Source organism: Crinia signifera, chromosome 11 (assembly GCF_055691185.1).
Source record: "Crinia signifera chromosome 11, ASM5569118v1, whole genome shotgun sequence".
In the NCBI taxonomy this organism is placed as follows: Eukaryota; Metazoa; Chordata; class Amphibia; order Anura; family Myobatrachidae; genus Crinia; species Crinia signifera.
The window spans coordinates 10,429,361-10,717,718 of NC_139227.1; the positions used below are offsets into that span (position 1 = coordinate 10,429,361).

Consider the following 288,358-nt stretch of genomic DNA (forward strand, 5'->3'; position numbering starts at 1 on the left):
AATTTCTTCCTGGAGATGATAGAGGAAGACGTAGGGATAACAAAGGATAGATTTTCTATCAGACACTGATGAAGCTCCATTTTTGTTTTGTTCTAAACTCTGCTTAGCTGTCGGATCTCACCACAGCCAATCAGACATTAATATATCTGGGTGATAGATGTTCCATTTCTCTAGTACAGCGGTTCTCAAACTGTGGGTCCCGACCTTTTCAGCATGGGGTCACGACTCCATGTTGCTGACCATTAGGCTGATGACTTTTCTAATCTCAGTCAGTGATTCAAGGAGTCTGAAAAACCTGTTGAATTATCTGTTATTTTAGACTCCTCCCATCATTTTGGGCCTCCACAATTCTGCCACGTACGTGCTGTCTGCTGACTACACATGTGATGTGATGGGTTATGGTACAGTATATCAGACTCCTCCCATCATGTTGTGCCTCCACAATGCTGCCATGTATGGGCTGTCTGCTGACTACACATGATTTGATGGGTTATGGTATATTAGACTCCTCCCATCACTCTGTGCCTCCACAATGTAGCCATGTATGTGCTGTCTGCTGACTACACGTGTGATGTGATGGGTTATGGTATATTAGACTCCTCCCATCACTCTGTGCCTCCACAATGCTGCCATGTATGTGCTGTCTGCTGACTACACATGTGATGTGATGGGTTATGGTATATTAGACTCCTCCCATCATTCTGTGCCCCCACAATGCTGCCATGTATGTGCTGTCTGCTGACTACACATGTGATGTGATGGGTTATGGTATATTAGACTCCTCCTATCACTCTGTGCCCCCACAATGCTGCCATGTATGTGCTGTCTGCTGACTACACGTGTGATGTGATGGGTTATGGTACAGTATATCAGACTCCTCCCATCACTCTGTGCCCCCACAATGTAGCCATGTATGTGCTGTCTGCTGACTACACGTGTGATGTGATGGGTTATGGTATATCAGACTCATCCCATCACTCTGTGCCCCCACAATGTAGCCATGTATGTGCTGTCTGCTGACTACACATGTGATGTGATGGGTTATGGTATATCAGACTCCTCCCATCACTCTGTGCCCCCACAATGTAGCCATGTATGTGCTGTCTGCTGACTACACATGTGATGTGATGGGTTATGGTATATCAGACTCCTCCCATCACTCTGTGCCCCCACAATGTAGCCATGTATGTGCTGTCTGCTGACTACACGTGTGATGTGATGGGTTATGGTATATCAGACTCCTCCCATCACTCTGTGCCCCCACAATGTAGCCATGTATGTGCTGTCTGCTGACTACACGTGTGATGTGATGGGTTATGGTATATCAGACTCCTCCCATCACTCTGTGTCTCCACAATGCTGCCATGTATGTGCTGTCTGCTGACTACACGTGTGATGTGATGGGTTATGGTATATTAGACTCCTCCCATCACTCTGTGCCCCCACAATGTAGCCATGTATGTGCTGTCTGCTGACTACACGTGTGATGTGATGGGTTATGGTATATCAGACTCCTCCCATCACTCTGTGTCTCCACAATGCTGCCATGTATGTGCTGTCTGCTGACTACACGTGTGATGTGATGGGTTATGGTATATTAGACTCCTCCCATCACTCTGTGCCCCCACAATGTAGCCATGTATGTGCTGTCTGCTGACTACACGTGTGATGTGATGGGTTATGGTATATCAGACTCCTCCCATCACTCTGTGTCTCCACAATGCTGCCGTGTATGTCCTGTCTGCTGACTACACATGTGATGTGATGGGTTATGGTATATTAGACTCCTCCCATCACTCTGTGCCCCCACAATGTAGCCATGTATGTGCTGTCTGCTGACTACACGTGTGATGTGATGGGTTATGGTATATCAGACTCCTCCCATCACTCTGTGTCTCCACAATGCTGCCATGTATGTGCTGTCTGCTGACTACACGTGTGATGTGATGGGCTTCTGCAGTAATCCTGTCATTAATTTTACTGTCTTTTACTGTAAAGATGGGTTTTTCAAAGGCTGCGTCCAGTTTTGAATGATATCACCTTATTCACAAGTGGATGGGAAAGAGGGAGATTCGGACTGTGGAATTGTCCTCCAGACACTGGGACGTGGTTGCCCCTGTATTGTTTACTCCAATCAAGACTGAGGGGATGACAATCCTCTTTATTGGAATATCTGAAGCCGTGAGGGATCCACTGAATGACCATAGATGGGTACCTTAGATAGGTGGCTTTCCTTCAAAAGGTTGGTACCATATTGGAATGGATGGTGAGTGGTCAGTCCTGGTCTGGTTCTCCGCTGGTGATTTCAAATGGAAAAGTTTCCTGGTTGAAAAGGTGAAGTCTGGAACAGCAGCAAATGGTGAGGGGGGTGGCTGGTTGCCTGTGCCAACGTGTTTCGCTGCTGGGTGCAGCTTTTTCAAGGTGTGATCTGAATGTCAACAGTCAGAATGACGACAAGGTCATTAGGTCGACAACCAATATGTAGATATGCAAATAGTTCAACATGGTCAGAAATGGTTCTAAATGTTGACATTTATTAACGCCACAAATTTAACATATAATATCTTATTGATATTTCCAGTTCGGTTTAGAGTTGGGAGTTAGGGTCAGGTTATATATTATGGGTTGGGATCATTTGGTCTATTGCATTATGGTAGAAAGTCATTAGGTCGAATCCATTAGGTCGACATGCTAAAAGGTCGACATGATTCTAGGTCGACATGGGAAAAGGTCGACATGATTCTAGGTCGAAAGGTCATTAGTTCGACAGGTCATTAGTTCGACAAGGTCATTAGTTCGACATTGTCTATGTCGACATTCACAAGGTCGACATGGGGTTTTTCACTGTTTTTTTACCTGAATGTCAACACAGTCGACATGGACACAGTTTAAAGTGCACTGCATCCCCTCGCATCGCTCGCTGCGCTCGCAATGCGTCGGGCACGGTGCCTCGCTACGCTCGGCACACTATTTTATTCTCCCACCACGCCCTAGTGGATGGTAGGGCATGAAATACCGCCTGTCGGCACATGTTGGCTCAAAAAACAGTGAAAAACTCCATGTCGACCTTGTGAATGTCGACATAGACAATGTCGAACTAATGACCTTGTCGAACTAATGACCTGTCGAACTAATGACCTTTCGAACTAGAATCATGTCGACCTTTTCCCATGTCGACCTAGAGTCATGTCGACCTTTTAGCATGTCGACCTAATGGATTCGACCTAATGACTGTCGACCATAATGCAGTAGACCAAATGACCGCATCCCCTACTTCCACTGTGTTGACCTTTTAACTATGTCAACCCAAATGCAAATCTACATATTGGTTGTCAACATAATATCTGTGCCGACACTCTGACCGTAAAAATTCAGAGCATGTAAACCTCCTAGCGTTGACTTACTAAATGTCGACAAGCTATACTACACCCACTAACACTTTCAGTTGCATTTTTCACAGCTGTGGATGCAGTAGATCTGTGCAGTTTAGACTTGCATACAGGTCCGGTTAATGTTATCGTATAACCCAATTAGAGATGTTTATGCATGAAATCCTTAAACGTATTTCCTATGTAACACTAAAAATATTGTAAGCCTGCAAGTTAGGAATTTTCTCACAAGGATTAGCATGTTAAATGTGGAACAGAAATCTTTTCTTGTAGACAGTAATTTCATTTCTAATAAATATTTAACTAAAGCACAGTTTTGCCCTCAATGCAAATGTTAAGTTCACATTTAAAGTGGATTTTAGGTTTCTCGCTGTTTAATACTTGCCTTCAAGGTCTCTGATTACAGATATTTTGCAGTGCAATGAGGCTTACCTGCCATTTCATGCAAGAAAATATATAATGGTGCGGCAACCTTGTTATAAGCAGAATATGATTCTGTCTCTGTTAGACTGTGCTTTATACATTACCAAGCATCAATCTTCTTATGCTATATATGATTGGACATAATGTCATACCCACCAACATACAGATATTTTCATTTAATCTTGTTGAATAATATAAAGAAGATATAGATAGAGTAGCATTAATGTCTTGACCATGGAAATCTTAAAGCAAATCACCTCTTTAGCTGTAAGACTCATCATTTTTTCAAGACCACTGGTTGACCATTATGAATGTTCTAAAATCAAAAACAAATTTCCAACCAGCCCCACAAAAAAAAAAAATAATTAATAATAATAGTAATAATATTAATAAAAAGGGCGAATCCTATTTTTAAAAAATAATAATACTTATGATGTTTAACTGTCACCACTAAGTCTAAAGGCAATTACTCACTACTTATTCTTCTAGATCTTTTATGAACACATTTTCACATGTTTAGTTGCCGACCATTTTTTTTATTTTTATCGACATCAGTTGTGACCCCCTGCTGGCTAAAAGAAGGTATTGCTACTCTTTTATAAAGTATAGAAACAAAAGATTAAATATAGTAAAAAATAAATACTTACATGCATTCATACATACATACCTACTGTGAAAGAAATCACTTACAGTGGATAAGATGAAGCCTTGGTCTTTATTTTGTAGCAGGTTAACGGCATACCAGGTAAACAGCATAGGCAAGCATGGTTACAGCACATACAGGTGGCACAGCATAGTTCAAACTCTGCATAGAGTTCCAATGGTCCCTACTGTAGCCCACACCCCCGGCCTATCAGCTGGGTGGCTATTTCAACATCAGGAACAATGACACTGCCCTGGAAACACTTATAGCAGGATAGCACAGGTGCTGCTAATCAGCCCAACCGTGATCACATCAGTTAGGAAACCTGGAGTGGATATATTTTCCTGCTGTTACTGCTCTAAAACCTGGTCTGGATTTTCCACATTATCCTCATGTGGAAATATTCTGTATCTGCCGCAATACATACATACTGTACAAAGTTCATTATTAATAAAAAAAAAAAAAAAAAAAACACGAGATTTGGATTTTTTTTACCCTTTTCAGATAACGAAAAAAATAAAATAATAGTTAACACACTTTTCTTTATGCTATCTTATACTTAACAGACAAACGCCCAGGTTTTCAGATATGATAGTGTTGTTGTTTGCTGTAATGGGATTCCTTTCAATTCCATTATACAGCACAGCAATTTTTTTAATTAAATATATTATGTAGCTATAATAATAATAATAATAATAATAATAATTATAATAATAATAAAATAATAATATTAATAATAATAGCTGCTTGTAAATAAATAATTAGTTAAGTAACTGAGAATTTAAGGGATATGTCCGATGAAATGGGACCATCATCATTGTTTAAGTTATACAGGATATTGCATATACTATAGCTGCACTTTGAGGGTGTACTGTATACCATTTTACATTACTCAGTTTATATTAGCCACTGGGTAGATGCCTCCTAAATAAACTAATAACGTGTTTTCATTTCTTGCACTTATATTTTATGGTATTGTTAGCTAAGAGATGAAAGATTTTAGGTAGACTGCAAATATCTGAGGTAATGTTCATGTTCCTTTTTTCTCTCTGACAAGGCATTGAATATTTATTGGCCTCTTTCTGTAAGCGTTGTCTTCAATCTGTATCTAAGGACCTGGGGTCTGATTCAAAAGTGGACGCTGGGGCAATGCTTTTTGTTTGAGCACATATCCCATATCCTCCAACATGACCCATTCCATTAGGTACAAAATGCTCTGTTCCTGGACTTCCTTAACAGCGGCAGTTGCAGAGGTGGGGCTGCAGCACAGTCCAATATTCATATAAGGAAGCCACACCTACTGCCACTACAAACATCACTGTCCTGAACTCGCTGGCAGTTGATATGACCCCCTCTTTGAATTTTGGAGTGTGCTGGAGTCCCACCTCTGTAACTGGCACTAACAGGGAAGTCCAGGAACAGAGCATTTTGTACCTAATGGAATGGGTCATGTTGGAGGGTATGCATATCCTAATGGTAATAGTTTGAAGATGCAGAATGAATTTGGGCACAGGAATAGTGAATTTAAGTGGACATTCCTGGGAGGAAACAGACGTTGCTGTTGTGAAACGTCTGCGTCTGCAAGTTCTTATGTTGTTACCAATGACAGACCGATAATACATCTAAAGACACACAGAGATCGAATAGACTCCCATGTATCAAAGAAGATAAGTGGAGAAGTTGTCCGTAGTAACTAATGACATTGGAACTATCATTTTATAGACTGTATAAGAGAAATGTTATCTAGAATCTAATTGGTTAATATGACCAACATCTCCTCTTCATACTTGGAGACCTGCAGGCTGTCACACTATGGGGGCTGTGGTGCAGCAGAAGTGGACATTGCTTGGGCTTGATGATGTGATCGCGTCATCTTCATAAGTCCATAAAGTCGTAATTCAATGCTAATTGTGTTGCCGGCTGCCTGTGCTGTGTATAATGGGCTGGTGTTGGGTACAGCCACCCAATGCTTGAGAGATTCCTGGATGATCTAGGGGACTAAGCAAGAACTTCCTCTTTGGAAGGATTGGTAAATCCCTTTGCAGAGTTGACAGAAAATGACAGACATTTGGTACTTTGTGCGTTATCTATACAATAACCCATATGACAAAATGTGAACTCTGCACACATCGCCTGGTACCATTCACAGTTTATCTTTATTCTATCAAATTAAAATGCTGAAAGATCAGACACAATGATCTTATTCATTTCAAGCTTCGCAAACCCTTAACTATAGCCATACAGCATGTTAGTTCTCTGCATTTATATAACATTTAAGGAAATGATTGGAGGCCATAGGAATGAGCGGGAACTTTTCCCTTTCTTTTCCTTCACACATTTTATAAGTTTGATCATTTAGTTTTTTTCTCCGCTCTTTTATTTTGCAGTGTTCTCCCACATCAAGAGACATTGCGAGAGTTGCCACATTAATAGTATCAGCAAATAGTAGGCCGCGTATATATTAGAGACCCAATTATAATAATTTCATATAATGCTTTTCGAAGCAAAAGGAATTAAAGGTCACTAGGATTTACCCCACACAAAAAAAAAAAAAAATAATTCCAGGGAATGGGGATCCACAGCAGCTTGATTCCAGGGTTTGTATTTTCAGTTTTGTGACCTTGGCCAGCGCGCTACTTTGTATCTGCTGACTGAGCATGGGCGAGCAGGGGCTCCTCCAGGGGTATAAGTCATTGGGTCAACCAAATATTAGGTCAACATGCATTGAATCAACCAGTGAAGTGAAAAGCCCATGTCGACTAATTGACTGTCAACCTAGCCATTGTTAACCTAATGCTTGCATCGACCTTCCATCCATGTTGACCGTAGGCATGTTGACCTAATCCATGTGTTAACCTAAAGGTGCCCATACACGTACCAATTACCCGGTACTTTTTGTGCTAAAATAGCATCGCATCCCATGCACAACATATGCACAACGATGCTATTTTAGCACAAACAGTACCGGGTAATTGGTACGTGTATGGGCACCTTAAGCCATCTAGATCTTCAGTGGTTGACGCAATGCATGACGGCTTTTGGCCTAATGAGCATATCCCCTCCTTCAGTAACTTTTGCGTAATGTATTGCATGGGCTACAACCACTAATGGCTTCAAATGGCATTAACCGCCGGGGCTAAGTTTTGTGATGCATTGCATTATGGAGCCTTATAATATATAATAGATCAGGCATGCCCAACCTGCGGCCCTCCAGCTGTTGTGAAACTACACATCCCAGCATGCCTTGCCGTAGTTTTAGCATTCCCTAATATCAAAACTGTGGCAAGGCCTTCTGGGATGTGTAGTTTCACAACAGCTGGAGGGCCACAGGTTGGACATGCCTGTAATAAATCCTTTCCTTTTTTTCTGGGATTTACAATAAATAACAGTGGTAAATATGTCCATGAAACAATTATTTATGTAGTCTGGATGTCCTTAGAAATACATGATCAAGACGGTTATTCTTATTTTATTTTTTATTGTTTTATTTTTATTTAGTTTTTTTTTTTTTTCAAGAAGAATATTTTGGGGGAAGTACAATGACTTTTGTCTAAATTGCTATGTAGTTGTTAAGGTTTGAAAAAGAGTCAAATCCATCAAGGTCAACTTGTCCTCTATTATACCACTGCTGATCGAGAGGAAGTAAACAAACACAAGACATTGCCGCCTCTTCTAATTTGTCCCAATAGGGACGGAGGAGGGAGGTGATGGGGTGATGGAGCCTTCCAAATGCAACATATCACTCTGTGGATTAATATTTTTCTATACCAGACTATAGCCCTCTATTATGTCGAAAAACAATCTGTAGAGTAACCAGTGTATCAGTTAACACCTCTTACATTTTTCACATATTAACAGTCAATAAAGGAAAACGGAACTACAGTATTACACATTCCTGAGCCTCACTTTTATTTTCGTCTACAGATCCCGATGAGTGTTCTTGAGTATTCAACAGCAGCTGATGTCTTTTAATTCTTAGACTTTCAGGATTAGTTGTCTGGTGGTCTATCGTTCACTGTAAATGAGAGGATTACGGATAGTCTGAGTCCAGGACGAGAGATTCATTCACAGCATTCTGTGCAAGTATTCAGTTCCATAATGACAAATGCTATGATATACTATACAAACATATCAGAAGTATTATAGGGAAAGCCATCAGATTATCGGCGCATTCCAAGATTATGTGTCACCTCTGTCTGTGTTATTACTGGATGATTCTCTGTGAAATGTGAGAAGTGTAGTAGTTGAACAGATCCTGTACCACTCTCTCTGTCAGGGAACAGATGTTTGATGTATTTGGGGTACTTGTAGACTGTCATTTATTAGTCTGAGCTGTAAATCATATAAGGTTGCACGCTGGGGTGGCATTCACTCTAGTGTCTCTAAAACAATGACTTCCATGAAACATTAAAAAAAAAAAGTGGAGACATACTGTATAACACTTCAGTAAAAGGAATTAGTGTCGCACTACCGTCATCAACAATAAAAGTGAAAAGATACCCACCTCAGTGATTATTTTGGAAGAGTAAGATTTAATGAATAAAAGATCACAAATTTATTTTTAAAAATGGCAGAAATATGTATAGTAAAACAATATTTAATTCAGATAAACAAAAAATAATGTTCTGTCTTAGTGGTCCTAAAGCATAATTAAAGATCAACTTAGTCATGACTAGAATTATTTAATATTTTCGTGTCTAGTCCCTGGTTCAGAGTTGATATCCTATAGATTGTAAGCTTGCGAGCAGGGCCCGCCTACCTTTTGACTCTCTATAAATTCTCTGTTTGTTGTATCACAGTCTCCTTTGTAAAGCGCAACGGAATACAGTGGCGGAACTCCCGGAGGCAATGGAGTCACCTGCCGCCGGGCGCCAGGCTTAAGGGGGGCACTGTCTCCATTGCCTCCAATGTTCCTCTCATTAATGCCGCTGCCGCCTGCCTCACTTATTCAGCGGCAAGCGGCTATGTTATACATCACAGCACGGACGTAGCCCTGTGCGCAGTGGTGCCGGCAGGTGCTGCCTCCGTAGCCTTTTGCGGCGGGCGGTCCCCTCCCCCATAGCCTTGTGCGGCATGAAATGGTGCGGACCCGCTCCCCGTAGCCTTATGTGCATTGGTGCGGGCGGCCGTATGTGGAACTTGGTGCCGGGCAGCCCCCCTCCCCCGTGGTTTTCTGCGAGCAGCCCCCCCTCCCCCCGTGGTCTTCTGAGTAGCGGCCGCTTCTCCCTGTCACCCGGCCACTGGGGCGGAAGTCGGAGGCCTGAGGCTGAGCAAGCCAGCCGGCCAACAGTGTCACTGTCAAATAGTGATGAAGAGCCAGGAGTCGGGCGGGTGACAGTCCACTCCACACAGCCAGTGTGCGAGTGACTGTCACTGAAGCAGGCAGCTGGCAGCTGGCAACTAAGAGCCGGGACCTGGGTGGGAGATGCTGCAGTGGCAGACGGTGAGTCTATGAAAGCCTCTCCCTCTCTGACATTCTTTCTTTCTCTCTGACACTCTGAATTCATTCTCGCTTTTTCTTTCTTTCTTTCTTTCATTCTTTCTTTCTTTCTTTCTTTCTTTCTTTCTTTCTTTCTTTCTTTCTCTCTCTTTCGTTCGTTCTTTATCTCTCTTTCTCTCTCATTCTCTCTCTCTCATATTGTCCCTCTCTCTGGGAGGGGGAGGGGGGGGGGGGCAACTTTTATCTTGCCTCCGGGCTACATGAACTAACTTACGCCACTGACGGAATATGCTGCGCTATATAAGACACTGTTAATAAATAAAATAAATTAAAGATCAAATGTTTAATTGCTTTGTGTTCACTAGTAAATATTTAACTTCTTGGGGTGATATAATTTATAGAATAGTGATAGTTAACCAGTAATAATTAATTATATGTGCATATCACAGAGAAAGACAGGCATTAAAAAAAAAAAAAAAAAAAAAAAAAACATTTTAGACTCTTCCTAGAGTTTATTTTCACCAGTTAGTCCTTTATTAGTCTTTTCCAGTCTCACCACATTGATTGCTAAGAGTACTCTAGGAAACGTTTTTATTTACATAGCACATACATATTCTGCAGCGGTTTCCAGAGAATCAATATGCCATAAAGTAATGTATATTCTATAGTATATGTGTATACAGAATGACGGAAACACATGCACAGCAGAATTGAGGTACTTTATGACAAATCTTGGTGAACGAGTTCAGCAACTCATTAGAGCATCTCAAAATTCCAATTAATGCAAATAAAAACTGTATAGAGCATGTGCACACTACTATTAATTACATGATAAATAAGATCTTAAGAATCACTGTGACCAAAACACTTAATCACAAAGACATTAAATAGAAGATAATTATGTTTAGCTAATTAGATGAATTATAATTTCTCATAGTCAAAAACAAAGCCAATTGTGGGAAAGTGGAGGTAGATTTGTTTTTATTAATTCGTACAAAACAAATTATGCACCAAAAAGATAAACACTTGTAAATGATGTTAGAACACTTAATCCTCCTGATTTACTGTACTAATGATTTTTGGTTTTAGGATTATGGTAAATTCAATGTTGTAATCTAATGAAAAAGTATTTTAACCTTAACAATTTTTGATTTGGTATTTAATTGTGCAGCTTGAAATTCTGTTCCCATTGCAGGGGGGAGCATAAAAATGTCAAGAGGGGAGGTGGGGGTACTTATTATCTGGGCCTAAATCTGACAGAGGGGCACATTTGGTCCCCCATTACAGAGCAGCAGCAGCAGACCTCCGCAACCCAGCACATGCCGAAATGTGCTAAACTGCGGTGTGGCCAGGGAGGTGCTATTTTTTCTGTATTTTATCTTTAGTGTGCATGGCCACAACTCTCCCAATCAGGCTGATCCCCTGAAAAGTACCTTTGCCCAACCAAGCTCTCGACTGCCCTTGTTCTACTAGAGAATGATGTTTTGCTATCATTTATTTGTATAGTACCCACATATTATGCAGCAGTTTCCATTATGGACTCCGAGAGGCACAGGCTAAGAGGATCTTAATACCCCGGCTTAGTGTCTCGGACTTGTTAAGGTGGATCGTTAGATGAGATGGTGTGGGCAAGCCACCTTCAGAAGTCCTCTTCTGCATCATCTATTCTAGAGGAAGCTGATACTCACAACCAGGGTTGGCAGAGCATCCTTGTAATAAGTGCACATATGAATTACTCAGGTCCCGGGTGTCAGAGTTTATACCAACTGTCATTACATCCGATGAGCAGTTCAGCTTTTTTGAACATAGGTTTTGGGGCCAAACTTGACTGCTCATCAGAGGTAATGACAGTTGGTATGAACTCTGGCACCTGGGACCTGTGTAATTAATATGTGATCTTATTAACAGGGTGACCTGGCAACCCTGCTCACAACAAGCCATGGCTAAGCCCCATCTAAGTAACGTTAATAATTTTCGATCTGTGCGAAACTCTCTTTATGTCACTAGGAGCCCTAAACACAACATAGAATAGAGCCACGTGGGACCTAATTCAGATTTGAACACAGTCAAGTGATTATGAGCCAGCTACACGCATCTAAGTTACACTGTGCATGTGTAACAAAGGTCTTGCAGCAGTTTTCACAGAGGATTTATTTAACTAGTGATTGACAGTCAGGGACCATTTGAAAATATAACGGGACATTGCATCTAAAACGCAGGCATGTCATGACAATTTTCTAGGCATGAAGCAGTGACAGAGGCTTCCAAGCCTCAATACCACTGGCTGTGCTGCACAATCATAGGGCTGCGCAGAAGCAGGGCCGCCAAGAGGGGGGGAGCAGGTACTAATTACCCAGGCCCAGGCATGCTGGAGGGAAGCGTGAGAGCTCATGCTGAGCCTGCTGTGTATTATAGGTGTGTGCTGCCTCTGGATGGGGGGCACACAATAAACACCACACCCCCCCCCCCCCCCCACCGACTTTAGAGTGTTTTTTTTCACTCCCCTCTAAACATTTTGGGAGGTGGCCCGTGATTAGGCCACGCCCCAAAATTTTAACGGGGCCCGGCATACCTCTCGGCTGCTCTGTACAGAAGTATGATAATCAACTGAACTGTAATTCATGCTGTCTCTTTGTACGCAGCCGCTGAGACTCGCAAAGCTTCCATTGGTCGTCTCCTTACAAATCCTGGAGGCTGCAGCATTAGGTTATGTATACACAATTTATATGTACAGAGGCATTAGCGTACACCTCTGCATCAGGCCAATAGACAATCAGAATAGAAGAAAGTGACCTAGAGCATCTATAGATTGCAAGCTTGCAAGCAGGGCCCTCCTACCTCCGTGTCGGTTTGTATCTACCCAGTTTGTTTAATCCCTGTTGTTTCCAATTGTAAAGTGCAACGGAATATGCTGCGCTATATATGAAACTGTAAATAATAAATAATAATAATAATAAATAATAATAATAATAATAATATGCTGAACTGCTTGAATAAACTCCCCATGTCTTTCATTTAGATCTCTCTCCATTTAGGGTCTAGCTTGAAAATGCCCTGCTGGCTCAGCTCCATGTTCCATGCCATGCACCTCTTTCTGCACACCCATGCCATGCACCTCTCACTGATGCCCACTTCCAGCCACAACAAAGATCCAATACCCTGTTTCTTAACTCCTCAGCGGTTGAGTTCTGACAGCCACATGCCCACGCAGCTTTCTGGTCCCACTTTTTTAACTCTTTCTCATTAACCCCATTTGGCTCCAAACCAGCTACTTTTATAGATCCTGCTCCTCCCCTTTCCTGTCAAGTCTGATTTTTCTCTTGTTTAGGGCTGCAACTAGGACAGGCTAGGATGGCCGGTTGTGATACCCATACGTGCATACAGGGAGGGGGAGCAGAACCAAATTACTTTTGTCCTTCTTGCATCATTCAGACTTAGGACAGATGTATCTAATAGCTCTCTGGCAACTAAGCTATGGCCATCTTGGTGTAGTTCTTGTAGTAGGTCGCCATCTTGCCTAGGTTCCAGCATGTACAGCTCTTGAGGTCTACAGGAAGTGCAAGGGTGATACACAAATGAAGACATATTTGTGATTTGATTCACCAAAACTGGCCATTGACCCAACAACTGGAATTGTCATCTCACTGAAATTTGCTGGTATTGTATTCATTCTGATAAAGCTTAGTATTCATTGCACCCCAGAGTTTTATCTATAGAGCCTCTGCACAATAATGGGTACAGTAATTAGCTCTGCTAAACAAAGAAATACAAGTAGTTCTACCATCCCATCATGCTGATAATGCTGGTGGTCTTGGCAATGTTACGCATTCTATACTGGTTTCTTAGCAGAAGATAGTTCTTGAATAAGAATGCTTGGTGCACGGATCATCATGACCAATTGTGAAATTGCCATTCAACTGCCAGGATTTATTGTCATTGAGTCCATTTAAAATGGCACAGTTCTCAATCCAAACGTTTCTGCTACAGCTATAAATTCCCTCATGTTCAATACCCTCCCTAGCAGCAGGAGAATATCCAATTTAACAGATCACTTAGTATCTTTCCTCGCTTAAAATATGACTAATTTCCACTATTATATGTGTGCACAAGGCTTTGTGGTCTCTAGGACACAGTTGGATCTCTTTATAAGACATTTTCCAGTTAATTAGACTACTGTGTTTAAAGACAATGTTGTGAGCAGTCCAAAATGAAGTCATTTACCTTCCTTTGCCAAAGTGTTTGAAATGCATAACTTATTCCAGGTAACCCCAAAGCAAAAAGAACTTACGAGAATCTTAAAAATTAGACCTATATACTATAGATTTTTTCAAAACTCTTTAAAAATATAAAAAAAACACCAGTAACCATATGTGTAACATTTAGCATTTTGGGCAAAATGTGAAAAGGGGAGAGGGGGGGGGGGGGGGGTGGTGGTAGTGGTAACACCCTGGTATGGGATGAAGTCAGTAAATCGACAATTAGAGAGTTAAATGTTCCAAAAGTGCAACGGAATCTGCTGCGCTATATAAGAAATTGTAAATAAATAAATACATTATGAAAGTCAACACTTGAAATAAATTTTAAGGTGCCCATACACGCTCCGATCCCGGCATGCGTTCTGGGCTTAAATAGCATCCATCACATCGCATTGCATGCCTTGTGCATGCAATGCGATGCGATGTGATGAAAAGCAAGTACAAAAAGTGCAGCACATACTTTTCGCACTGTGCGATGAGGTGCCGCGGGAGCGCGCACCTCAAAGCACACATTGCACCGCTGCTATCGGAGCGTGTATGGGCTCCTTATGGCTGCAATAAAAGTTAGGGTTTGACTGTCATTACGGCTAGGGTTCTGTAGGTCATTCATAATTTTGACCTATTGAAGAGTTCAATATTACAGTATGTCAGTGTCAAATGCCAACATTTTGAACATGTCAACGTTCTGAATGTTGCCATTTATACCATGGAGACATTATAGTAACATGGTAACATGAGGTTGAAAAAATAAATTAGTCCATTAATTTCCAGAGGTCGTTGACAGCTCGGTTGGGCCCCAGTTAATTAATTGGCGTGGTCAAAGGGAGGGGATGTGGCCACACCCCTGTAAAAAACAACTTAGCAGGAGTGGCAGGCCATGGCAGGGGAGGAGGGGTAGGGTGTGGGTGGGATCACAAACCTGCTCAGGGAGTAAGAGGACAGGCTACCGCTGTAGCTGCCTCTCCCCCCCGGTTCAGCACACAACACTGAGCAGTGTGTGCTGAGCTGGGGATAGAGGCTGTACTGTCAATTTCAACCTATATTTGATCTCCTGCAGTGCACAACTTATGTTTATAAATGTATGTATATAACCAATATATGTATATAACCAAGATGACATTACTACCTGGCTGTTTTACTCCTGAAACTCCGATAACCGTAAATGGTTGAGATAGCTCTCTCAGTTCACATGTGTACAGTCCTCATGGTAAACAGTTCACCTGATCGTGCTCTGTATTAACCCTTAATGTTTTTGTATACAATAAACATATCAATGGGCTGTACTCTCACTGCCCCATGGCGGTTACTTCTGGCCAGCAGGGTACTTGAAACGTTGCTTCCGCTGACACCAGAGCATCCTGTAGATGGGTATACTGCAGTCTGTTCAGCTGTTCAGTGTGTTTACATGCATAAGAGGAAGGGCCAGCTGCCCTGGTCAGCACTGCATTTACCGGATGCTGGCCCCGCCTCTTATGCATGTGACATCATGTACTCAGTGGGAAGATATGGCACATCTGTACCCTTCATGACACTGCTAACTCATTTGGGAAAAGCAATAAGTAGACAAAATTAGAAGTCATACTGAATATCTGGGGACTACACAGTGGCATGCGGTTGAGAAAAAAATGTGTGCCCCCCCCCCCCCCCACACACACACACACAGCACCTTATATAAATATATGTATGCATGCATGTATATAGGTTTATTCTGATTAAAATAAATAGACTGTGACGTCTATGGTCCTGTCAGGAGGGGGAGTCAGCCACAGAAGCTATATCAACGGCTTTCAATTAACTAATTCAAACTTGCAGGGGAGGAGAGGTGCCCCCTTGGGAGCAGGGGCCTGGCAGCAGATGACTCCATTGTCTCAGAGTTACGCCTCTAGGCCTACAATTAAGCTCTCTGTATACAGCATTTTATATGGCTATACAATTCCAATGTGCATTTAGTTTATATACTTTACCATAGAAAGTTGAAATCAGTATTATAAACAAAGATTATTTTTTTCTCATAAACTCTTGAGTGCTCATTTAAGCGTCAGGCCATCTCTAAGGACAACGTTATCGGTCACCCCCCATCATATTAATTCCTTCTTCATGTTGGGGCATCCGGACTGCCAAAGCAACACCAACCTCACCCCATTACTACCACAATTTAGTTGTAATGACAAAAACGAAATAGAATCACCAGGCCTCAATTAGCCATCGGTCCATCGGGGCTGTAATGCAAGTGAGCATGCTTTACCGCACCCCAACAAGTGTTACCCCTAGGCAGGTGCCTCACATGCCTAGCAGGAGATCCACAACTTCATAAACTGTCTAAAGTATTCTTCACTTTTTCTGTTAAATAAGTACAATATATGATAAAGAAAATACATTATTTATTGAATTTAGCAGCATTTTGTTTTCAATAGCAAAAATTGAACCAACGCTTTGTGCATTTCCCATGGTTGCCTCTAAAATCCCATTGTTTTCTGTCTTCATATAAGAGAAATACATTTGGCTGGAGAGGACAAGGATGCATGTGTGAAATCTAAATTAATTTTTTCTGCCAATATTTCCTTGGCCGATGTACCAGCGCAGTGACAACTGTTGGCTCTCTCCCGCAGCTGAATGAAACATGAATTCTCCAGTGGATTCATGTCTGCTCTAGTGATTTCAGGGTGCGCGGTGACTGTGATTCCAGGAGACGGTACGGGCTTGACCTCATCAATAAATGAAACAAGATGCACCCCGTTCTATGTAGCCATCTGCTGTGTTTCAAAATAGAATTTGTGGCCGCTGGTAGTAGACCAAAAAGAAAAAAATAATAATGATAATTTCCTCGTCTGGGGCCATCTGAGTGCTCTTTTTAAAAGGCATGCATTACATGAAGTGGCTGGTATCTCACATAGAGTAATCTCATTAGGGAGCAGATGATTAATGGCATCACACCCTTCTTCAGTAAGTTACGCAAGATCGGTTTCTTGGGTTTTTGTCATTAAAGCTTATTTGTTTTCAGACAGTGTGCTCACTTACAGGTCATATACCTTGTCCTCCGTCTATTTATATATCGCTGTGGGATGAACCTTTCTCTTAGTATCATCCATACTGTTAAATCGCAGAAGAATTGGTCTTTAAATGTCACCTGAAAATAACCCACCGGACCGAGAACTTTCAAGTAAGCAGTAGATTTGGGCTTAATAAAAGGAGGTGATTGCATTATCCTACTTCAATACAAATGTGTTACGCTGTGTGATATACAGTACAGCTAGTGTACAGTACAGGCAGTACTATTTCTTGGGAAAATTAGGTCCTGGGGTAGATTGATCATATAAAAAAAGTTAGAGAGATAGAGAGATAGAGAGAGAGATAGAGATAGACAGAGGGCGGGATGTACTAAAGGGAAAATGCGGTAAAACGGGGGTTATACCGCATTTTCCTATGTACCGTTACCAGGGCTGGCTATAGAAATCTTGGGGCCCTGTACAATGATATTTCTGGGGCCCCCACCTAATCCTAAATCCACACAACCCTCTTCTGCACGAGCCTCATTTAAACTTTCGCTGCTCCAGATCCTGTTTCCAAGTGCGGACTTCTCTCATTCTCAGTCCTGCTGCCCTGGCTCCTGGCTGCTGCCTTCTGCTGGCCTGTCACTTTCACAAAAGAATGCCGAGCATCACAAGCAGGCACGGAACAGACGACCTGCACATGCGCTATAAAGTACAAGAGCAAGAGACTGAAGCCACAGTACAAGTGGCGGGTACGGCTGTGCAGCTGCAGCCGCAGGCAGTGTGCACACAAAAAGAAGATGGCTGTGAGCGCCGAATGGCAGCGCGCACAGTAGACAACAGTGGCACACAGTGAGTCTGCCAGTCTCAGCCACACACAGATGGTACACAGTAGACGGCCGGGCCGCAAGGGTCACTGACAGGCCAGCAAGAACAGACGGTGGCCGTGATGGGGCATGGAAGCTCTGGGGTCCTTCAGATCGCTGGGGCCCATCACACTTGTCCCCCTTGACCCCTCCATCACCTGCTCTGACCATTACCCGTCCGCCCCGTCTCCGCCGGGCAGGGTATCGCCACCTCTGGGTGGCGATACCCTATAGACATTTGTACCTGATGACGTTTGTACCTATAGACGTTTGTACCTGATGTAGTATTATTTTGTCTCTAAGCTTTTTCTCCTAAGTATATATATTTTTTTAATCAACACACTGTTTTAAGTCTGGAGAATCTCTACAGTTTATTGGTCCCTTTGAAATCTCTGAATTCCTAGACTATGCAAAATGATAAGAGAGAAACCCACTGTCCACATCAAATTATGTCGTACACTATTTATCTTGGGAATGAACGAAATGAATACCGGTTTCCCAGACACTTGGAAACGTCTCGCTGGAGTTGTGAAGAGGCTAGAAATTAACTTCTGGTTTTCTAGACGTATTGCCCTATTGTCTTACTCAGGGAGAGTCTGGGAATTCTGATTTTAGTCCGGCAGGAACTATGTTAGACCACTTTCAACTAAATGCTTTATTAACATAACACAATTACTGTGTGTACTACGTTATGTGTTTCACAAATGATATGTGTGGATTACATTATATGCTATTAGGATCAGATGTGCAGCATATTAAAGTTTCATGTACATAAGTGTGCATGAATGTGATAGCATACAAATATATAAATATGCATCCATGCATCACTGTCAAACGTAATTGACTTATTCCTTAATAAGCATGACCAAGTATTGTGAGGGAGGGGCCCAGATAGCACAGGTCCAGACCGCTCGAGGAGAGAACTGCGGCAGCTGTGTGACATCGCACTAAACCACTGCGGCTAAATACATGGCCCACCTCGCAAAACTCATTCTGAATTAGACCCTAAGGCTCTAATTCAGGTTGGATTGTATAAGAGGTCCAACTACACAGTGGTGTAACTATTAATTATGCTCCCCCCCACTCCACAATTTCGCAGCGCCCCCCCTTTGCCACAACTGCCCACCACCTTACCCCTCCACGTCCCCCCCCCCTTAACACCTCCGCCGGGACCTGCCGCTTTGCCGCATCAGTCTGCGGTCCCGGGTCTCCCTGCTCTCCCGGCTCCTGCTAATGAAAACTGACACTTAGAAAATGGCTGCCCCCGTACAGCAGACTGTTTTTAAGGATGCTAGAGGAGGCCTGCGCCTCCTCTAGCATCCTCAAAAACGGTCTGCAGTGTGCAGCAGGGTCCCATGATCGCATTGCTGTGGGCTGCAGTCGCAGATGAACATCACAACCGATGGTTGCGATTTTCATCCAGAACTATAATCGCATCACATTTTAGCAATCGCCAGTGCTAAAGGGGGAGATTCTCTAAAAATCTCCGCCCCCCTTTGCCGCCCATCGCAATTATAATTATCGCATATGTTCTAACATATGCGATAATTATAGCAAAGGACAGCTCTTGCGTTAAGAGCTGTCCTTAGCGGTGAGAGTCGCCGGGTCCCAGTAGGTCCCGGCGGCTCCCCCCCTCCCTTTCACACCCGGCGCTGCTGCTGCTTCGCCAGGCTCTCCTTCTCCCTGCACCCAGAAGAGGATCAGTGCAGGGAGGAGGTCACAGGTCCGAGCAGCACAGCTCTGTGCTGCCCGGACACAGGTGAGGGGGCGATGTGGGGTGGCGGGGGTCCGTGTGGGGCGGCAGGGGGTCATTGCGGGGCGGTGGTGGGATGCGGTAGAAGCCCATTGGTTTCTATGGGGCATCGCCAGATTTTTCTGGCGATGCCCCCGCTGCGGTAACCCGGCGGGGGATGCTTACAGCATCCCAAAATGCGGTAAAAACCCCGATAACGGGGTTTTTACTGCATTTTTAGCTTAGAGAATCTCCCCCAAAGTGAGGTACTGTACACATCCTCCTGCATTTGTATTGCTAAGGATTGCATAGGCTAAGCTGCTGCGAGCATCTTAGCTTACATGATCCAGCCTGAATGAAAGATTTAGGGGGGTATTTAATCTGGGATTCTGATTGTTGGAAGAATCCCTAAAGAATCCCATCCTGAAATTCGACAATCCACGTCAGTTTCCAACAAAACAGATCTGACTTTAAACAAAAGCATTGCTATCGTTAACGACAGCATTAAATAGGCAAATGCCGATATTATACAGTACAGCACTGCATATTACATTGGCCCTTATTCTGTTTCGAGCGGTACGGCCCGCGTGCGGCCGTACCGCCGATGTTTTCCGTCTGCACATGCGCAGAGGTCAATCTGCGCATGTGCAGGCGAATTCGCCGCACATAACGTTAGTACGCCGCAAAGGGGGCGTATAGGGGAGTGAGGGGCTTCATGCCCTCATTTCCCTATGTATACGCCCCGCGTTTCATGGGCGTTCCCATGCAAACGCGGGGCGTACGCATGGTAATGAGGGCATGACGCAACTCATGGGGGCGGAAAGCTGACGTCGCCGGATGTCAGCTTTCAGCCCCCATACAAGCTACCACACGGACGATTGTCCGTGTGGTCTCAGCTTGCGGGAGCTGCCGGGGCGTGCGGACCTGCCTTCGATGGTCGACGACCATCGAATGCAGGGGGCAGCTCCCACCATGGTGGAGGCGTACGCCTCCACCATTTTTATGCGGATCGCCAGCCGTCCGTGTACGGACGGCCGTGGCGATCCGTAGGGTGGGCGGGGATTGGTTTGTGCGGCCGGAGCCCCGTGTGCGGCTCTGGCCGCACCAACCAGAATAAGGGCCATTGTGATTTCCAATTGGAATAGTAATAAAAAAAACTGATTAATAATATACAGAAAAAGAGGTAGGCATTGATACTGTACACAACAATGTTTGTTAGTAAAATGGTAAAATGCAAAAGTTCTTAATGGTCTCTTGGACACAGTCACACCATACTTTCCTACCTTAAAGTTCTCCTGAGACGGGACTTTCTGCAGCTTTACCGTGGTGTGGGGGCGGTGCTTGTCACCATTAAGCCCCACCCCTTTCCTTTAAATGCTGTGATTTGCAGCCCTTCGGGGAGGGGTGATACTTAAGGGCCCCTTACACTTGTGAGATTTTGTCAGATTTGATCCAATTCAGGTGGATTGGGTCAATTTATCTGACAAAATCTGATGTGTAGGACCCAATCCACAATCCAGTGCTCATTGATGTAACCAAGAGATTGATCCTCCTGCACATAGGATAAATCTCGAGTCAATCAGGTCCAACTTGTTGGACAATAAGTTGGACAAGTGCAAGGGGGCCCTAAATGATGTGACTGGTCAAAAATGCCCAGTCACATCATTTAGGGCCCCTTTGCACTTGTATGCTAACCGATGATGGGGAAAATCGCTGGGCTGAAAAACACTCAGTGCATAAACAATTTTAGCCCATTTTAATGATGGGTGGACAACTTTGAAAAGCCAACCACTTCGTCGATCATTTGCTGGTAATACCAGCAGATGAGCAGCCGGGCCAGCGATGATACGGGAACGCCCGCCCCCAATTCGGAGATCAACGGCCATCTGAAAAGTAAGTTTTGACTTACTTTTTCAAATGGAAAGTTGCAGAAATCATTCGATGGTCAGCAACCATGGAATGATTTATCTTCCGCTCGGCCGCATGTGAGGGTATGTGTAAGCGTACACACCTACTCGCATGCAAATGTGGGGATTCGCGAACATACTCAGACTAGCAAACAGCTCTTAATCAGGCCGTCTGGCCCTTAAATCTGCCATCATACTGTAGCTCTGACAGTCATCTGTATTATTGTACATTGCAGCCAAATCTTTGCATGCCGCATGTCATGATGTTGGCAGTTGGTTCATGTTTCTGGATCTTGCATGTCATGTGTTGCATTGCATCCTATCCGTGCATAATGTAATGCATTTCATTATTTGTATTTCTTTTAACAGTTTTACCAGTTTACTTTACTGAATAATAACTACTGTTCAGTGGCGTAACTAAGTTTTGGGCGCCCCCCCGCTGTTAGGGGGGGCGGCCGCCCCGCCGCGCACCCCCAATCCCCCGCCGCCCCGCCGCGAATGCAAACCCCCCCCCCCCCAATCCCCTGCAGAATTACCTATCTCGCTGGTCCCGGCGGCTCCGTTCTTCTTCTGCTGAGGACCACCACAAAATGGCTGCCCCCATACAGCAGACAGTTTCAGAGAACAGTGTGCTATATGGGGGCGGCCATTTTGTGGTGGTCCTTATCAGAAGAACGGAGCCGCCGGGACCAGCGAGATAGGTAAGTCTGCGGGGGATTGGGGGGGGGGGTGTAACTATAGCACCGCAGCCCCCGGCGCCCCCACATGCACAGCGCCCCCCCCCCCCCCCGCAGTGGCGGGGGCTGCGGTACTATAGTTACGCCGCTGCTACCGTTCTTCAGAGAATCTCATCTGAGTGGGATTATTGCACAGTATAAGAGGTTATGATATCATAGTGATGGCAGAACAGATGTTCTGTACATTGGAGCAGTTTGGCTACTAGCCTTGTGTGTACTGTAAGTATGTGTAGTAAGTATATTATAATGAATACGGTAGAATACTGGTAATCAATCGAGGGCCTTACAGAGTGGATCAGCACTTGTCGAGGAAGATCAGCCTTGCAGGTGCTTTCTTATTGGATTGTAGCGACAAGAGTCTTTCTTGGGGAAGACCAGTCAGTATACTATTGCTATAATCAATACGGGAGATGAGTGCATGGATTCAAGTTTTTGCAGTGTCTTTTGTACAGTGGTGTCGAGAAGATGGGGAGCGAGTACTTTTTACCCAAGTCAAAGTCTATGGAAGTGTTTCTTATAGAGCGCACACATATTCTGCAGCGCTGTACAGAGAAGATTTGAACACTCACATCAGTCCCTGCCCCAGTGGAGCTTACCATCTATATTCCTTACCACATGTACATGCACACAGACATTCTAGGGTTAATTTGTTGGGAGCCAATTAGCCTATCAGTATATTTTGGATTGTGGGAAGAAACCGGAGTACTCGGAGGAAATTCACGCAAATACTGGGAGAATATATAAACTCCACACAGTTAGGACCATGGTGGGAATCAAACCCATGACCTCAGCGCTGTGAGGCAGTAATGCTACACCATCCGTGCTGCACAGGAGAAGCATCAGACTTTCAGAGTTCTGCTACATGGACTTTGAGGAGTATATTATACTTACCAAATCTTGTATATCTGGGTGTCTCCCGGAAGCACCTGGATATCTCCCTCATTTCACTCTAGTCACCTCCTGGGCAAAGGTGTCATTTGTATCAATTCACTGTGTTAAAGGGGGACTTTATGACGCAATTCCTATTATTAAGGTTGCTAATTAGAACAAACTATATTTAAACTATGGTTTTGATAAGGACATGTCACCCAAACTCATAACGTGGTAATGTAAACTATTTGCATTTATCAATGATGGGGAAAAAGGATACAGCTTCCAAGACTGGTTTGTACCAATGAAGGACAAGAAGCAAAATGATATAATTCCTCTTATGAATTCTGATGGTACTGTGTATGCATTGTCATAAAATTGCGATAGAGTAGTCAATAGGCAATTATGAATTAAGGCCATCTCGGGATTGGTTAGCTATTAAGGACAAGCCCTATATTTTATTAGTACGTGTTACCATGAGGGTGTGAACCCACAGCCATAACCATTGTTTAGAACACTATCTCAGTTGTATTCTCCCAAGAGATGACTGGCACCTGTGAGGCTAGATCTTCACCTCTAATAGCCACGTTTGGAGGGGCAAATTAACACTGCCCCAACTCTGGTGCCACCAGGTCTTACTTGAGACAAAGTGCTAGGGATCCTTAGGAAAAAGACAAGAGGTGAATCTAGCTAACATTTCCCAACTGAACAAGAGTAAAAAAACTAACTGCATACATACCGCAAACAAGAAAGAGAGTGAAGTAGTCACACGAAAAAGAAAAATTACATCACACAAAAGTACAATATAACATCACAAAAAAGAACAATATAACATCACACAAAAAGTATAGAATAGTACTGGTTAGGGATAACCACCCCTACAGTGCAAGAACAAAGAATGTTGCAATACTATGGCAAATCTGGAGAACCCAGAGGTATACAAATAAGTGTGGAGAGCCCCACACCAATACTGGAAAAGGAAAGCAGGTCTCCAGAACGGAGAACTTATGACTACCAAAACCGGGCGAGAACAGGCAAATGGACTCTCCAAAACAAGGAACCAGAATACCCAGGAATAAATGGAGCTGAGCTGAGGCAACTGAATCAGCTAGATGGCAGTACTTTGCTGAACTGACTGCAATATAAAGGCCTAGGTGGCTAATCACCAAAGATTCAGCCAGCCCAGCCCCCTGGCACTGATTATCCAGCTGTGGCAGGGCACGCTTATCCAGCATCCCTTGTTGCCTGAAAACCGCTTCAGTGGAAGAAGAACTGCATCACCTGGCATCCTGGCAACCGCAGAAGCGGAATGAGTAATCCAGACCTGCTGTCCCCCGGCGTCCCTAGTTGCCAAGCAACTGGCCCAGGAGATGCTGCCAAACAACATACCCTGCACCCATACAACATACCCTGCACCCATACTACTTACCCCTCCAGTGTCCTGCATCAGAGGAAGCACCACTGCAGAAATCACTGAGACAATGGCATGGTGACCATTATCCCAGAGACCTGCGTATGCACACTATAATCCGCACTAGGGTTTCCTAGCGACTCTAGTGCTCAGTGCCTGTGCACTACCGGCTAGAGAGGAAGGCGCCATAATGGAACTGCACATGGACTACCTCCTCTCTTAATACAGCACTGTGGAGAATGTTTGGTAACAAATACATTTCAGCTGTAATTATCAAAGCATTAAAAGAAAAACATAACAATTGTTTTTGCCTTCTAGGGGCAGTATTCAATGTGAAATTTTCTCCGTGCATGGCGAGAGATTTTTTCTCTCGCCATGCACTCTCAGTGTTCCGGAGCCTCCTGCTCCCCCTATTCAACGTGTTAAAGACTCGCCGCCACTCGCGGCGAGTCTTAACCCCTGCAGCGGACGAGCGTCCGCGGCAGGGAGCTGTCAGGGAGCCAGGGGACGTAGCAGCCAAGAGAGATTAAAGTCTCTCTTGGCTGCTGCAGGGGATATGGGGGGGGGAGCAGGGCTCCCCTGGACCCAGGCAGCACAGGCTGCCCCCCCTATAGCCAGCGGGGGACCCAGTATTCACTGTACCCGAACGTGCATCGGGTGCAGTGAATATATGAATATCTAATGAGCGGCTCGAGCGCTCCGGCCCCCTGCTGGCTGCACTGTGTAAAAAAAAAAAAAAAAAAAAAAAATTTAAAAAATATTTTTTTTAAAATTAAATATATATTCATGTGCTATAGGCACATGAATAAAAATAACATGGCCCTTCACAGAAAAAAAAACCTGATTTTTTTACACCAAAATTAAAAAAAACACCCTTTTAGTTTAAAAGTTCACATTCCTGCTCTCCATCAAAAGATGGAGAATTTCTACACGGAGAGAGACGGCGAGAATCACTTAGAAAGACGGAGAATATTTCACATTGAATAGGGTGGCTCGCCTTTGGAGAAAAAAAACCTCTCTCCACCGCGTGAAAAGCACAAACTCTCCAGAAATCACAGCGAATTTTTCTCATTGAATACTGCCCTAGGAGTTGGATGTTGGTTTCACAGTTTGTACTAATCCCTACACAAACAGTTTCATTTTTGGTACAGTAACTCATTAGTTAAATACAAATTTGAACATGAGTCTAAAGGTGCCCATACACGGAGTAAAAACTCAGTGCTTTTTTAACTAGATTTCATCGCATCTAGTTCAAAACGCATGCGATGGGCTAAAGCACAGTGGGGGAAATTTACTAAGATGTGTATTCTACTTCACATTTGATGTTGCTATGGGCAACCAATCAGATCCTGTCTACTATCTTCCAGAGGGTGCTAACTAAATAAGAAGTAGATTCTGATTGGTTGCCTATAGCAACATCACATGTGAAGTAGAATACACATCTTAGTAAATTTCCCCCAGTGAGTAGATGCAATGCAATCTAGTTAAAAAAGCACGGGCAGCACATATTTTATGTGCTGTGTGATGGGATGACATCTCATCGCACTGCCCCATTGCTCCGTGTATGGGCACATATAGGGGGTTATTTTGGCAAATTTCTGACAAATACCTTCTTAGATGGACAAAACCATTTGCACTGCAGGTGGGGCAGATGTAACATTTGCAGATATAATTAGATTTGGGTGGGGTTTTACTTCAAAGTGAGATCTATTATTGCTCCTGATGAAGACGTGGTAGCACGTTGAAACGCGTTGAGCCCCACCACTTACCTGGCTCCAACCAAGAGCCCTGACACCATCTTGCTCCAGGCTCCTTCACAGCGAACTTTATTCCGGACCAGCCTCCACCATCTTGTGCCTTCATAGGTCCATACCTCCAATTGCAGTGATTCACGGCGGTGGCAAATCCATCACCCCACCAACCATTCCTGCTCAAATTCCATCTGAGGTTTATTGGATCCACATGCTGGGAATTAAACCTGAACTATTCTCAGGTCACCAGATGAGGCCCTGACCCTTTGACCATCAATGGTGGTAACTATAACTAACAAATTGGCCCAATGAACTGCCTTTTCTTCCCTCCTGGAGCCATGTGCATGCACTGATTGTTTTTTTTTAATCTTCCCCCTCTTTTTTATTCATTGCGCAATTTTTTCACCATATATTTTTATATATTTTTCAAATAGAGAATTCTCATTATTGTTGTATAATGAAATAAATGTATTTGTATTTTACTATCACATTTGTGTTTGGTCATCATTCAGACTAACCCAAGCGCCGTATACCCCCTTTTTTCTGTTTATTCATGTACGGGGAGCCTTACACACTCCCATATACAGCAGCTTTAACTGGTTTCGAGGTTCACCCTTTTTTCCTTCTTCGCTAACTAAAAAGAAGTAGATTCTGATTGGTTGCCCATAGCAAAATCACATGTGAAGTAGAATACACATCTTAGTAAATTCCCCCCAGTGAGTAGATGCAATGCAATCTAGTTCAAAAAGCACGGGAAGCACATACTTTACATGTGCTGTGCGATGGGATGACATCTCATCGCACTGCCCCATTGCTCCGTACATGGGCACATATAGGGATTTATTTTGGTTCACTCTTTCTGACAAATTCCTTCTTAGATGGACAAAACCATGTGCACTGCAGGTGGGGCAGATGTAACATGTGCAGATATAATTAGATTTGGGTGGGGTTTTACTTCAAAGTGAGATCTATTTTGCAGTGTAAAAATAAAGCAGTCAGTATTTTCCCTGCACAGAAACAAAATATGTCAAACAAATCTAATTCTCTCTGTACACATTACATCTGCCCCCCTGCAGTGCACATGGTTTTGTCCATCTAAGAAGGAATTTGTCAGAAAAAGTGAACCAAAATAACCCCCTAAATGTATGTGAAGATTACTATGATACGCCATACATTTCTAGTTGTTACTGAACCTCTGTAGCCTTTGCTCCGTAATCTTGTTGGCCTTTTCCTTTTTCTCCGTGCACTAAACAATAAGTAGTTGTGTACTGACTAGGTAGCCTAAGGCAAACTTACTGAGTGAGAGCTTTAAGAACTATCAACAAGTGAAATTGCTCCTAAAGGTAATTATAAAGACACATTGCTTCTTGTTCAGAGCCATTGCAAATCAATAAAACAGAGAGAACAATTGACATTTTCATTATTTGATCTATCAAGCTTGAGGGTAAGGTTTGAATTGTATTTTAGGGACAATACATCGGACCACATAGGAAAATGATCACATTTTGGTAAAAAGAACAAGAGGGTAAAAAAGAAGAGGGTAAAATTTTGAGTTCAAAAGAACTTTCCACCCTACTTTCCACTGCAGTTCCTTCTACTCTCTTACCCTCTTGCCCATTGTCAAAGTAGCATACCTCCCAACTGTCCCGCTTATCATGGGAATGTCCCGTTTTTTTATGATGTTCGCATGTCCCTCCCATGGCCTTCAGTGTCCCGCGGTGGGGGGGACAGTTGGGAGTCCCCCCTGTCACCCTGAATAGATGCTGCCGAAGGGGCTGGGGGCATAACCAGCAGCTCACGGAGCTGCTGGGCATGCCCCCACAGCGGCAAAAATGGGGCGTGGCCTTGCGGGGTGCCGTGAGTATAGGCCATGTCACCTTTCATTAGACCGTTCCCCAAAATTCTTGGCGTGCATTCAGCTGTCCTTCCTCCAGAGAAAAGATTGTTGGGAGGTATGAAGTAGGGATGGACACACATTGCAATGTTTCATAATCTTCGATGAATTTGTTTTGATGGTAGTACTTTTAGCATTCATCTTTGCTGCCACAGCTTATGCTACAGAACTTACGTAGCGCAAGCCGCACCACCCCGTCCACGCCACCCTCCTGTGTCCACATCACCATCTATTACTTTTAGTAAAGCTGTGGCGAGCGAAGCGAGTCCGCGAGGGGACAAAAGTGATATTCTAAAAGCGGCTGACATAACTGTTGTAAGCTGTGGCCACAAAGATGAGAAAGTACCAAAATTTATATCCAATTCTTTTGATGCGATAAACAGTTATCATCGCATCGAAAGATTTGATGGTGGAAGCCCACCCATCATTTGATGGTGGGCTTCCGATGTCCATCCCTATGTCATAGCAAGACTAAACATGCCCTTTTTTGGTCCCGCTTTTGACCATGTGACATCATGATGTCACACTGAAGGGGTGGGGCTGCCAGCACCTTCAAGTAAAGGATGCCAAATGCAGTTGCCATGGTTCAGCATCGCTGCAGCCCCCTGGCCTTGATCTGTGGGCATTGGCAGCACTTGCATTCCTTTAGTTACCATCCTGGCCTCCTCACCCTTAAACAAATCAGACATAAATAATTGCTCAGTGGTTGTTATTTCCACCTGTGTGATTCTAAAAGAACTCCGCTGGCTATTGTTGCAAAAATACCATTTAATACATAAACCATATTTACACATAGAAAAAGAAACCTCTTCATTCCTTACATCGTTCATATTATATCAGACACCATAGACCGTTTAAGAGGTTCCCTTTGTTATAAACCAACTGTGCAGAATGTAAAGGGATTTCTGTACGTGCGATGTAAAGATGCTCACATGTTACAGTATATTATTTCTGCTGTTCGGCTGTAAACAGGTTAGATACAATGCAGCGTTTGTTTCTCCAGATTTACTGGAGTGCAAAAACCAGAAAATGAGACCCCATTAATACTGCTGTCTCCAGTTAAGCACTGTGGGTTTGACTCATAACCGTACAAAGGGTCAGTTAAGACTCATAGAGGTATCATCTCTTCTAGATTAGTCGTGTCAGAGGCAGGCGTCGGAATCATCAAACCTAGTTATCCATTTCATGTCAGTCTTATACTGATCCAAGGGTTAAGCAAGAGCCACTTAGACCTCATAGCGAGAGAGGGGATGGTTGCAGAATTCAGACGAACCTCTGATATTGAAAAACACATTTGATTAAACCGGTGTGAATTCTACAGATGAAAAGAAATGCAGAGAAGAAAGGGAAAAAAAATGGCAGAGTTGGTTCACAGAGTGTCTACACATACACAGAGGTATTGTGGTGTAGAGAGATGAACTTTTCTTTGTTCTAGTCCCGTGTCCCTTCATGTATCAAGGCTTTGAATCTATTCAGTGTGAAATCATTGCATAGGAAATGCTGCTTGAGATACACTGAGTTTACATGGCTTTTTACACCTCTTTGTTTTTTTGTTTACCTGCTTAATCAATGCCTCTGTTGATTTAAATGGGGCTGGAACCTTTTCCATTCGGAAAAATTGTGGCCTTCCCACTGTACCCGTTACGCTCTGCTCTATAATTAACAGTAGAGTCCTATTCTATCATCAGCAAGAGATAATATATACCGCAGGGTTGCCGACTTTTAAAAGCTCCTCTCCGGGAGAAGCCCGGAGAGGAGACTTTCAGCAGGAGCTCGGGGGCGGGGCTTAAACATGACATCATTAAGCCCCACCCCCATGAAGGAAAGTTACATAGTTTGCCTATCTCTGTGGAGGGGCGGGGCTAAATGACGCGATTATGACACCTTAGCCCCGCCCCCTCCCTGGGGATCTGCAGACATAAGGTAATTTAAATGCCGCGGTCAGGGGGGCGCAATCAGAGGGGGGGGAGCGGGGGTCCCCCAGAATCCGGGAGGGTTGGCCACCTTTCCGGGGGCCGGGAGGGTGACCCGATTTTCGGGACCTTCCCGGCCATTCCGGGAGGGTAGGCAACCCTGAATACCATCATGTCTGTGATCTAAACTGTCCAACGTGGAAATGTCTTGTGAATATATAAATTACCGATCCCTAGGATAGGCCAGATTGATCCTTGTTAACACTAAGACGCCTTACACTGGCATTTCATTTTCCATTATTTGTGTGATGTAACAAAGCTGCTTACAGGACATGGAGGCAGCAGTGACAGCAGTAATAAGGTAAGGCATCTGATATAAGTATAGTAGATGCCTCTCGCTTGTATTACTGATCCGTGGGTATGGGTAAAAAACGGATTCCGACAGCATCTTGGAACGCCGGAATGTAAAGGCCATTTACCAATCTATATAAATCCGGAGCTTGTAGTGTCCAGTCCGAGGGGTCCATGTCCGGCGGGGTGTCCATCCAGAGGGGTGCCTGTCACTGGAGAGAGGAAGAGAGAGAGAATAAAGCTGTAATCTCATCTTCCCTATGTTCCCAGTGAAAGCTGTCACAGGCACTACCTCGGACGGGACACCCCATTGACAGGAATCTCCCCCCCCCCCCCCCAGGACAGTACAAGCTCCAGGCCGTTTTAACATAAGTGTGGGCCCCTGGGTAAAGCAATGCACTGGGGTCCTTACCCATTCTCCCCTCCTAGGGGTGGAGGGTGCTATCAGCAGCAGCTTTGATGTCCCACGGGTGGCAGGGGGGGCTCTATCTTCCACTCAACATGTAGGACCTGGAGCAGTAACTTCTGCTAATTACTCCTTTACTGCACAGGTGGTGGGAGGGTGAACACTAACGTGTGGAAGGGGGCACTGAGCGGAATGAAGGGTCCCTTGTAAATGACTTCCAGGGAGGTAGGGGGTGTTTTATACACAGGGGAGGGTTGGATAATGGAGTGGGCTTAATATTCATCATTTTCCGGTGGAAGGGCAGCTTGTTTGATTGCAGATATCGCCGTTATCTGGAAATAGATTTCTTAGCCTTCAATAGTATAAAAACCTAGAGTCCCAACTTTCAGGAGGTGCTGGGGATCAGAGATCGGGAGCCAGAGCAATCCATTGCCAAAAATATAATACTGTACACCAGACGTTTGGAGCTGGAGCAGGGACTGGCTGCTGGAAGGCTGATATCTCTGGTTCTGGGCACGATAGAGACAAGCCGCTAGTGTCGACAGAAAGGGGAGAGTCCCAGCTTTTGAAATAAACTCTCAAAAAAACTTTAAGTCAGAGAGAACCTGAAATATATGACTGGGAAGTGCAATTAACAGGTCAGATGTGGACTGCTGCTTTGAAGTTGGATATCTACAGTTTTCCAGGGCCGATTTTCAAAATTCTGGTAAAAAGGGGATCTTCAGCTATCAGCATCGGTCCCTTATACACCTGGGGCCCCTGGGAAAGTGTCCATTAAGCCCATAAGAAAAGACGGCCCTGACAAGCTCAGGAATGCAGAGTTTAGTGAACACAGCCTGTTCGGTCCGGCATTCCAGGGTCTTTTCCGTTTCCGGATTTTACTTAGTCCCCTGATCCCCGCTGTGCTCATATGCACTTTACAGGTCTCACACATGTATGAAAGTAGCGAACATCAGTACTATTCAGTATTGCACTGCAGATTCATGGGGACCTGAGTCAGTGTACAAAAGCATTTATTAACAGTTTCCTATATAGCGCACACATATTCCACAGCGCTGTACAGAGAATATTTGAAAACTCACATCAGTCCCTGCCCCAGTGGAGCTTACAATCTGTATTCCCTACCACATGTACACGCACACACAGACATTGTAGGTTTAATTATGTTGGGAGCCAATTAACCTACCAGTATATTTTTGGATTGTAGGAGGAAACCGGAGTACCCGGAGGAAACCCACGCAAGCACGGTGAGAATATACAAACTCCGCACAGTTAGGGTCATGGTGAGAATCTAACCCATGACCTCAGTGCAGTAATACTAACCATTACACCGTCCGAACTGCCATTTGATTACATTGTCTGCTAGGAGGCATATTTACATGTGCCTCATATACCCGGAATGTGTAGATAAAGATTATGACAGTTATGCTGAGGATACCTCTGTACAATGTGGGCCTGCAGTGGTTGGTACGCAGTATCAGCTGTGACTTTTATTGCAGTAGACAGTGGAGGATCAGCGCAGCAATTATGTGCCAGGAGTTTTGAACCTCTTTCCCATCAACATTTTGCTGCTCTGCACATCCCTGATTCAAGGGGGTCTGAGTCACTGATGACTACGAGGTGGGAGCTCGTTAGTGATGTCACATGTCACTGTTATTTAACAAAACAAGATAAAGGCTGGATATTTATTGAGGGCGGCTGGATGGATGTAACCACAAGATCTGCACACCAGGAATGCATGAGTGTTTCTCAGTCCTTCCTCCCCCTCTAGGTCTCATTGCATTCAAAACCTCCCTTTTTTAGGGTTTTTACAATCTTTTCATATGAACAAAGTGCTGGACATCTGTCTCACCAATACGTAAGGTAACACGCTTTTGGTGGTGTTACCCTATAGAAGTCTATGGGCTTCTGCATCCCATGGAATCTGCAGCCCCAGACTGCTCATTCTGCACCCCCCCCCCCCCCCAACACACACACACACACACCTGCTGTGAGGGGGGTTGGAGTCTCCTGGCACACTACAGCCCACTGTCCAGCTTCACCTTCCAGGTAAGGAGGAGGAGCCAAAACTTTCTGCAGTGCAGACATCACCTGCAGGAAGCTCCCGGGGCTAGGAGGTGACAATACCTGCAGGCGCCCTCTCACTGTGACAATGACAGAAGAACTGTCCTTTGTGATACTAATCACATACAGATGGGGCGCCTGTCAGCCAGCATGAAGACTCACCTGATCTCCTGAGCTGGTGCAGGCTGGCGGACCGGAGCTCCATCTGACAATGATGCGCGAGGGTCTCGCACACTCGCACGTCCCAGTCAGCACGGAGGCGGAGAGTGGATTCCCTGCATCAGGGAGACGGGCAGGGTAATTGGGGGCTTCAGGGGGGCTGCGGTGGGAGACGGGGGAGCAGCGTGGAGCCAGCGGTGGGTGGCAGCTGGGTACGACAGAACAGGGCGTGTGAACATCTCATGCGGCGCACAGAGGCCATTGGCGATAGAAACCACTGAGAGCTGCTCCATCTGTATATAAGTACAATTAGTATCATTGCAATGTTTGCCCAAGAGAACTCCAGAATATTCCAGAAGGCCGCGCTCGACACATCTGTGTATGCTCCCTCTGCACCCTAATAATGGATGGTAGGGTATGAAACACCGCCTGTCCGCACACCTCAGCTACATACCTTCCCGTTCTCAATCTAATAATGGTGTCGACCTTCCGACCCCCTTGACCTTAGCCATGTCGAGCTATTTCAATTTGTCGACCTGAGCCCCGTCGACCTTTAGCGGGTGACCTAAAGTATGTCGACCTTCATAATGTCAACCTAGCGATCGTATCACATGACACATGACGTCAGCGCCCGTCCCCCTTTACGGCCGGCTCCGTCTAGGATATAAGTATGTCCTTACTTTTATCCAGGAACGGAGAAAAAAATCATTTGAGTTTTGGGCGACCATCAAAAGGTTTTTTTCTCTGTGCAGCCTCATGCGAGTGGGTGTGTAAGCGTACACAGGGCCGGCGCCACCACTAGGCAGCCTAAGGCATCTGATTTGCCTAGGGTGTTGGCCACTAGAGGGCGGCAGTTGGGAGCAGAAGTCATCCCCCCCCAGCGACTCGGCGGCATCACCCCCTCTCCCCCTGGAGCAGCGCCAACAGCCACATCGCTCCCCCCCTTCCTAGAGCAGTGCACTGGCGGCGGCATTACCCCCCAGCCCCCGGGACAGCGCCAGGCAGCTGCATCGCTTCCCCCTTCCTAGAGCAGTGCACCGGCAGCGGCATCACCCCCCCACACACACACACACACCCCCGGGACAGCGCCAGGCAGCTGCATCGCTCCCACCCCTTCCTAGAGCACTGCTCGCTAGGCTGCGATTATATATGCAACCTAGCGAACAGGTGTGAATTAGGCCCTACATGTATTGTTTTAATTCATTACTGAAACGTAGCGCAGTGCGAAGCCCAATTCCATCCTGGAGTGTACCAGGTCACCATCATTAGCACCTAGAGAAATAAGAAACCTGCCTGCTTTTTATTCTCACCACAATTGTTACAGCTCACAAAACAGGCGCCACTCTTGTTTTCAGCTGACAAGTAATTCATTATTACTGAGGAGAGAATGCACAGATCATTACGTTACTACAACTTCATTTTTCATCTTTGTTGCAAAACAAAAGTCAGCGGCAGCAAACTAGCAGGTACGGCCATTTTGTGCGGAATATCTCTATCCCCGCAGTTCATTAGCTCATAGCTTCTTCAACAAGAAAGAAAGACGCCAAGTGAATTCTCAGCACTGTAATGGGTTCAGTGTACCCAAAACTCGCACCACGTTACGCATCATGGCCTTATTCCGTCCAGTAATATTCAGGCGCATTCCAGAGTTGTACAAAACAGTCTGATCCAGGCTGGAGGAACAGCGCAGCAATTATGTGCCAGGAGTTTTGAACTTCTTTCCCATCAACGTTTTGCTGCTCTACACATCCCTGATTCAAGGGGGTCTGAGTCACTGATGACTACGAGGTGGGAGCTCGTTAGTGATGTCACATTTCACTGTTTTTACACAAAACAAGATAAAGGCTGGATATTTATTGAGGGCGGCTGGATGGATGTAACCACAAGACACACCAGGAATGCATGAGTGTTTCTCAGTCTTTACTCCCCTAGGTCTCTTAGAAGTGTACGCAGTCTGTGCCATGCATTCAAAATAGGCAATTGCATTATTTTTATTTATTGCTTTTATTCCCATATAAAAGTGATCTTTTGTTATTTTGGTTATTCTTTGATTCAGTTAATGAAGATGAAAGATACAGTTTTTACACCAAAATCCCTGGTCACACACCGAGATTATGACCAGGGATTTTGGTGGATCCCTTCCATGGTCCTTGAATCCACTGCCCTGTTTTTCCAGTTTTTCCAGAGTTAATCCCTTTTCCACTGAAAAGGAAACCCGGGAAAGTGTGTGGGGGGCATCAGCAGGAGCACCCGCTGGGGTCAGCAACGTGCAGGAGGGAACTGGTGGTGGTTGGTGGGGGGGGGGGCAGTAATGGGCAGATGAGCACCAGCAAAGAGGCCGACTGGTCAGTTGAGGGAGGGCACTGGTATGGGGTTTGGCAGGGGGTCGGGTTGTCAGCAGTGGATGGGCTGGCAGTGAGAGGCATCTGCACAATGGCAGTTTCCCCTGCCCAGGTCGAAAAACCCAGGTAAGAGCTGTTTCCACATTTAGTTACCCAGGTTTAACCCACTTCTCATTATAAATTTATGACCATGCTCACTTCGACCCCTGCTGTGTCACCCCAGTCTGTCTGCCTCTTCTCTTTAGATTGTAAGCTCTAACGAGCAGGGCCCTCTCTCCTCATGAATATTGCATATCTTTGCGACTGTTAAAATAGCATCAGTGTCCTCTACTGCAACTGTTTGTTATTTACCACGTACTTATCCTGATTTGTTTTTGCACTGCAATCACTGTTTTCTTGTATTTTTGCTCATCTGTGTATTATCAGGCGCTGCGGAACCCTTGTGGCCCAATTTATTTCTTTATTTATTTATTTATTTATTGACATACATATTCCGCAGCGCTTTACAGAGAATATTTAAACATTCACATCAGTCCCTGCCCCAGTGGAGCTTACAATATATAACGCCTACCACATGTAGGGCCTTATCTGTGTGGAGTTTGTATGCTCTCCCCACATTGTTCCCACACTTCAAAGACATACTGGCTGGTTAATTTTCTTCTGACCACATTAACCTTAGTCAGTGTCCATGTAATAGGAAATACAGAATGTAAGATACACTGAGGCACGGAGTGATGTGAATGATTAAGTACTCTATGTAAAGTGATGCACAATACTTGTTAATAAATAATCCAGAGGTGGAAAGCCTCTGTAATGTATTATCTCTTCTGCTGGGAGAAAGGTGAGATCTGTTTTACAGAAACATTTTTGAGGCCCATTTCCATGTGAGTGAATAAGGATTAAATTGATAAGTTATCTGATATCTTATCAACACACTGGGCCCTGAAATTGGTGGAAGCAGGGACCCAGTGGAGACGATGCCGGCGGCCGATGATCGATGGCAGGGGGAGGGGGAGCGTGGGCCATGCTGCATGGCCGTCATTAATGATCCGCTCTCTCATCTGTACATGCACAGATGACAGAACGGGTCATTAATGACCCATTGGAGCACGCATCGGCCATTGGGTACAGCACACATGCTGGGTGATAAGATGATATCGCTCAAAAGGGCAAATATAGGCGATATCGCACATTTTACAGCCCAGTGTTAATGGGGCTTTAAAAACAGAAACTTTAATAAGCAAATACAGTCAAGTTGTTATAAAAAAAAAAAAAAGATACATCATCCTCTAACAGTGCCTTTTAAATTGACACATGTGCTGGGGGGGGGGGGGGAGTATAGGGTGGATCACCACCATGGATCACCAGCATTAGTGCTTATTACCGGCTGCTTTGCGGTGCCCGGGAACCAGCATAATGCATTACACAGATAAGCCTGTGGGAGAGGTCAAGCTGGGTCAATGCACAGGGGAAGACGGTGAAGGTACAGAAGGGGTTAAACGTAAGAGTGGTCAGGAACAAGCACGGGTCAGCAACAGTAATTCACTATATAATAATTATCAACGCTGGAGCAGGAATGTGAACCTATACTCTGACAGGGATTGCCTGCCAGAGACTTCCTTATATACCTGCAGGGTGACTATGTCACATCCTGAGTGCACACCCCTTTAAATCCCTAGCAGTGTGGCGAGTGTGCCCCTAGTGAAGCGCGCGCCCGCTGACCCGGAAGCCGCACGCTAGTCTCCTCTCTGCCGGCACTGCAGGGAGAGTCCTGCAGATGCCGGAGAACACGCCTGCCAGCCCGCCGCTGCCTAGAGCCCTGGGACCACCTGGACTCCACCGCCGGGGAACTCACTGCCCGGACCTCCAGCGCTGCCACCCTGGAGCTCCCCCCCCCCCCTCCTCATTAGACAGAGCCTACAACAGTGCCAATTTTTTACCTACCTTCCATAAAGGGTTATTAAAATTACAACACACAGTAGCACACTCTTGATTCATATTAAATCACACAGTAGTGCCCCTTATACACATAATGTCCACAGATGTGCTGCTTATACACATCAGTCCATGTCCCTCAGCAGCTCTATGCCCTGTGTCCCTCCAGCAGCTTCCCCACCTCTGAATACCTCCAGCCCCTCTCACTCTGGGGCCCATTTATCAAGCAATATTTGCGGCTAAATTCCTGAAAACACACGTTTTCGGGGGTTAACCGCAAATATTAAGTATCCCCCTAATGTATCACAGGGGACCGCAGCAGGAATCTCCGATCCCTGCTGCGATCCCCTGCTGCAGCGCCGCCGGCCGCATCCCCCATAGGTTTCTATGGGGGATGCGAAGCTGCCCAATGTATCAACATCGGGCAGCCCGGCATTGCAGTCCTGGGCTATCGCCATCCTAATGTGGTGATAGCCCGTTGTAGCCTATGGCTACATATCACACTGCCCGAGCGGCAGTGCGGTCAGCGGGGTCGCGGGGGGGTCAGTGCGTAACCGCGCATGCGTAGACCCCCGGCTTCTGGCACCAGGCATCGTAGGGATGCCCTGTCCCTGCTCCCTGCCAGATGATGCATTGGGGCGAAATTATCGCATTTTAAAATGCGATCCTGGGCGGTAATATTCCGCCCAGATCGCATTGTAAATGTGATCAATGATAAATGGGGGCCTCTGTCTTTGGCATGTACAGAGGCCTGCTCCTCTTAGTGTCTCTTCAGCGGCGGTGATGGCATCACATACACCAAGCCAGAAGAAGCTACTGGGACAAGCTGTTGGAATTACTGTTCAGGGCTGTGGTAGAGGTGAAACTCAGTTCCACCCCTTTCCCCCTCACTTTAACCCCTGCCTAAGAGTCAATTTTGTTAAAAATAATGCATTTGTCCTCTTCATTATTTATCAGGTGTCGGCACTGAAAATGCATGTCTAGATTTTCATATCGACCTTTCCCATATTGAATGTTTGCTTACAGTAACCTTTTGTCAATGTCGACCTAGTGCATGTTGACTTGTTGTTGACCTAATGACTGTTGACCCTTTCATTCACACCCATCTGCAAAATCCTGTCTCCTGTATTTTTTCCTGGTAGGATTTCCGGGGGTGGGGGAGGGGGGTTATGTTTGTTAATCCATTTTAAAGCCAACTCTTTCCCTTTATCAAATCTGGGGGCTTATATAATGGAAAATAAAATTACACATTGGCAGCAGCGGTTCCTACCTGAGCTTAGAAGGGAAGCTGCCTGTCGCTAAGCTGATGGGTCCCTGCACCTGTACAGTGTAAATGACATGCTCTGAACCCATAACATGTGCAGTAGTGGCAGCGGTACTGTACAAATCCTGGCTTCTACGGGCTGCAGCCAGTGCAGCCTATAAAAGCTAGCAAGGGCTACACAAAATGCAGGGAGTGGCTTCCTACAGGAAACAAGCTCTTTGTGTATTGCAGCCTGGACTGGCAGTCCCTGAGAGAGGAAACATCTCCCAATAGAACTGCCTGTCATGCAGGTGACTGACAGGTATGGCTTCCAATAAGAAGGCACTGCCAGTCACAGTGAAGCCATTGCAGTCTCACCGACTGCATCTGGCTTTAATGACAATGGGTTGGGTGGTGGATTTTACTGAGGGGGCTGCAGTCCTGCAACCCATAGGAAAATCTGCAACTGCACTTTAATTAGCATGTACCCCTGCCCCATACCCAAAGTAAAGTGATTCAATTATATGTGGTATATACATATTAAGTGACCTATAAATGACCTACATATAAACTGAAGAAACGGCAATGGTGGTACTATAGGCTAATGCAATCACTTAGAGGAGCCATGTTTGTAACTCTCTTTCATTCCCCCCACTTTAAATATTGCACTGATATTTGCATTCTGAAATGAATTCCGTGGACAGATTTTGCCTAGGTCAGACATGTCAATATGTTGATTTATATATTTATTTTACTTCAGCTTGGGTCGCATAAAAAATGAAGGCAAATCCCGTTTTCACCACTCTATAGATCTCAATTCGGCTTACAAGAGCAAAGGTTTGCTGTAAGTCAATGACTGGGTCAAATGTTACCATACCAATTTGTTAACATGTCTCTTGAAAAGGAATAATGAAAGCCTTCATCAGAGATCGATATGTTTTTTTCAGCTCTCGTGCTAATGCTTATATTAAATCTTGTTTATTCCTATTGCCATTAATGTCTGCAAGATATTGTTCTGGAGAACATATCTGTTCAAGCCGGTTCATTTCTGGAGAATACGAAGATATTCTTCGTACAGCAAATATGATTGTTTTCATGTATCATTGGGCCGATTCAGACCCGCTCGTTCGGGTCCGAATTAGGCCCCGTCTCCAATGGTGGGGGACTGCACATGTGCAGACCTTGCGCAGCGAGTGGCTTCAGCAAGATTTTCACTCGATGGTGAGCAACAACAGTTTGACACAGAACAGCCAGGGCCGTCAATAGGGGGGTGCTTTGGGTACAGCTGTTCCAGGCCCCGCTAAGTGCGCTAAACAAAGCAGGTCCCGGAGCGAAGGCTTATTGAACCCAGGATGCCGGCGGCCAATTAAAATGCTGCACAGGCTTTTGAGCCTATCAGAGGTCGTGTACAATTTCGACACCTACTTCAGAACTGATGCTGATCTTAGTTCTACCAGCTATACCCCTATTTATGCTGTATTTTATCAACACACCCTGTACGTTACCTTGTAATTTGTTTTTTGTTTGCTATGTATGGTGCTGCGGACACTTTGTGGCGCCTTATAAATAAACAAACTACTACTACTACTACATTAATCATTAGATCTCCTGCCCTATCTTACTTGACACTGCAGTTCTGATGGCAGATACCCAGGACACATCCCGTGATTGTGTTTGTAACCATAATACTGGAAGCTCCTACTTGGTGCTAGGGACCGCCATTGACCATCGGTGATTCAAAATTATGGATAGTTTATGACCGCTTTAGAACACTTTTGTCATCGACGGGGAAGAACCAGATAATTTCCCTCCATCGATGGCAAAGCATAACTGAATCATTTTTTTACATTTTTCTTATTCATGGGACATTGAGCATTGACAATAAGCATAGCTCCACCCGTAAGACCCACCCACAATGTTCTGATTGGCCCACATGCACTTTCACCACTGATGGCAACCATTAGGTAATATCACACAGTGGGAAACTACAAGTCTTTGTATTGTGATGTGAACAATTGTGGAGTCAATGAATGGTGAATACAGTAACTCTTCCTTCCTCGAAGACGAGACTTCAAGACACGATCATGATTCAGTTCTATTACCCAATACACAAAACAGGTCACTACACCTACTCAACGCGACCTGACCACTGCATGTATTCCGTGTAATAATGCTGCAGAACACACACCAGTCTTTGTGAAGGAGACACTGCGAGTCTGATAGGGCTGGCTCCCCGTGCTGTGCGCCCACAGGCTATACTTTGTACAGTTTTTTAAAGGTCAAAGGTGGCCTTCCTGAGTGTCTCAGGACATTCCTATAGAGGATTCTCTGCTATAAAAAGCTATTTCATCAGAATGTCCTTCTTTTCCTACAGTACGTGTCCATTCCTTAACGCAGGGAGCCCACTGTATACCATCTAGTATTGTCACCGTGTTTCTTGGCTAGTTGCTCAGTTCTTTCTCTGGAGCCAGATAAACCACTTTGTATCAATAGAACAAAAGGACATCTTTTGTGAGCAGAAAATAAGATCACAACCTAAAAGAGGTGGAAGTCATTGCGCGAACGGGGCAAGTTGTTTACTATTATAGCGGAAAAAAAATGGAAGACTTTTTGCCAATGTGTTTTTGACCCACAAAAAAAAAAAAGTAACAATACAAAACAAGCAATCACCGCACTATGCAGCGACTTCCTTGAAGGTCACCTTAACTACGGAAGTAGCAGGACAGACTGGGCGTTTTACTTGATATAGTGATATACTGTAGGCATCCTCCCTGCTCCGCTTCACTGGAATAAGCTCCCTCGCTTTGTTAGACTCTGCCTGACCTTTCAATGCTTCAAACGTAAAATGTTCATCAAAGCGTACCCCCCCCCCCCCCACCTGCATTACCTAGTACTAGTGCAGGCCAGACGCCATAACAATATCGTTCCAACCAGCCAACTTTTTAGCTGGTTGGAATGATAATCTGTCTAGTGTGTGGGCGCAAACGATTGTCAGCTGTTTGCTTTCACACGCTGAAAAACGGCCAATTCAAAGGCTTGTTGCCTTAACAAAACTAGGAAGGGTGCATGGCCTTATGGCACAAAGGGTATCAGTATATTACAATGCAAAAAAGTCTTCAATCAAATTGGGATGACAATTACACATTATAGATGGATAATACCTGTGTAAAGTTAATGCTGTGTACACACAGCACCTCCCAGCGGCCTACAAGTGTAGCGGCAGCGGCTCCCAGCTCCCGTTCAGGGCCGCCCACTCAGCAGCTCCTGCAAAGCAGGAAGGCGGCATGCTGAAAAGGCTCTGTCTCCCTCCCTTCTCTGCTAAAGCTGCCTCAGCCCTCACTCTCGCTGCCTCCTGCACGCCGCCGGCAGCATCTGTCTGACAGCGGGCGGCAGTATATAGAGCTGCTCCCTGCACCGCGCACACACTGTCCTCCTCCTGCGACCTGCCCCCTCTTACTCACGGACACTTGCGCTGACTCATGTAGCGCTGTCTGTGAATGCCTGGATGACATGTCATGTCCGGATCCGCCCCCTACCCATTGCTCCCTGCGCCTGTCAGCTATCAATCAAATGACGAACAGGCAGCAGCGCCACCTCGCCTTCCTTCCCTCTTCTCAGTGTGCTGTGCCAGTGCCGCAGCCAGTCCTCAACACTCCGCCCCCTCTATCTCCGCCCCTCTTCTTCCATCTCCTCCTTCTCTCCCCTCCTTTCACGAGTGCTGCACATACTTTTTGTACTGCTTGCATAGCGATGCGATCTAGCCCATAACGTATGCGATTCTCGCAGCGTGTATGGGCACCTTTAGTGCCTGCAACATTTTTCGGAAACAGCACTGAGATGCTGTATGCATACATGTATATACACCCGAGATCCTCCATAGGATTGCATGTTGCATACACTCCCACAATCGGGCTGCAGCTTGTTGCAATGTGAAACGGCGCAAAATGTATGGTTTGCAGGAGGGCCCCTGACACCCTAGCACCAGCCCTGCTCCCGTTCCCCCATCAGGACCCGGCAGAAAGCAGCAGGTGAGTCCCCCCCCCCCCCCCCCCCCATCGCGGGGGGCCTCCGTCACCGCAACGTGATGCCAGCCGCATATGTTAGTACATATGTGCTGGCATCACTGCGGCAATGTATTTTAATACATCCCGCCCTTTGTGTGTAAGTAAAATAATTTTGTATTAAATACGGTAGAATACAGGTAACCAATGAAGTGACTGACAGAGTAGCTTTGCAGATGGTGAATACCTACCTAGATAGATTAGCCTCGCAGCTGCATTACGAACCGCAAGGTATTATTGGGCAAAATCCGGGAGCCCAAGGCCTCTCATAATATGATAAAAGGCGCATCTAAACTAGGTTTTTTTCTGGTGCAGATAAAATTGGTGGCATCTCCAGATTCTACCGCACTTCTTATTTATTTAGCACCTTCTAGAAGATAATAGATATATCCGATAGGTTGCTATGGACAACATCCCAACTCCAAATTTTAAGGTGCCTACACACTAGAAAGATCTGCGATCTTAAGATGTGCGCATAAATTAGCCTTGAAATCTTTTATCCGTCCTGGACATAAGATTTCAGGCAATCTCACATCTTTACCAAAGATTTCCCTTAAGATCCCGTGTTCGTTCCTATGGATCTTTTGTTAAATCTTCTGATCTTTCGTGCAGCACGTAAGATCAGAAGATTTAGCAAAAGATCCACGGGAGCGCGCATCGGACCGATATCGGGCGATTTCCGACCAATTATTGTTAAACATCGGCCAATCGGCAAAAAAATTGTTCTAGTGTGTGGGCACCTTTAGTAAATGATTATAGAGAGTCTCATCCTGGGACCAATGTCTGTTTGCACTCTAGCACTCTGAAAGCCTTCCCGGAAAAGTGAATTCAATCCCACTAAAAGGGAACGTTCTACAATGTGTGCATTACAGTATTTACAGGACTGGATTTATCAAAATCGTGATGAATGAACTATATTGTCAGGGATGACATGAAAGTAATGACATTTGGTGTTTGCAGTCCTACTATTTAAAAGTAGAACTATTTTAATTAATTAAAAGCATGTGGGAAGTATCTATGACAAATGGTCATGTTTTCCTTGGTGCGTTTAATCAAGGAACGTAGTAAGCGGTGAAGAATTAAGGCAATAAAATGATATGCAGTGATTAATTAATTACCGATGGACTGAAATTAATAAAGGATCCACTCTAAGATGTCACAAAAACGGGCAGATGTTTGCAGATCTCGCTCGTTCTGTATTATAAGTGGTCAAGTTTAATACATAGGCGTCTGTTCCCACAATCAGCACCCAAATGAAATTCATATCATTCACATCTACCAAATAAACCTGTTACCCCCCCCCCCAACTAGTCTAAACATTATATTATTATAGTAATCCAATTAAATAAATAGACCCATCCAATCTCCATTTGGTTTGCAGGTGACAGCGAAGAAATGAAATAAAGGCCTAATTAGCCTTGTTAGCTATCACCCGTCCCGATGTACTGTGGAGGTAAAGTTGTTAAGGTGACTGCCAGATGGCTGTACCAATGTAACTTACTTTATGTACATTGGTCCTTATTCTGGTTCACTCTCAAAGGCAAACTGCTTCTCAAATGGACAAAACCATGTGCACTGCAGAGGGGGGGGGGGATGTAAAATGTGCAGAGAGAATTAGATTAGTTATCTTGTTTCTGTGCAGGGAAAATACTGACTGCTTTATTTTTACACTGCAGTATAGTTCTCACTTTGTAGTAAAACCCCACCCAAATGTAACTCTCACATGGTTTTGTCCATTTGAGAAGGAATTTGCCTTTGCCAATGGAACCAGAATAAGGGCCATTTTACTACAGTACCAGCCGGGCAGCCTAAACCCATAGTCTCCTTCCCACACCACAAGCATTAGATCTTACATGGCAGTTGTATACCCTTCATTACATGCACATGGCATGAGATGCACAAGGACACAAGGTGTTATTTATTGCATAATGGCACACCAAATTACTATGGTTCTTGGTGGGCTTTATGATATGGTCACCCAGCAATGTTGGCCTGGGGTCAAAAACAGAGCTGGATTAAGGCATGGGGGAGGGGCTTAAAACAGGGGTGGCCCAGGTAAAAGCGAGGTGTATATTAGATTGCATATAACTTTCGACATGACCGATTACAGGGAGGACAAAAAGCTCTCTACATGACTTCCCCCTTTATATAAGGCTGGCATCACCTGTGGATTTCTGCTACAGGATTTAAAGAGGCAATCTTTTAAAGACAAAAAAAAAATTGATGTATTTTGCCTGTGTCGAATTTGCCAATTTCAATTTATATTTCATTGTAAAATCTTTGTCATACATTATACCTGGAAGCAAGACATGATCTGGGTGTTCCATTGCAAGAGTTTAATAAAAATGATTTAAAAACCATCACGGTTTCAGTAGAAATTAATTTAGAATTCTTAAATGGGCATCCAGAATTTTAGAATCCCTGGGGGCCATAGGTATTTTAATTTAAAATTATTTTTCAAATTGCGGGACTCATTAAAGCGAAAAGAGCAAGAGGAGAGAATTTTAGGAGCCTGTGTACTCATGGGCAGGGCCGGCGCCACCACTAGGCATTTGCCTAGGGCGCCGGCCACTGGAGGGCGGTACTGAGCCTCCAAGGAGAGAACCGGAACTCATCCCAGCAGGGTCAGGGAGCCGGGAGCAGGTGAGTGAGTGATATGTGCCCCCCCACCCCCCCCCACCACCACCACCCCTTGACACCCCCCCTTGGTCATCAGCGCCGCGGCAAGGATTATTATCGGCCGTAGCCGCCCGCTCCCCCCAGCTAATGATCTAGTGAGATTGCTTAGAAAGTGCCCCCAAATCACTCCGATGTAGGCCTCAGAAGCTTTGGAGAGAGATAAAGAGGACGCAGATAATGTAGCAGATAATCAGCTCCTGTCATTTTTCAAAAATATCCAGTAACATGGCAGTTAGGAAATGATTGGCTGTTAATTTATCTCGGTCCAAAGTACCAACCAATGAGCTCCTTATTGTCATTTTACAGGTTTAATAAAAAAATTACCATCAGGGCCTGATTGGTTGACACTTTACCTCTCTCCATTATATTTTCTACAAGCTTTGATACATTTTCCCTATAATAGCTATTATTTAGTTATACCCTGTCCAAATATGCATGCAAAGAAAATCCTTTGCAAATAAAAAAACAAGTTGTAGAGCGTACCCCAAAAATTTTACAGTATGTTCCTACGACTCGAAAAAAAAAAGAAATTTTAAAAGTTGGTTATTTTTCTCTGCTATACAAACAGCTCTGTAATAAAATGGCTGGTGCTCAAGTATCCCAACCTATTATCACAAATAAAATTTGTTATGGCCAATGTTGTTTTAGTGCGGTTCCTAACGCACCGGCAATAGTTTCCTTCAGAGGAATGCTTTCATTTTGCACCATGGGATATTGCTGGTTATAGATTAGCCAAGATCCATGGGAGATGTTTAGACGTGAAACTAGTTTTGTTTATTTTCAGTGCATATTCCAATTACTGCAGCCCCCACAGTCACACTGCCAAGCTATGCAGGTGCCATAGGCTTACATAAATATAACGCTAGCTGAGATTATTGTACATAAATGGAAGGGGACATTTTTAATAACGGCAGAATGTTTAAGTTTCTGGCGTAATGTTACTATTTATGCTGATGTCGTAGCTGTAAAATACATTTTATTTTGCCTCTCGCAGTTAAGAATATCTTAACTCTTTCATTGCCAACTGTCTGTGCCACAATGATTCCTCGGGACCAAGCAGCATTTTCGCATTTTTGCAATATGGCCCAAATGTTATAGCACGTAAGTTGCGGCAAATGCTGCGATTGTTTGCTACTGAGCATGCTCGAAAACTCATCAGAAGCCCTAGAGCACATGTGTTTCCCTTGTTGTACTCTGTTGTGTACGGAAACGCTGGAAAACGAGGCACAGACCATCCTGGATGTGACCTGAATTGAACGCAAAGGAGGAGGGGTATTCAATACGGTATTCCGACTGTCGGAAAGTGTTAACAGTCAGAATCCCGGAAGGTTTCGTGGGCTTCTGACAGTAATTCCATGGTGGTATTCAAAGTACGAATGTTGGTAATCAAAGTAAGACTGTTGGTATTCAAAATATGACAGTTGGTATTCAAAGTACAACTGTTGGTATTCAAGGTACGACAGTTGGCATTCAAAGTACAACAAATGACAAAAGTCCTGAGATTGACGGAAATGGCTGCGAATTGTTGGTAAATGGCTGTAAATTCGATATTCCATGTCTGCTTCTGACAAAACAGATCAGACTTTAAAAAAATCTGATCTGAAAGCCTTCAATGCTGTCGGTAATGGCAGCATTGAATAGGAAAGTGCCGCTATTTCCCCTGCCAGTAAATATCAGCACAGACTGACTAACCCCCCAATGTCTCGTGTGTTATGGGAGTGATGTGTGTCATGGTAAGCACCTGCATTCTCAGGATGTGATTCATAGATGAACACTATGCAGATGTTTTCGCAGATGAGCGATTTTCAACAATAGGAGTCACAGTCACACTGTGCCAAGCTACCATAGCAATGTCACTTGAAGGTTGGATTTATTTGCCAAGCAATTCACAATCAGCAACTAGTGGTGGTAGCAGTGAGTGGTGACAAATATGTAGACTTGTCATGTGCACCTTCAGGGTATCTCTCGCCCTACAACTATGATTGTAGGCAACATAGTGTAGGCATCTCAGTAAACACACCATTTAATACAAAGAGCTCCCTCCTCAGTCCCTCCCTGCCATCAGGATTTATTCCCTCTGCATTCAATTGTTCTTGTCTGCCCCATTCTTAAAATCCTACCCTTGATTTTAATACACCAACTTCCGATCCATTTCTCTCCTCATTTTGCCTCCAAACTCCGCACCCTCTGCTTGACCATCTTCAGTCTGGCATTCATCCCCTCCATTTCAATGAAAGTGTCCTAAAAATGTCAAAAATTACCTCCTTTCTGCTATATCCAAGGGCCACTACTCTCTGCTAATTCTTGTTGACTTCTGCTTCATTTTGATGATGTGGCCAATCATCTCCTCTTGCAAACCGCTGACTCACTTGTGATACTGGCCCTCTCCAGGCTGTCCTCCTACCTCTATAACCGTTTCTTCTCCATCTCGTCTCATGACTCCACCCCTCCACTAACAGTTGGTGTCCCCCAAAATTCTGTTCTGATACCTCTCACATTTTTTATCTTCCACAATTCCTTTTTATTATCTCCAGTATGATCTCTTTGCTGATGATACCCGGATCTACCTTTACTTGGACCTCTCCCCATCTCTCCTCAATCTTATCTCCATTTCTCCATCTTCTATCTCTTCTTTAGTTTTAGTGTTTTCTAAAACTAAACATGTCTAAGTGGACATACACACGGTGTAAGTTTTGCCTTAACTTTCCTACAATTTTGACTTTATAGTCAAAAATCTTGAGGTACAGTAGCCAAAATTGAACAGTGATAAGGGGCTTGTGATAACAGTGCATCACCCCTCAAGGTCGGTATCACAAGCCAAAATAGACTCTGTGGGCACAGTCTTTTTTTAATACCAAATGGGTCATGCATAAGTGCCATGCTGCAGAATTTAGCAGGCTCCCCCTGCTGTTGTTTGTTGCCCACCGGAATTGGCAAGTGTGTATACAGCAGTTGATCGGGTGGTTCTGTACTACCAATAGTGGGAAGACATATGGTTTGGAATCATTGATGGTCGATGGCAATTTTTTGGCATTTTTGTTCAAGTAGCCTTGAGCAACCACCTGCGGCCAGTAGAGCTTCCGCAGAGCTGTAAGGAGCATTCAATGGATACTCCGGGAAGCCTGTAACGTCTTGCTTAGAATGCTCCAATTGGTGCTGCTCTTTTGATGCAGGAGGCCCAGCTGTTATCACATGTTCAAGGTAATATCAGAAGAGGGTCTTTAATGTACAAGTTCAGATGAGTGATGTTGTGAGAGTTCCCGTGAATGTTACAAGCTGCAGATTGTGGGTAATTTATTTTGCTGTATGGCGCGGCAGAGGTCGGACTGCAAACATTTAAGACTAACTTCAGAAGAAACTAAAAACATTTCATAGCCAAAGCAGAAAATGTTTTGAGAACTTTTTTTTAAATGCTAGAAGCTTGGGGTATCGGAAAGTTTAAAGCAATATCTGCGTTATAAATAACGTACTGTAGATATGTGATTTTTGTATAAAACGATAAAAAGATCTATGCACATAATTATGACTTCTTGGTGTGTCTGGAAATTCTAATATATTATTTCAAATACATGTGATTATAAAATAAAATCTATAGAAATGATGTTGCATACTACACATCAATGGAAATATTCCAATACTATTTCTGTAAAGAAAATGATTGACAATCTCTGACATCCAACTTGCTCTATTCAAATAATTTGGATTGTTTTCTTTCTTAAACCTTTCTCCGATTTTAATATATGTGACACTTCTGTTGTGTATATTTATAATATCCTGCTCTCCTACAATACTGTATCTCTTGAATTGTGAGGACTTCCTAATAGATCAAGCCATGTCCACACATTCCTCCAACTTCCCTGGTGAAGTGGTGGGAAATAGGTCTCAAGGTGAAACGCGTCATCATGAACCACCCGCAATGCTGTGCAATGGTACTGCAATGCTTGGTGGTTCTCCAAGAACCTTTTTATTACATTGATCTCGGTATATGTTCTTATTCCATTAGTCTGGGTACATGGACTTCTACCCTGAAATTAAATATGGAGGTATATACAGTTAAAGTATAAGATAAGACATGATAACCACCAGCCTTGAACTGGTGCTACATACCAATCTATTTATGGAATAGAAATTGGTATGTACCATTACACTCAGTATGAGCAACATTCGTAATCACTTCTCCACATAACAAGATATGCTAATGTACCTGCTCGAAACCTTATAAAGAACACCCTCAAACTACCCAACACCTCCCCTTAACCTCAACAAACTTCTGATCTTCATCTTATTCCTAGAGGTGGAGACAGCCTGTTTGCAGTATCTGTCCATTTTTCTGTCTGCTTTCTCACTGTACATGCACAAATATTTCTGGTGCTGCAACATTTTCCCAGTGATTTTTGCATTGCTTCTGATGTTGGATTCTAGAGAGGTAAGAATTGAAGATATCGGTGCAGGGTATGTGGTGTAACCTCCCCGGACACATATGTGCATCGCACACCCACCACCATTATACTTTATATAATTTTCCCCGAATCTGTGCACTATGGAGGAAATCTAAGCAAGTTTATGAAAATGTAAACATTATGCAGTGCCAAAGCTACTTTTGTACTAAAGCATTAGCATCTCTGTTGCACTTTCTAGAGTAACGTACTGCCAGCACTTGACATGGAGTGAATTAAACATCCCCATCTGCGTGTCACACTGGGATGCATGTGACTCGGGGATCCAATAAGGGCATAGGGCTGGCTAGGTTGACTGAGTTAAGGTAGCAGGAAGAGGAGGAGACTTCCTCTTCTTCCTGCAGAATTCCCCGCCCTCCCTTCCCTTTTGTTCTCTCGAGGGTGGTGGGTTTAATCGCATTAGCTGTTAGGCGGGAAAGAACGTCAGATTAAGGGGCAGATTTATTAAGCTTGGAGAAGAGATAAACTGGAGATAAAGTGGAGAAAAGTTAACAGGAGATAAAGCAGCAGCCAATCAACTCCCAACTGTCTTTTTCAAACACAGCTGATTGGCTGGTGCTTTATCTCCTTTTACCTTTTCTCCACTTTATCTCCAGTTTATCTCTTCTCCAAGCTTAATAAATCTGCCCCTTAATCTATTAGCTCACACTACGTGTTGACGTTGATGATTTAATGGCTTGTTTGCAGTGCACTCACCTCTCATTGGCTTAGTCCTTTCGCTGGATCACCCGTTCGGGGACAGCGACCCCACCCGGATGGGTGGGTAGTCAATGCTGTTGGGTGGAGTTGGAGACCGCTTGTTTTTGAGTTCGGCCAGTTACGTTTAGATTTGGGGTGGAGTTACAGTTGTAGCCTTTCTTGGCCACCATTGATTCATGAATATAATTTAAATAATCAATTTAGCTTAAAATATCGCTACAAATAAATCAGTTAACAATTTCTGCCAAACCTATGCCTCCGAGTCTTTATTTCAGGTTTAGTTATGTAAGTTAAGAATGTATAAGTATGACATGCTAAAGGTACACTTAAGATGTTGGGATGTTTAATGCCCCTTACTGAGCTTGATATTAGGTGAATTGTTACTTGCTAGCAGTCAAAAAGGATTTTAATACCATTCACACCACATCCTTGACCCGGGTTATTGCCGGGTTGATGACATATCAACCAGGTTCGCGGTGCGGTACAAAAGCATCAAAATCTATAACTTGGGTCCAGCATCCCGGCATTCCAAGCTGGGTTAAAAGAAGGGTTAATCCTGGGTCGTACCCAGGTTGCTGTGCCGTTTGAATGGGTAACACGGGTTGAACAACCAGGGTCACGTTATGGAGGAGGCAACACTTGGAGACGTTGTCAGCTCCGTGCACTGCCCCTTCTCCTATCCACGATGACGCAACTCAGTATTTATATTTGTAATGTGAAAGGGTTATAAGCATTACATATACTACACAGATTCATCAACAAATCATAAATCTACTCGGTTGGTTGTACATATATATTTTTTTAAATACAGTAAGTGTGCCCGATTGTGTTTTAAGTTAACTGTCAGTATTAAACACTGTTATAACAGATAATGCTCAGAAGTGGTTTTACTTGCAATTACCATGTTTTTATTTTTATTTTTTTATTTGAACAGGATTTATATAGTGACAAACTTACAACCCGGATAAACTGTCAACAGCAAATAATTATTCATAGACAGGATTGATTTTACAACTTGCAGGACAAAGAAATATAATAACAGAATTCTGATGTTTTTAAAAAAAAAGAAATAAATCAATATATATTGTAGCTGAATGGTTATCTAGGTGTAGTGGAAAACGGAATAGATTGATGTGTTTTCAGTAAGCTAAGGAATACGTATAGTATGTGTCGTTAACGCATTAACTAAGGATTAGCCTAGGCCAGTGGTTGGCAAACTGAGTGCCAAAGCTCTCTGTGGAGCGGTAAGGCCGTTCCAGTGGTCCAAGACCCGATCAAATTATTTATGGTGAAAATTATAGGATGAACAATAGTAAAATATGTGGACAATCAAAAGGAAAACTCTATACACCAACACTAACTGCATGGCATGTAGATACAAGGATGACAGGAAGACACATTTTACTTAAATGTGTTGTTCCAAATGTATCAATAAAAAAACATTAAGCCTAGGGGAGACCTGAAAAAATAAATACTTATACTCTGGGGCACTGTGAATTATTACAGTTTGGGATCCACTGGCTTAGTTTATCATTTCAATAACGCTATTAACTATATATATATGTATATATATATATATATATATATATATATATATATATATATATATATATATATATATATATATATATCCCTGTATATCAGGTTTTCTGAATTGTTTCTTCTTAATAATCCATCTACCAACTGTCCACATTTTCCAGACCACCTAGCTCATGGGTCCTCAAACTGCGGCCCTCCAGATGTTGTGAAACTACAAATCCCAGCATGCCTTGCCACAGTTTTAACACTCCCTTATAGCAAAACTGTGGCAAGGCATGCTGGGATTTGTAGTTTCACAACATCTGGAGGGCCGCAGTTTGAGGACCCATGACCTAGCTGGTGCACAGGTGCAGTCATTACTAACTGTCACATTCCCCAGACCACCTAACTGGTGCACAGGTGCAGTCATTACTAACTGTCACATTTCCCAGACCACCTAGCTGGTTCACAGGTGCAGTCATTACTAACTGTCACATTTTCCAGACCACCTTGCTGGTGCACAGGTACAGTCATTACTAACTGTCACATTTTCCAGACCGCCTAGCTGGTGCACAGGTGCAGTCATTACTAACTGTCACATTTCCCAGACCGCCTAGCTGGTGCACAGGTGCAGTCATTACTAACTGTCACATTTTCCAGACCGCCTAGCTGGTGCACAGGTGCAGTCATTACTAACTGTCACATTTCCCAGACCACCTAGCTGGTTCACAGGTGCAGTCATTACTAACTGTCACATTTCCCAGACCGCCTAGCTGGTGCACAGGTGCAGTCATTACTAACTGTCACATTTTCAAGCGTGTACTGCATTCATTCCCATCCCACACATTCTACACATCTATAGTTGGTCTGGAAAACATGTTGGTAGATCTCGCGGACTGGTTTGGCCACCCCTGATTTACGGTGCACATATCACTCTCAAACAGCACAGTCAATGCATTTCTCAGAGGATTCCTATATAATGTAGCTAGCAGAGATGGAAAGTAATACATTGTTATTACAGAAAAGTTTCAATATATTCTTTTATATGAAGGGTGAGATTTAATAGGATGAGAAATTCAGAAAGTGAGAGATTTGGTAAGAAATCTCCAGGTTTTTTAAAGCGGCAATCATTTTATACCTGGCGATCCTCTGTACCTGTTGATATGTGTCAACCTATTGATAATCAACCTATACATTGTTGTCCTGATATTATCCATAGTTATGCGGGATAGCCATATGATCATAATTCATCCTCAACACATATAAAAATGTCAGCCGCCCTCCCCGGCATTGTCCAGGCATATGCAAATAAAAGTCAGATTTCACTGACTTCTATTTGAACCATCGGCTGATATCTCCTGCAGTGGAGGCATGTGAGGGGATGGTACTGCAAGGAATCGTCAGTGGGGGGTATTCGGTGGGGCGGCGTAAGCGGCAATGTTCATAGTTTACCAAGCAGAATCAAGGCCGTAATTTCCCAAACACCGCACAAACCAGAGGCTATAAACACAGCCGAACACCCCAAATCCAAGAACAGACCTGAACACTGTACGGGATTCTTGCTAGACTCGGAGCTCAGGCTGTGCCAAAATATCACCCCGCCGTCATCATCCCGCTGTTGGATATTGCGAGATCCGGACTCTACAGTATATAAATCCTACGCTAGCGCTGCCATCTTCACTTCGTCATTGGAGAGGGTAGCGGGTGGATGTGCTCTGGGGCTGTGGTGGTCTGTGGCAGTGTCCAATCCAGGAGTACTGCTGCAGAGGTTCAGTCAGTCCAGTGATAACTGCTGCAGAGGTCCAATCTAGGAGTACTGCTGCAGAGGTCCAGTCCAGTGGATAATTTACTTTCCAGTGGAAAGTAAATCGCTTGAGGAGAAACGTAATCTTGCCAATATGCCATTTACGACACGGAGTGGAAAGGAACGGCTCAGGCCTGGACTATGTTCATGACCAGTGGTTCAGCTTCACACAACGATCTACGTCCTCCTCCTCCTCCCCCCTCTTTTTTTGGCATTATGTGCTCTTTGGGGGCCTAGTTTTTCTAACTGCCATCCTGTCTGCCACTGCAGTGCCACTCCAAGATGGGCCACGTGTTTGTGCCGCCCACTTGTGTCGCTTATCAAAGTCATCCAGCTACTTCAGTGCAACCTTTTGGCCTAAAAACCACATTGTGAGGAAGAAGGCGTTCAGGATAGACTGGAAATGAGTGGAAATTAATGTTATTGAGGTTATGTAGGAGCGAGAAAAAAATACAGATCCAAAACATGAAACACGGAAGGGTGGTGTTTTGGAACAGATCCAGACCCAAAACACAGCCGGAGATACAGACCCCAAACCCTACTTTTATGTCTAGTCCAGAAATCTGCTCTTGTGGCCAATATACGGTAACTGGTTAATAAGTCGTCAATGTCTCTTATTGTTCTGAGAACGTAACCGGGTAGGGTTTCATACTTTACGGATGTCAGCTAAAGTTTTAGATCAAAGGTCTTATTAAATGGAATTGAAAAGTTTTAGATGTGTCGTCGGGCTTCATTTATCAGTAGCACAATGTACTGTCTAGGACACAGGTCTCACATGAGTCATTTCAGATTACGTGCGTCCATTATTACCGGTCTACATCATAAAAGCGTTGATCTCTGGTTCCATACTGTGTGAGGTAACGCACTATATAATATATACCCACAGCACACAGCCGTCTCTATCACTCAGTCATGTAAAGTAAATGGAAACTGATCCCCTTGTATAATAAATGTGATACATTATTACAAGCATTTAATGGCGCTTGATTAACTTTTTCTCTCATTTAGAAGCAGTGCACATTTTTGAGTGTTTTTTGTCTTTTCCTCTTTTTAATTGTTATAGAGCTGGTAGATGCATATGGAGATATGTACTGAGACTTGGGCACTAAGTCAGACCCACTCACTGCATAACGAGTGGTTAAGCGCCATGATGACACAAGCCAAATCCACCCCGTTTTGTGACATCACAAGCTGGACCGCCCCGTTGGCCCGTACCCTGGTAGTCCGACACTGTGTCCAGCGCCTCGCGGGGCTCGCTGCGCTCGCCACGCTTCGGGCACAGTGGCTCGCTGCGCTCGCCACACTATATAAAATCAACTCCATGCGTAGTTGGATAGTAGGAGTATGAAAAAATGGGGTGCATTTAACATGGTAGTCCAGATAATACATAAGTACCCTTTATTTTTACACTGCAATATAGATCTCACTTTGAAGTAAAACCCCACCCAAATCTAATTCTCTCTGCACAAGTAACATCTGCCCCACCTGCAGTGCACATGGTTTTGTCCATCTAAGAAGGATTTTGTCAGAAAGAGTGAACTAGAATAAGGCCCACTGTCAGTGAGACGCTCATGCTGTAGGTGTGTGATGCTGCTGCTGCCTGGGAGGGACGGAGGGTGAAGGTATGGGGGAGTCGGACCAGGGCCCCTGCCGGGCCCCTCCAGCAAGCCTGTACCCAGGTAATTAGTTCCCCCTTGGGGGCCCTGACTGTGTCTGTTTTATTTTCAATCTTCTTAAATGCTGCAGCAACACTGATCTTCCTATCTTGGCTCCTTGCCTCTAACACAAGCTTTGTATTATTATTTTTTTGCGGTCTCACTAAATGGCAAAAAGATTGAAATACTTTTGATATAAAAGTTATACATTCATACATCATATTATGGGCATCACGGATGGTGTAATGGTTAACATATCTGCCTCACAGCTCTGAAGTCATGGGTTCGATACCCACCATGGCCCTAACGGTGTGGAGTTTATATATTCTCTCCATGCTTGCATGGGTTTACTCCCGGTACTCCAGTTTCCTCCAAAAATATACAGTTAGGTTAATGGGTTTCCAACAATTTAACTCTAGAATGTCTGTGCACATGTGGTAGGGAATATATATAATCACATTCACATCAGTTCCTGCCACTGGGGCAGGGACTGATGTGAATGTTCAAATATTCTCTGTAAAGTGCTGCGGAATATGTATGCGCTATATAATAAACTGTAAATAATAATACTTTACATACTGTATAAAACAGCAAGAGGTTGAACATAGATACATGCATTAAGATGTAACTGGTGAATAAATATTTTTTTTCATTGAAAAGAGAAATGTTTTCCCATAAGAGGTAAAATGAAGTACAGCGCTTTAACAATCCAATGTAATAAATAAATAAAACATATAATAGTCAGTTAAGATGCCACATCGTAAGAAAAAAAGGAAATCTTTAAGTAAACATCATTAACACAAATGTCTTAAGAAGACGAATTCTCAGTAAATGGAGGGTTTCTTTTTCTCTTTTGTAGCTGCCAGTGCAATTTACTTTCTTGCTTCTGAAAGAATGGTTGATGACTGTTGCACAGCCCCTGTGAGTATAATTGAATGGTTTAAGCAATGCATTGTATTATATGTACATTAGCAGAATCTCACAATACACTTTTTTTTTTCTAGAAGAAGAAAATGGTGAAATCCAATTTGAGAAACGAGAAACCTCTAAACTGTGTGGTAAAGAAAAAAAAAAAAAGAAGCTTTTTTTCATGTGTATTCTCCATAATTTTATTGTAGGGTATTTCTGAATAATTAATCACCTTGGGAATTTAGATTGTGTATTTGTTATTGAAGAGGAAGCAGCTCTTTATTATGCTTATTGTTCTACAGCCCTTGGGCGAGATGTACTAAGCCCTAAAAAGGTAATAAAATGGAGAGTGATAAGCCACCAACCAATCAGCTCCTGTCTGACGTTTTTCAGACACAGTCTGTGACATGACAGGCAGGAACTGATTGGCTGGCTGTTTATCACTCTCCATTTTATCACTTTTCATGCTTAGTACATCTGACCCTAGTCCAGGGGTTTATGCATCAGTAATTGGGGAACGTTGATTGCGTACATGAGCTCAGGTATATGGGCGCAGCCGAACACGGAAATAAATGATCCCCTCCACACAAATGTTGAAGGAAATAATATGTGCGGTGCCTCAAGGTCAAGCAGGAGAAGACGAGTAGGAAGCTATTAGAGATGGGTCGTTCGCAAACGAAGCAGTTCTTTTGAACGGATCCCATAAAAGACTGAGTGAGCCGCCGATCCCAAAAAGGTGATCCATCGTTCTTTTACTTTCAGTTTCATTTTTCATTACAATGCATTTGTCTGATCTCAGCACTGCCACCTGTGGCAGCTGAGATGTACTGACTCCGGAGACTGAGTTCAGTGCTGCGACTGCAAGTAAAAGAAAGAATAACAAGGCTGCTGCTGCTAGGGATGGCCATCGGTGCAGATGCCATCGATGGTTGCCATCGATGGCGATTCTGCACCCAGCCATCGATCAGTGTTTTACTCGGTTATGTATGTTCTTATTTGTTCAGCTCACTGTTTTTAAAAAAAAAAAGGCAATAAATGATTGTAAAACAAATTATGCTTCGTTATTATCAATTACCCCTTCTTTCAAAGTGAACCGCCGAGTCGTCTAAAAGATACGGATCTTTTCACTGACTGATCTGCTGGATCCCAGCTCTAGTTAGTGACCCGTTTTGCCCATCACTAGGAAGCTGTGCTGAAACACAGAGGACAGGGATGTGTTTGGTGCATGGAGGAAGGGGAGGAGACTATGCGCTACAATGTCACCCACTGCTAGTGAACTTGATCCCCACTTTGTCTCTCCAACAAGCCTAAGGAGTACCTTCCCACTCACTTGGCACTGTAATTGCAGAACACCCAAAAAATGTCATTCTATATCGATATCATTATCGGATGGAGGCTGTGGTAGTCATCACAAGATCTTCCTCCATAGCTACAAAGGGTGAGATGTACCAACTTCCTGCAGCACATCCCGCCACACATCGCAACACTACTAATGGCATATGTATTGACATATGGGGTTAGGAAAGGGAAGCTCTCCCGATAAGAGATTCCTTTTGTAATGGCCTTCAGTCTCTCAACTTCCCAGTTTTAGCCCGGGAGTCCCTCTGCACCTGTGCAGAGTGGCGTGGCAGCAGTGGGGGTGCTTGGAGAGATCATACTGGAGGAGTCTATAGGGTAACACCAGCTTTTGCTTACTAGTCTCGGGCACACTATTATAATTTCACTCTAAGGCCCTTATTCTGGTTCACTCGCAAAGTCTAATTCCTTCTGAAATGGACAAAACCATGTTAACTGCAGGTGGGGCAGATGTAACATGTGCAGAGAGAGTTAGATTTGGGTGGGGTTTTTCTTCAAAGTAAGATCTATATTGCAGTTTAAAAATAAAGCAGCCAGTATTTACCCTGCACAGAAACAAAATAACTCACCCAAATCTAATTCTCTCTGCACACCTGCCCCACCTGCAGTGCACATGGTTTTGTCCATTTTAGAAGGAATTTGCCTCTGCGAGTGAACTAGAATAAAGGCCTTGAGCTTGGCGTCATTATGCCCCGTCCCCAGGTTGTAAAATAGGCTAATTCACGGATATCCGTGGAGGGGGCGGGGCTAAAATGATGCAATTGCCATTTCAGCTCCGCCCCCTCCTCTGAGACCCGCTGATTGCGGCATTTAAATGGTGGAAGAGGCATAACAGAGCTGGAACGGTTTGCAAGAGCACAGATCACAGCAGATCTGCAGCACAGGAGGGTCCTGGTTCCAGTTCACTCGCAATAGCAAATCCACTCTCTAATGGACAAAGCCATGCTGCACTACAGGTGGGGCTGATGTAACATGTGCACAGAGAGTTAGATTGGGGTGTTATTTTGTTTCTGTGCAGAGTAAATTCTGGCTGCTTTATTTTTACACAGCAATATAGATTTGATAGATATAGGTTTGAAGTACAAACCCCACCCAAATCTAAAGGCCCATACACACTAGAAGATTATCTTTCCAATCCGGCTGGTTGGAATTCAAATCTGGGAATTTCTGGGAACAAAAGCAATCATCTGCAGGCCCATACACACTAGAAGATATTGGCATCAATCTCGTTCAGAAAGGGGCTTCTGAAAGATATTGATGGCAATATCTTCTAGTGTGTATGCCTAATATCTTCCGGACATGAAGGTCAATCTGCCAATATTGCTCATTCAACCAGTGTTCATTGTGGATGCACAATATCTTTCATGATCAGCTGAAGGGAAATTGATCACCAATATCTTTTGTCTTTCATATCTTCTAGTGTATATGACCAATGTGTCTGTAGGACCAATTTGTGTCATGTTTAGGAGCAAATGAACAATTGTCATTTGCTCCCAAGATTTTCATTCCAACCAGCCAGATTGGAAAGATAATTCTCTAGTGTATGGGTCTTAACTCTCATTGTACATGTTACATCTGCCCCACCTGCGGAGCAGCATGGTTTTGTCCATTAGAGAGAGAATGTGGTTTTGCAAGTGAACCAGAATAAGGCCCGAAGTCTGTAAATGTGTCAATTGATGCACTGTGAGCAGTCAGGACTGGTATTATCTAATCTCTTTGTTCTAAGATCTGCCATCTTCAGGGCACACATTCTTGTAAATGAAATGTAAATTTGTTGTTATAAAATATTATTAAATTATTTCTCAATCTGTCTCTAAGAGGGCGACAAAATCACACTGTATCTGGTGCATCCTCTGCTGCCGTTAATTTTCATTGTGACAAGCTAATGAGGAGAACTCGCAGTGTATCACTTTTTACAGAAAACAGAGGCAGTGATAACTAATTGTTTATTAATTCAATGATCAATATGCAAGCTGGTGTAATTAGCTGCGGGCCTCGGTGACAGTCAGGATGCGGAGTCTTGTAACACAGTTCTGCCTATGGAGAGACACTAAAGAGAGATACTCATGAGTGATACAGAGGTATATTCAGGTGTCAGAGGTGTTTACCCTGGGACTAATTGCCAGACAATTAGCACCATGTGGGGAAAAAGTGTTCTATTCGTCTTTTCTTCGCAGAACTATTAAGGCCCCCATACATTATGCGATTTGGGCATGATTTTGCCTAATTCGGATGAATCGGGCCGTGAAATCGTCCCAAATCGCATATGGAGACATCCCCTCCGACCCGATGCGCGGCCCCGTGCGCATCGGATCAGAGTCGGGAGGTCGGACGCGCTGCACATAAGATTTGCTAAATCTTATGTGCTGCCCGGAGCCGTGCTCCTCCACAACGGGGGACCTACCAGAGCCGGCCGGAGGAGGGAGCCGGGCAGAGGAGGAAGCCGCTGCCATCAGCGGGAGCAGGGGGGGGGGGCGGCGCAGAGTACCAGAGAGTCAGGCAGGAGAAGACGCAGCAGCGGCAGCGTGAGTGGCAGGAGTAGCAGAGCACTTCCCCCCAAAAAAGGCCATACAAACGCATAGGAAGCCATTGATTGGTTGAGCCCTCTCTCAGCCAATCGCTCATTGGCTGAGAGAGGTCTCAGCCAATCAATGGCTTCCTATGCGTTTGTATGGCCTTTTTCTTTTTTTTGGAAGTGCTCTGCTGCTCCCGCCACTCGGCTGCTGCTGCAGCGTCTTCTCCTGCCTGGCTCTCTGGTACTCTGCGCCCCCCCCCCTGCCCAGCGGCTTCTTGCCCGGCTCCCTGCGCCCGCCCGCTCTCTGGTCGCGGGCATATCCCCGCTGCTGTCCCCCGCTCCCATTGTCCCTGCAGCTCCCCGGGAATTGCATGTGATAAATCTCTTGCGATTTATCACATGCAAAACTTGGTACATAAAGTGCCATCGCATGTGATCCCTCCCAGATGACAAGTCGGACATCGGATTATCGAAGGACTCTGAATGCGTACTGTCCACATTGCGCATGGATGAGGGGAAATAGCGGCAGAAAAAGAGTAGGGATCGTAAACACAAAGCAACTGGAGCTTGCGTTAAAGGAAATCGGCATTTGGGGGTGGTAACCTGATGTTTTCTGGGAGTGTTCTGATAAAGGCAGGTGTGCCCAGGAGTTTCCAGGGAGAGTCTGTGACGTCAGCTCCGGCCTCGATCAGTTGCAGAGTTGTGAAAGGGTCAGACACAGCAAAACAATTTGGATTGGAATCGGATTGGAAGCAAATCCTCAGCAGATCATGCGATGGTCTCACGATCTGTTGAGCACACAATTTGCATTCGATTTGCATCCGATCCGATCCCAATCCAATCCGATCCGTATTCAGTTGAATGGATCTTTTACAGATCCTACTGCAGCAGGTAGGATCTGTAAAATGACCAAACGACTGTAGGGCCGCGCATAGGATTGGAATCGGAATCGGAATGGGATCCGATTCCGATCCAAACAAGCCCAATCTACATACAATCTGCATCCAATCGGTCTGAATTGGATCCAGATTGATGGGATTGTGCCCAAATCATTTTGGTGTGTACCCAGATAAGAGAACTGCTTGGTACATCCTACCCCACACTCTCTCTGCCCCGTGCCGAAGCCTGGTGAGTGCAGCAAGCCATGCGAGGGGACGCAGTGCTACATTCCATTGTCCATATCGACAATCGGGTAAAAAAAGTGAAAAACTCCATGCTGACCTTTTGACTGTCGACCTTCCCCATGTCGATCTAATGCTTGTGTCGACCTAATGACCCTGTCAACATAACCTATGTCGACCATCAGTCATGTCGACCTTCATGCATGTCGACCAAGTGGTGTCTACCTAATGCTTGTTGACCTAGTTGGTGTCTAAGTTGACGTCACTCACTCAACTCTAAGGAGTTGACGTCACACACTCACCCATATGAACGAGAAATTCATCGATAATCGGCCACTGTGCAAAAAGCAATCAGGTCTGAATTACCCCAAAGTTCTCAGCAATTTGAGTAAGAAATGACAACCACTATGTAAATCATGACACACATGTAATTAATACCAAGGTCTGTATGGACAGTGTACACAATCACAGCAACGTGTTTTCCTGTTGTCACTAAAACCAGTGCATACAGCAATACTTTATATCCCCCCCCTCCCTCCCTTAGGGTACTTGAGGTTCTCAATGGACCACAGAAGATAAATGCCTCCTCCTCAGTATAAGAGGCCACATCTCGTGCTGGGTATCTTCCCACCCTTCAGCTCGTCAAGGCCTGACCTCAGCGTACCATCAATATATATCAATCAGTCAGGGACAGCAGGCCATGATTCCTGCCTGCCCTGTGCTGTAAGACGTATCCTACCCTTATTAACCAATCTCTGCTTGAGAAACCAGGTCCTTGATGAGCCGGGATGGGAACAGTGAAGCTTGTTTACGTACATGTATTTTTATTATACTAGAGATGAGATGATGGAACTGAAGGGGCAGCGAGGAGATGACAGATAATGCTCCAACCCTTTCACTCCTGGAGAACTGAAGCGATGTTAATGATAAAGATGTTGACTGCTGTTTTCAAGGTTCTTAAGATTTACTGCTTTGCGGATTTTAGAAAGAGCACATGGGGGATTTGGCTAATTTCCGATACAATTGTGATGGCTGAGCAGCTTCCATGTATAGAGGCATAAAAACCGCAATAATCCTATGAAAGATTTGGACTCTTGGTGCTGATTATAGAAGCAGTTTCTAGTTTTACATTTAGGGGTCAATGTATCACCATCCGAAATCTCCCGATGCCGATGTGCTGTGATAATATCGGCCCAAAAGATGTATACATTACATAATGTTGTGCAAACCAACCGCTACAGACATCGCCATCACTACCACCACCAGCACAACCTTCCTTCCGGTCATGCCCCCCCCCTCACACACACACACACACACACAACTATACTGCACAGTGACCTCTGGTGCTGAAAATGAGCTGTTGCTCTGCAGCATTACTTTACTGCACCATTGGTCACAGGAGCAGCAGGGACCTGTATAATAGGGAACTATTATACATGAAATACATACCCTCCAACATGACTCATTCCATTAGGTACAACATTCTCTGTTCCTGGACTTCCCTGCCAGTGGCAGTTACAGAGGTTGGACTCCAGCACAGTCCAATATTCAAATAGGGGAGTCACACCTACTGCCACTCCAAACATCACTGTCCTGGACTCACTGGCAGTTGAGGTGACCCCCCCTTTGAATTTTTGACTGTGCTGGAGTCCAACCTCTGTAACTGCCACTGGTGCCACTGGAGGCGGGGCTGAGGACTTGTGAGATCCTCCCCGGGAACTGTGGTAGCCCATCCTATTGCCATCAATGCTGGGGTCAGGGTCCTGCAAGGCCATGTGAGATATCCCCTGGGGAACTGTGGGAGCAGCAGTGCATGCTGGGAAGAGGAGATCCTCTGAGAGCAGCCTGTGACTCCACCTCCAAGGCTGTGATTGATGTCACTGCCGCCATTGTCAGCGCTGATAAGAGCGGTAATTAACAATATTAATGGAGCTGAGGCCAGAGCCTACTACACTGAGGCAGTGAGGCATGGCTAGATGGGGGAATGCTATAAGGATGTTGGAAGTAGGGGTCCCCAGTGATGGTGGCAGGTGGTGAAGGGGGAGCAGCCACTTCTGTATTAGTCTAGGGCAGCTGGAACCCTTAATCAGGCCCTGTCCGGGGCCAAAAACCGAAATCCTGGCTTTGCAAAGGACAACTCTTTTTGTAATACCAGTTCCATATGTTAGTAAATATGTGAGTACTTAGTATCAACGCAAAGTGTGGCAGAATGTACTGCCATAGATTCGTACATGCTGCCCTGTGTCTGTACATCTGCAGAAAGAACAGCCCGATCCCCCTTCCCAGTTGCAAGGACCCGGCAGTGGGGAGTGAGAACAGCACAGCCTCTCTCCGCAGCTCAGCACACACTGCTCAGTGGCGTGTGCTAAGCTGGGGGGAGAGACAGCTTCAGCGTCAGCGGGTCACCTCTCCGTCTGTGTGTGACTACTATGATAATCCCACCCACCACCCGCACCCGTCTGGCTGGTGGCCATTTTGAGTCAATTTAGAGTTACGGAAAACAAAAGAAAATTGTCATAAAATGATTGTCATATAGTGATCCGGTGTTAAATTATGCTGGATTACTGCCTAATATAGGTCTGTTGCTGTTGATTACTTTCTTGAAACACCATGATAATTAATACTCACACATTGTGATCTTATTTTATCATAACACTGAAATACTGATGTTGGATTGCTACCCGCATAACTCTGGTGCCGATTACCTCTTAGCAGTACTGTAATACCCAGCATCCACACGTTGGGATTCTGTCAGTTTTACCATTACGTATAAAACTGCTGTTGCTTTTATATTGGAAGTGAGGCCTTTAATATGGGCCGGGATTTAAAAATTAGTACTAGTACTTCTCAGTACTATATTTGTATATTGTGTGTATATGTGTGTGTTTTGTATGTACTCTCTCTGAGATTGTATTTTGTATTTATTAGCATTAAGGTTAAGGTTTACACAGATGATCTGTTTATTGGGCGAGTGTCCTAACCAGGAGAACACTGCTCCTCCATACTTCATATTTACCATTTCCACCCCCCCCCCCCCCCACGCCCCCGCCACCACTTGGACTGTGGTGGAATTGTTACCCTATTGGTGCTCCGGTCTCCCCTTCCCCCTATATTACCTTGGTGTTACGCAGAAAACCGATGATCGGAATGGCGATAGTAGGCATATTCTGACACAAGATGCCTCCTGCTGCATTACCATATTTTTGCACAGCTGCTGCGTACATCTCTGAATCATGCCCGAAGTGAATGGAGTGCCAAGAACAAGACAGCACTGATTGTGAAGGAGGGAACATTAAACAGGCTCAGGGGAGTTGAATGCAGCACAAAGGAGCATGATTACTGTATTTTAGATTAGTTAACACAATAAGGGTAAAACAGTGCACATGCTTCAGAGCTTCCGATGCTGTGCCGATGGCCACACACAACCACTGTGCTCAAAAGGCTTTTACACCGGCTTTGTGTGAGCTTTGTTGTGGTAATATATCTAGACATGAGCGGTTCCGATTCCTCGGAATCCGAAATGCTCCGAACATAGGCCCCTCGCGTCACGGTCACGAGTTTCCAGCTTTGTGCAGTGCAGGGGTCTGGGCGTGTTGTGCAGAGGGATGTTGTGTAGAGGGGTGCAGTACAGTGCAGAGGGGTGCTGTGCAGTGCAGAGGGGTGCTGTGCAGTGTAGAGGGGTTTGTGGTGCAGTGCAGAGGGGTGTTGTGGAGTGAAGATGGGTTTGTGCAGTGCAGAGGGGTTTGTGGCGCAGTGCAGAGGGGTGTTGTGCAGTGCAGAGGGGTGTTGTGAAGTGCAGAGGGTTGTTATGCAGTGTAGAGGGGTCTGTGGCACAGTGCAGAGGGGTTTGTGCAGTGCAGGGGGATTTGTGCTGTGCAGAGGGGTTTGTGCTGTGGTTTGTGCTGGGTTATTGTACTGGTTGTGTGTTAGGCAAGCTGTGTCAGTGCGTAGAGGGCAGAGGCTGTCAGGGGTACAGTACACAGGCAGGCTGTCAGTCAGCTTTTATTTTTCTTTTCATTGTGGTGTGTGGTGTGTTGCACTGCAATCCAATACACCATACTATACTGTCAGAAGTTCCGTGTGTGATTGTTCTGCCTCCACGCAGTGCTTTGTAAGCCCCGTCCATTATGCAAACCAAAAGGGTTATTATTATTGTAGCACACTACGAGTATCACTCCCTTGCAACCTATTTCATATAGAAAGGAGAAAAACACCAACTCCTTAGCATAAATAGACCAGGTGTAGAATATGAAAAAATAGGTGCTGGGGTGATACACGATGTTCAAAACAGCAAAAATACATTTTATTTCTATACACAGTTTGACTTGTGAGGCAAACAATAAGGTTTATAAGCAAAAAAGATAATAAACTTTACAATATTGATGGGACACGAATAGACTTTTGCACACGAATAGACTGGAACAACACTCCAAATATGTAGGAGACCTCACCCAATGTGGATGCTGCGGTGGACATATGCCAAAAGGTAAAGTGTGAAAGCCGAGCTGTTATGCCCGGTGCCACCGCAGAGAGCTTGGTTCCCCAATAAAGTGCTGGTGCAGAAAAAGTGTCCATGCTTTCAGTGCTTCTGTCCACTATCTTCCTCCAATAGTCATCGCGTTTCGGAGATCTATCTCTCCTTCCTCAGGCTTGGATGGAAGATTAGTGTCCAGGTTCCCATATTTATACCCCTTGTAGTTACTGGCCGCTCCTCCGCGAAATAGCGCAATTCCCGCCAAATCACGGACCGGAAGTTGTGTGCGTTCCATATGGTCACTTCCGGTTGCGTTCCACCGCGGTCAGCGTCACTTCCACTTTAAGCGCAGGGAGAATATATAAACTCTGCACAGTTAGGGCCATGGTGGGAATGGAAACCATGATCACAGCGCTGTGAGACAGTAATGCTAACCATTACACCATCCGTACTGCCCCGTATATATAACACATGGTGGGGATGGAACCCATGACCTCAGCACTGTGAGACAGTAATGCTAACCATTACACCATACGTACTGCCCGGTATATATAACACACGGTGGGAATAGAGCCCATGACCTCAGTGCTGTGAGGCAGAAACGCTAACCATTACACCATCCGTATTGCCCCGTATATATAACACATGGTGGGGATAGAACCCATGACCTCAGCGCTGTGAGGCAGTAATGTAACCATTACACCGTCCGTACTGCCCTGTATATATAACACATGGTGGGGATAGAACCCATGACCTCAGTGCTGTGAGGCAGTAATGCTAACCATTACACCATCCGTACTGCCCGGTATATATAACACATGGTGGGGATAGAACCCATGACCTCAGTGCTGTGAGGCAGTAATGCTAACCATTACACCATCCGTACTGCTCTGTATATATATCACATGGTGGGGATAGAACCCATGACCTCAGTGCTGTGAGGCAGTAATGCTAACCATTACACCATCCGTACTGCCCCGTATATATAACACATGGTGGGGATAGAACCCATGACCTCAGTGCTGTGAGGCAGTAATGTAACCATTACACCATCCGTACTGCCCCGTATATATAACACATGGTGGGGATAGAACCCATGACCTCAGTGCTGTGAGGCAATAATGTAACCATTACACCGTCCGTGCTGCCCCGTATATATAACACATGGTGGGGATAGAACCCATGACCTCAGTGCTGTGAGGCAGTAATGCTAACCATTACACCATCCGTACTGCCCGGTATATATAACACATGGTGGGGATAGAACCCATGACCTCAGTGCTGTGAGGCAGTAATGCTAACCATTACACCATCCGTACTGCTCTGTATATATATCACATGGTGGGGATAGAACCCATGACCTCAGTGCTGTGAGGCAGTAATGCTAACCATTACACCATCCGTACTGCCCCGTATATATAACACATGGTGGGGATAGAACCCATGACCTCAGTGCTGTGAGGCAGTAATGTAACCATTACACCATCCGTACTGCCCCGTATATATAACACATGGTGGGGATAGAACCCATGACCTCAGTGCTGTGAGGCAGAAACGCTAACCATTACACCGTCCGTACTGCCCCATTATACACATTTCCACCATACAGTAGGAGAGTGAGGAGAGCACCTATTCAGCCCAGTGTCTCCATGCTTTGCATAATCTGCTGATTGTAATTGGAAGGTACAGTATGTTTACGGAATCACGCAAGTGCATTTCCAGCTGGAGCTGCAATCACATAAAGCTGGGCTCAGACTGATTTTGCAGGTGGCAAGAAAATAGAAGTGGCCATGCACCTTTTACTGTGTGCTGAAAAATAAGTACTCGTATAAAGAAACAGTCCCAATGTGCATTTTTTTTTATTTGTAGAAGAGACTTATAAAGCGGTGGTTGCATGTAGCTTGTATGCTCTAACCCACACAGGTACAAAATCATGTGTGCATGCAACTGTATGCGCAAATAGTAACACACTTTCTAATCATCACAAGTTAAGCTGTCACCTAGGAAAGGTGACAGAGTCCCACAAGCTCTGCGCAGTTGCGAATTCATACACAATACCGACACTCTAACGAGGAACTTCAACGTCTAGGGTTGACCTATGTCTGCGCACACTGGGTGCTTTTGCCTCCTTTCCCACGTTAGCTCCCCCAAATAGGCCCTTCCTGTCAATCCCTCTGCATTTAAAGGGTCGGATGTATTGCGGTGGTAGTCTGGCGGCGGCCAGGCGGGATGCCAGACGAACTTGGAGGTTTTTCTTTTAAATGGGCAGTACGGCCCAAAATGTCAGTATGAATAGGAACGCCGACAAGTTGGCCGGACTTCGGTAAAATGGATGGGACATGGCGACCAGTGAGGGCCTCCGGGGGGGGGGGGGCGTAGCCATTCCCACATATATAAAATAGATGAGAGGGAAGAGATGATGGGCTGTTGCTGCCTCTCTATCCAGCTCACCACACGGTACTGAGCTGCATGTGCTGAGCTGAGAAGAGAGGCTGTGCAGCTTGTCATCTCTCACCCCACTACCTGGTTCCCTGCCAAGAGGAGAGGGGGGTATGGGTCCCAGGCTCCTCCAGCAGACTCTGGCCCAGGTAAAAAGTACCCGCTCCCCCCACGCCCTTCTCGGCGATCACAAAGTAATCTTAGCACGTGCACAGCTTAGTTGCGGCACAACCGCAGTCCGCTGGTAATTGTTCCATCACGAAAGTATCAGAAATGAATTGCATTCAAAAAAGTGAAAGAAAGTGAGATTAGTAAATAGAACACAACATGCAAAAAAAAGTCAGCGTTCATCTTGAAGGGGAGCTGCTGTAGAACATAAATACAAAATAATGTACCATTAATGCAAGATAGAGGATTTATAAACGTTACACACACTAGAAAAACTGAAAACTGAATTGGAAAGTGCTTTACTTTCTTCCTGAAGCTCTTGAAATAATGTAAGTTAACGTCTTCACTGCCGTAAAGGTTTGAAAAATTCCCCTAACGGTGTCAAGAGAGTCCTGACGCACTGAGATTTCTTGTTGTAGCAGGAATGGAGCGAAAACCAGTGACCCCAAAATGGAGCTGAGGTGACATGTTCGGCCTACTGAGATTTACACAAAGATGTGCATGCTGTAAAGTTCACCTATCCTCTGAGGAAAAAAACATCTTCATTTGGGGAAAAAAGACCACGGTTTTACCTCAGGAAAACTCATTTTGTGCAGAACAAAGCGGCGCAATAGGCTATACTTGATGTATTTATGTTAAGGAATGAACACAATTCACGGACACTGTGCTGTAAGCAAATAAGGGCCTCCGCTATTAACCCTTTGAGTGCCAATGCTGCGGTGAGCGATATTCAAAATAGCCGCGAAAAAATGCCAGCGCTGCTCACAGTATAAATAAATACAAATACGGCCAAGTCAATGAACTGAAGTTTAGTTAAATATTGCACCCAAAAACAAAGGAACAGTCTCTGCGAGCGGCGATGGCAATTTTTTAGTGGATATTTTGAGGATTTCTCACCGAAACGTTGGCTCTCGAAAGGGTTAATAGCGGCAAACCAACCGGGCCTCCAACTTGCAGACGGTCTTTAAACGAAAGCACCAGATTTGTCCAGGAAAACACCCCTCAGCTTCGAGTCCTCTGTGCATTGCATCACTCACGCAGCTGGGACCCACTTAGTAAATATCTCCATTCATACCATTCAACGCCTGCGTCAAAGATTAATCTTGGAATGATTACTCCGCACCAGGAAACTCAGGAGTGCGGACGCCGTGCCAACCGCACAAGCCTGCCATTTTCTGTTCCAGGAAAAAAACATTTGCCCGAAGAACTAACAATCTAATATGAAGAACGACTAAACTTCTATATAATCGCCGACAGATAAAGAACAGGATTCCTTTTAATTTTCTTCCTGCGCATCCTCATTGTACTGCCCTATGGAGGACAACTTAATCCTGACATTGGAAGTGATAATTAACCCTTTCTCTGCTGAAAAGAACCTCAAGATAAAAGCGAGCGCGGTTATGCTGGTGCTAAGTGACTCTGGGACACATAAAGCACATCTATCAAATGCATGGGCCTGTCAGGATGCTGAGAATTAAAATGACAATAAATAATGTTTTTGTTGCAGTTTTATGAATGGGAAAGAGAGAGAGAGAGAGAGAGAGCGAGAGAGCGAGAGAGATCATTTGCATAGATCCTGGACAGCCTGTATACATACACTAGCCCAATAGCCTAGTTGTCCATTGATCAGTGTACACAGTGTCTAAACTGTGCATCTTCCTTTGGCTGCATCTATTCTGAATTCTTAGTGATTTTGACCTGCTTTAGCTCAGCCTCCCACAGCTCTTGAACTCAACACTTTATACAGTGTATTTGGCAGATTCTGCCCCCTTCTCACTCCACACCCCCTCCGAGCATTCTCCCTCTATCAATCCCTCCAAATGAATGCATATTTTATGCAAATCTAAATCCCTCTTGAATGTAATGAAAGCAAACAGACATTCCACACACACACAGTTTATCCGCTGGAGAACACTGATTCCCCCCAAGATGCCACCAAGTACCCCCAAAACCTGGTATTGATCACAGAGGTGCTGAGCACCCAGCTCACCCCCCCCCCTCCTCCACCCCCCTTCCACCATATGCTCCCATAGCTGTGCAATCTGCTTTGCATCAATCCAGTCTTTGCATCCCTTGATTGCATCTCTCAGATAGTATCAGAGATGGAGATGCAGAGAAGGGCTGAGGGTCAGCTCTGATGGACAACACTCCTCATCTTCACAAGTCTGAGACCCCTGCCTCTTGCAATTATTCATGTGATTCTGTTCTCACTGGCCCCCTCTCCTTCTCTCCGTCAGCAGCTTGCTCTCAGCCCTAGCCTGCCCCCTCCCTCTCTCCCTCTCTCTCTTTCTATCTATCTCTCTCCCTCTGTTGCATTCCTTGCCAGAAGCTCCAAGCTTCACTCGGATCTCCTTGCAGGACTGGAGTGTACAGGACTTTAGGATGCTGCTGGTTCTCCCTGTGAATGGGACCTTATTATTTCTCTGTAGTGCAATCTGAAGAAGCCACCAAGGTAAGGACCCTGGAACCCCTTCCACTCAGAAGGGATCCCTGTCTGTCTCCCTGTCTATTGCATCTCTGTCCTCATGCCAGTTGCGTGTTCCTTCAGAATGCCACCCTGGGGATCTGGTGAAGCTGGCAGATCCATGGGGGAAAGGAGACTAGAGAGATTTCTACTCCTGGAGGAATGCAATAAGCCAGGTTGGGCTAGGAGCAACTGTTTGCCCATCCAAAAGCCAATCCTCTGAGCTCCTTGAGAACCACACTGGAGCTTTTGGTACCTTGGCATCCCTACTTGCCACATAGGAAGGATCTTATGGCTGATTTTTGGCATTGTGGTTACAAAAATCACAAATGTTGCCTGTATTTTTTTTTTTTATTGCTTTATTTCACTTTAATTTTGCCCCTATTTTGTTATTACGTCTTTTTTATATATATATTTTTGAGCACATCTATCTTGGCACAGAGAGGGGGATGTTTGGACCTTTGCGTCTGATGGAGGTGACTGAATTGGGATGAGAAGAGGACATTACTGGGGATAATCTGGAATATAAAAAAAAAAAATCCTGTTTAAATTCACTTGGTTCAGTTTTAACCACCCCCGTGCCAGGAGGCATTCCAGTTCATCTGTCTGATTGATGGCACAGACCACATCACCTTTCTTCTAGCATGGGGGTAACAAAAATAATGCCTCATTGCTTTTCCCTCTGCTTAAAAAAAAGGGTTAAAATACATTGCGGGATAGTTGCTTGTAAAAAAAAAACTCTGGGCGCTGTGAAATGGTTAAAACAGATAGAGTTCTGTAAACTGTGCATGCGTAACTCTGTGACTTTGGGGAACCCGAATTGGCAGAGAAGAGGTTAATTTTATCTACAGCCCAACAAAAAAAAAAATCTGCTTTATTACAAGTCTTATTGGAAGGGTGATGCTACAGGGGGTCTGTTTTTGCAGGGAGAGGCAGCTGCTGCATGCCAACAACATTATCCTGTGTCGTTAACTCTTTAACTGCTCACCCCTGTGGTTCAACCTGGGCCTTCTTGGCATGTAAAGCGTTAATGCGCCGATAGCAGATACCGTAGCCTGGAGAGAGCTTTCCTTGGTGAGACAATGTCTCACCATGCAAATGACTCTACCTTCCCCAGATGCATTGATTTCTTGGATAGCACCCTAAATATTTAATTGCAAACACATCCTGTGGCTGTAGAAGGATGCATCCTTAGGGTGTGTTTATTAACAAACTCTTTGCAGAACAGGAGGGGGTTTAAAGGGGGGATGTGACCCTCTAAAGAGCGCAGTAGTATGTTAGGGAATTCAGTGCATTTAATTCTGCTTATGTAGTAGATATATGGAGTGACTCTGGGGTCTGATTCAGTGCATGTCTGTGCCCCTCTCTTTTATGCAATATACAGTCTAGCAGCTATTATTAAGAGAGGGGTTGCATCTCTGCATTGTGAGGCTGGTAATACAGTAGCATCTGAATAGATAGCCTCTCTGTTCATCTAGGATAAAACTGCGTCTCCCATGAAGAATAGATTTTCTTTTGAATTATTTAATCAAGTAACAGTTCAGTGAGAAAGCATAACAGAGCTGACAGACAAGTATCTCCCTCACTCCATAGCTGCTGCGTTTATTGTGTACTATTTCTTAATATACATAGGTATATATGTTGTGCTATAGGTGCAGCCTCACTGTTATATCCCCCTTCTCAATTATACTAAGTAAAATAACCTTAGCATTTAATTAAAACAGGAAAGTCCTCCGCTGCTATAATATAACGTGTGTCTAAATCAATTCTTTTTTTTCCGCTGAGGACTTAGAAGACAAGTGGATGATTGTGAAGTGTCTGAATTTTTACGAGAAAGAAAATTTCAGGTCTTCTTTATCACCTCACATCGAGGCTTCAGCAGAATAGAGAACTTACGTTTTATTGCATGGTGCTCATAAACTGGATGTAAAATAATCCCACCAAGGTTTTGTCTACATGCTAACGCAATGTGTTTTATTGAAAACAATGTATCCCTGGGCTGAATGTGCCATTGTATGACTTCTAGAACATTTATCATAGTTCTTATGATGAAGTATGCTCATCTGTATAAAGTATGGCAAAACCGCAATAAAACATAAAAAAAACCACCAACATAGGCCATAGTGCTGTACAAGAAGGAAAAATGCTTTCAAACAGTGGACATTGTAATCAGTAATGCACAAAATGTTTTAAAAATCGCACTGTTAAAATTTGACAAATTGCAAAGCTTAGTCTGGAGTTCTGAGTTCTGATAATTCAGCACAATTTTCTAAATATATATATATTATTGAAAAGCTCTATAAGAGAATGGTATTTACTGCAGTTATTTGGCATTTTTGTTGTTGTGCGTAACAAAATTTGGAATACAATGTTGTTTTTTTCATGTTTTCCAAAGCTGCCCATTGGCGTTAACTTTGGCCAGCGTTTAGGGGACACAGGACGTACAGACAAATTTCATGCACAGTATCCAACCACCCCAGCACAAAGAGGTGAAATGCTCTAGAAAAAGGCACGGTTAGAAAAAAAAAAAAAGCAGACTGCAGTTTAAGTGGGATCCCGCTGTTAGAGTCAGGCTATGAATGTTCCACTTTTAATAAGGATTCCTGAATTTCTTTTAAACTTTTAGGCCTAAAACGCTGATGGCCCATTAAATATAAATCACTAGCAGTAGTGGTGTTTTTGATCGTTTTCTTTAGACAGCAGATTTTAGGGATGTTGGGGAAATATGATCTTGATGATACGGGTTTCTTTGAAAGTACGTCTGTCCTACAATGTAGTTACTATATAAGTTTGTAGAGTTATATTTCTTTTCAACATGTTTGTTTTGCGTTGTTTGGTATTGTGGTTCCAGTTAAGTAAAACAGCGAATTATTGGCCGAATTTGTAAAGAAAAAAAAAAGTCTTTGTTTCTCAAGACTCCCAACCTCTGCATAGTCTGCGTCTGGTACTAATTAGCAGGCCCAGCCAATGACATCTACATTTAAACTTCTCTGCTGAACAATTAAGGTTAGGCCCCTAAACAGCCCGTAACAATCTTGGTGGACTATACAATGCAGCCTGTGTTTATCTGGTACCAGACTTAAGTTTAAGGTTAAAGGCCAATTTGGCACAGAAAATATTGTTTCAGCAGAGTTTAATAAGTCTACGTGGAAACAAAACCATTGTGTATGGGTGAAATTCTGTAGGTCTTTATACTCCGCTAGGATGTGGTGATATTTTTAGAATAGAGGAAAAAGCTCCTTTGCTCTGTTATACATACGCAATTATTTGTAAAATGTATGATCATAGGGGAGATGTACTAATCCTTGGACAGTGACAAAATGAAGAGATATAACAGTACCAGCCAACTGCTGCAGGAAGTCGTATCGCCGAGATTTGTTAACATCCTTGGGCGCGATCTCCGTCAAAGCCTAGTGCTGATGCGCCATGCCTCACCACCAGGCCACTGGGCATGAGTGAGATCTCGCAAGTCTCGCGAGATCTCACTTGCAGCCCAGAGACGGCACTCGCCGCATCCAGGGACATCGGTGCTGCGGTGTATGGTCAATGATATCGATAGAGGAAAGTTTTGGAAAGGTCAACTCTACTGACCGTTCATGAATTTGGCCCCTGCTATCCGCATGCTATTTTTTAGCGCCCCGGTCACTAAGCACGCTCCTTCATACATGGGGGCGAAGCAGAATTAGCACAGATAACAAGGCTTTGTGCAGTTACCCCTGAGTTTGATAAATAACAGTGGATGATAGGTTGGTTCGTTTTTTAGAAACAAAGAACTTGACAGCAGAAAAGAACCAGCTGGCCCATCTAGTCTGCCCCACACATACTGCATACACATGCACACAATAGGGTTTATTTTAGTCGGGGAGTCAGTTAGCCTAACCGTTTATTTTTGGATTATGGGAGTAAACCAGAGTTCCTGGTGGAAACAAACACAAGCACGGGGAGAATATACAAACTCCACACAGTTAGGGCCATGGTAGAAATCGAACCCATGATAACCATTGCACCATCTGTGCTGTCCAGGTCTATAGTAAATCAACCCCTAGGCCTGCAGTCCTTGATGACTTGCAATATCCTTGTGATTAAATTTTATCGCATTTATAACTAAGTTCAGCAAAGTTTTTAAACTATAAAAATTATTTTTGTGCAGGACTTTAAAATAGGCTCCTGCGTGTTTTACTAATTGTGCATCCTCAGCATAGGGAAGGCTGGTAATACTAGGTTCTTAGATGCGCCACTGGTGGTTTCCACCCAGCGCCAGCATGCCTGGGACAGAGGCTGTGTAGAGACAGGAAAAAGTATAGGTGTATTGCCCTTTTTCTGGACTAAGAAAAAACCGTAACCGGACCTAACCCCGGAACGCCGGACTTGACCGTCAAACTCTGCAGTCTGGAGCTTGTAGTATATGGGGGTGGGGGTGTCTGGGGGTGTCCCGTCTGGAGGGGGTGCTGTATTCTCCACCTCCTGCTCTCCCTTCCCCTCCCCCCAGACAGGCACCCACTGAGCTAGAGGACACTACAAGCTCAGGAATAGCAGAGACTAATGAATGGAACCTGTCCAGTCCGGCGTTTCGCGGTCATGACCGGTTCCAGTTTTTACCCATAGCCCTCTTTTTCTTTACGTTGTTTGTTTGCCGGTTTCTCCATCCTTTACGTTTTGTTTAAATGACTTACAGACACTGTGGCAAGAAAAGTGCTTGTGCAGATGTAAATGGAAAATGTAGGACGTTTTAATCATCATTCGGCACTTGGTGACACGCCGTTTGTTATTTGCTGCTTTCGGGCTTCATTTCCTGACTGGTTCTTTCACATTGATACCTTCAATATGCCAGATACAATGGCTTTTTCATCTGGAAATACTTCAGTCTGAGCAGTAAGACAAAATTCCTGCAAGGCAAATTGTTTTCATGGCTGTCAGAGATCCTGGTAAATCCACAAGCAACCCTGGACTGTTTTTTTTTTTTGTGGGCTGTGGGGGAGTGAGGGGTGGTGAATGTGTGGAAGGGGGAGGGGGGGGGGGTAGGGGGGTTTACAGCTACAGTATTTAAACATCTGGAAGTGATTCCCCCCACAGGTTGTCTGATGTTTTCATTCCTTTAGATTATGCACATCTTTTCACAATCTCTGGGCCCTTTCCTCGTGATCCCTTCATTCCACAGCTTAATGAAGGCCTTATGTTCCACGGTGAGGCTAATATAGAAAATAACAGATATTCTTTCTTGTTGGCTTACAAGCATTTCCTAGGCAGACATTGGAGTACTACAACTCCCAGCGTAACACGTTCACGGCTGCATTTTTTTCTGTACTTTTTAAAGTTTTATTCAATAAATATGAACAAACCATGGAGCCTAGATAATAAGAATATAGATATCCAGTATTCAGAGTAAAGCATACAGTACTTGCCTAGCTGAATTGTCTCCTCTCCGGGAGAAGCACGGAGAGGAGACCTTCTGCAGCTTTTCTAGGGGGCGGAGTTTGCACCATTAAGCCTTGCCCTCAGTAAGCCCCACCCCAATTCCCGTAAATGCTTTGATTTGCGGCTCTACAGAGAGGGGGTGGTACTAAATGACGGAATTTGCATCATTTTAGCCCATCCCCTCCCCAAAGTGATGCAAATTCCGGTATTTGACTGGCAGACGGAGGGGGGTGTGGGGGCCTCCATGTCCCCCATCCTTCTGGGGGACATGGGGGGGAGGGTATTTAAGTTTGGAGTAAAGGTGGGTACACACAATGCAATAGACCTCCTTAACCATTTCGCATAGAGTGTACCCAGACGGTCCCTTGGGTGACAATGTCTAGTTCAGTGTTTTTCAACCACTGTGCCTTGAGCTGTTCTCAAGTGTGCCCCCAGATCTAGATATGCCCAAACCAGTTTACAGCCACCACGAGTTCAACTGTTATTTACTAGTCTCTTCTTTTCATGTAAAGGGCCAATGTACTTTATTTTTGTTACCTGTGTGATTGATTTTTATATGGGGGCCAATAGGTTGTATTTTTTTCCTGTGTGGGCCAATGTGTTTTGCCCTGTGGGGATGTAATGATGTGCCTTGGCAATTTTAAAATCTTATTTAGTGTGCCGCAAGGTAAAAAGGTTGAAAATCACTGGTCTAGGTCAACAGTGACCATTATTGGTTGACAATGCCTAGGTCGAAACCTAAGAATGGTCGACATATCATAAACCGACTTGGTTCATACTTTACTATCCCGTATCTGAAGCATGGCAAGTGCAGTGAGCCATGCGAGGGGACAGGGTACACGTATACGGTGTCCATGTCGACATATGTCAACACAGACACAAAAAAACATGAAAAACTCGTACTGACCTTTTGAGTGTCGACCATGCAAATGTCAACCATAAGCTTGTGTTGACCTGTCACTGTCGACCTAGTGTATGTTGACCATTCTTATGTGTCAAACTAGTCACTGTCGACCAATAGTGGTCGACCTAAACATTATTGACCCATTATTTTAAAACCACCCAGCCTAAGAGAGTTGCCCTTGTACAATGTGTTACTACTCCTATAGACAAATCTTAAGAATCAGCATCTGACAGTTGGAAATCGGAATGCCGCAGTCATTTGTTATCTGTCGTTTCTCTTATTGTCACAACTTTATTTATAGTAAACAAATTGACAATGCTGCTGTTTGTAAAATCAACACATTTTTGTATCAGCTATTGAGGCAAGCTGTGAAAATAACTGCTCAGGCCATTTTCTCTATCAATTTCTTTTTACTATTGTAAATAGACATTTTGCTCTTGATTCAGAATTGTGGCACTTGCAAATCAACAAATTTGACAAAGCCATGTTGCACTGTAGGAGAGGACGATTTAAAATATTTAAAACACAGAGATTCATATTTGGGAACGGTATATCCTAGTTTTATTCCATATCTAAGTTAAATATACTGTAATGAGGCATACACATGGGCAATTTCTAAGCATTGTCACTGGATCGCTTAGAAAATGCCCCTACATCGCTCGGTGTGTATCTGTAATCTGGAAATTAATTTCTTAATAGCTGGTAAGGGCCAGTGCTGACACATCGCTGTGTGCTGAGCGAGTTAGCATCTCTCAGAATGCTCAGCTGTATCTCCCCTTGTGTTAAAGTTGTCTAGTATTTGTTTGCTGCATGCAAAATCAGACATTATTTAATCTGCATGCGAAATACGTAATTTTTCACCCCTTGCATTGCTACTGTATTTGGTTGCAATATGTATTTAATCCCAACTGTGGGGTAAACGAGGTGATGTTGCGCATCGCAACCAATCTATAATTTCTTTATTGCATTCTGAAAATGGTAGACAGAATCTGATTTGTTGCTATGGGTAACATCCACAGTTTTCACTTTTAGAAGATTAAGTACATTTACACCCTTGAGCCAGGCCCATATTACGTTGTAGTAAACTGGTAGCAACTGTCTCATACACTGACTGTGTAGCTTACTAGAGACCCTAAATTTGAGGTTTGTGAAAGGGATATCATATTGGCCCTTATTCTGGTTCACTCCTTCTGGCAAATTCCTTCTCAAATGGACAAAACCATGTGCACTGCAGGTGGGGTAGATGTTACTTGCGCAGAGAGAGTTAGATTTGGGTGGGATTTTACTTCAAAGTGAGATCAATATTGCAGTGTAAAAATAAAGCAGTCAGTATTTTCCCTGCACAGAAACAAAATAACTCGCCCAAATCGAACTCTCTCTGCACATGTTACATCTGCCCCACCTGCAGTGCACATGGTTTTGTCCACATAAGAAGGAATTTGACAGAAGGAGTGAACTAGAATAACCCCATTGATTTTGTGTTCCCTGTTTTTTTTACCTGAAATCTTATACAGATATGCTGCCAATTGTACTTGTATATTGTGTGGTGTTGTTTTCACGTAGTATCTTTGTGTCATTTGAGGTTGTTTGTATTCTCTTTGTGTGTGTGTTAGTGCTGCAGGAGTGTGTGAGGTGTTTCTGCATATAATTGGATTACCAGCAAAAGTAGACAAGTAGATAAGACTTTGACAATTTGTGGCACTCCAGGTATTATGCCAGTGACTCCCAGAGTGCTAGCAGCAAGTGACCAGAGCATGCTGGGTAATGTTATCACGGCTGGAGAGACAATCACCCCTTCCCCCTGAGTCTACTGTAAACGTTGGTGTGTGAACAAATCTAATGCTGCCCATACACTGGTGCAATTGCATTCGATGCGATCTCGGGTTTGATTCCCCTTGAAGCTCAGCATTCGATAAATCGCATGAAAAAAACATTTTAGTGCCTTTTATCAAATGCACCGTTCGATAAAAAAAAAGAGGAGGGGCCAGGAAGTGACTAGATCCCTTCAAGAATCTCACATCGCCATTTAGAAAAATCGTATGCGCACAAAACAGCATTCAACCGCACATACAATTCAAGAAATATTATGTGCAGCACATAAGACCGTGAGACGCGACATTCGAGCGGCGTGGCCGCGCATTGCGTCGAATGGTACACATTTTGTGAATACAATCATTCGTTTTCTTGGCCAGATGAGGTTGAAATCGAAGGATTGTGTACAATATCTCACAAGTGTATGGGCAGCATAACGGCCTAGTTGCCCTCCCTCCCTATTGACCAGGAGCAGACCTGGCTATTAGCACTTTTTACCTGGAAATCTGTCTATTTTGTGACAGATATTTATTTGGATTTCTATTTTTGGTGTGTAGATAAGATAGTTGTGTTGGAATATATTTTTAAACATAATTACTCAGTATGCGGTCAACTTGAACCATTTCTAAATCAACGTGCAGATAATCAATTCACTAGGACTTAGTGGTTGGTCTGTAAAATGTTAGTGAATTTACGGTTTCTTAGGGCGGGATGAACCAACCGCTTGTGGTTCGCCTCTCCACATATCACGCCGCTACTAATATCATAAGTACTTACGTATGCGTTTAGAAACGCAAAGGGCAGCTCTCCCGATAAGCTCTTTGCGATGGTCTCCGGGCCCCGGACTTCCAGGTTTATGACCTAGTTTGTGCATGCACACTGTGACGCAGTGAGGGATGCTTGGAGGGATCTGATTGGATCCTGGAAATGTACTATAGTCTGCACCAGTGCTCTATCGAGCATTCCTCTTTATTGAGCAATTGGTGACAGGTCCTTCCTAAACTCCTAGAGATCCAGGATGTACCGTATTATTATTTTTTTTTAGCTTCAGTTGGCCCCATTAAATAACATTTGACTGAAACACAGCTCAGTGAAATGGAGATACAGGGCCAGATTCTCTAAACTTCAAAAGTGATAAAATGGAGAGTGATAAACAGCCAGCCAATCAGCTCCTCTCTGACATTTTTCAAACACAGTCTGTGACATGGCAGGTAGGAGCTGATTGGCTGGCTGTTCATCACTCTCCAGTTTATCACTTTTGAAGCTTAGAGAATCTGGCCCATTGTATACAGTGACATAGTGGATTGAACTAAAATCTCCAGATTTGAATAAAAAGTGAATAAGTAAGTTTTTTTTTTTTATTGGCTTTTTTCTTTAATACTTTTTGTAGAGCGAAATATTTTAATGAGATCCTTTGGAGGGCAGGGGGAGGGTTGAGATAAAGTTATTAAAAGCAAGGCTGATGACTCATTGTCCTCAAAAATCTTGAATATTCCGCAGTGGTTTCTAAAGTGATCGTGTTGGATTACTGCGAATATTGTTACTTATATCAGGGATTTTTGTCATTAGGTCTAGAGGGCAGCGAAATGATGAGACGCAGAAAAAAATAATTGTTGCTATAAATTAAGATAATGGTTCTGTCATGGTAAAATGTACAGTATTTGTATGTTATTGTTTATACCCGTGATGGCTAACCTATGACATGCATGTCACTCGTGACACGCCAAGGCACTTTGACTGACGCGTCTGACCAATTGCTGTGCAGTGAAAACCCGGAAGTGCGCAAAGGAAGCGGCTAAGCCAGCACGCACGCTGCGCTGCCAACTGGGAGGGGACAGAGGAGGGCGTCGCCTGTTTGCTGGAGGGATCAGAGCTAGCCTTCCAATAGGAGGTGCCGATGCCGACGGCCGGGTCACGAGAGATAGAGTGCCAGTGGCCTGGGAGCTGGGACTGCCCTAGTGAGTCTTACCTATTATCCATTGCCAGAACTCATCCAGTTCCTTGTTTTTCTTGTCACCTAAGTCCTGAACCGTCACCGTCTTTCTGGAGGAATTCCGTTCAGCATGATACTGTATGTGTTTGTGCCCACCTCCCTTCCTAGAGCGAACGGCCCTTGTCCGAGCAGAGAAGTCGCCTAGAATCCCTACTTGAGCCACCCAGGACCTTCCCAGGTGGCAGTATTGCATGCAATACTGTATATCAGAAGTGGTCCTTTTGTAGACGATATATCGCATGCAATCCGAGCCAATCATTTCCAGTTTGGATGCGATCCAGCAGATCATTTCAGCAGCCAATGTGACTTGCAGGCTCCGTTGCGATCGCACACGGGACTGCGCATTGCATTGGCCCGGCGAGTGAGAAACTTGCCAAAGCCGCTTGCTCCTGGGGTTGGCACGTGCGCATATTCGCGCATGTAACATTAGGGACTGGCCCAAATTTGGACCCTAAGGAACAAGACTGAATCGGCCTCAAAGTACGCTTCCGTCACCTCTATGCACATCAGGTAAATTGTATCCCCCCCCCTCTGCGTCCCCATAACAGGGATCTCGCGATCTCACCATTTCACACAGATATTCAATAAAAAAAACAACTCAGATTCAATAAAAAAAATCTTATTTCATTGATCTGAAATTAATTCTAAGCATTAAAAGTCTCGACACTCTACGGTATAGAGGAATGTGTAACGTTCCTTCACCACCACATTACCACATACAGTTATAAACATCAGGATCTTGTAGATGCGTCTGCAGAACATTTCAAAGCAATGCACTGTCACTCATTTAATAGACAAAAAGAGTCAAATCTGTGGATGAACACAGCGACTTCAATGAACAAGAAGTAACTTAATAGCTGACGATTATTCTTTTTGAACATAAGAGTAATCACTAGAGGGCAGTAATGTTCTTTCATAAATCTCAGCCAGTGGTCTGTGTGCATCTCAGGGCAGTAAGAGAAGATGGTTTGTAACCTCCAGCAATGTACAGAGTCTCGGGGGAGACAGAATTCAATCTAGCTGCGGTTCAGCCTAATGCGCAGGCAGTTTGTCAGGATTAACATCTTTCTAGTCAGTGGCTCTTCTTACCTATAATATTATATTAGCACTTTGCTGTACGCTACAAAGTTAGGGGAAACACGTAACTTTAGATTGTTTGTGGAGTTCCTCAGTTGGCGTAGAGGTGAGAAGTACCGTAACTACTACCTGCAGCGTTGATTAGAGCTGTTGTCAACTTTCGTGCATCTCTGAGGACCTGCAAATACAGGATGGAGAAGAAAGTAGATTAAAAATGGTGAAAAGAAAAATATAATCGTGCTAGAAACAGGGCAGGATGATGAGCCAGTGACTGAATTTAGAATATTTATTACTTTATTATTTATTAACAGTTTCCTATATAGCGCACACCTATTCCGCAGCGCTTTACAGAGCATAGTTATGAGCAAAAACACATAGCGGATTACAGCACAAGACAGTTTGGGACAAGTACATGGTTAATATGGATAGCTGCATCAGTGGACAGGACACTGGAGCAAGCATCAGGGTGGCAGAGGTTTATATATTCTAAGAAAGGCACATGAGGAGAGAGGGCCCTGCTCGTGAGAGCTTACATTCTAAAGGGGAGGGTTAGACAGACAGGGGTGACACAGAAGGGAAAGAAGTGGGCATAAACAGTAGGTTAGGATGAGAGATGGTCAGATTTATGCAGGAGGGTGGGAAGGGGTCAGCTTAGTCTTTGATATTTTAAGTCTAAAAAAAGTGCTGGGTCATCCAGGAGTAGACAGTAGAGAGACAGTTGGAGATATGAGTGAGGATAAAGGGAGAGAGATCAGGAAAGGAGCGGTAGATTTTAGTATTATCAGCATAGAGGTGATAGTGGAAGTTGAGTGAGCGAATAAGCTCACCCAGAGAGGACGTATAGAGATAGAGAAGAAGAGGGGCAAGAATAAAATGTTGGGGGACACCTACTATCAATGGAAGAGCAGAAGAGGTGAAGTCGTTAGAGGTGCAGCTGGGCATTTTCAAAACAGACAGTGCACATACATTACAAGAAAAAAGAGTGATATTAAAGAATAGATGCAAGCTGCATCTGTATATTATTCATATGTACAGTACACAATGCCAGACACTATAGGAAACTTCAGCGCAGGTGACCTCTTAGCGTAACTAATTCTCCCATGATGCTTGGCTGTGCGCTGAGCTTTGCAGGAGATATAGGTTAGCAGCAATCGCAGCAGTGTCAGAGATCAGCAGAGCAAAGCTGTGTAGCGCAGTTAACTCGTTCTTATAGGTGACTGTGATTTACAGCGATTTATCAAGTTCTAATTCGAACATTCTCCCATCAATCAGCGCAGGCCACTGCCATGCCGGAAGCACTGTACTTCTAGCATTGCTGCAAATAGTGACAACATTGTTCAGACCAATGTGAATACTATATATACAGTACAGAAATGGGGCCTGCATTTGTGCAATACGTAAAAAGAACAGATTTTGAGAAATGTGCATTAAGCATATTAAAAAAAAAATTATGAATGCACATTTGTACACACAGTTGATAGATGCAATTAAATGTGGCGGCACAAATTTTGTCCGGGAAGGCTGATTCTGTTCGCACGTTACAGCCCGGAAGGCTGATTCTGTTCGCACGTTACAGCCCGGAAGGCTGATTCTGTTTGCACGTTACAGCCCGGAAGGCTGATTCTGTTCGCACGTTACACCCCGGAAGGCTGATTCTGTTCGCACGTTACAGCCCGGAAGGCTGATTCTGTTCGCATGTTACAGCCCGGAAGGCTGATTCTGTTTGCACGTTACAGCCCGGAAGACTGATTCTGTTCGCACGTTACAGCCCGGAAGGCTAATTTTGCTCACAGCTCCTGGAGGTGTAGAATCAGGTTACTGTAATTTATCAAAAATTGTGCAGATCATCAGATAATGAACCGCTCAGTTAAATATCTTGAAAAATTTACTTATGAATTGGATAAATACACAATAGAAGGGACTCTGTTGGTGGCTCCCATGCACAGAAGCAGACATTAACTAGGGAGCCAACATGCCTAAAGTAGCCCCTGGCATTGCAAGTTCCAATGTCCACCACTGGACCTTTACTTCCTGTTTCAGTTCTCTTTTTTAAGTACTGTATACACTCGAGTATAAGTCGACCCGAATATAAGCCGAGGCACCTAATTTTATAACAAAAAACTGGGAAAACGTATTGATTCAAGTGGGACCCTCACTCGAGTATAAGCCGAGGGGGGGCTTTTTCAGCATAAAAACTGTTCTGAAAAAGTAGGCTTATATTTGAGTATATATGGTAGTTGAGTATTTAAAAGTCTATTGGGTTATGTAATATAATTAAGTTTGTCTTTGATTAGGATGCAAGTAAAGGTTCATTAAATAAGGGGTCAATTCATAAAGCCTAATGGCTGGAATCACTAATACCCCTTTCACACCAGCTGAAAATTCCCGGGTTGGACCTGGGAACAACCCGGCAATAGCGCTGGTGTGAAAGGCTCCCGGGCCGAAACTCCGGGACTGATGTGCCAGGATTTCAACCCTGGACCTTCACGGGTTGCTGGCTGGTGTGAAAGCTACTCACCCGGCATCCTGGCTTGAACGTTGCTGGCCGGGTGGGAAGCCACCAGGGGACTGCTGGGGATGGAGCTGCCGGATGTCTCTCCCGCCGCAGCCTGTTGCTGGGGGAAGCCGCTAGGGGGACTGAGTTGCCAGGTTCCCCCTTCCCCACCACCCCCACAGCCCTTGCCTTCTGTCACTGGAGGGCACTGCTATACAGTAGTAAATAATGGCTAACCCCAAAGTGGAGAGAATACACTAATAAAATACTAATACTAATATGTTATCTTCTAACTGCCATGTTACAAGCAGAAAAAGGACTTCAGCTCATTAGTTGGTTGATACTTTGGTCCTGATTGTAGTTCATTTGGAACGGTGCGAAATCAGCCCCATTCCGATGTTTATGTGTTTACGTATGTTACACACTCGCTGGGTCGTTTGTTGCGGGGAGGGCTGGGGGCGGATGGCAGAGGGAATACGGCATAAAATGCTGGGCATCCCCATGGGTACACAGGATGTCAGTCGTTCTCCCCGTCTTCGTCCAGGCGCACGCAAATAAATTCTATTTGCGAAGGCAGGAGAAATCATGATTCATCATCGAATGATTGCTCCTGCAGTGGAGGCATGCGAGGGGACAGAGGCAGGACTCTGGGAGGCAATGGAGTCATCTGCCACCGGGCTCCTGCTCCCAAGGAGCACCTCTCCTCCCCTGTGAGTTTGAATCAGTTAATTGAAAGCCATCGGTATCTCTTCTGGGGCTGACTCCTCCCCCTAGCAGGACCATAGATGTGACACTCTCTTTATTATAAACATAATATCCATAACATACCTACATATATTTCTATAAGATGGTGTGTGTGTTGGGGGGGGAGGGGCACCAATATTTATCTTGCCTCCAGGCAACTTTACGCCACTGCGAGTTTTTGTAACACATCCCCTCGCATGTCACCCACCCACGGCGGGGAAGCGGGCATGCAGACGGGCAGCGGGATGTTCGCAGCCAACCAGAATCGGGCGTTTTATCTCTTTCCACATTATATCATTCTCCATGCGTTGATAAATCCCCCCCTAAAGGTAGAGGATACCAATAAGGGCTAAGTTGTAAATTACTATAAATAGACGGATATTGCAGCATCGCAATGTCTCTCTCTCCCGGTGTTTGACACTGAACTCTAGTAATAAGGTTTGATAGAAATGTTAATGATCAGTGCTGCACTGAATTCTTTTGGCTGCTTTGAAATCCTACATATGAGTTTTTTGGAAAGGTCAATTGTCCCATCGCAGCCGTCCCACTTTCAGAGCTGTCCTGCAAACTGTGATCTATGGTCAGTAGGCACAGCCCCAGGATGCCTCAGAGTGACTTACTGTAGGTGTTTTTAGTGGACAGGTCCAACGTCCCTTTAACCCAAGTTTAATCTGCGATTTGAGCCACGATGTTGCTGTTCAGCTCCTCTTCGTCTTTGTCTTTATGTCTTCCATATTTTGCACTGGGGAAGTTTTACTGCTTTAATCTAATTAGAGGTAATGGGATGAACTGGTAACGGAATATCCAAGCTGCATATCATGTATACAGCAGGGTTTGGTGGTCTGATGGAGCTTTGCGGCTTAACTCGTTACAATAAAATATGGGGATTTCAAGGACTCGGACATTGATCTATACATATAGACCCATTAAATGTATCCACTGCTTAGGGTTATACACTTCCTGGGGATTACACCTTCTTTACTAAACGATATGATCATCACTATAATATCTCTGTCCATACTCAGAGTGAGGGCAGATTTTGTCAGCTGCACCTCGCGTCTCATGCCCCATTGATGTCATAGGTGCAATTCTCCTTATTGGGGACGTCTACAGAAATCACAGTTTCCATTACGTGAATGCGACAGTAATTCATTATTTTTTTTAGTTCCATTTGTAATGTGTTTATGCCTTTTACTCATCAATGCGAAAAGAAATGTGCATTAACCCTTCAAGTACCAACGTTGCTGTCAGAGATGCCCAAAACATCCGTTACAAACGCCAGCGTCGCTCACAGCCACCGTTCTTCTCTGGGTGCAATATTTATCTAAAGCTTTGCATTTATTTATACAACAAGAACAGTCGCTGTGAGCGACGCTGGCATTTTTAGCGGGTATTCTGAGGATCGCAACGGTGGCACTCACAGGGTGAAGGGCCTTATTCTGAGTCGCATGCTGCAGCTCCCTTCGGAGGTAGCCTGCCAAATGCTGCTACGAGCTCGCTCCTGAGTGTATATCCAGTTGTTCGATTGTGCAAGGACCGGATTTTAGCTCGTGCGCATGCCGCATTCTGATTGGTGCATCGCCATTATTTGCTTCACTGACATTCTGCTAGCACTATGGCAAGCAGGGTTTCTCCTGCATGCGGTCATTAGGTCAATCATTATTGGGTGACAGTGATTAGGTCGACACACAAAAAAGTTTGACATGCAATAGGTCGACATGGTCAAACGGTTGACACAAGGAAAAAGTCGACACAAGTTCACGATGCAGTAGGTTGACATGGTCAAAAGGTTGACACAATGACAGTCTTGTCGACCTTTTGCTGGTGTCGATTTTTTGACCACATCAACATTTTGCTTGTGTCAACCTTTTGACCATGTCAACCTTTCCTCATGTGTCAACCGAATGCCTGTCGAACTAATGATTGCCGACCCGTCTGACGGTGACCTCCTATACCTCCTATACCGCTGGCATAGATCAGGGTTGCCGACTTTGTTATTCTCCTCTCCGGGAGAAGCCCGGAGAGGAGAGTTTCAGCAGCCGTTCAGGGGCGGGGCTTAAGTGTGACATCACTAAGCCCCGCCCCCATGATGCTAAACCAGTAAATTTACGGATCTCCGTGGAGGGGGGCGGGGCTAAAATGACGCGAGTGTGTCATTTTAGCTCCGCCCCCTCCTCTGAGACCCGAGGATTGCGGCATTTTAATGCCGCGATCCGGGGGACAGCGGGGGTGCCCCCTGAATCTGGGAGGGTTGCCCACCCGGGGGCCGGGAGGGAGAACCCGATTTTCGGGAGACTCTTGGAAATTCCGGGAGGGTCGGCAACCCTGGCATAGATGCACATACAGTATGACACTCCCACAATGCACCCACTGACAGGTCTCTCTCCAGTCACTGCTTTAAGAACATCCGTCACCTTTGTGCATTTCTGATGCCATCTGATCCAACCACTTCCGCCCCTTTGGGCGCACAGTCTGTCTAACCCATGCCCTATAAGGGTTTTTAGAGATGTTCCTGCATACATTGCATGCAAAGTGTGTGCGGCTCATCGCAAGCTCAATTGCAATTGCGCACACATTAACAGACCATACGCACTTACTGGGAACATCAAAGCTAAGGGTTGGTCTATGGCTACGCAGACTGGCCACAGCAGTAGCCGCTCAGGCACCATGTATTTGCACATACTATGAAGCGGCCATACACAGATGGACGCCTTGATAGCGGACATGACACTCCTGCGTTTTACCAACCAATCCTCGTAACTTCCCTGTTGACACCACCAAACCGCCACTACCTGCCAGCTGCTCTGTTGTGTGAACATCCTACCTTTGCACACAAACATGAATGAGGCCCGTTGTGTTTACTGCAAGTGAATGCAACTGGGTCAATGACGTGTCAGCCTTTGAACCCTAAACAAACAAGCAGCTATTGTAATTGATGTGGGGTGTCACTGACAGGTCCTAAAACCAGTGTGTAACGCAGCCTTAACCAGGAACAGGTACAAGACAACAATAATTGGGGTGCCGGACAACTCACCGACAGTCGGGATTCCGACAGTCATTACCCCGACGTCGGAATCTCGACTGCTCCCTCGTGGGGGTCCACGACCCCCATAGAGGGAGAATTAAATAGGTGTTGACACAGCGAGCCACTGTGCCGGCAGAGCGGCGAGTGCAGCGAGCCCGCAAGGGGCTTCGTTGCGCTCCCCCTCGCTGTTCAGTCGGGATTCCGACATCGGGCTAATGACTGTCGGAATCCCGACTGTCGGTGTGTTATACCACACCCCAAAAATTGTACAAAGATGTTTCTCTGATTGTGAAACATTGCTATGAATTCCTGAAATGACCTCGTAACGTTAGTACTTTTTATAGCTACTGATCAGTGCACGCAATTCATACAGGGAAAGAGCCAGAAGAGTTCTATATTTACACGTTACGCTACTAAACCAATTACAGGCTGTTAAGTCCGGCTCTCCAGGAATGTTGTGAATGATTGTACAGTGTTTGCTTTAGTGCTGGTGCATGGCTGGTAGGTTCTATCGCCAGTCAGCTATCTGTAAGAATTATGTTTGTAATTATTATTTATTTATTACCAGTTATTTATATAGCGCACACATATTCCGCAGCGCTTTACAGAGAATAATTGCACATTCACATCAGTCCCTGCCCCAGTGGAGCTTACAATCTATATTCCGTACCACATATGCATTCACACACATTAATTCTAGGGTTAATTCTGTTGGGAGCCAAATAACCTACCATTATAATGGATTGTGGGAGGGAACGGGAGTACCCGGAGGAAACCCACACAAGCACGGGGAGAATATACAAACTCTGCACAGTAAAGCTAACCGTACTTCCCAACTTTCAGGGAGACTGAGGCGGGACAGAGCGATGCGCGCCACCGGCATGCCGAAAAATGTCGGGGCGTGGCCAATTAAAGGGGCGTGGCTTATACTTGCAGCTCTCCCACAAGGCCACGCCCCACTTTGACGATATGGGGGCATGACCCAGAGGCTCTGTGAGCCTCTAGCCATGCCCCCAGCCCCCTGGCTGTGGGAATAGACGCTGTGCATGCACGCACAGCGTTTATTCACTGCTTCTCAGCAGCTGACAGGGGGGACTCCCCGCGGTTTTCGGGACTGTTGGGAGGTATGTGATAACCATTACACCATGCGCACTGCCCAGTAAATATCTATCTATCTATCTATCTATCTATCTATCTATCTATCTATCTATCTATCATCATCATAAATTTCTCTACAATTTAATATTTTTATCTTGGCACATATTAGGTTTTTTATATTACATTTATACATTTTTAAGGACATTACGGTTGGCCAAACCAAAAGAAACCTCATTTTCACATAGATTTTATAGGGCAATTCCACAGAATGACCCTATAGTAAATGTAAAAGCTTAGTAGTTTTTGACTAGTAGTTTTTAGACTTTAGTGATATCAAATATATCTACAGGTTTCAAGGTCCGGTGAGGTTCTTCTTATTACAGGCTTCACAATAAAGTGCAGCAGGCTGGGCGCGATTATATACTCTATCCAATATAAGTCTCTGTATTTAAGGAAGGCAAAGCTAAATTGGTTCCGGTCTTTACATTGTTTCGGGGAAGGGTCCCTGTGTCATGCAGATGAGATGAGCCGTTATCTCTCATGGTGGCGGATCTTGGAAAATCCTTCTCGCCTCTCATTTAGTTGCAACACTAGAGCTTCGTTGCTTCTTTTCCTGAGAGTGAAAGTAGTCAATCAACTGAATCAGCAGAAGATTTTATCAAAGCTGTTAATAGCATTGTAATGAATTTGGAGACGGAGCGGAAGAAATCAATGCAAGGGAAGTGCTTGGATGGAAGATTTAAAAGGGGACCGTCGGAGTATGACTAAGGATAGGCATTCCTGGAACGCACGCGCTTGGCACAACTAGAGCATGGTCACTCTGAAGATTGGTGGCATGTGAATAGTGTTTATTAAAGGACAAACGGAAGCTTTATTCTCTGCAACATGGGAACTGAGGGTTAGAGGAAGGGCAAGCGGTGAACTCCGAAGCTAGAACTACTTGATTTAGAAAACTGTAACATTTTTAATTAGTCGTTGGTTACACTTTGGAGGACAATTTAAAGGGACAGCTGCCTGAAATTCTTAAATGTCTAGATTCTACTAGAATGTTCTGGTAACTTCAGAGCGGTAACTATCTTTAATTTTACCAATGGGATTCTTGCTTTCAAGGAACATTTACATGCATTAAATATAAGGTAGTCTGAATGTCAAAGTTGTATGTTCTTCCGGAATTGCTGGGAGACTCACAAAAAATTGGAATACCTCTTCTGTCTCCTGCAATAGTGGACAACCCTCTTGCCTTACACCAACTTCTCCTGTAAAGTGCCCAGTACAGGGGCAATTCACTATGAGTTGTGTAACCATGGTTGGTTCCACTCTCGCAACATAATGTCACCAATTACAACATTCTATCATAGAGCAAACTCAATTCCTATTTTGATCTCCCATAGATCAGACGGAAAAGTGCATCTATTGTATGAACTTGCACACTAAAGTGTGCACATCACCATCGCACATCATGTACCAAGCTTGAAAAGTGCTAAAATGGAGAGCCCGAAGCGTGGCGAGCGCAGCGCGCCCCGCGAGGGGACGCAGATACCTTCACAGGTATCCGTGTCCCCTCGCGGGCTTCACAGGTATCCGTGTCCCCTCGTGGGGCTCGCTGCGCTCGCCACGCTTTGGGCTCGGTGGCTCGCTGCGCTCGCCACACTTTCTATTCTCAACTCCACGCCGACGTGGATAGTGGGGGTATGAAAAGGTCGTAGGACGTGTACCGCCGCCCCTCGCGGGCTCACTGCGCTCGCCACGCTTCGGGTTGGCGTTGATAGTGGGGGTGGTACAGTGTGAAAAATGACATTTGGGGTGCATTTTACATGATGTCAACTCATGTACATAATTTCTGTGAAAAATGACATTGCATCGCATCAGATCGCATGCGATCTGATGCGATGCGATGCGATTTTTCCCTGTACGATGCACATCGTGGGAGCCGTGATTGTACACAAGTACCGAAACGCAGATCCACTGTTAAACATAACTTGCAGATCAGTGGGAGTTGCCACGCACTGTACACACTGGTAACCATATAGGCATTGCAGGGCTGCCAAGAAGGAGGGGGGGGGGAGGTGGAGAGGGTATCCAGGCCCAGGATTTCTGGAGGGGTCCTGTGGGGTCCCTGGTCCAACACCCCCCCACCCCTTCTCCCTCCATCCCTCCCAAGCAGCACACTCCTACAGCATGTGCTGTGCTGACAGCAGGCTCAGCATGAGCTTCTCACTCACAACTTTAGTTTTGGGGGCGTGGCCTAATTGTGCATGTGGCCATGCCTCCCGCTCTTAGGCCACACCCCCAACATTTTACTGGGGCCCGGCATTCCTCTCGGCTGCCCTGGGCATTGCCACCTGGCAAGCGATATAGCGATAAATTCTGGACTATAAAGTAACAATATTGTTCACTAAAGTCACCGTGTACCTCTGCTGATCATGCTGTCATTTGACAAAATTGTGCTGCACATAGGCGTGCGCACGGGGGGTGCCAGGGGTGCACAGGCACCTCCTAATCACCCCCGCACGATTGCTGACATTAACGTCCTTATTCTTTTTTTTTAAAGTCTGCTTACCCCTGCCAGTGGCGTCACTAGGCAGGTGCGGGGGTGCGGGCCGCACCGGGTGTCACCAGTCTCTGGGGTGACACCCAAGTGCAGAGCTCTCTCTACATTTAAATTAAAAAAGTTTAAAACTGACAGGAGGATTGCGGCGCCTCAGGGGCTCAGAGTCTGTCCGCATACACAGAGACCCTGCGCCCCTCCAAAGATGGCCACCGCCTTATTGGGGCAGATGCTAGAGGTGCTCCTGCACCTCTAGCGTCTGAAGGGGAGCACAGGGCACCCAGCGCTTCCCGGAAGCGCGCACCGCTGGGAATGAGCAGGTGCACTCCCTGGCTGTGAGCCCGCAGGCCAGCGCTGTCGAAGTCTGCGGGGAGCTGCTGCAGAGATAGGACAGCGAGCTGTGCTGTGCAGAGACTGCCGGCTGCCGCACCCTGCGCCTGTCACACTCTGTGACCAGTAGCGGTGCCGGCAGGGCCCTTCCTTCTCCTCACTCGTCCTGTCAATGAAAGACAAGCAGCAGCATTGCCCTCCTCCTCACTCTATTCCCTCCCTCGTGTACAGTAAGTGAAGACACTGCACGCAATCTACAGCGCCCCCCCCTCCCCTCTCAACTGCCTTCCCCTCCTCCCCCTCCCCTCTCAACTGCCCTCCTCCCCCTCCCCTCTCAACTGCCCTCCTCCCCCTCCCCTCTCAACTGCCCTCCTCCCCTCTCCTCTGCCCTCCTCCCCTCTCCTCTCAACTACCCTCCTCCCCTCTCAACTCCTCTACTCCCCCCCTCCCCCTCTTTCCCTCGTAACAGAAGCCCAGCAGGCATTTCTATGCTCTGCTGAGCATGGTGCACACGTGACTGTGTGCACTGGAGGAGCCAGCAGGCATGGGCAGGGGAGCAGCTGCAGCACTACAGCCAACCACACCAGCATAGTACAAGTATGTGATGTTTGCTAGGGAGTGACATATTAAGTAAAGAGAGGGGAGTGACATGTTCATGTAATGTGCAGGGAGGGGATGTAGGGTAGTGTGCGCAGGGTAGCTTCAGTAGTATAGTGTGGGGTGCAGGGTAGCGGCGGCAGTGTCGCATGTGCAGGGATGGGGGTGCAAACTCTTTATTTTAAAAAAATCTATGGGGCATGGGGGCCAAACTGTCTAGATTAGCATCCCTGCTCGTGTTATCAAATGTCATTTTTTGCAGGGGGGAGCAAAATGCATAGTTACGCCATTGCCACCTGGTCAAAGTGCATGTAACTCTCCCTGAGCAACAAGCAACAAACTTTCCCTAGGCAATGAGCATGTAACTTCCCCTGGTCAATGAGAATGCATATACCCCTGGCTAAAGTGCAAATAATCCCCCTGGGCAACGAGCATGTAACTCCTCCTGGACAATGAGCAAGTAACCCCCCCCCTCCCATGGCAAGGAGCATGAAAACTCTGGGATATTTTGGCACTGTGGGCCGGGGGGCATATATGGCACTGGGGTATATGTCTGGCACTGTGGGGGCATATCTGGCACTGTGGGGGCATACAGTATCAGTGTCTGGCACTATGGAGGCATATGTGAGTGTAATGGGCATCATGGTGTGGGGTGTAATGGGCAGCATTATGGTATGGGGAGTATTGTGTAAATAATTACCATCACAGTGCGGGGTGTAATGGGCATCACGGGGTGTAATGGGCATCACGGTGTGCGGCGTATAGTGTAATTGGCATCAGGGTGTGTAGCGTAATCAGAGCCGAATTTCCCATTAGGCACGAGAGGCACCGGCCTAGGGGCGGCACATGTTTGGGGGCGGCACTTGGATGCCTGTGTTAGTACTGTCAGCCCAAAATGTACCAATAACTGCAAAATATCCACTGTACTGTACCATATTCCATCTTAAATAGAGTGTAAATGGATAGGACATGCAGATACTGCCCCTGTAACTGTCCTACTTAGTAAACATTATTGTTGTGCCTAGGGGCGCCCTCCTCCCTAAATCCGCCCCTGAGCGTAATGGGCATCATGGTGTGCAGTGTAATTGGCATCATGGTGTAATGGACATCACGGTGTGTGGCATAATGTGTAATTGGCATTACGGATAAACAGTATTTAATGATTTAAGTAGCCTGTAAAATTGCAGGGAAGAACTAAGCTGGACTGATCAATCAATTAATCTATACAGCACTGCTATAATACTGGAAGATTAGAATAGGTGCGCTGACACAATCTACAGGTACACAATACAAATCACGGTACAGGCCACACCCCCTTCTGATAGGCCACACCCTAATTTTTCAGCGTGCACAAGCATCCTATCTCCGGCTTATGGAAAGTTGGGGGGGTGACACCATGAGTTACTACACCGGGTGACACCAACCCTAGTGACACCACTGCCCCTGCCGCGGACATTGCACAGTGGTGTGGTGGGGAGGGATGTTGCGTGCGGGGGGAGGTGGGGATCGGATCTCCATTTTGGATCCGCAGCAGCACTGCTCTCTCCCCGAGTCCGTCACAGCCACCGGCGAAGTGCGGGCTGTGACGGCTGACTATTATGCTGTGATTGTGCAGCCTGCGCCGGGCCTGCGCAGGCTGCAGTAAAGAGACCAGAGCCAGGCGTCCGCCACAGCAAACCCCACCTCATCCTGCCCGGCTCCCTCAATGTGACTGCCTATCACAAGGGGACCAGCAAAGATAAAGTAGTTGAAGTGGGATATGAGGAGGGGGTCAGGGAGGGAGATATGGGAGGTTTCCAGCCAGTCCAAGTGGGCCCAGTCCTCTGCCCCATTTATGCCGTGTTCACACTGTGTAATGGGCATCATGTGTGGCAAAATGTTTAATGAGCATCACAGTGTGAGGCATAATGTGTAATGGGCATCAGGGTATGAAGAAAAATGTGTAATGGGCATCAGGGTATGAAGCGCAATGGGCATCAGGGTATGAAGCGCAATGTGTAATGGGCATCAGGATATGAAGCGCAATGTGTAATGGGCATCAGGGTATGAAGCGCAATGCGTAATGGGCATCACGGTATGAGGCGTAATGGGCATCACGGTGCGAGGTGTAATGGGCATCAGGGTATGAAGCGCAATGTGCAATGGGCATCAGGGTATGAAGCGCAATGTGTAATGGGCATCGGGGTATGAAGCGCAATGTGTAATGGGCATCACGATATGAAGCGCAATGTGTAATGGGCATCACGATATGAAGCGCAATGTGTAATGGGCATCATGGTGTGAGGCGTAATGGGCATCATGGTGTGAGGTGTAATGGGCATCACAGTGTGAGGTACAACGGTTAATGCTCATCACGGTGTGTGGCGTAATGGGCATTATGGTGTGTGCGAAATTTGTCATGGGCATTACAGTGTGTGTCCTGTAATTGGCATTACAGTGTTTAGTATAACGTGTATTGGACATTACAGTGTGTGACATAACATGTATTGGGCATTATGGCATTTAGTATACTAAGTACTGGGTATGTGATATGTAATAGGAATTACAGTGTCAATTTTTGGAGAGCGGCTTCGCCGTGCACTGTCCCTGTTGACCCTATTTAAGAAAAATTTGTTAAGCCCTCGTATAGTGTGTAATGGGCATTATGGTGTGTCCAATTATGTGGAATGGGCATTACTGTGTGTGGCATTATGTATAATGGGCATTATGTTGGGTGGCATAATGTGTAATGAGCATTACTGTGTGTGGCATTATATGTGATGGGCATTATGGTGTGTGGCATTATGTGTAATGGACATTTTTGTACATGGCACGTGGCATTATGTGTAATGGGCATTACAGTATACATTTTTGCAGTGCTTTCGGCACACACTGTCCCTGTTACTAGTATGTGTGTGTGTATGTGGGGGGGGGGGGGGGGGGGCTGTTGATTCATAAATAAGTCAACTTCTATTTACAGTAGTTTGCATTGATGCCCAGTAGGCGGTGATGGACACGCCCAGTAGGCGGTGATGGACACGCCCAGTAGGCGGTGATGGACACGCCCAGTAGGCGGTGATGGACACGCCCCTCCAATGGTGCACCCCCTAAGAAAATGGGCTGCGCACGCCTATGGTGCTGCATGAACAGAGGACAACCTGGTCGTCGTCAATCAGCGAGAGTGCGCATCTGTCACTTGTAGCATACACACTGGGCAATATTTTAAACAACATCGTTCAGAAGAGCCAAAATGAACAATATGGTTTGAAAAAAATTGCCCAGTGTGTACGTACAGTACCTTAGACTTCAAATCCTATATAAGACAACAGCGTGTGCAGAGATATGAAAACGTTTATAAGCAATACCTTTTTGTTTCCTAATGCAGCAGAATAGTCTCTGCAGAAAATGCGTCAGATATTATTTGTTAATTATTTATTAATAATTGCTTGTATAGTGCAGCCAATTCTGTTGCGCTTTACAATTGGAATCAACAGTGGCTGCCAATTCCTTCAGGCAGGGGGGTGGGGCCGCCGAAGGGATAAGAATAGGGAGGGATGCGGGCGGATCTACAATGGTATGTCATGTTTTGCAGGCGCGGCCAAAGCAATTGCGTCCTTATGCCCACGCCCCCCGTCATACAATGCAGTTAATTTTAGGCATTGCATGGCGGGGCTACAATGACGCGGGTGGGGGGGGGCGAAAGAAGACCAGCGCTCGGAAGAAGACCAGTGCTCGGGGAGGGTAGGCAACCCTGTTACAGAGATCGGAAGGCCCTGCTTTAGAACGTATTATTGCACTTGTCTTGTATCAATGAGAAAAAAAATCTACTTTTTTTATTGTTAATTGCTACCGAGCCTTTAACAAACGCTCATCCCAAACTAAAATTATGTAAAAAGGAGGCTTGGCAATATGGGGAATAATTTACAGCTATATATTCATTCTGAAGACCACAGGGAGTGCTGACTTTGAACGTGCCTCTTCATTTACAGTAGTGCTTTCATTATACAGCCCCTGCCCCAAGCATTCTGGAAGGGATGGTCTGTAAATACTCGCGATGGCAGGATTCTACTAATACAGTAATATATGCAGAGTCTATTGACAGCAATGTATTTGCTCCCTCTCCCATGTAATGCTACAATTAGCTCTCACACTTTAATCACTGGTACAAACAGTTTTTGACTTTTGAATGCTATTTTGTCTTTAGCAAGTGTTACATTATTACAGTAGGTATATCCTCAAACTAAAAGGAAAAACAAATGACATAAAAAAAATAACATTGGGATACGGTCACTGGGTCAACAGGTTGACATAAAGGTCGACAGGGCTTTGGTCGGCACAAGAAATAGGCCGACCTGGGTCAGAAGTGCGACACACGCATTAGGTCAAAAATGGGAAGGTCAACCGGCAAAAGGTTGCCTTGAATTTTTCACGTTCCTTTGAGCCGACATGTGCCGACATGTGCCGACAGGCGGTATTTCATGCCCTACCATCCACTAGGCCGTGGCGGGAGAATAGCATAGTGTGCCGAGCGCAGCGAGCCATGGGAGGGGAAGCGACACACTGATACGTTGTCCATGACGACTTATGTCGAAATTCTGGAAAAAGAATGTGAAAACTCAAGTCGACATTTTGACTGTCGTCCTTCCCATTGTTGACCAAAGTTTGTGTCGACCTTCCGGCGCTAGCCCTGTCAACCTTTAGTGGCCTCCTAATGTATTTTGACCTTCAGAGTGTCAACCCTATGACCCATACCCAAAACATTGCCAAAGTGTATGTAGGTGGCTGTCACCAGCCATATGGTAGGTACCGTGAGCGTACAGGACCTGAGTCCAAGATATATGTATATTTGAGTATTTGTCCTGGTGGCATTGGAGGCATCTTCAGCAGCATGAATTATCCGGTCAGGTCCGATGTCCGATGCTCACAATGTGGACCTGATATCATTCTACAGATGCAGCAGATCAGTGTCGCTGGCAGAAGGCGTGTGTTTACTGACACATTAGCAAATTGTCACACAGCCACCTCTGAATCAGCCCCACAGACCGAAACAAACAAACAAAATAACTCAACCAAATTTAACTCTCTCTGCACGTTACATCAAAAGCGATAAAATGGAGAGTGATAAAAAACCAACCAATCAGCTCCTGCCTGACATTTTTCAAACACAGTCTGTGACATGGCAGGTAGGAGCTGATTGGCTGGCTGTTTATCTCTCTCCATTTGATCACTTTTGAAGCTTAGTGCATCTGGCCCTGGGTTTGTAAAATGGTAGATGCTGATTGGGTGTTTTTTTTATCACTGTCCATTTTATCACTTTTTGAAGGTTGATACTGTACATCTGGCCTAAAAGCCCAGTTTCTGGTTCCCGGTGGCCAAACCTGGTTAATGCCATGATTATTCCACAGAACAGCTATGAAAATAAGGCTCACCTCAACTTGATATTTTCCATTGGAGGCTAAAGGCCCATACACACTAGGCGATTTTGTGCTGAAAGCCGCTCAAACTTGGTGGTCAAAGCCGCCCAGTGTGTACGGCCCGGCGATGAGCGCAGAACGGTTATGCGTGCTCCCGCATCATAGCTGGGAAAGCTGTTGTATTACCAGCAGATGAGCGGGTTTGTGGACGGTTTTGCATAGTGCTCCACCTGCTGACAGCGATTTTGAGCTGAAAGCCGTTCACCCCCCACTAACATTGTGTGTATGCACTGAGCGGCTTTCCCCCCCAGCGATGGCCACAATCATCGCTGTCAATACACGCTGGGCATAATCGCCCAGCGTGTATGGACCTTTAGCCTGCCCTGCGTTGTCTCTCTCCCAAAGTCTGTTCTTTCTACACGGAAACTTTTAATGAGACGTTAGAGGCATTTTCTTGCACTAATGAAGGAAAACATTTCACTGGTTGGGTCACATCATCCGTTCAAAAATTCCCCAGGCCGGTCTTTTTTAACTAGTGACAATCTCACTGTAACTTATACGGCAATAAACGGTCTCTTAACCTCACCTATTTCATCGCCATGACACCTACAGGGCATAATGGAATCAAAAACACTTCACTTCGGTATGACGCACGGTGACATCTTAACTGCTGGGGACATGAAATGTTCCAGCACTTTGTCTACTCTGGATCTCATTATTTTATAACATTGCGGTACATCAGAAAGTACGTATAGACATTAGTTGCTTCTGATATCTGGAAGTGTGATGATTAATACGTAGAGTGGTTGTTTCAAAGGAATTGTACAGTAATGGATACATGAGTGCAGTTCTTTTAAAAGATTGTAGGGAATGTTATCTTGTATTTATATTACTGTCAGTTAGTCTTCTGCTGCCTTTGTTTTGTATTTTAGGGTAATGTCTATTACGATGTAAGAAGAACGAATGTCCTTTTGTACAAATTGTTAGTATACTTCTGGTGGATACATTGGAAGTCAGGGATGGTGAACGTAATTCATGTAATACGGGGGCAACGCGCCTTGGTGCTGAGCGAGGTGATTAAGCACAGATCGCTCAGCACACATTGCGGCACACAAGCTATTCACCCGCAATGTGTGCAGAGCAATCTGTGCTGAGCGGAGTTTTGCCTACGGTCTAGCAGAATAGACAGTGAATCTATCCATGCGGGCAATGGCGACACGTGGGACCGCGTATGTCCATAGCTATGGGACATGAACACAGAGCAATCTGTGCCTCATTTCTAAGCGATCTAGTCAGATTGCTTAGAAATTGAGCTTCAATCGCCCTGTGTATATGCACCATTAGCCGGTATCTATTCTGAGCAATACCTTTAAAAAAAATTAGTAGTGTATGCCCCCCCCCCCCAGTCTAATTTAACCCCTTCAGTGGCACTCCCAAGAATTTCCCGGATTATGCTCCAGTGCCCAGACTGGCAAACCCGGGAAATTCTCGGGAGTGCCACTGCCTGCACTTCCCCTTGCCGTGCAGCACGGCTGAGCGATGAGATCAGCGATATGCTCAACTTCAGTGGCTGCCCGGCTCCTGCTGCCCGGCCTTTACTCCCCCCCCCCCCCCCCCTGCTGTGTGCATGCGACCTTATAACATCACGCCGCACACAGCCGGGATGCCGGCCATTGGCTGATGGAGTGTTCAGCGGCGCGACCCGGAAGTTACAGTGGTGGTTTTTTTTTAGGGAGCGCTCACCAGAAAAAAACTCGCCCAGTGGGGAGCGCTCCCTAAAAAACAAAAAAACCCACTGAAAGGGTTAAATGCAGGTCACTTTTGAATATGCAGCCAATGACCTGCCTGGGGCAATCTTTTTGTTGTATATTTTTTCATACCATGAATATGTCATCTGAAACACTTGATATTCTAAAGACGCTAATCCCTTGTGACTAGGCTACATCAGGGTCTGATTAACAATGGGTCATATGGGACTACAGCCCCAGGTCTCCACATATAAGTAGGCCCATCAATATGATAATGACCAGTAGTCCAGCTGGCTACATGATTGGTCATGTGGGCCGATTGTGTAGGGAGTTGTACACGCCCACCTAGCTCTGGCCACACCCACACATCACTGGCCACACCTCAGCTGCTTCTTACAATAGATTGTCAATCATTTCAGCTGCCGATCCTTGGGGTACTTAATCCAGCCTTGGGCTACAGTTTTTGCACTGTTAAGTCACCTTTAAAAATGGCATTACAGTGAGACAAATGGCCTTCAGCATATAAAATCAGATTTCGATGGTGCGGTCCTCTAAACTATGCTCGGTTTTGCATCCAAGCTACTCACAAGAAATTGCATGATAATACAGCTTTAATTTTTAAATCAAAATGAAGAAATAAGTTTGCAGGAATAATAACACAACTGCCAAGTGTGGTTCCTGCTGAGATGTGACACCGAACAGGTAGAGTCACCTCTCCTTTTTAGGTGTAGATGAAGGTCACGCGAGGTGCCTGCTGCAGCAATTACCCATTATTCAAGGGTCTGCGGGGCCACTCTCTACAAGAGATGTGAAACAGATTGCCCGCATACATCATATTATCCACCACACTCCTATCAATCTGTCCTCCGTTAAATTTCGCTGCCACATCGCTTTTAAACACAAACTGAGCAACATAAATTCTTTCTTAAATTGTGTTCTAAGAAATAATGGGAATTTTTTTTCCCCATCTCCGACGTGAGGATAAGGTGCTAATATTACCAGCAGAGGCGTAATCAGATTAGGAACTGTAAAGAAAACTAACTCATGTATTTAGACTGCGGTTCTCAGGGAAAATGAGTGATATTCACAACTCCAGCGCAAATCTCATCTAAGCTTGTGATTCGAGCTCCATCTGTCTTGAACTATCTTGATTAAATGTAAGGTGTTTTGGGGAACAAATACTTTTGTTCTTAATTGATTTTATAATGAATTGTGCTGATATACATTCTCTAGGGTGGCGGAGCAGCAAGGCTGGAAGTTTTAGTATTACTGTAAAACTGCACAAACTGTACGAAACGTTTCAGAACTGTTTCTCTGTGATAGGTATTAAGTTGCAATAAATGAATGATTGTTTCATATTAAAAGCTTCTCTCAATGGCTGCCTTAAAGACTATGGTATATAATGTATCATTCCCTGCCTTATGGCGGATTGGGATTGAAATCCGGCCCGGGAAGGTGGGGGTGCGGGTGCTGACTCTATACAGCCCGGGGAGGGGGTGTGCAGGTGCTGACTCTACAGCCCAGGGGGGGTTGCTGACACTAAAGGCCAGGGGGTGGGGGGGTGGGGTGCGGACACTACTCACCACCGCCACGCTTCCGTCGACATCCAGCGGCCGCAGCTACTCACACAATGCAGCATAGCCCAAAACAAAAATGGCCGCCGCATATGTGCATATAATATATGCATATATGCAGTGGCCATATTTGTTTTGGGCAATGCTGCCGTTTGTGACCAGGCTGGGCTGCGGCCGCTTGGAACCAAGGTAGGAGGCTCAGCCAAAGGGAAATCTGGTCCAGCCCACCGGGAAATGGCCCGGTTTCCCGGTGGGCCAATCTGCCTCTGAACATGCATACTTCCTTTTGTTACACTGTAATAACCAGAGTGGTTGAAGTAATGGGCCCTACACACGGGGAGATTTGCTGAGCGCTCTGCGCAATGCTAGACCACGCAGAATGCTCAGCAGTTCTCATGTGTGCCCGCAGATCTAGAGATGCCCAAAACCAGTTTACAGCCACCACCAGATCAACTGTTGTTTACTGGTCTCTTTTCATGTAAAGGGCCAATGTACAGTATTTTATTTGTGTTACCTGTGGGGACCAGTGTGACTGTTTTTTATATGGGGACCAATAGGTTTGTTTGTTTACTGTGGGGGCCAATGTGTTTTGCCCTGTGGGTATCTCATGGTGTGCCTCGGCAATTTTAAAATATTATTTAGTGTGCCGCAAGGTAAAAAGGTTGAAAATCACTGACCTACGTCCTTAAAACTATGTTGTACTGCATACACTCCGAAATATTCCGATGCACAACTTACTATGGCTACGATACCGGAAGAAAAGCAAATAGTAATATATACCGGGAAGTTTACAGTATTTGTATTCAGCCCAGGAACTGTAAGCTATCTGTCTAACATAAAGGCTCTCAGGGAATCGTTGGAAGTGCAGGGAGTTCTTTTAGACTAAACAACTTTAGGTGAGGTTGGGGCAGGGTGAGCATGAAGTCTGTGTTCAAGTAGGTGGTCTGAGCAGAGATGAGCCTGTGAGTCTAATTCTGCTGTCAACCCCTTTCTCTGAAAATGACAAACAGCCATACAGTGAGAGATAGGGGTGATACTGCTATCACATCCAGAAACTCGCTTTACATCCTGCACCTCATCAAGTGGTGGCTCTAGATGTTCGGTGACACTTCTTTGAAAGATTCCTCTGTCTGCTGTGTTTTGCATCTTTTTATAGCAAGCCTTTTCAAAACCAATTTCAAATCTGCCAAGACAGAATCTTTCTCCAGTTTGTGAGCACTTGATTGCGCTCACAGCTACCGGAGCCTGTACAGCCAAACAGGAGGACTGCATTCTTTATGTGTGTGGCCCGCTCGGTCCTGAGGCCCCAGGTGACATCATGTTAATCATTGTGCTCACAACTGCCAACAAACTCCTCGGAAAAGTGGCACAATCTTCTAGATTCTGCCTCAATTCTAATGCGAGATGCATTGTGCAATGTCTTATATTTCTGCAGATCTGCTTTTAGTACTTACAATAATTGGTTTCATTATTAGCTTTTATATGGTCATTTAATTAAGAGGATTTAATGTTGTTTGTGCTAGATCTGATTTATGTAGTATAGATATGAGCAAATGCATGCTAATGATACTGTAATATTATTATTATTATTATTAATAATAATAATAATAATAAAAATTGTAATAATAATAGTAATAGTACTACTAATAATAATAATAATAATAATAATAATAATAATATCGTAATAATAGTAATACTGTAGTACTAATAATAAATATTATAATAATAATAATAATAATAGTAATAATAATAATAATATCATAATAATAGTAATAGTACTAATAATAAATATAATAATATTAATAATAATAATAATAATAATAATAATAATAATAATAATAATAATAATAATAATAATAATAATAATAAACTAGCTGATGTGCCCAGTTTCAAGTGAGGACATCAACTGGAACATTTTACCCCTTTTCACCTCCCTAGGAACAATCCTTACTGAGTGGGTGGCTGCACTATAATGATGTGCCCCGCTCAGACACTGGTATCAAATACATAAGTCATTCATAAAAGCCACCCTGCTCTTAATATATAGATAATGATAATAGATATAGTAGATTATACATAAATTATGATACATTATTATTTTCTGAGGACGCGGACAGATAGATAGCTCTTAGGGAGGGGGGTTACTAAGTACCCAAGACCAAGCTTGCTGGAGGGGCCCACTGTGGGCCCAGTGGGCCTGAGTCCGCCACCCCCTTCAGTATACTCACTTTGATCCGGGTAGCAGGTCCCTCTTCTTCTGCAGCGCTATCATTGCAGGGACAACTTCCGGAAGATTGTTTCAGTGCAAGAGTCTTTGCATGTTGATGTACATGCGCCATCTACCCAGAGGCTTATTTATACCTCATGGGGCCTGAGGAAAGATACCGGGTTGGGGCCCAAGGAATGATACTGCCCACATGCAGTGAATGAAACCATGTATCCAAGCATTCGTTATCCTTTCAAAGAACATCAAAGGGACTTGGGAATGTGGGCAGGTCCATGTGATGTTATGACATCACGCAGTAGTCACACAATGCTCCTCTGGGAAAGTTTTGGATGGCCAGGATATCTTTATGGGGCTTCTTGGGACCTGCTGGGCCTTAGGCAAGTGCTTAAATTGCCTTGTGGAAAATCTACCCCTTTATATACCCAAATATCACTGGGAAGATGGCGCTGACCAAGCAACAAGAGGCCACTTTGCGATTCATGTAACTAAGATACCTCTCTTCTCTATGCCCCCCATCTCAATGATGCCCCCTTGTGGAAAGAGTAGCCCCGCTTCAAAGACCCACAATTATTCATTATCTTTTTAGGGAACTCATGCCAGTACAGGGGCCCAGTGTGGTTCTCTATGGTCCTGTAAATGCAAAAACATACACATTTGGGCTCATTTTTGTTAAGAGTCAATTAACCTACGACTACAAGCACAGGAAGAATATACTAACTCCAAACAGTTATGGTCTGAAGGCTTTTAAGACAGTAATGTAAGCATTTTACCATCCATCTGTGCTGCCAAGAAAAAGATTTAAAAAATAAGTAAATGTTAATTTTGCAAAGAGATTTAAAAAGAAAAAAGGCTTCCTGATTGCATCACATTTACTGAGAGGTCCAGGAACTGTTTACATTATATAGTCCAGATGGCCAAGCACGATCCGCACAGAAAATAACTGGCCCGGTGCTCACCAAAGACCAAACGCTGGTCATATCCAGAAACATATACTCAGATTTGAGTAGGCAGCACGCGGTAAGTAAGACGTAATCCAGCAGGATTAATGCAACGTTTCGATTTTATTCATTCAAAATCGTCATCAGGCATAACAAAATCAAACAGCCGCTTACCTTATATCCCCTGCTCCACCGTGCACGCTAAAGCACGTTTCCCGCAGTAGTCTATTCACGTCACCAGCACGCGCCAATGCCTAGACTGCAACCATGGGAACTAATGGACTGTTGCCATGGTGCGGGTGTTGCGTGTTGATACCCGTTCCCATGGTTGCGGTCTAGGCATTGGCGCGTGCTGGTGATGCGGGAAACGTGCTTTAGCATGCACGGTGGAGCAGGGGATATAAGGTAAGCGGCTGTTTGATTTTGTTATGCCTGATGACGAATTTGAATGAATAAAATCGAAACGTTGCATTAAGTTCCTGCTGGATTACGTCTTACTTACCGTGTGCTGCCTACTCGAATCGAGTATATGTTTTTATATATATATATATATATATATATATATATATATATATACAGTATGTATATATATATAGTCCCAGTGTTGGCACGGCACTCCAAAGATACATTGTGATGTTGGGTAAAAGAATTTTACTTTATTGGCAGCAACGTTTCGATGCTATGCAGACATCGTTTTCAAGCTTGAAAACGATGCCTGCGTAGCATCGAAACGTTGCTGCCATTAAAGTTAAATTATTTTACCCAATGTCACAATGTATCTTTGGAGTGCCGTGCCAACACTGGGACTATACATGCTTCTATAGTGCGGGCACCCAGGACATAGATCGAAAGGAGGCTGTGCCGGGCATCTGGACACGTATACATATACATATATATATATATATATATATATATATATATATATATAATGAATGGATTAATGGTACTTGTGTAGTTTCACGGCGCCAGCATGGTGCCGTGCGGCTGAGTCCCCTTGCGGGGCTCGTTTCGCTCGCCCACGCTGCGGGTTTGGTGGCTCGCTATGCTCGCCACGCTATTTAAAATCAACTCCATGCCAACATGGATAGTGGAGGTATGAACTATCCATGTTGGCATGGAGTTGTTACTTTTTTAACATAGTTTGTGGTGAGCGTAGAACCCGGAAGTAGCCATGCTGGCGCCGTGAAACTACACAAGTGCCAAATTAATTACCCCTTCTCTGCCTACACATAACAGTGACAAGGTGCTGTTGGAATGTTTTTAGTGTGTTAGTTACAAGAGATACACGCTCCTACTTCTTATTAATGTGTTCTCTCTGTGTGAGTTTAAGATTAGAAGGTTCTGTCTTGTATTACATGATACTCGGAGTAGGTTGACACAACTTATTTTATTGTTCATTATCTCTCAGCGATGGCTCTGCCGCAGTCTGCGGAATTCATAGCCTGAAATAATATTCTTTTGTTAAAAACCCAGTGACATCACTGCAATGCGGAATTAGGTATTATCATACTACAGTATATAAGTAATTCCTGCTACAGTATGTGAACACTCTATTTGTCAGATCTCATAAATGTATATTCGTATTTATATGTAGAAAGAGTTTCCTATGTATCACAGCTCATTCAGTTGTGGTTTACAATCGCTGGTGACAATCGCTCTAAAATCTAATATTTCAACCTTGTGCTTGCTTCTGTATAATGTAATGTAATAATAATTATTTATTACCAGTTATTTATATAGCGCACACATATTCCGCAGCGCTGTACAGAGTATAGTTGAACATACACAGCAGTCCCTGCCCCAGTGGAGCTTACAATCTATATTTCCTACCACATGTACACAGACACACACACACACACACACACACACACAAACACATAGACGTTCTAGGAAGCCAGTATATTTTTGGATTGTTGGAGAAAACTGGAAGGTAGGGCCATGGTGGGAATCCAACCCATGACCTCAGCTCTGTGAGGCAGTAGTGTTAACCGTTACACCATCCATGATAGCCACAGTCATAGTAGTCAGCTGAGTTATGGTCTCTGCCATAGCCATGTATAGCCATGCTGCTGGGCATCTGCAGCATGGCCCTCGTTCACAAAGTTCTCTCTCGACTTTACTGAACAGACAAGGGAGAGGTCATTAACGATGTTCGGAAGCATGCATCTTTAACAATGTTGAGTGCATTGGCATAACTAAAAAGTTTGTGGCCCCCCTGCCACTAAAACTTGTGCGGCCTCCTTCCATCCCCCCATTTGATCTCCACTCCCCTCCTCCCATCTTCTTACCCCCTCAGCGCTGTATGATCTGACGTCGCTGGCCAGCGGGGACCAGCAGATCCTCCTGTCTGCGGCCCCGGTGCTTCTTCTCTCGTGTTCCATTGCAAATATCACTTCCAAAATGGCCACCACCTTACAGCAGACAGTTATTTAGGATGCATGAGGAGGCCGCAATAGCTTCCGCAGACCCTGCAGCGCCTAAAGTTAACCAGCACCTCCAAGCTCTGTGGAGCTATAGTTACGCCACTGGTTGAGTGTACACAACGGGCCCTTCTGAGCGGTAACTTTACTTTCTCCTCTAGTGTGTATGGGGCTTTAGATATAAAATAGGTGTGTCCAAGCTCTAATGTAAACTGCAGGGTCATAAAAAAATCTGCTTTTGTGTGCACATGCAAAAGCAGACAATATTTATCCCACATGCAAAAAATCTTGGGGTACTTTGTGAACCTTTTTCAAGGTTTCAACTAAATAGGCATTAAGGGGTTAATTTACTAAGAGGCGAAGTTTAGCACCTACTAGAGTCTAGAACAGCGGTTCCCAACCTTTTTTTCCCTCCCGTATCCCTTGATTAGGCTTTTAATTTATTAGTGCCCCCTCTCCTCAAAATTTGAAATATCCACAGTACTTACGAGTGGAGTGGAAGTGAGCAGTATGCGTGTCCTTATATATTAAGGAGCAGCGGAGGAGTAGTGTGCGGTCAGGAATGGGATCCCTCTGTGTCTGGCCGCTGGCTGTGTACTGTCCTGGGGTTCCCGCTAACACCAGTAAAAATGCCACTGCTTCCCCCACCTGTGTCAGCACGGGGCAGTTGATTGCTGATGTCTGAGGGCAGCGGGGTGGCTCCCAGTGGATTGCTTGTCGGGCAAGACCATGATGACATTGTAGACGGACCTAAAAGTAGCGTGACCTGGTTCGTCTTCATAGCAATGGGAGACTTCTTCTGCCATCAGGAGACTTTTTCTTCTTCTACCCCCAACCAGTCCGCAGAGTACCCCCAGGGGTACGAGTACCCCCAGGTTGGGAACTGCTGTTCTAGAAGATAATTTATAGAAATACAGACATGTCACCACCATTTTATAGTCATGACTGCACCTGTGACTCCAAATTCATGTACAGTTGTAAAGGCTCAGTAGACCTACGTGCAACGGATGTTTTTAGCAATCATAGGGTATGTCAGAGGTCCGACGGAACCACGCAGATGAGGAACTTAATTTATGATAAATTATCAGCATTGTGTTCTGTTATAGCTGTCCCTGTGAGAGGAATATAAAACGGAATATCGTAAAATATACACGTATCAGGCTTAGGTATCATGGCTCTGGCTGCGCCATTCGCACATTTGATCTCATGTTATAAAACTGAACACAAAAATGAGCAGCTCCCAAGAGTTTCGCACTGAGAAAGGTTATGGAACAAGAGGATGTGTTCAATTCATAATCACTTTATCATGTATTTCCAACATCATGTTTATTGCTAGGAGGTGAAAGGTCACTAAATATTGACTAGCCTCATATCTTCCAAGGGTAGAAGCGGCATTAAAGATTTATGATAGAACAAAAGATCTTCACGTGTTTTTTCATTAGCTTTTTGTGTCTCAATCAGGAAATTGCAGCGGTTGAGTCAAGATTTACTATATACAATCCTCAGGTTTCACCATACTTGTGCTGTGCCATATTAAACAACTATGCCATAAATGTATACTTTATAGTACAGATACATCCTCATTTAGCCCTTTAATAGGATTAAGTGAGCCAGAGCTGTCGGCCTTAATTCTATGCTAATCCCCTACTGTATTATATGTATTGTATTGCAGCAGAGAAAAATAATCCTTGGTGAGCCATGGGTCACCATGGCTATCCAGAGATGGCTAGTTAAAGAAGGCTCCATCTGTATATGGTCTATATAATCTATTAGTAGTCAGTCCACGTTCAATGTGCCTGATTCAGTACCACTAGCTAAGCAGCGGTCATTCACTGCTTAGCGAGCAGCTTAACACCAGTCAAACGCCAGCCCCCCCTCCCCGAATCCCCTTGGTACCATGCAAGGCGAAGTATGCAAACACATCCCCTTGCATGCAGCCTAAGGGGACAGAGATCATTAGATGCTGGGGTTTGAACCTGAACATACCGCTAACCTTTGGGTCTGTGGCCGAATTTGGATCACTCACAGTGATTCTAATCAGCCCCTATGTCTTTTAAATACACAAACCTAGGTAGACTAGAGGAATGATCAATAATTCGGCAACTAAAGTTTAATTTAAAAAAAAATGCAAAATCATAGACTTGAGTCTCAAATCCCTCCCCAAAGGCTAAATATAGTATTAACGGCACTATATTGGAAACTACTGAGGAGGAAAGGATTTGTAGTAGGAGCCACTTTCACATTGACTTAAAGGAAGAAAGGAAAGTCAGGTGTTTGGTTGCATAGCGACAGACATCAGTACCAGTAATAATGCCACTGTATAGGTCATCGGTGCGGCCTCATTTAGAGTATGTGCTAAGTTCTGGAGGCCATATCTCCAGAGAATATAAATGTATTAGAGACGGTACATAGAAGGACGCCTAAAATGATGCATGGCCTACTGTACATCACAATTTACCTGGAAAGATTAAAATACCTCAAAATGTATGGTTTGGAGCAGGAAAGGAAAAAAGGGGACATGATAGAAACTTTCAAATATTTTTAACCGTTTGAGTGCCAACATCTCTGTGAGAGATGTACAAAATATCTGCTAAAAAATGACCGCGCCGCTCACATTTGTTATTTCAATTCAAATAAAAAAATGTAAAAAAAAAAAAAAAAGATTTTATTTCCTATATAAAGTAAACATTACAGGTCATTATGATGAACACAAATTAAGCAAACATTAATCATAATGACCTGTAATTGTTACTTTACATAGGAAATATAGGGCGAGATTTCATGTCGCTCGATTTCAGCTGCAGTGCAAGATGTCCGCCAAACGTGGATGTTTTTTTAAAGAGGAATTAACTTACAAGGCATCAGACTTTTTTAAAGGGGATTTCACTTAGTTCAGTAAAGAAAAAGAAGTAGTAGAACACCAGGAGTGGGAGATATCAGAGATATTTAAAAAATATATATAATTCACTTAAAGGGTAGTGGACAAGTGGATTAACCGCCTGTCAGGGGTGGTAGAAGCTAAGACAGTAGAGCAATAGGGTTTGATGTTATTATAAAGGGCCAGATGCAATGAGTCAAGTGGTTGTTATCTGCTGTCAAATTTCTGTGTTCTTCCCAATAGTCTTAGGGGGGTTGGCAATGTGCTGCCGCTATTTCCGACGTGGGAAATAGCGGCAGCGTCATTGACGACAGCATTGATGCGGGATCCCAGCAGAACGGGCCCGACTTCAGAAGCTGTCAATTGATAATCCACGGCCGTTTTTGCGGCCACGCCCCCCTTTGCGCAAATGGGCCAGGATCGCAGCTGTCGGCGAGGATCGACAGCCCTGATCCCAGATTGCATACCACCCCAAAACTGATAAACTAAAAATAAAATGTACAATGTAAACGACTAATTGTATTACATCTTATACAGGTATTCCAGTACCCAAATGGTGCGATTATATAACCGCCGTTTCCAGATTTGTAACAATATTATTATCTTTATTATTTTTCGACTATTTTAGCTTTGAACGCTTCCAGTAATGTTGTGAACCCTCAAGATAATGGTCTAATGAACAACATTACATTTGAACCATCCATTAGTACCTCAAAGACATGTTACAGATATGTTTCTATATCTGTATCTTGAAACCACTTTAGCATTGGTTGCCGGTGCAACAACATATCTGTGGGAAAGAGCGTTAAGACAAATGTACAACAAGTAATGGAAAAACAGCAGCACCGCAGTGATCTATATGACATGCATCCGGGTATTGATCAAATTCCATAGTATTAACTATAACAGGACTCTGCTAAGAAGCCATACAGACCCCAACGGCCTAACATAATAATATACAGTAATTGTCAGTATTACCGTGCCCCACGTATGGCATAGACAAATTAAATGTACCCAGTTTCTAGTGGTCCACCCTCCGTTTTATTATACGGAGAGGGTTCTGGTGCATTGACTATGACATAAATTATATCGCACATATAGTGTATATCATCATACCGTACGTGCCACTATTCCCAAGTCTAAATGTGAGTCATTATTAGAGGGCAGCTGTAGGGGGATACGGTCGTATTGTCGACCTGACAGGCATTAGGTCGACACCATTGTGTTGACAGGCAACAAGGTCGACAGGTGTCTAGGACGACATGGTTTTAGGTCGACTAATGCATTAGGTCGACAGGTTGCGAGGTCGACATGTTTTTTTTTCACTGTTTTTGAGCCGACATCTGCCGACGGGCGGTATTTCATGCCCTACCATCCACTAGGGCATGGTGGGAGAATAAAATAGTGTGCCGAGCGCAGTGAGGCACCGTGTCCGAAGCATTGCAAATGAAGCAAGCGATGCAAGGGGCTGTGGTTGACTTCCAACTGTATCCATGTCGACCTCGTGACCTGTTGACCTAACCCATGTCGACCTAACGCATTTGTCGACCTAAACCCATGTCGACCTTGTCCCATGTCGACTTAGACATCTGTCGACCTTCACCCATGTCGACCTAGAACCCTATCGACCTTGCTGCCTGTTGACCCAACGGTGTCGACCTAATGACTGTCGACCTAAGTCGGGTCTACAATACGATCCACACCCGCTGTAGGTGTGCCCCTAAATAAGTTTAATTGTATCAGGCTCTAAGGTTTGAGGTATTAAATACATTTTTTTTAAAAACTTTAAAAAATATTCTTGCCTTATGGTGTGTACACACGTTAGATGTGCCTTAAGATCCTATCCACGATCTGATCAGTTAGGATCGTGGATAGGATCTTAAGGCACATCCGATTTGCATCCTATCTTGACTATATAGTGCAGATCTGCACTATATAGACAAGGCAGCCAAGACTTTCTGGCTTCCGATACGTGAACGAGCATCGGGATCGGATCGGGATCGCAAGGGTTAAAATCCTTGCGATCTGCATCCGATGTTGATCCAATGCTGATCCGATGATGACTATATCGTCAACATCGGAAAGGAAATCGGACTGTGTGTACACAGCATTAGAGATTGCTGTGATTTTTTCCCCCCATTGTTTAGAGTTTGCCAATATAAATATTTACACTAATACTTTCAAACTTTATTTACATTTTCTTTATTCTATAGCAGCAGTGGCCAAACCTGGTCCTCGAGATCTACCAATGGTCCACGTTTTCCAAATCACCTAGCTGGTGCACAGCTGTAGTTATTACTAACTGTCACATTCCCCAGATCACCTAGCTGGTGCACAGCTGTAGTCATTACTAACTGTCACATTCCCCAGATCACCTAGCTGGTGCACAGCTGTAGTCATTACTAACTGTCACATTCCCCAGATCACCTAGCTGGTGCACAGCTGTAGTCATTAATAACTGTCACATTCCCAGAATCCCTAGCTGCTGCACAGCTGTAGTCATTACTAACTGTCACATTCCCAGAATCCTTAGCTGGTGCACAGAATCCCTAGCTGGTTGGGTTACTAACTGTCACATTCCCCAGATCACCTAGCGTGTGCACAGCTGTAGTCATTACTAACTGTCACATTCCCAAGTCCATCTAGCTGGTGCACAGCTGTAGTCATTACTAACTGTTACATTCCCCAGATCACCTAGCTGGTGCACAGCTGTAGTTATTACTAACTGTCACATTCCCCAGATCAACTAGCTGGTGCACAGTTGTAGTCATTACTAACTGTCACATTCCCCAAATCACCTAGCTGGTGCACAGCTGCAGTCATTACTAGCTGTCACATTCCTTTAGATCACCTAGCTGGTGTACAGCTGTAGTCATTACTTATGCCGAGTGAGAAAGACACGGCTTTTACCTGGCATTAAAATGCCGGGGACTGACGTGCTGGACCCCCGTGCTCACTGCAAGGCAAATTCCCGGGTGATGAAGTTATACCCGGGAATTTGCCTTTAAACACGGGTTTTTCGGCAGTGTGAACGGGTCAACCCGTGTCTGCATATCCGGATCTCAGATGTGGGTAAAAAGAAGGGTTTTACCCGAGTATGAAATCCGGATATGCGACCCGTTCACACTGCCAAAAATCCTGTGTTAAAAGGAAAATTCCCGGGTCTTCATGCTAGACCCGGGAATTTGGCTGCAGTGAGAACGGGGTATAACTGTCACATTCCCCAGACCACCTAGCTGGTGCACAGCTGTAGGCATTACTAACTGTCACATTCCCAGAATCCCTAGCTAGTGCACAGCTGTAGTCATTACTAACTGTCACATTCCCCAGATCACCTAGTTGGTGCACAGCTGTAGTCATTACTAACTATCACATTTTCAAACATGCTGCATTCATTCCTACTATAGATCTGCAGGTTGCCTGATATACATATGCATATACTGTTGGTAGATCTTGAGGGTTTGGCCACCCCTGGTCTATAGCATTACTGTTGAGATAGAAATACATTCATGCAGTACATACATACATATATATATATATATATATATATATATATATATATATATATATATATATATATATATATATATATATGTGGGGAAATGTAATAGGGTCCAAGGTTGCCATTTTTTTAAAAGTGGCAATCATTTACATGCAAATGTAAATGATTGCCAATTTTAAAAAAAATGTCCAAGATCAGCCACTATTCGTCACCTCCGGTAAACTCGGACCCTGCTAAGTTTCCCTGATGGTGTTTTGCATCAGTTTTTGTATTCTGAATAGCCGTGATTGTTTTGCATATAGTTAGTTTTGAGATATAAGATAAAACATTAAGGGGCAAATATATTAAAACACACTTTAAAGTTGAGGGGGGGTGTTATTGTCACCCCCCCCCCCCCCCAGCAGCAGCACAAACCTACTCTGTCAGTGAGACGCTCCTGCTGAGCCTGCTGTACATGCTGTAGGTTTGTGCTGCCCGGGAGGGACAGAAGGGGAAGGGCCCTCCGGCAAGCCCAGGTAATTAGTACCCACTACCCCCCCCCCCCCCCTCGGTGACCCTGCAGACTGTACCAAGCATTTTTCTATTGGCAGCTGCCATTAGCATTGGCACATACTGTACAAATACACCCAATGTTGGGAGTTCTATTGAAGCTGGGATGTTGTCCATAGCAACCAATCATATTCTACTTCTTATTTATTAACCAAATTCTAGAAGACAGTAGATAGGATCTGATTGGTTGCAACGGGAAACATCCCATCTTCAATACAACTCCCATCTTAGTAAATTCACCCGGTTGGATTAAAAAGATCTGTCTAGAATTTGCAAACCTTCTGGTCCGCACGCCACAAATAAGCACGGAAATCACCATTCTCTGAAAAGATGCCCCCACCCCCCAACTAATTGACTGCAGAAGGGTCTTATTAAGAGTGAAAGTGGTTTATTTGGCGTCCCAGTTTTCCTGCGGAAGAGAAACTCGTCTGTAAGTGCTTTGGGATAAGGCACAAGCCTGTGCTATTACTACTGAGGGAGGCATTGATTAACAGTACCACACTTCATTAACATTGCTGTTTCTCAATCAGAATAATTGTGCCTCTTTCTGAAAACAAGGAATGTAACTGGTTTCATTTCAAGCAAATCAATCTAATGTGTTGAAATTTACATAATTCCCTCTCATTGCACTTATCAGACAGCATACTCTTTTAAATTACATTGTCTGCATAATCTGTAATCAAAGTGTTAAGAGCACAGAGTTTATTCATTTTATTTAGCTTGTGCCGAGCCATTTACATAATATTCTGCAGTTCTCCCCTCTCAGTTCCTCTCCTGTTATACTAGGTTAACACGACTCTTATTACATATTCAAAAATGAGAACATCATCACGCCACTTATTTCATTATTTCAGTACACACAGTACCACTTATTTACTTATGTGCAGAAAACCATGCCCCCCCACACCCCCATCGGAAATCTCAAGTATTGAGATGCGTGCCCAGCTGTATTGCTGAAGGGGAATGCAATGTGGTGGAAGTGGAATTAAATCAAGATGATATAAAAATATGCAAACTCCAGAATGGTTGATTTTTGTGTATTTCTCTTTGTAATTTTCTGCCAATAACTGAGAGATGAAGAACCGTCATTATACTCCGACACAGAGACCTGTATTGTTTCCACGCCAAGAAAAATGTACAGTACAATGATTTGCGCAGACACAAAGAGTAATTAAGATGTAACGCCAGACACAAGGATTACTGTGTATTCTATTCTTCCCAGGACAGTGTGTGACACTGGAAATCTATGGTTCTTACACCTAATGCAGTTTTTGTTTTACAGGATTAGCTGCGCTGGGATTTTAGACGAATTTATAGACCAGTCTCTCGTTTTTCTGTTTTGCAGTTATGAAAGCTTTCTAGTGTCTAAGTCACGGTTGAAGCAAAGTATTTTGTAAGTAAGTTATATTCGCAGGAGCGTTATTGGTATAAGATTACTGGTAAACCTCCAGTGGCATTTAGGTCAACATTAAGATAAATGATAGATATAGGCAAGTTGACGGGTGCTTCAAGGGATGGGCTTAAGGGAAATGTCAATCAAAAATTAGCCTTTAGGATCAACATTTAATCATGAACGTTAAGGCACTGTGCTTCTTATATGTGACTTTGGTTTGGTGAAAGCTGTTTCTACATTGGTTAGTCTGTCTAAAAATAATGCTACTGAAAAAAAACAAAAAACCTGGAAGTCAATGAAGTAGTTGCCCATAGCAACTGTTACGTTTCTACCGATTATTTTATAGAATGTACTTGATTAATGTTTCCTCAATGCTAATTGGTTGCTTTGGGTTGCTTCTTCCTCGTCACTCTTTTCAATACTTGATACATTTACCATTAATATGCCGTCTCCACCCCTTTTATCTCGTTATCTCATTAAAACCTAAAATTTAACAAATTGGAATCCCGTTTAGGCATGTTGTGGCCAATGTACTATAGTAACACTGATGTTACTAAACCTTAATGAGCACGTACTCATTTCCTTCCACTCCACCTGTTGCATCCCTGGAGGAATGGACTGCTTGGCAGGAAAGGCTGTGCAGAAGAGCCCTTGAAGGACGCACTCGGTGCTGCCTTACCACTCGGTCCATCATTCTATGGCCGGCGACCATCGGAGGATGGGGGAGGTTTCCACAGATAGGGGAGGTGTTCGCATGAAACATCCGCTCGCAGTCTGTTCACTCAGCATTTTACCACATTCCTTATGGTAGGCGGGGCTAAATACACTCGGTGGCCGTCCGAAAATACGCATCCGTCCGATTCAATTAGAATAAGAGCCATTGTGTTACAGTTTGAACATTAATGTAACTGTAACATATGAAGATCAAAGTTGTTCAAAGCAAAAACAAAAAAAAAACCTCAATAGTCCAGGCGAGTTGTAAGCCGGCCGAACTTGTACTTTTATTTAAAAAGGGAAATCATTTGCAAGGCATGGTTTTGCCTTGTTTATGATTGCCCCTTTGAAAAGAACATCCAAGTTCTGCTGCCACCACCTATGCCCGCTGCATTTGAAGGCTATTTATCCCTATATGTGTGTTGCACTCAGGGTATCATTCTCTTGAGAGAGAGAGAGAGAGAGAGAGAGAGAGAGAGAGAGAGAGAGAGAGATGCATAGACTAGATTAAATTTTTGTATTTGAGATATACTGTATTTACATTCCACGGCATACTGTAACTAATGGCATATTAGCAGGCTCAGGTTACACCAATAGCCACATACTATGCTCTATTTAGATTTATTTTTCTTCTTAAAACCCCAGGGTTAAAAATCACTATAAATACTACTTACCTACATAATAAATTAGAGATTTACAGTATCTTTATTAATGCCCACAGGATATTATATATCTGAGAGTCACACATCTGTACTTAGGTGTTAGTATGTGAAATCCAATTATCAGTAGACCTGAGGTTCGTTTTCATTCATGTGATACTACAGTTTGGGAACAATCTCCTAGAAGGGTGTGAAATATGCAGAGTTCAAGGTAATTTGCATCCGCACACAGTATGGAAAACAATATGGGAACGTACGTCTCTAACTGTACCGATAAAAGAAAAATCAGTCTACAATTTACTACCTGCTAAACCTATTATTCATTTGTTGTAAATTCCAAAGGCAGGATTTGGTATTAAAAAATAAAAGTCCCTAGAAGTAATTTCCTTTGTACATCATGATAACCACAAGCTGCACTCAATGCAATTATGGTACTGTATATACTGAATGTAAGCCGTGACCCAATTCTGTGGCAGAGCTGGGTCAGGTGCTTGGGGCAGGAGACAACAGTATTGGATGTATCTAGGCAGGGAGTAAGGTGATATAGCATTGTACATGCTAAATTCCTTTAGAGCAGTGGTTCTCAAACTCTGTCCTCATAGTTCAAGTTTTCTAGGTCACCCGACAGGTGCACTCATTACTGACTGACACATATGAAAAGATCCACAGATGGAGCTAATTATTTCATTTGATTCTGTGAGGAGACCTGCAAAACATGCACTGTGTGGGGTCCTGAGGACCGACTTTGAGAACCTGTGCTTCAGAGAAACTAACAGCATGTTTCTGTATCGTACGCAGAATTTTACAATGCATGGGTGTGGAACGAGGGAGGGAATGGCGCAATCTATAATCTATGGATGAGATGTATTGAAGCTTGGAGAGAGATAACGTGGAGAGAGATAAATGGGGAGATTTTGGAAAGTGATGAACTACCAATTAATGGTTGGTACTTTATTGCTTCCTGTTTTATCTCTCTCTCGTTTTGATACACCATTGTTTCTAAATCACCCTATCTTTTTCTTGCTTATAGGCCCTTATTCTGGTTCACTCGCAAAGGCAAATTCCTTCTCAAATGGACAAAATCATGTGCACTGCAGGTGCGGTAGATGTTACTTGTGCAGAGAGAGTTAGATTTGGGTGGGATTTTACTTCAAAGTGAGATCTATATTGCAGTGTAAAAATAAAGCAGCCAGTATTTACCCTGCACAGAAACAGGATAACTCACCCAAATCTAACTCCCTCCTCACATGTTACATCAGCCCCACCTGCAGTGCACATGGTTTTGTCCATTTGAGAAGGAATTTGCCTTTGTGAGTGAACCAGAATAAGGGCCATTGTTCGATCTGATTAGTGATAAATGAAGTGCCCCAATGTCCATCTACACTGCAAAAGAAGTGATGCATTTAGATGTTCCTGCCTAGCAACAATATCTTCCTGGAAATTGCATTTAAATGTTGACAAGAACAGGTTGTCCTCCCTGAACATCAGGTGCTAGTGTACGATAAATCAAAGGGGTATTCAGACAACTTTCAAAAGCAACCTTCCCATTGGTGGAACAATATGCATCACAGCAGTGGGTGACAGGGAGAGGCAGAGGGTAACAGGAAAAAACAGTAGGTGGCAGGAAGTGGGTGACAGTGGCAGCAGTGAGCCCCTTAGCCCTCAGGTACCCCGCTGCACTGCATCTGCTGCACCAATGGTAGTTCCGCCTCTGAACCTTCCTGCACTACAGATGGAGCAGCTGCTCCTGGCGATTCTATCCCCAATCACCGCTGCTCGCCATCTGCCAGAAGGGGACGTGTGCGCACAAGATGCTCGCATGCCCCATTCTGACGGAGCCCGCCACACCATTTTTAGGAGTTCTGCGCATGTACAGTATAATCTAAGTGCTGCTGCCTTTGTCTCCGTACTTGGGTAAGTATTAAAAAATGGGTGTAGAGTGTGCAGTGCCCCCCCCCCCTTTGGACTCATTTTTGCAACCATTCTAAATACGCCACTATCTGACTGAAGTCTTTATTGAACTGCACTTTTTACTTTTACTACACTTGGGGGGAGGAGTAATGTACCCCAAGATTTAAAAGAAAAAAAAAAAAAGAAACGCTGGAAAGCCCAGCACGGGAATAACTTTTCTGCATTGCTATCCAGGCCTTCACTGGCAGGCGAGAGGTTAAACGAGGAACCTGGGATAACACCTGTTAATAGACATCACAGCTGCACACACGGATGTGTTGCTAAGCAACTTCCCAAATTTACAAGGCAGCCTGCATAGCTGAGGGAATATAAAAGTTCTCCGAGTGACTACAGGAAACTCTTTTACTTTACTGCAGATTTGATGCATTTGGGGCTGTATTATTATTATGCAGCTATTTATACCGTACTTCCCAATGCAAAGTGTGCTCACATCACTGGCAGCCCAGAGATAAATGCCTTTTGAAACCTATCGCAGACTCATCAGATGGGAGAGCTGGGAAACGCGAGTGGAACGAGACGGGGAAACATGTCAATGTGCGGATTTGTTCCCTGCAGAGAATACGGTTTTATCCTCGCTATTATGCGAGCTGTGTACAGACATTAATACAGACTCTAGTAGTCACTTCAGAGGTCATAAAAGGTCACATCCGTGATATAAAGCTGATATACGCACTCTTCTGTGTATATACAACACACCTGTTCCTTTTAGATCGTCTTCCTACTTTTCCATTTATCTTTGCACTGTTCTGGATATAATGGCACTACAGTATAATCACGTATATGTGATACCAATATTACCAGTCAGATACCAACCATGGCGGCTCTCTTAGGGCGGGATGTAATAATATACATCGCCGCCCTTCGCCTGACAGCCGCCGGCGATGCTGCCGCATATGTACTAACATATGCCGCTAGCATCGGGTTGCAGTGACGGAGACCCCCGCGATACCTGTGATGTGGTCTGCAGGGGTCTCCATCACATCCCGGCGGCTGCCAGTGTCCCCCTGCGTCTCCTCCTCCCCCCTGCAGCCGGATGTCCTGCCGGCTGTGACACCTGCTGGGGGAGGAAGAGATCAAAGGAGGACGGGAGGGGGATAGCGCGGACGGCGGGCGGCGATAGAAGCCAATAGGCTTCTATAGGGTATTGCCACCCAGAGGGTGGCGATGCCCTGCCTGGCGAAAACGGGGCGTACGGGTATTGGTACATAGGAAAAATGCGGTAAAACCCCCGTTTTACCGCATTTTCCCTTTAGTACATTCAGCCCTCAATGGAATATGGCACTTTAAAAAATTGCATACCCTCCAACATGACCCATTTCTTTAGGTACAAAATGCTCTGTTCCTGGACTTCCCTGGCAGTTACAGAGGTTGGACTAAAGCACAATCCAATATTCAAAAGGGGGGGGGGGGGGGTCACAACAACTGCCAGTGAGTCCAGGACAGTGATGTTTGGGGTGGCAGTAGGTGTGGCTCCCCTTTTTGAATATTGGACTGTGCTGGAGCCCCAACTATGCAACTGCCACTGATAAGGAAGTCCAGAAACAGAGCCTTTTGTACCTAATGGAATGGGTCATGTTGGAGGGTATGAAATTGTCTATCCTGTAACTAGCTCCAATTGTAGTGACCAGGATCTCATACAAGGCCAAATACATTAAGCCTTAACAAGTGATACAGTGAGGAGTGGTAAAGAACGATAGAAGTACCAGCCATGCAGCTCCTAACTGGCACCACACATTGTTCAAATAATAACATTTGGTGGCTGACTGGCTGGTACTTAATCACTCTCCATTTTATAACTTGTTGAGGCTTAATACATTTGGCTGACAGGGTGGAATGCGTAAAGCAGCACTTGGGGCACTATTTTATTCTCCGCCAGGCCGTAGTGGGTGGTAGGGCATGAAATGCCGCCCGTCGGCACATGTCTGCTCAAAAAAACCCATAAAAAACTCATATCGAACTTTTGACTGCCGACCTTCCCCATTGTCGATCTAATGCTAGTGCCAACCTTTCAACCCTGTCAACCTTAGCCATGATAACCTGTTTCAGGTGTCAACCTAAGGCATGTCAAACTTTATTGGTCAATCTAATGCTTGTTGAACTTAACAAGTAACGGAGCCGCCCCCCCCCCCCCCGCGATACCTGTGACTGGGTGTCTCCTCACTTCCCCATGCCGGGAAGCAAAAGCAGGCTGTCCCCGGCGCCTCCTCCTCCTCCCCCTTCAGCTGGAAGGAGGAGTCCAGGCTTCCTTGAGGAAGTTGGCATCTGCAACGGGTTTGGTGGAGGTGGCGGGTTACAGTGGCCAGTTATAAGAAGCCCATAGGCCAGTTATAAGAAGCCTATATGGTGTTGTCATCCAAAGGTGGCAATACCCTGGGAGGCAAAAACATGGCAGCCGGGTCTTTATACAATTGAAAATGCGGTAAACCCCCCCGAAAATGGTGGGTGCAGTCATGATTTTTAATTTTTCAGGTTATTTCCCCCTAATTAGTCAATTGTAGGTACCGGATTTTTCTCTGTCTAATTTTCTGTTTATTTACACAGATGCTAAAAACCTGATTCCCTGAAATGAGTTGCTTCTTGGACAACTCTCTTCTAGCACATTAGATTATGTTTTCATTTTATATCCATGTTCCCCTGTTGTGTTCCCTGTATTAAAAATGATTAATTGTTGTGTTCAGAAAATGCCCACCATGTTAAGTTATGGTACCCCAGCGGAAAGAGTGAATTATTTTAGTGCAAGAGAGCGGAAAATCTTTCTGATCCATTTACAAATAATGTATGTGTGCCCCAAGGTATTATTGTGGTAGTCAGGCTAACGGAAATGATTGTGATGTTCCGCAGCTTTAAGACGAACTCAATAGAATTTTTAGAAATCGACTTTAAATTGCATAATTGTCATATTTCAGTTGATTATAACACTAAAATCTTAAGATACGTGTTATTTTTTTTTCAAATGTGTTATTTTTTTTAAAAAAATGTGATTTTAAGATTAGTTTTCAAAGTACTTTACAGCTTTACGACAATACAATTCTAAATGTTAATATCACCCAACCTCCATCATTTAGCAAGTTACATTACATAGCTCTTGGGGATTTGTGTATTAATGGAAAATTGCTATCATACGAAAAATAAAATCATTCTCTCATTCCTTTTCTGACTTATTTTAATGTTATAACATTAAATGCAAGTCTGAAAAATCTCAAATCAACTTTGAAACAGAAAATGAGAATGTTGTTGTCTATGGTTTAATGTGCAAGAAGGTAAAAAGGAGCAAAAACATTGAAATCTACCCGATTATTCTACTGTAGCTTTGATAATCTTATGTGTTCCATTTATGTTATTAATGTAATATTCTAGGTATATGATGAAACAATTAGCTTCTGTTTGGCATATATAATATATATATATATATATATATATATATATATATATATATACACAGGTTGAGTATCCCGTATCCAAAATGCTCGGGACCAGGAGAATTATGGATAACGGATTATTCCGTATTTCGGAATATTTTTATATTTAAATTACGTATTTTGAAGTATCTTGCATGTATGCTGTATAATCACATAAAATACACACAAATATATTTTATTACCACTTAAAATACACACAAATATATTTTATTTGTTCAAAAAACAAGGTTTCAAAAAAACAAAATTTGTGTACTATCTCAGATATTGAATTTGAATGCCAAGCAATCATTGTCTTGTACATATATAGTGCCAGTTACATATCATGTCACCAGTAGTGCTGTTACAAATGTCCCCAGTGAGTTTTTAGCAAAAAAAATATTTTTTATTCACTTTCTGGAATGTATGGTTTTCGGAATAATTCGGATAGCGGATACTCGGATACGGGATACTCAACCTGTATATATATATATATATATATATATATATATATATATATATATATATATATATATATATATATATATATATATATATATATATATATATATATATATATAGACATAAACAATGTGGTCACAAGCCATAGGGCACCCCAAAACTAGGAAAGGTGAGTGCCGATGTTAAGTGTATATAATATATATATATATATATATATATATATATATATATATATATACATAAATACACAGCAATAATGGAAAGGAGCCAACAACTCCTTATTAGGAGAATAACCGGTACAATATTTATCAGTCCATAGTCAATGAAGCACCAATTGGAAAAGCCAGTTCATTTATTGGGAACTTGCTGAGAAGTAAATCAGATTTGTACACGCAGATGAAAATACAGTAACCCAACGCGTTCCATCTATCCAAGACTTCATCAGGGGTTGTTCTTTCAAGTTTCCAATCTGATTTTAACCAATCAGTGGAATCATGTTAGGGTAATAGATAAGTTACAGGTACCTAATTGTTAAGGATTGAGGTCAAATAAGGGTTCCCTTTAGTTGGAATCCAAAATAAGAGTGCCTAGATTCACAGGGTCAGTTCAGGAAGGCTGTGAGCAAACCAATTGACACTTGCTGGTCTGGGCTGAAGTGGGCCACTTAGTCCTCAAGAGCCCTGGTGCGCTGCACCTGCTGCTTCAGTGGTGGTTCCACCTCTACCGGATCCCATTGAGCATGTTTGTTGGAGATGGGTAGACCTTAGAGAATTTTTTTGTGGATAGATAAAAAGCCAGACAGCGAGAGAGATTTACAGACAGACAGAGAAATAGATAGGATACACATTAATTATGATGCATAAACAGTTCTAGCAGTACTAATGGTGCATACACACGGTGAGATTTAGGGGGAAATTTACTAAAGGAAATTTGTAAAAAATAGGTGCAATACGAATACGAATTGCCGTATTTTCGGGATAGTAAATCTCAAAAATAAGTGTATTTCTGGATACAAATACACCTATTTTTTTTTACAAATTTCCTTTAGTAAATTTCCCCCTTACTGTCTATTAGACATCTATTAGACCACTATTAGGTCTACACACGGTGAATTTTTCTATTCAATTTTGCTTATACAAACAAAATTTAATAGAAATCTAATAGAAAAATAGTCTTGGCAGCCAAGACTATTCAGATCCAGACACGGATCAAATAGAAGTCAATAGAAAGTGAAATCTCACCATGTGTATACACCTAACCCAGATCCAGACCCAGATCTAATAGTGGTCTAATAGAAAATAAATCTCACAGTGTGTATGCACCATAAGGGTTAATATGTTACTACTTACGCAATCTCCTTGACTTGATTGACACAACACATTTTCTAGTCTGTTGTGAAAAGTTTCCTCTGCATTAAAACGATTTTCAAGTGATTGACGGAAGCAAAGTTTTTCGGAGGTGCTTTATGTAATCAAATAGCGCAACCAGGAGGAGAAATCCATTTAATTGATTTCGGCCCTAGGTGCATAATTTAATAGAAGGTTACTGGAAGTTTGCTGCTTGGATTCGTATTAATATGGGCATAAGTGATCTTTTACTGTAAATGTCCTCTCATCCGCCCTCCTGATGGATAGATAGGTATCATCTGTTTGCATTATTTTCCGCAAATAAAGTGCACGTAGGGATTTGTATTAAGGGCTTTAGCTGTAGAAGAAAGGCAGCGGCGATCCTATTCTCCGCACAGAGTGGTCCTGTCCATGGGATTTAGTTTAATTTGCACATCATTTGCTTCCTATCAGCTCGTACGCTGGGTATTTAGGTGCACCTGGTCTACAGCATTCAATAAACGCTAATATGATTATTATATAGCCTATGTGATTAAAGGATATCTTCTTTTACTGGAAGAGGAGGATAATGCAGGATAGATTACCCATCCCTTCCAGGAATGTATTAGAAGACCTCATTGTGTATATATATATATATATATATATATATATATATATATATATATATATATATATATATATATATATATATATATATACGAAAGGTCAACATGGCTAAGTTCGACAGGGTTGGGAGGTCCACACAAGCTTTAGGTGGACAATGGCTAGGTAGACATTCAAAAGATCGACATGAGTTTTTAAAAAAAAAAATTTAGCCGACATGTGCCGACAGGCAGTATTTCATGCACTACATTAAGGCATGGAGAAAAAATAGAATAGTGTGCCGATCACAGCAAGGCGCCGCGCCCAAAGCTTGGCGAGCTCATCGAGCCATGCGAGGTGACGCGGCACACTTTGATGGTGTCCATGTCGGTGATGTTGACATTCGGGACAAATGAACACATTAAAAAATTTATGTCAACCTTTTGACTGTTGACATAGCCGTTGTCAACCTGATGCTTTTGTCAAAATTCCAACCATGTCGACCCATGTCATGTGTCAACCTAAGCCGTCTGCGGTCGACGCAACACATGTCAACCTAATATGGGTTTGACCCAATGACCCATACCCCTGTATCCTTCGCCTGGTCAGAGAAATGCCAAATTCACTGGCTGCCATACAGTGTGGCGTTCAGCAACTGGATCCCCCCACATCTGAAACGTTGGCGAATTTCAAAAATATTCCAGCATTTCTTTAATATAATTATCATCATCTCTTGTGTATGGGCCTGATTCATGCAGTCTGCACATTGGAAATGCTCTAGGCATCAGTCTGTGCGTAAACTACAGGATTCTTCCTCTTTTGTATGGAGTTAAATAACCAATTTGCCATCTGGATCTGGATTCATTTTTAAAGCAAAGCAAAGAAGCACACAGCTGGACAATATCATGCTGCGCTGCAGGGGCAGATGTAATATGTGCAGAGAGAGTTGGATTTGGGTGGGTTGTGTTCAAACTAAAATCGAAAGTGCAGTGTAAAAATAAAGCATTTGTGGGCTAGATGCAAAAGCAGACAGTATTTACCTGGCACAGAAAGATATTACCCACTGAAATGTAAATCTCTATGCACAGGATCTGTGTTGCTCAACCAACATGTTATGTACCCAGTGTCTCCCTTGTTATGTCCTTTGTCTGTGCTGCTTACTTGTTTTTACGTTTCTGGCTTTTGCCATGACCAAGTGGCACTGCTGAATGGCTGACTAGGTGTTTGACAGCTTGGCAAATCAGGGGCAATACTAGTACCTTCTGTAGCAGTGCACACCCAAGCTTCTAGGTGCCATGTTCACAGTCTCTTTTCATAATCTCTCCATATATGGAACTAGACACGCCCTTTGGGTGGTGCATGCCAGTAGGCAAGTATGGAGTGGGGAGAGTTGCGAAAGCTTCCAATTCATTATGTAATGCCGCTAGAGGGGGAGGGCGCATGGGACGGCACCGCCAACACTGCCCATGTGGCTGCAGCATTACTTAAGAAAAAGGGTGCAGGGGATGCCTTCTGGGCTATGGGGCCACCCAAAGGTCCGGGCCCCATAGCAGCTGCATCCCCTGCACCCTCCATAGTTACGCCACTGCAGCAAATATATGTTCCCCATGTCTCCTCATGTCCGTGTCCGTAACAGTCCCTAGGGTACATATCTGTGTTATATTTTATATATATATATATATATATACTAGGTGATTCATCGCGCCCTACGGGCGCTCTTCACACCGTCGTAAGGGGCTGCGCCCCCTTAATTTGTGAACGTTTGTATATGAGAAATATGGTTAGAATTGTATGAAAGATGCCCTGTATTGCAACTTAGGTGTCCGCGAATCGCGGGAGGGGGGGTCGCGGAGGGTGCCGCGAATTGCAGGAGGGGGGTCGCGGGGGGTGCCGCGAATTGCAGGAGGGGGGGTTGTGGGGGGGTGGATGCTGCGAATCGCGGGAGGGGAGTGATTGCAGAGAATCGCGGGAGGGGGGTCGCGGGGTGGGTTGCCGCAAATCGCGGGAGGGGGGTTACGGGGGCGGGGGTTGCGGCGAATCATGGTAGGAGGGGTCGCGGGGGGTGTGCCGTGAATCACGGGAGGGGGGGTCACGGGGTGGGGTGCCGAGAATCGCGGGGGGGTGTGTGTGTGCCGTGAATCGCGGGAGTGGGGGTTGCGGGGGGGTGGGGGGGGGTGTGACGCGAATCGCCACAAGAAAAAATCAACACAGAAAGGTCAACACATGTAAATGTTGACATAAGTGTGGCACTTCATTGGTGTCCATGTCGACACATGAGAATGAATATGAAAACATTCAAAAAATGAAAAAAAAAAACTTCAAAAACTCATGTCAACCTTTTTCATTGTCGACCATAGCCATGTCAGTGTTTTCCATATGCAATTTAATTCCGGAGCTGCCGCGAATCGCGGGGGGGGGGGGGTGCCGCGAATTGCGGGAGGGGGGGTCGCGGGGGTGGGTGCCGCGAATCGCGGGAGGGGGGGTTACGGGGCGGGGGTTGCGGCGAATCATGGGAGGGGGGGGGTCGCGGGGGTGTGCCGTGAATCACGGGAGGGGGGGTCACGGGGTGGGGTGCCGAGAATCGCGGGGGAGGTGTGTGTGTGTGTGCCGTGAATCGCGGGAGTGGGGGTTGTGGGGGGGGGGTGGGGGGGGGTGTGACGCAAATCGCCACAAGAAAAAAAATCAACACAGAAAGGTCAACACATGTAAATGTTGACATAAGTGTGGCACTTCATTGGTGTCCATGTCGACACATGAGAATGAATATGAAACTATTCAAAAAATGACAAAAAAACTTCAAAAACTCATGTCAACCTTTTTCATTGTCGACCATAGCCATGTCAGTGTTTTCCATGTGCAATTTAATTCTGGAGCTGCCGCGAATCATGGGGGGTGCCGCGAATTGCGGGAGGGGGGTCGCGGGGGTGGGTGCCGCGAATCGCGGGAGGGCGGGGTTCACAGGGGTTCCGGTGGGGGGTTGCCGCGAATTGCGGGAGGTGGGGGGTCACGGGGGGTGCCGCGAATCGCGGGAAGGGGGGTTGCGGGGGGGTGTGACGCGAATCGCCACAAGAAAAAATCAACACAGAAAGGTCAACACATGTAAATGTTGACATAAGTGTGCCACTTCATTGGTGTCCATGTCGACACATGACAATGAATATGAAAAAATTTAAAAAATTAAAAATAAATCTTCAAAAACTCATGTCAACCTTTTTCATTGTCGACCATAGCCATGTCAGTGTTTTGCATGTGCCATTTAATCCTGGGGCTGCTGCGAATTGCGGGGGGGGGGGTGCCGCGAATCGCGGGAGGGGGGTCGCAGGGGGGGTGCCGCCAATCGTGCAAGGGGGGGTCACGGGGGGGTTCTTTTTGCCGCGAATCGCGGTAGGGAGGTCGCGGGGTGTTTTTTCCGTGAATCGGGGGGGGTCACGGGGGAGGGTTTGCCGCGATTCACGGGAGGGGGGGTCGCGGGGTGGTGGTTATGCCGCGAATTGCGGGAGGGGTCGTGGGGGGGTTCTTTTTGCAGCGAATCGCGGGAGGGGGGGTCGCGGGGGTGTTTTTGCTGCGAATCGCGGTAGGGGGGGTCGCGGGGGAGCGGGTGTTTTTGCCGCGAATCGCGGGAGGGGGGGAGTGCGCGGGGGGGGTTTGCCGCAAATCGCGGGAGGGGGGCGCTCACCTGGTGGCTGTGGAGTAGCAGTGCTGGGCAACATGGGAAGGCAGTGGGTGTCTGGCACTGTCTGTGGGCTCACTGGGCTGGTTCTCTGTCACATACCTCCCAACATGACCCTCTCCAGGAGGGACACAATGCTCTGTTTCTAGACTTCCCCTTAATGTATGATTGCCATCACCTGTTTTAAACAGGTTAATTTCTCAGAAAGGTGTTCAGCACAGATGCACAGATGAAGGCAATCACACATTAAGAGGAAAGTCCAGGAACAGAGCGTTATAGACACAGACACCCACTTTGAGTGACAGATGTAGCCAAATATATAGGAGATATATATATATATATATATATATATATATATATATATATATATATATATATATATATATAAATGTACCGTCACTGTTTACTTGTTACCTACCTGGCAATCCAAAACTAATTCCTAGTATATGTAAGTATGCCTGACCAAATAAAGCTGATTCTGATTCTGACATGTTGAATCAGCCCCACCTGCAATGTAGCTTGCTTTTGCTCATTTGTGTGCTCCATTAAAAGCAGAGATTGTTCTGTCACTTTGATAGCACAACCACCAGGTGCATGAATATTCATTAACCACATAGTGCTCAGGTGACCTAAGTACTTATTGCATTCTAGAACATCACGGAGCAAAGCATCACTTGGAACCCCGGGAACTAGGGGCCTAAAATTGATGAACTGGACTTGCAGTATTCTAAAACTTGTGGACCTATAATGGGGGAAAGACAGAATAAATTATATAAAAATATTATTATTATTTGACCTCATACAGCTTTGATCATAGTATTAGTGTAACACACTTTTTGGCGTGCTTGCAGCACATGCAATGCGATGTGCACCGTGGATTTGACAGGGAAATCCATGTAATCTGTTCCCACTGACCGTTCGGAAGAGTGTGATAGAGCGTGACAGATCCTAGCTAAGTAACTATGGCGATTTATTACCAATACTGCAAGTTACCCAGAAAAAAAAAAACAGGAACACAGTCTGTGTAATAAATCATTATCTGCAAGGGAAAGGGTTACATAAAACCAATTTAAGGCTACGAATAACATATTCTGCAAAAAAAAAAAAAACAATGTTATTGCACGGTTCATAAAAAGCTTTATAATACACAGAACAAAGCATGAGATCAATAAATCAGTTCCTCGCTATATGAGATTATAATCTAAAGTAATAGGAGGTCAATATTAAGGAACACGAAACAGAGTAATACAGCAATTGTTTTGCGAAGCGGGACCTGGAACATGTCAAATGTGTAAAATAAAGCATTTTTTATTAAAAACAAAAATACAACTAAATTTATATTGGCAACAAATTAATTTGTTAGATTTATTGGTGTGTGCTTTTCGTTGTTAGGAAATTGGCACTGGAATCCTAATAATAATATTCCAGTGCAGTGGGCAAAGAAACACAAAAGGGACTGCATGGACTGCGCCCCCTATGCCTCCCCTCTGTGTCCCCTTCATGCACCCCTGTGTGACTCCTAGGATTTGCCCCGCCCACTTAGTACCTGGCCACGTTGTCGCTCTTGGTGGACCTGCTGGCCAGTGATGCGGTAAGTCTCTGCTTACTACTGCTGACCGATGCGTACAAAAAGCAGGATGATAAATCATCCTGAAAAATAGACAGAGGGGTTTATTTATTGAGATGGAAGGTCTATTGAAGATAGGTTGTTGGTTGCTCATAGCAACCAATCAAAATCAACTTACAGTATTTATTTTATTTAGCACCTTCTAAGAAGATAATAGCTAGAATGTTATTGGTTGCCCATGGCAACATCCCAACTTCAATCTTAGTAAATATACTGCATAAGAAGAGCAGGGTCCTCTGCCCCGTGCACCACAATGAGACATTTGAGTCAAAAATGTAATTGTCTATCCATGTACAGTATACCGGCAATTGTTAGAACATGACATAGCTTTAAAAAAAATACAAAGAAAACATATGGACTTAGATATAGATTTATTGTCGAATAAAACATTTTCTTAAAATGTAATATACTGTAGGGACATTTCATATTTTTTGGGGTCTTTTTGAAGATCTTGGTTTTAAAAAACATTGCTTTAATGTTTAGTGGAACCTAAACATTTTATTACATTATACCTTACAAAAACGTGTTGCTTTGAAATGTTAAAGATACAGTTGATTCAAATGTGGTGCTAGGGGGTATGTGGGGGGGGGGGGGGGGATGATTGATAACTTCTGATCTATACACACACTACACCCCCAACATAACCTGATCTGATGACACTCTAGACATGAGACGCACTTTATACAAGCATTTTTCAACCACTGAGGCAGATGTATTAAGCCTTAACAAGATATAAATACAAAGAGAGATAAACGTCCAGCCAATCAGCTCCTTACTGACTTTTTCAAACACAGGGGGAGATTCTCTAAAAATCTCCGCCCCCCTTCACCGCCCATCGCAATTATAATTATCACATATGTTCTAACATATGTGATAATTATAGCAAAGGACAGCTCTTGCGTTAAGAGCTGTCCTTTGCGGTGAGAGTCACACAGGTGAGGGGGCGATGCGAGGCGGCGGGGGTCCGTGCGGGGCGGAGGGGGTCGTTGCGGGGCGCTGGTGGGTTCGCGTTAGAAGCCCATTGGCTTCTATGGGGCATCGCCAGATTTTTCTGGTGATGCCCCCTGCTGCGGTAACCCGGCGGGGGATGCTTAGAGCATCCCGAAATGCGGTAAAACCCAGATAACAAGGTTTTTACCGCATTTTCACCTTAGAGAATCTCCCCCACTTCCTGTAAAATGGCAGTTAGCAGGTGATTGGCTGGACGTTTATCTCTCTTTGGGCGGGATGTTGTAACATCCGCGCCCATTATCGCCGGCTACCGCATTATTAGTAACGGCATATGCTATAACATATGCCGTTATTCATGCAAGGGACAGCTCTTGCGGTAAGAGCTGTCCCTTGCGATGCGGTGCCGGCGCTGGACTTCCGGGTCTGTGACCCGGGAGTCCATCTGCGCATGCGCAGACCCCGGCGCCGGCCGCAGGGCACGCTGGGAGGGATCCGTGACGGATCCCTCAAACAGCGCTGCGGTAAGAAGCCCATAGGCTTCTGCAGGGATTCGCCAGCTTTAGCTGGCGATTCCCTCCGCAGCGCTGACACTGCGGAGGCGCCATATAGCATATAGAAATGCGGTAGAAACCCCGAAAACGGGGTTTTTACCGCATTTCTGCTATATAGCATCCCGCCCCCAATCACCCTTGGATTTATCCCTTGTTAAGGCTTAATACATCTGCCCCATTGTGCCTTGAGCTGTTCTCAAGTGTGCCACCAGACATCGAGAGATGTCCACACCAGTGTACAGCCGCCACCACCACCAGTTCAACTGTTATTCACTGGTATCTTGTTTTCATGTGAGGAGCAATGTATTTTATTTTTGTTACCTGTGGGTACCAGTGTAATTGTTTTTTTTTTTCATATGGGAGTCAATATGTTGCTTTTTTTTACCTGTGGGGGTCTGATAGTGTGCCTTGGCAATTTTAAAATATTATTTGGTGTCCCAAGAGTTGAAATCACATAGAAGACAACCCTAGTAATTCTAACAATTCCATGCAGATAATTGTGTATGTGTGTGTGTATGTGTGTGTGTGTGTGTGTGTGTGTGTGCGTGTGTGTGTGTGTGTGTGAAAATGTTTGCCATTCATTTTAGAATTTTATTCAATGATCCTGTGGGTTCTGTATGTAGCAGGAACTGTGTCTCTCACCCATTGCAAAATGACTGCAGATGTTTGTACTGATCTATGAACACATTGCTTTTTCAATTGGAGCTTTGCCTTAACAAAGTGAGCATTTCACTGATTATTATTATTATTATTATTATTATTATTATTATTATTATTATTATTCTGCAATCTTCGCATCTCCTCTAGCATCCTATGTAGCTCACCAGTGTGCAGATGAAGCTGGCTATCTGTCTGCCTGTAGTGTAGTACCTGTAGTCTACACATCTGCTTTGGCAGGTGACTAACATCCTCTGGCTGACATTAACTCCTCTATGAGATGTTACATAGCATTCAGCCAGGTATTAGGATAACGGTTGCTGTGGAGATCTGACCTTCTCTGCATCCGCAGCACAAAGAACCAGTGAGGACCGCTGGCGATCATTAATGCTGCTTAGGAGAGGCGAGAAATAGGCGGAAGGGGACAGTGACTCCTCATGTGAAACGGTTACGTATAGAGGATACACAATGTCTAGGACACAAGTGACTCCTCATGTGAAACGGTTACGTATAGATGATACACAATGTCTAGGACACCAGTGACTCCTCGTGTGAAACGGTTACGTATAGAGGATACACAATGTCTAGGACACCAGTGACTCCTCATATGAAACGGTTACGTATAGATGATACACAATGTCTAGGACACCAGTGACTCCTCATCTGAAACGGTTACGTATAGATGATACACAATGTCTAGGACACCAGTGACTCCTCATGTGAAACGGTTACGTATAGATGATACACAATGTCTAGGACACCAGTGACTCCTCATGTGAAACGGTTACGTATAGATGATAAACAATGTCTAGGACACCAGTGACTCCTCGTGTGAAACGGTTACGTATAGATGATACACAATGTCTAGGACACCAGTGACTCCTCATGTGAAACGGATACGTATAGATGATACACAATGTCTAGGACACCAGTGACTCCTCGTGTGAAACGGTTACGTATAGATGATACACAATGTCTAGGACACCAGTGACTCCTCATGTGAAACGGTTACGTATAGATGATACACAATGTCTAGGACACCAGTGACTCCTCATGTGAAACGGATACGTATAGATGATACACAATGTCTAGGACACCAGTGACTCCTCATGTGAAACGGATACGTATAGATGATACACAATGTCTAGGACACCAGTGACTCCTCGTGTGAAACGGTTACGTATAGATGATACACAATGTCTAGGACACCAGTGACTCCTCATGTGAAACGGATACGTATAGATGATACACAATGTCTAGGACACCAGTGACTCCTCATGTGAAACGGTTACGTATAGATGATACACAATGTCTAGGACACCAGTGACTCCTCGTGTGAAACGGTTACGTATAGATGATACACAATGTCTAGGACACCAGTGACTCCTCATGTGAAACGGTTACGTATAGATGATACACAATGTCTAGGACACCAGTGACTCCTCGTGTGAAACGGTTACGTATAGATGATACACAATGTCTAGGACACCAGTGACTCCTCGTGTGAAACGGTTACGTATAGATGATACACAATGTCTAGGACACCAGTGACTCCTCGTGTGAAACGGTTACATATAGATGATACACAATGTCTAGGACACCAGTGACTCCTCATGTGAAACGGTTACGTATAGATGATACACAATGTCTAGGGGGTAGATTCTCTAAAGTGAAAATGCGGTAAAAACCCCATTATCGGGTTTTTACGGCATTTCAGTGGGGGGCATCGCCAGATTTTTCTGGGCTTCTAACGCGAACCCACCGCCGCCCCGCACGGAACCCTGCCGCCCCGCATCGCCCCCTCACCTGTGTCCGGGCAGCACAGAGCTGTGCTGCCCGAACCTGTGACCTCCTCCCTGCACTGATCCTCTTCCGGGTGCAGGGAGGAGGAGATCCCGGCGCAGCAGCAGCGCCGGGTGTGGGAGGGGGGAGCCGCCGGGACCTGCTGGGACCCGGCGACTCTCACCGCAAAGGACAGCTCTTAACGCAATAGGAAGGTACAAACATAATAAATTTTTTTTTTATTATGTTTGTACCTTCCTATTGCAATTTTGCAACATTTTTCCACCCTTTACTTATTCAGGACTATCAAGGGCCTGATTAAAGGTTCCAGGTGCCTTAGCCTAATATACATGTAGCTGCCTTATCAGGGACTCACCAGTCATACTGCCCATGTGCATGTTATGAATGGTATACAACTGGCATGTATGATCTAATGCTTGTGGCGTGTGAGGGAGACTTTGGCTTTAGGCTGTCCAGCTGGCGCTGTAACACAACGTACATTAAGTAATGGTTCCATCAGTAAGTTACATTGGTGCAGCTATCTGGCAGTCACCTTAAGAACTGTTCCCAACAGTACATAAAGGAGCCCTATTGCTTTTTAAAAAATAAACCCCCTGCCTCCAGAAATTACAGGCTGACATAATGCAGTGTGTTGCTGCCTGAATAGAATTACCAGGCAACGCGCAGGATACAAATTATTATTGTTGTTACGGCGATGGAGACATTTGTCTTGCAGGATGATAATTTAGTAAATGACAGGTAATGAATCCTTAGCGCTTAAAATGGAGTCATTGAGATAACGGCTGTTTCACTTTCCGAGATTCCTGACAGATTTGGGTCTGGGTGTTCAGATTGAAGATTACAAACAGCAGATCTATTACAGCGAGGAGTGTATCGCTTTGATCAGAAGCTTGCTGCAGACGTGTGCTTGTCTGCTAGGCCGCACTGTAATATTGGGTGTGTGCTTCCAGTGTCAATTTAAAATTGGCTTGTACTGTACTGTAATTCGCTATTTGTCTTTTGCCCCTCTATGTATTGTTAGGCGCTGCTGAAGCCTTGTGGCACCATATCAAGAAATAATAATAAATGGAAATATTATCTGTATTTTTCTGTTCCCTTTCTTCTGTACACTGTAAACAGTTGTAAGTGTATTTAAAGCATATCTCGCCAGTGGATTTGGTACAAGCAGGCATAGGACCCAGCTCTGTGGGTGGTTGAGTCTTTACTGTGATTGACAGATATGGGGTCCTGGTAATACCTGCTCTTCCATGTGTATGCATGTAATGTACAGATGAAGTAGCTCTGAATGGAGCCGCTCCTGGCGATAGAATCAGCAATCGCTGCCCCGCGCCAGCCGACAGAAGGGGGCGCATGTGCACGAGACACATGCGCGGCCCGTTCTGTAAGAGCCCTCCGCCACCAGTCCCTTGCACCTCACCGCAGCCACCCGCAGCCCCCACTAGCTGCTCCCACTCCCTTCCAGTCTCCCTGAATCGGAGAAGGGCAGGGAAGCCGCTCCCCGCCGCCTTGCTGATGAGGACGCGTGAGAGTGTGAGGCATTTCTGTGCATATGATGGGTGAAAGCGGGCACGGCGAACTACTAGTTTGCCATCCTGTTCTCAACCACCAATGCGGGCGGGTGACGTGGGGTGTTCCATGAAAACACTAGGTGTTCCCATGAAAATTAGGCAGTGATGTGGGTGCTGGGGGCAGGCAGCTGACACCAGAGAGTGTCTTAGTTTTGGGTGCTCCTTCCAAATAATTAGATGGTCAGTGACCAACAAATGATCCCCCTCCCCCCCCCCCCCACACACACACCCCAAGGCTGCAAATGGATGTTTATGCAAAACATCCATTTGCAGTGAGGTGGAGAAATTCGCTGGGTGGCGGGGGGCAGGCATTCGCACGTCCCGTGGGTGGTGTTAGAAGGCTCTCTAAGCAGCAAACTACCGCTTCTTGGCGTGCCAACCAGAATGACCCCCTATATATATACCGTGTTTCCCCGATAATTAGACCTTCCCCGATAATAAGCCCTACCCCAGATTTTGGACGCTGGTCCAAAATAAGCCCTCCCCCGAATTAAAGCCCTATCAAATTTCCCATGTATTTTTTTGTATTTTGTAAGTGTAGCCCCCGCTCAGCCCCGCTGACCCCCGCTGACCTCCGCTGCCCTCCGCTCACCTCCTCTCACGCCCGCTCACCTCGCCTGCAACACCGTGGCTCCCGTTCCCAGGAATGCATTGCGGTAGGCGCGGCGTGACGTCACGCCACGCACATCACTCTGCGCACATCACCGCTCAGCTCAACGCCGCTCAGCACACACAGCGCCGGCAGGTCCAACAATACCGTTACTGGTACAGTACGGTAATCCCTTTAAAGAGATCCGTTACACAAACAGGGGGGGGCATGTACCGTACGGTAGAATATGGATGACTGGGATGGTAATTGTTGACTGGGGCATTTTTTTAAAGGCGCAGTGGGGCATTTTTTTAAAGGAGCAGTGGGGCTGTCAAGGTCTATTAAAATAAGCCCTCCCCCGAAAATAAGACCTATGGTCTTTTTTGAGCAAAAAAAATAAATAAGACAGTGTCTTATTATCGGGGAAACACGGTATAGATGATGTAACTGAAGACATACGTTCTAGCAATACATCAAGTAATGGCAGATACTGCATCTATGTAGCACAGATTTTATTAGGGAATTATAATGGGGACAATAAAAGAAACAGATAAGCTCTTTGATGGACAAGGGAAGTTTTGTATAACACAAAAATTCTATTGACCCCTGCTTTAGTTGTCAAGTGTCTGGGGAGCACAGGATTTGCAGTGACGTTACAATGGCTCTTTCACTTACAGCCTAAGAAGCTGTGAGATTTTTGGTTCTCTGATTTTCAGGCCCAGTAATCTTTTTATCATGCAAGTACAATGCAGGATTCAGCTGCTGCTTTGTGCATACGACTGTCCATTTCCATCGGCTATTCCCATATAATACCCACCATTCCGATGTGCTTATAAAACTAGCTGGCAACACAAAACAAAAGGCCGGTGGTGTCATGTGAGATTAGGCCTGCCTGAGGATATGGCTTACTAACAGGGAAATGGGCTGCATAAATATTTAGGTAACTTGCCGCCCCTGACAGCGCTATTCACAGACGGTTAAATTAAACCGCTTTACTCAGATAATATCTTCCTATTGTGTACACAGTACTGCGGAGTGTTTCACTGCTAATGTAGCGGTTCTACTTAGGATATTTGAGCGTTTCCTAGCTAACAGTAACGCAATGTTACATATCATAACTCCAAACATTGTAAACGGATAAAGAGAAACACTAAATAGCTATAAAAAGAACAAAAACACAGCAAAATAATCAGGGTTGAAGCTGTTTTCAATTATTAGGTGAGAGAATAATTTTGTCTGGTTGCCCTGCTGGTAGTATCAGTATGGTGGTACTAAATACTTGCCTACCCTCTTGGAAAGGCCGGGAGGCTTCCAAAAATCAGGTCCACCTCCGGGATCCCTGTAAGTGTGGGCAATCCTCCCGCAAGCCCCTGGAAAACCCCACATTCCCCCCGGCCTCCTACCCCGCTGGTTAAATACCGGCATTTGCGGGTGTACACGGGTGGGCAGGGCTAAAATATGCTAATCAACGCCATTTTATATTTGGAATGGGGCTTGATGTCAGGCTCTGGGCCTGCCCCCAGAAGCACGCTGAAATGTTCATCTCCGGGCTTCTTCCAAAGAGGGAAATAGGCATTAATTCCACCAGAATGCAAGGTTCCTGGTGTGCTATATGAGTGTGGATGAGAGACTTAGATCTTGTGAGGAGTGAAGAGGTTGGGTTGGAAGATATTTTGAGATAATTTGATGTGGTTTGGTTTATGACTTTGTGTGTAGGTAAAATTATTTTGTATTGAATACAGTAGAATACAGGTTTAGGGCAGGAAGTATTAATATACATTGCCACCCCTCGCTGCCTGGCCGCCGCAATGCCAGCGCATATGTACTAACATATGCGGCTGGCATTGCAGTGCGGTAATGGAGCCCCCCAGCGATACCTGCACTGTGGTGTACGGGTGTGGGGGGGGGTATCCGTCACCTCCCTGCTGCCTCCTGCTCCCCTCATGCCGGGGACAGCTAAGCAGGCTGTCCCCGGCCCCTCCTCCCCCCTGCAGCTGGAAGGACATCTGGCTGCTACTACGGGGAGGAAGGGCTTACCTTCCGGGTCCAGGAGGATCTGGACTAAGGTAAGCCAGAGGGAGGGGGAGAGGGGGGTCGGCGGGTTTGCGGTGGAGGCGTCAGGCGGTGAAAGGAAGCCCACCTTTGGGTTTTGATACCCTACTATGCGGTGTCGCTGCGGCGGGGTTTTAATACCTAGGAAAATTCTGTAAAACGGGGGTTTTCCCCTTGGTACATCCCGCCCTTAGTGTGAAAGCGCTTGACCTGGGTCGGGGCTGATTTGGACCTGGGATTGCGATGCCAGGTCCGACCTGGCTTTGCGATTTTAAAAGGGTATTATTTAACTAGAAGTAGTGATATCACTGAGGTATGAGGCACATTGTGACCTCAGCATAGAAACACATATTGTCGAAGACAGTGAATTTACATCTGAGAATGTGGTCTAACCCATACCTCTCAACATTAGGAATTTGTAGGTTGTTACTTCTGCACTGCAAAGTCATGCATGCTGCGGCACAGGGGCTTGGTATATATACAGGGGGCATGACTTTTCAGGAATGCCACAATCGCGAGTCATGCCCTACTGGGTCATGCACTAAATTCTCCGATGGAAGTTACGTTTTGAAGGACTGACTTCCTTTTTTTTTCACCAATACATTATTTTACACCTTTAAAACCATTCAATCAAATCTAATTTTAAATCAGCTTTTGACTTTGGCACTTACTGTAAGGGTTGAAATGCATCACATATTAGTAATAAACTGTTGGTTTCTCACCTTTTAGTTGGAAGTGATAGAAAGCGCGAAAACACCTCGATGTACATTTTCATGCGCTACTGTATCTCGGTAACTGCTTGCTAGAATAGACCCACGCTCAGTTGGTAGGTAAATATCGTTTAAATAACATTCATAAACAATTTATAAATGATTTATCTTGTCAATAAGAATTGTCGCTTTTCGCACTGTGACAATATTTGCTTAATACATACTAAATGATTTGCTCAGTGAGCGATATACAGTAGTTGAATTTCCTGGGGTCCCAGACAAAAGATATAAACTGCATATAAACTGAACGATATTCCAAACAATATTCCAAACCAGTAAGCCCGCTCGAAGCAAAAGCATTGAAAGCTAATCTGCTACCTGCTTTTGTTTGTGCATGTGTAGAGTGTGAAAGAGATGTAGTTTCATTCTCTGCCAGCAGATGACAGTGTTTTGGAAACTAGACACCTATAGATGATGACGAAAAATTTACCTAGAGTCATCTGTGGCAGTAATAAAGATGACCAATGTAAATACTGGACTGGCATTATAGGGGGTATGGGGGGGGGGGGCAGAACTTCAGGAGTACGTAGTGATCGATATAATAAACAAAATCACTCAGAAAGGTCAAAATGAGTAAAAGTGTTTAAAATATCACCAGTGCGCACCTCCCAACATTGTACTATGAGTTTGCTGTACTTTTGTGCATCCCTGACCTGCGCGTTCGAGACCTGTAGGAAAGTCCGCGTTTGCGATGCCATGTCGGCGTTTCACTGCTGTGGAGGCATGGCCAGCACTGTGAGAGCTGCTGGCCATGTCCCCTGTCCTTCTCCCCCAGTGATTAGCAGAACAGCGATGGGCTGAGGGATTAAGAACTGCCCCCCTACCGAGGGACACTGCCGGCCGCAGGTGGGACACAGAACAGACCAAAAACGGGACTGTCCCGTGAAAATCGGGACAGTTGGGAGCCTGGTATGCTTTAGTGATCTTGTGTGTTACTTTTAATGTATCCAACATCTTGAACATTCAATGATATTTTACTAAAATAGTTATCACTAAGATTGAATGCTGCTCTAGTTATTGGTGTATAATATTATTTTTTTGACAATATATTATTTAATGAATTAATCTCTTTTCCTGTTCGTAAAACAATAATTAACCTTTTATGACCCTGAACCCCTTGTTGTGGTACAGACACAGGGTCTGATAAAGATTATGCCGCAACTTCAGTAGTGTTGCAACTGAGCGGTTATTGGTAGACGGTGGATGCATTGCATCTGAAGTGCGCTCGTGCCAAGGTTCCTTTTCGATGCCACTCAAAGTTCAGTCGTACAGTGATTGGCGTGAAGACGCTGCTTTACTTGCATTGCCTCACAGTTCCATCACTATTACATCTCGCTACTGCATTGGCATTGCTGCCACATATTAATCAGGCCCACTGAGCTAGTACTGTAACGAGTTAAGTACTATAAAGTATAACAAGAAAAAAAAAGACCAACATCGGCCAAAATTGACCTTTAGTAATTAAGTTCTGAATTCCAGCATCTCGTTGCGGCTCACAAATTGAATAACCCCTGAATTCATACAGTATTTACAAAACATTCCAGATCTAATATTGTAGTGTGTGTGCCTGTGTCTGTAATTGTAAAACATTTCTTATTGCTGAGCTTCAACGTTCTCAGTTTCCATTCTGCCGCAGAAGAGGTTCTGAAGCAGTAGGAAATGACAATTTGGCATTCTGCTTGCCTCCCATTTGTTCTACGGCCTTTATGCTTTCAGAAAGATAATAGCCTTTGCCTGTTAGTGTACCGTGAGGAGAGGACTAGAATTAAGATGAGCTAAATTGATTGATCCGCGTGTAGGAATACAGAACACAGGTGTGCTTTTATGCAAATCCCCAGAGTAAAATATCTCCAAAAACCAATACCGAAAATAGCAAATGAAAAAATCTTCCGCAATTTCAATCACTCCCTGCATCACAATATATTCTGACATTCATCTTCTGGAGAGGTGCCAGGATGCTCCACTGGAAAAAGAATTGCTGTACAGAAAGATGGTTTTGGGGTCATTGTTATGGATTTAAGTGCTGCTTGGATGCCTTTCATTATGTGTGTGCAAAACGATTACAAACTGAATGATTGACAGACCAGCAGTCCGCAATTTGTTTCCCAGCATCATTTGTTTTCCTGGTATTGTAAGTGGCAGCGCTCACAGTTATATATAGCCCAGGTTATAAAAGCCGGTTCATTAATGTGAGCCTCTTTTTTGATCTTTCGACCTCACTCATAAATCTCAAACTGGGAGCTTCCTTTTCATTTTTACTTTCTAATTTTATCCCCTCAGAAATTGTTTGGGTTTTTTATTTTTTTTTAAATAAAATTTAGAATGTATTTTTAAAAATGTATTTAAAGCTTTTCTTGAGCTCCCTATTGGAATTTTTTACACGCCACGTTGGGCATAGATCCCCAATGACTTCCATATACTGTATAAGGTGTGCCCAAATAAAAAGGAGACTTTTGCTGCAGCGGCGTTGTATCTTATCGCAGTGGGTTAAAGCGTTTGCCGATAGATGGTGTGGCGTATTTCCCACGTGTAGTGAACGGCTTCCCTTCAGTTTCTTCTTTCCTGGACAGTTGTTTTGCGCGGTCGCATGCATGATGGATTCCTTCGGATCCGCGGGATCAGTTACCCAATTTCTTCCCACAGAAGGAAAGCATGCTTCAGAAATTTATCACAGGATGAAGGCTGTGTACAGAGAGCAGTGTCCCATATCTTTGACCCCTTAAAAAAAAAATCACAAGGTCAACGGTTCACATGTGACAAGGACGCGTGGAAAACTGGATCCGTCAGCAACCCAGCAGTTAGTACATTGAAGCCATCAACTCCTACGTGCTGGGACCAGTGCATCAATGGCAATTATGTGTAATTGTAATGTGTATATATACATACACATATAGCCCTCCCACAGTGACATAACCAACCCCTTTCCCCCATAACATCCTGCAAAGTGTAATGGGGCATTTGTGTCAAAAACCAGCCACATAATACCTGGGGGAAACTGAGTATCCCTCCTCTCACCTTTCCTGCTCCTCATCCCACCTACTGAAAGGCCAAGAAACAGGTCATCAATCCTGAAGAATACCCCCTATGCCGAAGGAGCAGGCCTAGCTGGAAAGATACGTAACGTTCAGGACTTTCCCAGCTGTTCTTGCCAGAGTCGGCTCCACATACAAATGAAATGGGGCTCATACAGTAGGTTGTAAAGAGATTGCATAGACCGGTAATTCCCAAACTCGGTCCTCAAGGCACCCTAGCACTCAGTCCAGGTTTTTAAGATATTTGTAACCATGCTTTAGCACAGGTGGCTTAATTGGACTGTTAAGGTGCCTCGATGGCCAAGTTTGGCAATTTCCGGTATTGACATTTCTACATAAAAGATACGATGACTTGCTTTTTGTTATATTACTCTTCTCATTGTCTTCTCAACGCCTCACACGTTTGATTTTCTGATTCATTTATATTACATTTCAGTATATCAGCTTCTTAACCATCATTGAACAAAGCTGTTTTCTGCAAGACAAACAAGTACATTAAAGTGTTTGTTTAATTTAACTTTCCCACCTAAAATGTCGTTTGTTCTTCCTTTATTAGACAATTTCTGGCAATTAACAGGCAACCGCTGAGGAGAAGAGCAGTCTAGAAACCACTTAGAAATTGAAATCCCTCAAAAACATTAAAAACTAGCAGCAAATACAAAGAAATAGAGATTTATTTATAATAATTTACACCGCCTCAGGCTTATATTCATAGTTCCTTATTGACTAAAATGTAATAAGCAGATATGAGTTGTCAAAGAACATATCTGCTTTAAAATTTGGATGATAAAACATGTCCATTTTGATTGTAATTTAGGCAATTAGTACTTTTCTACATCGTTATATCTGTTTTTTTCATTGCTGACCTCATTAATGAGGATCTGGGACATCAGCAGGGCCTGTTCAAAATTGTGTCTGTGTGCGTGGATTCCCAAACAGTTATCTTGAGCCATCTAAAATAGAGATGTGCAGGTTCTGATTTACTCTGATTTACTCTGATTTCAAAGCAGGATCTTATTGGCTATCCCAAATCACATGACAGTTGTTGACAGTTGATAGCCAATAAGATCCTGCTTTGAAATTAGAGTAAATCAGAGTAAATCAGAGCCTGCACATCTCTAATCTAAAATAAAAGCATGCTAAGGCCTCCACCCTAGAATTAAAATGTACCTCTACACAGGAGGTTATTAAACTTGTGTTCAAGGACCCCAAAAGCCCCATACACACTAGATCAGGTCTAGAAATCAGGTAAAATTGGCCCAAATCACATGTGTCTAACATCCCACCCAATCCGAAGTGCAGTCTCGTGGACCTGCCTGCACTTCCGACCTCCACCTTGGACTCCCTCCCATCAGCAGGGAACGGGGTTGCATATGATACATCACATGCAGACAAACTACATGCGATGTATCGCGTGCGATACTGCCACCCGCTAAGGTCCTGGAAGGTTCAAGGGGGATCAGATGGCTATACACTGCCAAAACTTCTCGAAGTAGTGTATGGCCACTTTTAGAATCCTGAATGCAACCTTAAAACAACCGGGTGCCAGATGAAGCTCTGACAGGGGGGATACTGACATCGGATTCCCGACTGCCAGTGCTCCGACAGGGGGCATCCCAACTCACAGGGGCTATTCTCCCTTGTGGGGGTCCACGACCCCCATAGAGGGAGAACAGAACCTGTGACGAGTTTAGCGAGCCACCGAGCCCGCAAGGGGCTTCTTTGCGCTCACCGCCCTGTCGAATATCCGATGTTGGGATATTGACCGTCGGGATCCCCCCTGTCGGAGCGCCACACCACACCCATAACAACCAGTCAGCTATTTGACCTTAATGTGCAGCACTAAACTGATATGATTGGTTGTAATGCTCTTTAAAAAATTCCCCTCCCCATTAGGAGACAAAAGTTTAATTGCCATCTTTATTATGGTATTTAAATATTAATACAACAAAAATATTTCCGTTTCCTATGAAATACAGAACTAATAAGCATTATCTAAGAAGAGCATTGAACAAACATTGTCATAAAGAATCGGCTCGGAAAAGAAACATTTAAAATTAAACTTTACTAATGTATTACTTTGTGAAAGAGTAGAATTTATTCAGTACCATTGCAAATCTACACATCTGGTATCTACCAACCATCAATTAGCTTTCAACAACACAGCACAAATTGAGAGAATACCGTATATTTCATTGGTTTACTGAACATAGAAGCCATGCGAGAGCTACGGTTATGTTCTGCTGAAATATAAATTATTCAGTAGCAGAAAGATGTCTTGTGATCTTTTCCTTCTATATTGGGCTTAGATGAAACATTTTCTTTCTTTGTTAATATTACTCGGAAACTGTAATGAAAGCTTTAAACTAGTTACTCACTCTATAGACAATTAGATCATCATTGTAAATGGTGGACGCAGTCCATGGTTATTTTGATATGCCGCTCTTGAAAAGACGCCTTTGCTAAATATGGTGATTTTATGTGCATTTAGAGGGTGCTCTCCTCTTCAGAGACTTTGTTTAATATGGTGAATTTAATGTGCTTTTTCAAGGACACTGATCCCGTAATATGTGTCTGTAAAGTACGATGAATTTAAAAGTGTGTTGTGGAGTGATATAAAAAAAATAGCCTGCCATAGAGTTCTCCAAAAACTATTGAGGGCAAGAACACTTATACTTGTAGAGGGATCATGCATGGGATGGGAGGTGTAATGTTTGGATGCTCAGCAGTAGTGGATCAATGAGTCTCCAGCAATGTTATATCTATAATGGGTGACCCTGCACCCACATAATTGTACTTACCCCTCCTGAGTCTCACGATGGCTGAAGCCTGCCTTAAAATTGTTGAACTCTAGTATTGATTCTAGAAGCTGGATGTATTCATTTTGTGCACACGCATAGCAACGTGTCTTATTAATGGTGATTCCGCCACTGACTTTAAAAGTCCAGGGCTGGAACTTGTCGGTGGTGAGCCCAGGTGCAAAAATATAATCCAAGTCAACTATACGCAACATGGCAGTGGGTGACAGGGAGAGGCAGAGGGCAACAGGGAAGGACAGGGGAGGAAGATTGTGACAGGCAAAAACATTGGGTGACAGGAAGAGGGTGACAGAAGCAGCAGTGGGCTCCTCAGGTACCCCAGTGCACTGCTCCTGATGCACCAGTGGTCATTTCGCCGATGGATTTGTCCACATCAGTGTAGCTGTATAATAAATAGAGTTTATCGCGGTAAAGAAACGGATTCCGTTACCAGTGTAAATGCCCTAAGGTAACTTTTGTGATTAACTTTCCCAGCACTTTACCAAGTACAGTATCTCTTACTAACTGCTTTGGGGCTCATCTACATTTGGATATAAGTCATTTTAAAAGATTCCTCTCAGATGTAGCAGTACACACCCATGCTTCTAGGTGCCACGTTCACAATCTCTTATCACAATTTATCCATATATGGAACTAGACACGCCCTGTGGGTGGAGCATGACACGCCCCCTCAATGGGGCGTGTGCACAATTCTACTACCAACTATAATCTCCATGAAACTAGTGCTCGAAAGCAGACAAGTACGCTCCTACCTCCAATCTATGTCTTTCCAGCTCCCTATCTCCATATCCGGCAATTTTAAAACGGAGCAGTGTCCCTGCATAAATTGCTTTCACTTTCTGTTACGACATCTTTTATAACACAGAGGAGTAATTTGGTCCGTTGAGTGGTCTCTAGCCGTCACTGGCAGTACTTCACCTCATAGAGGTGAAGAGTAGTTAGCCTTTTATATATATAGATGTTACAATCCTGAAACTCGTGTTTCTTTGTTACAGAGGAGAGATTTATTTATACCGCACTCTTATTTGTTCACAATAAGTTCCGTGCGATGGTTGTTCGTTCACTACATTAACGCCAGTAAGAAAGGATTGGGATCTGTGCATGAAACTGACCCTCTTATTGGCACTCCGCATGTCTGAGCCTTAACACTCAGCCCATTAGCGTCTGCATTAAATGTAACTGCCTGGTTTATGGAGATGCTTTCATATATTGTATTGTTAATGAAGCTTCACACGAGGTTTATTTGATGTACAAACAAAAGAGGGGGAATGTTTGCAGATATGACAGTTTCCCCGGAGAAGTGTCTAATCATAAAACACATCACAACAACAAGAGCCTGCCGGACGCCTTTAAAGGGTTATTCCTGGCGGAAAATCATTGTTTATAGAAAATGCCCTCACTGTGGTATTTTCCTCATGGTAAAGGGTATCTTCAGCATCAATCAAATATACTGTATGTCACAAGATGTTGCCCTTATGACCCATAGTGTCCACCAGTGATACAGGGGGGGGGGGGGTCACAGTCCAAAATTCAAATAGGGAAGCCACACCCACTGCTAGTGAGTCAATTTGGAATGGCAATTGGTGGCAGTGGGTGTGGCTCCCCTATTTGATTAGATTTGTTAACTCTGCTGCGGCGCCTCCTCTGAAGCCTCCCCTGGTGTCCACCCATATTACCTATAGATTGTAAACTCATACAAACTGGTCCCTCTCCCCTTTGTATTCTCTACACAATTATGGCAACTGCTCAATATCTCTGCGCCTGCATATACAGTACTGCCTGTATTAGTTGTCATTTGTATCTTTACCTTTAGCGCTGTGGAACCTTTGTGGCACATTATCAATAAAAGATAATAATAATCTGTTCATTCAGTGAAAGAAGAGGGCACTGCAAGACCCCATAGCGCAAATCTGCCTCTAAGATGAAGCCTCTGTTCGCTGTATTGAGAGAAGAGCAACCACCTACAGTATGAGCCTGGGGGATGGGGTATACGGTCGTATTATCAACCACACTTAGGTCGAAAGTCATTAGGTCGACACTGTTGGGTCGACATGCAACTAGGTCAACAGGGTTCTAGGTCGACATGGTTGAAGGCCGACAGGTGTCTAGGTCGACATGGGACAAGGTCGACATGGGACAAGGTCGACATATCGTTATGTCGGCATGGGTTAGGTCAACAGGTCGCGAGGTCGTCATGGGTTTCTTCACTTTTTTTGAGCCGACATGTGCCCTACCATCCACTAGGGCGTGGTGGGAGAATAAAATAGTATACCAAGCGCAGCGAGGGGCTGCGGTTGACTTCCAACTGTGTCCATGTCGACTGTGTCAACATTCGGGTCAAAAACCAGTGAAAAAACTCATGTCGACCTCGCGACCTAACCCATGTCGACCTAAAGCTATGTCGGCCTTAACCCTTGTCATCATTGTCCCATGTCGACCTTCAACCATGTCGACCTAGAACCCTGTCGACCTAGTTGCATGTCGACCCAACGGGGTTGACCTAAGTGTGGTCGATAAAATGATCCACACCCGGGGAGGATGGGTAGACGTCTCTGCCCATATCAGAGGGCAAGGCTGCTCCCTTGTAGTTCTGTACTACTGCATATTAATCTTAAATAAAGAAATGTTTAGCTTTATATCCATGTATTGGAAACTGTTGTTTTATAACGTAAGTCTACAGGATAATTCAGGATAATGCAAATAAACAAATTTGCCTGGTAGACAATATGATTGTCTACTTTATGTACACAACCCCACAGTCTATGGTCTGGTGTTGTGTACATAGTCTAAGTCCTCAAACTGCGGCCCTCCAGATGTTGTGAAACTACAAATCCCAGCATGCCTGCCACAGTTTTAACACTCCCTTATAGCAAAACTGCAGCAAGGCATGCTGGGATTTGTAGTTTCACAACATCTGGAGGGCCGCAGTTTGAGGACCCAGTGGTAGCCAACCCTAGCCCTCGAGAGCTACCAACAGTTCACATTTTCCAGACAACCTAGCTGCTGCACAGCTGCACTCATTAATCACTGACACATTTTAAAAGATACACAGATGGAGCTGATTAGCTCACTTGTGATTCTGTGAGGAGACCTGCAAAACATGCACTGTTGGTAGCTCTCGAGGACTAGGGTTGGCTACCCCTAAGGTATATGCTACAGGTTGCTCCACCTGTAGAGTTCTTAAAATCAGTAGGGCTTACTGGTCCCTTTACGAAGAAGTCTACCTGTGCACATGCAGAGTGGGAGTTTGCTGTCTGTATTGTTCTTTTAAAAATAAATAAGACGGATATTGTTCTAATTTGATTTAAGCTGATTGCTTGTTCCAGGGAGAATTTTTTTTTTTTTTTTCATTATTCTTCCATACTTCCATTACAAAAGTGGAGAGGAGGATTGTAATTCTTCATAAACTACAATATATATGGACCAGATTCTCTAAGCTTCAAAAGTGATAAAATGGAGAGTGATAAACAACCAGTCAATTAGCTTCTGACTGACATTTTTCAAACACAGTCTGTGACATGGCAGGTAGGACCTGATTGGCTGGCTTTTTATCACTCTCCGTTTTATCACTTTTGAAGTTTAGAGAATCTGGCCCTATATCTGTTACCTATTCCCTTCACTCTTCAGTGACCGTCAGTGAACGAGATGGTAGAGATCCGGGTGAAAGTTAGACAACAGGTTAGCATTAAGGGTCAGATGTATCAAGATTAATAAAGTGATAAAGTGGAGTGTGATAAACAACCAGCCAATCAGCTACTAACTGTCATGTTACAGGCTGGGTTTGAAAATGACAGCAAGGAGCTGATTGGCTGGTTGTTTATCACTCTCCAATGTATAATATTTTGAAGCTTGATACATCTGGCCCTCAGTGGCTTATGTGATATTGCAAACATAAAGTGTTGTAAATAAAATTAACTGGTGCTAACACAAAGTTTCCATCGGTGGTATTCTACTCATATATTTTCTGTTGGCAAAAACACTGTATACGAGCTGTGGCCATAAAATGTACTACAAGTATTGCTCTTTCCGAGCACATTCCTCGCCTTGTCAGTATTTTGTGACTGCAAAAAATATTTATATGGCTTTTCTCTTTCATTCAGGATCAAGCAAGGATAATCGTAAAGAAGAAGTTCGTTATGGGTATAATCTATGGGACGACATTTACAAATCGGAATTCCTACTAGACTGTGGTTTCACACGCTCTTGAATTGGCTTGGAATAGGGATCAAGGACTGTTGAATTAACATTACCAAAAATGAAGAAGTACTTATGTTTACATGGTATTCTTCTCTGCCTGGGCATCGCATACTGTAGTCACGTCACAACAACAAGGAGAGGCAGTAAACTACGGCAATCATTTCATGGACATCACGAAAAGGGCAAAGAAGGACAAGTCTTACATAGGTCCAAGAGGGGATGGGTTTGGAATCAATTTTTCGTAATAGAGGAATATACTGGACCGGATCCTGTGCTTGTTGGACGGGTAAGAACCTTGATATGTTTGCAAAGCATTCTGGGATTGTCTGGACTTGAAAGTTGTGATGTGAATGGCCAATTATTGGGCGATGAGTACAATTGGGTAGGGTTACCACCTGTCCGGGATTACTCCGGGCAGTCCAGTAATTAAGACTGGAGTACGGAGGGATGGTGTTCCTGGATTATGCAATGTCCAGGAATTGGCAGCTTCTATTCCTGGACATTGTATAGTCAGAGAACCCCACACCTCCGGACTCTGGTCTTTAATGTCAGACTGTTCTGAGTAATCCCGGATGGAAGGTGGTAACCCTAAATTGAGGGACTATATAAAAGTGAATACAAGCAGTCAGATGTTTGATTTATTTTACTTAGTTTACAGTCTACATACACATCTCTACAATAGGGTTCATTTTTTTTTTTTTTACAATTAACTTTCCAGTAATATTTTGGATTACTGAAGGAAACCGGAGCTCCCGGAGGAAATTCACACAGGCATAGAGAGGAAATACAAACTCCACACAGAGGAGGCCTTGATGTGAATTTAACCAAATACCATAATACTGTTAGGCAGTAATGGTTAACTATTAGCCAAATGTGGTTTTTGCTTATATGTTTTAAACACTACTGAAAAATTGACGTTCTGAATGGGCTTTTTTATACCTTTTTTCATTTTTAAAATGCATTCTTTTTTATGTGTTTGCTATTTGTAATGCATTAAATGTGTTATTAATGCACTTTACTTGACATGAAATTACAGAAATAACATAAAACATATTTGCATTGGCATATACTGTATGTTTTTAAATGGAATGAAACTCCCATAGATCAGTTTGAAACAAATATTTGAAATGATGAGCTCATCCTCACTTAGGCCCTTATTCTGGTTGGTGCGGTAATATCCGCGTGCGTTTGTGCCGCCGATGTTTTGTGTCTGCGCATGTGCAGAGGCATCTCTGCGCATGTGCGAGCGGGACGCACGGCCACATTCCACATGAAATGTGTACACTACGAACAGGGGGTGGAGAGGGGTGTGAAGGGCTGTTTGGGCTCATTATCATATGTTTACACCCCGCGTTTCATGGGCGTTCCCATGCAAACGCTGGACGTACGTATGGTAATGCGGCCGTGACGCACGTGTAGGGGGCGGACATATGACATTGCCGGATGTCAGCTGCCCGCCCAGATCCCTGCTTTTGCATGGAGAAATGCCCATGTGGTCTGAGGTTGCGGGAGCTGCCTGGCCACTCGGTCCTGCATTCGATGGTCTGCGACCATCGAATGATGGGGGAGGTTCCCTGAGATGGAGGAGGTGTATTCATGAGAAATACACGTGCGGTCCGTTCGGACAGCTTCTTACCGTGTACGGACGGAGTTGGCGATCCGTATGGAAGGCGGGGTTTAGGACGCACGGTGCTGGCCGCATATTCGGATCCGGCCGCACCGATCAGAATAAGGGCCATAGTTATTTTTATAATAGTGTAATACCGTCTTCGAACCTCCAGGTGTCACTACAGAATCACTGTTTTTACACATCGGATTAGTGATGTTATTTTGCTTTCACTATACTGTCAGTCTGATACCAGGAGAACACAACAACCTTGATAAATGGCAAGACAAATGTAACAGTAATTATGATGATAATGAAGATGTATAAACATGTTGTATTATACTGATGTTGCCTTCTCCATGTCCAATACTCATCTGTCATGTATACAATTCATATTTTGAATTTGATATACTTATTGTTCCTTATGTTCATTGAATGTCTCTCTGTATCACTGTCACTGTGTAGCAGTTTGGAAATAATTGGAGGCCACAATATACCGTAGAACATCATAGTATTCAGTAGGGTGTCTCTGCATAGTTATGTTTTGCAGGGCAAGCCCTTTTATTAACCCAAGTTCCCATTTCCACTAGGGTTAACAGAAACAATATATCTGGCTCATATTTTACCCAATTTGTTTATTAGTTGTGTACTGTATGTTTTCCTGTAAAGTCTGCAGAGATGGGGAGGTGGTTAATACATATAAAAATACATGATGTGCTGTTGTATTCACTTTATATGTTGTCTTACCGCGGTAATCAGCGCTGCACCGGGGCACAGCATAGAACTTTTCTTTCCTCTATGATCCTGTCTCCAAACGCCTGTTGAACTAGCCAATGGGAGTCTGGGGGTGGAGTTACAGGAGAAGCGATGCTAAACACTGCATCCCCGATGCAGAGGTGGCTGAGGAGGCTCACATTGCTGCTGATCCCAGAGGCAAGGCACACAGCACATATATTGCATAGAACATTACATATATGCTTCTACAGTATGAGTGGTATTTGGTTGTTATGGGCAACTTCACTTTAGCCTTATGAGTGCAGATGTAAAGCTTGTTTGTTTACTGGTATCTTAAAGTGCACCACTTGTGGAGGCAGCCATTTTGTGTACAAATGTTGATTTGCAACCTGTTGATTTTAACATCTCGTTTCAATGTTGAACAGATACCTCTTTGACATTAAACCCGGTTCACCCATTATACAGAGAGTGACCCATGTTTAACACTTCTTATAACCAGGGATGAATAGCTGGGTTAGTTGAGCTGGGTTATACTGTAGCTTGTGGTTTTTTCACACCACAACTTGACCCAGGTCCATACATCACCATTTGGCAATAACCAGGGTCCAAGGTGCGATGTGAGAGAGGTAAGACATGATTTCATTAAATACGATTACTTCTATACTAATATGGAATACTTATATACTATATATGCAAAAAAGTTTGACTACATGCATCTGGAGAACCACATCAGTGTAGCAGCACGAAACGCACTATGACCAACTTACCTTGGTCCTAGCGCGCTTCCTACTGCTACACTGATGCGGTTCTACAGATGCTTGTAGTCAAACTTTTTTTGCAATACTTAAAAACTAAAGCTTATTAAATTCTCCAATTGAGCCGGCATGTTCACTTCAAAGTCTGTCCCAGTGGGGTCTCTCCACATTAAGTTTAAAGCTATGTTTGTGAATAATACATCTTACTTTACATGGTCTCTAAGGAAAACATATTTTTACAGTATGTGCATTTTCTTACCTCTTTCCTCATCGTCGACATTTAAACATCATGGTCTGTGGCTTTTCAGTGAGGGGGCGGGCCTAAAATGATGCAATTCACGCCATATTTGCACCGCTTCCTCCTCGGAGACCCGCTAATATCAGTATTTGCAGTACTGGGGGTGTGGGGCTAGATATCGTCTAGATCAGCCCCCCCTTCCCCCCAAGGTGCTGATGATGATCTCCTCTCTGGGACTCTCCCGGTGCAAGATGTGTGTATATATATATATATATGAAGAAAACAAGATACCCAGCGCAAAAGTCCTCAGAAGGAAATATGTCCACAGTATATATATACAGTACTATTTTTCTGGAAAAATAGGTTCAGGAACTCCAGGTCTGCGGGTGGATCAATTAAATAAAAATAAAAAAACATATATAATAGAGAGTGGGAGGGAGAGATAGATGTATATATTGTATTTAGAAATAAAGGCACTCACAGGTGACTTTAAAATAAAACTTATCTTATAAAAAGAACATTTTCAGTTCCTGATGATGTCATATTTAATTAGAGGTTCGGGAACTGAGTTCCTGCTGGTTCCTGCTGAAAAATAGCACTGTGTATATATATATATATATATATATATATATATATATATATATATATATATATATATATATATATATATATATATATATATACATATAGTCAGGGCTATTTTTCAGCAGGCTCCAGCAGGAACTGAGGCCCTTTTTCTAGTTCACTCTTTCTGACAAAATATTTTTTAGATGGACAAAACCATGTGCACTGCAGGTGAGGCAGGTGTTACTTGTGCAGAGATAATTACATTTGGGTGGGGTTTTACACCTGCCTCACCTGCAGTGCACATGGTTTTGTCCATCTAAGAAATATTTTGTCAGAAAGAGTGAACTAGAATAGGGGCCTCAGTTCCTGTTGGAGCCTGCTGAAAAATAGCCCTGCATATAGTTTATTATTCAGTCTCACAATTTTCAGATAATAAACCATCAGCCATCTAAATGTATAGCATTTAACCTGCTAACTTTTGGTAAGGGAAGCGGCTAATCCACTTATCAGTGTCAGTCGAAGTTGCTGCCATTTTCAGAAACAAGCCAAAAGTGTGTTTGCATGCTTTTCACGTAGTTGGCAATAATTAACGGGAATCAATAAAATGTTTCTATTACTTCTACTTAGTTAATTTAGGAAGGATGAAGTTGTCAATATTAATAGCTCTCAAAATGTCTCCAGCATCAAGACCTAATTTACAAAAGCACTGCAATACTGCTAAAGTTTATCTTGGACAGACAGACTGAGACACAGTTTTGAGCTCAAGTAACTATACATTACCGCTCAAAAGTTTGGAGTCACTTCGAAATGTCCTTATTTTTGAAAGAAAAGCACTGTTTTTTTCAATGAAGATAACATTGAATTAATCATAAAAACACTGTATACAGTACATTGTCAATGTCGGAAATGACTATACTAGCTGCAAAGGTCTGGTTTTTAAAGGAGTACCTACATAGGTGTATAGAGGACCATTTCCAGCTCCCATCATATAGTATTCTAATGGTACATTGTATTTGCTAATTGCGTTAGAAGACCAATGGATGACTAGAATACCCTTGAAAACCCTTGTGCAATTATGTTAGCAGAGATGAAAATGGGTTTGATCGTTAGAGAAGCCATAAAGCTGGCCTTCATTTGAGCTAGTTTAGTATCTGGAGCATCACATTTGTGGATTTGATTATACTCTCAAAATGGCCAGAAAAAGAGAAATGTCATGTGAAACTTGACAGTCTATTCTTGTTCTTTGAAATGAAGGCTATTCGATGCGAGAAGTTGGCAAGAAATTGAACATTTCCTACAATGTTGTGTACTCCTCCCTTCAGAGAACAGCACAAACAGGCTCTAACCAGAGTAGAAAGAAAAGTTTGAGCTGCCCTTGCACAACTGAACAAGAATAAAAGTAAACTAGAGTCTCACAGATCCTCAACTGGCAGCTTAATGAAATGGTACTAGCTAAAAACCAGTGAAGATGCAACTCCGGGATGGTGGCCTTCTAGGCAGAGTGGCAAAGAAAAAAACCCTGGGTGAAATTTAATAGGGTGAGAGAATCAGAAAGTGAGAGATTTGGAAAGGAATCTCCAGTTTTTTTTTTTTTTTTTTAGAGCAGCAATCATTTACACTGCAAAACCAGTTTGATTCTGCAGTGTAAATGATTGCCTCTTTAACCCCTTCCCGACATTTGACGTACATTTACGTCACGGTCGGGATGTACTTCCCGACGCATGGCATAAATGTACGTCATGCATTTAAAGTATCTTCCCTCATTGCCCAGGGGGGGCAGCGATGCCCCCCCCCCCCATCGGCGATCGCTGTGATTGGCTGTTCAAATGTGAACAGCCAATTGCAGCGTTTTCTGTGTTCTGTGTATAATTTTGTCTCTGCTGCCCCCTAGTGTCCAAAAAAATTAAAAGGAGGTTGAAATAATGATTGTAACATTAAATACACATTTGTTCTTTATTAGTTATTAACTATTTTGAGTGGTATGATTATTTGTCTCACAAGCAGAAAATTTTACATTTTGCAAATCGCAAAATTTTCCATTTTTTTACGACATTTTGGTATTTTTCACAAATAAACACAGACTGTATCGACCAAAATTTACCACTAACTTAAAGTACAATGTGTCACGAGAAAACAATCTCAAAATCACTGGGATAAGTAAAAGCAATAAAAAGTTATCCCCACATAAAGTGATACATGTCAGATTTGAAAAAAAGGGCTCTGTCAGGAAGGCAAAAACAGGCTGCGTGCGGTAAGGGGTTATAAAAAACTGGAGATTCCTTACCAAATCTCTCACTTTCTGATTCTCTCATCCTATTACATTTCACCAATTATTTCTAACCTTGCCAATGACTATGTTCTATTCATTTTGCAACTGATTTGATATATAAAAGTCAGTTTACATGTAAATACACAAAATTGTCTGGGTGACCCCAAGCTTTTGAATGGTAGTGTAAATTTGTAATGGTACAGCATAGGTGTTGGAAAAAGAGGGCTCACAGTGTAAAACTACACATCACATTAACGTCCAACAATTTCACTAAATACATCCTAAATTTGCCAGGTTAAGCATCACTGATCGCCTAAAAGGAGCGAGGATAAACTCTCTCACGTGTCCAATGGTGGGTTTGAAAATGTCCAATTATTTAAATTGCTCTTAACTATATTGCCTTTCCTCTAGTTACAGTGTATGACTTATCTCACCTGCCCCATCCTGGAGATGAAAATGTTGTCCTCAAACTATTTGGTCTGGGACCCCAGCAGACAATAAAAAATAATGACAGGACCCCAGCAAGTTACTGCAGAAGGTCCTCACATCACATGTGTAGTCAGCAGACAGCACATACATGGCAGCATTGCGGAGGCACAGAGTGATGGGAGGAGTCCTAAATAACAGACAATTCAACAGATTTTTCAGACTCCTTGAATCACTGACTGAGATTAGAAAAGTCATCAGCCTGATGGTCAGCAACATGGAGTGACCCCATGCTGAGAAGGTCGGGACCCACTTTGGGGTCAGGACCCACAGTTTGAGAACCGCTGCTATAGATAATAAATATTGGGATCATTAAGGGGAGTAGTTTCTCAACTGGAGGCGTGGCTAACTGGAAAATGCTCTTTTGGTGAACCACATCCTCCATTTTTGGCATGTTGGGTGAATTCTAAGCAGAATAGCAATTGAGATGAAGCCTCCCAACCCCCCGCCCCCATCCCTCTCCCATACATCACCACTGCCCTCCAATGAGGGACACTGAGACCAGTGGATAGAGTCTGAAAATCATCACTGTCCTGCCAAAACTGGTACCATTGGGAGTTATGATGTTGCACAAAATATTTTGTGTTGTCCTTGATTTATTTATGTATAATATTTAGGCAACTTTTGTCTTGGCAACTCAACCAAGATAATGTTAGCCATATATAGAAGTCTACTTTGATATGTCATATCTACCGTATCCGCTACTAATTAGACAATTGTGTTATAATGATCCATGTTACTGATCTAACCAACTGTGACATATGCCTGTTACACTCCATAACGATCCTGATTATTAGCAGATCGTTAGCCGATTGTGCGATGGTCGCGCGATCTGTTGTAGCACACGATCTGCTAACGATCTGCATCCGATCCGATCCCAATCCGATCTGAGTCTGTATCTTGTTGAATGGGTCTTTTATAGATCCTACCTGCAGCAGGGTAGGATCTGTAAAACGACCAAACGACAGCGGGGACGCGCATCGGATTGGAATCGGATCTAAACATGCAAAAACATGCCCAATCTACATACAATCTACATCCAATTGGTAGGAATTGGATCCAGATTGAAGGGATTGAGCCCTAATCGTTCTGGTGTGTACCCTACATTAGCCCTTGCCTATAGCATCTCTATGCAGCCATGTCCCTGCTCCATAAGTAGTCAGATATGTCCATGTACCCAATAAATAATGTAGTGTGTAAGTTTAGTATAACACTGATGTTGGATCAGAAGTTTATGTTCTGTATGCCTCACTTTCTCCAAGTCAAGCCCTAGGTCAAGAGATGCATTTTGGGGCATTCAGTTCCATTCATGAAAAAGTGCATGTGCCAATCATTGTGCCACATTAAACAATACAATCCCCCGCTCGATCCTACTCCAGGATGGAGAACATCAATTGAACAGTTGGTACTTGTTTCCTAGCACGGCGCCCATCGCATCGCATACCATAACACTAAATATCGTATACGATGGTATGCGATGCAACGCGAGGTTGTACAATAAAATATTGCATCAAAATATTGCCATTGTATGGCATAGGATGCGATCGTATACGATTTTTGATTGTACAACCACCCTGATGGGTCTTTAAAATGTTAAATGGCCCCCCATACTCAACACCACCCCCACGATCAACGCCAACCCAAAGCGTGGCGATCGCAGCGAGCCCGCGTCCCCTCACAGGGCTCGCTTCGCTCGCCGTGTTTCGGGCTCGTATTACGTGTCCCTTTGCGGGGCTCGCCGTGCTCGCCACGCTTTGGGCTCGCTGCACTCGCCACACTATCTAAAATCAACTCCACACCGACGTGAATAGTGGGAGTATGACAAGGTCTGAGGACGCGTACCGCCGCCCCTCGCGGGCTCGCTGCGATCGCCACGCTTTGGGTTGGCGTTGATCGTGGGGGTGGCTTTGAGTATGGGGGGCCATTTAACGTTGTAAGGACCCATCAGGGTGGTTGTACAATAACAAATCTTATATCATTGCATGCATTGTATGCGGCTATACGGCATGCGATGTGATCACATAAGATGCCATAAGATGGAAATATTGGGCGTCGTGCTAGGAAACAAGTACCGAACGGTTTATACGTTGTTCATACATTCTACACTGCTTTACCTCTGAATTCTCATTGTGTGGGTGCTTATTCTCAGCTGGGTATCAGTAAAAATGTTTATTAGCAAAATTGTTCTTGCCAGTAAATTCTTATTTTGGATATAAATTCTATTATAAGCAAAATAAAATTTGCATGCAGTTAAATGTTCTTGTTGGAATGTCATTTCATCCATCACATGATTTACTATGTTTTGAAGGAAAGTCTGGAAACTTTAGACAGGTGATTGATGAATTCTTTTTAATTACAAATACAAACCAGCAAAAATGCATTTTTGTGTGTGCTACTGTCCTTGTTTTTTCTGCTTCAAAAGGGACAATGATTTGTTTGTGTGGCTGGGCAGACCATGCTGCATTAATAAGGGACTTTATACATAATCACAATAATGAATCTTACAAGAAGTTTGTTGCATTGCACTTTGTGGTTCTGCACACTCCTTTTAAAAAGAGATGTCAGAGTTTGTGTTGGTAACACACAGCTTATATTCCTGCCCCATGCTCCCCTTCAACAAAACCTGCATCTGCATCTATTACGCTTCAATTACAGCTCTCTTACTTAGTGACCATCCATACCAGCATCTCCTCTTGCATCTCCACAGTGGCCCACCCCTAGTAGTACATCAATTACACTTTTACTTCCTTACAGCTCAGCTGCATTGTGTAGTGAGAATTGTGGTGCTAATTGTTACCTGGGCCCTGATTTATTTCTTATTTCAGTTATTGTAAAGATAAATTCTGTGGATCCTGTATTGTAAATGTGTACCTTATCTACCTTATCGGGGCAGTATGGATGGTGTAATGGTTGGCATTACTGCCTCACAGCACTGAGGTCATGGGTTCTATCCCCACCATGTGTTATATATACGGGGCAGCACGGATGGTGTAATGGTTAGCATTACTGCCTCACAGCACTGAGGTCATGGGTTCTATTCCCACCGTGTATTATATACGGGGAAGCACGGATGGTGTAATAGTTAGTATTACTGCCTCACAGCACTGAGGTCATGGGTTCTATCCCCACCATGTGTTATATATACGGGGCAGTACGGATGGTGTAATGGTTAGCATTACCGCCTCACTGAGGTCATGGGTTCTATCCCCACCATGTGTTATATATATGGGGCAGTACGGATGGTGTAATGGTTAGCATTACTGCCTCACAGCACTGAGGTCATGGGTTCTATCACCACCATGTGGGTACTTATGAGTTATCTGGGTGCCCGATTTTTTGATTGTATGCCTTAAGTTAAGGCATACAATCAGATGCGATGCGATATCGCATCGCATCGCATGCGACCATCGGATGCGATGACCCGATTTTTCCATAGGAATCAATGTTAAAATTGACGGAGGGGGCGGTATTCTGTGTCCCCTCGCGGGGCTCGCTATGCTCGCCACGCTTCGGGCTCGGTGGCTCGCTACGCTCGCCACAGGTTTATATCCAACTCCATGCCCACTTGGATAGTAGGGGTATGAAAAGGACCCCTTTTTCCCATTGAATTCCATGTTAAAATGGACTCAGTCCATTTTAACATTGATTCCTATGGAAAAATCGGGTCATCGCATCGCATCGCATCGCATCCGATGGTCGCATGCGATGCGATGTGCCCGATCCGACCCGATTTAGAAATCGGGCGCCCAGATAACTCACAAGTACCACCATGTGTTATATATATACGGGGCAGTACGGACGGTGTAATGGTTAGCATTACTGCCTCACAGCACTGAGGTCATGGGTTCTATCACCACCATGTGTTATATATATATATATATATATATACGGGGCAGTACGGACGGTGTAATGGTTAGCATTACTGCCTCACAGCACTGAGGTCATGGGTTCTATTCCCACCATGTGTTATATATACGGGGAAGCACGGATGGTGTAATGGATACCATTACTGCCTCACAGTGCTGAGGTCATGGGTTCGATTCCCACCATGGCTCAAACTGTGCGGAGTTTGTATATTCTCCCTGTACTTGCGTTGGTTTCCTCCAGGTACTCCAGTTTCCTCCCACAATCCAAAAATATACTGGTAGGTTAATTGGCTCCCAACAAAAATTAACTCTAGAATGTCTGTGTGTGTGTACATGTGGTAGGGAATATAGATTGTAAGCTCCACTGGGGCAGGGACTGATGTGAATGTTTAACTATTCTCTGTAAAGCGCTTCGGAATATGTGTGTGTTATATAAGAAATTGGGTACTTGTGTACTATCACGGTGCCCACTACTCCATTTGCGTATGTATTCACTGCTCTGTGTCAGTGAATCCATTAAAAAGATAGGATTCGATAAAAAATCGCATGCCATTATTGTATGGTATGCGATGCGATGAGATATCGGTTCTGATGGCACCTAGAATAATGCCATTTAATGGTAAAATGACATATAATGTCATTTATTTTGCCCCCCCCCCCACCTCCACTATCGAAGTCATCCCAAAGCGTGGCGAGCGCAGCGAGCCCCTCGAGGGGCGGCGATACGCGTCCTCTGACCTTTTCATACCCCCACTATCCACGTCTGCATGGAGTTGATTTTATATAGTGTGGCGAGTGCAGCAAGCCCCATGAGGGGAAGCGTAATACATGTAACATAATACACGTCCACTCACGGGGCTCGCTGTGCTGGCCACGCTTCGGGTTCGGTGGCTCGCTGCGCTCGCCACACTATATAAAATCAACTCCACGCCGACGTGGATAGTGGGGGTATAAAAAGTTCGGTTGGACGCGTCCCGCCGCCGCTCGTGATCACGTCGATACTGGGGGGGGGGGGGGGGGGCTTTAATGAATGCTATAGTTTATTATTAGTAGTATTAATGCTATAGTACATTAAATGCCATTCGAAGCATCAAAATTGCATCACATTGCATTGCATCAATGCCATAACGGCTGTGAGCCACTTGTGCCTCCTTAGCATGTAATAATAATAATAATAATAATAATAATAATAATAATAATAATAATAATAATAATAATAATAACAACACACATTGAGTACCACCAATTGGTGTTTGCTCCACCCAAGAGGCAATGTCCAGCTCTTTCACATAGTGTTATGTTGCCAAAGGCTTTACAGAATAATTTGAAAGATTACTATAATAAAACAAATGAGCCATTTCTATAGTGGCAAGACAATAGGGGCATGTCCTGTTCTACCAGGGCTTGTCTAAACTCCACCCATGAGGTATAGCTAGTCACCACCCGGAGTATGTCCAGAAGCATGATATGAAACGTATAGTGTGAGAATTTTTTTTTTTATGTAGAAACTTAATTATTTTTTTTATGAGAATCAAACACTGAATATGATTATATTATTATACGTTACCATTCCAACCGTCAGCATTTGAGAAACAATAACGAACAGACGATTCCTGTGTCATAAGACACCAACGACATTAAACCTAAAACACAATTTAAATGATAAAAACATGGGCTGAATTAATAAATGAAAAATGGAGGTGCCGGTCAAATGTTTTGAACCCTCTACTTACACAGACTGGATGCAAGTTGAGGAGGGATGGAAGCCAGCAGAGTGCGGCAGTGTCCTATCCAATACGAAGTCGTGACAATCTGTGAGTTTAGGAAACTATGATAGACATTCATTGATTGCAAAAGTTTTACTCTGCAGTAGTTTATATTGAGGATCTTTCATTGTCTGACAAGTGGAAGGTGATAACTCACCAGCCAATCAGCTGTGTTTGAAAAATGACGATTAGTAGTTGATTGGCTGGTGCATTATCACCTTCCACTTAATCACCGATTCATCACCACTTTATCACTTTAGCAAGCTTAATACATCCGTCCCAGAGTGTCCTATCACCATCGTATTATACCAAACACACTTCTACAAACAGGAGTCCCTTCTTTCTAACAGTAGTTATTGTTTGGTGGCCACCAGACAAAACTAAAGCAGTCCACCAAAATTGTCAGTCTTTACAGAGGGGGGAATGTAATGCAGGCAAAACATTTGTCATAATTTAATTAGGGATGTGATTTATTTCTACAAATGGTAGACCTTGTTTGGCTGCCATATTCCTACATGTTGCAAGAATTTAGCCAAAGATGGTTTATTTATCCCTATGAGTGCCAAGTGAATTTGTCAAAATAGGTGTGAAAATTGCCAAGCAAATATTTCTATTCGTCATAATGACCTGTCATTTTTACCTTATATAGGAATTGTAATCTCTTTTCTACACATTTGTTAATTTGGATTTATATATCAAATGTGATCGACTTTGGCATTTTTAGCGGATAATTCGCTCATTAAGGTTAATAAAAATATAATTTAAAGAAATTGAGATGATAAAATCTATCAAAAAAATAAAAATGAGACGCATTTTCATTTTAAGCTCCGATTATATTTTATAGCTGTTATATGAAGTTTTTTTTTTTTTTTTTGCTATTTTGGAATGGCAGATAAATGCTGAACCAAGAATCATAAAATATTTTTTACGTTTTTTTTTTTTTTTTAAATAAAGCAGGCATTCCCAACCGCAGTCCTCAAGGCACACTGACAGTGCAGGTTCTAATTAAGTCACCTGTGGTCAAGCCTGGATATCAGGAAAACCTGCACTGTTAGTGCGCCTTGAGGACCGAGGTTGGGAATGCCTGTTCTAAAGTGCTGGCCCATACCCAACAGTCCATCAAACGAACCCCCTGCCGCTGCCTCCTCCAAAACAAATTCTGTTGCAAGCACCAGTGGAATACTTTTTTGGGGAAAGCTTTTAGAGAAGTTTAAGATTGGATCTTTGTGCATTACACAAAGAAGTACATAGGCTTCTATCAGGCAATGCTAGCTATATGGAAAATGATGCCAAACCTCCGTAATCAGCATTTGAAGATTGAATGCATCCCTATACAGGGCTATATTGTGACTTGTCTCTGTGCATAGGAAGCTAAACTATTCCTTACCGCAGTATACTGTACTCTTTTTTTACAAGAGAATTGTTTTAACAGCAGATTAAAATTATACTATTTAAATTTCAAATTCAAAATAGCCAATTCATCATCCCAATTGCATAACACAGTGCATACCTACCAGATACAAGTAGACTTACCCCAGCATTAACTGTACCACTGTTAAGGTTTCGTTGGCAAAAACAACGCCACTGCTTGTGTATCCGCCTTCATTTATTGGTGAAATATTTTACCGGCAATAGGTTTCATAGTAGTTATACCAACGTGATATATAACAGGGGTCCCGAGCAGATATTGGAGTAAATATCGCATCAATGCCGGACTGTGGCACTGTACATAACCTCGAGAAAGAAATTTTTTTTGTAATATTATACGGCATTAGAATCATTCAATGGATGTACACGGTATGGTACCTGTATAACCTACGCCTCACCTTCCCTGTATCCTCCGCACGGCAATGGACTAATTATTTTGTTAATAGCTATCCTATGGGTTGATGTGTGTTATTTACCCCAGTATAGTGCAGCAGACATCCAGAACTGGCTCTACCATTAGTCAGTTTTTGGGCTCCGTTTAGGGGCTCCAGAATCTTGGGGCCCCCCTGAGACTGACTATCAAAAAATTAGAGATGACAGAGCAGTGTCCCGCTGTGGGGATGGGGCAGTTGGGAGTCCCTGTAGACAGAGGTCCCGTAGTGGTGAAAACTGGGACGTGGCCTCGTGGGAGTGCCGAGGCCATATGTCACACCCGCTTGTTGATAGGCCACACCCCCAAAATGTGTACGCGTGTCACAGTTGGGGGTAAGCTTTTAGTAAAGCATTTTGTTTTGAAAAAGAACCTTTGCTCCAATGGGCAGTATTCAATGCTTTCTGCGAGCTGTGACAGCGAGCAGTGGTGATTGCTCGCTGTCACAGCTGGCAGGGTCAGTATTCAACTGACCCCCTGCACACGCCGGTTCCCTCTCGCTAGCTTTTTGGAGCGAAGGACATGTGCGGCCGCAAAAAAATGCTAAATGCAGCAGGCTCCCTGTTTCGGTAAATCCTCACTGTCCTCTGAATACACCCCAATGTTAGTATGTCCCAGGCCGCAGGGGTTAAAGTGAGGGGGAACGGGGTGGAACTGAGTTCCACCACCTCTAATGGTGAGGTGGAACATTTTAACCCCCAAATTGGCCCTGCACAGTAATTCTTACAGGAAAGCATTCTAGTTTACAGGGGGATGCCAAAAACCCTACCACTGGTCCTGTCTCTGCCTAATGGGGGGGGGGGGGATGGGGTGTAATTAGGTGGCATACAGAAATGAGTTCCCCCACCTCTGCAGGACCACTTTATGCCCTGCCAGGCCGGATGTTTTAATTTGCAGAAAACACCAGATATTTTAATAGTCTAGCTAGAGAGTAAAAGCCTCTTTGGAAGAGGAGTGTGCTGATGGGATGTGAATTGTGTGATATTCCCCCTGGCAGAAATAGTGACAACTGCATTACGGTTCCAAGTGATAAAAGTTTATTATAAAACAAGGCAATATTCCCGGGAACACGTCCCCTTCATCAAATCATTACAGAATAGGTGTAATAGCAGCATGAAGTGGAAGCAAATTTATCCAGTTCTAATTAGCATTTAATCAATAGTTGAGTATACACAGTCGCCATTCTTACTATAAGCATGATATGATGGAATGAATTGTAAATGATTGAATAATAATACCTCTATGTCTCTTCCTAAATTCATTCCATCTGTTATAGGTAATAGCAGTGCCTGGCCCCGGGGCTTGTGTTGCAGTCAGTTGTGTTTCTATATATATAAAGCCTTAGTAAGCCATGCAGCGAGAGCTGCCTGGCGCGAGGGAGCTACCAGGTCCCGTGCATTTCCGGCTGTGTTTGTTGTCTTTTTGCAGCAAAAATTCTTCTTAGTCGCAATGCATCATGTGTAGAACACACCAGGAAACTATGTTGATTCATTTGATATGCGGCACTTGTATACTGTGTGTGATTCTGTATATGGAGTGCAATGCTTGCAGAGCCTCACAGTAACTGGAGGACACACACACACATATATATATATATATATATATATATATATATATATATATATATATATATAGTCTAGGGCACTAATTACAAGTAGAATTGAGGAGGAATGGTCCAGGTGCCTGATTTCTTTGTTGCTGTATCCAGAGCTTAAAGTAGTTCTAGAGAGGTGGTGGAACTCCCTCTGCCGTCTAAATCCCCCCTCCCCCCCATTAGCCGGAACCCGGGGCAGTGGTATGGTTTTTGGCAGTCCTAAATGCTTTTTGGTGCCGGGACAAGGTGGAGGATGAACTGGTTCCACCTCACCATTACAGGTGGTGGAACTCAGTTACAACCAGCTTCCCCCCCCCCCCCGATACACACACACTTTAACTCTTGGCTGCCCCGCCTCTTAGCAGCCTACCACCCCTCACCCCCTCTCTTTGTCTGCTTTGTCTCCCTGCTCCAACAATATTTTCTATGAACTCTCTGGCTCTTATTTCTCCCTTCCTTTAGTATTGCCACCTTCCACTCCAATTACCCCTGCCAATTAATGCTGAAACTTTGCTATTCAGACATGTAGGATGTCATTGCATAGCCTATTTATATACACCACCACAGTGTATAACTGCCTAAACAATAGAGTAAAAAACATACAAAAAATGGTGCAACTGCTAATGAAAATCCAATTACATTATCTACATGGTGTTCTGCCAACAATCCCGGCAGAGCAATATCTATTAAATGAAAGAAAGAAAGAAGCAATCCTTCATAATCAGTCTAACATAAATCATTATTTTAAATCAAAATGACTTGAGTTCATGATCTGTAAAGGGAAAGACAAATAATTACTGAAGAAACAGAAAAGAAGCAATTAAAAGTTACTGAAAACAATTTAGTTTCAATTTATCATTCAACCCATATGGTTGCACAGCATCCAGGCCTTGCTTCCATAACTGTTTCTCCTCTGTGGTAAATTTCAAGAGACGACTATTGATTAGATGCTAATGAGGATTGGAAATGTTTTTTGTGATGTCACTTATTAGAATTGGCAACACCACTTGGTTGATGTCACCGCATCGGCTTCATTTTGCACTGGCCTCTTTTTGTGTACCTGTGCTTTGAGAAGAAGGCTAGATATCCCGTGCAGGTAATTCCAACCACCTCTGGGATGCTCATTTATGACTATATGAGTGATGCTCAGGGGTGGGGTGCAGCACGGAGTGCAGCATTGCCTTGCTACTGGGCTGCAATCAATACAAGGGATAGGTTTATTTACCTTACTGGTGTCAATAGCACCACTGATGCAGGTGGGCCTTTATTGTGTCGTCATGAGGGGGAATTGGATACCTTCAGTAGAGTATGTTAGCGTGGCAGGAGGCCACCATCTTGGCCAGGTGTGTTGTTTTTGTACATGATAATACTGTAGTAAAAGAGCTCCATACATCAACAATGAATTACCGCAATTTTGTGATACCCAACATCTGGGTCGGGGAAATGGGAAAATCTCAATTCCCCATTCCTGACCAAATTGGAATCAGCAAATTGGGGATTTTTTAATTTAAGAACTTCATCGATTCCCCAGTCGGTTAACTGCAGGCAGGTGTATGAGGGCCTTTGGAGTGGTCTTTCTTAAACACAATACTTATTTGATTAAAGTTAATTTAAAATGAAATAAAAGCTAATACATCTTCCCCACCACCATCATTTGCCTCAGCGTCATTATTTTTAGCTAAGTTATGTATATTGCGAATTGTCTGGTAGTGTAGGCTAACATCAGCCACTACTGAGTTGAGTAATGATGATGATTATAGAGATCGCCAGCTTCTAGCTCAAACAATTATGTGTTTTATTGACATTTTTGTGTTTCCTCTTTTTGTAGCTTCACTCAGATGTCGATTCCGGTGATGGGAAAATTAAGTACATACTCTCAGGGGAAGGTGCTGGGACCATTTTTGTAATCGATGACAAATCAGGAAACATTCATGCAACAAAGACCTTGGACAGAGAAGAAAGAGCCCAATACACATTAATGGCACAGGCAGTTGACCGGGAAACAAATAAACCCCTAGAGCCACCATCGGAATTTATTGTCAAAGTCCAGGATATAAATGATAATCCTCCTGAATTCTTGAATGAAAATTATCATGCAACAGTTCCAGAGATGTCCAGTGTGGGTATGTCTATTTCCAAGATCTCTGCACTAATTTATGAAAGTACATGATTATGCAAAGGTATCTGAAATAAATACTAACATTTGGAACAAGACATGAATCCTGGATGTGGTATTACAATTGTCTACTATGGGGGGGGGGGGGTTAGGGGTAGAGGGGCAAGATACAATTACATTTTAGTTCCCCTAGATTGCTGATTGTCACCCTCCTCAGGGGCATCTCGACTTACCCTCTACACCACCTACCTAATATTTATTCATCTATTTATGTATCTATCTATCAATGTGGCTGCAGTAGTGTATTTATAATGGGTGCCCAGGGGGGCTCACACCACAAACACTGCGCCCGTTTCTTAATACTTACCCCCCGGAGTCTAGCGATGAAGGCAGCAGCGTTGCATGTGCAATAGATTCTGAGTGCTTTAGTGCTCAGACTCCATTGTGCTGGGTGGCCGGGACACTGCGGCCGGGAGAGAGGGGCTGGGGGCCCGGGCCGGTGGTGGCTGCACATGGGCCTCCTCCTGTCTTGAAGTGCCCATGTGTGGCTGCCATCATCTATCCCACAAACGAGTGACACGTGCGGCCACATTGCGATTGCGACAACAATAGCTGTGTCCACCCATTGACATTGGCATACACAACCATGCAATCCCATGGATCATGGTGCAGACCTTACAGGGCACATTTTCAGCTGAACCCACTTGATAACAGTTTGAGGTTAGGGAGTGCCCTGAGGGGAGTTAATGGGAGGGCAAAGCAGAGTTTACAATGGGAGGTCAAAGATGGGATGAGGAAGAGCAAACACATGAAGTGGGAGGTGAGAAGGGTTCAAGGCTGGTCCCAGAGGAGGGGCCAGCCCATAGTAACTAGCCACACATTGTAGGAGCTAGTGCTGGGTGTGCGGTGGCACAGGGTCCTGTAGGAAGACTAAGAAAGGCTATGGGGAGGGAGGAGGTGGAACAGCCCAGAAAGGGTATTACCTCATTCCTTGCATCCCTTTCCTGAGCACCACTTCAATATTTATTTTGAGCCAGCCCCTTGCCCCCTCCCCTCTGTTTCGGCACCTATGTTTAGAGCTTATAAATACAGAATTCCTTTATATATATACTATACATTTGCATTAATATGTCAAATAAAAAGTTTCCTTGTCATTCATCACAGTCTAATAGAAAAATAAATTAGGAACAGTGCTCAGAATCCTTTATTGGGTGTTTTGCAGTATCCTAGGTAACAGAAATGTGATTTGTAGGAAGATGACCAGAAAACTGAAACAATAGCTGCATACATCTTTGGATGTTTGGGTTTTAGTTGAAAAGGGGTTGTGAAACCCGTCACTTCCGTTCGTGTTTCATGCCCGATTAATGCCGAGTTTATTGCTGTGTCTTGCTTGTAAAGGCAATGCCCTTCTAAATTTCAGGCATGAACAGATTAGTATCTTTTTTTTTGTCATGATTCAGAATTAAAATTATGTTTTTCTTTGTGCTTGTTATTTTCTTTAAAAATATTAAACTTTCTATGTGGTGTATATAGTTCCTATTGCTGTGTAAGTATCCCGTGGAAGGATATAACAGATCTTAATTTCTTGTGTGTAAGTTGGCGTATGAATACCTGTAATGTATGTAGTTCCTGCCCTGCAGTTTATGAGTAAAGAAGCATGCTGAACTTCCTGTGTCCTCCTTCATGAAGGTTTGATATAAAATAAGTTACAGACTTAACACTGGCGACGAGGATAAAACCTATTCTTCAGTATTGCTCCAGTGATCAGTGGAATGCCAAAGGACTGACTCTACACAATTGTGGGGTGAAAAAGGGCAGCACATGCAGACAGCCATCACTGAATACAGGAGCACGTGAGTTCTATCATTCTTTCTATACAGAAGAGAGGAAAGAGGACATTAAGGCAAGATGTCAGGATATATTGGCACAATAGCTGCTTTTGATGGAGCTATAGAGGACTGGGCTACATATATTGAGAGAGTGGAATTGTACTGTGATGCTAACTGTGTGCAGGCTGACAAGAAAGTAGCAGTCTTACTAAGTGTGATGGGGGCCAAAACATACAGTTTACTGAGGAGTTTAGTAACACCTGAGAAGCCAGCCACCAAGTCATTCACTGACATTGTGGACATCTTACAAAAGCATCTAAATCCTAAACCATTAGTGATTGCTGAAAGATTCAGGTTTCACAGAAGAAATCAAAGTGAAAGTGAAAGTGTGTCTGAGTACATTGCTGCATTAAGAAAGTTATCTGAACACTGTGAGTTTGGAGCAGGGTTATCAGATGCCTTAAGAGACCGATTGGTTTGTGGGATGATAAGTACAAATACACAAAAGAAATTGCTGGCTGAGCCTAAACTGACCTTAGAGAGTGCACTATCCATAGCTATTTCAATGGAGACTGCAACCAGAGATGCATCAGAATTGCAACAGAAGGCTCCAGAATGTTCTACCACTCCAATTCATTGGAATCAGAGACAGCCCTGTGCCTGCTGTGGGAAGTCCTCACATGAAGCCAGTCAGTGCTGGTTTAAAGACAAAGTATGTCGAAATTGTAAGAAAAGAGGCCATATTGAAAGGACATGTCAGTCGGGGAAAACACCCAACCGCTCAAAAGCATATAAAGCCTCTGGGAGAAAATATACAACACCCCAGGTGCATAAGGTAACCGACAATGAATCCGACTCTACTGATAGTACTGGGACAGAAAAAGGCTTAGGCAGCCTAGATGTGCACTCTGTAACGTCAAAAGAGTGCCAAGTGATGTGGGTCACCTTAAAAGTAGCAGGTATTGACTTAAAAATGGAATTAGACACAGGCGCTGCTCTGTCAGTGATAAATGCAAAGGATTACAAACGCTTATTTGCTACAATTCCTTTAAAGAAAACATCAGTGAATCTCCGCACATACACGGGCGAACTGGTGTCTCCACTGGGAAAAATAAAGGTTTCTGTGACATACAAAGGCAATAATCATGAACTGTATTTATACGTACTTCCACAGGGTGGGCCGGCACTATTGGGTCGTGATTGGATAAGGAAAATTCAACTTGACTGGCATTCCATTCACACGTTACAGTCTACCACCTCCAATGTATCTAGCAGTGATGCAGCTACCAAAGGGCTCTCAAAACTGTTGGATGCTGTACAATCCATTTTCCAAGAAGGAATAGGCACATTAAAGGGCATCAAGGCGAATATAGAGGTGGATCCACAGGCAGTTCCAAAGTTTCATAAAGCTCGTACAGTACCATATGCTATTCGACCAAGGGTTGAGAAGGAATTACAGAGATTGGAAGACACTGGTATACTCTCCCCTGTGGAATGGAGTGAATGGGCTACGCCTATAGTTCCAGTAGTAAAGAAGGATGAAATGGGAAGTATCCGAATTTGTGGCGATTTCAAGATGACAATAAATCCAGTGCTACGAACCGTACAGTATCCTTTGCCCAAAATAGAGGACATCTTTGCATCCCTTTCAGGGGGTGACCGCTTTTCCAAAATTGATCTAGCTCAAGCGTACTTACAGATGGAAATTGAGGAAGCGTCCAAGAAATATCTTACCATCAACACACACAAAGGCTTATTACAATATAACCGTCTTGTGTTTGGACTATCTTCAGCCCCAGCACTATGGCAGAGATCAATGGATATAGTCCTACAAGGAATACCAGGAACACAATGTTACCTGGATGACATAATTGTAACAGGCAAAGATGACGTGGACCATCTAAATAATTTGGAGAAAGTGTTAAATCGACTACAGGAGTATGGACTCAGAGTAAATAAAAACAAATGTACATTTTTCCAAGAAAGCATTTCCTACTGTGGACATGTAATCGATAGAGAGGGTCTACACAAGTCGGCTGACAAAATTGAAGCAGTACTGCAAGCACCCCGGCCCCAGTCTGTGTCGCAGCTAAGATCTTACTTGGGTCTAGTCAATTATTATCACAAGTTCTTACCAGACATCTCCACAGTCCTACACCCACTAAATGCCTTATTACAGAAAAGTGCTCGTTGGAAGTGGACAAAAGACTGTGAGGAAGCTTTTGCAGAAACAAAAAGATTGATTACATCTGATAAAGTCCTTATTCATTTTGATCCAACACTGCCGATCAGACTGGCATGTGATGCCTCACCATATGGCATTGGAGCAGTGTTGTCACATCAACTAAGAGATGGAAGTGAGAAACCAATTGCATTCGCCTCACGGTCCTTGACTGCAGCAGAAAAGAATTATGCGCAAATTGATCGAGAGGCCTTAAGTCTAGTGTGGGGAGTGAAGAAATTTCATCAATTTTTATACGGACAAAGGTTCACATTAGTAACTGATCATCAACCATTGGTGTCAATTTTTAACCCCCAAAAGGGAGTTCCAGTCATGACTGCTGCTCGTCTTCAACGTTGGTCATTATTCCTGGGTGCACACTCATATGACATTGAGTTTAAAGGAACAAAACTACACGGCAACGCTGATGGTCTATCACGTTCTCCCTTGCCCCAAGGCAATGAAGCCAGTGACCAAGATGACCTGGACATTTATCACAATATGTTAATAGAACAGCTACCTATAACCAATGACATGATCAATCGGGAAACAAGGAAAGACCCAGTCTTATCTAAAGTAATGGAATTAACTCTCAAAGGTTGGCCTAAACATGGCAATGCTCAATATTACGGTTTTTCAGCCAGGAGGGATCAACTTTCTGTCTGTCAAGGAACTCTGTTGTGTGGTTCCAGAGTGGTAATACCGCCCAAACTGAGACAAAGAGTGTTGGAAAATTTACATGAGGGGCATCTGGGCACAGTAAAAATGAAGAGTCTTGCTAGAAGCTATGTGTGGTGGCCAGGAATCGATGGGCAAATCGAAACATTGACAAAAGGATGTGAAGGGTGTCAAGGAGTTCAAAATTCACCATCCACAGCCCCACTGCACCCCTGGGAATGGCCATCATCTCCATGGCAGCGGGTACATATCGACTTTGCTGGTCCATTCATGAATTGTATGTTTCTTATTGCAGTGGACGCTCATTCAAAATGGCCAGAGGTAATAAATATGAAATCCACTACGTCTTAGAAAACAATTGCTGTTCTGCGAACCATCTTTGCCAGAAATGGTCTACCAGAGCAAGTATGCAGCGACAATGGACCACAATTCGTGTCGCATGAATTCAAAAAGTTCATGCGAGATAATGGCATTAGACATTTCACATCAGCTCCACACCATCCAGCCACTAATGGTTTGGCTGAAAGATTTGTACAAACATTCAAAAAGGCTATCAAGTCCGCACACCAGGAACATCTGCCTTTACAACATAAGATTGACAACTTCCTTTTCATATATCGTAGAACTGAGCACTCTACTACTGGTCAACCGCCTGCTGTGCTGTTTATGCAGCGAAACTTGCCGTCTCAATGGGACTTGATAAAACCAGATGTGAGAAGAAAGGTACAAAACAAACAGTTTCAAACGGTTTACCAGAAACCTACACGATCCTTCGACATTGGCCAAGAGGTGCTTGTCCGTGACTACAGAGGAGACAAATGGCAACCGGGCATAGTTTCTTCAAAATCTGGCCCACTGATGTATGTGATTGAAGTTGGAGGGGAATTGTGGCGTCGACACATTGATCAAATAATTGAGGCCAGGAGGCAGATGACTTGTGAGTCGGAATCTGGACACAGCCAAGCTAGTGATGTAGGGGTTTATGTTTATCCCCATGGGCCTGGTACAGAGACTGTTCCTGACACTGAGGAAAATGTATACCCCTCTGGGTTGACTACAGAGACTGTTCCTATGCCTAGAATGGAGTCACCTGAACAAGAGGTTCCCCTAGTGACAACAACTGACCCTGAACCTTCTGGTGTGACTTCAGTGGAACAGACTGTCGCTAGGGAATTTAAACATCGTTACCCAGACAGAGTTCGTAAGGCACCCCAAAGGCTTGATTTGTAGCCTTCTGGGGTAACATATACCTTGTGTAGTGCTACATTTACAATTTGTCTGCTTGTATCTAAGTTGGGAGGAGTGTGGTGTATATAGTTCCTATTGCTGTGTAAGTATCCCGTGGAAGGATATAACAGATCTTAATTTCTTGTGTGTAAGTTGGCGTATGAATACCTGTAATGTATGTAGTTCCTGCCCTGCAGTTTATGAGTAAAGAAGCATGCTGAACTTCCTGTGTCCTCCTTCATGAAGGTTTGATATAAAATAAGTTACAGACTTAACATTCTACACCAGAGTTTGATTAGTTCCTAAATCACTTTACCTTTAATTGCACTGATGCATTTAACACAGAACTGAAAAAAATAGGCATGCGATCTATGCAAAAAATAAAAAAAATAAAAATAAAGTCTGTATAATGGGCCCGATTCAGACCTGTTTGCAGGAGGCCGATTATCGATGAACTACACATGCGTATTGGCCACAATGTGCGTGCGCAATGCCCGACTGTGATCAAGTCCTGCAACTTTTTCTCTTCGCTGGCCGTATGCACGGTGATTGACATGAAGTGGGCGGGTGGTGGTGGGATCCGGCCGTTTCCAAGTAAAACTCTGGGCATGCCGAAAAAAAAACCACAGGGAGTGACAGGGGAAACACAAGCATGCCTAGAGGAGGGTTTGTGGCGTCAGCAGCAGCCCGTATGGCCATGTTTTTCATCACAGCCGCTGAGTAAGTCCTGGTCTACGCTGCGCCTGAGATAACATCACCCCAGTGTAAAAATCATTAGCTGGTGAGTGAGCCTGTTACGAATAATTTTTTACATATTCGCACGGGTGTGAACAGATGTGACAAAACAAATGTGGAATGGCGTTCTGATTTAGGTATATTAGTGCAGCTGCTGGTACCAATAATAGAGGGAGGCCCCCTCCTAGTGATATGCAAGAGGAAGAGATTGGAAACCTGCGCTATCACCAAGGTAATGGATACAAGTATATGGTGTAAAGGAAATTTATTGAAAAAAATACACAATGAGTCTGGCAAGATGGGGGGTAGTTACAGTTACTGCACTGTAACCGTTGTAATGTCCAGAGCTCAGGGTACTCCCGCTTCACCCAGGTGGTGTCTGCGGTCTGTTCCCCCGAAGAAATAAGAATTGTAGTCCAGCACAATTGTCCAAACATGCACTTCAGTTCGTCCGTAGCACAATAGAGGTGGCATATTGGGCAATAAAGTCTCTGCGGGTCTAGGCAAGTGCTGCTGTGGCACCAGGGGCTGGCGTCCCTAGCACCCCCAGTGGTGCACTGACACACTTACCTGATACCTTCCGGCTTTAGGCCCTACAATCGTCCCTTGATGCGGCTCAAACGTACGTCCTGTGTGGATGTGTGCAACGTGCGGCATTGCTGGAATTTGCTGGATGTCCTTCCGTGTCTCTCCCACGCCGGTGGTACAGCACTCCCCGAAGCCGCTGGGAAACGTGCAGCGGGAGTGTCGTGTCGGCGGAAAGACACGCGCTCAACTCTCGTGTGAGAGGAGACTTGTGTTGAGAGGTGCTGGTGTAGCTCCAACGCGTATCGACCCTCTGGGTCTTCTTCAGGAAGACCATTGCTCACCATTGCTTCCTGAAGAAGACCCAGAGGGTCGATACGCGTTGGAGACCCGCAGAGACTTTATTGCCCAACACCCCCCCCCCCCCCACGCCACCTCTATTGTGCTACGGACGAACTGAAGTGCATGTTTGGACAATTGTGCTGGACTACAATTCTTATTTCTTCGGGGGAACAGACCGCAGACACCACCTGGGTAAAGCGGGAGTACCCTGAGCTCTGGACATTACTCCGGTTACAGTGCAGTAACTGTAACTACCCCCCATCTTGCCAGACTCATTGTGTATTTTTTTCAATAAATTTCCTTTACACCATATACTTGTATCCATTACCTTGGTGTTAGCGCAGGTTTCCAATCTCTTCCTCTTGGTGAACAGATGTGAACCTGTATACATCCATTCGCACAGCAAGCTCATTATTTTGCAAGGCGGGATTTCACTGGAGCGGGGCGGCGGCTTAACTGGTCGGTGCAAATTAGTGGCTGTGCGATCAGGTTTAAATCACGCCCAGTGTACCAAACCTTTATTTTGCAGATGTGTAACTATTACATGACCGGAATACAAAAAATGCATGTTTACAGTTTTTTTTTTTGCTCTTGTTACATAACTAGTCCTTAAATTCTGATCGTAATGCTCAGCTACCGTTTCAGCTGATTACCCTTCAAATTCTATTACAATTGGAAGCACTTGCATTGATTTTTGGAAGAGAGACAATGCTTTTAATCACTTTCAGGCATGTTAAAGCCTGTGGATAGCAAGTCCGTATGGAAGGTCTAGAACTGGGATTAGTTGCTAAAGAGGAGTTAATATATAATGTTCTGAAAAGCCAATCAACACTAGGCAAAAACGCTTCATTGTGTTAAAGAAATCATTGTTAATGAGATGCATTCTATATCCTGTAGGTACGTCAGTAATCCAGGTAACGGCGTCGGATGCAGATGACCCAACATATGGGAACAGTGCTAAGCTCGTGTACAGCATTCTTGAAGGACAACCATACTTTTCGGTGGAACCTCAAACAGGTAAAATAAAATCCCTTTATATTAGTATGTGAATGAATCGGGTTTACGTTGGAGTCAGTTTGTTACGGTTCAAAAATAAACAGGACCGATACAAGGTATTACGCCACCCTAGTAAAAACTTCAGCCTACTGCTGTGCTGTCACCACCACCCGCACACCAGTACCGACTTTCCAGGACCGCATGTGAAAGTGTAGAGGTGGCATCTTAGAAGTCCAGCACTATGCATAAAGCGTTATATTCAACAATGATGCCTAGACAGCTGCCGAATGGTAGAGCAAGCCTTGCAGAAAAAAAATCTGGTCTTGAAAAAGGTCTCTGTCTAGACCAAAACGTCAACCGTCTGTAGCACTATGGCCCTTATTCTGATCTGATCGCAGTACAAATTTGTTCTCAAAATGGGCAAAACCATGTGCACTGCAGGTGGGGCAGATGTAACATGTGCAGAGAGAGTGACATTTGGGTGGGGTATGTTGAAACTGAAATCTAACTTGCAGTGTAAAAAATAAAGCAGTCAGTATTTACCCTGCACAGAAAGAAAATAACTCACACAAATCTAACTCTCTCTATACATGTTACATCTGCCCCACCTGCAGTGCACATGGTTTAGAACAAAATTGTACTACGATCAGATCTGAATAAGGGCCTATGTACTTTACATAAATAAGTCTGGGGAGTACTCCTTTTTCTATTTGCCAATTGTGTATGAGTTCGATGGACTTTAGGATTTCGCACCCCAGCATTCAATCCTTTGAACACATCAGGAGAGCGCGGCTTCTGGCTGCTATTGGAATACACTGTATATAGATATACAGTATATACATATACAGTTTTTGTCAGAGAGGACATGGCTTGCAAAATACATTGTCTAAAACGGTACTTATGTAGTAACTGGGCTGCCGATTTTGAAATCGGGTCCATCGCATCGCATCGCACCCGACCAAATCGCATGCGATGCGATGCGATGCGATGCGATGGACCCGATTTTTCCATAGGATTCAATGTTAAAATGGACTGAGTCCATTTCAACATGGAATTCAATGGGAAAAGGGGTCCTTTTCATACCCCTACTATCCAAGTGGGCATGGAGTTGGATATAAACCTGTGGCGAGCGTAGCGAGCCACCGAGCCCGAAGCGTGGCGAGCGTAGCGAGCCCCGCGAGGGGACACAGAATACCGTCCCCTCGCGGGGCTCGCTTCGCTCGCCACGCTTCGGGCTCGGTGGCTCGCTACGCTCGCCACAGGTTTATATCCAACTCCATGCCCACTTGGATAGTAGGGGTATGAAAAGGACCCCTTTTTCCCATTGAATTCCATGTTAAAATGGACTCAGTCCATTTTAACATTGAATCCTATGGGAAAATCGGGTCATCGCATCGCATCGTATCGCATCGTATGCGATGCGATGCGATATCGCATCGCATCGCATCTGATTGTATGCCTTAACTTAAGGCATACAATCAAAAAATCGGCAGCCCAGATACTACATAAGTACCTCTAAAACTTTTGGATATTTCATGGGTGATACTTTCCCACAAGGGAGCTTTAATCTTTTTCAAAATGCCAACAGGAGCGTAATGGACAAACATCCAAAGATCTCTATAACCACATTCTCCAATAGGAACACATCATATTTGGGCTGACACATTCCCCACGGAGCATTTAATGCTGTCATTATAAGCTGTGAGCTGGAAAGCGCGGCTACCATCCAGCTGTGATAAAATGCTACAAATATTAAGGATGAGCACCTGGGAAGCTGGAACACGGAGAAGTGCCTGTGGGACACTGCCCAAGAGAACCCACAGAATGAATGCATCCTATTCTTCTCTTCCATAAATACAGTTCAGAAATATAAAGATACATTTTAGAAGTATTGTAATTCTTTGCAAACTACTGTAACGTAAGCAGCATGTTTGTGCTAGGCCAGTGGTTCCCAAACTTTTTTTGCATCACGGCACCCTAGGTTATCAGAATATTTGCCACGACACCCCAAGGTGCAAAGTTTGCTACCGAGAATTTCAGAAAACAATATTAAATTAAATATATTGAGCTTATGTGTCATTCTTAGGTCCAGTTATGTCGATTCAATTCTATTTATCCACATATTTTTAAAACTGGAAGCCATAATTTTGTCTAATACATTGACCATAAATAATTTGAATCGGTTCTGGACCACCAAACCGAGGCACCCCTGCAAGTGCTCCGAGGCACCCCAGGGAGCCTAGGCGCACAGTTTGGGAACCCCTGATCTAGGCTGTTGTGTTCTTATTACATTAAACACTAACTACTGTACAATGAAACCTACACTTTATGTATTTTGTAGTGGTGGATAATAATAATAATAATAATAATAATAATAATAATAATCAATCCCGTCAGACACATGTATTTCCATCCTTGGAAATATGCCGTTTACACGTAGAATAGATTGAATTTGATTTCAATCTTTTTAATTATTATCTTACAACTTTTTGAAACACTTCAAAAGTTGAAAAAGTTGTGGATTGGCAAATCCATATTTTTTTTATGCAAAAATGCCCGCTTATTCTCAGTATTGAGTATTGGAAATATTGGCCAGTATTGAATAACCCCCTAAAATATGCCTGCTGTGCATACAAGGTTAGGTGTAGAAATGGCTGATCTTTTTTTTTGGGAGAGGGAACCATTGTGGGAGACATGTACTGAGCCTTGGAATGTAATACAGTTGAGAGAGATAAAATGCCATCCAATCATCTCCTATCATGTTCTAGGCTTTTTGAAAAATGTCAGTTTGGAACTGATTGGCATTTACAATAAATATATATAATTAACTTACATGGATGCCTGGTAGGTACCACATCCTGTACGATTAGGCAGGGCAGCTGAGCGGTTTGCCGGGGCCCGGTAAACATTGGGGGGGGGGTGGCCTAATTATGGGAGGCATGGCCACCTCAGACTATTAGATCACGCCCCCAAAAATGTTTAAGGTGTGTGAAAAAAACACTCTAAAGTTGAGGGAGGAAGGTTATTGCCCACTCCCAACTCAGCAGCAGTAGGAAACCCCTGCAGCATGTGCTGTGCTGAAAGCAGGCTCAGCATGAGCTCTCACGTTGTCAGTGAGATGCTCATGCTGAGCCTGCTGTCAGAACAGCACATGCTGTAGGTGAGTGCTACTGCTGCTGCCAGGGAGGGATGGAGGGGGAAGGGGGGTCAGACCATGGATCCCACTGGGCCTTTCCAGCCAAAACTGGCCCAGGCAATTATTACCTGCTTCCCCCTTCTCTCGGCAGCCCTGCGTTTAGGGGGTGTAGACAAATGTGGTGGACAGAGCCAAGTGGATAATTCCACTTGACGGTAGTCATGTGACATGCATCATTTAAAATACTGATTGTTTGGATATATTGTGTTCAGGCTATGATATACCCCACCAGGAATGGATCGTTTAGAGTGTGCACTCAAAAGTACTAATTCTAATTTATATATTTATCCCAGGAATCATTAGAACGGCTCTTCCAAACATGGACAGAGAAGCCAAGGAGCAATACCACGTTGTGATCCAAGCAAAAGACATGGGGGGACATATGGGAGGACTCTCAGGGACAACCAAAGTGACAATAACTCTAACCGATGTCAACGACAACCCACCAAAGTTTCCTCAAAGTAAGTGGCTCTTCTTATGTTTAAAAGAACACATGTATTCACCATTGACAGCCAAGTTGCCATTCACAATATGGTTCTAAGTGGTAGAATACATCTGCACAGTTTCATATAAACAATGTATATCCACAGGTGCGTACCCCATGTCAGTATCAGAAGCATCAGTTCCAGGTGATGAGGTTGGACGACTAAAAGCCAAAGATCCCGACTTGGAAGAAAATGCCTCCATAAAGTACCGTATTCTAGATGGAGATGGGGCGGAAATATTTGAAATCACAACTGATTATCAGACTCAGGAGGGCGTCGTGAAACTGAGAAAGGTGAATTAATATGAAACGTTAAACCATATACACCAATAACTGAGGGGCAGATGTATTAATCCTGATAAAGTGATAAAGAGGAACGTGATAATGCGCCAAACAATCAGCTCTGTTTGAAAAATAACAGTTAGTAGCTGATTGGCTGGTGGGTTATCACCATCTCTCCTTATCACTTTTCCTGGCTTAATACATCTGCCCTATTATGTATCTTGGCGAGCTACTGTATAGTGCTTAGGATAGACACAGTTTGTATCAGGGATCTATATGGAAATATACTGCAGCATTTTCAAAGACAATATTCCATTTACTCATCTTGGTCCTGTTAGGGAGTTGCAAGCAATTTCAAATGCGGAAGGATTGTGCAATTGTATTAGCTATCAGTAGATTGTTGAAGGAGCCCTGGTCCGCCGCCACTCCCTAGTTACCTGTCAGTGGCAGCAGTCCCTTTCCCCAGCACATGCTGCTGTGGTTTTGGCTTCTGTGCATCCAGTGGGGCCAATGAGTAGCAGTGATCTCCTATGCCTGCATTAAGTGCGGAGAGGGAAAGTGATTGCACTTATCGCACCTTCATGGATCTGCCCCTGGCTGAAATGTGCACTGTGTCCTATTTGAGCATTCTCTTTAAGGTGCAAAAATATTTCCTGGGCCCCCCTCCACTGATCCATCACTAGTTCATAATATATCTCATGCTAGTGGGTGACAGAGAGAAGCAGTAGGTGACAGAGAGAGGCACAGAGTGACACGGATAGGTAACAGGGAGAGGCATTGGGTGGCAGAGAGAGGCACATGGTGACATGGAGAGGTAACAGGGAGAAGCAGTGGGTGACAGAGAGAGGCACAGAGTAACAGGGAGAGGCAGTGGGTGGCAGTACAATAACACTTTCCTGTTCTGTTTGGAGGCCAAGGGGGGTGTACCTTGGTAGGGGTGGGTGTTAGTGTGGTACTGCATAGATTCTAGGCTGCTTGTCCTCCGGGGAGGCCTTATGCCCTGTCCCAAGATGGCCACCAAGAACTTGCAAGGGCCATCTAATTTCTTTACTGTATAAGACTATGTAGTGATATGGTGGAGATAGTTGTCTCCAACTGTACTTTAGTTCTCTGAGAGACTTGGTTAACACCTGCCATAAAGCAGTATACACTCCCCCTCTGTTCCATTACCAGTGTACATGTAACAGTGAGTACGGCTGCACCTGCTATCTACCAATAAGCCATCACCACTGGTTAAGTAACTGGGCTGTCATCCATTTTCCCCACTGTTCCAATCAGTTTGGCATTTAGTCAAGCAGGCTCTAATAGCCTCAATAACAACAGAAGTGAGCTGCATTTAATTCACGTAGAATTCCCAACTCTGTGAGTTAGTAGATCTTCCTTATCAGTCTGGTTCAGATGGCAAACTAATGCGGCAGCACACACATAAGGTCGTCCTTGCCTCCAAGACCTAAGGGGCAGGTTTCTCAGGCAGTGGTGCCCACCCTGCTCCCTTCGCTGAGCCAGTCATATGACTTTGTTCAAAATGGCTGTCTGGTGGCCCAGGGAAAAAAAATCATTGCTGGTCTGGACAGCAATGGGCCACTTAGACTCCAGGGACCCGTTGCAATGCACCTGCTGCACCAATGGTAGTTGATCCTTTTTACAATACCTGGGCAGGGTCGGACTCTTCATGACCCCATTGATTGGTATCTCACCATTCACATTTAGAAGTAACATCACATGTGTTATTTGTGGGCGTGTATAGAGAGAGGCAGGCTTTTCAAAAGTTATAATATGCGGAGAGCCATCTGGCATCAGTTGAATCTCTTGCTCCAGGGATGGGGTTGGGGCAAATTAAGTTAATAGTGATTCAAGTGCAGAGCTGGAGGCAATAAGGTCACATAGAATAATCTCATAGGCAACAGTGTTATCACAGAGAAAACAGTCAACTTCCTGTGCTACTAGTGTCAGTGATTTCATGAGTTGCATGTGATGTCACTTGTTCCATAAACACTTTGCATATATGCTGGTTGCCCTTCAAAAGTTCAATTAAATCTGTCAACTATCACACATATTCCTTGGCTCTTATTAACGAATGGTAATAGTTCTCCTAATTGTACCCGGGCTTTTTGTGCCTTAATAGTTAAAACTCATTTCCTACAGTAAAATATGTTAATGACATCTCTTAGCTGTGCGACCTGCGGGCCATCGTTGTTCTGTGTAATATATCTTACTCTCTATTGCTTTAGACGGTGGATTATGAAACGAAGAAGTTCTACAGTATGAAAGTTGAGGCGGCCAATGTCCACATAGATTCCCGATACCTCAGTAGAGGTCCTTTCAAGGATACTGCAACTGTGAAGATCTCAATAGAAGATGCCGATGAACCACCGATATTTATGGAACCAAGTTATACTTTAGAAGTATATGAGAATATGCCGCCGGACACGATAGTCGGGAGAGTTCATGCTAGAGACCCTGATGCAGCCAGCACTGCTATAAGGTGCGGATACTCTTATTTTCTGTTATTTCAGATGTATTTATGCTAAAACACTATTTAGATGAAACATGTATATACCAAAAGATGTTTGCTGAGTTTATTGCTCTAGTGCAGATAATATGTAGAGGGGGAAAAATCATTTTAGTGAAAGCTGCTTTTTATTGCACCAAGGACGGAGCACTAGGTTTTCGATTGGAAGCTGTATACTCCTGCTGAAAATATCATCCAATCCAAGGGTCATATTATATTGTGTGTATACAGTGGCATAGCTAGAAATTTTTCTCCCCCCTGCCAAAAAAATAAAAAATTCCAGAGAAGGGGCAAGGCGATGGACTACGGGCGCCGCTGGCTGAGGGGAGCGCTCAGCGCTCACTGCTGCCTGGGTAGCCTGTCAGCTCAGCCAGTGGTGCCCACCACAGACACCAATGACCCTGCTCCCCCAAGCCACCATGGGGTCTGCCACACATGTATCTACGCCACTCTTATCTACAGCAACAGCATATTGTAGATAGGGTGGAGAGCAGGCAGTGGCTCGATATTACTTAGCCCCACCTCCTCGTTCCAAAGTTACATGATTTGCAGGTCTATCAGGAGGGGACAAGGGACAAAATTAAGCAATTCTAAATGAATTTTGTCATATTGACTATGCCCTCTCCCCATTGACCTGCGTATTATGACCATTTTGCTGCAAGGGGGCGTGGCTTAGTAATACCACGCCTGGACTTTCTTCTCTGTTGGGGGTGCTGAGGGAAGGTTTCAGGTACTAAGGAACCCCCCCCATATGTTCTACTGTCATTCCCCAGCTCAGTACCTTGGCAGATGTTGGGAAGGTTTTTGGGAATTATCTTCTGTCAATCATATTCGTGAGCAAAGACTAGGGCCCGGTTTAATTGCAGCATTGAATCATTAAAACAGTGGCAACCATGAATAAATAACACATGCACCCAGACAACAGCACGATGCTGCTGAAGAAAATCTTCTGTCTCCGAAGCCAATGTATTTTGCACGGTACTTAAATCTTAAACCGCTTAGTAAATGTAAACACTCAGTCACAAGATTGTTAAGCTGGTATCATTTAGTTAGAGCTTACAATGAAAATGAAAGGCACTTAATGTCCCATTGAGATTATACAGGACTGCCAACATGAACTGCATTACATCTTTCAAATTGATGCAGTTAACCTTACGTCTGACACACTAGACAGAGTGACGGGGTTATAGATTAGCGAACCCAACTCCCGTTTCATTAATGGATTCCTTGGTGAATATGGAGTTTATTTGGCTGTCCGGTATTGATAATCAGGAGCAGAGGTTGATTATCCAATTACATGTATTGACGCGCAAACAACCCGCATGCGTGGTGTTTATAAAAATCATTAAAAACACATCAGATGGAATATATTAACAGCCACTAGTCCAAATAATGCTTTGGTACACATAGAGGGAACCATTATCACATGGGGGTATGTTCATTGTTCCTTCACGTCTAGAAAAGTAGGTGAAAATAAGCATTTCTACCTAGCTTTAACCATTATAAAGGCAGCATCGGAGATATCTTGGATATTTTCTGCTTACCATTTAGTCCTGATCTGGGCTGCTGTTTCTACTGTATGGGGACCAAACTTACTCAAATTCTACTTTGTTAGGGTGTGACAGCGGGAACCTTTGCCCTTGTTAAATGGCGTTTGCACCCAGATCCCTGCTCCTTCTAATAGGAAGAAGTACCTGGGTTGCAAAAAGGGATCTTCACCCTATCTGCCTTCTTCTGCCGGACGCCAAATTCTTTGTGCACATGTGTGAACACAAGTCAAACACAACAGTTTTCATAGTTCAACGGGCTTACTCCCAGCAAGTTGGGTGCTTAAGTAATCAGGGGCCACACGGTCCGTAATAATGTATAGGCCACATAATGTGGTTGATACAGAATTGAATGTAAATCAGTTTTGGCAATGGAACTTGAGTGTATGCATTTAAGAGGTGAAGGTGTGTAACTGGGTGATATTTGCAAATACAGTACACAACATTTCTCCAGGATGTGTTGGTGTATGTGAATTATTAGATGACTCTCTTGCACTAGATGGGACTGGTATGAAGGCACTGGATGTAAATGAGAGATGGAGTCCAAAAATAACATGCTCCCTTCTTTTCATCCTTTGGGGGCAGGGCCATCTTAACAACAGTGTGGGCCCCTGGGCAAAGCACAATTTCCTTTTCCCACTTGCCTAGGAAGATATTTGCATAGGTGGGGGCACAAGACGCCCCCACAGCTGTGCCCCGCACCTGCAAATAAAAACAATCATTAAATGTAAAAACTTTAGGATGTAGAATGAATTTTAATAAATTAATTGATTAGGAATCTTTGAAAGGGTTCTTGTGCTTCCATGTCCATAAAGTAAGTAACAGCTTCAATCCCCTGATCATGTTTAATTGAGGTGTATAACGCCTCGACATCGAGAGATACCAGATATTGGTTATTGTCCAGACATATATCATGAAGTCTCCGTAATCCCCTCATAGGGGTGGGGGGTGCTATCAGCAGCAGCTTTGATGTCCCACGGATGGCAGGGGGTGCTCTATCTTCCACTCAACATGTAGGACCTGGAGTAGTAACTTCTGCTAATTACTCCTTCACTGCACAGGTGTTGGAAGGGAGAACACTAACGTGTGGAAGGGGGCACTAAATGACTTCCAGGGAGGTAGGGGGTGTTCTATATGCAGGGGAGGGTTGGATAATGGAGTGGGCTTAATATTCATCATTTTCCTGTGGAAGGGCAGCCTGTTTGACTGCAGATATTGCCATTATCTGGAAATAGAGTCCCACCTTTCAGGAGGTGCTGGGGTCTTGGGGATCAGAGATCAGGAGCCAGAGCAATCCATTGACAAAAATATAAAACTGTACACCAGATGTTTGGAGCTGGAGCAGGGACCGGCTGCTGGAAGGCTGATATCTCTGGTTCTGGGCATGATAGAGACAAGCCGCTAGTGTCGACAGAAAGGGGAGGGTCCCAGCTTTTGGAGTATACTCTCAGAAAAACTCTAAGTCAGAGAGAACTTGAGAAATATGACTGGGAAATGCAATTAACAGGTTGAATGTGGACTGCTGATTTGATGTTGGATACCTCCAGTTTCCCAGGGCCGATTTTCTAAATCCTAGTATCCCTGGAAAAAGGGGATCCTCAGATATCAGCATAGGGCCCTAATACACCCGGGGCCCCTGGGCAAGTGACCATTAAGCCCATACGAAAAGACGGCCCTGTTTGGGGGCCGAAACAAAGTGCCACAGGATAATTTGATCATAATGTCTACCACATGTTTATGTGATGAAAGTTTATATATTAGTTTATATATTAGCTACAAATATACATATATTTTTATTTGCAGGATTAGGATCGTTTAGTTGACCATGTCTAGGTCGACAAGCATTGGGTCGACATGCAGCAAGGTCGACCTTGGTCAAGGTCGACATGGCACTAGCACTAGCGTTAGGTCGACTGGGGCTAGGTCGACAGTCAAAAGGTCGACATTGGGTTTTTCACAGTTTTTTTTACCCCAATGTCGACACAGTCTACATGGACACAGTTTGAAGTGCAACGCATCCCCTCGCATCGCTCGCTTCGCTCACAATGCTTCAGGCACACTATTTTATTCTCCCACCACGCCCTAGTGGATGGTAGGGCATGAAATACCGCCTGTCTGCACATGTCGGCTCAAAAAACAGTGAAAACCCCATGTCAACCTTTAGCCCATGTCGACCTAACGCCAGTGTCAACCTAATGTCATGTCGACCTAGGTCCATGTTGACCTTGACCCATGTCAACCTTGCTGCATGTCGACCGAGTGGTGTCGACCCAATGCTTGTTGACCTAGTTACTGTAGACCTAATGACCATATCCCGTATTTGAACAGGTAACATGCAGTTAATTCGTTTCCTTATGCTTCAATGACCACATACATATATGTAATAGGCGTGGAGAGCTCCTGGGGTTCAATGAATCATTTATTTTGTACAAAGTTTAGGGTAGCCAAGTCTAACAACACAATATATTTAGGAATCATCAAAATAATAATTATAATATTTTTACTAGTTGTCTTTCTTCCTGTGCCATGTATGTAAAATGCAGTAAATACCGGCTTGTTCTATGGATGGAATATTGTACAATTCAGTGTGGAGCACAAGTAGTTAAAAAAAGAATTATCCTCAGTTAAACCGCCACATATCAAAATTGTCTGGTCATGAAGCCATAAATCCATAGACTTCAATAGTATCTGACAGTGCTTTAGTATCAGAGAAATATCAAGAGCTAGATTTCAAACTTTCAAAAGTTCTTTTTTGCTTTCTAGACAGAAGAAGTACAATATGCGGAAAGATATAGGTAAAGGGAAGAAAATCAAAAAGCAAGGTCTACGGAACATAATATTGTCCCTCACTTATATTCACCCTGCTGTGAATAGCGCTCAATTGGAGTGTGAAATAGGGATCACTAATCCCTAAATGAGAACAGTAAAGAACGGGTCAGGAGTCTTCTCTAGAATGCTTACGAAGGACCACAATTTGCCGTTGGTACCAGAGGTCTATATAAAGCTTTGTTCGTTTATAAACTGGAAATTTATTTTCATTTTTTTCTTAAATATATCAAATAGAATTCATATGAGTGAAGATTCCTTGCACCTTTCTCATAAATTTGCATATCTGAATGAAGACGATAGTTGTATATCCTTACGCAGAGCCTGATTAAAGGTTACAGGTGCCCTAGGCTAATAATACACATGTAGCTCCCCTTGTAATGCTGCTAAGCACACGTGTAGCATACCTTCCAACTTTTTGTCCTGATGGATCGGGACAGGCGCACGTGTAAGCCGCGTTCGCTTCCGAAAAGGGGGCATGGCCTATGAAAAGAGGGCGTGACCTCACGGGATGACACGTCCTAAGGCCGCGCCCCGTTTTTCACCACGCTGTGCCACTGAATAGACGCTGTGGGCATGCGTACAGCGTCTATTCTCTTCAGGTTGTGGGAGACTCAAAACTGCCCCCCACGTGGGAAAAGAAAGAGGGTGATGCGCGCTCTACCTCGGTTGCCGGCTGCTAAGTCTGGTATGTCCAAACCCAGGGTAAACTATAAACAGGAGATGACCAGCGCTCAGGCTTTAAAATTTTGTCAGCAGCTTGCTGATGGGGTGATGTAGGTTGATGTGACCAGTGGAGACTGGGTGTATTTTGTAACATGGACAATGTGACAAAAATGTTATAAGATAAAGGTGTTTATTATACTAAATAACATGGGTGTATTAATGACATACAAGCATGTGGGGTATAAACAGAGGGGAAGGGGGCCCTCTTGGAGGGATGCAGGAGGGCTGGTGGTGGCTGAAATAGCCTTAGTCCAAAGTCACGGAGGGGGGCTGGAATCAGAACACACACTGCTTTACCTCCTGCGGTGACCGCAGTCCGTGTGCTCTGGGGAGAATGTTGCTGTGGGGATAAACAGTGAACAGTTCTCAGCTCTGCTGTTGCTGGATGGTAGAGTACTTCCACACAGGTTCAGGATAAGTGTCCATGTGTCGCTCAGAATAAGAGCGTCCTCTTTGAGTTTCCCAGCGGTGCACCTAACACTTACCTGATACCCGCTGATGTCCTCAGTCCTTCCGTCCCACGTCGCGTTGCTGGTGCTGAACTGTATCCTGCTGGTGTCTGCACAGCCGTGCAGATCACCAGTGTAGAAACCGCGTCGCTTCAACAGAGACAAAGTACTTTCGGGTCCCACTGGCTTGCGTTCGCCGGGTGCTTGGAGTCCCTGGAGTAACACGGGCTGCACTCCCGGTGGGGAGGAGACTTCTGGAGACTGCTGGGTGTAGTACGGTGCTGGGGTCTTTTTCAAGGATGCCTGTTCTGTACTGATGTATTGCCCTATAAAGGGTGTCCACGGGGCATGCCCCTTGGAGGAGGGCGTCCATTGGTCCGAGTAGCTGTCCATCAGAGGATGGGTCCTGTTTGTTGATAGTGATAGGCGGAAAGGTGAATGCCCATGGTGTGCAGAGATCATGTTGGTCTATTTCGCACTGAGTTAGGATTGCTGAGTGATATGGTGGCTCCATGTATTCATTACAAGTGGGGAGTGGTTGACGGAACTGTTCCAAAACTACAGACTACAACATACAATCGGAAGAACTGATGTGTTGCCCTATAAAGGGCAGAGGAAGGGGGCCTAATCGAAAACTTGCACTTGCCCCCCCCCCCCCCCCTCCTTTTTTAAAGCACCTTTAGTTCCTTTGTACCCTGTAGGCAAGTCGAACCCTCCTTATACAGCACAATTAGCTACCAACCCACCAAAAGCCCAAATAGCAAAACAGTATTAGGTCAAATGTTTGAATGTAAACTGAATATATTTAATTTAATGACTCTTTTTTTTGTTATTTATTAGATTACTTCCTCTTACTGTCTTCAGCAGTGTATTATGTCACAATCAAATTAATAAAAAAAAAAAATGTTCCAGAAGATATATTTTGATTTGCTATCCCGATCCAACTCTTGCCACCCCAGACTGCAGCAGCCTCTATCTTTATCTCCTCTGTCACTGGATGTCAGCGCCTTAGGGTTTGATGCTGGCCTAGCTATTGTTCATCTGTCCTAATGCTAGTGGTGATTGCCAGGGATGATTGAGCCAGGGACAGAGGCACCTGTAAGAGAAGATAAGCTCTGGATATTGTGCTGAATACTGAGCTTTATCGTCCCGTTAAATATTACTGTGGACAAAAATCTGATTGAATTTACCTTTTAGTTAATATATAGCGATCAGTCATCATGGCCAGTATCATTATTATTATTTTTTTTATTTTTGAATTTCGGTTTGTTTTGTTTTTTTTGTCCTGAGAAATTTCAGTTCATTCCCAGTTTTAACTGAAATGTGAGCGTGTCAGTAACAAATCTCCCCAGCCTGTTGGCTGCGTCTTCTGCAGATGTAAACAGCCCCTTATTAATGTTTTCATTTACTCACCAGCTAATAAATGACCGAGTCCCACGCCATGGCCATAAAACGAATTTCAGCAAGAAGGTCTTCTATATATTTTGCTGACACTCCAATGCCTAGGAGATATTTTTTTCCCTTGTGTTCTACTTTACGTATTCAGGACACTATTTCCATTGCCTATAGCTCAGTCGTATTCTCACTGTGCTTAATATTGCTGAAACACATTAGAATTATAAAGTACTGCATCAGGGTACTAGAGACTTCCAAAACTTTACTCACTTATAAATGCATATAAGGCCTGGTGCTAGCACAGCCACTAAGCCGCTCAGAGACACTAATACATATTTACAAAAGAATACTTGCCCTTGGCGGTTTAATGATGTTTTCCACCTTCAGATAGTTCAACTTCTGGTTTCCTCTCCATATACAGTATCAATTTTTTATATTACATTGAGCACCTTTCAGCAGGTTTGGCCTTGTGTCTATAACTTCAGGATGTTCTATGATCCACCTCAGTTGCCATATCTAAGGACAAGCATAGGTGACATCTCAGTTATCTGATTTTAAGGGGTCTATTCAGGGTTAAGGGGAGGTGTGAAGTCTTCACCTGTGCCCCCTCCTCTTTACCCAGCAGCACAGTAGACTCTGGCCGGGATGTACTAAATGAAAAATGCGATAAACCCTGTCTTCGGGGGTTTTACCACATTTTATAATGTAATAACGGCTGCAGCGTTTTTGCTGCATAGAAGCCTAAGGGTTTCTTAACGCCACCGCCAATGCAGACCGCACCCCCGTCCACACCTTCCCCTCCCCCTGGAAAACACAACTGGAGGTCCTTCCAGCTTCAGGGGGGATGAGGAGGGTAAAGGGCTTCTACTTCCCATCCAAAGAGTGCCCGGGGATGTAACGGAGACCCCGCACACCACATCACAGGTATCGTGGGGGCCTCCTTCACAGCACTGCGATGTTGATCGCATATGTTAGCACATATGTGATCAAAATTGGTGGGATGGATGGCGAGGGGCGACAATGTATTTGAAGTGCTCAGAGGTGGAACTACCATTGGTGCAGCAGGAGTGGTGCACCAGGGCCCCTGAGGACTAAGGGGCCCACTGCTACCCCTGTCACCCTCTTCCTGTAACCCACTGTTTTCACTTTCACACTGTGCCTCACCCTGCCTCTCCCTGTCAACTACTGCCGTGTTGCAGATTGTGAACTTGGGTTTTAGGAATTATATTTCCATTTATAACCTTCCACAAGTTCTGCCACTGGCTGTGCCCAGGGCCGCCAAGAGAAATCCTGGGCCCCGGTACAAAAACTTCCTGGGGCCCCCACAGACAGAGCTCCCTGCACACTCTGTGGACCCGTTGTTACGCCACTGCTTCCAAGGTGGATACAGGGACAAAAATTTACACTGTAATGCCTATTACACATGTCACACACCCATTACATATTATACCACATGCCATAATACTCATTACACGTTATGCCACACACCGTAATACCTATTACATATTTTACCACATGCCATAATACCCATTACATGTTGTTCCACACACCGTAATGTTGATTGCATATTAGGGGTTAACATGCTCTTTGCCATGGGTTTAACCTGCTCTGCCATGGGTAACATGCTTTGACAGGGGTTAACACGCTCGTTGCCATGGAGTTACAGTACATGCTCTGCCAGGGGTTACATGCTGACTTCCAGAGTTGGATCTCAGCCCCAGCACCATGGAGGGAGGCAGTAGACACAGAGCAACCAGCCACCCACCTTCCACCTTGGAACACAGTGACCTGGACATGGGTGGGGAACCTGGTCTGTGACTGCTGGGCTGGAGACATGGCACCTGCTGCTGCTGGTGGCGGCTGGGATGGGAATGTGGGGAGCGTTGTGGGCTGGAATCTGTGGAGTGGGTGGTGCTCCCACGGGAGGTGGCCTCTCTCTGACTCAGTTCCTCCCGGCACCCATGGACTACCTACCCTAAGTATCCTCCTGTCACTGAGCCATGGTAAACTGCCAAGTCACGTGGCTGGCTCTCAGCAGGCCCTGGAGTCAGAGGACGGAACAAAGCTCAGAAGGACCTCTGTGATGCTGCTGCCCCCACGCCGGCCCACATCCGCCCACATCCGCACTCCCAATGCCACTGCTGAACAGCATTCTGACCCAGGCGCACTCGCCACAAAATAAAAAAAACTGTGTGTCCAGACCAGGGCCCCCATGACAGGCCCGGGCCCGGGTAAACTGTACCTGCTCCCCCCCCTCTCGGCACCCCTGGCTGTGCCTTTATAGTGTGCATGGGCAAGTCTTTGGGGCATTGTGGCCATATTCCAGTGGAAGAGGATGCACCTCCTTTGTAGTACCTCCAAAACTGGTTCTCCAGTGGGTGGGCGAGGTATCACTTTTTCTCTTTGACTTGTTCTTTATAGCGGGGGACAAAAGGGGATCATCAATGAAAATCTCAGGAGAAAGAGCATCAAATACAATAGCTGTTAATAGGCTAGTGTGCACTATTTCATATTTGGCATTACGTTGTTATTTTTCTGCATTAATAGCAAGGAAAGCAGATCCTGATGTAGCAAATGTTCCCAACATGCAGACATGAATAAATGATGAAGCTAAATTTCCTTTTAAAAGTTGTTTGATAGATTCCATTAATATTCTGATTTTGCCATGCGTGCTGCTGGGAAACTACTCTCAAATGAATCTTTAATATCTAACACTTGAGCATCAGCCTGCTTAGTAATTTTCTTGTCTAATTACTCTGCGACCATCCTCTTTAGGTATCTAATCGATCGGAACACTGACCTTGACAGATTTTTCGACATCCAAGATGATGGTGTCATCAAAACCACAAAGCCTTTGGATAGAGAAGAAATCGCTTGGCACAACATCTCTGTGATAGCAACTGAAGCCTGTAAGTATTCCCTGGATGGAGTGAATTTATTATCTAAGTCCCTTTTCAGAAGGCGATGGAAAGTGTGTAGTTATATAGCCCAGTGCTTTCTGTATTCAAACTCTGAGAATAAATCACTCACAAGTGACAACTGAATTTATTAGCTTTAACTGATCTGCTAAACACTCTGAGTGTGTTTGATTAAGAAAATAATAAGTTGTTGGATGACACAAGACTCATTATATCCCGCATTGATTATTGCAATAGTCTCCTAACTGGTCTTCCCAAGAACAGACTCTCACCACTGCAATCCGTTCTAAATGCTGCTGCTAGGCTGATCTTCCTAGCAAGATATTCATCATCTGCTGATCTGCTCTGCCAGTCCCTCCATTGGTTGCCTGTATCTCACCATATTCAATATAAAACACTTCTACTCGCATATAAAGCTATTAACCATACTGCACCAGCTTATATCTCTTTACTTATCACAAAATATCTCCCATCTCAACCACTCCGCTCTGCACAAGATCTGCGTCTCTCATTTGAGCGGATCATTAGCTCCCATTTACTATTACAGGACTTTCATCGGGCTGCTCCCATCCTATGCAATGCCCTTCCACGCACAATAAGACTCTCCACTAGTCTCCAAACTTTCAAGTGTTCCCTGAAAACGCACCTCTTCAGGCAAGCCTGTCATATTTAAGTTCTACGCGCATAACCTTCTGAGGCACTTATGTATTATATAGCTTCCCTTTTGGACCTTTTGAATCTGCTGCGCTATATAAGACACTGTAACGGAATCTGCTGCGCTATATAAGACACTGTAACGGAATCTGCTGCGCTATATAAGACACTATAACGGAATCTGCTGCGCTATATAAGACACTGTAACAGAATCTGCTGCGCTATATAAGACGCTGTAACGGAATCTGCTACTCTATATAAGACACTGTAACGGAATCTGCTGTGCTATATAAGACGCTGTAACGGAATCTGCTGCGCTATATAAGACGCTGTAACGGAATCTGCTGCACTATATAAGACGCTGTAACGGAATCTGTTGCACTATATAAGAAACTGTGAATAAATAAATAACTAGACATAATTTGCCTTTAATTAATGATAGTGTCATGACTCCATTTTGGAGTACATTCAATCGAATTGGTACCAACCCTTATTTTAGTAACTTTCAAGGCCATTTGTTAGAGTAGGATATACAGTAGGGCTAAGAGGGGGAAGTGGAGCAGGTTCTAATTACCCAGGCTAGACTGCTGGAACAGACCAGCAGGGCCCCCTTCCGCTGCCCAACTCCTGAGTACATATATACTTAATGTCAGCAACATTTTCCCTGTGATATCTTTGGGATGATAGCACCCCCCCACACATTGAACGGAAAACTCTGGGACTGTACCAGTCTCTAGTCACATGTGCCATCTTCCCAAATTTCACCGGCAAGATGCTGCCAGTAGAGGAGGAGGGACCTATTTCCTACAAGCACAGTAGGAAGTGGGTGCAATCCCCCATGCCCTTCTGCCCCTCCCATGAATTGCTCTGGGTCACGCTACATTGTATTATTTTTAGGGGATGTGGACATGACCATTTTTAGGTCACCCCTATTCATATAAAAAACAATAATAATAAATAATAATAATAATAATAATAATAAACAACAATAATAATAATAATAACAACACCCCCATCCAATAAAAAACATCAAACTATTTAGAAGCTTTCTCCAATTTTTTTAAAATTTAGCTTAACTTAAAATAAGAGATAAAAACATTCAAAACATGGAAACTTTACATTTATACATTATGTGCATCTTTGATTTATACAAATAAACTACGTGGATAGAATTTTAATAAACATGCTATGTCAATTTCTTGTTAAAGATTAATTCTAGTTTATATTGTATACAAACGACTTGCATAGGCCATAATTATAAGCTTTGGTAATAAAGCAGCCCCTTGGATTATTTACTTTTTATTAAGATATATTTTATATTAAGACTAGAAGGACACCCGGTTTATTGAGAATCCATAACAAACCTTATTATTATTGATTGATCCCAAACCTACATCGTTTGTCTAGTGGCATTAGTGTGAGAAATACATCTGCGTACACTATGCTGCAGTAAAACCAGTAACCAATAACACCTTACAAACATCAAAACATAGATTTGTGACTAAAGATAAGAACAACTTGGCCCATCTAGTCTGCCCTTTCCATTGAGGTATCATTGGTGACCTGATTTATCTTGTCCCCTCTTTCAGGTAGAATGTTTCTATGTCACAATACGATTTGTTTCCTGTTATTTGAAACTAATACAAATATTCTGCTGTTTACAGCTCATAATAGTTATGCGAATTCAGTTCCTGTGTCGATTAAAGTTTTGGACAGGAATGACAACGCTCCAGAATTTCCTAAACCCTATGAGGCATTTTTATGTGAAAATGCGCAAACAAACAAGGTATTTGGTATATTTATTTTAATGAGGTTCTATTAAATACATAATTCTGCAAACTGTGAAAAAGTGAAAACCTAACTTAAAACATGTACATAAATGTAAAACCTGAGTAGGTAAATACAGGGCATCTGTGTAGGTAATTGCAGGGCAACTGTGTAGGTAATTGCAGGGCAACTGTGTAGGTAATTGCAGAGCAACTGTGTAGGTAATTGCAGGGCAACTGTTTAGTTACATGCAGGGCAACTGTGTAGGTAAATGCAATGCAACTGTGTAGGTACATGCAGAGCAACTGTGTAGGTACATGCAGGGCAACTGTGTAGGTAAATGCAGGTCAAGTGTGTAGGGCAGCTGTGTAGGTAATTGCAGGGCAGCTGTGTAGGTAATTGCAGGGCAGCTGTGTAGGTAAGTGCAGGGCAGCTGTCTAGGTAGGTGCAGGGCAACTGTATATGTAAGTGCAGGGCAACTGTGTAGGTAAGTGCAGGGCAACTGTGAAGGTAAGTGCAGGGCAGCTGTGTAGGTAAATGCAGGGCAGCTGTGTAGGTAAATGCAGGGCAGCTGTGTAGGTAGGTGCAGGGCAACTGTGTAGGTAAGTGCAGGGCAACTGTGTAGGTAATTGCAGGGCAACTGTAGGTAAGTGCAGGGTAACTGTGTAGGTAAGTGCAGGGCAGCTTTGTAGGTAAATGCAGGGCAGCTGTTTAGGTAGGTTTAGGGCAACGGTGTAGGTAAGTGCAGGGCAACTGTGTAGGTAATTGCAGTGTAACTGTGTAGGTAGGTGCAGGGCAACTGTGTAGGTAAGTGCAGGGCAGCTGTGTAGGTAAGTGCAGTGCAACTGTGTAGGTAAGTGCAGGGCAACTGTGTAGGTAATTGCAAGATAACGGTGTAGGTAAGTGCAGGTCAACTGTGTAGGGCAGCTGTGTAGGTAAGTGCAGGGCAGCTGTGTAGGTAGCTGCAGGGCAACTGTGTATGTAAGTGCTTGGCAACTGTGTAGGTAAGTGCAGGGCAGTGGTGTAGGTAAGTGCAGGGCAGCAGTGTAGGTAAATGCAGGGAAGCGGTGTAGGTAAATGCAGGGCAACTGTGTAGGTAACTGCAGGATAACTGTGTACGTAATTGCAGGGTAACTGTTGGTAAGTGCAGGACAACTGTGTAGGTAAGTGCAGGGCAGCTGTGTAGGCAAATGCAGGGCAACTGTGTAGGCAAATGCAAATATCATGGCCACATCATTCTTCCAAAAGGCCCCCAAAGACCCATTTAAATTCTGTATCAATGCAATACACCAATACACCAGAAAACAGGACATGCCTGTCAACTTTTCTAATGCTGGACCATGCTGGTCATGGGTAGGTTAGAGCCCTGAATTCAGGACTGTCGGAATCTATAACATATCTTTAAATGATGTACACAATAAAGATATCATTAACGATATTATCGTGCATATCATCTAGTGTGTAAGCACTATATCGTCAAAGACTGCATTTTCAGCAAGCGACGGCTGACGCCTCTGTATAACAGTGTATACAAAGGGATGTCATTTTGTTTTACGGCAGAACATCTGCGTATTGAACATCAAAAAAAATGTAGTCATTGCTTTTTAGATGTTAAATACATATTTCATTTTTCATGTCTAATATTCTTCATTTCCTTTTCTTTAGAAATTTTTCACAGTAACGGCTGTAGATAAAGATGACACTGCAAATGGACTTCGATTTTACTTCAGTTTTCCACCAGAATTTATACATTCGAATGCAAATTTTACCATAAGAGACCAGAGAGGTTTGTATTGTATTAGTGTATCATTTGATCTAGCAGATCCTGGGGCAGCTTTAGCTAATGCCGTTTTCATAGTGGGCCCTTTCACGTGTCCATACGTGCGCGTGCCTCAATTTTCTAAATACACATGATGTATGCATACCTCCCAACAATCCCAATTACCGCGGGAATGTCCCAGTTTTCGGGCACATTTCCGCTTCCCTCCCGCGGCCGACAGTGTCCTACGGCGAAGGGGGGGGGGGGCTGTTGGGATCCCCCCTGTCGGCTGCTGAGCCGACAGGGGGGACAGCATCTATTCCCCCAGCCAGGGGGCTGGGGGCATGGCTAGAGGCTCACAGAGCCTCTGGGTCATGCCCCCATATCGGTAAAACAGGGGCGTGGCCTCATGGGGAGCCGTGAGTATAGGCCACACCCTATTTAATTAGGCCACGCCCCTGGCATTTTCAACGTGCCTACGATGCGCATCTTTCTGTCCCTCCTCCATCTCCCTAGAAGTTAGGAGGTATGTGTATGTGTGAGCGGGGTAAGAGTGCATTTGTAAAGTTGTATATACATTATAAATCCATAATAACATGTTTTATAAGGAAGCATCTTTACAGATGTATCCTCACACACAATCTGTTTGCCATGGCCGCATGCACCCGGCATACGCACAACATCGGTCACACGGGGGATGCGAACGAATTAGAATAACCCCACAGAGCTAAAGATCACAGCTTTTATTTATTGAATCAAATGGGTCAAGCAATTGGGAGGTAAAGAAATCATTGAGTTCACCAACCAATAAAAGCAGTACAACATACTTGAGGCAGATGAAGGGGGAATTTACTGTTGTTTGTTGTTAACCCTATGTGTGAGATGCCAGCCAAACTCAGAGTTTGATTTAAATGGGCAATCATTTGCAAGGCTTGGTTTTGCCTTGTTTATGACTGCCCCTTAAAAAAACCCTCTGAGTTCAGCCAGCATGCCGCAATACATCTGTCCCAAGGTGTTCATTCCAACAAACCTGTTAAAAAATAAAAATAGAGGAACAGGAGAATTTGAAGCTAAATTAAGTATTAAGTACATTTATTTATTACAGTATCTTATATAGCGCAGCAGATTGCGTTGCGCTTTACAATAAGACACAGTGACAAAACAAACTGGGTATTTACAGACTGTCATAGGTATGAGGGCCCTGCTCGCAAGCTTACAAGTAGATTTATGAGGCATGTTATACTTTATGATGGAAGGGGGCAGGATTAGTAATTACATGGCGGTTCTAATCTTACAAAAAAATAAGAGATTTAAATAAATCCCAAGAAACTGATTCACTTTAAATATGCACATGCTTAGGTGTGTGAGTTGTGTGCCATATCCAGTAACCTCTGTAACTATAAGTTACAGTATTAGAACTAGCAGCCAATAACATCATTGTCTTAGAAGGAGTCAATAATGGTAATTATCAGTGGGGATTCCAGAGGTGGGACTGCAGGACAGTAGAAAATTCAAATAGTGGCCAGCAACTGTCACTCCAAACTGACTCACTGGCAGTTGGTGCTGCTCCCCTTTTTGAATTTTGAACTATAATGCAGCCCCACCTCTGGAGCTGCCACTGGGAATTTTCATGGTGAAAATATAAGCTTTACACATGGGTCGATGTATCAAGCATTGATAGGAATGGAGAAGTTGACCTGTCAGTACATTTTATGAAATGATCGGTAGAAGCTGATTGGTTGCTATGGCAACTTCTCCACTCCTCTATGTCTCCACTCTTTTCACTGTTTGATAAATACAGTACATTTTTTAACAATCTTTTTTTTTTTTTTTCAATTGGATGAATATACATATATACGGTTAATCGGTTACGATACATCGGTTAATTGGTCTGGTGGGACAGCGGGATTCAAAGGGAAAATGTAAAAGAATGTTTTTTTGTTTATCTTCCACAGATAATACAGCAAACCTTCACGTTGGACGAGTATCTTTCAGCCGTCAGAAACAGAAAATGCACTTGCTTCCCATTGTAATAAGTGATGGCGGAACCCCGCCACTGAGTAGCACCAACACTCTCACCATCCGCATCTGTAGTTGTAACAGCGAGGAAACGGTTCTCTCTTGCAACGATGAACCGCTGTCACTTAATGCAGGGCTCAGCACAGGCGCCTTGATCGCAATCCTGGCTTGCATTGTCATTTTGTTAGGTAAGTGGAATTTACGGAGGCTTTAGAACATCGTGGAAACTTGAGATTTGAGTTTAAACTGATTTCAAATAGAATTAAGCTTTCTACGGGATAATTCGTCAAAGTCTCTATATCGCTATACAGTAAGTGGCTGAATCGGAATACGCAGTTTGTCTTCAGACGTTCTTAATTGATTGGATCAATCACTCAAAGCACAAGCTCATATATCACCACCAGGCTATCTGCTCCTAACTGCTATGTTACAGGCTGGGTTTGAAAAATGACAGGTGGGAGCTGATTGGCTGGATGTTTATCACTCTCCAATTTATCACTTTTTGAAGCTTGATACATCTGGCCCTAATACCTTTATATTATACAGACAATAATGATTTTTTTTTTATAAGAACGTGCACTGTATTAGGGTGACGAGAATTATACAACTCTGGGGGGTGTTGTGAAGATCGTAGTGAAAAAAACAGAGAAAAACAGGACAGAAATAGGGTCTGATTCAGATCTACATACAGATAGTGGTAGATGCTCAATTAGTTCAGTAACATTACCCAGGTGCATGAGGGAGGGGTTAAATACTGAGTAAGTAACAAGACATTGGTAACCTCGGCACACTCAGTAATGTTAGTAACCAATCTAGAACACTACATGATAATATAATTCAGAGATATTGGTTACATATACCTGCGCAGGTGTATGATATGCGACCAAGCCACGTCAAGGCTTCTCTGTATATTGGGGGTCCCTAGCGATATATCTAGGTGCAGGGTGCGGCACCCCAAAAACTATCATAAGCTAGGAGGCCCAGTGCGGCATGCCAGTGAGATACTAAGTGTTAATAATTAGTGATAGGAAGCCAAAGCTATATATAAAGAGAGAGATAAATGAAATGTAATTAAAATAAGAGACAGATAGTGTTAGTGAGAGAAAATGCAGGCATTCCCCGGCCTCCTTCTCCCAAAGGCCTTCGCAACGCAGAGTAAGTCTAGATTACTTGGCACTTGTGAACAGGGGGAATCAATTCAATGGTGAGTGATTCCGAATGGATTTACACCTGTGTGCACGGCTACAAAAGTATCAAGTGGCTTCAAGCTCCCAACACCACAGTAGCTGAAGCGTACCCAAAACGTTTTATTTTCTGGCTGTTTCACGCACTGATCAATGTGATAATCACTGATCTTCTCTCCAGTTGACCTTCGAACATGTTGTGCAAAGTCATTGAAACAAGAGGCGATCTTTTTGTTTTTGATACATAGGGGGAGATTTACAGAGATGTGTATTCTACTTCACATGTGATGTTGCCGTGGGCAACCAATAAGAATCTACTTCTTATGTATTTAGCACCCTAGAAGATAGTAGACATGATCTGATTGGTTGCCCATAGCAACATCACATGTGAAGTAGAATACACATCTTCGTAAATTTCCCTCTTAATCTCTTTCCATTTTCCTGAAAAAATAAATAATAATTTGACTTCTGAATTATATTTAATATTTTATATTTAAAAATAACATTTTTTAAAATATTTGATAGAAAAAGTTGGAAGTCAAATTATTATTTTCCGAAAGAAAGAAAAAAAAATCATCTCTTGTTTCAATTAATTTGCTCCTCTCTCTCTCTCCTCCTACCTCTCTGTCTCACTTCCCAGTCTCTACCCAAGTCCCGCCTCTCTCTCTCTTATGTATCTACTTTCCTTTTCTTGATCGACCATCTTATCTATCTCTTTCTCCTGGCAAACCTCTTTACCTTTGTGATCAGAAAGTGCTGATCAATTACACTGATGGTACTGTGCAATCTCTTCACGAGGGGAGAACACTCCACAGATCCTTGAGCACACAGACCAGGTAGAGGATAGACAGAGGACAGAATGTCGATAACCTATAATTCTAGGATCTATAACATTCATTCATTCTTGCAGATGTTCTTGGGTGTGAGAAGCTTGCCAAGCACCACATTATTCTAACATCTGTCGTCCACTGATGCCTGGTTCAAGGCCTTCTCCTTTAGAATTTCCCATATGCCATTACAGACAGACGTCATCTGGAGACATTTACGTGCCATCTGCTGAACTGCAAATTTATATATACTCTCTCTCTATAGATAGATAGATAGATAGTCCATTATATTTTTCATGATACATTTTTCTATAAATTATTCATTTTATAAAGATCATTCAAACTGTACAACAGAGTCTTATACTGTATCTTTTTCTATCTTACAGTGATTGTGGTATTATTCGTTGCACTGCGTCGAGAAAAGAAAGAACCCCTGATTGTCTTTGAAGAAGAAGATATACGTGAGAATATAATAACTTATGATGATGAAGGTGGAGGGGAGGAAGACACCGAAGCCTTTGACATTGCCACTTTACAAAATCCTGATGGGATTAATGGGTTTATTCCACGTAAAGATATTAAACCTGAGTACCAATACTCTCCACGGGATCTTGGTATAAGACCGGCTCCGAACAGTGTAGATGTTGATGATTTCATTAACACAAGGATACACGAAGCCGATAATGACCCCACTGCACCTCCCTATGATTCCATTCAAATTTACGGATACGAAGGGCGAGGTTCTGTAGCTGGGTCTCTAAGCTCTTTAGAGTCAGCCTCTACAGATTCAGATCTGGACTACGATTATCTACAAAACTGGGGACCTCGATTTAAGAAACTAGCAGACTTATATGGCTCCAAAGACACTTACGAAGATGATTCTTAACGATAAAAAACTAAACTTGGCCTTAAGAACTATCTAATGTTCTCAAAAACCCAGAGAAAACATTAACAGGTATTTTTTTTAAAGGAAAGAATTATAAATGGCTTCTTTGATCTTTAAGGGTTTACAGATAGAATTCCTTCCAAAACAAGAACGTTTGCAGTGGTGATGGATACTGTGAAAACCATTCAACCTGTGTTAAAGTATTCAGTGATCTGGGACAAAACCACTTGTAAAATGCAGCCGATATTGAAGAATAATAAAATAGGAAAAACTTGATGATGAGGATGATGAAGGGGATATTTTACAGTATGTACTATAACCATCCAACCCTATGTCAAACAAAGCTTCCACAGATTAGAAAGGAAAACAGTTTTGAGCTGTAACGTCGCCTTAAACTATGGACACTTTATATGTAGTGCATTTTTAAACTTGAAAATAAAAAATAAAAAAATAAATAAAAAAAACCCCAATATAATATTCAGCCAGCTTCAACTCATATAATGTATGTACAGTAAAATGTACAATTATACTGTCTCTTGAGCATCAGACTTGTTACTGCTGATTCTTGTAAATCTTTTTTGCTTATAATCCCGTCAAACTAATATGTGCCAGAATCGCACCCTATTTCTATGTCATTTTTAATGTATCTATTTGTACAATTTTAAGAATTCTTATTTTAGTATACATACAAAATATCAGTATTCTGACATGTTACGGCATCACACTTATATTTTATGAACATCGTACTGTTGCTTTAATATGTGCTTCAATATAAGAAGCAAACTTTGAAATAAAATTGACTTTTTTTATTTGTTTGCGGCTTGTAGGTATTTTCTAACTTTTTTCACTAGGCTTTTTTTATCATAGTTTTTTTTTGCTGGTCTTAGCGAGTTCTACTATTAACAGAATTTAAAATTTAGCATTTTGACAATCTGTGATTTGCAGTATTTTATTTCTGAATATTGGCTGAATCCACTTTTCCTTTGTATGATTTGAGATGAATTTCTGTGCAAAAACTTTAACAATTTTAAACATCAGTAAAATGGAAATGTTGGTTAGCGTGTTGGCACAGGGTAAGTATTGCTGCTCTTATGCACAGTCACCGGTTCAGATCTTAATCACAACTTGGTTTTCCCATAATAATAATAATAATAATAATAATAATTTCATACTTACAGGTCATCTATTTCCATACAATTTCAGTTGCTGATTGAGTCTTCCATATCCAAAATGTTTGGGACCAAAAGTATTCTGGACACTATTTTTAATCATTGTTTGCAGGAAACAAAGGGGATTATTCTGATTCACTCGGAAAGGCACAATCACTCTCTAATGGACAAGACCATATGCACTGCAGGTGGGGCTGATGTAACATGTGCAGAGAGTTAGATTCATACCAGACCATAGAGAGTTACATCCATACCAGACAATAAAAATATATTTAGATGTCACAGTTATCTTTAAAGATTTACTCTTGGATGTATATGACTGTGGCCCTTATTCAGGTTCACTCGCAAAGGCAAATTCCTTCTCAAATGCACAAAACTATGTGCACTGCAGGTGGGGTAGATGTAACTTGTGCAGAGAGAGTTAGATTGGGGTGGGATTTTACTTCAAAGTGAGATCTATATTCCAGTGTAAAAATAAAACAGTCAGTATTTTCCCTGCACAGAAACAAAATGCCTCGCCCAAATCTAACTCTCTCTGCGCATGTTACATCTGCCCCACCTGCAGTGCAAATGGTTTTGTCCATTTGAGAAGGAATTTGACTTTGCGGGTGAACCAGAATAAGGGCCACTATTCCTGCTTCTGAAAGATTCAAGGCTTGGCCCTAAACATTGGCTTAGGCCCTAAACATTTTTTTCAATTCAAATTTTAAAAATGTAGGGTTTACACTTTTACTGCTTTTCGGCCTCAGATATAGAATGGAACCTTTCTATTACAGATTGCCTCTTTAAGCCTTTGACAGATTCATTCGTACTGTGATGGAACCAGGGTTGGACTGAACCAAAGGGGTAAAGGAGAAGTCTAAACTCTGGTGGACCCCACTCCCTCATCTGATATCAGACTGTGCACTCAAATAATGCATTTCTACTGTAATAGAGGGTTGGATATCTGGGACAGCAGTGACATGGATAAGCACTGGGACTTTTTTGTTTTCTATACATTACACCAAAATTCAATCACTTGATAATCAAAAATAGAGGTTGGCTTACAGATCCATTATTTTCTTGGGCAAAAATGTCATTAAAAATCTAGCAAATTACAAATTAAGAATGTACAGTCATTGTAAAAATAAAAGTAACCAACACTTAAGTGATCCAAGTAATTTAATACTTTTCCTTTTTTTTTATTTGGCATGTCATTTTGACCTCTACTATACCAAATACAGTTTACCAAACTTTTTAGAAACTGGGTGGTGTGTATGGGGTCCTCTATCATATGTAGAGTGCATTAATGTGCTGGATATACTGTAGACAGGATCTCCATCATGTATCTTAATTATTACTATACATACAGTATATTATTTAGATACTGTATATATGTCCCGTGTCTGATTGTGTGTCTCTGAAACACTGTCATCTGTTGACAGCAAGTGAAACTACATCTCATTCTCTCTCACACATGCACAAACACAGAGCCTATCATAAGGCAGCAGACTAGCTTTCGAAGCATTGGCTTTGAGCAGGCGTACTAGTTACATTATATTTCTCTAGTTAAAAGTCAGGACGTTTGAAACAGATCATTTTGGTTTCACTTTCTGTTAAGGAGTAATTTGTTCAATTGAGTGGCTTCTAGTGGTCAATTGCGGTACTTGGTTTCACTTTCTGTTAAGGAGTAATTTGTTCCGTTGAGTGGCTTCTAGTGGTCATTTGTGGTACTTGGTTTCACTTTCTGTTAAGGAGTAATTTGTTCCGTTGAGTGGCTTCTAATGGTCATTTGCGGTACTTGGTTTCACTTTCTGTTATGGAGTAATTTGTTCTGTTGAGTGACTTCTAGTGGTCATTTGCGGAACTTGGTTTCACTTTCTGTTAATAGAATAGAATCAACTTTATTGGCCATGTATGCTTGCGCACACTAGGAATTTTTTGTGGATTTACAGTGCAGCATCAAGCAGGGATGAAGGGGGGGGGGGAGAAGGCATTACATACATTTCATTAAGACATTACATGTGGGGAACACATGCCCACCGAGTTGCACAGCGCCTAGGCAGCCATCAGCGGCGCCACTGGTCACTGCTACAGCCAGGTAGGTAACATTAAGCAGAGACAGTACAGTTATCACACAGGGAACACATACCCACCAAGCTGAACAGTGCCTAGGGAGCCATCAGCGGCGCAACTGGTCACTGAAACAGCCAGGTAGGTGATAATACAAGCAGACAGTACAGTTATCACACAGGGAATATATTTGACTGAGCTGCACAGCTCCTAGGCAGCCATCAGCGGCGCCATCTTGATCATGCTGCTCAAAGGCAGCAGTAATAATAATATTTGTATTTATGAACCACTTTTCTTCCAAAGCTGACACACCCTGCCAGCTTGTTGCTGGCAGGGTGTGCAATCAGTGAAGGAACAGCATACAGGCTTTGCATACAGTGGGGGTAGAGGTATATGATGAAGGTCATGGTAAAGAAATAGTAAAACAAAGAGTAATACATAGCTTTCCTCAGCTCAGAGGCGGAGACAGATAGTAATTTGGGAAAAGCAAAATAAAATGTGGCAGTGTTTCGGTTTATGTCCAAATCCAGTCCAAACTCCAGTTCTAACTCATTGCTTGCTTTAGATGACTTGCTTCAGATGATGATGCCAGACAAGCCTTGGCCAGGCTTCTCCAAATGTCCCATTTTAAAGGAAAGTTAGGTCAGCTGGTACAGGGGGAGGGGTTGGTGTTTGCACAAATTGCTCAGCTTATCTGATTAAAGGTGGGGGATGTTGTAGGCTCCCAGTATCAAAACACATTTCCATTGCAGACTGTTCTTTTAAATGAAAAGCATCAGGTTTTGGACAATGGCATTCATGTACCTGTACAGAGGAGATGAGAGATGGTTTGAAAACTTCATTCCAGTTCTAACTCATTGCTGAGTTATTTGTTCCGTTGAGTGGCTTCTAGTGGTAATTTACAGTACTTCACTTTAAAAAAGGTGAGGAGGATTTAGTCTTTCATATATAGTGATTCCCCGGACTATGGCACAAAATCTGGTAAATTATAATGCAGCAATTATCAGTATTTACTATACTAAGGGGAACCAGATCATGCACTGTAGTATCCTTGTTATCTTAAGGTTATGTCCTCTCTAATGGTTGGGCAAGCCTGGGCTGGTCATACCCGCTTTGGTGTCCATTAAACATGTAAAGGCTAGGTAGATCTAGACTTTTTGTTTAAGGAGAGTGGTTTAACAATTACTTTCTAACTCCTCCTCTTTCTAGTCAGAACTCCTCCACAGATGACTGATAATCATCGCAAGTGATGTTTCCATCCGGAAATGAATAAAGAAGTGCACTGAAGCCATTATATGGTCCTTAGCAATTGTGTATGCAGCACCAACAAAGTTACCAGTAACATTGAGTCTATGGTCACACAGTCTGGCCTACAGGGGCAGCAATCCTGGTGCCATATATCTCTTCCTACGTGATCACAGTTGAAGACAAAGACATAGCAAAGTACAAAAATTAGTCTACTTGCGCTGAAAGAAATGTCCCAATATGGTCTCCACTTTTTCTTCCAAATTAGTGGTTCGAATATGCAAAAGAAAGGAGAACAAAACCACTATTGTAGTATAAGACAATATACAGAGATCCTCCTTCCAACGTGAAGGGGGAATTATTAGAAGATGGTGCTCCAAAAGTTCCCAGATGGTCCAAGAGTCATATAGGTCACCTCACTCGTGTAAATATAAGCAAATGCTTACATGTATACTTACATGTAAGGGGTTGGACGACTCATATAAAGGTATCTTTTTAAGATGCGGAGTCTCACAATTTTCTTCCAAATAAAAAGGTTTTTATTCTAATAAAACATGGTGTAGGGCCACAATCCTTATAGCAAAAATTACCACACTAGTTGGAACCCGGGTAGAGTGTGGGCAATACAATACTGCATAAAAAGTGATCCTGCACCACTGAACATATAAAAATAGACACTTGTTTTGACGCGTTTCGGGACGCTGCGGTGCCTTTATCAAGAATTATGGCTAAATAAATATAAATAAAACATTTTGTAAAACATTTTAAAAAAATCCTCATATCCAAAATAGATGTATCAAACATGCTTTCTATGTGGTGATAGATAAAACATACCAGCAGGGTCCTCTGACAGTTATGGCTGTGTGGGACTGTCTCCGCAGCTTCCTCCACGTGCAGTTAGGAAACCGACAGAATGCTTGTGTTTGCGTTCCATACTTAAATAGCCGCCGAAACCGGAAGTTTGCAATAGCGTCACTTCCGCCATACGCGGCTCCCTTCTGTGCAACTATATTCAATGTCCGCTGTATGAGCACATAGCGGCGGCCATCTTTATTAAGGGTAGTTCTGCACTATTTCCATGTTTATAATGACAATAGTGTTAAAACACAAATAAATCGGTGTTTAATTATGCGCTTATTGTTAACAATGATCTAAATTAATAGATCATTGTATTCAAAAACTTCTAATTGTTTTTTTTATTGTGTTTCTTCTATGGATGTCGTTACTTAGTTTTGTCTCTGTCTTATTTCATGAAGACAGAGACATGCCCCCAAAACATTTGTGACGCACGAGCAAGTGCACAGGCTCATCGCAACTCGGCACTCAATACATCTAGACTGCAGCAGACAACATAACAATATAACATTTTTGAAACCAGCAAAGCTGCCATAGAGTGAATCCAAACAGCAGCGTATAGTGATCACAGCAACACAATGCCAGGAGGGGCAATTGTCCCAATCACCCCCCCCCCCCCCCCTGGATCCACCAGTGGTCGGGCGGTATGAAGCAGTGAACGACCGCTGCTTAGCGAGTGGTACTGAATGAGGCTCACTGTCAGAATGTTCTATGTTACATCTCCCATGCAGGCAAAGCTGAGTTTGTATTATTGATATAAGTCAGAGAAAAGAGATGTGACATATAGAAATGCTTCATGTATTGAGTTTTAAAACAGGATTTGATATTTTAAAGTTCCATTTAAGCTACGCTCAAGCTCTTAGGCATTCCTAGCTTGAGGGGATGATTGAAAATCTTTATGGAGATGCATTTAAAGGACAAAAAACGGAATTATATTTTCCAGTACTATGGAAATAGTCTATTGATGTGTGATTAAAATGTAACCTTACGCATCAAGGGACACACAGTGAATATACTTCCAATCTGAGTTACAGGGCACAGCTTAAAAATGAGTGAGGGTTGAAAAAAACACCAGATCATCAACTTAATTATCAAATCACATTGTTACCTGTTTTCTATGTTCATCATTAAACTTAATGGGTGACATTTAAGAGGATGCGATATTTAGTCATTTTTAAAATCGCCCATTATCGCACTTTTTAAAATATAATTTTTTTTCCTGCGAATTCGCATATTTAATGAGGTGCGTATTCCGGGTAAAAAAGTGCGATAATGTGCGACTTTTCGTCATTAAAATGTGTGATATTTAGTCGTAAAAACGTGCGAATTTGAGGAAATGTGCGAATTTGTGTTAAAAAAAATAAATAAAAAATGGCGTGAGGTCCCCCCTCCTGAGCAGAACCAGCCCCGGGCTCATTGAGCGGGACCTGGTTCCAAAATACTGGGAACAAAAAATCTGGTGGTCCCCCATATTTTGAAACCTGGTCCGGCTCAATGAGCCCGGGGCTGGTTTTGCTCAGGAGGGGGGACCTCACGCCATTTTTTATAAAAAAAAAGTAACTTTTACACATTTTTTAAGACTGGACCATGCAAATTCGCCTGTCAGAACCTGGTCTGCACGTGTGGCGATTTTTAGTAACATTTTCCCGTTTTTGCATCTCATTAAATATGCAATTTGTATACTTTATAAAGAGAAAACATCTGGATGTGAGTTCCGACTAAAAATCGCAATTTCAGAATGTGCGATTTCGCGTCAAAATATGCGTATTCGGGAAAAAGTGCGATTTCGGGCGTTTTTTTGCAAAAATTAAATTTTCGCATCTCATTAAATGTCACCCACTGTTTCCAGTTCTAGCGACTTCTGCACTATTTTGTACAACATTCAATTACACGGTCAACAGTTATGTCAACATTCATAAAGTTTATACTCTAACGTTGACACTAAAAAGGCTTAATATGTCAAAAGGCACCACGTTGACATCATCAGAATGTCGACATGTTCACATGTCAACATTCTGCAGGAACAACAAAAAATTCTATGATTTAAGCTTTTTTCTTAATAATTTTTTTTTTGCAAATCGTCAAATCCAAAACTAGAAAATGAATCAGAGCCAAATCCAAATCCATCACAAGACTTAAAACCAGGGCCTATGCGCTCACTGCTGCCTACAGTGATAAAGTGTAATGTCCTGTAATAGAGACACGCTGGGAATGTAGCTCGGTGAAATATAAAACATTTATATAATTTTATTTTTACATTTCAAGGAGCAGATGCGGAAAGAAAGGTCTCCCATAATTCCCAGCTGGCGTGAAGCCATTCCTGACATGAGGCACCGGCACCTGTACAATCGGAGTCATTAGTGCAGAGTGGCAATAAGGAAACAACTGAGTATCTCCATCCAGCTGCCACAGGGAATATTTGCCCTAGAAATGCCGGATGCTTTGACGGATGACATCAATTTGATTTATTAAAATCTGGTTCTGAAGAAGACGGCAGCATCGGTACTGAAACGTGATAAGCTCAGGAGACTTCCCAATTATATTCTCTTCCATCAGCCGCTCTGTACCTGCATTGACCACTGGGGTATTGATCATTGGATAGACAGTAACTAGGTCGATAACCATTAGGTTGACACCTCTAGGTCGACTTGCATGAAGGTAGACTTGACTGAAGGTCGACATGGGGTTAGGTCGACAGGGCCATTAGGTTGACAAAATCATTAGGTCGACAGTCAATAGGTCGGCATGGCGTTTTTAATAATCGTTGGTCCAAATGTCGACACAGTCGACATGGACACTAAAAGAGTGCACCACTTGCATGGCTCACCCCAATTTTGGCTCACCACCACGCCCTAGTGGATGGTAGGGCATGAAATACTGTCGGTACATGTTGGCTCGAAAAAAAGTGAAAAAACCCATGTCGACATTTTGACTGTTGACTTTCCCATGTTGGCCTAATGCTTGTGTCATCCTAAAGACCCTGTTGACTTATCCTAAGTCGACCTTCAGTCATGTCGAACTTCATGCATGTCAACCTGGTGATGTCAACCTAATGTCTGAAGACCTAGGGAACATATTCCAACCACCGCCCATGCAGATGTGTCACTCTCCGCTGTTCCCAGCCATGGGTCTGTTAAGAGGAGTGAATGGTAGTGTGAGTGTGTATATGCATTTGCCAACCTATGCTGTGATTTACATGCAACAATTGTAAAGCGCAACGGAATGTGCTCCGCTATATAAGAAACCATAAATAATAAATAAATAATGTAATGCAGCAACGCTGAAGGGGGGCATATATGTACAGCTACAACTATCTGTGGTGACGTCACTGCTGGAGATCTTTCGCTCATCTCGACATACAGACGTGTCCTCTTCTGTTGTTACTGCACTGATGTCTGCGATGGAACACTACAGTATGTCCCACAGTGCAACGCTTAGCTGGAAGCAGATTTGTATCCTTACAAAGGACTTGTGGCCCATCCCCGGTGGTTGCGGTGCGCGCATGCGGGAATATGCCCATGTGTGCTAACCTTGGGAGCGAATGGCTTTGGTGAGTTTCACACTTGCTGGGCTCCACAGTGGGAGGTGTGGGGGAATTCCCAGCATTCTATGGGTGTGCCAATAAAAATGCTGGACATGACCTCAGCACCGGCCCCGAATTTGCCCATCTCCGGCCAAGATAAAGCAGGAAAAAAATTATTTAATGGTCAGCGACCATCATATTATTTTTAACCCTTTGCGGACGCATTTGAGGAGATGTGTAAGCGTACACAACCGGCGGGGGGCATTCAGTCTGGCGGGCGGCGGCATTTGCCTGTTTGCTAGGCTGCGAACATACGCAACCTAGCAAACATGTCTGAATCAGGCCCTTCATTTCACCCCAGAGCCACAGAAAAAAATCTTGTATACAATGTGGTAAAGTTACTATGTAGTGTTTCGTCTAGCGGTTGTGACCAGTGGTGGTTTTTACCTATGGGATGCAGGGCTGCAGCCCCCCCCCCCCCCCCACAGGTAAAATCTGCTACTGTTCCATTGCTTGTTCCAGGTTGTACTTCCAATAGGAATTCACTGCCAGTCACATTAAAGCCAGACTGCCCCTGGCTTTAATGTGACTGGCAGTGACTTCCTATTGGAAGTCCAACCTGCCAGTCACTCAAGGCAGTCCCATTGGGAGGCGTTCCCTCCTTCAGGGATGCCTCTCTGTGCGGGGACCGGCATCTGGGAGCACGACAGCATCAGCAGAGGGGGGCCCCATTGTGGCATCCCCCCTTCTCCGCAATGGTAAGAGCTGCCACTGGTTGTGACTAATGGCTGCAACAATATGACATACTGTATAAACACACCTGATTTTGTATTTATTATTATTGTCCCTTTAAATCCAGGGGGAAAAGCTGAATATGCTGAGGAGTGGAATAGTCCTGCAGAGTGTCATTACTCCAATGACTGTGTCTTAACATTCCAGTAAAACTAATGTAACTGATAAAGAGCCTATTGCCCTAAGAGTTGTATCATTTGCATATAATGATCATTTACATATGTCGATCAATACACATTACAGTTCCCCGGAGCGCTACAGCCCTGTATTCCTTTACTGCTGTATGAGGTCATGACACCTCTATTTGCTGGAGCTGCTAGGGGTCACATACCTGATTGCCTTTAGATTGCTGATCATCCACCCTCGTAACTGATACGTTTGGTAAATCATTTTTGCTTTAAATACTTCTCAATAGGAAATAGTAACATTTTGGGGAATTAAATAATAATGATACAATATTATCTGTATTTTAAAGGTGCGTACACACCTATGGACTATTCACCCTGCTCTGAAGTTTTTTTCTACACCTTTTTGATTTCCACTATTTTCTCTTTGCTTTTCCATTGGATTCGCTATTAGATTTACAATTAGATTTGCTATTAGATTTACAATTAGATTTGCTATTAGATTTACAATTAGATTTACAATTAGATTTGCTATTAGATTTACAATTAGATTTACAATTAGATTTGCTATTAGATTTACAATTAGATTTGCTATTAGATTTACAATTAGATTTGCTATTAGATTTACAATTAGATTTACAATTAGATTTGCTATTAGATTTACAATTAGATTTACAATTAGATTTGCTATTAGATTTACAATTAGATTTGCTATTAGAATTACAATTAGATTTGCTATTAGAACAACACTGGCTTCAGGCAGGAAATGCTGCTCGAATCGAATGCTGCAGAGAACACATTAGATTTGCACTATCTACATTAGATTTGCACTATACAGTCTTAACTACCAAGACTGTTTTTCGATTTAATTTACACTACACGGGAGCGCTCATTGGGATATAATCTGCATCGAATGTAGAAAAACCATTTGATGCCCATTCGATTTTCTATTCGATTTTACTTCTATAAGCAAAATCAAATAGAAAAATAGTGCATATCTCACCATGTGTATGCTCTATAAGTCAAAAGTATAATGCAGTGGCGTAATAACACTAAGGCAGCCACCGCTGCCACTTGGGGGAGCGAGTGGCAGCGCTGTCTGTGTGGGCGCCGGCATCCAGCACTTACATGCCTGTCGCTGCCCACCCCGCTGGCTGAGGCTGAGCGGCGAAGTCAGCCGCGGCGCGGCCATGAAACCCGCTGTCCAGTGGCATCACTAGGCGGGTGTGGGGGGTGCGGCCCTCACCGGCTGTCACCCTTCAGTGGGGTGACACCAAAAAAGCCACACTCACCCCGCATCCCTAGTTCACACTGCGTGCGTCCCCGTCCGCCGGTGGCTGTACTACAGGTACAGCCCTTTGCAGACCCTCCCCCTCCAGTCTTTAATGCCGCTGCCGGGGCTTGTTGTCACGCTTTACTGACTGCCCCGGTGCGATAAATGAGACACAGGCCGCAGCGTTATGATGCGCTACTGCCTGGCGCTCCCGCCACGGGCTCTGCAGCCGTAGCCTTCTCCGGACATGCCGCCACAGCCTCCCTGAAACCCACCGCTGATGCCTCCACCATCTACATGACCCACCATCGCTGCTGCCCTGCACTCCCTAATGTGATGCACTGCTTTCCACTGCAGCCTCCACGGGACCATGGCCGCTGCCTCCATGGATCCCGACACTGTCTCCACGGTACACTGCTTGTCTTGAATAATGAAAGTAATTTGTTACAAGTGTGTGTGTGTGTGTGTGTGTGGGGGGGGGGGGGGGGACATACCTGTCTCAACCCTCTCCTTCTCATCGTCTCCCTCACTTTTGCCTTTCTCTCCCTCTCTGCTCTCCTTCTCTCTCTCTCTCTCTTCCTCGCTCTGTCGCTCCCTCTCCTCTTCTCTCTCTTCACCCTCCCTCTCTCTATATTTGCATTCCTTTCTCCCCGCTCTCCCCTGTCTCCGCTCTCTCCACTGTCCTTCTCTCTCTCTGCTGTCCTCTCTCTGCTGTCCTTATCTCTCTCTCTCTCTGCTGTCTTCTCTCTGTTGTCCTTATCTTTCTCTCTACTGTCCTCTCTCTCTCTCCACGGTCCTCTCTTTCTGCTGTATCCTCTCTCTCTTTCTGCTGACCTATCTCTCTCTTTCTGCTGACCTCTCTTTCTATTTCTGCTGTCCTCTCTCTCGCCGCTGTCCTTCTCTCTCTCTCTCTCTCTCTCTCTCTCTCTCTCCACTCTCTCTGCTGTCCCTCTCTCCCCTGTCCTCTCTCTTTCTGCTGTCCTTCTCTCTCTCTCTCCACTCTCTTAGAAAAAAAGTGCATCCTGGCACCATATATATAATATGCAGGGGTTAAAGTGAGGGGAAGCGGGGTGGAACTGAGTTCCACCACCTGTAATGGTGAGGTGGAACATTTTAATCTCCACATTGACCATACACATTAATTCTCACAGAAAACCATTCTAGTTTGCAGAGGGGTGCAAAAAACACTACCACTGGTCCTGTCTCTTCCTATTGGGGGTAGGGGAGAGGGGGTAATTAGGTGGCATAGAGAAAGGAGTTCCCCCACCTCTGCATGACCACTTTAAGCTCTGATAATATGTATGTATGTAAGTGGGAGGGGGGGCGCCACAAACTTTTTGGCAGGGGGGCGCAACATTTATAGTCACGTCACTGGTATAATGTGCAAATACACTGGAAAATCCTGAAATAGAAATACTTTCAATGGTATCTGGGGTAGACATGCCGTCTAGCCTTTGCTGAGTGTCGATTAAAAATCGTTCTTATACTTGGAAAGGTAGGGGTTAAAATCCAATAAGTGCCATTTAAAACTTTAGTTAAGTGAGAGGTCAGAATTGTATAGAATTAAAATATATTTGAAATATATTTCTTCACACTCATTATACAGATGTAGCCATTCTAGTTCAGTCCCGGCGCCCACCAGAACCTCCCCTCTTGCGAGCGCCGGCGGAGATGGACTCCATTAAAACTGGGATGCAAGTCCAAAATCTCTCAGCAACATCTTCCTGAGGATTTACAATATACTATGTAGGCAAGAAACATATTTCCCATTTATCACTTTACCTGCGCTTCTATCACCAAACAGGGATGCGGTCATATGGTCTACAGCATTATGGTCGACAGTCATTAGGTCGACACCATTAGTTCAACATGGGTTTAGGTCGACATGGGTTTAAGTCGACATGGGAAAAGGTAGACATGGTTCTAGGTCGAAAGGCCATTAGTTCGACAGGTTGTTAGGTTGACAGGTCATTAGTTCGACAATGTCTAGATCGACAGTCAAAAGGTCGACATGGAGTTTTTCACTGTATTATTTGAGCCAACATGTGCCGACAGGCGGTATTTCATGCCCTACCATCCACTAGGGCATGATGGGAGAATAAAATAGTGTGCCGACGCATTGCAAACGCAGAGAGGGGATGCGGTGCACTTTAAACTGTGTCCATGTCGACTGGGTTGACATTCAGTTAAAAAAAACTGTGAAAAACCCCATGTCGACCTAGACATTGTCGAACTAACGACCTGTCGAACTAACGACCTGTCGAACTAATGACTTTTTGACCTAGAACCATGTCGACCTTTCCCCATATCGACCTAATGACTGTCAACCATCATGCTGTAGACCACATGATTCCAACCCCACAAAACATACAGTGAGTAACCAAATATCTTAAGTATACCCTTTAAAATAGATTTTAGTGACAGTTACCATATGATCATTTAAGCGTTAAGTGTTTCTTGTAACAGGTTACCCCACGTCGGTGCGGAGGCTGGAATGAAACATTCTCCCCGGAATTGTACAATGCTTTTAACCTTTGTCTTGATATCTCAGCAATGCACTCTCAGACAGCTTCTGTGCTTTCTCTTATCTGTCCAGTTCATAAGAATGTATCACTGTGTCGTAGGATGCTATTTAGCAGCATCTCCATCCTGACAGAGCCGTCTTAAGATGTGCGCAGTGCTGTTGTTGAGCACTTGGTGGTCTGCGCTGGAACACAAAGGAGAGATTTATCTTTCATCTGAAGTCATTTTGTTTCAAACACATAATACTGTATGTCCTGTTCATTTTTTTTATTTCCTCTTTTCACAATACACTATAGAATGTGATTAAAGGGGAAGGAATGGAACACATGGAGGTAATTCTGAGGATTACAGCTGCAGAATACATTATGACATGACATGCCATCTAGTTCAACCTATGTTTAAAGTAGCTTATCCCATGTATAGTATGGTATGATATTTTAAAGACAGATTTTGTTAATTATTCATACCCATTGATGTTTTTAACCAATAAATGTTTATCCAACCTTATTTTAAACATATTTAAACATATTTATAGTGTCTGCCGACACCACTTCTCCAGGAAGAGAGTTCCAAAGTTTGACTGCTCTGACTGTAAAGATCGCGTCCTAGATTCCTTTCTAGAAGAAAAAAGGGTGTTTGACAGTTCCTTATATTGGCCCCTGATATATTTGTACATGTTAAGCATGTCCCCCCTTAAACGTCTTTTCTCTAGTGTAAATAGTCCCAAATTGTTTAATTTTTCCTCATACAGATGGCGCCGGGCTTGTCTTTGCTGGGGATGGCGGAGGACTCGCCACCCGCCATCCCCCGCCCCGCGCCATCTGTATGTCGGAAGGGGACGCGCGTGCACGAGGTGCACGCGCGTCCCGTTCCGACGGTGCTTTTGCCCGGGTCCCCGCCGGCTTCCCCGGGTCCCCGCCGGTCCACACCGCCCCCCCGCAGCCCCCCGCAGCCCTGCCCGTCTCCCTGAAGCTGGAGACGGGCAGGACTGCACCCGCCGCGCCGCCTCGCCGCCCGGCTATTGAGACGCTCGTGCGTGGGAGACGCACGAGCGTCTCATTCAGCCAGAGCGCCAGATTGCTGGCGGATCGCCAGGGACACGGTCCTGGCGCTCCGCCAGCAATAATAAGGCCAGCTCCATCTGTAGTTTAAATTCTCCATTCCCCTAATAAGCTTTGTTGCTCTTCTTTGGATTTTTTCTAATTCTATGATGTCCTTTTTATAGTGCGGGGCCCAGAACTGCACTGCGTATTCGAGGTGCGGTCTAACCAATGATTTGTACAGAGGCATAATTACTTTTGAGTCCCTAGTTTCCATGCCCCTTTAATACATGCGAGAATTTTATTGGCCTTTTTTGTTGCTATATTACATTGAGCACTACACCCCAGTTTGTTGTCAATTTGGACTCCTAGATCCTTTTCGAGTACTGATTTACCCAATTTATCCCCACTTAGGTAATAACTAGCACACTGGTTATGTCTCCCAAGGTGCATGACCTTGCATTTGTTCACATTGAACCTCATCTTCCACCTTTTTTCCCACTCATCTAGATTGTCAAGATCATTTTGAAGCGTGGTGACATCTTCTGATGATTTAATAACTCTGCTAAGTTTTGTATTGTCCGCAAAGATGGATACATTGCTGAGTAACCCCATCCCAATATCGTTAATAAAAATGTTAAATAAAATGGGCCCAAGAACCGAACCCTGTGGCACTCCACTTAGTACTGGTATCATATTAGATACGGCACTGTTCACGACCACTCTTTGTTCTCTATTACACAGCCAGTTCCTTACCCATCTACAGATATTTGCCCCTAATCCCATGTCCTCCATTTTATTTATCAACCTCTTGTGGTACTGTGTCTAAGGCTTTAGCAAAATCTAGGAAAATCACATCTACAGCATTTCCATTATCAAGGTTTTTGCTAACCTCTTCATAGAAACCAAGTAGATTAGTTTGGCATGAACGATTTTTCACGAACCCATGCTGGTTATTACTGAGTAAACTATGAAGGTCTAAATATTCCTGGATACCATCTCTTAGAAATCCTTCAAATAGTTTACCCATTGATGTTAAACTAACAGGTCTGTAATTAGCGGGATCCTCCTTTTTTCCTTTTTTGAATAATGGCACTACCTCTGCTATTCTCCAGTCTTTTGGTACCTTTCCTGATGATAGTGAATTATCAAAGATATAATGTTGAGGGGAAGCTAATTCCTCCCTTAATTCCATTAGTACCCTAGGATGAATCCCATCTGGCCCAGGTGATTTATTTGTTTTGATTTTGCTGAGCCTCAATATCATTTCCTTAGTAGAGAAATCAATATTGAGGTCCGGCTTGTTCATCCCCTTTGTGGTATGTGTGCGTTCCACAATCTGCTCTCCCTTAGTAAACACTGATGAGAAGAACTCATTTAACTGTTCTGCTTTTCCCTTGTCCTCCGTAAAACTTTTTCCATTGATATCGGTTAGTGGGCCTATGTTGTCCTTAATTATAAGTTTACTATTTATGTATTTGAAAAACTTCTTGGGGTTAGTTTTACTTTCAGTGGCTATGCGCTCTTCATAATCCCTTTTAGCTACTTTGATTGCCTCTTTGCAAATTTTGTTTGATTCATTGTATTTGGTGAACGCCTCCTCATTTAAGTTTTTTTTATAGAATTTAAATGCTCTTGTTGATTGCTGACCTAACTTTTTTGCCCAACCATGGTGGCTTTTTTTTATTGAATTTACCCTTAGTTACTTTAGGAATGTATTTAATTGTTAATGATTTGAGTATATTTTTTAGAGTATCCCACATTTCCTCAGCATTTATCCCCTCAAAAACTGTTTCCCACACAATTATTTTTAGGGCTTCTCTGAATAATTCGAAGTTAGCTTTTCTGAAGTTTAGTATTTTTGTCGATCCTTTATGATGTAATTTACTGAAGTTGATTTCCAGTGAAACCATATTGTGGTCACTGTTCCCTAGGTGTTCAATTACTTTTGTGTTTGAAACTAAATCTATATTATTTGTTAAAACCAAATCCAATATTGCCTTCTTACAAGTTGGAGCTTCTACCGTTTGTGTGATAAACTGGTCTTTAAGTAAGCTTAGGAACCCACTGCTTCTTGTTGTTTTACAGGTTTCATTTTTCCAATCAATATCAGGTAAATTAAAATCACCCATAATTAATACCTGACCCTGATCTGATGATTGTTTGATTTGGTTTAAAAGAAGAGACTCGTCCCCTTCGTTTATGTTCGGTGGTCTATAATTATAACATTTTTTTTTTTACTTTGATATAAAACTATTTTTCTAACCAAGAAATAAATTCCATCTCCAGAATAAAAATGATGCCTCAAAAAATAATAAATAATGACAGACCTGTATAAGGTCTATTTATAAAGATACAACACTTCTCCTTCCGCAAAAGATAAAGGAATGAAAACAATTAGGATCTTTTGTCAAGTTAATTAAATGCTACCATGTGTAGTAATCTCCGTGGGCTTGGTATACCAGAGGTAAAGCAATGAAAGTGAACATTTTTCTTTGTATAATCAGGAGCAGTAAGTCTGCTAACAGATGACGGCTCCGCATGCTTATGGCTATTGCACACTCATTTATTGCTAGACTGAGGTGAGACCTTGAATTCTTTAGTCCTATTGAAAGTCAAGAGCATCAATAAGAATGTAAAGTGGAACCATCCAAAGAGAATTAGAAAAAATGGACAAGCAGCATATTAATGAAGGGATGCACGACAAAAGGTTACTGTTATAAGCTAGGCTTACACAACAATCTGATTTACCTCATTCAGGGGCAGATTTATTAATCTTGGAGAAGAGATAAACTGGAGATAAAGCAGAGAAAAGGTAAAAGGAGATAAAGCACCAGCCAATCAGCTGTGTTTGAAAAAGACAGTTGGGAGTTGATTGGCTGATGCTTTATCTCCTTTTACCTTTTCTCCGCTTTATCTCCAGTTTATCTCTTCTCCAAGCTTAGTAAATCTGCCCCTCAGGGACAGATGTAGTAGGCCTGGTGAAGAGATAAAGTGGAAGGTGATAACGCACCAGCCAATCAACTGCCAACTGTAATATTTCAAACACAGCTGATTGGCTGTTGCATTATCACCTTCCACTTTATCTCCACTCTATCTCTTTACCAGACTTAATAAATTTGCCCCTTAATTACAACATCTGATGTACAGTAATCTGTTATGCCAACACACACTGCTTCACCCTTTGAGCGTGAACATCTGTGAGAGATGTTCCAAAGATCCGCTAAAAATGCCAGCGTCGCTCACATTTGTTATATGAATTCAATTAAAACATGTTGTGTAAAAAATATTATATTTCCTACATTACAACATTACATAATGAATAAAAATTATTCCTTGCCAATTTTCACACCAATTTTGACAAATTCATTTGGCACTCAAAGGGTTAAAGGCGAACTATACCTTATATTTTAATAGGATTCAGTTTCCACTTCATTACAATGTATGGCCATACCTGATACATCCAGAGCCAGTGCAAGGCACCGGAGCACCCCAGGTGAGTCGGGGTGGGGGCGCCCCGGTGCCCGGGGGTGGGGTACCTGTATTATAAAACTGGGGGCTTCGGCGTCCCTGCAGTGCTGGAGCGGGCAGGGGTGTCCATGCTGCAGGGGTACCTGCGGCGCTGTCACTGTGTATAAAGCTGCTGTCGGCGGCGGCGGCGGGGTCCCTGCAGTGAATAGAGAATAACTAGCGCTATGCGGCGGCGCGGGAAGCGCTTCTGATTTTGAAAATACTTGCCGCACGCTGATTGGCTGAATTTCAGCCAATCAGCGTGCGGCAAGTGTTTTCAAACCCAGAAGCGCTTCCCGCGCCGCCGCATAGCGCTAGTTATTCTATATTCACTGCAGGGACCACGCCGCCGCCAGCAGCAGCTTTATACACAGTGACAGCGCCGCAGGTACCCCCGCAGCACGGACACCCCTGCCCGCTCCAGCACCTGCCCGCTACAGCACTGCAGGGACGCCGACGCCGCCAGCTATATGCACATGCTGGGGGTGAGGGGCGAACTGCCGCCCTCCAGGTGCCGGCGCCCTAGGCAAATGCCTAGAGCTGCCTAGTGGTGGCGCCGGCCCTGGATACATCAAAATAAATTACAGGCCTGTACATATGTTATGCAACAAAGAGCCATTAAGATGATGATATAATAATTCTCTGAAAGGATTTCTGCAAATTACTGATTCTTACATTTGTAAATACAATAAAGCTTCTAAAAGTGAAAAGAGATGGTGTTGTTCTCAGATTCTATTATTTTCAAAGATGGAATAGAGAAATGATAGACAGGGGGCCAAATGTAATCGGTTGTAAGAATCAGAAATCCAGAGATTTTGGGAGTGTTTTTTTTTAAAGCGGCAATCATTTACACTGAGAAAACGGGTTGATTTTGCCATGTAAATGTTTGCCGCTTTAAAAAAGTGGGAAAACTCTCCCAAAATCTCTCCCTTTCTGATTCTCACAACCTATTACTGTACATTTGGCTCACAATCTGATTGGCTGTTATCGGCACCTTTTTTTATTTCTAAAAGCTTAATTATATTTAACCCTTAAAGTTTGTGTATGCAGTAATGGAGATAATTGCCAAAGGTTTACAGTGACCAGACCTTGAATGTGAAGAATCTGAGACATGATGACCTCCGAGTCCCAACCTTTAAGTGAAGATCCTTTCAACTAACATCTAATACCCCTTTTACACCAAGGAATAACCCAGGTTGGACCCAGGTCGGACCCAGGTCAGCGTTGGTGTAAAAGGCGCCAACCCAGGTCCAGTAGCACTGGTCTCCTACCCAGGTCCTGACCAGGGTTGAACACTGGTTGGACCTGGGTCGTAGGCGGTGTAAATGGTCCCAACCCAGGTTGGGACATCCAGGTAGTGTTGAAAGGATACCAGAAGTGCTGGATGCCTTTCCACAGTGCGCTGCAGTGGCAAAAGACAGCAGTCAGGAAGGATAGGGGCAGTGCACACAGAAATCATAATTGGATGCAGTATCATTTATATATTTTTTTTGGGGGGGGGGGGCTGGGGGGAGCACATGGGTGATACTGCACTTTTATACTGCTATGTGTGCTTGAGCACTGAATAAAACTTTTTGAAAAATATTTTACAAAATAAACAAACCAACATTTTTCAATGCTAACTTGTCCTGTCCTTTAATTTTTATTTAAAATAATTGAGGGAAGGTTGGAAGGCAGTTTATTAGTCCTAAAATGGACATTTTTAATGTCATCCATAGGTAAAAGCAGGGCTGACCCAGGTTCAGTGTAAACGGTGCAGACCTGGGTCACAGTGCTGTGTAAATGGGGTATGAAGCTGGGTACAACCCTCGAAACTCCCGTGTTTAAAGACCTGGGTCCGACCAGGGATTTTGGTGTAAAAGGGGTATTAGTCACACAGGACCATTCCTTAACATGAAGACGCATGACTCATATCACACACTACTCCTTTTATATTGCAACAAATATAACACTATAGTCTAATATTATCTCCATGTAGCCCCACAGGATTCCTGACTTTGCTGACTTTGTAGACCTCTGGTAGATGCAAAGGGAAGGTCTACAAAAATGAGTCGTCGGTATGACAAGATTTACATGATCTCTCCCCCCCGCCCATCTCTGCACTTTGGGGTTAATTGACATTGCCATCACCCATTATAGAGCATTGTGCATCAAACATGTGGATGATCTACTAAAAAGTTGCTAATCACGTTGCTGTAACCTCGCACTACACAGCACTTCTGTTGCCATTTAGGAAAAGTCCAGGAGAACTCTCAGAAATCTGGGACCCCTGGGACACTCCAAAAGATTCAGTTTATTTTAATTTGACTCTTCCTTCCTATCTTTTGATCACAATGTTTGTGCCACTAAAGTGATAAAGTGGTGGCACTGATTACAGATCTAGGGTGCACCATCTGGTGCATTCTGATTGGTCAGAGTTCACTAGGAAGAACATCCTGGGCACTCTAACCAGTGAGACATCCCTGAGGCTCTTCCTGTAGTTCTTGTTGAGCTGATTTGGTCATTGATGTCACCCAATAACAGTGTGACATAGGCCTCATTTTTTTTACAATGCCACAGGATGTTACATATGGCAGCCAAAGCATCAAGATACATCTCTCCAGATCTGCATCTGCTAGCTATTCTGAGTAATATGGAAATGAGTGAACGGGCAGTCATGAGGCTAATTAATCTTTTGCATCAATGATAATCCTGGTTCCCATACATTTCTACCAGCAGATATATAGTATGGTCACATATAAGATGATAGATGCACCCGGCTCTGAAGATTCACATCTATTTTGAAGCATGAAAATTGTCTACAACATAAGAGGCCACTTTGCTTTTGATCAAGGTGAAGAAAGTGTGAAATGAGCTTAGAAAGGGAATAATTGATTATTATGGAAAATTTAAAGTTTCTATTCATGGAGGGACATTTATTAAAGTTCAGTTGCTGATATCAAGCTCAAAGACTGATGCATAAATATAATTGAACGATGTTTGTGTGTATGTGTGTGTGTGTGTGTTCACAATAACTCTCAAACAGTAATCATCTTCAAACGTTGCACACTACCTTCCCATCTTAAGGGTCGATCTAAGTTCGAAGATGGGTTTAATCGGACAAGCCCGTAAGGATGCTGTCATAAGGGTACATGATTTCTGTTGTTTTCATGCATTTTGCTGTGCCGTTGGAAAGCAAACTCTTTTAAGTGGACCCTTAAAGGCCTACAGGATAAGTGTCCATTAAATGAAAAATATTTTTATGTTAAAAAACTTTTGAATAGCTGAAATTAATAAGCAACTCATCGGTAGAGTGGTCTGTGAATCGAAAACTGTAGATATCGTTGTGAAATCCATGTGAGATCGATCCCCAGTCAGTTCTTTTTTCTCTTGATTGTTTGCTTATTTATTGAGGGCTTTGGGGATCTTCTGTACCAGCTGCAGCAGCGGCTGCCCTGCTGTGGTTGGGAAGGGTATAGTTGGATAGCTGGAGACCCGCTCTGGTTGCTGCAGCAGCTTCTTCCTTGCTGTGGTTGGGAAGGGTAGGTGGATAGTTGAAGACTTGCTGTGCCTGCTAGAGCAGCTTCTGCCCTGCTGTGGTTGGGAATGGAAGGTGGATAGTTGGAGACCTGCTCTATCTGCAGAAGCAGCTCCTACCCTGCTGTGGTTGGGAAGGGAAGGTGTATAGTTGGAGACTTGCTCTGGCTGCTGCAGCAGCTCCTACCCTGCTGTGGTTGGGAAGGGAAGGTGGATAGTTGGAGACTTGCTCTGGATGCTGCAGCAGCTCCTGCCCTGCTGTGGTTGGGAAGGGAAGATAGATAGTTGGAGACTTGCTCTGGCTGCTGCAGCAGCTTCTTCTATGCTGTGGTTGGGAACGGGATAGTTGGATACTTGCTATGGCTTGCTATACGATCCAAGTGGGAATAGAGTTAGATTATAAAAGGTCTAAACAAGCAAAAGGTCAACATAAAAATTGTACATACGGGAAAAGGTGAACATGCGTTTTTCTTAAAATGTTTTATCTTACTTCATGATCCAAGTGGGCATACAGTTACGGTGTTAAAATGTGCTGAGCACAGCGAGGCAACTATGCTCAAAGCATTGTCGACCTATGTCGATATAGACCCCCCCAAAAAATGTTGACGTTTTGACATATCAACATTTAAAATGTCAGCATTTTGGCGAGTCAGCATTATGAACTTGTCGGTATTTTAAATATCGGAAAATCATACTGAACCTGACATTCAATATGCCATACTTGCCTACCTGACCCTCTTCATTAGGGAGAAAATGCTCTGTTCCTGGACTTCCCTGGTAATGTATGATTGCCAGCACCTGTGGTGACACCTTTCTTATCAGTTACCTAGCTCCCCACAGGTGCTGGCAATCATACATTATCCATACCTCCCAGCATGGCCCTCTCCAGGAGGACACAATGCTCTGTTCCTGGGCTTCCCTGGTAATGTATGATTGCCATCACATGTGGTGACACCTTTCTTATCAGTTACCTAGCTCCCCACAGGTGCTGGCAATCATACATTACCCATACCTCCCAGCATGCCCCTCTCCAGGAGGACACAATGCTCTGTTCCTGGACTTCCCTGGTAATGTATGATTGCCAGCACCTGTGGTGACACCTTTCTTATCAGTTATCTAGCTCCCCACAGGTGCTGGCAATCATACATTATCCATACCTCCCAGCATGCCCCTCTCCAGGAGGACACAATGCTCTGTTCCTGGGCTTCCCTTTTAATGTAGGATTGCCAACACCTGTGGTTAGTTAGATAATTGATAAGAAAGGTGTTTCTGAGATGGTGGTAGCCCATTGTAGCCTAAGGGCTATGGGACGCGGGGTTGGTGGGGGGGTCGGCATCAGTGCTAGTTGATGAGCTAACCGCTAATGTGCAGACCCCCGGCGCCTGGCTCAGCACATCGCAGGGAAGGGCTGTCCCGGCGTGCAGGGTTTAATACTTCCCGCCAATATGGTGGTAATATTCTACCGAGAACACTTTGGTAAATGTGATCCTTGATAAATGGGCCCCTTTAACTGTGCCATATTATACTTGTAGGCGCTAAATTTGCTTCCATAACTTGGAGATTTAAAATGACTACAGTATATGTCAAATCACTGGTATCTCTCATGCTGGTATTTCCCAAACATCATTGTCCTGCAATGTGTAGGGAGAACCCAGACAGAGCAGATACATTTTATTCACTGTCAATGACAAACAAAACAGCTTAAAGGCTATGAAAAACAATCAATGCTATTGTGTTCTCTGAATGCCTGAGTTCCTGGGGTGTTTTATGACCTATCAGTTATTTAACATCCAGGTCTTTTCAGTCTGTGGATTTATATTTCTCCTCTGAGTGTGAACAGTGTCACCAGTGAGCTGTACTTCACACATAATAGCACAGATGCACAGGAGAAATACCTTGTTCCTTTTATTTTCTCGGAATGCCCTTTATGTGTGTCATGTCCTGAGGTCATAACAAAGGTCACAGAATTCATGTGGGTGGTCGGCTTTTACCAAACATACTGCAATGGCAAAACAGCTTAGAATGGGCACCTTCAAATTACACATCCATTGGACGCACTCTTGAAAACGTTCATCACCAGTTGCATATCAGTTGGGCCTAACAGTTCATCTACCATCCAAAGAGACAAAAGATAATGACCACCACGTACAATACAGTCTCTTCTTTACACCACATACATCTGATTTAACACATTCATTGAAACACTTGTTTTTGGCCATTTTCCAGGAATTTTATAGCAAACGATTGATTGACATTTGTTCCCATACATTACGAGATTTCCCACATGATAGATTGGACAGACAAATCTGTAGGTGTGTACACAGCTTTACAGTGCATGTTATACAGATTTCCAGGTGTATTTATTACTGGCTGACTGGCTTACACATTTTAAAAGATCCGATGGTGGAGCAATTTATATCACTTGTGATACTGGGGCTCACGCTTATTGGCTAAAGGAACCTGGCATCCAGTACACCGTAGAACAGAGCAGTGTGTTTGCATGAATAGAGACGGGATTATATGCATTTGCATTTTTTCATATACATTTGCATATTTTGCCCATTCTCACTGGTTATTGCATATTTTACCTAAAATCTAGTGATGGTGCATATTTTAGGCCCCACCCTCTTCCCACCCGTGAGTCACAGCACTGCTTTGCCCTGCTGCTGCTGGCCAGGTAGTGGTAGAGTGTGCAGGCTGGGGCAATATGTGCCCAGTGTGGGGAACCTTGGATGTACGCTATGTCTGACACTGCTCTAGGCTGCCAATCCATGTTGATAAAAGTCAGTTGGGGCGGATGCCATTACGAAGCTCCTGAACCTTTGCCTGCCCCTGGCCTGGGACTTTACACCAAGAGACAGACTTCTGCAGCAGAGGCGGCGGGCGGACGGGTTGTGACATCCCGCGGCGCGGGAGGAAGTCATAGTGAGTATGCGGCGCAGGGAGGAAGTTGTTGCAAGAAGAGTATTGGAGGCTGCAGTATGCTGTAGCAGCCAGGAAGAAAAAAATCCTGTGTACAGCACTAGACATCTGCAGATGCTGTGGGCCTATTTTTGAGGTTTATTTGCAACTAAAGAAATAAGTTACAAATTACTTTTTTTATTACTTAATGTAGCATATTTTAACACTTTTCATGCATATTTTTAGTAGTTTTCATGCATATTTGCATGCATATTTCAAGCTTTTTATGTTGCATATAATCCTGTCTCTAGTCATGAATTAAGAGCTGCAGTTGAGGATTAAATAATTTGTTGTGCAAACCCTCATCCAGTATCTGTGACGGATAGAAGATGCACGCAAGGTGAACATCTGCTTAGCTCTGCACACCTCTTTCCGTAATGTAGCTAGATACCTGACCTCAAACGTGAGTTTCTAAGCAACTGTATGTTATTGATGCAAACTGGCAAACGTAACATTGGTGGGTAAAAGACACACGCTCAGCATTTCACAGAGTGAGTTCAAATTATGTTCAGTATTGTTCAGGTACTCTGCTGATCTCTATCCATAGCTAATCACCTCATTGTATATCCATCCTTTGCTAAACATAGCATGTGCATCAGGTGCAACTTCATCTATGGCTGGAGCACACGTGCTAGTGATTAAGGCAGTGTACAGGTTGAGTATCCCTTACCCAAAATGCTCAGGACAAGGAAAGTTTTGGGAAATGGATTATTCCGTATTTCAGAATATGGTACTTGTGTAGTTTCACGGCGGCAGTTACGTAGTCAGCGTAGCGTCCCTGTCAGAATCAGCGTAGTGTTCCCGCGGCCAGCGTAGGCAGCATAGTCAGTATCAGCATAGTGATCCCGCCTGTTCGCGGAAAGCCGGAGCTTACATAGTTAGCGTAGTCAGGTGTCACTGTCAGTATCAGCGCCTCGTTCCCACCCGTTAGTGGCCAGCCGGAGCTTACGCAGTTATTGTAGTCAGTCAGTGTTACGTAGTTAGCGTAGTCAGTCAGTGTTACGCAGTTAGCGTAGTCAGTCAGTGTTATGCAGTTATAGCGTAGTCAGTCAGTGTTACGCAGTTAGAGAAGTCAGTCAGCGTTACGCAGTTAGCGTAGTCAGTCAGTGTTACGTAGTTAGCATAGTCAGTCAGTGTTACGCAGTTATTGTAGTCAGTCAGTGTTACGCAGTTAGCGTAGTCAGTCAGCGTTACGCAGTTATCGTAGTCAGTCAGCGTTACGCAGTTAGCGTAGTCAGTCAGCGTTACGCAGTTATCGTAGTCAGTCAGCGTTACGCAGTTATCGTAGTCAGTCAGCGTTACGCAGTTATCCTAGTCAGTCAGTGTTACGCAGTAAGCGTAGTCAGTCAGTGTTACGTAGTTAGCGTAGTCAGTCAGTGTTACGCAGTTAGAGAAGTCAGTCAGCGTTACGCAGTTATAGCGTAGTCAGTCAGTGTTACGCAGTTATAGCGTAGTCAGTCAGTGTTACGCAGTTATAGCGTAGTCAGTCAGTGTTACGCAGTTATAGCGTAGTCAGTCAGTGTTACGCAGTTATAGCGTAGTCAGTCAGTGTTACGCAGTTATAGCGTAGTCAGTCAGTGTTACGCAGTTAGCGTAGTCAGTCAGTGTTACGCAGTTAGCGTAGTCAGTCAGTGTTACGCAGTTATTGTAGTCAGTCAGTGTTACGCAGTTATAGCGTAGTCAGTCAGTGTTACGCAGTTAGCGTAGTCAGTCAGTGTTACGCAGTTATAGCGTAGTCAGTCAGTGTTACGCAGTTAGCGTAGTCAGTCAGTGTTACGCAGTTAGCGTAGTCAGTCAGCGTTACACAGTTAGCGTAGTCAGTCAGTGTTACGCAGTTATAGCGTAGTCAGTCAGTGTTACGCAGTTAGCGTAGTCAGTCAGCGTTACACAGTTAGCGTAGTCAGTCAGTGTTACGCAGTTATAGCGTAGTCAGTCAGCGTTACACAGTTAGCGTAGTCAGTCAGTGTTACACAGTTAGCGTAGTCAGTTAGCGTTCCACAGTTAGCGTAGTCAGTCAGTGTTACGCAGTTAGCGTAGTCAGTCAGCGTTACACAGTTAGCGTAGTCAGTCAGTGTTACGCAGTTATCGTAGTCAGTCAGCGTTACGCAGTTAGCGTAGTCAGTCAGCGTTACGCAGTTAGCGTAGTCAGTCAGCGTTACACAGTTAGCGTAGTCAGTCAGCGTTACGCAGTTAGCGTAGTCAGTTAGCGTTACACAGTTAGCGTAGTCAGTCAGCGTTACACAGTTAGCGTAGTCAGTCAGCGTTACGCAGTTAGCGTAGTCAGTCAGCGTTACGCAGTCAGCGTTACGCAGTTAGCGTAGTCAGTCAGCGTTACGCAGTTAGCGTAGTCAGTCAGCGTTACTCAGTTAGCATAGTCAGTTAGCGTTACGCAGTTAGCGTAGTCAGTCAGCACTTATTACATTGTGTAGGAACCATTAACCATTGTAACCTGCCTGATATGACAGATGTGAATGTGTTCCTGAAACACCCTCACTATCCACACCAGGCCGAAGCGTGGCGAGTGTAACAAGCCCCGCGATGGGGCGCGGTACACAATCTCCCGACCTATTCATACCCCCACTATCCACATCGGCGTGGAGTTGATTTTATATAGTGTGGTGAGCGCAGTGAGCCACCGAGCCCGAAGCGTCGCGAATGCAGTGAGCCCCGTGCAGGAACGCAGAATACACGTCATGTAGGGTTACCACCTCATCCCTTTAATTCCGGACACATATTAATTACACAGGTTCCGTGGCAGATTAAAACCAGGTGAAATGGAGTCTTGAAGTCAGCAGCAACAGAACCTGTGTAATTAATATGTGTCCGGAATTAAAGGCATGAGGTGGTAACCCCTAATGGCAAGTAACCCCCGTCCGCTTGCCACGCTTTTGGCTTGGTAGCTTCACACTTTCGAAAATCAACTCCACGCGGATGTGGGTAGTGGGGTATCAACAGGTTGGGAGGACGCGTACTGCGTCCGCTTGCCATGGTTCGAGCTGCCGTGGATAGTGGGGCTTTAAAACTTAGGCATTTGCCAGTAAGTAATATGGAGCACTGCCAAATGCCTCCTTTATTGTGCATGAGACACACTTGCGCACCCGCTACTGAACCCATAACCCTTTCCGTCTCCCTGAAACAGACACCGGCAGGGTTCCCATACCCTGCCACAATAATTACTGAGACGCAGGGGTGTCTGAGACGCTCCTGCCCCAGTGTCGGACTGGGGCAGGAAGGTCCCACCAGGGGAATGTAATGGCCCATGTTTAGGGGTATGGCCAGCTGCCACAGAGGTTTGCTAGGCCATGCATGATGTTATACCAGATTAATAACTGCAAATGTACTATGAGATAATAAGCATAATTCAACTGCACAGGCTGTAACCTGATCCCTAGAGAATGTGAAGGGACACCAGGCAGTGGGGCCCACTGGGGATTTCCCCTGTGCCCCTGTGGGCCACTCCGAACCTGTTGTGTGTACTGAGCATTGTGGTGCTATTGCAATCGTTCCATGTGGTTGCTTATGTTTTGGGTACTTTAATGTACCATACCGTAATGTTCTGTTTACCCTGGCCTATCGCTGTCCTATGCACAACACTAAGGACCACTTATGTCACCTTATAAATAAATTTGCGGGCACATCGTGGGGTGGGACCTGGCGAGCACTGGCCTGTGCTGGGCAGCCTCCTCCCTCCCCCCCCCCGTCCCCTACAGATACACAAGAGTAGAACTGACTCAGAATCAGGCCCTAATCCTTTAGATAGATGGTGGATGTCATGTTTCAAGCACAGACTGTAAAATGGCAGTTAGGAGTTGATGGTTGTTGTTATATCTTTTTTTTTTTTTATTCTTTTTTATTCAAACATTTTTCTTTCAAATGCAGAACAAAAAGTTATACAAATAACATTTGACAATAGTATATCAAGAAATGAGCATTCAAGTATTACATATTTAAATATGTTCCCATGTAGTATAACGACCATATTCCGTCGCTTGATGAATAAAGACATGTATTACAATCATTTGTTTAAATATTTCGTAGTCTTCTTTCATTTCTCCATTGTGTCAGAAAGTAGTTTAATTATCGTATGTAATATTGGTTAATAACCCTTGACGGGAGACCATTAGAAAATTTCAACAGCTTATAATAATATTCCCGAGAATACTCATTATTTAATAAAGACAAAAACTTAAATCTCTATACACATCTACCTTAACATCAGACTAAGACAAATGGGGAGGACACGGTAAGAAAGGGAGGGAAAGAGAGAGGGGGGGGGATGGTAACTCTTACAATTCTTGCTTTACAATCCGCATTAATTAAGGTTGTTGTTATATCTTATTCCACTTTTTCTTTCACCAAGGCTTAGTACACAAACCCCAAAGTCTGACAGAGATGTTTTCCACCTGATCCCATACCCTCCAACACGACCCATTCCATTAGGTACAAAATGCTCTGTTTCTGGACTTCCTTGACAGTTACAGAGGTGGGACTGCAACACTGTCCAAATTCAAAAAGGGGAGCCACACCTACTGCCACCTTAAACATCATTGTCCTTGACTCACTGGCAGTTGAGGTGACCCCCCTCTTTGAATTTTGGACTGTGCTGGAGTCCCACCCCTGTAGCTGCCACTGGCAGGGAAGTCCAGGAACAGAGCATTTTGTACCTAATGGAATGGGTCATGTTGGAGGATATGCTGATCCATCCTGATGACCTGGGTTGGTCCTTACAGAACATTTCAAAAATATTTCCAGGGACAGTTTGTTATAGGGATTGACATTGGAAGCTGATGGTTAGCAACCATCAATGTTCACAATCTGATGGATCTACTAAACATCACATCGTCATTGCATCAAAGCACATACCAGCATTACTAAAGCAGGTAAGTACCTAGAAAATGACAAAGGACGGCTCTCTCAATAAGAGCTGTCCTTGGCGATTACTGTACATCCCAATGTATGACCCAAGAGTCCTTCCTTAATTAGTATAATGGGTACTTCTGTACTTTCACGGCGCCAGCATGGCGCCGCGCGTCAGAGTCCCCTTGCGGGGCTCGCTTCGCTCGCCCACGCTGCGGGCTCGGGGGCTCGCTACGCTCGCCACGCTAATTAAAATCAACTCCATGCCAACATGGATAGTGGAGGTATGAACTATCCATGTTGGCATGGCGTTAACTTAGTTTATTTTACTTAGTTAGTGGCAAGCGCAACCCGGAAGTACGCGCGGCGCCATGCTGGCGCCGTGAAAGTAAAGAAGTACCGTATGATGCACATGTCGCAAGGGACACTGGGAGGGATCTGACTGGATTCCTCTCAGAGGAAAATACGAAGACAAGCCATAGGCTTCTATTGGGCAACAGCATCTAAAGGTGGCATTACCCTCCAGGCCAAGACCCAGAAAGTATCTCTTGGTACATATGGGAAATGTGGTTTTGGACTTTTTTGGTACTTCCAACCCCCCAAAATTATATTTTTAATGTGCTTGGATATAGCCTAATTTGTATGACCCCACCCTAAATACTCGATTGTATTGTATTGTAATCGGTGTACTCGATTAACTATGAATTTATAAAGTAAAGATAGTGGTATTTGCCAGCTCGCCGCATGACATCATACAGTCATTCGGCACCGGTCAAAGAACTTTAGTTACGGGTTTGATGAATAGGAAAAGACAGTAACATTTGGTTTTGGATTTATTACGGCACTGAAAAATGTTAATGGGGAAATGTGATAAAACTGGCAATTGGCACAATGGGAAAGACCTGAACAAACAGTGCCAACTAAGCAGAAAGCGAAATAAAAAATAGCCCACTGATGGCCTCTATTAAGGATGCGCCACCTGTAGCTGTGTCGTAAGGAAGCTTTTTATGCTCCAAAAACATATAGGAAAATAAGTTCTTCACTTCTATTTTACTAGCTTGAAAGCTCTTCAGCAGCTGCTTAATCACTTGTGTGACAGGTGCAGAAGATATAACACACATTTGAAGCACTTTTTTGTACTTGAATTCTTTTTCTCCAAATTCTGCTTTCAGCTTCTTAGCACCTGTCAAAAGAGGAAATCTCCATTGTACTGTATAACTCTGTTTTCCGTGTAACCATCATGGAAAACTCCATTCATTTCAATAGGACAGCATCCATACAAGAAAGAAAATAATACCCCTTTCAACCCACCAGAAATATCTTGGGCTATTGGACGTGAACATGCAGCAACCCAGGATTTTACCTATGGACTGATTCTGGTTGCGCAGCTACCACTGAAATTAATGACAGTACTGGACTTATCGGCAGTACCACTGTATTAGCAGTACCACTGGACTTATCGGCAGTACCACTGTATTAGCAGTACCACTGGACTTAACGGCAGTACCACTGTATTAGCAGTACCACTGGACTTATCGGCAGTACCACTGTATTAGCAGTACCACTGGACTTATCGGCAGTACCACTGTATTAGCAGTACCACTGGACTTAATGGCAGTACCACTGGATTAGCAGTACCACTGGACTTTAATGGCAGTGCCACTGGATTATCACTGGACAAGGCCTATACAGGCTGGATAGATATGATATAAATGAGAGCGCACTGTATATGTCTATATCAATTTATTAAAGTTAAAAAACAGTTAGGATTAAATAAAATAACACAATACTAATTAATAACAAGTATCATACCTGTCTAGGCGAAACAAATTGGCATCATGTATATATATATATATATATATATATATATATATATATATATATATATATATATATATATATATATAATGTCCCCAATGTTCTTACCCACTTGAGTCCTGTGTATTGGTTATATCGTGGGGAATCTCTGGTAGATAGTCGCCACAGTAGAATTATTGATAACAAATTAAGTCCCGAATTCAAGTTGGCCAACTGACTTATAATAATTTCCAGATGATTGAATAGTTGTATTATGTAACAACAGTTGTAGTGAGTAGCCAATGTCCCGATTGGACGGCAGATTGTACCGCAGGATGGAGATCGATGGTATGGGCAGATGGGATGACCAGTCACTGGGTCAGACAGGAGGAAGGTTGGTAGCAGGCAAAGCATCTGGGTTGCTACCACCGGCGTAGCCCTGTTGGAATGAGAGCCGGCGCCGGGAGCAATCTCCGTCGTGTTCATAGATGGTCAGTCGCTACCAACGGCGTGACTCGGTTGTGGTGAGAGCCGACGCCGGGAGAAACCTCTGCAGGATGTATAACCTTACTGCCTCTAAACTGTGTGACGGGTGACTTGGTCCGGTTCCCTATGAAGTGATCAAGCGGCTGCAAGCATCACACGGGTCACGCTGTAAGGTGTTTGAATAACTCCTTGATGTAAGGGAGAGTCAGCGCGCCGGACAGTAGGCCTATAAGGCCTATACAGTACTATCACTGGACTGGCCTATACAGCACAGCACTATCACTGGACTGGCATATATACACTACAGCATGAGTGCTGTCTAACACTGGACTGGACAACAGCAGTATCCTCACTGTACTAGTATTAATAACTACTAAGTATCAGGGGGATGGCAGATGGGCAGGCAGGCCAGCAGGCGGGCTGGCAGGCGGCCAGGACACACGCTGCATCTTCACTCTCCTAGACTGGAGTGAAGATGGCATCTGGCCGCCCCCTCCTTTAAAATGTCCGGAGAACCGAGCTCCGAGTCTGGCAGGAATTCCCGAAAAAGCTCTGAGAGCAGGTTTGGATTGTGGGTGTCCGGGGGTGTCCAATCCAATCCAATCCAAACTCGCACAACCCTAGATCTGCTTGCTTTCATTCACCCCTGCACAGCATGGCATCCTCCCTATCCCCGCTAACATACTGTAATCGCAGAACTGGACAGGTTACTACGTGCCACAGGATCAGACACAATACAATCATCACATATCGCTGAGATCATTCCGATGATCTAATTAGCTACCGGTGGTTATATCACCATCCAAACCTATGTTTCCTGCAAAGATGTTCTGCAATTTTTACATTTAAGTTTTACATTATTCTCTGCTCAGCAATTAAAAAAAAAAAAAAAGATAATTTTCCTCAATCGTATTGTAACCCCGGAAGACTTTATAACAACACGGCTTCTACTGATTACAGACTTATCTTCACATGTGTATTACAGCATCCCTGGCAATGTCTATGATTCCGTTTCATTGCCCAGATGGCGAAGATGGCACAGACTGGCAGTTGTGTCATGTTCTGTAAACTCCACAGCTGAGCCCCAATTTCCTACGCAATAGTTGGTAATTTGGAGTACTGTACTGAAAATGTTAATCACAAAGCAGATTGTGTCGGACCTAAGGCCAGTAAAGATTTTATTTTTTAACTTTTTTACATGTGCGTATTTAAACAGCTGGCAGACATTCAGTAGTGCCATATGTTTTCTACATAAACCATAAAAGGAGGATGCATTAAGTACAGAGGAAATCTGATATTTCTTGGTTTTTAACTTGGCAGGAAAGAGCATTTCGTTTTTTTATGTTTAAAAAGGTTTGTTTGGTACTTCAAAGCCTAACAAGTCTCGTTCCACATCATCTGTTTAAGGTACATTATATTCTGTTACCTTAAAAATTCCTTTATGTCTTTGGTCAATCTTCAAATAAAATACAGAAATTTCGAGCCTTATTCCGAATCGTTTGCTTTCCTCCGCGCGTTTGTACGGGAAAGCGTTGGTATGCATCTGCGCATGCTCAGGTGCAGACGCTGGGTATGAGTGGGCACGGAGAACTGCTAGTTTGCCTTTCCGTTCGCACCTATTTATTTATTAACAGTTTCTTTTATAGCACACACATATTCTGCAGTGCTGTACAGAGAATATTTGAAGATACATATCAGTAGGAGCTTACAATCTATGTACCCTACCACATGTACACACACACACAGACATTCTAGGGTTATTTTTTTTTTTAGAAGCCAATTAACCTACCGGTATATTTTTGGATTATGGGAGGAAACCGGAGTACCCGGAGGAAACCCACGCAAGTACACAGAGAATATACAAACTTACCATGGCATTCCCATCGTAATTCACCCCTGATGCGGGTGCGGAGGGCCGGCTGCTATTATCTGCAGATGACAGCCGCCTGCCCGCTTCCCCACAGGGCGTTTGCAAATGTAAGACACCAGAGAGGTGTCTTACATCTGCGATTGCTGGAGAAATGGTTCTATGGTCAGCAACAATCAAATGATTTAGCCCCCGCAGCAAAGGCTGCAGATGGATGTATATGGTAAACATCCATTCTCAGCTGCGCAGGGAACTTGGTGAGCTTGTGGTGGTGGGGGGGGGGGGGGGGGTGTGTGGACAGCCAAACGGGCGGCGTTACATCCACACATAACGCTGCAAATTTCACAGCACAGTGGCAGCATGTGGACAAGAATAAGGTCCTTATTCACTGGAGTAAATTTACCAAAGCTTCAAAAAATTCAAAAATGTTGACGTTGAAGTATCAGATTCTGGGCCAGATGTACTAAACTTCAAAAGTGATACAATGGAGAGTGATAAACAGCCAGAGTCTGTGACATGGCAGGTAGGTGCTGATTGGCTGGCTGTGTGTCACTCTCCATTTTATCACTTTTGAAGCTTAGTGCATCTGGCCCTATGTCTGCCATTTTGTAGAATGTAATACAGAAACGATAGACAGGATCTAAATCTTGGATGGAAATAAGAGAAATGTTTTAGTCAATTTTAACTTTCTACACATACTAGCTGCACTGAATAGCTTGTAATCACACTGAAGAAAGTTTGAGAAAATAGAACAAAAAACTGCGCTCGCCACGCTTCGGGCTCGGTGGCTCGCTGCGCTCGCCACACTTTGTAAATTGAACTTCACGCCCACGTGAATACTGGGGGTATGACGTGCATAGTGGGGATATTATGTTGTTAGTGGGGGAAATGTGTGTTGTGTGTGTGTGTGTGTTGTGTTGTTAGTGGTGGAAATGTGCATTGTGTGTGTGTTGTGCTTTATACTTACCCTCCACCGGCCCGGCCACCGAGTCCATCACGATCCCCGCTGACTGATGTCCCCGGCGGCAGCATTCAGTCCCCCTTCTCCGGCAGTCACTCCCCGGTGCCAGCGTTCAGTCCCCTTCCTCCAGCACTCACAGCCGACAATGTACACAATTAGCGTAGTGCCGCAGGGGGAGCAGGGAAACCATGTGATGCTCCCCCAGCGGCACTAGGCTGAATTCCGTACATTGTACAGGGAGTTGCCGGGGAGTGACTGCCGGATGAGGGGGACTGAATGCTGCCACCGGGGACAACGGTGGATCGCGGGGATCGTGATGGAAGCGGTGGAGGAGGGTAAGTATAAAGCACTACACACACGAACACAATCCAAAACTGTATTATCACGGCGCTGGCTCCGGTGACAACGTACCTTAGGTACATTGAAAATGTAGCAAAGCCTGTAACTTCAGGAGCTGATTGGCCAGTGATAAAAACCAGACACTTTGGGGGAAATTTACTAATATGAAAAACCTAGTTTTTCGTATTAGTATTTTCCCTACGACTGCATACAACGGTTTCAGTCATACGCACAGTCGTGTTCCAGAGGGGAATTTACAAAGCAGTCATAAACGACTGCTTTGTAACCCTCCGATGGTGTAACCATTCGTATTAGCTGGCCGTATATACGGCCGCTAATACGAATTAGTAGAGGCAGTCTGCACGGATCAGTCATCGCGGGCATCGCGGGTAAATCGCGGGTACATAAAAATCGTGTACCCGCGATGACCGCGATTTTCCCATAGGGAACAATGTTAAAAAGCCTAATTGACCGCTATTTTACTTTAAAATGCCTCAATGCCCGCGATTTTCACATAGGATTCAATGTTAAATGGGCTACAGAGCCCAAATAGGCAGAATTAACCCTTAAATGTCACCCCAATTTTTGTACGCCACCCCACGATCCACGCCAACCCGAAGCGTGGCGAGCGCAGCGAGCCCGCGAGGGGCGGCGGTACGCGTCCTCCGACCTTTTCATGCCCTACTATCCACGTCGGCGTGGAGTTGAGAATAGAATAGTGTGGCGAGCGCAGCGAGCCACCGAGCCCGAAGCGTGGCGAGCGCAGCGAGCCCCGCGAGGGGACGCGGATACCTTCACAGTTATACGCGTCCCCTCGCGGGCTTCACAGGTATCCGTGGCGAAAAGCGGACACCTGTGAAGCCCGCGAGGGGACGCGTTTACCTGTGAAGGTATCCGCGTCCCCTCGCGGGGCTCGCTGCGCTCGCCACGCTTCGGGCTCGGTGGCTCGCTACGCTCGCCACACTATTCTATTCTCAACTCCGCGCCGACGTGGATAGTAGGGCATGAAAAGGTCGGAGGACGCGTACCGCCGCCCCTCGCGGGCTCGCTGCGCTCGCCACGCTTCGGGTTGGCGTGGATCGTGGGGTGGCGTACAAAAATTGGGGGGACATTTAAGGGTTAATTGTGCCTATTTGGGCTCTGTAGCCCATTTAACATTGATTCCTATGGGAAAATCGCGGGCATTGAGGCATTGAATGCAAAATTGCGGTCAATCAGGCTTTTTAACATTGTTCCCTATGGGAAAATCGCGGTGATCGCGGGCATCGCGTCGCGGCCGTTTATGTACTGCCCGCGATGCCGCGATCACCGCGATGGGCGCCGTTCTAGGTAAAGAGTACCACTATTGTTTTAAACTGTGGAACTATGAGTCCCAGCAAGCCTCCCCTGCAAGCTGGGACTTGGAGAACCACAAGTCCCAGCCTGCGGGGCATTAAAGGGCCCGCTGGGTCTTGTAGTTCCACAGTAAAAAAAATAGTTAAATAAATACACACTGACACCTGAAAAATAAAAGTTTAATGCATCCATTACACACACACTGATACTTACCTATCTTGATCCCATAGGTAGCCCTCTGTCCTGGTGTCCGGTGTCCTGTGTCATCCTCCAGGTCCATGTTGGCGGTCCGTGTCGTCCTCCAGGTCCATGGTGGTGTCCGGGTCCGAAGAAATCCATGTTGGAGCTGTGGAAGGAAATCCTACTCACCTGGTCCTCTGGCGAAGATGTCTTCTCTTGGTCCGACGTAGTCCAGGTAATCTTCATGCTGTCGCTGGTCCCGCACTGTCCGCATATTTCATACTCTGCGCCGACTTTCTTGGCTCCTGATTGGCCGCTAGGCGGCCAATGGAAATCAGGCTAAAGGCAAATACGACAGGAACATCAAGGTGTATTTTCCTGTCGTATTTTCGTGCCTGTTTTACACCAATTAGCAGCCGTATTATCAATACGGCTGCTTAGTACATCAGGAACCACCATCCTTTTGAATAGTGATTCCTGTCGTATTCTATCGATGGTGTAGACATTCGTATTTGTAAATACAAATACGAATGTCCCATCATTAGGAATACGAATTGCTGTATTTTCGGGATAGTAAATCTCGAAAATACAAATGTGTGAAAAATATGTGTATTTCTGCCTACGAATACACCTATTTTTTATGAATCCATATTGGTAAATTTCCCCTTTTATCACTATACCGAGTTTAATAAATCTGCCTCAAAATTTTAACCAATCTGCTTCTGTCATTTTTTTAAACACAACATGCAAAATGACAGTTAGGTGTTGATTGGCTGGTACTTTGGAGGTTATTCTGGTTATCACACACTGTTGCTGCTGGGGAGTCCCTCCACAGGGGTCGAGGGGAAGGGCGGGGGTATGGGCTATTCGGCGGGAGGGGGGATTTTAGGCTCACCTCCATGCCATCTGGGGGGACACCAGCTTCAACCCCCGCCTTCCAGTGTATGGCGCCCTAGGCAAATGCCTAGAGCTGCCTAGTGGTGGCACCGGCCCCGCCTGTTCTCGTACAGGTAACATGCAATACTAAGGCACCATCAAATGATTTGGTCCACGCATCCAAGGTTGCAAATGGCTGTTTATACAAAACATCCATTTGCAGCCAAGCATGAACTCGTGGAGTGAGGGGGCTGCACGAGCAGCGGATGGCCTTCAAACCATGAAATTTTCAGCCCTAAGTGTAAACTAGAATAACCTCCTATATGTCTGTATATGTACGGGAGCACTGCCGATAATAATAACGATATTGCAGTGCTGCGAATTGTATAGTGTGTACGCAGCTTCAACAAAATTACTGGAATTGGTGAAGATATTGTAGGTTGGCTTTCATATCAGAGTTTGCTCTGAGTAAGCTTTATTACTATCATCATATACCATTATTCCCTCTGGTGACATATAAAAAGGAAATTATTATACCTTGCTATCAAATTGAGCCATTTGAGTTCAATTTCTGATGTGACTTGAGTAATATTTCAGTGTTGAGACATCTTTATTTATATTCATATTGTGAATATGTTGCATTTTTTATATGTGTGTTACATTAATGCCATTTGCTATAACACGTTTTAAAAAATATTCTAAATAAGTACAGAGTTTTGTGAAGTCTACGGCTGTCATTCAAGTTTGATCGGACGGGGCCAAATTTGACCCTGTTCCAATGGTGGGGGGTCTGCGCATTCACGTCAGCACCCGCCCTCTTTTCAGCGATCTGCGGTGGAAATAAAAGTTTTCACTTTTATTTCCATGGGGTGACAAACCCAATACATCCCATCACCCCAAGAACACCATCATCATGCTGTGGGGATGTTTTCAGCAGCAGGGACTGGAAAACTGATTTGAGTCAAGGGAAAGATGGTGCCAGGGGTTACATGCTCATTGCCAGGATGTCATGCTCATTGCCAGGATTTCATGCTTGTTGCCAGACATTACATGCTCATTGACAGAAGTCCTTGCTCATCGCCAGGGATTTCTTGCTCACTGTCAGGGTTTACGTGCTTGTTGCCAGGGGGTAACATGCTCATTGTCAGGGGGTTACACGTTACCCTAACTCCCAATAAAAAACTCCCATCTTAGTAAAATAGAAGAGATAATACTACAATAGAAATGGAATATGAAGGTACACTGTACTTAGATAGCAAGAGATTCTAGCTGCTGGAAAACATGAAAACCTACAGATATTGTATGTAGTGGAAAGGCATGTCACTGGAGGGATCCGTTAGACTTCTGGACAGCTATCCTGAGAATATGACAAAAGAAATATTCAATAAGGGAGAAAGAAATGAATTTCCACCATCACCTTTAACTTAATCCCCTCTATAGATCTGCATTCCGAGGACCATTATTGCTCCCTCGGTTTCTTGAACTGACTTTATTTATTATTTTTTTTTATTTATTTTTTTTAAGAAAACTGATAAGCAGATGGAAAGCCTGTTTATAAGTTTAATAGGACCAGCATGGTGAAGGCATGAAAGATTTTCCTGCTAGCTGTTAACAAATCTAGAAAAGGCAGACAACTCTATTCCATTAGCCTTAGGCAGAAGTGGAGAGAGAAATGATTTTGATGTGTACATGAAAGCAATTTCCCATCATATCATATTAGCAATCTATTGTATTAGTTTTTATTTGCTCTGCTACGGAGAACTATGCTCAGACTATCCTAAATAAAAATAATATAAATTGCTGATGTACAGAGACAGCACTTTAGTTCCCGAAAAAAAAATATTTTAAGGCTTCGGCCTAAAACTTGTAGATTGGCCAGAAATCATATTTGGGATTCATCTTGACTAATTAAGACAATATAAAATTATATTATAGGTAACTTTAGCAATACTCAAAGTTGCGATGGACGAATATGGGCACCAATTATGATGGCATCAAATTAAGGTTCATGTAAGTTCTTTTGGTATCCAGTCAATGGATCTACAACAACTAGAGCGACCATGTTATGTTCGACCACACTTAGTCAACCCAATCTAGATAGACACCTAAAGACCACATCTGGATCGACAGTTAGAGGAAGTTAAATGCCAGCGTTAGCGATGGGAGCATGGTTGATGGTCACATGGTTGAGTTTTTCATGTTTTTTGGGTGTTGAATATCACAGGTCGACTTGGTTCATACTTAACTATCCAAGTGGACATAGATGAGATTATAATAGTGTCCACGGGGACTACTATGAAATTCGGCACCAAAAAAAAATGTGAAAAGTTGACTGTCAACCACATTCCCGTCTCTCTCTAATCTCTCTAACCCATTGCTGTCAATCTGGACGTGGTCGACTATCTTATCGTTAGGTGTCTAACTAGACTGGTTCGAGTAAGTGTGGTCGACCATAACATATTTGATCTAGACAGCTTAGATTCGCTATACCATAACTCTTCTTTTCATGTCAACATTTTCGTATACAGTATGATTAAAGACAAGCGCAATGATTAAAATGGACATACTTTTCATATAGCCGCTTCCCAACGAATTCTGGGTGGGCGCTGATGTCATGTGACATCATCCGCCCACACCAACCATGCAGTGCCATGCCTGCATTTGCTGGCGTCCACCAGTGTTTTTCATGGGAGAGACCACCGTTATTGTGGGCACACCAATAAAACGGGGGGGAACTCCAGCAAACGCCTCCTGCCTGTCACTCAGTCGGGGCCTGCATATGCACATTGGTGACATTCCCCAAGTGCAGACACAATACATCGGAGACAGGAAAGGATTGAGATTTGTATGAACAGGTCTGAATTGACCCATTTGTGTGATCTTTGTGCCATCTGGTCTTTGTCACATTTCAATAGACTACTTTGAAGTTCTATTTCAGATCTGATATTGCTTCTGGGGGGACCAATCAGAATTTACTTCTTATTTATTTAGCTCCTTTTAGAAGATAATAGAATCTGATTGGTTGCCCATAACAACATATCATCTTCAATAGAACTCCCATCTTGGTGAATTTACCCCTATGTATGCTGTAGGTTTCCAGGACACATTAGACACTGAACTCGAATGATTAATATGCTGATACCCCAAACACGTAATTAGATGCAATGTAAAGAGAGCAATAATATACAGTAGGTGACAAAAGGATGTCCCACAGATTGTAAAATTATTGTGAGAAACAGTAAAAGGTGAATAGGTCAGAAGTCCATCTGTTTTAGTGCACCATCAATGATTTCAATAAAGCTGCCATGAGCACCCAAGCCATTAAGGCATAGACTTCACCACTATTTTAAAATATACCAACCAGCATGGCAGATCTCAATTGATATCGTCAAGGCATCCCAATGGTCCAGGTTTTAAGTATATCAATGGATCATTAGCCTGAGTTGCATTTGCAAAGGTAACACTTTTTTCCAGACGGAAAGGGGGCATTTAGGGGCAAGTGCCAAGACTAGTGATGATAGCTGCCACCATGGATGGAAAGACGTGAATGGCGCAATGCATCTGCTGGAAGTCACGCATACGGTCACCTTTCCATGCCAAAATCAAGATTTTGGCATTCAATATTCAGCTACATACACCTTTATAGAGAGCGTCAGACTCAGAACCGCACCCATTGAGCCTGGGTCAGGTGCTGCCAATGTTCGACCCAGTGTAGTTTTCTTTCTTCCGCACATGCGGCTATGTCACACTGAGTCCAGATATTGTAGCGTACGCACAAAGAGCCTGATGCAGTTATGTTCACTAGGCTGCCCCCCCCCCCTGTTAGCATGTTATAAAATATCAATTGGGGCATCTATAGATACTACCATCGGTTGCAGCGTAAAAACTTGCACCGCTCTACGGTAGGTATATTTTCTCCAGCCATGAATGGCCTCTTAGGTGAGCGGTGAAGTCTCTGTGGGTCCAACTGCTATAAATGACCCATAAGATGCGGGGGCTAACACATCCCCTTGCATGTGCCCAAACAGAGGAGAAATAATTTGAACAATTTCTGCAGACTTCGCTCTGAAAAGTCAATACTTAATTTTCAGATGGTCGAGGCAGGCGTTGTCGTCATGTGACATCAGCCGTCGCCCTACTGAGGCATCAACAAGGCCGCGTTCCCAGGGGAACGCCCAGCGGTCTTATGGGGATGCCCATAAAATGCTGGCCATTCCCCTGCTAGCGTCCCCTTGCATCCCCCAATCTGCCCCTCCTGGAGCGAACGGCTCTGCGGGTGTGAAACTCGTCGAAGTAGATCGTTCACTGGGTTTGCCCATGCGCATATTCCCACATACGCAAACCCCCCACCATCAGGGACGCGAGTGCTGAATTCGGACCGGAACGAATGGTTTGAAATTGGCCCCAAAGTCAGAGATGCGATAGAGGTGCACGGGAGACCCACCTTCCTGAGTGGTGACTGGAAGGTGACTGTCACAGAGATACTGTAGACCATCTTATGGGTTGTTTATAGCAGTTGGACCCACAGAGACTTCACCGCTCACCTAAGAGGCCATTCACGGCTGGAGAAAATATACCTACCATAGAGCCGGTGCAAATGTTTATGCTGCGACCGATGGTAGTATCTATAGATGCCCCAATTGATATTTTATCACATGCCCACAGTGGGCATCTCAGTCTTTGCACATTTGTATGCACAGAGATAACCCAGGGAAGGACTTTGTAGCAGCATTTACATAGAGTCCCAGTTGGGTAACAGCTTATAAAAGTGGACTTGGACACAGAATCAGCCCCATTATTAGTGTCAGAGCTAAGCACAGCTGTATTTGTTACACACCTACAGTACCTATGACGAACCTGCAGTCCTTGCTCCCTTAACGAATCCCCAAGGTGTAATGATATTCAGGATCTGAACTGGAGCCCAGGTCTACAGGCCTGCCAACTATACATTAGCACTTCATATACAGTTAGTTGGGTTTTCTGAGAGCGTTCGCATTGTCTAAGGAACAAGTCATTTACATAATAATATTCTAACATGATCCTTGTTAATAATAATAATAGGACCCTTAAGTATTTCTACATAAATTTACATGATCTCTATAATTTATTCACAGGAGAATTGAAAATTCAATTTCAGCATATGCAGCAATAACCCGCCGCAGTAATTTGTTCTCATTGAGGTTTTGTGGGTTTTTGCTGAATGAAGCTGACTAGGACAGTCAAATCTAGATAATCAAATTAATATGCAAGGTATCATGTTCTCAGAAAGATGGCGCAGACTATAAGATGCTCTTTTCGAAGGGAAATAAAATTATCACATTCTTGGTTCATTTGCAAAGCACATTTGGGGTGAAATGTAATAGGATGAGAAATTCAGAAAGTGAGAGATTTGGGAAGAAATCACCAGGGTTTTTTAAAAGCGGCAATCATTTACACTGCAAAACGAGATGGATTTTGCAGTGTAAATGATTGCCGCTTTTAAAAAAAACCCTGTAGATTTCCTACCAATTCTCTCACTTTCTGAATCTCTCATCCTATTTAATTTCACCCGTGGTTTGCTAATGGACAAAACCATGTGCACTGCAGGTGGGGCAGATGTAACATGTGCAGAGAGAGTTACATTTGGGTGGGGACTGACTTTTATTTCCAAAGGGGAGAGACATAATTTGATGGACCGGCGACCAGTGTATGATTTCTCTCCCCTTTGGTCGCATGCGAGAGGACTCTTGGGGGATGAGTGTTCTCAGACACATCCCCTCGCATGTTACTGAGGGGATCCGGCAGTGGGCGGGACGGGCATTCGGGCGTTTGGCAGCTACTTAGCGAGCAGTACTGAGCCACCCCCCTAAGAGAGCCCTAAAAAGGCAAATGTTTGTCTGTGAACCGTTCTATTCTACTCTTTATATTCATACAAGGGGAATTACCGTATGTATGGTTTTTTTCTATTTTTTGTAACATAAAAATAATGTGAATTATTAGACTATATTCTCAGTCGTGGTTGCATTATTTAGATCGACCACTGTTTATACAAATAATATACGTTTAGTATTAATGTTGAGGAAAGAATACAGATTGAGCAATATTGGCAGAAGTTAAAAAAAAAAGACCATTATTTTGATCGCTGTTGTTCAGGAACTGGAACATGAAGCCTGGCCGTTTTGCAGGGGTGTATGAAAATGTCACCGCAGTGCCTATAAACAGATCAGACAGGAATTCATCTTTACGGAGCACAGGACACAGAAACAATTGGAGCTCTGCTGCTCCTGTACAAGTAAAAGGCCACAGGCCTGACAGCTTTTCATATATATATATATATATAATGTAGACAGAATAACTTTTTCTTATTAGTTAATTTCTCCAATTCATGTCTTCCCTAGCTAGTCAATTTTGGAAAACCACATACCCAAAACCAGGGCCGTTTTTACAGCATTGTAGGCACCGGGCAAATCAGTGGCGTAACTAAGTTTTGGGCGCCCCCCCGCCGTTAGGGGGGGGGCCCAATCCCCCGCCGCCGCCGCCCCGCCAAGCACCCCCAATCCCCCGCCGCCCATGCAAACCCCCCAATCCCCTGCAGCCTTACCTATCGCGCTGGTCCCGGCGGCTCCGTTCTTATTCTGCTGAGGACCACCACAAAATGGCCGCCCCCATACAGCAGACAGTTTCAGAGAACTGTGTGCTATATGGGGGCGGACATTTTGTGGTGGACCTCAGCAGAAGAACGGAGCCGCCGGGACCAGCGAGATAGGTAAGTCTGCGGGGGATGGGGGGGGGGTGTAACTATAGCACCGCAGCCCCCGGCGCCCCCACATGCACAGCGCCCCCCCGCGGTGGCGGGGGCTGCGGTGCTATAGTTACGCCGCTGAGGCAAATCAATTAATTTGGTTCCCTTCCACACCCATTTCTCTCAACCAATTAGCGCTTCCTCATTGACTTCAATAGTGAGAGCCACGACTACAGTACATAGTATCATTTGATTGAAACCACAAGGTTACTAGAGGTCATTATTGTGGTTCCCATATAGCAGCGGTTCTCACTATGGAAATGAATGGGGGAAATACTTATTGCCTGAGAGAGCCAGAGGCTTGCCTCTCTCAGCCAATCAATTGCACCACAGTGCTGCCCATGTTGGTCAATAGGATGTTTAGAACAGTGGTGTCTTGGATCCTTTGTATTGTATGCTGTTCACTGTTCTGCTCTCTGTATTGAACACATTGAGTGCATGGAGCCTATTACTGCATAAGCCTAGCAGACAAAACTCTGCTAAATAGACAGGTTAATGGTCATTAGTAATAACAAGGTTAGTTGTACTTTTTAGCATTGGCAATATGATTGTCATAGATTAGCTCAGTTCAATCCAGGTTTTAAGGGGGTGCCGGACGACCTCCCAACAGTTGAGACACTAATGGTGAGCAAACTGACATCAGAATCAAGACTGTTAAAAGCCTGACAGTCAGGATTCCTGCCCCCCCCCCCCCACACACACACACGCACACACAACCCTATATAACCTTACATAAAATACATTTTTCTGTTCAGACATATAGATAGATAAATAGACAGACAGACAGGCAGACAGACAGACAGACAGACAGACAGACAGACAGGCCAACGCACTATTATTACTATATATTTCTAAGCCGCTGAGTAGATCAACATATTTTGTCTATGGATCTTATTATTACGATATTCTTCCCTGTGCAAAAGATAGGAAGTGAAAGAAAAGAGAAAAAAGAAAAAGGAAAGAAAAAAGTGTAATGTTAAGAGGGAAAAATATAAATATAAATTATGGAGATACAGCGGATGGGTTTCGAACCCGGGGCTCTGTGGTCTGGGTGACAGCAGCTCTGGGAGGTGCACCACATAATGGCTCTATAGTAACATTGGAAATTTGCTGATACTGATATTCGTAACTCATTCCTCTCGTCTTGCACTTAATATGATCCCTAGTAACTTAATTTCTTATTATAACATTGTGCTGTCTTTATATATAGATTTTTTGCTATAAACGGAGCCATCACTGTATTTAAACAGTCAAAATTGTTTTTTATGTGAACTATATAATTGGTATGACAAAATTATGTATTTAAACTGACTAACTATATACATATAATAGAATGAAATAAAACACCAACTAAATATACAGTTTATTGTAAAATATAAATTATGATAGAGAGATGTGGCTGGTGGGTTTAGAACTCGGAGCTCTCTGTTTTGTGTGGCAGCGTCTCTATGAGGTGCGCCACACAACAGCCTCTTAACCATAGTAGTAATTTCCTGATATTGATATAAGTAAACTCATTCCTCTCGCTGTGCATAGAATGTGATTCTTAGTAACTCAATCATTTATTGTAACATTGTGCTTTCTAGATCGTTTGTAACAAACAGGGATAGCACTATATCAAATTAAGTGAGAAATGTTTTTTTAATGTTAAATATATATATGTTTGAAACTTGCCAAAGCAACACCTACATATGTAGTTTGCATTGAGACAGGTGGATAGACCTGTTTAATTACTGCAGGTGATAGTGTTAATTGAAGCAATCTTCTGATTGGCCAGTGGACCTTTAAATATGGTTCTCTAAACAGAGAGAGTATTCTTCTGATGAAACCGCCACACATAACGGCGGAGAAACGCGTTAAGACTCTCTACTTTTTATCTTGAGGTGTCCAGGATTCTCTACCAATCTCTGCCTATTTAGGCATCATTGCTATTACTATGCAGAAGTAGATGTTCCAGTGATCGCACGGTAACTGGACCTATCCGTCAGCAGCAGTTAGGGTGCTCACGTCCACCCCCGGCAACCGCCGAAGCACTAAATCGGGACATTGAGGGTAATCTGCCGGGCAGCATTTTGGACTGTGTCCCTGCTCATCTAATCTGCCCAGGGCAACACACCGGACATTGCCCTGTCTCGTCTATTTACCACGCTGCTGAGGTCAGACGGCGTTCTGAAAGCCGGCTGCTGCTCCAGCCACACTCTGTGGGGAACACAAGTGCTATTTACAACAACGAGCATAACAGCTCAAAATCGCAGGAGGAGACTAATCCCACATTTGGAATTTTGGAGATTTGTACCCAACAATACTGCTTCAACATCGGGACCCGGTAAGCTCCGGGGCTGCTGCCTCCTGTACTTTCCACGTAAAATTGTTCAAAAGTTCTAATATTGTTTACAACAGTGGTACATCTGATTTAAATATATATAGCACTTGGATGTGCGATCCGGAACTCAAAACTGACTCTAAGCTGTATTAGACAGTTAAATTGCCTTTGGTGAAATACTGAATTACCAATACAATTATTGCCATAATTGGTGGGTTCAATACACACTATCCAATTATCATCAGTGTGTGACTAAGAGAGATTGGAGACTTGGACACCAACATTGGTCACTACTAGTGGACAATTGACATATGGGGTGCAACTTCTGCTCTATCTATGCACCAGAAATTCAATCTATACAATTATAGCATTGTCCCTATGGTATCATATTAATGTATTATTACTTTTTATGTAATTTTTATATTTGTGATCACTAATTTGCAGTTGATGTAAATAAAATGAATATTTTAAATTGGTGTTGCTGGTGCGCTCTCTCAAAATATCTTGCCGATATCCTGTAAAGTAGTTTATTTTCTGGGGCTGACAGAGGTCCCCAATTGAGAGCAGCAAGCAACCCCTCTTTTTTGAACTATATAATTGCTTATACCATTGATTAGTGTTGTGCGCCCGATACCAGGAAGGCGAACGGGGTGGTTTGACAGGAATACCAAATCTCTATTGTAGACAGACAGACAGACAGACAGACAGACAGACAGACAGACAGACAGACAGACAGATAGATAGATAGATAGATAGATAGATAGATAGATAGACAGATAGAGTACACATACAGTATATATTTCAGAACTCAGCCACAAAAGCAATATCCTTGGATTTAAGCTTCCAGGGAAGGTGAGGTGCCCCCTTGGGAGCAGGAGCCCGGAGGCAGATGACTCTATTGCCTCCCAGAGTTCTGCCTCTGGAGCCCACAGCATGGCGAGCATAACGAGCCTGTAAGGGGCGTCTTAGTGCCCCCCCCCTGTGATCAATCGTAGTTATTCTAAAATCTGGACTGTAATGGCCGAGTTTTGGAAGCTCTGATATAGCTGCTTATTTCCCTCTCCTGCTACACTGGATGGAGGTGGTGCTTTACATAAAGTGACATTTCACACATAAAAAAAAAAAAAATGTCCGTAGATTGTGCAAAATGCTGACTAACAAAAAAGTAATGTGAAAAAATCTCCAGTTATCCAGGATATCGTTTATGAATCCAGTTATACGCTGCTGTGCTGCCTGCTGTTACATAGAAAACACCTGTTTAGTGCATCTTCCTATTCAATATATTGACTGTTTATCATGTTCTGTGGAGGGAAACTGACCTACATTTTCTCAGAATTTATGTAAATGTATAGAAGTTAGAGATCCTACATTGCTCAGCACCCACATCCACGGCAATTTGCTGCAGCTTAGAATTTTGTTAATTTAGGCCACCAGTGGAATGACATGTGAGAACATAACTAATTACTTTTTCACTGGAGATCCCAGTGGCAATTTGACGGTGTAATGGAGTTCAACTCCCACCATGGCCCTAACTCATACTTGCCTACTTTTGAAAACTAGTTTCAGGGACTATAGTTGAGGGGGCGTGTCATGCTCCACCCAAAGGGCATGTCTAGCTCCATATATGGAGAAATTGTGAAAAGAGATTGTGAACGTGGCACCAGTGTGTACTGCTACATCTGAGAGGAATCTTTTAATATGACTTATATCCAAAAGTAATTGAGCCCCAAAGCAGTTAGTAAGAGCTACTATACTTGCTAAAGAAAAGTCACTGATACAAGAAATGCATGTAACCATAGGGATCATTGCGTTTTATCACCAATGCTGATGGTTCATTATAAATGTATCTATCTCTCTTTCCTTTTTCCAGAAAAAATGTAACAGTGTAAGGTGTAGGTAACATGAGGGAGATTACTAGACTAATGAGGGAGAGAGGGAGAATGCTGCTATGTCAGGGAGTCTCCTGCAGAATGCAGGAGGGGAGGTAACTATAGATGTAACAGTGTAATGTGGACTAGGTGACATGGGAAAGATTGCTAGACTAATGAGGGAGAGAGGGAGATTGCTGCTGTTTCAGGGAGTCTCCTGCAGAATGCAGGAGGGGAGGTAACTATGGTGTAACAGTGTAATGTGGGCTAGGTGACATGGGGGAGATTGCTAGACTAATGAGGGAGAGAGGGAGATTGCTGCTGTTTCAGGGAGTCTCCTGCAGAATGCAGGAGGGGAGGTAACTATGATGTAACAGTGTAATGTGGGCTAGGTGACATGAGGGAGATTGCTAGACTAATGAGGGAGAGAGGGAGATTGCTGCTGTTTCAGGGAGTCTCCTGCAGAATGCAGGAGGGGAGGTAACTATGATGTAACAGTGTAATGTGGGCTAGGTGACATGAGGGAGATTGCTAGACTAATGAGAGAGAGAGGGAGATTGCTGCTGTTTCAGGGAGTCTCCTGCAGAATGCAGGAGGGGAGGTAACTATGATGTAACAGTGTAATGTGGGCTAGGTGACATGAGGGAGATTGCTAGACTAATGAGGGAGAGAGGGAGATTGCTGCTGTTTCAGGGAGTCTCCTGCAGAATGCAGGAGGGGAGGTAACTATGATGTAACAGTGTAATGTGGGCTAGGTGACATGAGGGAGATTGCTAGACTAATGAGAGAGAGAGGGAGATTGCTGCTGTTTCAGGGAGTCTCCTGCAGAATGCAGGAGGGGAGGTAACTATGATGTAACAGTGTAATGTGGGCTAGGTGACATGAGGGAGATTGCTAGAGTAATGAGGGAGAGAGGGAGATTGCTGCTGTTTCAGGGAGTCTCCTACAGAATGCAGGAGGGGAGGTAACTATGATGTAACAGTGTAATGTTGGCTAGGTGACATAGGGGAGATTGCTAGACTAATGAGGGAGATTGCTGCTATGTCAGGGAGTCTCCTGCAGGAGGAGAGGTAACTATGATGTAACAATGTAATGTGGGCTAGGTGATATGAGGGAGATTGCTAGACTAATGAGGGAGATTGCTGCTATTTCAGGGAGTCTCCTGCAGGAGGGGAGGTAACTATGATGTAACAGTGTAATGTGGGCTAGGTGACATGAGAGAGATTGCTAGACTAATGAGGGAGATTGCTGCTATTTCAGGGAGTCTCCTGCAGAATGCAGGAGGGGAGGTAACTATAATGTAACAGTGTAATGTGGGCTAGGTGATATGAGGGAGATTGCTAGACTAATGAGGGAGAGAGGGAGATTGATGCTATGTCAGGGAGTCTCCTGCAGAATGCAGGAGGGGAGGTAACTATGATGTAACAGTGTAATGTTGGCTAGGTGACATGGGGGAGATTGCTAGACTAATGAGGGAGATTGCTGCTATGTCAGGGAGTCTCCTGCAGAATGCAGGAGGGTAGGCAACTGTGCCCTAACTGTGTTTGTGCGTGTGTGTGTGTGCATCTGTGTGTGTGTGCGTGTGTGGTAGGGAATATAGACTGTAAGCTCCACAGGGGCAGTGACTGATGTGATCATTCAAATATTCTCTCTAAAGCGCTGTGGCATATGTGTGCACTATATAAATACCTGTTAATAATAATCAAAGTGCTGGATATCACATGGCATCTCCCATCGCTATTGCCTTGATGCCCTACAATTGCATAATTTTCTGAATGGAACAATTTGCCACATTTAATGAATTAATATTTAATATGGATAAGAATTTTCACAGAATAAATCAAACAACACAATTTATAAAGGACAAAGATAAAAAATACATATAATTAAAAACTACCACTAATTTCCACCAGAAGTGTAAAAGTCAATCCTCTCTAAATTGATTGATGATGACTTTCTATTCCCTTTTAATATCGGCTGGCCAGCACTTAGTTATAGTTGCAGTATAATTAGGTCTAAATTGTAGCGGGCTAAAGGACCTCCTGACGTCACAGGGGAGGAGAGGGGGTGAAGAGAGGAGGAGCAAGGTCAGAAGAAGGTTCCCAAATGGACCCTCGCGGGCTTACTTCATTCACCATGCTTCGGGCACGGTGGCTCGCTCCACTCCGCTCGCCACCTGGTTTCTAAAGGCAACCAGTGGTGGCGTGGATAGTGAAGGAACAAGCCATGTCCCTCTACTGGGCGTGGAAGGTCCTTTAGCCCACTACAATTTAGCATCTACCGTAGCAGTACAGCACAGCAGAGCACCTGCGGGCAAACATCGTGTACAGACCATCCGCTCCCACAGCCCACAAGCTTGTGTGATAGACACCGGTGAAAATAACTGCCGCTATAGTAACAACAAGCGAGGACACCCAGTGAGTCACAGCGGTGGGTGCCTCACAGCTATACCATCGAAACCTGTGTTCCCTCGGGCTTCCCGGCCGGCTATTTACCTCTCCATCCAGGTGATACTGTATCCTGAAGTCACCCGGTGCTGACCGCGTCCCCTTGATGGCCTGTGGTCAATCCTGCAGGTGACAGTGGCTTACATCCGCAGCAACAACTTCAGTCAGTGATCCCTGACATTTATGTCGGTATTAACCAATTTGGTGTTTTTTTGTACCATAATATTGAATGACTCTTTTTTCCCCTTTTTTTCCCCTTTTTTTACCATGTATACAAGGCACCTTATTCCATACAATCAATATCTAACTAAGTGCTGGCCAGCTGATATTAAAAGGGAATAGTAAGTCATCATCAACCAATTTAGAGACGATTGACTTTTACACTTCTGGTGGAAATTAGTAATAGCTTTTAATTATATGTATATAAGTATTTTTTATCTTTGTCCTTTATAAGTTGTGTTGTTTGATATATTCTGTGAAAATTCTTATCCATATTAAATATTAATTCATTAAATATTGCGCTCTCTGAGAACCATTTCTCTTATTCTTGCTCTTAAATCACTTGTAATACTCCAGATGGATTCAGTACTGAATCCCGGCGGTTGGGATCCCGGCGTTCAGAATCCTGACGCCGGAATCCCGACAGCCAAAAACCCGACAAGGGGGGGACGTGGATCGCCCCCCCTTGCGGGCTCGCTGCGCTCGCCACGCAGCGGGCCCGGTGCCTCGCTACACTCGGCACACTAATTTATTCTCCCTCCAGGGGTGTCGTGGACACTCACGGAGGTAGAATGTGTCGGGATTTCGGCGGTCGGGATTCCTGCGTCGGGATTCTGAATGCCGGGATCCCGACCTCCGGGATTTTAACTGCATCCCCTCCAGATTACAATTGGGAGCTGCATATTAAGTTAATGGTTATTTTTTTAAATTGTTTTCTTTTTTTGCTGATTTGTTTTTGTTAGAATTTGCCACATTGCAGTACTATTTATTTGTTCTGTATACAATGTTTTGAATTAATTTGCAAATAAATTTAGGGACTTCAAAATTAAATTATGTGGGAAATCAAACCAAAACAAGCAGAATATGGGGGAAATTTAATAAAGGAAATTTGTAAAAAATAGGTGTATTTGTATCCAGAAAAACACTTATATTTGACATTTACTATCCCGAAAATACGGCAGTTCGTGTTCGTATTGATAGCATATCAATACGAATACGAATTGCCGTATTTTCGGGATAGTAAATGTCCAAAATAAGTGTATTTCTGGATACAAATACACCTATTTTTTTTACAAATTTCCTTTAGTAAATTTCCCCCTAAGTGTCTAATTTTAAATGAATTACTAGCTGCCGCCCAGACAGATTCATATGCATTTTCTGTTGCTATTTCTCCATGTGCATGCGCAATGTGTATTGTATGAATGTACAGTCATTCGATAATCGCTCGATTTGCAAATTGTGCATTTAGAGACCCATGCTGAACTAGTCCCTTAGTCCATTACTTACATTGGGCCTAAATCGCAAAAGGAAATATTTCATATAACTGCTACATCTGTGGGAAAACGACATCTTACAGATCAAAGTACTTTGTCCTAAGAAGACGCATTATGGGATCAATTGCAAAACCATTGTCCATCTGAGAAAACCTAAGATGCGCTGATTGGACATCGTAGCTCTGATATATTCATACCAGAAGCGCACGCAGGGGGGGGTTCTGAGTACCCAGAAACCCCCCCCAGGAGTCTAAGGGGACTCATCTAAAAGCTGAGGGTCCCCTCTTTCCATGGGTATAAGAAATGTAAAAATCGGCCCTTGGGAACTGGAGATATCTGACTTCAAAGCAGTGGTCCCCATCCAAGCCTGTTAATTGTTATTCCCAGTCAGATATTTCAGGTTCTGTCTGACTTAGAGTTTTATTGAGGGTATATTCAAAAAGCTGAGACTCTCCCCCTTTGAAGGACACTAGAAGCTTGTCTCTACTTTTCCCAGAACCAGAGATATCAGCCTTCCAGCAGCTGGTTACTGCTCCAGCTCCACACACCTGGTATGTGGTTTTATATACTGGTTGGCAGATTGCTCTTCCTCCTGAACTCTGATCCCCTAGTCCCTAATACCATTTGGTAGGTGGGGTTCTCTAGTTTTGAATTCCATTAAAATCTAAGAAATCTATTCCCGAGAACTGGAGATATCTGCAGTCAAGCAAGCTGTATTCCCACCAGAAAATTATGAATAATAAGCCCACTCCACTATACACCCCTCCTCTGCATATTAAACATCCTCTACCACCCTGGAAGTTATGTTTTAGGGCCCCTTCATTCAGCCCAATGCCCCCTTCTCCCAACCCATCTCCCACCATCTGTGCAGTAAAGGGGTAATTATTGAAAATTACTGATCCAGGCCCTACATGCTGAGCGGTTGATATAATACCCCCTACCACCCGCGGGACATCAAAGCTTCCCCCACCCCTACTGCTGGAGGATCGGTAGGGGCCCCAATACATTGCTATGCCCAGGGGTCATACACTGCTGTTGACGCCCTGTATGTATATATATATGTATATATTATTATTTTTTTGTAATAATTATTATTATTGTTATTATTTATATACATTTGGTCTATCTATAATACTTTAACTGACCCAGCATATACTGGGTCACCTAAGTGTCCATCTCCGTGCTTTGCTCCACCCCTCTGGAAACCCCCTTCTGAAAATCCTGCGTTTGCCACTGCATACATATTATAAATTAGAATTATGACTGTTCCCAGGAGAGTCTCCATAGGATGGGCTACAGCACATTTCAAAATTCAAATAAGGGAGGCACAGCAACTTCCATCAACTGCCATTCCAAACTTACAGTAAGTGGCAGTGTGTGTTGCTCCCCTATTTGAATTTTGGACTGTTCTGCAGCCCAACCTCTGGAGTCGCCACAGACTGTACTACCTAGGACAGTGTTTCTCAAACCCAGTTCTCATCAAACCCTTAATGAGCATGTTTTCCAGAACATCTAGCTCAGTTTATCCAACCTTGGTACTCATTGCATGGATAGCCATACTTGAACACAGGTACCGCGGTTATTTTGATGTAATCACCAGTGGCCAAAAATAAATATCCTTACATTCTATTTTAATTATTCTAAAGATATCTTAACAACATGCACTGTCATGGTTCCATGAGGAATGAGTGACCTACGGTCATTGTATTGTGGCTTGGCAGCATATTTTAAAATAAATAATTTGGTTGATTTAATTTTTTCTTTTTCTATTAGTAAAGCTCCAGGTACTGCAGTGTACTTCCCAAGGCATCAAATTTGGAGTCATGTCATGTTGGTTCAAAAACAGTTAAAGGGCCAGATGCACCAAGCTCCAAAAGTGATAAAATTGAAAGTTGCTCCCCCAAGGTTATATGGAGTCCTTTGATACACGTTTCGCCACATGTTACAATAATTGTAACGTGTATGGGCACCTTAAGTGTCCAAAAATGCATCCAGTTTTGATTTAAATTAATTAACAGTAGTTGCTGTAACCACCCCACCGGCAATGAGTTCCAGAATGTTACTGCTCTAATGGTGAAGAATTTCTCTCCTTATTCAGTATGGAATTTATTTTCCTTGAGCCTCAGTACATGCCCGCATGTCCTAAGTATAAGCCTGTTAGTGACCAATCATCTCCCAGTTCCATATGATTCCCAATCCTGTATTTGAACATACTAATCATATCACCTCTCAACTTCCATTTCTCCAGTGAAAACATATTCAGCCTGGTTCACCTATCTTTGTATTCTAGTGATTCAAGACCTTTTACTAGCTTAGTCGCCCTTCTCTGTACCTGTTCCAATTCATTTATGTCCTTTTTAAGGTGCGGTGCCCAGAACTGAACACTGAACACATATATTAGTGTGGTCTCACCAATGCCATGTAAAGAGGCATCCTTTGAATCAATACCCCTTTTAATACATGCCAGTGTCCGGTTTGCTTTTGCTGCTGCACTTGAGCAGAGTGCACTATTACCCATTTTTCATCTATGATGAGCCCCAAGTTCTTCTCTACAGCAGAATTCCCTATAATAACTCAATTTAGCCTATAATTAGCTTGTTCATTTTTTTGTTCCCATAATGAATTACTTTAAATTTTTAAACATTAAACTGCATTTTCCTTTCCGCCCACCTTTACAGTTTATTTAAGTCACTTTGTAGTGTTTCTACATCCTCTCCTGAGTTAATTTCCTTACTTAATTTTGTGCCATCCGCAAATATTGCAATTTTAGTCACTATGCCACTTTCAATATCATTAATAAATATATTAAACAAGGTGGTCCCAATATTGAACCTTGCGGGACTCCACTTTAGACCCCAACTGGAATGTGCAACCAGTTTTTAATCCAAATACATTTTTATCCACTAACCCTAAATTACCTAGTTTCATTAATAACCTTTTATGAGGAAATTTACTATGGCAAATAGGACTAAAAAATTCATATTTGCAAAGTAAAATACTAATTTGTTAGGCATATTCATATTTGAGGCATTTACAATGCCAAAAATACACATATTCATATTCCAGAAAACAATACAATTTGGTGCTTTAGGTGCATATAATGAAACGAAAGAATGTATTAAAAACAATTTTAATAAAATCAACACTAAACCACATATCTCACATAAAAATAAAAATTGATTGAAAAAGCCTCCCTGTGTGTGGCGAAACGCATATCAAAAGACTCCATATAACCTTACACGGCAAGCCACGTTGGGGGCCAACTCCTGGAAAGACTGCCGGCATCTCTGATTTACCAGCATACATTGTGGTGATTCCCCGCTGAGAAGAGACAGCTGGAAGCTCTGTGCAGTCAGCGCTAGTGATCAGCAAACAACGCCTTCAATCGCCACAGCGCTTGCAGTCTGATACATTCCTGGGTTGGAAGCCCCATGCAGCCAGTGATATGTGAAGGCAAACAACGCTCCCAGCCGCTACAGCACCTACAGACTGCTATATCCCTGGGTGGTCACTCTGCCGAGGCCCGGGCGGACTCTGTAATCATCAGAGCCTAACAGATTAAGAGGTACTATACAGCATTTACAACCTCCAAAAACTTTCAGCTGGATATGAAAACAATTTAACAGCAAGGAGTATCTATATGTCCCTTTTTTTCCCCCGGGAGAATTGACATCAAAAAGTGTACGTGAGCAACTATTACTCACTTATCAGTGTCACCAAGGAGGTTATTCTGGTTGGTGCGTAAATTTCCGAATTATTTTGGAGCGGACCGCACGCCACGCTGTGTGGACATCGTACGAAGAAACGCCCACCGGTCCTCCGCATTTGGACGGACTCACACTTTAAGAAGAGGGCGTGTTTACGGATGACATCCAAACCTTGCTTGTGCGGTGGACACACACATATTCTGCACGGTCTTACAGCGTCTGCACGGTCTTACAGCGTCAGAACGGACGGGAACCTGCCCGTACGCACCGATGCGGTGTATTAACGCAAAACTCACGACTATTATCTGAACTCATAAATCGGTCACATGACAAACTTATGCAATTAGGCAACCTCATTAAAAAGTGTTTGTTTGTAATTGGAATCAATTAAATCCTAATAGATACTTAAACACATTACTACCACATTCATTAAAGACATTAACCCTTACATCATGTGAAGTGCTATTTATTCATTGTTACCCCTTTATCTAGGTTTTATGTATGCATATTATATCATAATTGCACGTCAAATGCAATATTCTACAGTGTGCTAATTATTACTAACACATACTAAAGTAAACTTAACAACAGTTATAAACACAGTGTGTGTGTGTGTATTTTGTTGTTTGGATAATGTTATTTGCTCTACAATTATAGTACATTTGTGTATTGCAAGGATGTGCACACTACAATAACATACATCTATATACAGTATTTACCTTTTGCAAGTCAAAACTATTGTAAACTATTTACACATAAACTGTTTAATGTTCAAAAAACACACACATTCAACTTCTAACTGTCAACAACAATTATTTATTTGTACAAACTTTGGCACAAAACCAGAAATATATATATATATAAAAAAAAAAACATTTAAAGCAGCAGGTCTGTGAGGTCTTGAAAGTCCGCTGCCAACAGCTGCAGGTGGTGCCTCATTCTAATGAGGGCCCCACGGACACCCTCATTAACTTGGCTAGGGTAATCTGTGGGCATGTTAAAGGAGGTACAAAATTACTATGGATATTCATGAATACATTTAACATAGTCATATATAAATCTACAACATTCAAGTTTACATATATATATATATATATATATATATATATATATATATATATATATATGTAGATATTTATATATATATATGTATATATAGATATAGATATAGATAGATATATATGACACACACATACATAAATACATACATACATGCATACATACCACATGAAAAGCCTGAATCCCAAACCACCCATGACTAAGCTGCTGCTGCTGTTGTCCTTGGACATGAGAAGCATGTAATGAGCTCCACCAATCACAACTCATCAAAATCCTCTCAGTCTCTGATGCAACGTGGCATGGGACTTAGGCCGTTATTCTGATCTGATTGCAGTACACATTTGTGCTCCAAATGGGCAAAACCATGTGCACTGCAGGTGGGGCAGATGCAACATGTGCAGAAAGAGTTAAATTTGGGTGGGGTGTATTGAAACTGAAATCTAAATTGCAATGTAAAGATAATGCAGCCATTATTTACCCTGCACAGAAACAAAATAACTCACACAAATCTAACTCTCTCTGCAAATGTTACATCTGGGCCACCTGCAGTGCATAGCTGGCAGCCTGCAGGTGTTGGCAGAGCAAGCCCTGCGCCAAAATGACCTCCTCCTCCGCCATAATGAGCTTATGGTGGAGCTAGTTACCACCAATAGGGCCCTATTGTCAGTCGTTTCTGGTGCATTTCCAACACCAGCACTCCCTGCTGGCAGAAGGGGAACACCATATCCCCCTTCCACATCATCTGCTCCACCTGCCCCACCATCCCAACGTGGCCGTGGCTGTGGCCGTGGCCGAGGAGCTGCTGCACGTGGCAAGGCCTACCAAGGCCAAACAGTCCCGCAAATGAACTTGGCTCCGCATTAATCTCCACCCTTATGTCTTCCCAAATCTTTCATTTTGCTGTGTGTGTCAGCTTCATGTGTGCAACCCAATCCCGTGCACAGGGTACCCACATTTGCCCTCGGTTCGAATGTTTTGTTTGGTTCCCCTGTTGCCCTCTTTCGGCTACCATTACTGTCTGCTGTACTTGAAGTCTTGGTGCTATTCTTTTGTTGTGAAGCCACCTGATGTGTTCCTAATGATTCTGCTGTTACTATGTATTAAAAGAATACATTTTTGTACATTTTTGTTTGTTTTTAAAATTCCTGTTATGGTACCTTTAATTTTTGGCATGTGCCAAATAACATGCTCTTAAAATTGTATGTTTTCCCTGACTGTAATAAATTTTTCATTTGACCCCCAAATGTGTGCTGTTATTGGTGAATGTAAAAGTGACATGGATATTTATATTAGTGATAGCAAGTTCTGTCCATTGCTTGCAGTGTAAATGTGTGTAAAAAATGCTGCCGTGCTTTCAGCATAGATTTGTGTGTTTTGTAATGGTCCATTTAAGCTGCAATGGTTCCAATTGAAGCAATGACAAGAGTGTAATTAATGAGTAATGAGTAGAGGAGTGGATTGCATTGTGTTCAGCTGACATTGGTTCAGGTGCGGGTGTACTAATTGGGCGTTCCGAATGCCTAGCGCATGACCGAGTGGTGTCCGCAAAGTGAAACTTGCTTATGAAGACCGCATATTTCCTGCCTGTTCTGTCCGAATGCACGCCTACCAGAATTAGTGCACTCCCTTGTGTACGCCCATGTTTACGCCCAGTTTAGCCCACTTTGAAACTACGCCCCTGTGTACTTCCAAAAGACGCCCATATTACGCCCATATTTCCCGAGTGAATGCGGTGCACTTTTCTGTACGGTATTAGTGAGAACGAGTACGGAGACCGTGCGTGGCACATGCGCATAGCGTTGCCCACGCATGCGCAGATGGCTAAAAAATGCCATCCGAAAGAATTTGGAAAATTACGCATCGACCAGAATAAGGCCCCAAGTGGCTTTCTGTACTTAAGCATACGGAGTCAACCATATATTAATGTGGAACTGAATCATGAGATCAATACCATATGGTCTGCATACAATTCTGAGACACTGGGACAATTCTGAGACACCAGGACACCGGACCTGGACCCCAGGACATCAGGACACCAGACCTGGGGACCTACCTATGGGCTCAAGATAGGTAAGTATCAGTATGTCATAGTTCCACAGTATAAGACAATAGTTTTTTATTCTAATTTTTACACTTTCATTTTTACCCAACGCTCAGGGGTACTGGGGACAGCACCAGGCTTCAACCTGGGCAGGTGAGTTCTGGAGGGGGGGTCCCTTTGTTGAGGGGGTGCCCACTCCCCCAGGACCCCTGCCCAGGCTGACTGGTCAGTAGGGATGAATGCTTTGGCCGGGGGGAGTTATAAAAAGTCTTCCACCGGCTGTGGCTTTACCCTGCTGGCTGGTTGGGCCTGGGGCTGGTTCTTAAAATACGGGGGACCCCAATTTATTTTGTCCCCCATATTTTGGGAACCAGACCCTGCCCTGGAGCCTGGGGCTGGTTTTAAAAAAAAAGCTGAGCCCTATGTGAATTGTTCCCGGATTTTTTAGAACCAGCCCGGCTTTTTGAGCCTGGTGCTGGTTACGGATGTTTTTTACACACTGCAGCCTGCATGGATCTGACTAATCTGTGCAGACTGCTTATACAAATTTGTATTAGCGCCCATATATACAGCCACTAATACGAATTCATACAAATGAATACACCATCGGGGATTACAAAGCAGTTGTATTTGACTGCTTTGTAAATTATCCCCTAGATCACAAATTTGCATACGGCTAAAACAGTCATATGCATTCGTATTCATTCGTATTAAGAATACGAAATATTGTATTCGTATTCTTAGTAAATTTCCCCACCGTGTCAAAAGCTTTAGCGAAAACAAGCAGTATTACATCCACAGATTTCCCAAAGTCCAGCCTGTTACTGACTTCCTCATAGAAGCTAATTAAATTAGTCTGACATGATCTATTTTTTGACAAACCCATGCTGAGCCTTACTTATCAATTTCTCCTGTTCTAAGACATTTTCGATACTATCTCTTATTAATTCTTCTAATATTTTCCCCACAATGGATGTAAGACTGACCGGTCTATAATTTTCAGAGTTAGTTTTGCTACCTTTCTTCCATGTTGGTACTACGTTAGCTATGCGCCAATCCCTTGGTACCGTCCCTGGGTTTATTGATTCCCCAAATATTAGATATAATGGAAGTGCTATGACAGAACTCAATTATTTTAGTATTCTAGGGTGTATTTCGTCCGGGCCAGGAGATTTGTTACTATTTAGGTTCTGTACTATTTTTGACTATTTCCTCACTCAAACATACAGTTTGGGAACAATCAAGAGCCGAGCATTTAATCTGTGGGAGATCTTCTGAAGATTCTTCCCTTGTAAATACCGAATCAAAAAATGGAAGAATTCTATAATAATAATAATAATAATAATGATATTTATATAGCACTTTTCTCCCAATAGGACTCAAAGTGCTTCACACATTGTCTTTACAGCTCGAAATACAAAACAAGCTTAACAGTAGATGTCAGTGAAATGCTTGAGTAAATAAGTATGTCTTTAGTCTATTTTTAAAGGATTCTATAGTGGGCGCTTCTCGCACTGTGCGAGGAAGAGAGTTCCACAGAGTTGGAGCAGCAAAGTTGAAAGCTCGACCCCCAGATGAATTCAGGGAGATTCTGGGTACTGTTAGTAGTCCTTCTTCAGTGGATCGTAGTAATCGAGTAGGACAGTAAGGGATCAGCAGCTGTTGCAGGTACCTTGGGCCCTGGTCATGTAGGGCCTTGAAAGTGAGTAAGCCAATCTTGAAGACGATTCGCCATTTTACAGGTAGCCAGTGAAGGGCGTAGAGAATGGGAGTTATGTGGCAGGAGCGGGGCTGGTTAGTTAATAGTCTGCTTTCTTTTTTCCTTCTATCACCAGGGTACCATGCTTATTTTTTAGTGGGACAATATTTTCTTTCCTTAACCGTTTCCCGTTTATATAACTGTAGAATTTTTTGGGATTAGATTTGCCATCTGCGGCTATTTTACATTCAGTCTCTAATCTAGCCATCTTGATTGTATTGTACGTTTCTTATTACATTCTTTATATGCGGCAAATGATTTGGGTGTCCCATCTTTTTTAAATGCTTTGAATGCCCTCCTTTTTTTTTTAGCTATTTCAAATTGGACTTTAAGCCACATAGGTTTCCTTTTGACATTTGTTCTTTTATTTACCCTAGGAATAAATTTATCAGTGCCCTCCAGTAGTATATATTTTTTTAAAGTTTGCCACCTTTCAGTAGTATCCATACCTCTAAATAATTCCTTCCAAAGTTTGCTTTTCTGAAATTCAAGGACCTAGTTGCTCCAATATAATTATCTTTGTTAAAATCTTAGAACAATAATCTTGCATTCACTTTTCTTGTAGCTTTTGTCTCATGCAGGTTTGAACTTGGATATTATTCAGAGTCCTTTTCATGACTGGAAATGAGCAGAAAAAACTTGAGATAAATTTATATCAGCCAAGTGCTCAGCTAAAGGCATCTTCGTTTAATATGCGCAGCCATTTCCCTGTTCTTTTGTCAAGCAAGGATAACAACAAATTGAATAGTGCAGTTTAACTACCAAATCAAGTGAGGAAAATCAATTGAAAAGCTAGACGTCATCAGGTAGCTGATAATTTGAGCCACACCATTAGTATAATAGTTACCATGGTAATGTAGACAAAACAGTTCTATTCTTTATTCTTCTCATATCAGGTGATAGTGAGAAGCATTGTCCATAGGCAAACAATCACACACTATGGCGTAACTATCGTAGGGATTGCAACTGCTATGGGGACAACAGCTGAAAGGGCCCACCTTTTCTATCAAATTAACATTTGCTATATACATTTTAAGCTTTTCTATGGGGCCTGCAAATATCTATTTACATCACCTGATTCTGGTCTGATTGCTCCCCTGCACGTTCTACAGGGAAGTGATGTTTATCTACTGCGTTTATGTGCATGTGCAGCTGCTTTGTGCTAGCGGATGCAGGGAATTGATTATTCGTCAGCCCATTCGCGCGTAGCAATGATGGCATGGTGTGGCGGTTAAGGGTAGCACAGATGGGAACGCCCAGCGTTTCAAGGGCATTCCCATGAAAAAGCCTTCCTCCCCTTACCCGTGTCATGGTAACAGGAATGGCCGCAATGGTCCTATTCGCTGTGCAGGCCTCATACAGCCAACGCCATTCCCCCCGTCCGTACCTGCACTGCGTGGCTCAGGAATGTGCCGGCATTTGCCACCAGCTTCTTCACGTTGAAGTCCATGTTGGCGGTGTCACAGCCGGGTGATGGTGACTGCACAGTTCTGTAAAGGGGAGACTCTGCCACAGCTCTGGGCTGTCACACAGGCAGCCTCAGTGAGACTGGAGAACCGTGAGCCTGTGCCCCAGAGGCGCCGGCTCCCCCCCCCCCCCCCCGCTGCCATTGGGGCTGTGGAGCGGTAGCTACGCCACTGATATATAAATATTTAGGTAAAAGCCAGCACTCCACTGCTCTGTGAGCTGATATTTGCACCTGGTGTCTTCCCAAGCTGACAACCTGGGCCAGGGGTAGCAAAATTTAGGTAGGTAGGTGGGCGGCACTCAGATGTCAACGGCACTCAGATTATCAACGTTTCAAGATTTATTCTCGTCATCAGGAAATGACGTGAATAAATCTCGAAACGTTGATGATTTGAAACCTGTGTGGTCTACATTTATTACAAGACATCTGAGTGCCACCCTCCTACCTACCTATATATATATATATATATATATGTCAGGAGGGGGTTGTGGCCGGCACTCCGCTACATGCAGTTCGGCTGGGTGCCTTCCCTGGAGAGAGTAGATCAGTCCAATATAAAGCAGCAGACAGGTGGGTGGCACTCCCAGAAATAACGACACTAGGTCCAACGGATAAACCAACGTTTCAAATGTATTGTGACATTTTTCAACACCCTGATGAAAAATGTCACAATACATTTGAAACGTTGGTTTATCCGTTGGACCTAGTGTCGTTATTTCTGGGAGTGCCACCCACCTGTCTGCTGCTTTATATATATATATATATATATATATATATATATATATATATATATATATATATATATAATTTGTGTCTGCGTGGTGCTGGCAATGGAGCAGTTAATATCTATCCACAGTAAATTTAGTCTGAAATCACAGACAGATGGATCGGGCATCACATTTTTATTTCCCGTTACAGCATGTACTTTATTATATTACACCGTTTTGCAGGTAGCCATCACATAACGTCCTGCATTATTAATGAGATCTATATTCCTATGAATAATGCAGATCATATTTTTAAAATATAATTTCTGATTATCATACAAAAAAAGGGACAGTTGCATTTTTTTATATTTTCCAACTGCATCAGAATTGGATTTAATATGTTTTACCGTTAACGGGACACACACCCTAAATATCAATCATTTAAGGGATCTCTAAGTGGTTTGCTTTGTCCGTAATGGGTGCTGGAAATATGTTGGGCTATTTTGATGTGTGATGTGGTTTTAAGAGTGCCTGTGTCGGCTGATGAATCTTTGAGCACTATGCAGAGGAATCACTTCTTAAGCTGGTTCTCTCCAGAGGAGTAAGGAAAAAAGAGAAAGCATATTATGAGATACTGAGCTGAGATTAGCCGGCTCTGACTGAGATCCTCTATTCCATTTTGTTGCATCCCGTTGAGAGTAAATACCAAAATCTGTTCAAAAATTGAAAAGTGAAATGAGAGAAATAAAAAGAAATATACAGTATATTGCCATACATACATACAGAGAAACAACAGAGAAACAAATCCAGAAATACTTACAGTGTGTATGCGTGTGTGTTTATGTGCGTTTGTATGTGTATATATATATATATATATATATATATATATAGAAGTAGTGTGTCAGTCGACACAGACGGGCGGCACTCACACGGGTTTGTTATAAAGCAATTAACTCAGACCCACAACTGGATAGTCTGACGTTTCGGTTTTATTAACCTTTTTCAAAGACAATAAAAGTACAAAAACACACTTACTTTATAGCAGAGAGCACCCGTGCGTCCTCCCTTCATTTCCACGTCTGCGCCCCGACCGCGCTGGAGAGTGATGTCATTGGCATCACGTCCTCGGCCGCGTCCCACAGCCAGCCGGCGGCGTTACCATGGAAACCAAGGAAGCTAAGGAAAAAAAATGTGAAAGAAAGCCGTTTAAACCCAGCGTACTGACAGGAACAAAACAGTAATGATTAAGGCTAATGTAGCGATGTGCGCCCCACAAGACAGACGCACAATTGAGAAAAAAAAAGGATTAGGACATGGAAGTGAGAAACATGAGAAATATATTAAAAGGCATTACATTAAGAAAAAATATTATTGGAAATACTGTAAATATAGGAACAGCAAGTCTGGTCAAAAGACGTTAAATAATAAAAAAGAGCAAAAAGATGATTACGGAAGGCATGACACCTTCAGATGTCATCCTAGAAAGCAATTCAGAGAAGAATACTCATTAAGTCCCGAAGGTGTGACCACATTAAGTTTAAAAATCCATTTTGCTTCCAATTGGAGCAATTTTTTGTCCCGGTCACCTCCTCGCACACTTTGCGGGACCTGGTCAATCATTTTATATTTCAATGTGGGGAGACTGTGCCTAAATTCTCTGAAGTGCCTTGCCACCGGTTGCTCGGAGGATTCACCTTCGAGCGCTTGCTTAATTGAATGCCGGTGCATGGCCATACGCTCTTTGAAGGTTCTAGTTGTTTTGCCCACATACATGAGACCGCACGGGCACCGGATGATATATACCACGTAACGGCTCATGCATGTGAACACCTTCTTGATTTTATACCGGTAACCAGTGTGCGGGTGTGTGAATGTGTCACCTTGCTCCAGGTAACCACACGTCACACATCCCGTGCAACGGTAGTTTCCTGGTTTTCTCACCAAGAAATGGGCTTTCTTCGGTTTGCCCATATTAGTGACATCATTCTTCACCAATTTGTCACGAAGATTAACGCCCCGTTTATAACAGGGCATTATTTCTTTGTTGTGTAGGGCCGGTAAATCAGGATCTTGTTTGACCAGTGGCCAGACTTGTTTAGCAGTTTTCACCAACACGGAGCTAATCCGGCTGGCAGGCCACAGACACAGCGTGGTCGCAGACGTTACCAACAAAGGAATAGAGGTAATACCTCAAGAGGCACTTCCAGTGCAGGTGATTCCTCAGCGAGTGACATGGAACGGATGCTACCGTCTACCTCATCACAAGCTCAGAGGCCCCCTTTAGGGGTACATACCAGGGCCAAAGTAGGCGCCCTGGGCATCGAACTCGTCGAGGGCATCAATGGCAGAGAGGCGAGAAAAGCAAAACCAAAGGGGAATCAGTAGTATTTAATTTGTCAAAAAGGTCACTGACTTCGGAGGAAGTATCAGTATTGAACTTGGGGCTATCATTTGTCCCTACTAATTACTATAATGCCTTTGACACTAAAGTTGAAAACTACAAATTTGCAAGATCCCTGAGATTAAAAGAACACTTTGGAGTATCCAGCACTACTGCATCCATTGATCAATTGCCGATTAAAAGCAGCTCTAATTATGATCCTCACTCCACAAACCCCAGTATCAAATACCTGAACAGGAGGTTGGATCATGCCAATTCAACTCATCCGATAAAAGTTCCTATACGTAACAACATGACTGCACAACAGCAAACAGCTCTGAAACAACTGCAATCATATGATGATATAGTCGTGCGATCAGCCGACAAAGGCGGGGCAGTTGTAGTCTTGGATGTGGACTTTTACAAAGCTGATATTTACGGTCAATTATCTGATCCAGTGGTGTATGAACGGCTTGGAAGTGATCCCACCAATAAATTCAAAGTGGAGCTCGACAACATTTTGAAGACAGCTATGGACAATCATGTCATCACAAAAAAATGTGCTGAAGCTTTGCTTACCAAATTTCCTAAAACCCCTCTGCTATACACCATACCTAAACTGCATAAAAATGCATCATGCCCACCTGGAAGGCCGATAATTTCAGCCAGAGGATCACTTTATTATGTGGTCTCACAATATCTCGATGCATATCTCCAACCCGTCGTGCAAGTGCAACAGTCTTTTCTTAAAGACACTACTGATCTCATCCTGAGATTGGAAGCCCTGGGCAATCTATCTGACTCTGTCATCTTATGCTCCCTTGATGTGGTGAGTCTTTACACCAATATCCCACATCAAGATGGACTTACTGCAACCGCTAACCTTATTCAGGATTGCCCAGAATATAAAGGTCCAGCCACCGACTTTTATTTACATTTACTGGAACTGACATTAAAGCGAAACTATTTCTACTTTGATGGGGCATATTACCTGCAGCGTAGGGGCTGCGCAATGGGATCTTGCGTAGCCCCGACGTATGCAAACGCATATATGTTCCAGATGGAGAACAAGCTGATACTTTCTCATCCTGCAGCTCAAGGTAACATCGCATTATATGTTCGATTCATCGACGACATTTTGATGATCTGGACAGGGGGAAAGGAGGACCTAGATATGGTCTTAACATATGCCAACACAGCTGATAGTAACATCAAGTTCACCTCCACCCAAAGTCCATCCACCATAAGTTACCTTGATGTACAAATTACAATATGCGGTAACCAGCTGACAACCTCTCTGTATCATAAAGATACAGATCGCAACACACTTCTCAAGGCTTCCAGCTTTCACCCCCCGGCGGCTAAGAGAGGTCTCCCCTTCTCTCAGATGTTGAGAGCAAGGAGAATTTGCAGCGATGAATCAGTGGCGGTTGTACATATGGATGATATGGTCCAGAAGTTTGCCTGCAGAGGCTACAAGCTTGAAGAGTTGGAGTGTGCCAAGAGACGGGCCCTATCAATAAGCAGATCAGATACTCTGCTTAGCAAGGATAAAAATGTGGAATCAAATAAATTACCTTTCATTAACACGTATTCGACGGGTAGCTCCGTGTTGGTGAAAACTGCTAAACAAGTCTGGCCACTGGTCAAACAAGATCCTGATTTACCGGCCCTACACAACAAAGAAATAATGCCCTGTTATAAACGGGGCGTTAATCTTCGTGACAAATTGGTGAAGAATGATGTCACTAATATGGGCAAACCGAAGAAAGCCCATTTCTTGGTGAGAAAACCAGGAAACTACCGTTGCACGGGATGTGTGACGTGTGGTTACCTGGAGCAAGGTGACACATTCACACACCCGCACACTGGTTACCGGTATAAAATCAAGAAGGTGTTCACATGCATGAGCCGTTACGTGGTATATATCATCCGGTGCCCGTGCGGTCTCATGTATGTGGGCAAAACAACTAGAACCTTCAAAGAGCGTATGGCCATGCACCGGCATTCAATTAAGCAAGCGCTCGAAGGTGAATCCTCCGAGCAACCGGTGGCAAGGCACTTCAGAGAATTTAGGCACAGTCTCCCCACATTGAAATATAAAATGATTGACCAGGTCCCGCAAAGTGTGCGAGGAGGTGACCGGGACAAAAAATTGCTCCAATTGGAAGCAAAATGGATTTTTAAACTTAATGTGGTCACACCTTCGGGACTTAATGAGTATTCTTCTCTGAATTGCTTTCTAGGATGACATCTGAAGGTGTCATGCCTTCCGTAATCATCTTTTTGCTCTTTTTCATTATTTAACGTCTTTTGACCAGACTTGCTGTTCCTATATTTACAGTATTTCCAATAATATTTTTTCTTAATGTAATGCCTTTTAATATATTTCTCATGTTTCTCACTTCCATGTCCTAATCCTTTTTTTTTCTCAATTGTGCGTCTGTCTTGTGGGGCGCACATCGCTACATTAGCCTTAATCATTACTGTTTTGTTCCTGTCAGTACGCTGGGTTTAAACGGCTTTCTTTCACATTTTTTTTCCTTAGCTTCCTTGGTTTCCATGGTAACGCCGCCGGCTGGCTGTGGGACGCGGCCGAGGACGTGATGCCAATGACGTCACTCTCCAGCGCGATTGGGGCGCAGACGTGGAAATGAAGGGAGGACGCACGGGTGCTCTCTGCTATAAAGTAAGTGTGTTTTTGTACTTTTATTGTCTTTGAAAAAGGTTAATAAAACCGAAACGTCAGACTATCCAGTTGTGGGTCTGAGTTAATTGCTTTATAACAAACCCGTGTGAGTGCCGCCCGTCTGTGTCGACTGACACACTACTTCTATATTATCCCCTGGAGGGCACCGCGGTTGCTGATTATCTATTTGGGAGTGCCGGACCCTGCAAATATTGTATATATATATATATATATATATATATATATATATATATATATATATATAGAGTTCAATAATAGGCGTCACTCCGAGGGCTTTCAATGGAAAAACTTTTTTTATGTGAACAGAAAAAAACAGTCTACATCATCACGTCTGCTATGTCGACGTTTCAATGTCCTGAGACATTTTTCTCAAGACCAGACATGAGAATAGGCATACAGCGAATGTTACACAAATAACTGTTTAAATAGGCGCTTACCTGACACTTGTCCGCCCGGCGGCCGGGTGCACGCCGTCACGCCCCGCATCGAGGAGTCACGGAATGCTGACGTCAGCCTCCTGCTCCCGTTGCCTGGGAGACACATGAAGCCACCGTCCCCGGCCGCCGGACGTCATCGCGCAGGCTGTCAGTGTATCTGGAGATGAAAAAGCAAATTACACTGTAAACAACTGTGCCACACAAATTGATTAAACAACTATGCAGCAAATATAAATGCATAAACGGTGCCAGTAGGACAGCAAAAAATGGGTGATAACGGGAATACTGTGAATATCAAGAGACACACTGATCAATAAAGAACACTCCAATTAAAGCGTTCGTTGAGTCCCAGCGGCTTACAAGTCTGTAACCTAAAAATCCAACGGGCTTCCATCTTGAGCAATGCCCCATCTCTGTCGCCCCCTCTGCGAAAGGGAGGGACATGGTCTATTAGGATAAATTTAAGGTCACTGATGGAATGGCCCGCTTCCAGAAAGTGACGGGCCACTGGCTGATCCGATGATTTGGACTTAATGGCATTAGATATAGCAGAACGATGCAAGGCCATCCTGTCACGTACTGTGCGGATGGTCTTGCCCACGTAATGCAGGTGACATGGACAATATAGTAAATAAATGACATGTGTCGTCAGGCAGGTGAGCACATGTCGAATAGGAATACTGATTTTGGTGACTGGGTGGAGAAATGTTTTACACACCACCAGGTTTTTGCAAGTTGTGCAGTTCAGGCACCTGTAGCAACCCGGGAGTTTGGACAAGAAATTCTGTGGCTGTGATGGTGCATCAAACCCAGTAATATCGGTATGCACCACCTGATCCTTGATATTGCGCCCCCGGGTGTAACAAGCCATGGGTCTTCTGTTTTGCAATCCAGGGAGAGATACATCGGTCTTAACAATCGGCCACAAGGCTACTGTTGCTCTTTGTACTACAGGACTTGACGTGGAGAATTCTTGTTTCCATGGTAATAAGTTGTCTTGGTGGCGCACTTTAGGTTTTAGTAAATCGGTCCGTGGCATGGCCAAGACCTCCTTTTGGAGTACTTGTAGTTGTTTGAGGTTATAACCTCTGGTTACAAATTTCTCCACCACTGCATTGGTACTCTCTACAGCTGCTTGTCTGGTGCTGGATATCCTGGCAACTCTCATTAATTGGGATTTTGGGAGCCCCCGTTTGAGGGGTTTAGGGTGGTGACTTGATCCCAACAACAAGGTATTACGATCAGTTGGTTTTGTGTAGACCTTGGTTGCCAAGTTCCCGTTGGATAATGACACCTGTACGTCCAAGTACTCGATGGATTCTTGTTGTATATTGTATGTATACTTAATGGGACTAGTACTGGTATTAATAGCTTGAATATGCTCCTCAAGGATGGCAGTTGGCCCAGTCCATAGACAAAAGAGATCGTCGATGAAACGACAGTATAATAAGATGTGCTTTGCTATGTGGTCCACACTTAAAAATTTCTCTTCTTCCTCCGCAAACATGAAAATGTTTGCCAGACTTGGGGCTACCGGGCTCCCCATAGCACACCCCACTTTTTGTTGGTAAATGGCTCCATTGAACAGGAAGTAATTCCTTTCAAGGGTTAATGATAACAACTGCACAAATAAATGATGGTCAATCTCGTTGATGTTTTGTGATCTTAAAAATTTGGCGACTGCTGCTACTCCAGCTGCCTGGGGGATGGCTGTATACAAGCTGCATACATCAAGCGTAACAAGAACCGTGTCGGGTGGTATGTGGGTGACCTGTTGTAGCCTCAGGAGGAAGTCGGTGGTATCTTTCACGTAAGATGGTTGTTTTTGAACGTGAGGTTGAACCCTTTTCCAGAGCCAGCTTAATGGAATGGCGGTGTCCTGCCATCCTTTCTCTGAGTGTACAATCGGTTTTCAGGACACCGCCATTCCATTAAGCTGGCTCTGGAAAAGGGTTCCAGCGACCAGCCAGTGGCGCGGCATTTTTTGGAAGCCCGTCACACTATGCCCATGCTGAGATATATGATCATTGATCATATCCCGGCCTCCTTACGAGGCGGGAATCGTTCACTGAAATTATTGAAATGTGAGGCTAACTGGATTAAACGTCTTGACACTGTGGCACCCCGGGGTCTAAATGAATTTCGGGGTCTCCATTGTTTTTTATAGGCTATGTTATGCCATAGATCACTGTATAAGCACCTGGTTCCCTGCAGGGCATACACCAGATTTACACAGCATTTTCATTGATTGACTAATAGGCTCCCTCCTATGGTATTTTTTCTAGTTTAGATTATATACACAAGCAGGTTGTCATGTTCGGCATCCGCAGGGATTCCTGTTTTATATTTGAATGTTTTCTATTTTTGTCTTTTCTTCTGATTTTTTTCTTTATTTTCTTAATGATATTTGGTTTAACTGTATGTCATTATTTAGTTTTGGTGTAGGTTTATTATTTTTTCTGTTTTTATATGTTCTTTATTGTCTGTGTCACTTTTCATTATGGTATATTTAGGAGCTCAGTGGGTGATTCATGTCCGCTATGTAATAAATATATGCTACGCTGTTAAATTGGTTGCCGGGCAGTAGCGTCTGGTCACCTAGGACTTTTGTTTATGTCTCCATGGATACTCCCACGTCACCCGCACGTAGACACGGTACAGGGAGTCAGCGTACTGACGCATATGCTATGCGACGGTCGCGCTGACGTCACCATACCAGCGGCAGTGGCGGGAGATTCGGAGCTCTTGATTTGATGCACTTTACTGGTGGTATGTATAAATACTGTATGTTTGCCTTTTGTAAATACTTCCTGATGACGAATTAAATTTCGAAACGTTGAAGTACACCTGCCTTATTGGATTTCTTGTTCGAGTGCCGCCTCCTGTCGTGAGTGTGTGGTCCCTGAGGGGATTTTGGATGGCACCGTCTTCTATTTGATGTTGAGGTTGTGCTGCTCGACTATCTGGACTCTATATATATATATATATATATATATATATAGCCACAGAGATGAGGACACTCACCGGTCTTTCTTCCAAAGAAATTTTATTCCATATCACCACATCAGATAAAGTGCAAAGTGCATGACAGTGGGCCTAGGGCCAACGTTTCGGTCTGCCAATCAGACCTTTGTCAAGGCCCCCACTATCTCCTCCTAAAGTGCCACTTTATCTGATGTGGTGATATGGAATAAAATTTATTTGGAAGAAAGACCGGTGAGTGTCCTCATCTCTGTGGCTGTATTGGAGAACTGGACTTGTCTGGGACCCCTGAGCTGACACTCCGGCAGTTGCCACTACTTGGAGGAGAGTGTGGTCCTTACCCTTGGATATATATATATATATATATATATATATATATATATATATATATATATATATATATATATATATATATATGGGAAAAGAGGGTACCCCTTCAATGCGCTGATTTCGGATATGTTTTCTGGGCAGCAACTCTGTTTAGTCCCCTCTGTTAGCAGGGAAAAAGTGGGAATGGATAGAAACAAAGGACAGAGTGCGCCAATATCTTAACTTTCCACCACCAATGAACAAAAAACTGTAATAACACTTATCACAATTTTCAGTAATTTAATAATAAAAAAAATTAAAACTTTATGTTTGAAGTTTGAGTCATTTTCACACGGTACATTGAAACAACCAACGCGTTTCGTCACACTGACTTCATCAGGGGTGACTTTCAATGAGTTGTTAGTGCAATGTAAAGTAGTTTAACACATGGATCGACTTCCACTTGGTAAAAAAAGGACCTCAGAAGTGTCCTACTAGAATGTGCAATTATGCCGCATCAATTTTTCTTAAAAGTTTTGTAAAATCAGGTTCAATCAACAGGGAAAAGAAAGGGGGGTCGCTTGCTTCCCAAGATTAGCCTTTAGCCTAATGTATAGGAGCTCACAGTCTGTCATCCACTGCTGATCATCACTAGGGGACCCTATTGCTGTCCTAACTTCATCACAGTCGCCCGGAGGCAAGTTGGAGTTTAATGCCCCCAACCCAAATATGGTGTGTGTGTCAACAGTCACCTGTGTATATCATCTCAGAGTCCAGCATTATTGCTTGCTGCAGCATAGCCTGTGTTGCCAGGCAGGAGCCATCCTGTTCCCTATTGCAGATGTTAGCAGGGCTCCCTGTATAGAGCCAATTAACGACAGGTGCGCCGCAGAGCTCCAATGCCAGAGCAGTGGTCACAATTGAATCACACTGTGAACCACACAGGTTCTGCTTTACAGGGCTTGGAGCCGAGAGGCTGGAGCCTCCAGTTCCTCTGGGAGTTACACCCCTGCTCCCACAGTCTGGTGTGCATGCCCAGGTCTCCAGTAAAATGGCTGACATGCAATTTTTCTAGTCATTTTTCTTCTGTGCATGCATTGAACACTGGGAAAATGCTCTACTTTTCTGTTGGTTTCTGTAGAGTTGCTGCCAAAACAGGACTCCGTAGGGTAAGTACTGATTTAAAAAAATGGGTTCAAGGTGGGTGGTGTAGGCGTCTTGAACCTTAGGGGCTCATGTGCACCTTAAACCCTGCAACCATTATAGATACACCAGTGGTGTAGCATATTATTTTACATGCATACAATTGTGCAATATATGGAATGGATAGTGCTTAGCAGCGATGACTCGTACCTTATTGGGGAGGGAGGCTGCCTCTTGCCGCAGCGGGGGTGCCATGATTCAGGCACCCCCCTCCCCCTGTTGCCACTGCTGCTGCCTCCTCTCCCATCCCAGCACCTGTGCTGTGATGATGAGTGACAGGCGCCAGAACTACACGTGTACCGCGCATGCAGCCAACTTCTATGGGCTGTTTGAGCAACAGCCCATAGAAGCAATCTTGGTCCCGGCGCCTGAACAATGTAAGTTACAGGCACTGGGACCAGCGCGTGCGCAGCACCTATATAGGTACTGCGCATGCGCATCTGCCGTTTTTGCATGGCAGCCTGCACAAAGGCGTCCCGGAGGGAGGGAACACCTCCCAATGGGACTGCCTTTGTGACTGGCAGGTTGGACTTCCAATAGGAAGTCACTGCCAGTCACAGTGAAGCCAGTGCACAGTCTCACAGACTACATCCGGCTTCACTACAGTGGGGGATTTTACCGGGGGGGGGGGGGGGGGGGGCTGCAGCCCATAGGTAAAAACCGCTACTGGTGTTTAGCATTATAATGTTCTAAATATAGATTTCTAAATCCATTAGCATAGTCTATAAGTTTTAAAATAATTACAGAATTGACTACCCTCAAACCATAACGACTATACAAATATACAAGTCAATATGATCAGTTTCCTTGATTCCCTCACCTTGACATGAGCAAAACAGGGAATTGAAACAATCCATCACATATGTATGGACCCCATTAGATTGTAAACCCATTTTACCAGTCTCATATCATTGTTTATATGTATATACGTCTATCAATGTTCTTTGCTGTGTGATATCTTACCACATGATAAATAGAGAATAATGATTTTAAAAAATTCACGGCTTTGTATATTTTCTTACACCATATTTTCCTTGGTAAGTCTGTAAGATTTCAAAAGAGACCTTAACTGTAGCTGCTGTTATTTGAAAATACATTGCAGTATATTGTATTTATGAAGACTGTAACCCTGACTGTTAGGCGGTTTTGTCTCTTATGTCTACTTATTTATTTATTAACAGTTTCTTATATACTGTAGAGCATACATATTACGCAGCGCTTTACAGAGAATATTTGAACATTCACATCAGTCCCTGCCCCAGTGGAGCTTACGATCTATATTCCCTACCACATGTACATACAGACATTCTAGGGTTAATTTGGTTGGAAGCCAATTAACCTACCAGTAAATTTTTGGATTTTGGGAGGAAACCGAAGTACCCGGAGTAAACCCACTCAAGCATAGAGGGAGAATAAACAAACTCTGCACAGTTAGAGCCATGGTGGAGATCGAACCCATGACCTCAGTGCTGTGAGGTAGTAATGCTAACCATTACACCGTCCGTACTGCCCCGTATATATAACACATGGTGGGGATAGAACCCATGACCTCAGTGCTGTGAGGCAGTAATGTAACCATTACACCGTCCGTACTGCCCCGTATATATAACACATGGTGGGGATAGAACCCATGACCTCAGTGCTGTGAGGCAGTAATGTAACCATTACACCATCCGTACTGCCCCGTATATATAACACATGGTGGGGATAGAACCCATGACCTCAGTGCTGTGAGGCAGTAATGTAACCATTACACCATCCGTACTCACCCGTATATATAACACATGGTGGGGATAGAACCCATGACCTCAGTGCTGTGAGGCAGTAATGCTAACCATTACACCGTCCGTACTGCTCCGTATATATAACACATGGTGGGGATAGAACCCATGACCTCAGCGCTGTGAGGCAGTAATGCTAACCATTACATCATCCGTACTGCCCTGTATATATAACACATGGTGGGGATAGAACCCCTGACCTCAGTACTGTGAGGCAGTAATGTAACCATTACACCATCCGTACTGCCCCGTATATATAACACATGGTGGGGATAGAACCCATGACCTCAGTGCTGTGAGGCAGTAATGTAACCATTACACCATCCGTACTGCCCTGTATATATAACACATGGTGGGAATAGAACCCATGACCTCAGTGCTGTGATTCAGTAATGCTAACCATTACACCGTCCGTACTGCCCTGTATATATAACACATGGTGGGGATAGAACCCATGACCTCAGTGCTGTGAGGCAGTAATGCTATAACCATTACACCATCCGTACTGCCCCGTATCTATAACACATGGTGGGGATAGAACCCATGACCTCAGTGCTGTGAGGCAGTAATGCTATAACCATTACACCATCCGTACTGCCCTGTATATATAACACATGGTGGGGATAGAACCCATGACCTCAGCGCTGTGAGGCAGTAATGTAACCATTACACCATCCGTATTGTCTATATATATAACACATGGTGGGGATAGAACCCATGACCTCAGTGCTGTGAGGCAGTAATGTAACCATTACACCATCCGTACTGCCCCGTATATATAACACATGGTGGGGATAGAACCCATGACATCAGTGCTGTGAGGCAGTAATGCTAACCATTACACCATCCGTACTGCCCCGCATATATAACACATGGTGGGGATAGAACCCATAACCTCAGTGCTGTGAGGCAGTAATGTAACCATTACACCATCCGTACTGCCCTGTATATATAACACATGGTGGGGATAGAACCCATGACCTCAGTGCTGTGAGGCAGTAATGCTAACCATTACACCATCCGTACTGCCCTGTATATATAACACATGGTGGGGATAGAACCCATGACCTCAGTGCTGTGAGGCAGTAATATAACCATTACACCATCCGTACTGCCCCGTATATATAACACATGGTGGGGATAGAACCCATGACCTCAGCGCTATAAGGCAGTAATGTAACCATTACACCATCCGTACTGCCCTGTATATATAACACATGGTGGAGATAGAACCCATGACCTCAGTGCTGTGAGGCAGTAATGCTAACCATTACACCATCCGTACTGCCCCGTATATATATAACACATGGTGGGAATAGAACCCATGACCTCAGCGCTATAAGGCAGTAATGTAACCATTACACCATCCGTACTGCCCTGTATATATAACACATGGTGGGGATAGAACCCATGACCTCAGCGCTATAAGGCAGTAATGTAACCATTACACCATCCGTACTGCCCTGTATATATAACACATGGTGGGGATAGAACCCATTACCTCAGTGCTGTGAGGCAGTAATGCTAACCATTACACCATCCGTACTGCCCCGTATATATAACACATGGTGGGGATAGAACCCATGACATCAGTGCTGTGAGGCAGTAATGCTAACCATTACACCATCCGTACTGCCCCGTATATATAACACATGGTGGGGATAGAACCCATAACCTCAGTGCTATGACGCAGTAATGCTAACCATTACACCGTCCGTGCTGCCCCGTATATATAACACATGGTGGGGATAGAACCCATGACCTCAGCGCTGTGAGGCAGTAATGTAACCATTACACCATCCGTACTGCCCTGTATATATAACACATGGTGGGGATAGAACCCATTACCTCAGTGCTGTGAGGCAGTAATGTAACCATTACACCATCCGTACTGCCCCATTAGTATGTTATCCTTATTTTAACAAACTGACACACATGGCTTGTATAAAGGGCCTGATTCAGACCTGTTCGCTAGGCTGCGTATGTCTGCAGCTTAGAGAACTGGCGAACGCTGCCTGGCTGAACGCCCACCCCCCATTCGCTAGCATGTGAACACATCCCCCCGCATGTGGCCCAATGGAACAGAAATCATTCGATAGTCACTGACCATCGAAGGATTTCTGCAGCCTGTGCTCTGAAAAGTATCTCTGTACTTACTTTTCAGATGGGCGCTATCCGCCAAATTGGGGGCAGGTGGTGATGTCATGTGATGTCAGCCGCCAGCCCCGAGCAGGCATCGCCACACCTGTGTTCTCAGGGGCACGCACGGCATGTTTATGGAGACACCCATAAGCCCATCAGCTGGGCGTTCCCCTGGGGGGGGAGGGAGTCTTTTTAGCTTTCAAAAGTGATAAAGTGGAGAGAAGTAAATTACGAGCCAGTCAGCTACTAACTGCCAATGTTACTGGCTATGTATGAAAAATGAAAGGTATGAGCTAATTTGTTGCTAGTTTATCTTTCTCTGTTTTATCACTCTCCAAGGCTTTGAACAATATTGGTTCCAGTTGTTGACAGTAATTAGCTTGAAAGTCAATAGGTCGACCATTATTGACAACAGGCTGACATAGTCAAAGGATCGACATTGAAAAAAAGGTCAACACAAGCAATATGCCAGGAAGGAAATAGTCAACACATGAAAAAGTTGATAGAGTTTTGCTTAGAACGGTAAAGCAGAGCACAGTGAGCCATGCGAGAGTATGCGTTACACTAATTGGGGGTTTGTGTCGACATATGTCGCCATAGACACCAAACCTGTGAAAAACTCATGTCAGCCCTTTCATATTTTGACCGTTTCCATGTCAACCTTTTGCTTGTGTCAAACTTTTGTTCATGTCGACCCATAGCATGTCAACATATTTCCTGTGTCGACCTTTTCACTATCAACTTCCCATAGTCAGCCTAATGACTGACACCCTTCAAAATCATATCAGAAAAGAAGACACAATGGGTGAGATTTAATGGGATAAGAGATTCAGAAAGTGAGAGATTTAGTAAGAAATCTCCAGTTTTTTTAAAGCGGCAATCATTTACACTGCAATACCAGTTTGATTTTGCAGTGTATATGATTGCTGCTTTAAAAAAACCTGGAGATTTCTCACCAAATCTCTCACTTTCTGCATCTCTCATCCCATTAAATCTCACCCATTGGCTGTTTGTGTACACTACCTGCTTGTATGGATATGTATCCCATCATTAGGTCTGTAAATGTCATAAGATGCTTTTTTGTCTTTGTTATTAACTTACAGATTTAAAACAATCATGTAGATGCTCAACCATGAAAAGCGTATTATAAAAACAAAGAGAAAACAATCAGTAAACAAATAAATATGCCACGCAAAAGGGTAAATTCAGATTTTAACGATAAATTGCTTTATTGCACAACGAGACAATCAAACTCTCTCCCACAAATCTCATCAGAATCAGAATCATCTTTATTGGCCAGTTATACTTGCGTATGCTTGGATTTTTTTGTGGTAACAGTGCAGCATCAAGCAGGGAACACAAGGGGGGTGGGAAGAGAGGCATAAACATACATCACATACATTTCACATATATCTAGAACAGTTCGAGTTAGTATTTAGTATTTGGTATGTTCAATACGGTTTAGTTGGTGGACAGCTATTGGGAAGAAGCCTTTTGTAGTTCTTGTCGTCTTTGCTGGGATGGACCTAAAACGTCTGCCTGACGGAAGGGGTTCAAACAGGTTGTGGCCAGGGTGTAGCTTGTCCGCCAAGATCTTTCCTGCTCGCTTATTGACCCTGGCTAGGTATAGTTCTTGGACAGTGGGGAGCTCCGCCCCAATGATCTTTTCTGCCATCCTCACCACTCTTTGCAACCTTCGTCTGTCATTCTTGTTTGCTCCTCCGAACCAGATTGTGATTGAGGAGCAAAGGACAGACTCTACTATGGCAGTGTAGAAGATGAGCAGCAGCTCCTGCGGGATGTTGAATTTCTTGAGTTGCCTCAGGAAGAACAACCGCTGTTGAGCCTTCTTGACAGTTGTAATGATGTTGGGACCCCATTTGAGGTCGCAGGAAATCTTTGTTCCTAGGAATTTGAAGGAGTCGACCCTCGACACTACTCTTTCAGATATTATGAGTGGGTGCATGGCATTTGGTTTCTTTCTGAAGTCCACCACCATCTCCACCGTTTTGAGGGGGTTGAGGTCAAGGTTGTTTCCGCTACACCATTTAGTTAGCCATTTAATTGTTCTTAATGCTACAGTATATACAAATTTAGATCATCAGTCATTGTTTTATCATTTACCATAAAATTTGTTTATATTTTATATGAAGTATTTTTCTATCTAAAAAAAAAAAAATTATCCACATATACTGTTTGATTATCCACGTGCTCCCTGGAAATAAACTAAAAATTGGCAACGAAAATCTGAAATATAAGTCACAATAACGTCATTTTGTAACGTTTGCAGTCCATTTTTTTTTTTTGCAATTCAGTCTGATTTAAATGTTTCAATGAATTGCTATTTTTATTTTTTATTTTATTCAAAAATGGTCTACATTGAATGTAGAACAATATTTATGGTCTTATATTAAAGTGGCTCACCATTGGATCGCTAGGTCTGAGCCTGACTAATCGTTGGACCTAAAAGAGTAAAAAGATTAATTTTTATATTGCTAGAATTAATAATGTTAGGTAGATTTTAGTTGTCAGTGATATCTATCTAGTACTTTTTACAATAATATAACAAAACATTAATAAATAGGGCAAAATAAAAATGATAAGTAATATAATATAATAATGTTGAAACGTAAAAAAAAACAAAAAAAAACATACAGTAATACAATTTAATACCGTCAAAAATACATAAAGAATATATAAGCACCCTGTGGATTTCCTGTCATGTTAATGACAATTGTGCCAAAGAAATATGTAAGAAGGAAAAACTAATAACCACTAAATGTTAATAACTTATAGCACAAGAAAAGAGCCGCTGGCATTTTCGCAGTCACAGATTGTTACCATTTTGCCCCATAATCATACAATACACTTGCTTGAAATCTCCAATTAACAAAGAGATTAATATATTTTGTTTCACATCTAGACAGCCATTGTAAATAAACGACGCAAATTAAGAAATAAGCGCATATAATTATACAAAAGACTCAAGATTAAAATGTCTTTTATACTGTAAAGGAAATAAAATCGCTATTACATTATAAATTACATTAAATTACGCTCATGAGGGTTTTAACTTGCTACATAAAGTGATACTGCCAATACAGTGGGCGGTATTCAATGCTGCCGATTCACTGTTTTTTTCGTTGAATCGGGCTGTTTTTACTCCTTGCGGTGAATCTTTTTCACTGAAAATCTGATTCACCCTATTCAATGTTCACTGTTCGCCGAACGCGTACAGTGAATGCCGGCCAGTTCTCCGTTTCATGCTCGCTGCTATTCGCTGGTGTATTTCAATGGGGCTTTCACTGGGATTCGCCAAAAGTTTATTCAATGCTAGGATGGAGAACTGCTTTCACCATGATTTTCGCCATGATTCACCATTTTGCATTCGACATCTGCTTAAGGTGAACTGGAATCTGTTCTTGCAAAAGTTTTTTTTTTTTTTTTTTTTTGGTGTCAAAAATTCAGTAATTTTATTATGTGTAGGGGCATGCTAATTGTATTCATGTGCTTGCAGCATGTGAATATATATATATATTTTTTTTACACATGACGTCACAGGGGGGTGGGGAGCCGCTCATTAGATATTCACTGCGCCTGGTCCCGCTCATTACACATGCACAAGCAGGACCAGTGTAGTGCTCCCGCCACCGCCTCCCCTGCTATCTCTCCCGGGGCTCTCCCTGTGTCCCCGCCAGAAATCCTTCTCCCCCACACATTCCGGGGCAGGCAGGGAGGCTTCCATCTCGCTGCCTTCCTCTGCCCCCCCCCCCCAGCTCCCTGTGGCATTAGCGGGGGGTTTAAAATTGAATAGGGGGAGAGGGAGGGCTGGCTGTGAATGCTCCAACCCTCCTGAACCCTACGAATATGCAGCGAATCCTGTACAGGATTTGCTGCACATCGCAAAATAAATAATTGAATACTGTCCAGTGAGGAGCTGAGTGCACCGTATGACAGTGCAGAGGACACATAAGGGGTTTTCAATGTATGCTGATAATAAATACGGTCGGAAATATCAACGCATACCTATTTAATGCAGCCATTTCTGGACTAATTTTCGTCCATGCAGTTTCTACTTTGTAAATAGTCTGCATTTTTGAAAATGGAAACTAAATTGTCGAATCTGTGGCTGTTGTCGTCAAAAAATAACGTGGACTCGACAATCATCTTGTTTTCCAACCGTAGGAAAATTTCCGATGGACGGATAGATTGAATAGGTCAGATGTAAATTTGACCTACTCTTGTTGAAAAGTGTCAATATTGCCTACTGTAGGAAATATTCGCACACATTGAATCCCCCCCCCCCCCACCCATAGAGGTGAACTTACTAAAGCTTCTAAATATAGAATAGCAGCCAATCAGATTCTGCTTCTCACTTTCTATGACACAATAGAGAAGTGAGAGATAGAATCTGATAGGCAACATCACCTCTTTTTATTTTTACACACTTTAGTAAATTTACCCCTAAGAGTCTTGCACACTTTCTAATCCCTAGGATGCCTTAAGGGCTTGAACTGTCGATGGGCTTTCTCTTTGCAATGTATCTAGGGCTCAATCGGAGATCAAGGTAACTCTTACAATGAAGTCGGGAAAATGTATTTCCATTCTTACCATTTTGGCTTATATTACACAACTTATTTCATGCCTACCACGGAGGTGAGGAAGATAAGAAATTGAGATGTTGCTATATCAATATAACAAAGGCTGAGGACATTTGGCATTGGGAAACCTTGAGAGAATTTGGAGGTAAGTACACTAAGCTAGCCAAAATCGAATGTCATATGTACTGTGCTCTTGCCACCGGACCATGGGGGTTATTCTAGTTCACTCTTTCTGACAAAATCCTTCTTAGATGGACAAAACCATGTGCACTGCAGGTGGGGCAGATGTAACATGTGCAGATAGAATTAGATTTGGGTGGGGTTTTACTTCAAAGTGAGATCTATATTGCAGTGTAAAAATAAAGCAGCCAGTATTTACCCTGCACAGAAACAAAATAACTCACCCAAATATAATTCTCTCTGCACATTTTACATCTGCCCCACTGCAGTGCACATGGTTTTGCCCATCTAAGAAGGATTTTGTCAGAAAGAGTGAACTAGAATAAGGCCACATGTTCTGTATTTGTTGCATGGTGTCAGGAATGGACTGTCCCACTGGGGAAACCCCCTGGTGCTTCCAACTGCCTGGAGGCCCCCGCCTCCTCATCTAAGAATAAGGTTCCAGATTGTGCACTTGAATTACACATTACTGTATAGATAAGGTACATGATACTAGAGATGTGCGGCGGCCACTTTTTCGGGTTTTGGTTTTGGTTTTGGATCTGGATCTCCCTTCGTGTTTTGGATCTGGATTGGTTTTGGCAAAACCACCCTTGCGGGTTTTGGTTTTGGTTTTGGATCTGGATTTATTTGGAAAAATGCTAAAAATTGCTAAAATAATAGTTTTCAGGCCTGTTTTTGCCCCTAAAGTGTTATTAAGCTCAATAACATTAGTTTCCACTCATTTCTAGACAATTTTGATCACTTCACAGCTCACAAAATCGTTTTCATTTACTGTAGTAGGGCCATAAGGTTATCCCGAGGTAGCTGGATGACTAAGCTAGGCGACAGCAGTGGGCATCACATACATGTGGACCTTACACTTCCAACCTGGCACATGTCGGAAGCAGAGCAGCACTACAGGGGCAGACATTGTGGCAGTTTAATAACCCCCCCCCTTGTAGCTGCACTCCTATTTTAGAACCTCCACACCATTAGCAAGAGAAGAGAACATTTGATTAGTTTAATATCTAACAAGACCCCTATCTGGCGTGAGGTCACGTGGTTTGTGAAGATACCTCCTTATCAAACTTGATCAGACAGGCTAGGCGTACGTTTTCCATTTCCTCCCTCACCACTTCACCACATTACATGTGTTCCTCCCGAAGGCACGCACTTGGTCTAGTACACTGACCATCAGCAGCTGTTGGGACTACTTCTTCCCAAACATTTATCAATCCATCCATACTATCCCAAAAGGAGGATATACTCTGGATGTCACTGATGACATCTATTCTTCCCCAATAGAGAAGGACCGATCTTCGTTCAAAGCTATACTAGTAGCTGCGCTCCTCTGGTAGAAGATCCAATCAAGTACCAAAACCCCTGTTTGGCTTGATTGAGCACTCTTCCTCATGTTCAGCCAAGGAGCAGTGGGCGTTTCGTGCAGCACTTATTTAGTCTGCAAGGTAGTATCTGATTATATCAGTTTAATATCTAACAAGACCCCTATCTGGCGTGAATAAAATAAATCACAACACAGGGCTTAGGGCTAAATAAATCACATCAGGGCACGGGCCACAGGACAGCCCCTGGACAGTGGACACTGCAGCCCCTGCGTGTGAGCACTGCAGCACGACACAGGATATATGTCGTCACACTGGACACAGGATATATGTCGTCACACTGGACACAGGATATGTCGTCAGTCGTCACACAGGACAGGACACAGGATATATGTCGTGAGTGACTTGTGACACTGGATAAGATATAGGCCGTCACACTGGACACAGCCCCTTGTATTAATGCTGCCCCTGTACACAGTGTACTACTCAGCAGCACTGCAGCCCCTGCGTGTGAGCACTGCAGCACGACACAGGATATATGTCGTCACACTGGACACAGGATATGTCGTCAGTCGTCACACAGGACAGGACACAGGATATATGTCGTGAGTGACTTGTGACACTGGACAATGGATAAGATATAGGCCGTCACACTGGACACAGCCCCTTGTATTAATGCTGCCCCTGTACACAGTGTACTACTCAGCAGCACTGCAGCCCCTGTGTGTGAGCACTGCAGCACTGAGTTAGTTAAATCACAAAAAAAAACACAGGGTTCAGGGCTAAATAAAATAAATCACAACACAGGGCTTAGGGCTAAATAAATCACATCAGGGCACGGGCCACAGGACAGCCCCTGGACAGTGGACACTGCAGCCCCTGCGTGTGAGCACTGCAGCACCTAGTTAGTTAAATCACACTACAGGGCTCAGGCCACAAGTCTACAACACGGCACAGCACAGCACGGAGCACATGGCATGGAGCACAGCACAGGGCAGTGAGGGCAGGTCACGGAGCACAGCACGGAGCACATGGCACGGAGCACAGCACAGGGCAGTGAGGGCACAGGTCAGGTCACGGAGCACATGGCACAGAGCACAGCACGGAGCACACAGAGCTTCCCAACCACCCTCTTCCCTCTCCAAGATTGGAGTGAAGATGGCGGGCGCGCGTGCGTCTTTTATAAGATCCCGCTCCCGCGAGAATCCGACAGCGCGATGATGACGTTCGGCCTCGTTATTGGTCCGGAATTCAGGCGGGAACACCCGAGCCGGCTCGGATCTGGCCCGGATCCCCGATATTCGGATCTGTCGGATCTTGGGGATCCGGACCCGCTCATCTCTACATGATACGGCACAGGACTATTGAGTATCTTCTACGGTGCATTCCCGTTATTAATCTGGTATAATATCATGCATGCACTAACAGTATTTACTATGCATATAGTTATCAAGGGCCCAGACCATGCACTCTCTGTGGCGGCTAGCCACACTCTCTCTGTAGACTGGCTGCACCCCTACAGATGGGCCCTTACCACTGTATTCTCACGGTGGGCCCTTCATGCCCCAGTCCGACACTGTTTGCTGGAGAATGAACAAACTCTTAAATACTCTGATCATGGATCATGATGGATATTGTGTAAGCATATTATAAGCTGGCTTGGAACAATGCATTCATTTTACATCTTTTATTTGTTCTTTTTTATGGAAATAAGTAATCCTTAAAAAGATCTGTTCCGCTCAATTACTATTGCTTTTTCTTCTCCCTAAGGGTGATTTATTATACTGAGCACTGAATGAAAAATCCAGTGCATTTTACTTAATCTTATCTAATTTTAAGATAATTTTCTTTGACAATCTATTTGTCATAATTATTAGTACTTGTCGAGGTTAATGCAATCACAAACTATATCAAGAAACTTCTATATTTTATTTCTGGTGTGTTGCCTCTTTCATACCAATGTACAGATCTGTAATCTGCATTAAAGCAGATTGATTCAGGTGCAGTTGTTAGAGAGTAGAAGGCCATGTACTGTACATATTCTATGGCATCACAGTAGACACCGGTTTTGTGATAGAGTGTATCATACATGTGCGCTTCTTCAGGAACATGATGTCAACACTATGGCCCTTATTCTGATCGGTGCGGCCGGATCCGAATATGCGGCCAGGACCGTGCGTGCGAAACCCCGCCTTCCATACGGATCGCCAACTCCGTCCGTACGCGGTAAGAAGCTGGGCGAACGGACCGCACGTGTATTTTACATGGAATACGCCTCCTCCATCTCAGGGAACCTCCCCCATCATTCGATGGTCGCAGACCATCGAATGCAGGGCCGAGTGGTCCACCAGCTCCCGCAACCTCAGACCACACGGACATTTTTCCGTGCAAAAGAAGGGATCTGGGCGGGCAGCTGACATCCGGCGATGTCATATGTCCGCCCCCTACACGTGCGTCACGGCCGCATTACCATACGTACGCCCAGCGTTTGCATGGGAACGCCCATGAAACGCAGGGCGTATGCATATGGTAATGAGCCCAAATAGCCCTTCACGCCCCTCTCCACCCCCTGTTCGGAGTGTTCACATTTCATGCGGAATTTGGCCGTACGCCCCGCTCGCACATGCGCAGAGACGCCTCTGCACATGCGCAGACACAAAACATTGGCGGCGCGAACGCACGCGGATATTACCGCACCAACCAGAATAAGGGCCTATGTGCCTAATTCAGACTGGAACGCAATGGACAAAACCATGTGCACTGCTGGTGGGCAAATGTAACGTGTGCAAAGAGTGTGGATGAGGGGTGTTAAACTTGAACTCTAAATTGGAGTGTAACAATCTTTCATATTTGGTCACTAGGTCAACTCCATTTAGATCAACACGCATTGGGTCAACAATGAAGGTAGACACGGCTTAGGTTGACACCTAAAATATGTCAACATGGTTAAGTTCCACAGGGTTGGAAGGTCGACAAGTGTTACAGTAGGTCGACAATGGTAAGTTTTTAACTTTTTTAATTCTTCCACCATTACAGCATAGTGGGAGAATTAAGTAGTGTGCCAAGTGCAGTGAGGCACCGTGCCCTAGCATGGCAAGCACATCAAGCCATGGCATAGGACACGGTGCACCTTGACTTGTCCATGTAGACTGATGATATTCGGGACCAAAAAAAAATGGAAAAAAAACATGTCGAAATATTGACTGTCGATCTTGCCATTGTCGACCTAATGCTTCTGTGGACCTTCCAACCCACTCGACTTAAGCCATGTTGAATTATTTCAGGTGTCGACCTAAGCCCTGGTCGACTCATTTCATGTTGACCTAAAGTGGGTTGACACAATGACCCATACTCCAATATTTACCCTGCACAGAAATAAAATAGCCAGCTCTGTGCACATGTTACATCAGCCTCGCCTGCAGTGCAGCATGGCTTTGTTCATTATAGAAAAAAATTGCTTTGCAATCCAGTCTACATTAGGCCTTATATGTACTAAGCTTTTGTACTGCACATTGTCAGAACTCCAGGATATCGTGCAGGCTGTGCGGTGCGGTACACCTTGAACTAGAGATGAGCGCGTTCGGATTCGGGGAATCCGGACAACCCCGTACACCCCCCAATCCGAACGCGCTTCCGAGCCTGTTCTTATTTTCCCGCCCAGGCTCGGATCGTGCCTTTCCGGAGCTCGTGAGATCCCACTCTCTGATCTTGCGAGATCCGGCCACTATCACTGTATAAGGATGGATGGGCGGGCACCATGTTCACTCCAGTCAAGGAGATTGAACACTGTGCATGTTTGGCTGTCTTCCCTGGCGCCCGCCTGCATGCTCAGTCTCCCGCCCCGATGCAACCTGAGTGCTGTAGTAGTTTTAACTGCTGACTCTGACTGTGTTAGTGTTAGTGTAGTGTAGTGTGGTACACTGACAGAGTCTGTGCTGTATATTATTTTTCCCTGTACTCTGTACCTGTGCCTTATATAGATTGATTTACCTGTCCTCCAGTCCCTACCACCAGCTAGTAACTACGAACTACTAGGTGGCACATACACAATAACTCAGTGTACTGTACAGTACACTTTTTCTGTAGTCCAGTTCTGTGACTCTCTGTGGCACTACTAGTATAACAGAGTCTGTGCCTGTAATATTTTATAGTAAATGTAAACTGTAATCTGTGCCTAAACCTCATAGATTAATAATCCATTACAAAAAAAAATTCTGTGTCTGCTGCTCTGCTGCTGTGTGACTGTAATCTGGTGAAGGGTACTATAAGGCTCACCTCACCTGTGTGCACACCGCACATCGGTGCTGCAAAATAATATTTTTTTTTTTTTACAATAAAGGTTAATGACTTAATAATAATCCTTTTCAATTTGTCTGTGTCTCTGCTGCTGTGTGACTGTACTCCAGAAAGATAATGGG

At 43.7% G+C, this 288,358-nt stretch overlaps 1 protein-coding gene across 1 annotated transcript; it reads left to right on the top strand.

Moving 5' to 3' along the window:
- Window positions 1-70,685: 70,685 nt before the first annotated feature.
- Window positions 70,686-201,764, top strand: CDH11 (cadherin 11). Its single transcript, XM_083164122.1, has 12 exons — window positions 70,686-71,029; window positions 149,019-149,401; window positions 166,684-166,978; window positions 175,426-175,545; window positions 179,014-179,181; window positions 179,311-179,498; window positions 181,718-181,971; window positions 191,717-191,850; window positions 194,178-194,299; window positions 195,946-196,066; window positions 197,995-198,246; window positions 200,456-201,764. Exons 2-12 carry the CDS (start codon window positions 149,174-149,176, stop codon window positions 200,953-200,955), a joined length of 2,382 nt encoding a protein of 793 aa, XP_083020248.1. The 5' UTR covers window positions 70,686-71,029; window positions 149,019-149,173; the 3' UTR covers window positions 200,956-201,764.
- The last annotated feature ends 86,594 nt before the right edge of the window (window positions 201,765-288,358 follow it).

Bases quoted from the DNA above. Each gene is read 5' to 3' on its own strand.
- CDH11 (XM_083164122.1), top strand. From the start codon at position 149,174: ATGAAGAAGTACTTATGTTTACATGGTATTCTTCTCTGCCTGGGCATC. The intron at 194,300-195,945 runs GTATTTGGTATA...CCTTTTCTTTAG, and splicing joins AAAATGCGCAAACAAACAAG to AAATTTTTCACAGTAACGGC. The intron at 196,067-197,994 runs GTTTGTATTGTA...TATCTTCCACAG, and splicing joins TACCATAAGAGACCAGAGAG to ATAATACAGCAAACCTTCAC.